This window comes from Heterodontus francisci, chromosome 25, assembly GCF_036365525.1.
Source record: "Heterodontus francisci isolate sHetFra1 chromosome 25, sHetFra1.hap1, whole genome shotgun sequence".
NCBI lineage: Eukaryota > Metazoa > Chordata > Chondrichthyes > Heterodontiformes > Heterodontidae > Heterodontus > Heterodontus francisci.
In genome coordinates this window covers 72,661,894-72,913,887 of record NC_090395.1, presented here as the reverse complement: position 1 = coordinate 72,913,887, position 251,994 = coordinate 72,661,894, and the positions used below count along the sequence as shown (strand labels likewise).

Sequence of the window (251,994 nt, the reverse complement as noted above, 5' to 3'; positions counted from 1 at the left end):
CTTTTGCCAATCACCATAAATTGGTGTCTCTGGTTCAGGACCATTGAACCATAGAAAAAATACAGCACCAAAGGAGGCCATTCAGCCCATCATGTCTGCACCAGCCAAATAAACTATCCGCTCAATCTAATCCCACCTCCCAGCACCTGGTCCATAGCCCTGCAGATTACAGCACCTCAGGTGCAGGTCCAGGTACCTTTTCAAAGAATTGAGGGTTTTTGCCTCCACCACCATTCCTGGCAGTGAATTCCAGACACCCACCAACCTCTGGGTAAAAAAGTTTCCTCTCATGGTCCCCTCTAATTCTTCTACCAGTCACCTTAAATCTGTGTCCCCTGGTAACTGACCTCCCCGCCAGGGGAAACAGGTCCTTCCTGTCCACTCTATCTAGGCTCCTCATAATTTTGTACACCTCTATTAAGTCACCCCTCAGCCTCCTCTGTTTCAGGGAAAACAACCCTAGCCTCTCCAATCTTACTTCATATCTGCAACCTTCAAGCCCTGGCTACATTCTTGTAAATCTCCTCTGCACTCTCTCCAGAGCAATTATGTTCTTTCTGTAATGTGGTGACCAGAACTGTACACAATACTCCAGCTGTGGCCTAACCAAAGCTCTATACAGTTCCAGCATTACATCCCTGCTTTTGTATTCTATACCTCGGCCAATAAAGGAACGCAATCCATTTGCCTTCTTCACTGCTCTATCTACCTGTCCTGCCACCTTTAGGGACATGTGGACATGCACTCCAAGGTCTTTCACTTTATCTATCCCTCTCCTGTTTACTGTATATTCCCTCGCTTTATTTGACCTCCCCAAATGCAATACATCACATTTCTCTGGATTGAACTCCATTTGCTACTTTTCCGTCCACTCAACCAAACCATTGATATCATTCTGGATTCTACAGTTATCCTCTTCACTATCAACGACACGGTCAATTTTTGTGTCATCAGCAAATTTCCCAATCATGCCCCCGACACCTAACTCCAAATCATTAATATATACCACAAACAGCAAGGGACCCGACACTGAGCCCTGTGGAAACGCCACTGGAAACTGCTTTCCATTCACAAAAACATCCGTCGATTACTACCCTTTGTTTCCTGTCACTGAACCAAATCTAAATCCAACCTGCCACATTCCCCTGTATCCCATGTGCTTTCATTTTACTGACCAGTCTGCCATGTGGGAACTTGTCAAATGCCTTACTAAAATCCATGTAGACCACACCCATTGCACTACCATCATCAATTCTCCTTGTCACTTCCTCAAAAAACTCAATCAAGTTAGTAAGACACGACCTTCCCTTAACAAATCCATGTTGACTATCTCTGATTAATCCATGCCTTTCTAAATGTCAGTTTATCCTGTTCCTCAGAATAGATTCTAACAATTTACTGACCACCGAGGTCAGACTGACTGGCCTATAATTACCTGCCTTATCCCTTGCACCCTTTTTAAACAATGGTACAACATTCGCAGACCTCCAATCATCTGGTACCTCGCCTGTATCTAGTGAGGATTTGAAGATGATCCTCGGCCTTTCTTTAACAACCTGGGATGCAATCCATCCAGTCCTAGCGATTTATTCACTTTCAAGGATGTCAGACCCTCTAGTACTTCCTCTCTCATTATGCTTAGCGTATCAAATATTTCACACTCCTCCTCTTTAACTACAATGTCTACATCAACCCTTTCCTTTGTGAAGACAGAGACAAAAAACTCATTAAGAAACCTGCCCACATCTTCTACATCCACGCATAAGTTCCCTTGTATATCTCTGATAGGTCCTACCCTTTCCTTAGTTATCCTCTTGCTCTAAATGTACTGATAAAACACCTTCAGGTTTTCCTTGATTTTACCTGCCAATAATTTTTCATGTCCTCTCTTTGCTTTTCTAATTTCCTTTTTTACTTCACCCCTGCACTTTCTAGACTCCTCTAGGCTTTCTAAAGTATTAAGATATTTGTGATCATCATAAGCTTTCTTTTTCTGCTTTAACTTACTCTGTAAGCTTTTAGATAACCAGAGGGCTCGAGATCTGGCAGTACCACCCTTAATCTTTGTGGGGACATGCCTACACTGTGCCTGTAGTATCTCGCTTTTGAATGCCCCCCACTGGTTTGCCACTGATTTTCCTTCAAGTAGCTGTATCCAGTCCACTTTCGCCAGGTCACCTCTCAGTTTCTTAAAATTTGCATTCCCCCAATTTAGAACCTTTGCTTCTGTTTTATCTTTGTCCTTTTCCATGATTATGCTAAAACTAACTGTATTGTGGTCACTATCTCCAAAATGGTCACCCACTGTTACTTCAGCACCAAGGTTCCTTAGACAGCATCTTCCAGACCCGCGACCTCTACCACCTAGAAGGACAAGGGCAGCAGATGCATGGGAATACCAGCACCTGAACATTCCCTTCCAAGCCACACACCATCCTGACCTGGAACTATATTGCTGTTTCTTCAGTGTGGTTGGGTCAAAATTCTGGAACTCCCTTCCTAACAGCACTGTGGGTGTACCCGCACCATATGGACTGCAAGAAGATGGCTCACCACCGCCTTCTCAATGGAGTTAGGGATGGGCAATAAATGCTGGGCTATTCAGCGATTCCCACATCCCAGGAACGAATAAAAAAAAATCCTCAAAGTGATAGCTTCCTGAAATAATTTTGGTTCGCTAGCCAAGTGAAACTACTGAGTCTTCAGTAAGTTTTAAACAGTAACTATTTGTTGAATTTTAAGAACTTCTACACTACTTAAACGTGTCTAATTCCTCTGATGACATGATGCTGCTTCTTCTCCTCACGTCTCATGTGATCTGTTACATCATCATAGCGGGAGGTGTTACACACACTGTCCCAGACATTAACCCTTTCAAACCCTTATACTACATCTCTCCCAAGTCTTTGTCCAGACATTTACTTAAACATTCATTTTTACTTTTACATACTACCGCATCTCCTCCCAAGTCTCTGAGATCACAGATTCAGTCTGTCAGGAGGCTTCACAGCCCGCCATGGTCGTGTTGTTGTTTGGCTCGGAAGATCAAGGTCCCGCATGGTAGGCTGGTCCAGATGTTTCGAACAAATGGGATCCAGGGTGAACTACCCAATTGGATACAAAATTGGCTTGGTGATAGGAGGCAGAGGGTGGTAGTGGAGGGTTGTTTTTTAGATTGGAGGCCAGTGACCAGTGGTGTGCTGCAGGGATCGGTGCTGGGCTCTCTGTTGTTTGTCATATATATTATTGACTTGGATAAGAATGTAGGTGGCATGATTAGTAAGTTTGCAGATGACACCAAAATTGGTGGTATAGTGGACAGTGAAGAAGGTTGTCTAGGATTACAACAGGTTATAGATCAACTGGGAAAGTGGGCAAGGGATTGGCAAATGGAATTTAACGTAGACAAGTTCAAAGTGATGCATTTTGGGAAGTTAAACCAGGGCAGGACATAAACAGTGAATGGCAGGGCCCTGGGTAGTGTTGTTGAGCAGAGAGACCTTGGGGGGCAAGTACATAGTTCCCTGAAAGCAGCAACACAGGTAGACAGGGTGGTGAAGAAGACATATGGCATGCTTGCCTTCATCGACCGAGGCATTGAGTACAAGAGTCAGGACGTCATGTTACAGTTGTACATAACGTTGGTAGGCCACATTTGGAGTACTGTGTGCAGTTCTGGTCACCGCACTACAGTAAAGATGTGATTAAGCTGGAAAAGATTCACAAGGAAGTTGCCTGGTTTGGAGGGCTTGAGTTATAAAGAGAGATTGGATAGGCTGGGTCTGTTTTCCCTGGAGCGAAGGAGGCTGAGAGGGGACATGATAGAGGTATATAAAACTATGAGAGGCATAGATAGGGTAGATAGCCAGAGTCTGTTTCCCATGGTAGGGGTGAGTAAAACTAGAGGGCACAGATTTAAGGTGAGAGGGAGGAGGTTTAAAGGGGATCAAAGGGGTAAATTTTTCACACAAATATTAGTGGGTATCTGGAATGAGCTGCCTGAGGAGGTGGAGGAGGCAGGAACAGTAGCGACATTTAAGAGGCATCTGGACAGGTACTTGAATGAGCAAGGCATAGAGGGATATGGAATTAATGCAGGCAGGTGGGATTAGTATAGATAGGTATTATGGTCGGCATGGACGCGGTGGGCTGAAGGGCCTGTTTCTATGCTGTACCACTCTATGACTCTATGACTTGCCTAGCTTCATTACCGAAGGCTAATTCTAGAATTGCGCCCCCTCTCGTTGGGCTTGTTACGTGCTGGCTAAAAAAGTTCTCTTGAACACAGTTCAAGAGTTTTGTCCCCTCTGTGCCCTTCACACTGTTTGTATCCCAGTTGATATTGGAGTAGTTGAAATCCCCAACTATCATTGCCCTAAAGTTTTTGCACTCAGAAATCTGCCTACATATTTGTTCTTCAATCTCCCTCTCACTATTTGGGGGCCTATAGGACACACCCAGTAATGTAGCTGCCCGCTTTTTATTTCTGAGCTCCACCCATATGGCCTCGTTTGATGATTCATTTAGCATATCATTCCTCCTCAAAGCTGTTATTGATTCTTCTTTGGCCACCTTATCTCGAGAGACAATGGGTAAGCGCCTGGAGGTGGTCAGTGGTGTGTGGAGCAGCGCCTGGAGTGGCTATAAAGGCCAATTCTAGAGTGACAGGCTCTTCCACAGGTGCTGCAGAAAAATTTGTTTGTCGGGGCTGTTACACAGTTGGCTCTCCCCTTGTGCTTCTGTCTTTTTTCCTGCCAACTGCTAAGTCTCTTCGACTCGCCACCCTTTAGCCCCGCCTTTATGACTGCCCGCCAGCTCTGGCGAACGCTGGCAACTGACTCCCACGACTTGTGATCAATGTTACAGGACTTCATGTCATGTTTGCAGACGTCTTTGAAGCGGAGACATGGACGGCCGGTGGGTCTGATACCAGTGGCGAGCTCGCTGTACAATGTGTCTTTGGGGATCCAGCCACCTTCCATGCGGCTCACAACGCCAAGCCATCTCAAGCGCCGCTGACTCAGTAGTGTGTACAAGCTGGGGATGTTGGCCGCCTCGAGGACTTCTGTGTTGGAGATACGGTCCTGCCATCTGATGCCAAGTATTCTCCGGAGGCAGCGAAGATGGAATGAATTGAGACGTCGCTCTTGGCTGACATATGTTGTCCAGGCCTCGCTGCCATAGAGCAAGGTACTGAGGACGCAGGCTTGATACACTCGGACTTTTGTGTTCCGTGTTAGTGGGCCATTTTCCCACACTCTCTTGGCCAGTCTGGACATAGCAGTGGAAGCCTTTCCCATGCGCTTGTTGATTTCTGCATCTAGAGACAGGTTATTGGTGATAGTTGAGCCCAGATAGGTGAACTCTTGAACCACTTCCAGAGCGTGATCGCCGATATTGATGGATGGAGCATTTCTGACGTCCTTCCCCATGATGTTCGTTTTCTTGAGGCTGATGGTTAGGCCAAATTCATTGCAGGCAGCCGCAAACCTGTCGATGAGTCTCTGCAGACACTCTTCAGTGTGAGATGTTAAAGCAGCATCGTCAGCAAAGAGGAGTTCCCTGATGAGGACTTTCCGTACTTTGGACTTCGCTCTTAGATGGGCAAGGTTGAATAACCTGCCCCCTGATCTTGTGTAGAGGAAAATTCCTTCTTCAGAAGACTTGAACGCATATGAGAGCAGCAGGGAGAAGAAAATCCCAAAGAGTGTGGGTGCGAGAACACAGCCCTGTTTCACGCCACTCAGGATAGGAAAGGGCTCTGATGAGGAGCCGCCATGTTGAATTGTGCCTTTCATATTGTCATGGAATGAGGTGATGATACTTAGTAGCTTTGGTGGACATCCGATCTTTTCTCGTAGTCTGAAGAGACCACGTCTGCTGACGAGGTCAAAGGCTTTGGTGAGATCAATGAAAGCAACGTAGAGGGGCATCTGTTGTTCACAGCATTTCTCCTGTAGCTGACGAAGGGAGAACAGCATGTCAATGGTGGATCTCTCTGCTCGAAAGCCACACTGTGCCTCAGGGTAGACACGCTCGGCCAGCTTCTGGAGCCTGTTTAAAGCGACTCGAGCGAAGACTTTCCCCACTATGCTGAGCAGGGAGATTCCACGGTAGTTGTTGCAGTCACCACGGTCACCTTTGGTTTTATAGAGGGTGATGATATTGGCATTGCGCATGTCCTGGGGTACTGCTCCCTCGTCCCAGCACAGGCATAGCAGTTCATGTAGTGCTGAAAGTATAGCAGGGTTGGCACTCTTGATTATTTCAGGGGTAATGCCATCCTTCCCAGGGGCTTTTCCGCTGGCTAGAGAATCAATGGCATCACTGAGTTCCGATTTTGTTGGCTGTTCGTCCAGCTCATCCATGACTGGTAGAGGCTGGGCTGCATTGAGGGCAGTCTCAGTGACAACATTCTCCCTGGAGTACAGTTCTAGGTAGTGCTCCACCCAGCGGAGCATTTGCTTGCGTTGGTCAGTGATTATGTCCCCTGATTTAGATTTGAGGGGGGCGATCTTCTTGATGGTTGGCCCAAGAGCTCTCTTAATGCCATCATACATTCCTCTGATGTTTCCAGTGTCTGAGGCCAGCTGAATATGACTGCATAGGTGTTGCCAGTAGTCATTTGCACAGCGCCTGGCTGTTCTTTGTGCAGTGCTTCTGGCTGCTTGAAGTGCCACGGATGTTAACTCGCTGGGGGCTTTCTTGTAGTTCAACAGTGCAATGCGCTTAGCGGCTATGACAGGTTCCAGCTCTTCATTATGAGATTGAAACCAGTCTGCATTTCTCTTCACATGTTTGCCGTAGGTGGTCAAAGCTGACTCATAGATGGCGTCTCTGATGTGTGCCCACTTGGTCTCAGCATCCCCTGTGGGAGTGTTTTGAAGGGCTGTTACAAGTGAATTTAGAAATTTAGAATTTAGAAATATCATTCCTCCTCAAAGCTGTTATTGATTCCTTAACTAATAATGCTAAACCTCCTCCTTTTTTATCTCTCTCTCTATCCTGCCTGAAAACTCTGTATCCAGGGATGTTGAGCTGCCATTCTTGCCCCTCTTTAAGCCAAGTTTCTGTTATAGCAACGATATTGTGTTCCCATGTGTCTCTCTGTGCCCTCAGCTCATCGGCTTTATTTATTATACTCATCGACCCTTCTGCCAATGGGAACACTTTCTCCCTGTCCACTCTGTCCAGGCCCCTCATGATTTTGAACACCTCTATCAAATCTCATCTTCATCTTTTCTTCTCTAAGGAGAACAGACCCAGCTTCGCCAACCTACCTACCCACATAACTGAATTTCCTCATTTCTGGAACCATTTTCGTGAATCTTTTCTGCACTCTCTCTAATGCCTCAACATCCTTACGAAAATATAGAGGACATAGACAGATTGCTGAAATGGACAGATGCATGGCTGATGAAACTTAATGCAGAGAAGTGTGAGGTGATACATTTTGGTAGTAAGAATGAGGAGTGGCAAATGGACTACGTGGTACAATTTTAAAGGTGGTGCAGGAACAGAGACCTCTATGTAAACAAATCTTTGAAAGTGGCAGGACAAGTTGAGAAAGGCTGTCCAAGAAGCATAAAGGATGCTTGGCTTTATTGTCAGAGGAATGAAGTACAAAAGCAAGGAAGTTATGCTAGATGTTTATAAAGATTAGTTCAGTTTCAGCTGGAGTATTGTGTATAATTCTGGGCACCACACTCTAGGAAGGATATCAAGGCCTTGAGGGGGTGCAGAGAAATTTACTGAAATGGCACCAGTGTTAAGGAACTTCAGTTATATAGAAAGACTAAAGAAGCTGGGGTTGTTCTCCTTCGAGCAGGGAAGGTTAAGAAGGGATTTAATAAGGTGTTCAAAATCATGAAGGGTGAATAAGGAGAAACTGTTTGCAGTGGCAGAAGGGCTGGCAAGCAGAAGATACAGATTTAAGGTGATTGGCAAAAGAAACAGAGGCGACGTGAGGAAACATTGTTTTACCAGTGAGTTGTTATGTCTGGAATGTGCTGCTTGAAAAGGCAGTGGAAGCAGATTCAATAATAACTTTCTAAAGAGAATTGGGTAAATAGTCGAATGGAAAATAATTACAGGGGAGTAGAATTAATTTGAGAGCTGGCACAGGCATAAAGGGCTGAATGGCCTTCGGTGCTGTCTCATTATATGATTCTATGATACACAGATCAATCAAGCCCAATGTACTTGATCTCAACTACACAGCTCAGCAGAAACCAACCACAATATCCAGACCCACTCCAAATCTACCAATTCCAATTACAAAGCACAACCCAATCCCAGCTAACCTAAACGACACAGCACAACCTGACCCTACCCACTCCAACTAATCCTAACGACACACCACAACCCTACACAACCCAACCCAACTACAGAACTCAGCATAACCCAAAACCATGCGATCTCAACTCCCAGATTTATAACATCACCTAACTGAACAATCTAGCACAACCCACCCCTATCCCATCCACACAGCATGACGACACAACATAACCCTGAGCAAGACAACTACACAGCACGTCCCAACCCAGCTCTACTCAACTCTCACAACCCAACTTCAGACAAACAACTTAATTATTTATGAAGGCACTAATTAAGACAACAAAACGCCCATCCCAAACCAACACAGTCCAACTCCTGCTCAGCCTCTAGGCATACCACACAATCTCACATAACTGAACTTAAATCAACACAAGGCACACAGTTCAGCTCATTTAAAGAGGCTCATCCCTGATCCACGTATCTCAGTGGCCAACCCAGCCATAGCTCCTGACCCAACACCCAGACCAGTTGGGCTCTTAGGTACAGGGCATACAGCCCAGCCAATCCTGCAGTTCACCAAAGCTTTGCTGTGTGTGTGAGTGTTTGAAATTAAGAAAAAAAGACTTGCATTTATATAGCACCTTTCACCACCAAACACCCCAAAGCGCTTTACAGCCAATGAAGTACTTTTGAAGTGTAGTCACTGTTGTAATGTAGGAGTGTGAGTGAGTGGCTGTGTCTGTGTGTGTTTAGCAAATGCAACAAATGTCATACTCATCAGTAAATCTCTCTGTTGCACCACCCACTCTCCCCATTCAAAACCCACCCACTTGCTCAGAGTTAAAATTGGGCCCTAAATCTCACTTGTGTTACGACTCGGTAAGAAAGGTGTCTAGGGTTCCCTTTCAGTCTTCACCCGGTCTTATCGTAACAGGGTTTAATTTTAAACACACCATGTTTTTAACTCCCCCTTGGTGAATCCTTGTTCACTGCTTTCCAATTATAAAGCAAAGAAACCAACACAAACAGGCTTTCTTAGGTTTAAAGAAGAAAGGTTGAAATTTATTAAACTTAAACTCTAACTACGGATACACGACGCACCCACGCTAGCATGCATATGTGATACGCACATGCAAATAGAGACAGAAAAGAGCAGAAGAAAAGTAAAATGGAAAAGTTTGAGGCAATATCTGAAGAGTTTTTGTTACGGTTCTTCGAGCTCACTATAGAGTCCTTGATTGTAGGTAGATCTTGCTTTTCATTGGGGCCCAGTGTTCTTCTTAAACCTTGTTCACTGTGGGAGACTTTTCCGTCTTGGGGTTCATGTGTCTTCAATGGATTCAAAGGCTTGTGTGAAAGAGATGAGAGCAGACAGGAGAGATCTTTTCAATTCAAGAGCAAACATTCTTTCTGAGTTCAAATTGTTTGTACAATTCAGAAAAAACCCAGGTTGCCAAGTAGGTTAGTCATAACTGGTCTGACCACATCTTGGATTATATCACCTTAGCAGTCACTGGAATGCTCCCTTTACACACAATCCCTGGTGATCAAGGTCCATTGTGGGTTGAATGTGTCAGGGAATGGTCCTTTGTCCTTCCAACCACCATCTGTTAATATACAAATGTCTTTTCCAGCCACGGCTGATCTGTTTACCAAGTCCTTTCTTCAATCCATTAACATTTTAAAATCAATGTTCATGACAAAATTAATGTGCCTCATTCTTGGCAGGTGGGGGCCTAGCATGACACTTGCCTATCATCATATCCTCATTAATGCCTTCTCATCCTCGATGCACTGAATTCAAAATCCTCATCCTCATTTACAAATCCCGCCACGGTCTCTCCCTACTCTGCCTTTGCCAACCTCCTCCAGCGCGGCACTCCAGCTCATGCTTTTGACTCTTCACACTCTGCCGCTGTGCTTCCGTCTCGTTCTGCTCCATCAGTACCACAATTTCAGCTACAGTTGAACTCTCTCCACAAACCCTCTACCTTACCACTACCTTTAAAATCTTCCTAAAACCTTTCTCATTCACCCATCTTGAGACATCAGGTGTCAACCATGACTCAGTTAGTAGCACTCTTGCCTCTGAGTCAAAAGATTGTGGATTGAAATCCTACTCCAGAGACTTGAGCACAAAAATCTAGGCTGACACTGCCAGTGCAGTACTGAGGGAGTGCTGCACTGTCAGAGGTGCCATCTTACAAATGAGATGCTAAACCGAGGCCCCTTCTGCTCTATAAATTGGATGTAAAAGATCCCCTGCCACTATTTTGAAGGCGAGCAGGGGAGTTCTCCCCATGTCGCCTGGCCAATATTTATCCCTCAATCAACATCACAAAAACAGATGATCTGGTCATTATCACATTGCAGTTTGTGAAATCTTGCTGTGCACAAATTGGCTGCCATGTTTCTTACATAACAACAGTGGCAACACTTCAAAAGTACTTCATTGGCTGTAAAGCGCTTTGGGTTTTTCTGAGCTGCTATATGAATGAAAGTCCTTTACCTTATCCCTCCAATTCTTCTACTATTGTTCTCAGTGTCATTCCCCACTCCAATCCTTTTGATATATGTGCAATGTTAATGGTGATACATTGTTCTTGTTGAATATTCTTCTGACACTGAGGGCTGGATTTTCCCATCAGCTTTGGGACCAAATGGGGATCATGAGCCTGCACTTGCAGGCAGTGCGCCCTCCAGTGCATTCTTTCAGGAGGCGGCCACCTAACTGGCTGACTCTGAGCCCGCCCTCTAATTAAGGATGGTAGGTGGGCTCCCAATCAGAGACCCAGCAGCTCTGGCGCCTTGGCAGCCCCACTTGGAGACATGGGCACTGCTAAGGCAGGTCAGGGACTGTGAGGGCACCTCAACATGGAGGCGCCCTTGGAGGCGGGATACAATTGAAAAATTAAGAGGGCCGAAGCCATTAGGCCCCGCGAAGCGGAGGGAATACCCCTCCACAGGAATCGTTTGGGCTGCGGGTGTGGCCTTTGCTCCCTACGGCCCCATCATTTGGGCATGGAGCTTCCAGCTCCAAAGGCCCTCAGCCTGCCGCAGGGAAGTCGCCTCCATTGAGCTGGTGGCCTCTGCACAGGGTGGGGCAGCCACTCCACGACGGCAAAATGCCAGAGGCCGCAAAATCGCCCTTAACTGGGGCCTTAACCATCAAAATTGGTTGCCCGCTGTTACGCAGGCAGATATCCAGTCACCAAAATGAGGAAGCGATGACAGTTTCTGATCCACAACTGTTTTATTGTCAATTTATTGTTCATTCCAAATATCAGTTCCCACTCTTCCCTTCCAGACTATTTGTCCAGAGGCAACTCTCCCACTGGGTAAAAACCCAGCCCTTAAATGCAAAACTATAATGAACATTACCTGCTCTCTATTAACACTGAAATGAGACCTGGTTAATTAAAGGGACCAGCATTTTCAATATTGTCACCCACCTCCATGGACTGGGCAGACGATTCTATTCCCAGCCCACCCCAGGAGAGTTGCCTGGCAGCGGAACGCATCGGGCAGACATTACAACGTGGCTCCCTCCTAATTTCACGGACCTCCCCCCCACCCTCCCACCCACCTCTGCCTCCAAACCCACCACCACAGGGCCTGGAAAATTCAGCGTCAAGTATCTCAGCTTTGTCATGATGGTTGGTCACTGGGAAGAAGGGCTGGAGCACTGACACTATGTTCCTAGGATGGGAGTAAGGAAGGGAGAAAAGATCACGTTCACTCGCGTGGAAGCAACTCACAGTGAATATTTTATTGCACTACTGTGACATTTACCAGCAGATTCACCAGACAGACATCAGTTACTCTCCCACTTATTTGCCCTTTCCCAGTCTAGGGTTGCCAACTCTAGCTGGACATATTCCTGGAGGTTACATCCCCCACCCCCACACCTCTGCCATTGGTTGGCTGAAATGCCCATCATTGTAGTTCCCTGTCTGCCCACAGCCAATGGGAAAGTGAACAGACTCAGTTACCTGATTCTTCAGCACTGGCTGAAACGTCATTTCCACATCTCCAATATTTTTCTAATTAAAATAAATGAAAGTATTGAAAGAAAATGAAAAAAAAAAACCCTACATAATTCTCTCTAATGCCCCGATGATTTTTCTTTTTTTTTGGCTCACAATCACAGCACCATCCTGGAGCTTAATCCTCAATTCCTGGAGACTCCAAGACAATGCTGGATTGGTTTTAAACCACCATCCCATTCCCACACATACACACTCCATGGAGGTGCTTTGTTTACAAGTGTTCAGTTGCCCTCGTTATTTCTGTGTTGGAATATAATTAGAAACCCTTCTAACCTCAGTATCATGTAATTATTTTGTTTTCCCTCCTGTTTCTACGATGAATTCAGTTCAAGGTTCAAGCTTTCTCAGTCAGGTTGAACACAGGGCTGTAAAGGTCATTGACAAAAGAAACAAAGGAGAATTCTTTTTACACAGTGAGTTGTTGTGATCTGGAATGCGCTGCCTGAAAGGGCGGTGGAAGCAGATTCAATAGTAACTTTCAAAAGAAACTGGATAAATAGTTAAAGTGGAAGAACTTGCAGGGCTATGGGGAAAGGGTAGGGAGGTGGGACTGATTGGCCTCTCCTTCAAAGAGAAGGCACGGCCGTGATGGGCAGAATGACCTATTTCTGTGCTGTATCATTCTATGTGATTCAGGTCTGACTAAACATCCAGAAACGAAAGCATATCCCTTTACCAGAACCTATGGGAGTGGCAGAAATGGCACTCCCAGCAAGGAGACTTCATTCCATTTAAATAATTTATTTGTACAAGATATTTACACAGGTTGAGAACGCTCTTCACACTGAAACGCTGTTCATGCAAGTCAGATGTCCAACCATACATTCATGAAATCCCAGCTCAGCAAACTAGCCTCAAAAAGGAGTCTTCAAACAAGTTACAACATCATATCGGCCTACAGCTGGGGGAGACCTGAGAAGCACAATCCACAATATCTGCTTTTATTTTATTGTGAAACTAGGTAAAGGGCAAAGCCCAAATAACAAACAGAATAAGATTCCTTGGTTTGCTTAAGCACAATGTGGTGAAAGGCTGGTCCCAAACAGTGCATGAGGTAACGAATGGAAGTTTTAAGCTAAGGATTAAGTAAGAAAGTGTTGTCTCTTTTCGGTTTACTCCATGCACAAAGCAGATTTATTTTAGGTGTCAGGTGTGGCTCAGTGGGAGGCACACTTGCCTCTGTGTCAGAAGGTTGTGGGTTCCGTTGCACCCCAGAGACGTGAGAACATAATCCAGGCTGACACTCCCAGTGCAGTACTGAGGGAGTGCTGTCTTTCAGGTGAGTCTCTGTCTGCTCTCTCAGTTGGACATAAAAGATCCTGAGGTTTTATTTGAAGAAGAGCAGGCGAGTTCTCCCCAGTGTCCTTACCAATATTTAACCCTCAATCAACATCACCTGAAATAAACAGATTATCTAGTTATTATCACATTGCTGTTTGTGGGAGCTTGCTGTGCGCAAATTGGCTGCTGTGTTTCCTACATTACAACAGTGACTGCACTTCAAAAGCACTTTATTGGATGTAAAGTTCTTTGAGATGTCCTAAAATTGTAAAATGTGCTATATAAATACAAATCTTCCTGTCTATTAATGTCAATTCTCTGGTGGTCATTTGCGTGAGTTGGATTTGCAGGAGCACTGAGGAGGGGGGAGGAAATGAAGATATGATTTGTTTCTCAGCAGTGCTATTGCAAAGCAGTGAACTAACATAAAGAAGTAGAAAAGGAAAATGGCAACAGGTTGCATTTATATAGCGCCTTTGATGTCAAAAACCATTACCAAAGCATTACCAGATAAAAGTGAACGCCGATTCCAAAGGAGACACTAGGAGCAGTGATCAAAACCTTGGTCAAAGAGATGGGCTCTGCCGAGCGTCATAAAGGAAGAGAGGAAGTTGGGAGATGGACAGTTATAGAGTAGGGGTCTAGACAGCTGTAAGCACGGCCACCAGTGATGGGGCAAGGGGATACACAAGAGGCCAGAGTGAGAGGAACCGAGACTTCGGGGCTTGGGGTGTAAGGCTGGATGGGGAAGGTTAGACAGATATTGAGGGGCAAGGCCATGAAGGGATTTATGAGGATGGGAATTTTAAATTTTCTTATTCGTTCCTGGGATGTGAGCATCTGCGGCAAGGTCAGTATTTGTTGCTCCTTCCTAAATGCCCTTGAGAAGGTGGTGGTGAGCCGCCTTCTTGAGCCGCTGCAGTCCATGTGGTGTAGGTGCTTCCACAGTGCTGTTAGGAAGGGAGTTCCAGGATTTTGACCCAATGACAGTGAACGAACGGCGATATAGTTCCAAGTCAGGATGGTGAGTAACTTGGAGAGGAACTTGCAGGTGGTGGTGTTCCCATTCATCTGCTGCTCTTGTCCTGCTAGGTGGTAGAGGTCGCGGGTTTGGAAGGTGCTGTCTAAGGAGCTTTGGTGAGCTGCTGCAGTGTATTTTGTAGATGGTACACACTGTTACCACCAGAGGGAGTGAATGTTTGTAGATGGGGTGCCAATCAAGCGGGCTGCTTTGTCCTGGATGGTGTCGAGCTTCTTGAGTGTTGTTGGAGCTGCACCCATCCAGGCAAGTGGAGAGTATTCCATCACACTCCTGACTTGTGCCTTGTAGATGGTGGACTGGCTTTGGGGAGACAGGAGGTGAGTTACTTGCTGCAAAATTCACAGCCTCTGACCTGCTCTTGTAGCCACAGTATTTATGTACTGGTCCAGTTAAGTTTCTGGTCAATGGTGACTCCCAGGATGTTGATAGTGAGGGATTCAGTGATCGTAATGCCGTTGAACATCAAGGGGAGATGGTTAGATTCTTTCTTGTTGGAGATGGTAATTGCCAGACACTTGTGTGGCATGGGTATTACTTGCTATTTATCAGCCCAAGCCTGAATGTTGTCCAGGTCTTGCTGCATGCAGGCACGGACTGCTTCAGTATCTGAGGAGTCGCAAATGGTGCTGAACATTGTGCAATCATCAGCGAACATCCCCACTTCTGACCTTATGATGGAGGGAAGGTCATTGATGAAGCAGCTGAATATGGTTGGGCCAAGGATACTACCCTGATGAACTTCTGCAGCGGTGTCCTGGGGCTTAGAAGATTGACCTCCAACAACAACAGCTATCTTCCTTTGTCAAAAGCGAAATACTGGGAATGCTGGAAATACTCAGGAGGTCTGGCAGCGTCTGTGGAGAGAGAAACAGAGTTAAAGTTTCAGGTCTGTGACCTTTCATCAGCATGGGCAAAAGTTAGAACCGTAATAGGTTTTGAGCAAGTGAAAGGGGGGGAAGTGGGGAGCAGAACAAAAGGGAAGATCTGTGATAGGGAGGAGGGCAGGAGAGATTAAATGACAAAAGATTTCAATTTAAAAAGCCAAGGGGAATGGTAATGGTTAAGAAACAAAAGATGTGTCTGGATGAGGTGTGAGCAGCAGGATAGCAGCTGTCCGAACACAAAGTAAAGTGATTAAGAAAGAAATGGGTAGCAGGCGGAGGGGGGGAAAGGGGAGGGGGGAGGGTTGGCTGGCGGGGTGGAGAAAACCAGCAAAAAAAAAGAAAAAATGAGATCAGAGGTTTTGAGCTACAATTATTGAAGTTTTTGAAATAGTGGCTGTGGGATCCTTTACAGCTATGGGAGATGGTGGACAGGGCCTCGATTTAACAGCTTAGATTTTGTGCTCAGGTCTCTGGAGTGGGACCTGAACAGATGATTTTCTGACTCAGAGGTGAGAGTGCTACAGCTGACAACGAGACGAGGCGGCGAATGGCGGAGTTACTTCTGGCCTCTTCCGATGCTGCTTTGGGACTGGTTGGTTGCAGTGGTGAAAGAATGACCTTCGCAGGTACCCTGCAAGGGACACGTGGCCTCCTGTTCGCACAACAGCTGAAACTGGGCTGTAAGTAAAACGAAGGATCAATCACGACACCAGAATCAGGTTGTTCCTCCACCAGCACAAGTCTGTAAATACCGTCTATATTCATTTTACTGTGGAATGAGGAACAAACTTGAATATTTTCCCTTCATTTCTGTATTTTTAATCCCGTTGCTTCATTTAACCAGATGTTTTTGTGAATGGAAAGTGGTTTCCAGTGGCATTTCACAGGGCTCAGTGTTGGGTCCCTTGCTGTTTGTGGTATATATTAATGATTTGGACTTAAATGTTGGAGGTATGATTGGGAAATTTGCCGATGACACAAAAATTGGCCGTGTAGTTGATAGTGAAGAGGATAGGTGTAGACTCCAAAAAGAGTGGGCAGAAAAGTGGCAAATGGAATTCAATCCAGATAAGTGTGAGGTAATGCATTTAGGAAGGGCAAATAAAGTGGGGGAATACACAATAAACGGGAGGATGTTGAGAGGGGGTAGAAGAAGTGAGAGACCTTGGAGTGCATGTCCACAGATCCCTACAGGACAGGTAGATAGAGTGGTGAAGAAGACATATGGAATGCTTTCCTTTATTGGCCGAGGTATAGAATACTTTCTTTTTATTTCCAAAATATACTTTATTCATAAAAATCTGTCAAAAGATACATTACAAAACAGTTCCAAACAGCACCAAGTCAAACAATACAAAGAGTGCAAAGGAGATCAGTTTCCTTCAATACAGGAGTGAGTTTCCTCACAACCCTTCCATTTCATTTTACATGCCATGTACATTTTACAGCAAACAAATATTTTCCGGATACAGTTCAAGGGGTTTTCCATGGATCCAGCCCCTCAGTTCAGCTTGGTGGGGGGACCTTACACAGTGGTCTTTCCCCATTGAGCCTTTGCTGCGGCTGCCCCAAGCTTTAGTGCGTCCCTCAGCACGTAGTCCTGGACCTTGGAATGTGCCAGTCTGTAACATTCGGTCGTGGACAACTCTTTGTGCTGGAAGACCAGCAAGTTTTGGGCAGACCAGAGGGCATCTTTCACCGAATTGATAGTCCTCCAGTAGCAGTTGATATTTGTCTCGGTGTGCATCCCTGGGAACAGCCCATAGAGCACAGACTCGTGTGTTACAGAGCTGCTTGGGATGAACCTCGACAAAAACCATTGCATCTCTTTCCACACCTGCTTGGCAAAGACACATTCCAGGAGGAGGTGGGCAACCGTCTCTTCCCCACCACAGCCACCTCGAGGGCATTGTGCAGAGGGGGTGAGACTCCGGATGTGCAGGAAGGATCTGACGGGGAGGGCTCTTCTCACCACCAGCCAAGCTACATCTTGGTGCTTGCTTGAAAGTTCTGGTGTTGAGGCATTCTGCCAAATGACTTTGGCAGTCCGCTCGGGCAACCATCCGACAGGATCCACCATCTCCTTTTCCCGCAGGGCCTTGAGGACATTCCGTGCAGACCATTGCCTGATGGATTGGTGGTCAAAGGTGTTTTTCCGCAGAAACTTTTCTACAAATGATAGGTGGCACAGCACGACCCAACTGGATGGAGCATTCCGCGGCAATGTGACCAGGCCCATCCTTCGCAACACCGGGGACAGATAGAACCTCAGCACGTAGTGACGCTTGATGTTTGCATACTGGAGGTCTACACACAGCTTGATGCAGCCACACACAAAGGTGGTCATCAGGATGAGGGCGACGTTGGGTACATTTTTCCCGCCCTTATCCAGAGGTTTGAACATCGTGTCCGTCCGGACCTGGTCCAGTTTGGATCCCCAGATGAAGCGGAAGATGGCTCGGGTGACCACCACAGCGCAGGAGTGGGGTATGGGCCAGACCTGCGCCACGTACAGCAACAACGTGAGCGCCTCGCACCTGATGACCAGGTTCTTGCCCACAATGGAGAGAGATCGCTGCCCCCACATGCTCAACTTTTGTTGTACCTTGGCTACTCGTTCCTCCCAGGTTGTGGCGCACGCCCCGGACCTTCCGAACCATATCCCCAGCACCTTCAGGTAATCTGACCTAACGGTGAAGGGGACAAAGGATCGGTCAGCCCAGTTCCCAAAGAACATGCCCTCGCTCTTGCCGTGGTTAACTTTGGTTCCCGAGGCCAGTTCGAACTGGTCGCAGATGCTCATCAGTCTGCGCACGGACAGGGGGTCCGAGCAGAAGATGGCGACGTCATCCATGTACAGGGAGGTTTTAACCTGAGTGCCTCCACTGCCTGGGATTGTCACCCCTCTTATGCTCACATCCTTCCTCATAGACTCAGCAAAGGGTTCAATACAGCAAACAAACAAGACACGGGATAGAGGTCAGCCCTGTCTGACTCCATATTGGATTGGGAAACTTTCTGATTCTCACCCATTGATTGAGACTGTGCTACTGATGTTTGTGTAGAGCAGTTTGATCCATTTGCAGATTCCCTCGTCAAACCCCATTTTGGAAAGCAAGTCCATCATGTAGGCCGAGGTATAGAATACAAAAGTAGGGATGTAATGCTGGAACTGTATGAAATGCTGGTTAGGCCACAGCTGAAGTATTGTGTACAGTTCTGGTCACCACATTACAGGAACAACAAATAACAAAGAACAGTACAGCACAGGAACAGGCCATTCGACCCCCCAAGCCCGCGCCGATCTTGATGCCTGCCTAAACTAAAACCTTCTGCACTTCCGGGGCCCATATCCCTCTATTCCCATCCTATTCATGTATTTGTCAAGATGCCTCTTAAACGTTGCTATCGTATCTGCTTCCACCACCTCCCCCGGCAGCAAGTTCCAGGCACTCACCACCCTCTGTGAAAAACCTTGCCTCGCACATCCCCTCTAAACTTTGCCCCTCTCACCTTAAACCTATGTCCCCTAGTAACTGACTCTTCCACCCTGGGAAAAAGCTTCTGACTATCCACTCTGTCCATGCCGCTCATAACTTTGTAAACTTCTATCATGTCGCCCCTCCACCTCCGTCGTTCCAGTGAAAACAATCTGAGTTTTTCCAACCTCTCCTCATAGCTAATGCCCTCCAGACCAGGCAACATCCTGGTAAACCTCTTCTGTACCCTCTCCAAAGCCTCCACGTCCTTCTGGTAGTGTGGCGACCAGAATTGCACGCAATATTCTAAGTGTGGCCTAACTAAGGTTCTGGACAGCTGCAACATGACTTGCCAATTTTTGTACTCTATGCCCCGACCGATGAAGGCAAGCATGCCATATGCCTTCTTGACTACCTTATTCACCAGCCTTGCCACTTTCAGTGACCTGTGGACCTGTACGCCCAGATCTATCTGCCTGTCAATACTCCCAAGGGTTCTGCCATTTACTGTATACCTCCCAACTGCATTAGATCTTCCAAAATGCATTACCTCACATTTGTCCGGATTAAACTTCATCTGCCATTTCTCTGCCCAAGTCTCCAACCGATCTATATCCTGCTGTATCCTCTGACAATCCTCATCATTATCCGCAACTCCACCAACCTTTGTGTCGTCCACAAACTTACTAATCAGACCAGCTACATTTTCCTCCAAATCATTTATATATACTACAAACAGCAAAGGTCCCAGCACTGATCCCTGCGGAACACTACTAGTCACATCCCTCCATTCAGAAAAACACCCTTCCACTGATACCCTCTGTCTTCTATGACCGAGCCAGTTCTGTATCCATCTTGCCAGCTCACCTCTGATCCCGTGTGACTTCACCTTTTGTACCAGTCTGCCATGAGGGACCTTGTCAAAGGCTTTACTGAAGTCCATATAGATAACATCCACTGCCCTTCCTTCATCAATCAACTTCATCACCTCCTCAAAAAACTCAATCAAATTAATAAGACACGACCTCCCCTTCACATATCCATGCTGTCTCCCGCTAATAAGTTCGTTTGTTTCCAAATGGGAGTAAATCCTGCCCCGAATAATCCTCTCTAGTAGTTTCCCTACCACTGACGTAAGGCTCACCGGCCTATAATTTCCTGGATTGTCCTTGCTACCCTTCTTAAACAAAGGAACAACATTGGCTATTCTCCAGTCCTCTGGGACCTCACCTGTGGCCAATGAGGATGCAAAGATTTCTGTCAAGGCCTCAGCAATTTCTTCCCTTGCCTCCCTCAGTATTCTAGGGTAGATCCCATCAGGCCCTGGGGACTGGGAAGGGCGTAGTTGCTCTGGAGAGAGTACAGAGGAGATTTACAAGAATGCTACCAAGGCTTGAAAGTTGCAGCTGTGAGGAAAGATTGGATCGGCTAGGTTTGTTTTCCCTAGAACAGAGGGGCGGCACAGTGGCGCAGTGGTTAGCACCGCAGCCTCACAGCTCCAGCGACCCGGGTTCAATTCTGGGTACTGCCTGTGTGGAGTTTGCAAGTTCTCCCTGTGTCTGCGTGGGTTTCCTCCGGGTGCTCTGGTTTCCTCCCACGTGCCAAAAGACTTGCAGGTTGATAGGTAAATTGGCCATTATAAATTGCCCCTAGTATAGGTAGGTGGTAGGGAAATATAGGGACAGGTGGGGATGTGGTTGGAATATGGGATTAGTGTAAATGGGTGGTTGATGGTCAGCACAGACTCGGTGGGCCGAAGGGCCTGTTTCAGTGCTGTATCTCTAAAAGAGGTGTCTGAGGGGTGACTTAATATATGTATACAAAGTTATGAGGGGCCTAGATAGAGTAGACAGGAAGGACCTCTTTCCCCGAGCAGAGAGGTCAATTACCAGGGGGCACAGATTTAAAGTGATTGGTAGAAGGATTAGAGGGGACAGGAGGAAAAGCTTGTTCATCCAGAGGATGGTGGGTGTCTAGAATTCACTGCCAGGAATGGTGGTGGAGGCAGGAACCCTCAATTCTTTGAAAAGGTACTGGACATTCACCTCAAGTGCTGTAACTGGCAAGGCTACGGACCAGGTACTGGAAGGTGGGATTAGATTGGGCGACTAGTTTGTTTGGCCGGCACGGACATGATAGGCTGAATGGCCTCCTTCTGTGCCATAATTTTGTATCATCAGCAAATTTGGATATATTACACTCTGTCCCCTCCTCCAAGTCATTAATATAAATAGTAAATAATTGAGACCCGAGGACTGATCACTCCACTAGTTACATCTTTCCAACCTGAACAAGACTGATTAATCCTGACTCTCTGCCTTCTGTGAATTAACCAATCCTCAATCCATGCTAATACATTACCCCCAATACAGTGAGCTCCTATCTTGTGCAATAATCTTTTATATGGCACCTTATCAAATGTCTTCTGGAAATCTAAATACACTACATCTACCGGTTCCCCTTTATCAACTCTGCTTGTTATATCCTCAAAGAGCTCTAGCAAATTTGTCAAACGTGATTTCCCTTTCACAAAACCATGTTAACTCTGTTTGATTGTGTTAAGCTTTTCTAAATGTCCTGCTACTTCTTTCTTAATAATGGACTCCAGCATTTTCTCAACAACTGATGTTAGACTGACTGGGCTATAGTTTCCTGCTTTTTGTCTCCCTCCCTTCTTGAACACATTAGCCCTTTTCCAATATGCTGGGACCCTCCCAGAATCCAGTGAGTTCTGGAATATTTCGACCCATGCCTCAACTGTCTCTGCAGCCAGTTCCTTTAAAACCCTTGGATGTAGGCCATCAGGTCCTGGCGATTTGTCTACCTTTAGTTCCATTAGTTTGTCAAATACTTTGTCCCTCGTAATAGAGACTGTTACAAGACCTTTCCACATAAAAGCTTAATAGGTGAGATAAGGACTCATGGTGTTGGGGTAATATATTAGCGTGGATAGACGATTGGTTAACAGACAAGAAGCAGAAAGTGGGCATAAATAGGGCATTTTCAAGTTGGCAGGCAGTGAATAGTGGGGTCCGCAAGGATCAGTGCTGAGGCCTCAGCTATTTACACTCTATATTAATGACTTGGATGAAGAGACAGACAGTAAGGTATCTAAGTTTGCTGATGATACAAACCTCGGTGGAAAGGTAAGCTGCGGGGAGGATGTAGAGAAGCTGCAAAAAGATATAGACAAGTTAAGTGAGTGGGCAACAAGATGACAAATGGAGTATAATGTAGGGAAGTGTTACGTTGTTCATTTTGGTCGTAAAAATAGAAAAGCAGAATATTTTCAAAAGGTATGAAACTGGTAAGTGTTGTTCAGACAGACTTGGGGGTACTCGTACAAGAAACACACAAAGGTAACATGCAGGTGCAGCAGGCTATTAGGAAGGCAAATGGCATGTTGGCCTTTATTGCAAGGGGATTGGAGTACAGGAATAAAGACGTCTTACTAAAATTGTATAGGGCTTTGGTGAGACCGCACCTGGAATACTGTGTGCAGTTTTGGTCTCCACATTTAACAAAGGATATACTTGCACTGGAGGCAGTGCAGCAAAGATTTACGAGATTGGTCCCTGGGATGAGGGAGTTGTCCTCTGATGAGAGGCTGAGTAAATTGGGCCTATATTCTCTGGAGTTTAGAAGAGTGAGAGGCGATCGAATTGAGACATACAAGATTCTGACAGGGCTTGATAGGGTAGAAGTTGAGAGATTGTTCCCACTGGTCAGGGAATCTAGAACACGGGGACACAGTCTCAGGGTAAGGGGCCAATCATTCAGGACTGAGATGAGGAGAGATTACTTCACTCAAAGGGTTGTGAATCTTTGGAATTCTCTACCCCAGAGGGTTGTGGATGCTTCATCATTGAATATATTTAAGGCTGGGATAGATAGAATTTTGGTCTCAAAGGGAATCAAGGCTTACGGGAAGTGGGCAGGAAAATGAAGCCCAAGATCAGCCATAACAAAAACAAGAAATGCTGGATTCACTCAGCAGGTCTGGCAGCATCTGTGGAAAGAGAAGCAGAGTTAACGTTTCGGGTCAGTGACCCTTCTTCGGAACTGACAAATATTAGAAAAGTCACAGATTATAAACAAGTGAGGTGGGGGTTGGGCAAGAGATAACAAAGGAGAAGGTGCAGATTGGACCAGGCCACATAGCTGACCAAAAGGTCACGGAGCAAAGGCAAACAATATGTTAATGGTGTGTTGAAAGACAAAGCATTAGTACAGATTAGGTGTGAATATACTGAATATTGAACATCAGCAAGTGCAAACCTGAAGAAAAACAACCTGAAAAAAACAGTGGGTAAGCAAACTGAACAAACTAAGATGAAATGAAATAAATGCAAAAAAAGATTGTAAAAAATGTAAAAAGGAATGCAAAAAAAAGGAAGAAAAAATAACTAAAAATGACTAAAAATGAAAGTAAAGTGGGGGGCTGTCATGCTCTGAAATTATTGAACTCAATGTTCAGTCCGGCAGGCTGTAGTGTGCCTAATCGGTAGATGAGATGCTGTTCCTCGAGCTTGCGTTGATGTTCACTGGAACACTGCAGCAATCCCAGGACAGAGATGTGAGCATGAGAGCAGGGGGGAGTGTTGAAATGGCAAGCAACCGGAAGCTCAGGGTCCTGCTTGCGGACTGAGCGGAGATGTTCCGCACAGCGGTCACCCAGTCTGCGCTTGGTCTCCCCAATGTAGAGGAGACCACACTGTGAGCAGCGAATACAGTATACTACATTGAAAGAAGTACAAGTAAATCGCTGCTTCACCTGAAAGGAGTGTTTGGGGCCTGGGATAGTGAGGAGAGAGGAGGTAAATGGGCAGGTATTACACCTCCTGCGATTACAAGGGAAGGTGCCCTGGGATGGGGACGAGGTGGTGGGGGTAATGGAGGAGTGGACCAGGGTGTCGCGGAGGGAACGATCCCTTCGGAATGCTGACAGGGGAAGGGAGGGGAAGATGTGACTGGTAGTGGCATCACGCTGGAGGTGGCGAAAATGGCGGAGGATGATCCTTTGGATATGGAGGCTGGTGGGATGAAAAGTGAGGACAAGGGGAACCCTGTCACGGTTCTGGGAGGGAGGGGAAGGGGTGAGGGTAGAGGTGCGGGGAATGGGTCGGACACGGTTGAGGGCCCTGTCAACCACAGTGGGGGGAAATCCTCGGTTGAGGAAAAAGGAGGTCATATCAGAAGCACCGTCATGGAAGGTAGCATCATCAGAGCAGATGCGTCGGAGACGGAGAAACTGGGAGAATGGAATGGAGTCCTTACAGGAGGTAGGGTGTGAAGAAGTGTAGTCGAGGTAGCTGTGGGAGTCAGTGGGCTTATAATGGATATTGGTAGACAACCTATCCCCAGAGATGGAGACAGAGAAGTCGAGGAAGGGAAGGGAAGTGTCAGAGATGGACCATGTAAAGGTGAGAGAAGGGTGGAAATTGGAAGCAAAGTTGATAAAGTCATGATCATTTTGAATGGTGGAGTAGACTCGATGGCCATATGGTCTATTTCTGCTCCTATTTCTTGTATTCTTGTGAGATGAGGAGAATTGTTTCCTCTGAGAGTTGTCGGGATCTGGAATGCACAACATGAAAAGGTGGTGGAAGCTGATTCCAGAAATGATTTTCTGAGGGATTTGGACAGATACTTGAGGATGAGGAATTTACAGGGTTATAGACAAAAGCGGGGATCTGGGACTAAGCAGGACGGCTCTTCCAAAGAGCCAGCACAGGCATGACAGGCTGAATGGCCTCCTCCTGTGCTGTAAATTTCTACGAATCTTTGATTCTAGCAACTCCACTCTCGACAAGGCAAAGATCAGGAAGCAGGCAGTGTGTGGATTGGTGGCAGAGGCTTGTGATGTTAGTGCTCCAGCAGATAGTGCCCATCTTGGGATCTTTTCCTATGCTTATCAACGTGAGATGGTTCAATACAAACACTGATGGAAAACTGTGCATGGCCCTGAATGATTGAGGACGTCTCTCACTATTCAGACCTTGCAGCAGTTCTATCATGGTCCCATGATAAAGTTTCACTAGCAGAGTTGACATGTGATGTCGACAATTGAAATGTAACAGATTACACTGGACTACAGCTGAGAGACGGGTATTTAAATCTCAGCTTCACTGACAACAGCACATAGGCTTCCATGAAGGCTAAGCCCAGAAACATGATTTTTTTTTTATTTACTTGGAGATACAGCACTGAAACAGGCCCTTCGGCCCACCGAGTCTGTGCCGACCAACAACCACCCATTTATACTAACCCTACACTAATCCCATATTCTCTACCACATCCCCACTCTTCTCCTACCACCTACCTACACTAGGGGCAATTTACAATGGCCAATTTACCTATCAACCTGCAAGTCTTTTGGAGGTGGGAGGAAACCGGAGCACCCGGAGGAAACCCACGCAGACACAGGGAGAACTTGCAAACTCCACACAGGCAGTACCCAGAATCGAACCCGGGTCGCTGGAGCTGTGAGGCTGCGGTGCTAACCACTGCGCCACTGTGCCGCCCTGCCATCTGAAGGATGGCAGGGAAGACGGGTAGAGGACAGAGGTAAGTGTGGAGGGTGATGGTGTAGTGTAGTGTATCCCCAGTGGCTGGATGGTGCAGAGTGCCCCCAGTGGCTGGATGGTGCGGACTGCCCCCAGTGGCTGGATGGTGCAGAATGGCCCCAGTGGCTGGATGGTGTGGACTGCCCCCAATGGCTGGATGGTGCAGAGTAACCACAGTGGCTGGATAGTGTGGACTGCCTAGTGGCTGGATAGCGTGGACTGCCCCCAATGGCTGGATGGTGCAGAATGTCCCCAGTGGCTGGATGGTGTGGACTGCCCCCAGTGGCTGGATGGTGCAGAGTAACCCCAGTGGCTGGAAGGTGCAGAGTGCCCCCAGTGGCTGGATGGTGCAGAGTGCCCCCAGTGGCTGGATGTTGCAGAGTAACCCCAGTGGCTGGATGGTGCAGAGTGCCCCCAGTGGCTGGATGTTGCAGAGTAACCCCAGTGGCTGGATGTTGCAGAGTAACCCCAGTGGCTGGATGGTGCAGAGTGCCCCCGGTGGCTGAATGGTGCAGAGTAACCCCAGTGTCTGTATGGTGCAGACTGCCCCCAGTGGCTGGATGGTGCAGAGTAACCCCAGTGGCTGGTGATGCGGAGTGCCCCGGTGGCTGAATGATGCAGAGTAACCCCAGTGTCTGTATGGTGCAGACTGCCCCCAGTGGCTGGATGGTGCAGAGTAACCCCAGTGTCTGTATGGTGCAGACTGCTCCCAGTGGCTGGATGGTGCAGAGTAACCCCAGTGGCTGGATGGTGCGGACTGCCCCCAGTGGCTGGATGGTGTGGACTGCCCCCAGTGATTGGATGGTGCAGAGTGCCCCTGGTGGCTGGATGGTGCAGAGTAACCCCGGTGGCTGGATGGTGCGGAGTGCCCCCAGTGGCCATGTGGTGCAGTGTAACACCAGTGATTGGATGGCGTGGGCTGCCCCCAGTGGCTGGATAGTGTGGACTGCCCCCTGTGGCTGGATGGTGCAGACTGCCCCCAGTGGCTGGATGGTGCGGAGTGCCTCCAGTGGCTGGATGGTGCAGAGTAACCCCAGAGGCTGGATGGTGCGGACTGCCCCCAGTGGTTGGATGGTGCAGAATTGCCCCAGTGGCAACGTGGTGCAGAATGCCCCCAATGGCTGGGAGGTCCAGAGTGCCCCCGGTGGCTGGATGGTGCAGAGTGCTGCCGGTTGCTGGGAGGTCCAGAGTGCTCCCTTTGAACTCGTGTTGGATGATATTGTATATTCCCTGCTGGTTTGCCGTGTCCCCCAATCCTGCCTCACCTTTCAAAGTTAAACCTAAATAATGAGGAAGTTGAGTTAAATGACTAGGGGAAAACAGATCAAATCAGACCAGATTATCTGAAGCACCAAGGTCAGGCTGGCCTTTCGTTCCCTTAGCACAGATATTACAGCACAGAAGGAAACCATTCAGCCCATCACACCCATGTCAGTGGTAGCTCTTCAACTGCAGCTATCATGGTTTCTCATTTTAAATAGTTCCAATCTATAAAGAATGTCAAGGTTTGTAAATGCAGATTGCAGCAGCATGTCCAATGTGCCCTCTGCTGGCTGGTGATGCAGTGTATGCAGAGTGTGGTCAGGTTTTAAGGTGCTGTGTGAGCAAAGGTACACACTGAGTGGGAGGCTTCCAGACAGGATGAAGAAATAAATATCATTGGAGGTTGAGCCTGTCGGACAATCATTGTTCATGTCCTGGTAGCTGAACTTTAATGGCAAAGCCTGTGAGCAGGTCCTAGTTCTGGCTCTGAGACAGTTTAAAAAAAGCTGTGTGGAGAGAAGGTGCATAACACCTTTTTTGTAGCTCTCTCTCTCTGTCTCTCCCATGGCTGATGTAGATGTATAGCAACGACTATAATTTTACATTGAGGTGGTTAAGTTGGATAATTGTGTCAGGAGTAGTGGAGTGTATCGCTGTGATGCCTCCTTCGTATTTGTGAATTGGACATTGAGTTGCTGCATGTTCACTGCATCCACACTGGAGAGTTTTTCATTTTTCACTTGTGCATCAAGAATCCACATCTGCCACGGTTTGTGCAATGCAGTTTAGGATTGCTCATGAGCTTCACGGAAAATTGATCCAATACAAAGCACAGATCAGCGACCCTATTCTGTTATTGCAAATAAAATGATTAGGAGTTGGTAGCACTCTCCCCTCTGAGTTCAGCGTGTGAAGGAGGTACAGTAAATTGTGGGTTGCGAGCAAGAAGTTCAATTATGTGAGTAAGCAACGCTTTGGCAGGTAAGAATTCAATGTGGGGAAGTGTGACGTCAGCAACTTTGAATTCAAGAAAGACAAATCAGAATATTTTCAAAATGATGAGAGATTAGGAACTGTGAAGGAGTATAGAGATTTGTGTATCTAAGTACAGAAATCACTAAAAACTACTGCAGAGGTTAGAATACAAAGGGGAGGAAGTTATGCTTCAGTTGTACAGATCCTTGGTTAGACTCTGGAGTACTGAGTGCAGTTCTGGGCTTTGCACCTAGGGAAAGATATATTGGCAATGGCGGGTGTGCAGCGCAGATTCACCAGAATGACATCAGGGCTTAAAGGTTTAAATAATGAGGACGTTTTGCATATTTTGTGTTTATAAGGTTGAGGAGTAATATAGTCGAGATATTTAAAACATTGAAAGGATTTGATGGGGTAGAGGCATTTCCGCTGGTGAAGGAAACCAGAACAAGGAGGCACAATCTTAAAATTAGAGCCAGGCCATTCAGGGATAATGTCAGAAAGTGCTTTTTCATACAAGGAGTTATGGCAATCTGGAACCCACTTCCCCCAAAGACTCTCCTCCCCCAGTTAATCTCACTGCATGTCTGATTATTCTGCATGAACTATCCCATGGCCTCAGACAATCCCACTTTATCCAAAATCCATGTCTGATTATTCTGGCATGGACTCCACCTCCCACATCATCCCTTATTTTCAGGAGCATTAATTTTATTCCCAGACCTCCCCTAAAAAAATCAAGAAGCACTATTTATATTTCTATAACCACACCCACCTCAATCACTCCCCTCTAGAATGAACAGAAAGAAACCGTGGTGGAATGAAGATGTGCTGGTATTTACAATCTGAAAAGCTGATGTCTTTAGCAAGAACCTTAGAATCATAGAATGATAGAGCACAGAAGAAGGCTTTTCTGCTTATCCTGCCAGATTACAATGATTTGCTGTGTAAAATAAATTTCCTCATGTCGCCTTTGGTTCTTTTGCCAATCATCTTAAATCTGTACCCTCTGGTTACCGACCCTTGCTCGTGGCAAGAGCTTCTCTTCATTTACTCTATCAAAACTATGGATTATTTTGAACAATCTTCAGTTAGGTTTCAGAGAGAGGGAGACTTTCCATGCTGTTTTGATGTAGCTCCAGTAATGATTAAAACACAACAGAATTCCCATGCTAGATCTAGTCCAGTAGGGGCAATCGTGATTGAGGAAACATAGTGAACAGGCAGCCAATGGGGTTATGAATTTCTTATAAATACAATAAAGTTTTGAATTTTCTGTCAAATAAAAATCCCACCATGGCAGTTTCAGAATTTGAATTCAGGTCTTTTAAAAAAAAATTGGTAATAAAATTTTTTTTGACATCAGTAAAAGTTCTGTGAAGCTGTTGGATTGTCATAAAAACTCAACTGGTTCACCAATGTCCTTTAGGGATGGAAACTTGCCATCCTTACCCGGTCTGGGTCTATATGTGACTGCAGTCACACGCCAATGTGGTTACCTGCCCTGGCTGAGCAAACTGCTCAATTGTATCAAACTGCGAAAAAGATTTTTTTTAAATAGCAGCACTTTGGGATCATCTTCAGCACACGGACTGCAGGGTTTCAAGTAGGCAGCCCACCACCTTTCCGAGGGAAACTGGGGATGAACAGTAAATGCCGGTTTCTGTCAGCAATGCCCACATCTCGAGAATGAATAGAAACGTTTATGCCGAATGAAAGAACAGGTGTAGACTGGTGAAAAAGGAATAGGATTTTGAGTTGGGGGAACGGGGAAATCATTTTTAAACAAATGAACATAATTTTGCATGTTGTGAGTATATGCCCCAGAATTTCATAAGGGCACAGTAGGTCTGGTGACTGTGACATTACAGTGCCTCCAACATCATGCCGAAAGGTCATTGCCTGAAAAGTTAGCTGTTTCTCTCCCATCGATGCTGAGTATTTCCAGCATTTCCTGTTTTTATTTCAGATTTTCAGCATCCTCATTACTTTGCTTTTGCTAAATAAAGTTGCTCTTGCAACATGTCTTTCCCCCGTTTTGCATTGGAAGCAGTTCAGAGAAGGTTCATTCAGCTGATTTCTGGGATGAAGGGGTTGTCTTATGAGGAAAGGTTGAGCAGGTTGGGCTGATACTCATTGGAGTTTAGAAGAATGAGAGGTAATCTTATTGAAACATATAAGATTCTGATGGGGGCTTGACAGGGTAAATGGGAGTAGAGCATGGCTACTGTCTCGAACCCGACCAGACCCGGCGACGTGTTGGGTTCAGGTCGGGTCGAGTCTCTCTTCCAGGTTTGGCATTTGGGCTCGGGTCGGGTTGGGCCGGGTTGGACACAGTGCTGCCTTTTGGCACAACCTCTTTGATATAATTAACTTCATTCCGGTAGTCAGGTTGGGTCGGGTTGGGTCAGGTCGGGCGCAGGAAAAAAATCAAAGGACTCGGACCCAGGTTGGGTTTGGGTTGGATGTGGTTGGGTCGGGCCCGGGTCGGGTTTCAATTGCATACCTGAGCAAGCCTTTAGATGGGAGGCGGTGGAGTAGTGGTAATGTCACTGGACTAGTAATCCAGAGCCCAGGCTAATGCTCTGAAAACATGGGTTCAAATCCCACCATGACAGATTGTGAAATTTGAATTCAATTAATGGTGCCATGAAACTGTGTTGTATAAACTCACTAATGTCGAGGTCTGGCCGACTTGTGACTCCAGCAATTTGGTTGACTCTTAAAAGCCCTCTGAAATGGTGAAACGGTCTAGCAAGCCACTGAATTCAAGAGCAATTGGGAATAGGCAACAAATACACACCAGTGATTCCCACAAACAAATTAAAAAAGATGCTGAGAGCGTGTTTCCCCTCATGAGGGAATCAAGAACGAGGGGCACAGTTTCAGAATTATGGATCTCCCATTAAGATGATGAGGAGGAATTTCTTCTCCAGAGCAGTGGAAGCTGGGTCATTGAAATATTCAAGGCTGTTAGATTTCGATTTTGATTTGATTGTCAAGGATTATGGGGGGCGGGGTAGGCATAATCAGATCAGCCATGATCTTATTGAATGGTGGAGGAGGCTCCTCTTGCTTTTATTTATATTGTTATGTTTCCCCACAGATGCAAATGAACCTCCCTTCCCATGGTAATGGCAGCATTATCATCACAAGTTTCTCTCTTTCTCCATTTTTGGTGTTTTATTCTTTGCAATAAGAGGAGAGTTTAAAAAGAGTGAAGGAATCGTGCAATATGTGAGAAGGAATTGTGTGATAGTGTCAGCCTTGCACATCATGCTTGCAGCTGCATCCTGTGCCCGGTGGAGGACTCCTCCAGCATCCCACAATCCCTCAGGCCGGCCGGCTGGATAAACATGGCGGACGGCGGCTCGGCGGGATTTGTCGAGCGGCTGAAGCGGTGTGTCAGTTGGTCCTGGACTTACCTGTGGGCACTCTGGTTCATCCTGGTGCTCGGCCTCCTCTACATCCTGCGGGCGCCGCTCAAACTCTACGAGAACCTCAGTGCAGGTAAGCGGGAATAAATGCCCGGCCCGGCTGCCGGCCCACTCCCCCGACCCCGCCCCCAGCCGCAGACGCCCTCGGGTTTCCCTTCTCTCGCTTTGCCCCTTCTGGTTGCGCTGGATTGCGGCCCCTGTGAGGCGAACGTGTTTAGCACCCACCCGAGGGGCTGGCAGCCCCGGACGGGCCCTGCAGTGATGTTATTAAGGGAGACAGTGTCTCTTTCTCACTCACTCACTCACACACACACACACTGGAGCTGGGATATGGGCATCATGCACATGCAGTGGGACATGGGCAGTGTCATGCACAGGGACATGGGCTGTGCCATGCACGCACTGGCAGTGGGAGGTGGGCTGTGCCACGCTGGCAGTGGGAGGTGGGCTGTGCCATGCACGCACTGGCAGTGGGAGGTGGGCTGTGCCACGCACGCACTGGCAGTGGGAGGTGGGCTGTGCCACGCACGCACTGGCAGTGGGAGGTGGGCTGTGCCACGCACGCACTGGCAGTGGGAGGTGGGCTGTGCCATGCACTGGCAATGGGAGGTGGGATGTGCCACGCAAGCACTGGCAGTGGGACATGGGCACTGTCTCGCACTGGGATGCAGGCTGTGTCACGTGCACTTGGCCTTGGGACGAAGTTGCTGGGATATTGCCACATTGCGATCAGATGCTATTGAATATTGCTTGATGGAATAGTATTGAACTGATACTGAGGTTGTTTGTGGTCAGGAATAATGAGTTTAGTAGGTTGTCTTACTTGTGATATTCAGTTATTCCTGTGACAAGGGTACTTTGTGAGGGTGGCGTGGTGAGAGGGTAAAGGTCGCTGCCTTGGGTTTCTCATTTCTCTGCTTGTTTTTGTACTGGATATTTCGTTTAACACATTGGATTGGAGGGGTCTGATCATTCTACACCTCCAGGCACTCATAAAATATTCATCAGATAAATGCATTCACTCATTTCATTTTATGTAGTACAGTGCTGTACACTTGTTTCATATCTGGTATTGTGCCTAAGTTGCTTTTTAATATTTAATTTCCCCACCAATTGCATGAAGTAGTTTTCAGGTGATATAAAAACATATGAACTGGAAGCAACTGGATTAATGTGGAGAGATAGCTGGGTCAAGACATTCAGAGGCTATGCTTAGGCCAACCAAATAAGCCTAAGTTGGCGGCCACAAATATAAATTAGTCGTATTGACCGAGCCAGCAAGAGACAGTTTCTGACAAGCAAGAGTAACACCAACAGACTGATTCTCAGACAGAAACAAGGTAGATAATTTGGGATTCATTTATTTCTAAAATAAAAACTTGTGTGGGATGTGGGTGCTGCTGGCAAGGCCAGCATTTGTTACCATTCTTAATTGCCGTTGAGAAGGTATAGGAATAGGAGGATAGGGCAGATGAATGTGTGGCTGAAGACATGGTGCTGGAGGGAGGACTTTAGTTTCCTGGATCACTGGGTCTGTTTCTGACGAAAGTAGGACCTGTACAAGTTGGACGGGTTGCACCTGAACCTGAACAGGACCAACATCCTTGCTGGGAGGTTTGCTGGTGCTGGTGGGAAGTGGGGTGGAGGGGCGGGGGTTGGGGTGGAGGGGTGGGGTGGTGGGGCGGGGAGTTGGGTGGGGGTGGTGGTGGGAGGGGGTTAAACTAATTTGGCAGGGGGATGGAATACAGAGTGGAGGTACAGTAGGGGGAGATGCACAGCCAAATATGGAAGAGAAATTAAGTCATTCTGGAAGGCAGAGCAAATATAGACCTGTTAAGGCACAAGTGAATAATGCAAGGCTGGATTGCATCTATTTTAACGCAAGGATTCTTACTAGTAAGGCAGATTAATTGACGGTGTTGATTAACACATGGGAATATGATATTATTGTTAATGGTTGAGGGAAGGGCAGGACTGGCAGCTCAATATTCCAGGGTATAGAATCTTCAGGCATGACAGGGGAGGGTGTAAAAGAGGAGGTGGCATTGCACTGTTGATGAAGGAGTCAATTACTGCAGTAAGGAGGGATGATATCTTAGATGGTTCCTCAAATGAGGCTATGTGGGTAGAACTTAAAAACAGAAAGGGGCCAATCACTTGGCTGGGAGTTTACTGCAGGCCTCCAAATAGTCAGAGAGAGATAGAGGAGCAGATATTGAGGCAAATCGCAGAGAGGTGTAAAAATAATAGGGTAATAACAGTAGGGAATTTCAACTTCCCCCTTATCAACTGGGATAATAGTGCAATAGTGAAGCTGTAATAGTGAAGCTGTGAGACGACTATGGCTGCGTAAGTCGCGTAAGGCTAGGAGAGGAATTCACCGCAGAGAGAGGGTGAATGGCTGGCAATCCGGGAAAGGAATGCTGATGAAGACCCTGCCAGTGGTGGCCAAGCTTAGCCAACTGGAGAGGAAGGCCACTTGGCTGTGTTCGGGGAGCCCGTCCACGGCGGCGATCAAGAGGAAGAGCGGCCACATGGTCCTGGCAGTGGCTCCCGCTCACTCGGCGACTCCGCGCTGTTTCCAAACAAACCTTCCCCACAACTCCGGATCGGCTCCCGGATCCCGATCCCTGTAGTAGAACACCATTGTAAAAGGGACAATGGTGGGAGCAGATGCAATATTTTGTTTTATTACCTGCTCCCCTCCCCCCCCCCCCACCCCCTCGCACTCCCCCCCCCCCCCCCCCCACCCCCTCGCACTCCCCCCCCCCCCCCCACTCCACTCCCCCCCCCACCCCCCTCGCACCCCCTTCCCCCCCCCACCCCCCTCGCACCCCCATCCCCCCCCCATCCCTCCCCCTATCCCCTGCAGCCCCCCTCCCAGCTCCCCCCTCATCCCCTTCCCTCCAACCTTTCCCACCGCACTCCTCCTCCTCGCATCCCCTTCCCCCCCACCGGCATCCACCTACCCCTGTGTAGGGGCCCCAACAACCCCACTGTCTTGTGGGCGTCTTGGGAGAGACCACGGCTAAGAGAGTAAACCCTAACAGAAAATCCGGAGCGGAACCCCGAAGGCGCATATGTCACCTTTGGCATGTTTCCGGCAGTTCCTGCAGCCATACTGGTGCCAAACGTCATGCTCTGCACTCCTTTGGACCCCACCAGGAAGGCCGAGAGGGGGGGTTTTGACGCTTGGGCAACTCACAACCTCCATACATCCGCCCAGGCATGCGCCATGGAGAGGTCACTCCATAGTTGTCTCTCAGTGACCAAAACAACACGCAAGGCAGCAGTTACGGGTTATAAGTCCAGCTCAATTGGCGTAGAGATTGGGCGCCATGGGTTGCCTTTGTCGGTGGGAGAGGTCATCGCATCTCACTGGATAGCTACCACCCGCCTCAAACCGGGCAGCCCCCTTTCAGTAAGGTTCTGTCCCGCCACAGTCCACCTGCTTCAATGGGTGCTTGGAGCTCGGGGTCATTGCCCGACAAGTGGACTTGAACACCGCACCAAACAGCACGACCAAAAAAGGAAAGAAGGTACCAGCCCTTCGTTTTGCAAGCTGGAACATCAGAACTGTGTGTCCTGGCCTGTCGGAAGACTTTACACAAATCAACGATTCTCGGAAGACCGCCATCATCATCAACGAGCTCAGTAGACTCAATGTGGACATGGCAGCACTTCAGGAGACACGCCTCCCTGCGAGCGGATCTCTAAGAGAGCAAGACTACACCTTCTTCTGGCAGGGTAGGGATCCTGAAGAACCAAGACAGCACGGAGTGGGCTTCGCCATCAGAAATTCTTTGCTCAGCGTGATAGAGCCATCCTCAAATGGCTCTGAACGCATACTGTCCATCCAACTGTTCACCGCCTCTGGTCTAGGACACCTACTCAGCATCTATGCTCCAACACTCTGCTCCCCACCTGAAGCTAAAGACCAGTTCTACGAGGAACTCCATAATATCATTAGCAGCATCCCCAACACCGAACAACTATTCCTGCTGGGGGACTTTAACGCCCGGGTTGGGGCCGACTATGACTCATGGCCCTCCTGCCTTGGGCGCTATGGCATTGGAAGGATGAATGAGAATGGACAGAGACTGCTTGAGTTGTGTACCTATCATAACCTCTGCATCACCAACTCGTTCTTTCACACTAAACCCTGTCACCAGGTTTCTTGGAGGCACCCAAGATCACGTCATTGGCACCAGCTGGACCTCATCGTCACAAGGCGAGCCTCTTTAAACAGCGTTCAAATCACACGCAGCTTCCACAGTGCGGACTGCGACACCGAACACTACCTGGTATGCAGCAAGGTTAGCCTCAAACCAAAGAAGCTGCATCACTCCAAGCAGAAGGGCTGCCCGCGCATCAACACGAGCAGAATTTCTCATCCACAGCTGTTACATAAGTTTCTAAATTCACTTGAAAAAGCTGGCCTCTGACACAGGAAATATCAAAGGAATGTATGATGGCATTAAGAGAGCTTTTGGGCCAACCATCAAGAAGATTGCCCCCCTCAAATATAAATCAGGGGACACGATCACTGACCAACGCAAGCAAATGGACCGCTGGGTGGAACACTACCTAGAACTGTACTCCAGGGAGAATGTCGTCACTGTGACCGCCCTCAATGCAGCCCAGCCTCTGCCAGTCATGGATGAGCTGGACGTACAGCTAACAAAATTGGAACTTAGTGATGCCATTGATTCTCTAGCCAGCGGAAAAGTCCCTGGGAAGGACGGCAGTACCCCTGAAATAATCAAGAGTGTCAAGCCTGCTATACTTTCAGCACTGCACGAACTGCTTTGCCTGTGCTGGGACGAGGGAGCAGTACCACAGGACATGCGCGATGCCAATATCATCACCCTCTATAAGAACAAGGGTGACCGCGGTGACTGCAACAACTACCGTGGAATCTCCCTGCTCAGTATAGTGGGGAAAGTCTTCGCTCGTGTCACTTTAAACAGGCTCCAGAAGCTGGCTGAGTGTGTCTATCCTGAGGCACAGTGTGGCTTTTGAGCAAAGAGATCCACCATTGACATGCTGTTCTCCTTTCGCCAGCTACAGGAGAAATGCCGCGAACAACAGATGCCCTTTACGTTGCTTTCATTGACCTCACCAAAGCCTTTGACCTCGTCAGCAGACGTGGTCTCTTCAGACTACCAGAAAAGATTGGTTGCCCACCAAAGCTACTAAGTATCATCACCTCATTCCATGACAATATGAAAGGCACAATTCAGCATAGCGGCGCCTCATCAGACCCCTTTCCAATCCTGAGTGGTGTGAAACAGGGCTGTGTTCTCACACCTACACTGTTCGGGATCTTCTCCCTGCTGCTCTCACATGCTTTCAAATCTTCAGAAGAAGGAATTTTCCTTCACACAAGATTGAGTGGCAGGTTGTTCAATCTTGCCCGTCTAAAAGCGAAGACCAAAGTACGGAAAGTCCTTATCATGCAACTCCCCTCTTTGCTGACGATGCTGCACTAACATCCCACACTGAAGAGTGTCTGCAGAGACTCATCGACAGGTTTGCGGCTGCCTGTAATGAATTTGGCCTAACCATCAGCCTCAAGAAAACGAACATCATGGGACAGGATGTCAGAAATGCCCCATCCATCAATATCGGCAACCACACTCTGCAAGTGGTTCAAGAGTTCACCTACCTAGGCTCAACTATCACCAGTAACCTGTCTTTCGATGCAGAATTAAACAAGATCATGGGAAAGGCTTCCTCTGCTATGTCCAGACTGGCCAAGAGAGTGTGGGAAAATGGCACATTGACACGGAACACAAAAGTCCAAGTGTATCAAGCCTGTGTCCTCAGTACCTTGCTCTATGGCAGCGAAGCCTGGACAACGTACGTCAGCCAAGAGCAAGAGCGACGTCTTGATTCATTCCATCTTCGCTGCCTCCGGAGAATCCTTGGCATCATGTGGCAGGACCGTATCTCCAACACAGAAGTCCTCGAGGCGGCCAACATCCCCAGCATATACACCCTACTAAGCCAGCGGTGCCTGAGATGACTTGTCCATGTGAGCCGCATGGAAGATGGCAGGATCCCCAAGGACACATTGTACAGCGAGCTCGTCACAGGTATCAGACCCACCGGCCGTCCATGTCTCTGCTTTTAAAGATGTCTGCAAACGCGACATGAAGTCCTGTGACATTGATCACAAGTCGTGGGAGTCAGTTGCCAGTGACTGCCAGAGCTGGCGGGCAACCAGAAAGGCGGGTCTAAAGCATGGTTAGTCGAAGAGACTTAGCAGTTGGCAGGAAAAAAGACAGAAGCACAAGGGGAGAGCCAACTGTGTAACAGCCCCAACAACCAATTTTATCTGCAGCACCTGTGGAAGAGTCTGTCACTCTAGAATTGGCCTTTATAGCCACTCCAGGCGCTGCTTCACAAACCACTGACCACTCCAGGCGCTTACCCATTGTCCCCCGAGACAAGGAGGCCAAAGAGAAGAAAAAAAATAAAGAATATTGCACAAGGCTTAAAGGGGACGGAATTCTTAAAAGTACATACAGGTGAGCTTTTTGAGCCAGCACATAGAAAGTCTTACAAGAGAAGGGGCGGTACTGAACCTAATCCTAGGGAATGAAGCCGGACGAGTGGTAGAAGTGTCAGTGGGGGAGCATTTCGGGGATAGTGATCATAACTCTAGGATTTACTGTAGTTATGGAAAAGGACAAAGATGGACTGGAAATAAAGGTACTGAATTGGGGAAAGGCCAATTACAATACAATAAAACAGGATCTGGCCAAAGTGGACTGGGAGCACTACTTGTCGGAAAGGCTACATCAGACCAGTAGAAGTCATTCAAAAAGGAAATAGTGAGAGTTCAGTTCCAGTGGAATTTGAATTTAATAAATCTGGAATTAAAAGCTAGTCTAATGATGGCCATGAAACCATTGTCGTTTGTTGTAAAAACCCATCTGGTTCACTAATGTCCTTTAGGGAAGGAAATCTGCTGTCTTTACCTGGTCTGGCCGACATGTGACTCCAGACCCACAGCAATGTGGTTAATTCTTACATGCCCTCTGAAATGGCTTAACAAGCCACTCAGTTGTACCTAACCGCTACGAAGTCAATAAAAAGGAATGAAACGGGACAGACCACCCGGCATCGACCTAGGCACCGGAAATGACAGCGGCACACCCAGCCCTGTCAACCCTGCAAAGTCCTCCTTACTAACATCTGGGGGATTGTGCCAAAGTTGGGAGAGCTGTCCCACAGACTAATCAAGCAACAGCCTGACATAGTCATACTCACGGAATCATACATTCCAGACAATGTCCCAGACGCTGCCATCACCATCCCCGGGTATGTCCTGTCCCACCGGCAGGACAGACCCAGCAGAGGTGGTGGCACAGTGGTATACAGCAGGGAGGGAGTTGCCCTGGGAGTCCTCAACATCGACTCTGGACCCCATGAATTCTCATGGCATCAGGTCAAACATGGGCAAGGTAACCTCCTACTGATAACCTCCTACTGATTACCACCTACCGCCCCCCCTTCAGCTGATGACTCAGTACTCCTCCATGTTGAACACCAATTGGAGGAATCATTTGAGGGTGGCAAAGGCACAAAATGTACTCTGGGTGGGGGACTTCAATGTCCATCACCAAGAGTGGCTTGGTAGCACCACTACTGACCGAGCTGGTCGAGTCCGAAAGGACATAGCTGCTAGACTGGGTCTGCGGCAGGTGGTGGGGGAACCAACATGTGGGAAAAACATACTTGACCTCGTCCTCACCAATCTGCCTGCTGCAGACGCATCTGTCCATGACAGTATTGGTAGGAGTGACCACCGCACAGTCCTTGTGGTGACGAAGTCCCGCCTTCACATTGAGGATACTGTCCATTGTGTTGTGTGGCTTTATCACCGTGCTAAATGGGATAGATTTCGAACAGATCTAGCAATGCAAAATTGGGCAACCATGAGGCGCTGTGGGCCATCAGCAGCAGCGGAATTGTACTCAACCACAATCTGTAACCTCAAGGCCCGGCATATCCCCCACTCTACCATTACCATCAAGCCAGGAGACCAACCCTGGTTCAATGAAGAGTGCAGGAGGGCATGCCAGGAGCAGCACCAGGCATACCTCAAAATGAGGTGTCAACCTGGTGAAGCTACAACCCAGGACTACTTGCATGCCAAACTGCATAAGCAGCATGCGATAGACAGAGCTAAGTGATCCCATAACCAATGGATCAGATCTAAGCTCTGCAGTCCTGCCACATCCAGCCGTGAATGGTGGTGGACAATTAAATAACTAACTGGAGGAGGTGGCTCCACAAATATCCCCATCCTCAATGATGGGGAAGCCCAGCACATCAATGCGAAAGATAAGGCTGAAGCATTTGCAACAATCTTCAGCCAGAAGTGCCAAGTTGATGATCCATCTCGGCCTCCTCCTGAAGTCCCCAGCATCACAGATGCCAGACTTCAGCCAATTCGATTCACTCCGTGTGATATCAAGAAACGACTGAAGGCACTGGATACTGCAAAAGCTATGGGCACTGACAATATTCCGGCAATAGTACTGAAGACCTGTGTTCCAGAACTTGCCGCGCCCCTCGCAAAGCTGTTCCAGTACAGCGACAACTGGCATCCACCCTGCTATGTGGAAAATTGCCCAGGTATGTCCTGTACACAAGAAGCAGGACAAGTCCAACCCGGCCAATTACCGCCGCATCAGCCTACTCTCAATCATCAGTAAAGTGATGGAAAGTGTCATCAACAGTGCCATCAAGTGGCACTTGCTTAGCAATAACCTGCTCAGTGACGCTCAGTTTGGGCTCCGCCAGGGCCACTCAGCTCCTGACCTCATTACAGCCTTGGTTCAAACATGGACAGAAGAGCTGAACTCAAGGTGAGGTGAGAGTGACAGCATTTGACTGAGTATGGCATCAAGGAACCCTAGCAAAACTGAGGTCAATGGGAATCGGGGAAAACTCTCCGCTGGCTAGAGTCATACCTAGCGCAAAGGAAGATGGTTGTGGTTGTTGGAGGTCAATCATCTGAGCTCCAGGACATCACTGCAGGAGTTCCTCAGGGTAGTGTCCTAGGCCCAACCATCTTCAGCTGCTTCATCAATGACCTTCCTTCAATCATAAGGTCAGAAGTAGGGATGTTCGCTGATGATTACACAATGTTCAGCACCATTTGTGACTCCTCAGATACTGAAGCAGTCCATGTAGAAATGCAGCAAGACCTGGACAATATCCAGGCTTGGACTGATAAGTGGCAAGTAACGTTCACGCCACACAAGTGCCAGGCAGTGACCATCTCCAACAAGAGAGAATTAACTATCTCCCCTTGACATTCAATGGCATTACGATTGCTGAATCCCCCACTGTCAACATCCTAGGGGCTATCATTGACCAGAAACTGAACTTGAGTAGCCGTATAAATACTGTGGCTACAAGAGCAGGTCAGAGGCTAGGAATCCTGAGGCGAGTAACTCACCTCCTGACTCCCCAAAGCCTGCTAACCATCTACAAGGCACAAGTCAGGAGTGTGATGGAATACTCTCCACTTGCCTGGATGGGTGCAGCTCCAACAACATTCAAGAAGCTCGACACCATCCAGGACAAAGCAGCCCACTTGATTGGCACCTCATCCACAAACATTCACTCCCTCCACCACCGATGCACAATGGCAGCAGTGTGTACCATCTTCAAGATGCACTGCAGGAATGCACCAAAGCTCCTCAGACAGCACCTTCCAAACCCGCGACCTTTACCAACTAGAAGGACAAGGGCAGCAAAAACATGGGAACACCACCACCTGCAAGTTCCCCTCCAAGTCACACACCATCCTGACTTGGACTATATCGCCGTTCCTTAAATGTTGCTGGGTCAAAATCCTGGAACTCCCTTCCTAACTGCACTGTGGGTGTACCTACCCCAAATGGACTGCAGCGGTTCACGAAGGCAGCTCACCACCACCTTCTCAAGGGCAATTAGGGATGGGCAATAAATGCTGGCCTTGCCAGTGACGCCTACATCCCATGAATGAATTAAAAAAAAAAAAACAGGTTCCCGTAAAGGTAAAGGGTAGGACCAACAAGTCCAGCGAACCCTGGATGTCCAGGGATATGAAGGATTGTTGGATAAGGGGGAAAAAAAAGGAGGCTTGTGGCAGATTCAGGGGGCTGTAAACAGCGGAGGCCCTGGAGGAGTATAGAAAGTGTAGGGGGGTACTTTTAAAAAAAAAAAGTAATTAGGAGAGTGAAGAGGGAGCATGAAAAAACACAGGTGGGCAAGATAAAGGAAAATCCCAAGGCATTTTATAAGTATATTCAGGGCAAGAGAATAAGCAGGGAAAGACTAGGGCCCATTAGGGACCAAAGTGGCAATCCGTGTGGAGCCGGAGAATGTCGGTGAAGTTTTAAATGATTACTTTTCATCTGTGTTTACTATGGAGAAGAATGATGTGATTGCACTGGAGAGGGTGCAGAGGAGATTCACCAGGATGTTGCCTGGGCTGGAGCATTTCAGCTATGAAGAGAGACTGGATAGGCTAGGGTTGTTTTCCTTAGAGCAGAGAAGGCTGAGGGGAGACCTGATAGAGGTGTACAAAGTTTTGAGGGGCATTGATAGGGTAGATAGGAAGAAACGTTTTCCCTAAGCGGAGGGGGTCAGTAACCAGGGGGCATAGATTTAAGGTAAGGGACAGGAGGTTTAAAGGGGATTTGAGGCAAACTTTTTTCACCTAGAGGGTGGTTGGAATCTGGAACACACTGCCTGAAGAGGTGGGAGAGGCAGGAACCTTCACAACTTTTAAGAAGTATTTAGATGAGCACTTGAAATGCCATAGCAAACAAGGCTACGGGCCAAGTGCTGGAAAGTGGGATTAGAATAGATAGGTGCTTGATGACCAGCACAGACACACTAGGCCGAAGGACCTGTTTCGGTGCTGCATAATTGCATGACTCGAAGGTGATAGTGAACTGCCTCCTCTGACTGCTGCAGTCCATCTGATATAGGTACACCCACAGTGCTGTTATGGAGGGAGTTCCAGAATTTTGACCCAGTGACAGTGAAGGAGCAGCAATATAGTTCCAAGTCAGAATGATGTGTGGCTTGGAAGGGAACTTGCTGGTGGTGGTATTTTCATGTGTCTGCTGCCCTTGTCCTTCCTTCTAGGTGGTAGAGATTGCGGATTTGGAAGGTGCTGGTTAAGGAGGTTTCGTGAATTGCTGCAGTGTATCTTGTATATGATACACACTGCTACCACTGTGCGCCAGTGGTGGAGGGAGTGAATGTTTAAGGTGGTAAATGGAGTGCTGATCAATCAGACAGTTTTGTCCTGGGTGGGGCCGAGCTTCTTGAGCATTGGAGCTAAACTCATCCAGGCAAGTGGAGAGTATTGCATTACACTGCTGACTGCTACCTTGTAGATTGTTGGACAGGCTTTGGGGAGTCAGGCTCACTGCAGAATTCCCGGCCTCTGACCTGCTTTTGAGGCCACAGTATTTATGTGGATGGTCCAGCTCAGTTTCTGGTCAGTGGTAACCCCCAGGATGTTGATGGTGAGGGTTTCAATGATGGTAATGCTGTTGAATGTCAAAGGGAGATGGTTAGATTCTATCTTTTTGGAGATCATTATTGCTTGGCATTAGTGTGGTGTGAATGTTACTTGCCACTTCTCAATCCAAGCCTGAATGTTGTCCAGGTCTTGCTGCAGTCACAAAGCTTTAGAAGCAATTCCTAGGGGACCATGATGCCCTTTCAACTGTATCTGAATCAGATTGTAGTTTTCATTCCAGGACTTGAGCACGTAATCTAGACTAACATTTCAGTGCAGTACCGAGGAAGTGCCACATTGTTGGAAGTGCTGTCTTTTGGATGAAGCACTGAACCATGGCCCCATCTGCCTGTTTGGGTAGACATTAACGATTCAACAACACAATTTGAGCAAGAGTAGTGAAGTTCTGTGTTTTGGCCACCAACACAGATTAACTGCTCATTCATCTTATTGCTGTTGGTTTGATTTTGTGTGTAAATTGCTGCTGGTTCTGTCTACATTACAACAATGACTGTACTTCTGGAGTAAATAGTTGGCTATGAAGGACTTTCAGGATGGTCTTAAGACATGAAAGGTGCTGTATAAATGCAATTCTCTCCCGTTTTGAAATAAATGATGTGCCCAGAACTTAAAAATAGACATCTTTCTCTAATAATCTACTGCTCTTTCATCAGCCACTTAAACTCACAAGCCTATTTTGTTTACCAGTGAAAGGTCGACCAACAAAGCCACCTAATCAACACTGAGTATAGTGCAGAAGTTATTCAACAACTGTGCTTTCATTTTTCCCCCAAGTGTGTGCTGTGTGCATGATATGTTAATCATTGCCAACTCTTGTAGTTTGGTTGCATAATACCAGTTAATGTCTGTTGATTCTGCATCCTTTGGCTAGCAAAGCTGAAACATGAGTGAGGTTTGTCATGTTGAATGTAATGTAACTTGTACCGAAAAAAGTTTTTCATTCGCATTTGCCAATTCTGTTCTCCCCAGAGGACACTGATTCTTGCTGAAGTCTGATTTCACACATTCTGTTTTAGCTGGCAAAGGTCCTTCACAGCTGATGAGAGGGAAAATTGTATACAGTAGTCGATCATTTGGCCAATTGAGCCTTTTATTCGTGCAGCTCCATCTTTTCAATCCTAACTTCTTGCCCTTTCTTCACACCCCTTCGCAACTAAATATCTAATTCCTTTTAAAGACTTTAATCGTCACTTCATTTACTGCCTTCTGTGGCAGAGTGTTCCCCGTTCTCGTAACTCTGCATCAAGAAGTTTTTCCTGGATTCCCTTTTAACAGAAGTATCCAAAATTCTATGATTCTGCCTCATTGTCCTGGATTCCATACTACAGGGAAGAATCATTCCCTATGCATTCACTTCATTATTTTAAACAGCTCAGCAAGGTTATGCTTTAACTTGCTAATCTATGATGAATACTACCCAGGTTCATCCATAATCTCACCATCGCTAAGTATCTTGATCCCAAATAAAACTACTGAATTGTTGCTGGACAAGGCCAGTATGTCCTTCCTAAGGTGGAACACCTGAAACTGAACACATCAAATCAGGACTGATAACACAAAAAGACATGTAAATAATTAATCTTCAAAGGTACTTCCCATTTCTGATGGGGAGTGTAACTTATTTTTTATGTCAAGGGATGTGGGCATCGCTGGCAAGGCCAGCATTTGTTGCCCATCCCGAATTGCCCTTGAGAAAGTGGTGGTGAGCTGCCTTCTTGAACTGTCACAGTTCATCTGGTGTAGGTACTGTTGCTTTTGGGCAGGGAGTTACAGGATTTTGATCCAGCGATGGTGAAGGAATGGCAATATATTTCCACGTCCGGATGGTGTATGAATTGGAGGGGAACTTGCAGGTGTTGGTGTTCCCATGAGTCTGCTGCCCTTATTCTTCTAGGTGGAAGAGGTCGTGGGTTTGGAAGGTGCTGTCAAGGGAGCCTTGTGAGTTGCTGCAGTGCATCTTGTATATGGCACACATTGCTGCCACTGTGCATCGGTGGTGGAGGGAGTGAATGTTTGTGGATGGGGACCCAATCAAGCCGGCTGCTTGGTCCTGGATGGTGTCAAGCTTCCTGAATATTGTTGGAGCTGCACCCATCTAGGCAAGTGGAGAGGGAGAGTATTCAATCACACTCCTGACTTGTGCCTTGTGGACAGGCTTGGGGGAGTCGCTGCAGAATTCCCAGTCTCTGACCTGCTCTTGTAGCCATTGCACTAATGTGGTTGCTTCAGTTAAGTTTCTGGTCAACAGTAATCCCCAGGATGTTGTTGGTGGGGGATTTAGCAATGGTAATGCCATTGAAGGTCAAGGGAAGATGGTTAGAATCTCTCTTGTTGGAGATTGTCATTGCCTGGCAGGATAAGATGCTCAAAGATCTTAAAGCACATAAAAAGTAGTGAAATCGATGGATAGCTAGCCGCCAGTGTGATTTCTTTTCTGGGTTTTGGAATGGCAATGGTTTTTGCCATACACCATGCCTTTGGGAGTGAGTGTGAGCTGATGATTCTTTTGTAGAACTGGGTCAGCTAGATACGAGCACAGGGCTGAGTTGTTTCAAGAATTCTGGTGCAGTTGTGTCATATTCTGCTGCATTGCCACTTTTCAGGCCCCTTAATGCTTTCTCCACTTTTATGATCTTGAAGGGATGAGGACTGCCATGTTCTGCATGTTGCTGGCATTTTTTCAGTTCATTACAGATAATGCGTTTGTTTTCTTTTCCAACGGTGTCCTCACTACCTGGCGCAGATGACTAGCAACTTAGTTTGAGGTGACTGATGGGCAATTTAGTACAGGTGATTTTTGGGTTGCTCCAAGGCGGTGAATCGGGCTCAGCACTTCGGACTGGAATGAGTGAAATTGAGCCCTGCTGATTTTTCTTCTCAGCTGGCGGGGCATGCAGCATTGAGAGACTCGATGAGGTGGTCTGCTATCAGGGTCACCAGATGATTCGTATTCCTTTAGGAGTGCTGTGCTCTGTATCAAGGCATGGGACGTAGATGGGTCGGTAGCCACGAGGGATAGCTGTGCAAACTGCCTTGTGAATGGCACCACAAAAGCGCTTTGTATAATTCTTCCACAGGTATGTTTTAAATAGGTATAGTTACAATGATGCGGTCCAAGGTCTTGCAGTATTTTTGCCAATCTACTTTATGGAGGTTTCACGCATCTTCTTTGCACTGTTGGTGACTGGAAGGAAAAGGCCAATGTAAGTGAGCAATGGCCCATATTGACTGTGGGAAGTTGTGCAGGGCTAGGCACTGTGCTGGTTGAGTGTGACCATCAAGGGAACTGACCCAGCACAGTTCAGGTAAGTATTTCTGACCCCATTTAGCTGAATGGAATGTTCCCCCCATTGCTTTGGGTTCTGTATCAGGGTAGGTCAGGAGGTCCACTTGGAGTTGTTCACCGTCCCTGTCTGGTACTGAGTTAGTGTGGTGGCTGTTGAAGTCTCCCATGTAGGTGGCTGGGTGAGGCAGTATTAGCAGAACTTGCTGTTCCCAGCTGGCACTTAGAGGCTTGTACACGTACGCAAAATGGAAACTGCCGACCCGAATTGTCACAAAACACGGTGGTTGACAAGGCGGTTGCATTGCCAATGTCGGATCAGACAAACACTGATCCATTGTCCCTGAACCTTCCTGAGCAAGATCTGCCAGCAGACATCCTTTGGATCAAGGAATGGGAAACACGTGAAGTCACTAACAAGTTCTTTGTGACAAATCCCATCTGTTGAATGGCAGGCTTTGAACTACCACGGCGAGAGTGGTCCTTGCTAAACAGGTTCAGGACAAGCCAAGGGCCCCTGCATAACCAACCTCCTGGGGCCTTAGTACAAACCCCTTATGCACTTATGGAGAAACACAAACAATGCTGCACATTATTAAGGAGTGTCCCCTCTACAGACTAAGTGGTGGACTAATCATGTTAAATTCAGCAAATGAGGAGGCTATTGCTTAGCTCTGGGGATTTGCATTCGCTAAATAAAATAATAAAATTGCCTGGCACTTGTGTGGCGCGAATGTTACTTGCCACTTATCAGCCCAAGCACAATACTTGAATTTCCCCCACTTTCCTCATTCCTCTCATGGGAAGCAAGTTTTCTTTTGTTCTTAACTCTCTGCTGGGGGATAGTTCTTCTTGTTCAAGTTGGCATACTTCACGTGGCCTGCTATTCCCTGCTGCCGGCCACCCCCCCCAGCAACTCGTTTTAATGGACTGGAGAATCACGTACTGGTGACACAGAACTCTGGCCAGACATTGACATCAATATTGACACGTGTGAAGGGCATTTTGATATAAGAAGGCAACATACGTCGTGGAAAATCAGTATCTAAATGGGTTATTGGAGCAAATGGATCTTGGGGAGCAGATTCACATCAATTAAAAGCAGCAGCACAGGTTAGCAAGGCAATAAAAGTAATCTAGGCACTGGGGTTCATTTCTAGAGGAATGGAATTAAAAAGCAGAGAGGTTATGGGCGGCGCAGTGGTTAGCACCGCAGCCTCACAGCTCCAGTGACCCGGGTTCGATTCTGAGTACTGCCTGTGTGGAGTTTGCAAGTTCTCCCTGTGACCGCGTGGGTTTTTGCCGGGTGCTCTGGTTTCCTTCCACAGCCAAAGACTTGCAGGTTGATAGGTAAATTGGCCATTATAAATTGCCCCTAGTATAGGTAGGTGGTTGGGGGATTGAGGGAAGGTGGGGATGTGAGAGGGTGATGGGATTAATGTAGGATTAGTATAAATGGGTGGTTGATGGTCGGCACAGACTCGGTGGGCCGAAGGGCCTGTTTCAGTGCTGTATCTCTAAATAAATATTATCGTAAGCTCATATAGAACATTGGTTAGACCACACTTAGAATATTGTGAACAGTTCTAGTCTCCATATTGCAAAAAGATACAAGATACTAGCGAAAATGCAAAAAAGATTTATAAGGATGCTTCTAGAACTAAGAGAAAGCTAAAAGATGACCTAATATCAGAGGTTTTTAAAATTATGAAGGGGTTCAATAAGGTAGACGTAGAAATGATGTGTCCACTTGTGGGAAAGTCCAAAACTAGAGGTCATAAACATAAAACAGTCACTAATAAAAGCAATAATAATTTAGGGAAACTACTCAGGAAGTAGTTAAAATGTGGAACTTGCTACCACCTGAAATAGTTATATAGCATAGATGCATTTAAAGAGAAGCCAGATAAGTACTTGGGAGCAAAAGGAATAGAAGGTTACACTGATAGAAAAGGAAAATACGATGGATGCTGGAAATCTGAAATAAAAATAGAAAATGCTGGAAATACTCAGCAGGCCAGGCAGAATTTGTGGAGAGAAACAAACGAGTTAAAATTTCAGGTCGATGACCAGATTCCCCAGCCAGGGAAACAACCACCGTCTACCCTGTCAAGCCCCTTCAGAATCTTGTACCTTTCAATGAGATCACCTCCCATTCTTAATTCCAGAAAGTATAGGCCCAGTTTATTCAGCCTCTCATCATAGGAGAACCCTGCCATCCCAGGTATCAGCATGCTGATAGTGTTAGATGAAAAGGGGTGGGAGGAGTCTTGTGTGGAGCATAAGCACTGGCACAGATCAGATGGGCTGAATGGCCTGTTTCTGTAAGAGTTTTGGCCTTGATGTCAGGATTGCCTCGGCTGTGATTCCCTTCGCTGTCGAGTGCAAAGTTACTAGTGCTGTTTCATTGTCTATTTTATTTTTGGGACCTGTTGATCTGAATGCAATTACTGTGAACCAAATAGTGACATAGTAACTCTGCTAAGTATTTATTATTAGATTCCCTGAATCACTACCAAACGGACCAGAGCAGAGCTCCAAATGAAATGTGTGCAGAGAATAGCGAGTTAAAATACGAGGATATCTCAGCTGATCATGCATGAAACTTACAGCAGTGAACATCTGACTTCAGGAGTATTTAATCTTCCACGTTCCATTATTGTTGACCTCATTGAGAGGTTTTCCTCTTGAGATTTGTTCAGGATATATTCTGTCACTGAAGTCAAGCTATCTTGTGTGACAGACTGTGTCCACAATCTCTGACTCGAATAACTTCAGAATACCTCATTAGATTTGTGTGGGTTTGAAAAGATCTTCAATTTTAGAACCATAAGAGTTTATAGCACAGAAGGAGACTTTGCGGCCCATTGTGTTTGCGTTAGCTGTTTACCAAAACTAATACCGATGCCTTGCTCTCCCCCCCCCCCCCCCCCCCCCGAATCTTCCTCTGCTTCAAATATTTTTCCAATATATTTACTATTAATTTTTTAATATATATTTGTTCATGGGGCAAGGCCAGCATTTGTTGCCCATCCCTAATTGCCCTTCATAAGGTGGTGCTGAGCCACTGCCTTGAACGGTTGCAGTCCACGTGCTGTAGGTACACCCACATTGCTGTTCGGGAGGGAGGATTTTGTCCCAGCGACATTGAAGGAATGGTGATACAATTCAAGCCTAAACATTGTCCAAGTTTTGCTGCAAAAGGTATGGACTGCTTCAGTATGTGAGGAGTTTTGAATGGTACTAAACATTGTACAATCATCAGTGAACATCCCCACTTCTGATCTTATGATGGAGGGAAGGTAATTGATGAAGCAACTGAAGATGGTTGGGCCAAGGATATTAACCTGAGGAACTCCTGCAACAATATCCTGGGGCTGATATGATTGACCTCCAACAACCACAACCATCTTCCTTTATGCTACATATGACTCTAACCAGTGGAGAGTTTCCCCCCCCCCACCCCACCCCGATTCCCATTGACTTCAATTTGACGAGGGCGCCTTGATGCCACACTTGGTCAAATGCTGCCTTGATGTCAAAGGCAATCACTCTCACCTCGCCCCTTGTGTTCAGCTTCTTTGGACTAAGGCTGTAATGAGGTCAGGAGCCAAGTGGCTCTGGTGGAACCCAAACTGAGCATCAGTGAGCAGCTTTCTCTGTGCAGAAATGCAGCAAGACCTGGACAATATCCAGGCTTGTGCTGCTAAGTGGCAAGTAACATTCACGGCACACAAGTGCCAGGCAATGACAATCTCCAACAAGAGACCATCTAACCATCTCCCCTTTGCATTCAATGGAGTTACGATTGCTGAATCCCCCACTATCGACATCCTGGGGGTTACCAGTGACCAGAAACTGAACTGGAGTCACCATATAAATACGGTGGCTACAACAGCAGGTCAGAGGCTAGGAATCCTGCGGCGAGTAACTCACTTCCTGACTCCCCAAAGTCTGTCCACCATCTACAAGGCACAAGTCAGGAGTGTGATTAAGAGTACTCTCTACTTGCCTGGATGGGTGCAGCTCCAACGACACTCAAGAAGCTCAACACCATCCAGGACAAAGCAGCCCGTTTGTTTATGGATGCAGTGCCAATCACTCCCTCCACTACTGACGCACAGTGGTAGCAACGTGTACCATCTACAAGATGCACTGCAGTAACGCGCCAAGGCTCCTTAGACGTCTACCCCTAGAAGAACAAGGGCAGAAAATGCATGGGAACACCACCTGCAAGTTCCCCTCCAAGCCACACACCATCCTGACTTGGAACTATTTCGCTGTTCCTTCACTGTTGCTGGGTCGAAATCCTGAAACTCCCTTCTTTATCAGCAGTGTGGGTGTACCTACCCTACATGGACTGCAGCGGTTCAAAAAGGCAGCTCACCACCTCGTTCTCAGGGGCAATTAGGGATGGGCAATAAATGCTGCCCAGTCAATGATGCTCACATCCCATGAATGAATAAAAAAAGCGTGTTATTTAAGTGGCGCTTGATAGCACTGTCGATGACATCTTCCATCACTTTGCTGATAATGGAGTGGAGGCTGATGAGGTGGTAAGTGGACAGATTGCATTTATCCTGCTTTTTTGTTTGTGGACAAGGCATACCAGGGCAAATTTCCACATTGTCGGGCAGATCCCAGTGTTCTAGCTGTACTGGAGAAGCTTGGCTAGGGTTGCGGCTCGTTCTGCAGCACAACTCAGTACTGCTGCCGTGATGTTGTCCAGACCTGTAGCCTTTGCAATATCCAGTGCCTTCAGTCGTTTCTTGATATCCTGTTGAGTGAATCAGATTATCTGAAGACTGGCATCTGATGCTGGGGACCTCAGGAGGAGGCTGAAATGGATCATCCACTCGGCACTTCTGGCTGAAGGTGGTCGCTAATGGTTCAGCCTTTTCTTTTGCACTGACATGCTGGGCTCCTCCATTGTTGAGGATGGGGATATTTGTGGAGCATCTTCCTCTGGTTAGTTCTTTATGTCTACGGAGTTTCATGTATCTCCTCACATCTCCACTGCTTCATGAATTATTTCCAAGTTATCTCTGAGGTGACAACATATTAAATCTCATGCAGCCCAGTGACTCAGTGAAGTGTAGTCAATAGTTGTCAGAAAGATCACAGAATTGTTATAGTGCAGAAGGAGGTCGTTTGGCTCATCGTGTCCGCACCGGCTCTCCGAATGAGCCATTCACTCAGTTCCATACCCCCACCTTCTCCCCGTAACCCTGCACATTTTTCTTTTTCATGGAACTGTCGAATTCCATTTTGAATGCTTCGATTGAACCTGCCTCCACCACGTTCTCAGGCAGCACATTCCAGAGTGAAAAAGTTTTTCCTCATGTCACTTTTGCTTCTCTTACCAAATAATTTAAATCTGTGCCCTCTCGTTCTCGATCCTTTCACGAGTGGGAATAGTCTCTCTCTACTCTGGCCAGACCCCTCATGATTTTGAATACCTCCATCAAATCACCTCTCAGCCTTCTCTGTTCCAAGGAAAACAGTCCCAACTTCTCCAATCTATCTTCATAACTGAAATTCCTCATCCATGTAACCATTTTCGTGAATCTCTTCTGTACTCTCTCCCATGGCCTCATGTCGTTCCTAAAGTGCGGCACCCAGAACTGGACGCAATACTCCAACTGAGGCCGAAATAGTGTCTTATACAATAATATAAAAGCAAAATACTGCAGATGCTGGAAATCTGAAATAAAAACAAGAAATGCTGGAAATACTCAACAGGTCTGGCAGCATCTGTGGCGAGAGAAGCAGTGTTGACGTTTCAGGTCAGTGACTCTTCATCAGAACTGGCAAAGGTTAGAAATGTAATAGGTTTTAAGCAAATAAAGCAGGGGTGGGGCAGGAGCTAACGAGAGTGTCTTACACAAGTTCAACATAACTTCCTTGCTCTTGTACTCTATGCCCCTATTATTAATAAAGCCCAGAATACTGTATGCTTTATTAACTGCGCTCTCAACCTGTCCTGCCACCTTCAGTGACCTATGCACAGATCCCTCTGCTCCTGTACCCCCTATAGAATTGTACCCTTTATTCTACATTGTCTCTCCATGTTCTTCCTACCAAAATGAATCACTTCCCATTTCTCTGCATTGAACTTCATCTGCCACCTGTCTGCCCATTCCACCAACTTGTCTATGTCCTTTTGGAGTTCTACACTATCCTCCTCACAGTTCACAGTGCTTCCAAGTTTCATGTCAACTGCAAACTTTGAAATTGTGCCCTGTACACCAAGGTCCAGGTCATTAATATAAATCAGGAAAAGCAAGGGTTCCAACATAGACTTCTGGGGAACTGCACTACAAACCTTCCTCCAGCCTGAAAAACATCCATTAACCACTTCTTTGTTTCCTTTCAATCAACCAATTTTGTATCCATGTTGCTACCATCCCTTTTATTCCATAAGCTACAAACTTGCTTGCAGGTCTGTTGTGTGGCACTGTATCAAACACCTTTTGAAAGTTAATGTACACCACTTCAACAGCATTGCCCTCATCAACCCTCTCTATTACCTCCTCCAAAAACTCCAGCAAGTTAGTTAAACATGATTTTCCCTTAAGCAATGCATGCTGGCTTTCCTTAATTAACCCGCATTTGTTCATATTATTTTGTCCCAAATTATTTTTTCTAGAAGTTTCCCCACCACCAAAGTTAAACTAACTGGCCTGTAGTTGCTGGGCTTATCTTTGCACCCTTTTTTGAACAAGGATGTAATGTTTGCAATTCTGCAGTCCTCTGGCACCACCCCCGTCTCTAAGGAAACATACATGAGAGCAGCTTAGGGAGGTTGATTTAAACGATGAATAGTGGGTCTGACCCATGATTTGTAGGCCTTTCGGCGTGTCTGCTTCTGCTGTCAGTAGATTTTAATGAGTAGTAAAACATTGCATTGTATCGTCAATAGAAGAGATTGGGAAACTTGCTAGTACTGCCAGTAGTACAGAAAGTACTTTTATTCTGACCAAAATAAAAACGAACAGACTAATAGTCATTCAGAAGCTCATTAAAAATGTTATAATTTGCATTTAAAATGAAGGTTTTCTGATTACATTGAGCATTTTAATGAGCTATTTCAGTAACTATAGTTGTTTTACAGCATTTTCTTTACCCAATGTACTCGGTGAAATTCTTCCAATAATTTTCTGTTCCTCAATTTCTTAAGAATCTGATTTTTTTTTTACGTTATGTATTTACTACCAGTAGAATATGCAAAGTAAGGTAATTTCATATAAAACACATGAAGGACCAGTGGTCCTGGGGCAAATCAGCCAAAGTCTATGCTCCTGGCCACAATCTAATGACAACAGTTTGAAATGATGTGTGTTGTGACATCAGGCGTTGTAGAAAAGTTGCAGAGGTGAGCAAAGGTAAATCTTGAAGATATTTTTGAAGGTCGGGAGAGATGTGTCAAGGTGGAGGGAGTAGGAAGAGAACTACAGAGAGCGATGGTTGAAGCTTGTGCCACAAGTTAAACCGAGGGAGGAGGATCCCACAGTAGTCCAGATGCAGAATTTCTAAGTTTGAGTTTGTACATGGAGTTTGGGGAGATTGCAGAGTTTGGCCCTGGTCAGGGGTTGAAGGGGAGCTTAAACTAGCAAGGAGTCTGAATGCCCATCTCCCAGCACAATGGAGATCAGTAAGTACTAAAGCGATGTGTGAGTGGGGCTTAGACCAGATAGGCCAAATGGCCTCCTTAGTGCAGTAGCCATTCTGTGATTCTATTGGAACACAAATAACAGGCTTCTGATTGAGCTGAACTTTGTGTAGAGTGGAACTTGGGAGGCCATTGGATAAGTCGTACCTGGTCGTGGCAAACTTATGGGTGAGCATTCACTGGCAGCGGAGATGGGTTAGGGACAGAGCTGGGTAAAGTTTTGGAGGGTCGAATAGATGAGATTTGAAGCTGAGCTAGGAGTGGAATAGCGCAGTGAGGTTGGTGGTGTGCAGACCATTTTGTCCCGTAATGCTCAGATTGTTATCTAGTTCCAGACTTGTCCTGACACTGTATTAGCTTTAGTATCTCAGAGTGTGGCCATGATTAATGCTAGCATTGCAGGAATTTGTGGGTGTGATCACCTGTGTAACTGCACCTTAGATTAATCCTGGGGTCAGATATTTGCAACATCATAAAACCCATGTTATACTTGCTCTGCAATTCATTTTAAATGTTTTTTAAAACTATAAAGGGCTTTGGTAGAGTGAATGGAGAAAGATGGATAGCTGAAGCATGGACTGCTTTACTGCGGTTAACTCATCAAATTACCTTCAAAAAAATGTAGATACATATTTGAAGCAGAGCAAGATATAAGACTTTGGAGAGAGGGCAGTAGAGTTAGTTTTGTCTTGCTGTAGCAAAGAGCTGGCACAGACTCAATGAGCTGAATGGTCTCCTATGCTGTTAACTTTTGTAGTTCTATGATTCGCAGTGCTGGTGAAACTAGCAATCATCATTAATTCTAAATATAATTTATTTTGTTGCTTTATAAAAAGCAACATTATTCTGGATTAGCCAGTGATGGCATGAATTACGAAGCTTATGTATATTGCAGTTCTTAATCATGTCGTAATCTGTGTCTGTCTAAGATATACTGACAGCTAGTTTTTGCTAATCAGCTACAGATCATCAGTTGATAAATTTTCAGTATCTATGTCACAATTGCTAACCTATTTGTCTGTCCAGTCACGTATCAACCAAATATTGTGTGTGCTCTTAGCTGGCAAATGTCTGCATGAACCTGCTATCATCAAAAATAGCTTTTGGGAACATTTAACCTCGCCTACCATCTCTACAGCATGTTTGTCACTTAAACAAAAAGGGAAATTGATTAATTTTCCTCAAAGTTTTCCTCTTTCTTTCCTGAACTTGTCATGTTGGCTGTTTTCTGCAGATGCTGCCTGCCTAAGTTGTCATTCCATGTAAGACTGCAGATAGGGTGCATCGCTGGCTATTCCTCTGTTGGGGGTGGGGTGGGGGTGTGGGGTGGCGGTTGTCACACCATAGCTGGGACCAGCCATCAGTCAATATTCACACGTGCACTATCCATAGTAGGGGGGTCACATTATATGTTTAGTTTAGTTTAGAGATACAGCACTGAAACAGGCCCTTCGGCCCACCGAGTCTGTGCCGACCATCAACCACCCATTTATACTAATCCTACACTAATCCCATATTCCTATCACATCCCCACCTACCTATACTAGGGGCAATTTATAATGGCCAATTAACCTATCAACCTGCAAGTCTTTGGCATGTGGGAGGAAACCAGAGCACCCGGAGGAAACCCACGCAGACACAGGGAGAACTTGCTAACTCCACACAGGCTGTACCCAGAATCGAACCCGGGTCCCTGGAGCTATGAGGCTGCGGTGCTAACCACTGCGCCACTGTGCCGCCCCTTGGGAATCAGCTTGGGAATCTTAACTGATAATTTCTTCTTTTTGGCCTCAGTGCAAGTTATACTGCCAAAAGCAGAGTTAACACCCTCAAACAAAGGCCTTGGAGAGGGCGCAGAGAATATTTACCAGAATGGAAGAGGGACTTCAGTTATGCAGAGACTAGAAAAGCTGGGATTGTTCTACTTAAAGCAGGGAAGGTTAAAGGGAGATTCTCAAAATTGAGCGGTTTTGTTGGAGTAAATAAGTGAAACTGCATTGGTGGGAGGGATGGTAACTGGAGGACACAGATTGAAGATAATTGACAAAAGAACCAGAAGGGAGTTGCGATTTTTATTTTTTGTTTCATTTACTGTCAGTTGTTATGATCTGGAATGCATTGCCTGAAAGGGCAGTGGAAACCGATTCAAGAGTAACTTTGAAAAGGAAATTTGATTAATACTTGAAAAGGGAGAAAAGCAGGGGAGTGGGACTAATTGGAGAGTGTTTTTTTTAAGGGCTGGCACAGTTGTAATAAGCTGAATGGCCTCCTTTGCTGTAAGAATCTTTCATTTCAGTTTAGTAAACTCAGCACAGATCTGAAATACCAGATTCTGAAGAACATTCTTGGCATCCTAACTATTGCCGATGACCAGCTGACAGCAGACTGTGGAGCAATCTTAGGACCTTTCTGTGTATGGCTCAGTATCACATCACACATTGAATCCATCACTTAAACCTCTGGGGCTAACATTAGCGAGAATCCTTTTAATCAACCTTTGTTTTTCTAGTGGAATAGCATGATGGAAGAGTGATTGCCAGAAGCGGACAGCAAACGTGGCTCCAGCCTCCTTTCCTCCCACTTGTGCGTTTTGCGTCATGCACTACCCACAGTGTGTTTCCTATCAGTTCCAGATATTGGCTCCCTATACGTGTCACTGCCTTGGTCTGCCCTGCCAGACACTCCTCTCTCTAGCATCGGTCCCAGACAGACACTCAACCCTTGTCTGTTTGTGGTTCTCCTCTGCAAAGTGGGAGAGCAAAGTAAAAACGCCCCTCACTTTCTTCCCTTTTCTCTCGCAGTCTCTTGCTCAGTTTCATTTTCATCGCCATTCAGACGAGGAACTTACCCCTGTTCTGTGCCCGTGCGAGAGATCTGGAGACTTCTGTAGCTCAGAAAGAAGGCGTCTACTAAGGTCTATTTTTTACCCTTTGCCTGGATCTTCTGACTTGTTGGTATTTGGTTCTTGCAACTGCGCCAGACATGTTCAACGCCGACTCTTCCTGTAGGTATTGTCCTCGCCGCAAACGGAGCGTTTCCTATATATCCATTGCATTTGTGTATATATAATATACTTTAGCAAGCCATCCCATCGAGTAGAAGGATTGCATTTTTGTTAGGTTATTAATTTGCACAGACTGACGTCTGTTCAAAATGGTTTCACTGAGAGCTCTGCATGGTAGAGCCGGGGAAATGTGCAAGCCATGTGCTTATCTTTTGCAGTGCTTCTGGGCTGGGAGATTTGGATTCGAACTGTGCCCATTCCTGACTGAAACGCTTCCATTTTGTGGTAAGCAATTAAGGCTTGATGCATTTCCAGCCAGGTTTGGCATATTCTGCTCTCCAGTAAGTAGCCGATCTTTGTTCTTCCGACACGCCTCCTAAAAGCCGGCAGAAACGATTGGAAAATAGTGCAGGGAAAAAGAGCTGTGTTTGCTCTCGGTGGGAAAAAGCTGAATTTCTATAAAAGGACTGAGAACAATCAGTGATTCACTCCTTCAAAATGTCGAGAAAAATGGAGACAGAAGAAAAATCAATTTTGTCTAATTTTTGGGGAAAGCTTTAACGGGGTTTAACATACTGGACACCGGGTTAGCTGGTTGGACATTCCGCTGATTTTACTCTAAAATAAAAGCAAAATACTGCGGATGCTGGAAATCTGAAATAAAAACAAGAAATGCTGGAATCACTCAGCAGGTCTGGCAGCATCTGTGGAAAGAGAAGCAGAGTTAACGTTTCGCGTCACTGACCCGAAACGTTAACTCTGCTTCTCTTTCCACAGATGCTGCCAGACCTGCTGAGTGATTTCAGCATTTCTTGTTTTTATTACCGCTGATTTTACTGCCTTGTGTTATTCTATCTGATTTTTATTGCTGTCTGCTATTCCAGTGTTGCCCTTGCATCACAAGAGAGTGCGCTTCAAAAGTACTTCATTGGCTGTCTGTCGAGTGCTTGGGACGTCCTGAGGGCATGAAAGGTGCTATATAAATGCAAGTTTTTTTTCGATCTTGTGTATCCCAAAAACATGTCGCAATCAACCAGGCATCTGAACACAGATGGTTTTTAACACTTCTGAGAAGAATCTTTTGCTACGTTAAGGGCGTAAGTTGCCCAAGAGAATTGACTAACTATCCACAGATGTATCTAGGGCAACATTGTTTGAGCTACACTCATTTTTAGTACAAACCATTATACATAAATTTACACAATAGTACTTCGCATGTGTATAGTTAAATATTGACCACCATTCAGTAACCAAGTAACTCATGATGATAAAATGCTCTCCAATTTTACTTTTCAGCTCATCATTTTACCAACTTAAGCACAATAAACTTAAAGTTCACACACACACACATGCCATGCGAATATTGGTATTGCGATCACTTGGCCCAAGGATGGTGTCTATTTCTCAATTTTTGATTTGCTGATAAATACATTTTTCAATATCTGCATTCCTAGTTAGCCACATGGCTAGCAGCTAAGTTGTATGGTTAACACTGCACTATTCTCTCTCAATTTACTCCTTCTCACCATTCCCTTAGATTTTACGACAAGACGTTTCAGTTCATTTGTGGGTAATTATACTCCAAGATTTTAGCAAGTGTGCTCTGACAGATGTTCTAACTGTTTAATTAACAAGCAGCTGTTGGTGTGAAGCTATGAGTTGCTGCCTGCAAGGATTTTTAATGTTTGGCTCCTGATATTTGTCTGTGCTTTGTTTGTATTTATATGGGTTTTGATTTAAATGATCTGCTGATGCTCACTGTCTTCATGTGACCACTTGGGCCAGGGGCTGCATATAGTCAGAACCAGTGGAATGGAGCGCCAGTAACGAGTTAACGTCTTCAAGAGGACAGGCCTAGGATATTGCTAGGGAATAATTTATCCACAGATTAATATCCCTAAAATCTCAATGATTTGTCAGTTAAAACTCTGCAATAATGCATCAAATGTTTGATTATTTGAAGGTGGCTTGAATAAGTTTGGTCTGTTTTGTAGATGCATGTTTGGATTATTTGGAATGAAACATTTCCTTGCAGTTTGCCCATGATTGACTTTCTGCACATGCTTATTAAAGAGACACCCAGGACCTGTGTGGTGGGGGGGGGGGGGGGGGTGTGAGGGATTTTATTGGAATTCTGTGTTTAATGTAGATAAGAAATTGTTTTCTGTTCTGCCATCCCTCCGGGCATATTAGAAGCTTTTGAGTTTTGCAACTGATCATGTTGTAACAGTATACAGTATTTCAGTATTGCAGTGCTACAGATAACTTACAGTATGAGAGTGCTACAGTTAACAGCATAGTGTTGTGATAGTATCACAGGATGCAGTATGGCAACATAGTGATAAGTATATAATATGACTGGTGTTTATAGAATTGTGCTACATTGTGACTGCATTTAGACGCTTAGTATTGTGGTATGAAAATTTATAGTAGTGTTACTGTAATACAAGGTTACAATATACCATCTTGCAACTACTTTTATCCACTGTATTTGCCCATTTTGTAATAAAATTATTTTCACTTCTGTCAGTACAGACCAGACAGAATTTAGCAATAATCTGTATGTCAGTATTCCTGTTCAGTGAAGTGTGACAGTAAAGCGAATTGCCTCCCTTTCTGTTGCCGAAAGATGTTTTTCTCAATCACTGAAAATACCGAAGTTAGTGAAAGACTAACTATTAGCAGATTGTTAATTCAGTTGCTGCAACTCATCTTTTTTTCCAAGATTGACTGAAGACGTGGTGGGTTTACAGTATTTTGGGTAATAATAAAACCTAACAGATTATTGCTAAATTGTATTTGTGTATTGAGTCAAGAAAGAAGTGAAAAATATTTTATTACTAAATGGGTGAATGCAGTGGATAACTTGAGTTACAAGATGGTTCAGTTTTGCAAGGTGCTTGCTGAAGTGCATTGGGCACCAGCTATTTTATGACTCGTGTTTGGTATCAGTTAGCTCAATTGTTTTATTGTGAAAGGTATTCCCTCCCCTTTCTTAGGGCAGCTGGTACCATGCACAGAATCAGAGTGCATGGGCAGGCTACAGAATGAGTTTATTTATTTATTTAGAGATACAGCACTGAAACGGGCCCTTCGGCCCACCGAGTCTGTGCCGACCATCAACCACCCATTTATACTATTCCTACACATCCCAAATTCCTACCACATCCCCCACCTTCCCTATATTCCCCTACCACCTACCTACACTAGGGGCAATTTATAATGGCTAATTTACCTATCAACCTGCAAGTCTTTGGCTGTGGGAGGAAACCAGCGCACCTGGCGAAAACCCACTTCTGCAAACTAACCCTGGTGTGGGAGTTCAGGAGTGTCTCTTACTCGTTTGACCTCAATGCCCAGCCCTCCTTCCCTGCTGTTTAGGTGGGATGTCATTTGCCACTTTTAGCTTGCTGCCATTTACCTGCAGTAACATAAGGCATGTAGTGTACGATGGATCTTAAACATGATACGAGATTCGATCACTCCCTCAATGCAACAACTCGGATATTTCGTGTTCCTCAGGTAGTTGGGTGAATGACCCTGCCCACAGCCCTGAGCAGCACTGACCATGGTTAGACTACTGCCTCACATGACTCTATTGCCAGATGCTTGTCAGAACTTTGTTTTTTCACCGACAGGCTGCCGTACTGAGCATCGCCACCCTGGAGGGCTCACCTCTGAAAGGAATCTTCAGCATATTTCCATGTTAGGAGAGTGCAGGCAGATTTTGTAAATGACTAGAATATAAAACATTTAACTAAATTTGAGTGGTGAAATTTAGTGGTTTATAACAGATGTTGGAAGAAACCTTCTACATGGAGTCTCAGAATACAAAAAGATATTTAAAAATCGGTTAAATATGAGCAGAATTTAGGTTGAATTCTGTTGAAGTCCACAGGCCATCTTGACCTGCCAACTGTGACACACAATGAGGTTGAAAGGAATTGTTCTAAATGAATAACTGGGTTAAAAGGCCTCACTACAGACATCCTATCTGAAGATAGCATGCTGCTTCTGAATAAGTCTGCCACTACAATCACCTGCATTTGTATAGCACCTTGAACATAATAAAATGTTCTGGAGTGTTATCAAACAAAATCTGATGCTGAGCCACTCAAGGAGATATTGGGACAAGTGACCAAAATCTTGGCCAAATCAGGTAGTTTTTATGGTGCGCCATCACATAAACTCTGAGATATGCATGCTGGAGACTCATTTTATATGATGGTGGATCTCCCATGACTTTGGGAATCAAGGCAAGTCTAGACTTTAGGTGGACCAGGGCACAGGTATAATTCACTCCCTGTTGTAAAGTCATACATTCTGTCCTTAGTTTAATATTTCTATTATAAATTCTTATGATTTATGTAAACCTATCATTGTGTAATTGCACCTGTGCACAACCGGTGGCATTACAACACCTTTCCCAGGGGAAGGAGAGAGTGCAGTTTGTGTGACAAGTTTACATGGGAAGTGCCATTATAAATGTGGATATAATGTATAATGAAAAACCTTACAGGATTTGAAACCAGGGCAGAGGGATAGGATGAAAGATTCCTTCTTTTAGGTGACTGTCAGATTTTTTAGTGAAGTTAGTTTGGGCAATCTGAACACAGTTCATGTGAGTCCCAAGAGTAAAATTGCCCCCAGCTTGGTACTAACATGGCACTCTAACTTAATAGTTTAGAAATATTGTATAATGCAGTATATGGTGCTGTTTTGAGCATGGGACTTCAAGTATGTTGGGGGAAATGGAGCTATACCCTGCGGTATGACTGGGTTTAGCGATAGTGCAGGGTGCTGTTTTCTGGGATGGCTTGTTTGACTGGTTTACCTTGCTGTGTTTCACAAGAATGTGGAATTTAAAACTTTCCCACTCTGCCCTCGTGGTTTTTTTGATTCAATATATTGGATAAGACAATAAAAGGGTGCAGCTTGAGACAGCCAGCAGGGGCTGCAGCTCAATAATTTGACGTTGTTTGCTGGGAGCACAAAGATTCTGAGAAATGGTACCTAGTACCAATGGGGAAGTTGTAGATGTGCCAGATTGATACTTTTTTGGATTTACTTTATACATTACAGATTACTGCTGTTCAATTAACCTATTTAGGGGTTTTCATGGTGCTTATTTTGAGATTGGTTAGCTGCTGAATTCGTAAGTTTATTAAACTAACAGATGCAACAAAAACAGGAAATGCTTGAAGTGTCCCAAGTAGTCAGTTGATCACCACTTGAAAGGGGAAAAAAGCTCATGTTTTGGGGGGTGCATCCTTCATTAGGACTTGAAGCATTGAGCTCGCTTTCTTTTTTGAATGCTTCTTGACTTGAACAGCAGCGTGCATATAAAGTGCCTTGAACAGGAAACATGAGAGATTCATAAAGGGAATTACAAGACAGGTAAACACAGGTCTGGGAGGTGACAACATGTTAACGACTTTGGCGACTGGAGCTGAATCAGTACTTTGGAAGGTCAGAGGATCTAAAGGTTGGTTTTTGAGGAGGTGGTTTTGAATGGGAGGAGGATGGTACCCAGGGAGAGGGAACCATGAACTGTCAACTGGCATGGGTGCCAACAATAGTTTAGTGGGAATCAAGAAGTATGACTCCTGGATGTGATGAGTTTGGAGAGGGAATTGGGGGAGAAATTCAGTGGAGATAGGGATTCAAGGGTAGGGTGTGGGTCCTGGAAAAGGTTTGTCTTGGTAGGCATAGAAAAGTGGGACTTTGCTACCACTGGACGAAGCTGTTTATATTTGCGAGCGCAGCTGCGTACTTGCTGTCCGTGGATTGTTGTACCAGGGATGCAGGACTTCAGTTACGTGGAAAGACAAGAGAATTTGGGATTGTTTTCCTTTTGAGCAGGGAAGGTTCGGGGAAGGTTTAGTGGAGGTATTTAAGATAATGATGGATTTGACAGAGTAAGTAAAGAGAAACTGTCTTCAGTGACAAAAGGCTTGGTAACCAGATGACACAAATTTAAGATAAACAGCAAAGGAACCAGAGGCAGGACAAAGTAATACAAAATAATTACACACCAAGTTATGATTTGGAATGCATTGTGCCAAAGGGTAATGGTAGCGGATGCAACAATAACTTTCTTTCAAAAGGGAATTGGATAAATAGTTGAAGGAGAAAATTTGCAGGGTATAGGGAAACAGCAGTGGAGTGGGACTTAATTGGATTGCTGTTCCAAGCCAGCACAGTTGTGATCGACCAGATGTCCCCTTTCTGTGCTGTATTATTTTATGGTTTGATAAAAGCACCCCAGAGAAAGTTTGCCTGATAGTTTAAGCGCTGATTAAAATTGTTATTGTTGTTGGCAAGTCTGTCAGACATCTCCACTGCTAGCAGGTCATGTCACTTGCACTTTTGACGATCCTGAATGCATCCAGTCATTTTGGTTTGTGGAGTTTCAGGTTTTGTAGCTGCCCATGGTGCATTATTGATTTTTGTGCATGTGTTCCAGTAACTGCTGAAATGTCCGAGTAACTCTTTCCTGTGTCATGAAACTGCCTCTTCATGCTTCTCTGTAATAATTGGGTACGGGGACAGACTGCTAGGACAACTAATTGCTCAAAGACTTCCTTTTTATCATGTATTCGAGGGTGAGCACTTGCATATAATCCCAAAAAAACGACCCTAATCATTTGTCAGGACTGGGCTAAATTTTTAGTTATTGAAGCTCATTACCACTCATAAATTTGGCATTTTGCGAAGTAAATGGGTAGCTTATGATAGATATCAGCAACAGTGCTTTACTGTAAATCAGGTGGCACTGATTGGAATATTGCTTGAAAAAATCGCACTGCAGGGGGGCAAATGTGAATTACTGGTCCAATGACATGAGGTTCTATGAGTTATGGTTATTGTAGTCACGGGTGGACTAGGCCCTCTGCCACCTCTCGCCCTCTGCCTGCTCACGCAGAACTTCTTCCAGCACTGGGAAAATGAAAATCACGATTGTAACTTTTGAAGAGTTGAATGTGTGCAGTGATCCTATGTTGTTGATGTACTGCACTCTGCTGCATAACGTGGATGCTGAGCACCGGTGACCTCTGCATTAATTTTTAATGAGAGTGCTTGGCACTGTAAGGAATGACTAGTTTGAACTCTAGCTGGAATTTTAAACAAGACCTGCAAAGTAATAAACAGATCCCCGTGACTGTTATTGGGCAGAAATTTCATTGTAGAATTCAGACAACAACAAATTCTGGGCAAGGAAATCTCAGTGTTATCAGCCACCTGTACGGCAAGATTAGTTTATTGCTGCTGCTTATTCTTGCATAACTAATTACTTATGTATATATTTATATCCTCACTGTCACCACACATTGTGGCTTTGTAAGTCACTGGTGTTTAAAAACAAATTAAACTGCTCAATTAACTCCATGGTGTGTGAGTGTAAGAACACGGAAGTAATTTAATGTTTCCAAATTTATTGAGTGATCTGCATTCTTTATCAGAAAAGAATGAGTTAGTGTCAGCCATGGCTCTGTGGATAACACTTTCGCTTTGGAGTCAAAAAGTTGTGGATTCAACACCCATTGCAGAGACTTGAGCACAAACTTGAGACGGACACGCCCATTGCAGTAACCGAGGGAGTGCTGAATGAGGTGCTTTTTTTTTGGATGAGACCTTAAACAGAGGCCTCATCTTCTCATCTCAGGTGGATGTAAAAGCACTATTTCGAAGAAAAGCACAAGAGTCAGATCAGCCATGATTTTGTTGAATGGCAGAACAGGCTCGAGGAGGCGAGTGGCCTGGTCCTAGTACGTATGTATGTTCTCCAAAGTGTCCTGCCCAATATTTATCCCTCAATCAATATTGCAGAAACAGATTATTTGGTCATTATTACATTGCTGTTTGTGGGAGCTTGCTGTGCGCAGATTGACTACTATTTTTCCTGCATTATACTACATTTCAAAAGTACCTCATTGGTTGAAAAGCACTTCGGGACATCCTGATGTCATGAAAGGAGTTTTACAAATGAAAATCTTTCTTTCTAGAGAATGAAAAGGCGTGTATTTATATGGTAACATCGAGATGTCTCAAAGCACTTTACAAGAGTTGAAGAACATTTTGATTGTGGTGACTGTTAGGTCGACAGGCAGCAGCCATTCTGTGTCCGCAATATTGTTGGGAAGGTGGTGGCATAGTGGTAATGTCACTAGACTAGCAATCCAGAGCCCAGGCTAATGCTCTGGGGACATGTATTCGAATCCCACCATGGCAGGTGGTGAAATTTAAATTCAATTAATAAATCTGGAATTAAAAGCTAGTCTAATGGCGACCATGAAACCATTGTCGATCATTGTAAAAACCCATCTGGTTCACGAAAGTCCTGTAGGGAAGGAAATCTGCCTGGTCTGGTCTACATGTTCCAGACCCACAGCAATGTGGTTGACTCCTAATGTCCTCTGAAATGGCCTAGCAAGCTACTCAGTTCAAGGGCATTTAGGAATGTTCAATAAATACTGGCTTAGCCAGCGACGCCCACATCCCATAAAACGAATAAAAAAAACAAGCCACAAACAGTTGAATAACCCGATCTTCTTCTGTTTTTCGGTGGAGACAACGCAATCATGGCACAATCATGCAATCAACACATTGAGTACTCAGAGAAAGAACATGATCAACAAAAAAGAAAGACTTGTATTTCTATAGCACCTTTCACGACCACTGGTCATCTCAATGCACTTTACAGCTTGTCGAGTACTTTTGAAGTGCACTTTTGTAATATAGGAAACATGGTAGCCAATTTGCGCACAGCAAGCTTTCTCAAACAGCAATGTGGTAATCAGGTTGGCATCAGGTGGCAGGACTATATCTCCAACACAGAAGTCCTTGAAGCGGCCAACACCCCCAGCTTATACACACTACTGAGTCAGCGGCGCTTGAGATGGCTTGGCCATGTGAGCCGCATGGAAGATGGCAGGATCCCCAAAGACACATTGTACAGCGAGCTCGCCACTGGTATCAGACCCACCGGCCGTCCATGTCTCCGTTATAAAGACGTCTGCAAACGCGACATGAAATCGTGTGACATTGATCACAAGTCGTGGGAGTCAGTTGCCAGCATTCGCCAGAGCTGGCGGGCAGCCATAAAGACAGGGCTAAATTGTGGCGAGTCGAAGAGACTTAGTAGTTGGCAGGAAAAAAGACAGAGGCGCAAGGGGAGAGCCAACTGTGCAACAGCCCCGACAAACAAATTTCTCTGCAGCACCTGTGGAAGAGCCTGTCACTCCAGAATTGGCCTTTATAGCCACTCCAGGCGCTGCTTCACAAACCACTGACCACCTCCAGGCGCGTATCCATTGTCTCTCGAGATAAGGAGGCCCAAAAGAAAGAAAAAGAAAAGATAATGTGGTAATGACCAGATAATCTGTTTGTTTTTGTGATGTTGCTGAATATTGGCCAAGACCCTGCTGCTCTTTGAAATAGTGCCACAAGATCACTTGCATCAATCTGAGAAGGCAGTTTAATGTCTCATCGGAAAGATGGCACCTCTGCAGCACTCCCTCAGTATTTATTGGAGTGTTAACCTTGATTTTTGCAGTGGGACTTGAACCGGGAACCAGCTGACTCAGGCGAGGGTGCTACCACTGGGCCATGGCTGACGCACAAAGTGAATTTAGTCACAAAGTGAAAAAACAGTGAATGTTAAGAGGAACAAGTGAAGAAGAGAATTTTTTTTTATACTGAGTTGTTGTGATCTGGAGTGTATTGCCTGAAACAGTGGTGGAAGCTGATTCAATATTAACTTATAAAAGGGAATAGAATAAATACTTGAAAAGGAAAAATGTGCAGGGCTATGGGGAAAGTGCTGGCAAATGGGATTAGGTAGACAGATCAGGTGTCTTTAGTGCATCGGTGCAGACTCGAAGGGCTGAAGGGCCTCTTCTGCATTGTATTATTCTGTGATTCTGTGAAAGAGCAGTGGATAGCTCTTTTAAAGAGCTGTCACAAGCATGATGAGGCGAATGGTATACGTTGATAAGAGAATTGATCGTAGTTCAATCTATAAAATAGAGAGAGATCAAGTTTGTGCTGGGAGGATGAGAGCTGCTAGAGGCTGGCATTAAGAGAATGATCGTTGATCACACAACAAGCTTAGCAGAGGGACTGACTTGGCATTTATGTTTGAAAGTTAAAGGACAGTTCGTCACACAAGAAAAAACATTGCTTAATGAAATACATTAAATGATTTTTACATCTTTCAATTCTCGTAGCAGCATAATGGAATGGATTGAATAGATTGTTTATGATCTGTCATAAACAACTCCATTATCATTGTATCATGCGACTAACAGATGGCAGAAGGCGAACTAGTCCTTTGATATCTATCAATTCCTATGTTCACTAAGTCACAAGATAATTAAGGATGAGAGAGGCCATTTGGTCCATCAATTTAACCATCCAGAAAGATCCTAAAGTTCAGTTGCAGCATCAACTTGTGTTTTTAAATGATTCCACTGTTCTCACTTCCATTACTCTATCAGGGAATTCATTCCATGGATTGAGCTCTTTGTGAAGAAGAACTTCCTAATATCGGTCTTGAATTTGCCCCTTACTAGTTTAAGCTGGTGTTCCCTTATGCTACTCTCTCAATATAATGTAAAACAAAATGGACCAGAAGTTGCTGGAGCATGAGATGTTTCCTGCACCCTTCAGCTTGGCTATAATTTGTGCCGTAACATGCTCGAAATCTGAGTGGGCAACAGGACATCTGGGACCACGAGACCAACAGTCTATCTCCTTAACTGATGATATTTAAGGGTTGAAAGAAACAAGAGGGATGACAGAAAGGAGGGAGAATTAGAATGGCTGAAAGAGTCAAATCGTGTACAGAATGAGAAGTGAAGAAAGGAAAGGAAAGATTGGATTAGGAGTGAGAGAAACAAGGTACAGGAAAGTTGGGAACTTTTTAAAGATTTAAATGAATGCACTGATGAGTTGTGTTACATAATGGCGCAGTGGACTCTGCACCCTTAATTTCTTCCATTTGGGAGTTCTCAGTCATAGTGTAGTGATGCGAGTTTAAGGATCTCAGGAGCATGGTGTGCCAGACCTGGAATTAGAGGAACGGGGTAAATCTGCCATTATTGGTGAGCATGTGTGTATGGGGAAAACAGGGTGGTGTTCAGCTGAGATGCCTCGCATGGCAGGGTAGCCTGCTCACACTCACCATCTTGACTCTCGCCCAGCTACTTGGGCCTTATATTGGCGTCCGGTCCTTAGAAATGCAGCCCAGCCGAAGTCAGTGTTGTTTCGACTCTACCACTGCGAGGTGCACAGCAGTACGCAGGGAAATCTCTGCCTCTTCATTGCCCCTCCTCACAGCACTACGCTGGAGTTCAGGACCCCAGAGGCACAATGAGTTGAACCTGTCTGCACAGCCCCACATAATAGCTATTTATTTACATTAAGCACATCTGCTTGTAAAAAAATGTGTTTAATCGTAAACTGGTCTGGACTGCGTTTGTGTTTTACAGACTAGTATCATGACACGGGCTTTTCATCTTAAGTGTCAGCTGTGACTCAGTAGTAGTATTCTCTCCTTTGAGTCAAAGGGTGTAGTTTCAAGTCCCACTCCAGGGGACGTTCCAGTGCGGCACCGTCGGAGGTGCTGTCTTTGGCTTGAGACAATAAACTAAAGCCCCACTATCCTCTCTGGTGGATGTAAAAGATTCCACGGGACTATTTCAGAGAGGAGGAGGGGTTCTCCACTGTGTCCTGGCCAATATTTATACATGAACTAATATCATATACAGATTATCTGGTAATTATCACACTGCTCTTTGTGGGAGCTTGCTGTGCACAAATTGGCTGCCACATTTCCTACATTACAGCAGTGACTACAGTTCCAAAGTACTTAATTGGCTGTAAAGTGTTGTGAAAGGCGCTCCTTTTTTCGTGGATCACAGGGGATCCTTGAAATCGTTAGATATCTGTTGGGGATTAGGCCATACCTCTCACCAGGAGCACACTGTCTTGAGATTCCTGTATTCAGCACTAGATCTGTTTTTGGTGACTTATAGCACACTATTTCTGTTTCTACTTGCTGACAAAATGTTTTCTGCAATGAAAACACAGTTTTTCTTTGACTAACTAACGCTGTCTTTTACAGACTAGGACAGAGGATCCTTGGGAACTTGTCAGTCAGTATTTGCAGGGAATTCCCCAAATAAAGAAATGTGAAAGCACTAGTATAAATCAGGGTGATTTCCCTCCTGAACAAGAAGTTCTTTTTCTGCCAGAGCAGGCCATTGTTGGTTGAGTGTGTTTGTGTTGCTCACAGTACAAGTTGGTCACTTTTATGCATAGAATTGGTTAAATGGGCGGAAGTTCGTATGGATCCGGCATAGACCTGTTGAATTGTACGGCTTATTCTGTGCTATAAAATTCTACGTAATTCTATGGAGTATATTGTGATACTGTCCAGTATTAGACTGGGTGTATAGTCTTAGCTTGCAGCGTTACTTGTGACTACAATTGAAAAGTACTTCATAAGTAGGTATGTGGTGCTTTTGGGCAGCCTCAGATTGTGTATTGCGCTATAAACATTTAAGTTCTTCTTTTTCTATTCTACTGTAATATGTGCCAATACCATAAAGTGTCATTCAATAATGTACAGCAATACCTTGCAGTATTATATTCTAGTGTAGCTATACCATGTAGAATCATACTGTAGCTTAAAGCCTGGCTACCCGACTCAAACCCGACTACGTGTCGGGGTCGGGTCTGTATTCTGCATCCAGCATTCGTGGTCGGGTCAGGCTGGACTGTAGTGTTTCGTATTGTTTTCGTTTTAATCTACGATTTTTTTTCTGTTTCATTAATATGTTTGTTACTTTAGGGTCGGGCGTTTAAAAAAGATTAAAGGACTCGGGGGCCCTGTCGGGTTCAGGTTGGCTGTTGTCGGGCCCGGGTCGGGTTTTGATTTTATACCCGAGCCAGGCTTTACAGTAGCAATACCTTCAGACTGTAGTGAACTCTCCATGGTAATTCAACAGGCCACTTTTGTGTACGCAGATATCCTAATTAGTTTCGTCATTAAGAATCTTTATCGAAAATTACATCAGTAACTTTTTTTTTTAGAGACATTACACTAATCACAATTTGCAGCACTATATTCTAATTGTGCAAGGATGTATAACGAGACCTGGAGTGTCTTGGTGATTTAAATTGAATCCAGTTCTGACTGGGTTAGAATGACGTTTAAATTGTAGGTGGGAGCAGCCAAAAATGGACTCGATTAAAGGATTAGAGAGTTAATGGGAATAATGCTGCACTACACTATATATTTTTATATATCCTCATTTAAGGATGCTAAGGTACAGGAGATTCACTGAGATAATATCAAGGATTAGAGCCTTAAGTTGTGAGGACAGACGTGGGAAACTGGGGCTCTCTTTAACAGGACAAAGAAGGTGATGAGGAGATCTGACGGAGTTAATCAAAAAGATGTAACTCATGAGAAACTGTTTCTATTGGTTGAAGTTGGCAACTAGAGGGAAAAGATTTAACATGAGCAGAATTTCTTTACACAAATGGTTGTTTGGATTTGAATGCCCTGTCAGGAGCAGTGGTGGAAGCAGAATGCTTTTAAAAGGGAAATTGAGAAATATTTGAAAAAGTAAAAGTTAAAAAGGTTCCAATGAAAGATCATTGACCTGAAACATTAACTTTCCCTCTCCACAGATGCTGCCTGTACTGTTTGTTTCCAGCATTTTCTGTTTCTTTTCCAGGTTTCTGGCATCTGCAGTATTTTGCTTTTGTAAAATTTAAAAGGGAGAGAGCAGGGGAATGGAAATAACTGGGTAATCCTTCCAGTGACACAATCAGCCAATTAACCTCTTTGTGTGCTGCAATATTCTGTGATCTATTTTCTTCCTGTCTCTCCTAAATGTGCTAATTCTTCGAGCGTAATTCCAGCTACCCTCACTCAGGACCGCACTCCAATGGGCATGCTTCCTGTCCGAGCTTAAGCAATGAGCGTTGGCAGTAAAAACAAAATGCTGGAGATATACTGCAGGTCCATCAGCATTTGTAAAGGGAAAAGTTAGGTTTACAAAGTTGCAGTTGTATACTCTCTATCAGAACTCCAGGTTGTTTGACTGTCGAAGGAATCACCATTTATGCTGAATCTTTCACTTACTTGATGCTGCCTGCTGCTGCTCACATTCCAGCATGGGTCACTAGAAAGAGAGACTCACATACAGCATCTTCCCAACTTCAGGATGTCCCAAAGCGCTTTACAGCTTAAAAAAAGTACTTTTGAAGTGTAGTATCTGTTGTAATATAGGACGAACGGCAGCATAGCAAGATCCCACAAACAACAATGTGATAATGACCAGATAAAATGTTTTGTAGTGAAGTCGGTTGAGAGAAATATTGGGCAGGAGCCTGCAGTGAACTCCCTTGCTCTTCAAAATAATGGGCTCTTTTATGTCAACCTGAGACAGCAGATGGAGCCTTGACTGAAAGACAGTGCCTCTGACAGTGCAGCACTCCTTCAATACTGCACTGGAATGTCTGCCTCTTTTTTTTTGTACTCGAGTCCCTGAGTGTAACTTGAACTCGCAGTCTTCTGGCTTGGAGGTGAGTCAAGGCTAACACTTCGATATTTATTCAGACAAGGAACCCTACCTGTTTTTTTTTTTTTTCTCTTTCCCATTCCCTGCCCCCAACCTGCTCCCTAACCAATGATGCTGGCACCAGTTACCTTCCCAATTACTGACCTCAGACCTGAGATCAGCTAAAATAAAGCAATAAAGGAAACCTAGGGTTGTCTTGGTTAGTTTGGCTCAGTTCTGCTGTGGATGAACCATTGGGAGGGCAATCCTTGCCAGGAGACCTACATGACATTATCATACTAGCTAATGAATTAAGACTGAGGATTAACCAGCTGTCACATTAAACACAAGCATTCATTACAAAATAGATGAATTAATGGCACAAATAGAGATAAATGGATTTGATCTAGTACCTATTACTGAGATGTAGTTGCAGACTGATCATAGTTGGGAACTAAATATTCTAGGATAGTTGATTTTTTTTGCAAAAGGTTGGCTAAATGGGAAAGAGGGGTGGGGTAACATTGATCATAAAAGATGAGATAAAGGCAGTAATGGGAAAGGAACTTAACCCAGTAAATAGAATGTAGAATCAGTATAGGTGCTGCTAAAAAAAAAACAAATCAGAGAACACTGGGAGTAGTTTATAGGCCCCTTAACAGTAATCATTGTGTTGGACAGTATATAAATTAGGAAATTAAAAGAGCATGTAACTAGCGTAATACAATAATTGCGGGAGTCATTAATCTTCAGTTAGACTGGGCAAACCAAAGTAGCTTGAGGAATGCATCCTAGACACTTTTCTAGAACGCTATGTTGAGGAGCCAACTAGGGAACAGATTATTTTAGATCTAATAGTGTGTCATGAGGCAGGGTGAAGTCTGAAATTTAAACAAAGCCAATTATGGAAGTATGAGGGCTGAGTTGGCTAAGGTAGATTGGGAAATTAGTTTGAAAGATATGACTGTAGATAAGCAATGGCAAATATTTAAAGAAAGAATTCAAAATTCTAAACTATTAAGCATTCCCTTGAGGAATAAAAGCGTCACTGGAAAAGTGGTACAACCATGACTGACTCGAGAAGTTAAACACAGTATTTATTAGTTTCAAAAAAGAGGCTTGTAATATTACCAAAAAGAGTAATAAGCCTGAGGATTGGGAGGGTTTTAAAAATCAGCAAAGGATGACCAAGAAATCCGTAGAGGGAGAATACAGAATATGAAAGTAAACTAGCCAGCAACATAAAAACAAATTTTAAGAGTTTTTACAAAGATGTAAAGTAAGAGATTAGTGATGTAAACATGGGTCCCTTGAAGGCAGTGACAGGAAAAATTGTAATAGGGAATTAGGATATAGAAGAGATCTTAATCAAATACTTTGTAACTGTCTTCACAGTAGAAGAGACAATGAATGTATAGGAAATAGTGGGGATACAAGGGTCTGATGAGACTGAGAAACCTGAAAATAATTGCTAACTTCTCCACATATTTTTTCTTTACTATTAATGGAACTAAAGGCTGACAGATCCCCTGGACCTGTTGGCATGCATCCAAGGATTTAAAAAGAGGTAGCCACAGTGATCGTGGATGTTATTATCTTGCAGAATTCTAGAATGTTCCTCGTGCTTTGGAAGGTAGACGTATTAACCCCTCTGTTCAAGAAAAGAGAAAGAAAGAAAACAGGAAGTATAGGTCAGTTGGCCTGACATCAGTCGTAAGAAAAATGGTAGATTCTATTATTAAGGACATGGTAATGGGACACTAGGAAAATCATAACCTGATTAGACAGAGTCAACACTGTTTTATGAAAGGGAAATCATGCTTGACAAATCTATTAAGAGTTTTTTGAGGGTGTAACAAGCAGGGTAGATGGGGGAAGAACCGGAGGATGTAGTCTGTTGTGATTTTCAGAAGGCATTCGATAAGGTGTCACACAAGAGGTTGTTAAAGTTAAAGCTCGTGGGATGGAGGATGGGACAGAAAACAGAGAAGGAATAAATGGGTCATTTTTGGATTAGCAAGGTGTAACTAGTGGAGTGCTACAAGAACCAGTGTTTGGGCCTCAGCTACTTAGAATATATGTCAATGATCTGGATGAAGGGTCGAGTGTAATATATCCAAGTTTGGTAAGTAACTACATAGGAAAGGAAGCTGTGAGAGAGCAGGGCTGCAAGGGATATAGATTGGTTAAGTGGACAAGAACGTAGCATATGGGGTGTAATGTGGGGAAATTATCCACTTGAAGAAGAATGGAAAAGCAGAATTTCTTATGAAAGTTGAGAGACTAGTAAATGTTGGGAGTCAAAGGGATTTGAGGTCCTTGTACATTAATCACGATTAACATGCAAGTACAGCAAGTATAAAAGCAAATGGTATATTAGCCTTTATTGGAAGGGGTTTGAATGTAGAGTTAAAGAAGTCTTGCTTCAATGATGGAGGCCTTTAGAGAGATCACATTAGCATTGGGTACAGTTTTGATGATCTCACTTAAGGAAGGATATACTTCCCATCGCGCGGCTGCAGCAGACATTCATTTGGTTGATTCCGAGGATGAGGGGGTTGTCCTATGTGGAGAGATTGAATACTATGGGCCTTTATTCTCTGGATTTAGAAGAATGATAAATGATCTCATTGAAAGGTAAAAAATTCTGACATGGCAGGGTAGAAGATGAGGGGCTTTGTCCTGGCGAGGGAGTCTAGAATTAGGGGGCATGGTCTCAGGATGAAGGGTCAGCCATTTAGAACTGAGATGAGAAATTCTTTCACACAGAGGGTTGTGAACCATTGCAATTCTCTACCTCAAAGGGCTGTGACTACTCAGTCGATGAGTATGTTCAAGACTGAGAGTGATAGATTTTTGGCCACTAAGGGAATCAAGGGACATGGGAATAGGGTGGCAAAGTGGATTTGATATCAAAGTTCATCCATGATCTTATTGAATAGTGGAGCAGGCTCAAGGGGCTGTGTGGCCCACTCTTATTTCTAATCTTTTTTCTGTGTTGATTGTCATACTCCATTTCTAAACCACAGCCATTTCACGCCCACTTCAAAAAAAAAACAGTTTAAATTTCAGAGAGTATTATTGGGCTGTTTGTGTTTCCAACAGTAGGTGCATGGGGAACATGGCCATTTGGCTGAGTTCTGATAGAAAAAGGAACCTGCACAGGCTGTTGACATTGAGCAACCTGTCAGTACTTTCAGTTCCTCATTCTTTAATGCAAAATAATTTGTTTGAGCCTCATGCCTGGCGGCTGGGCTGAAACCTTTCAATTGGAATTCTTTACTCGAGAGCTGTGAATGCTTCGTCGTTGTGTCTTTTGATGGCTGAGATCACTGAATTTTTCGACTCAAAGGGAATCAAGCGATATGGGGTTTGGGTGAGAAAGAGGAATTGAGGTAGAAGATCAACAATGATCTTATTGAATGGTGGAGCAGGCTCAAGGGGCCAAATGACCTAATCCAGCTCCTATATCTTATGTTCAATTTCAACTGAAGGAAAAATGTTTTTTGAGGTATAGTTGGGTTCTCAAGATGGGAGTCAAAGGGTGGTTGCCAAGCTGGTGTAAAACCTATTCATGACCATAAAACAATTGGTTGTCCAGTATGCCAGTCCACTGTGAGGTCCAGACATCCAGATGAGGTCCCCATCCCTATTAGTGATAGAGAAAAAGCTGCCTTTTCCTTGCACTTTACCCCACATTTTCCACCCTACCAGTTTCCTCTTTGGCGCAAAATAAAACTTAATGATTAGTGCACAATTAAGTAGCCACTTTCCAAAGATGTTTGCTGCCCTGGTTTTCATAAACATTTCCATAATGTATAATCTGAAGAGAATAGACTCACTTGCATTAGCGTAGTGTTGACATTCTTAAAATACTCTAGACTATTTGACAACCAGCCAACACCCCAAAATGAGCGATTGGTGCATTGATAGAGGATTGTCGTTTGGAGAAAGCAAGACCTGGTTATTAGCAGCTCTGAATCTGCGTTTCTTGTTATAGCTCCACTCTGAATTGAATATTTTAATCTGTTTTCCCATACTCTGTGTAATGACCAGTTCTCTCATGGTTCTGCATTCATGGAGTTGAGACCAAGTGCTTTAAGTGAAGCTTCGTTAGAAGGTGGGGATTGGTGGTCTTGGGAGCGGTGGCTGTTTTAAAGTCCTACAATCTGACCTGATTTTATGTAATATTTGATTTTATATTTGTAGTTAAGTTACTAGACAGTGATCTGGAAGCAGAGACCTAGGTTTGGTGAAGTATAGGAGCTTCTCTACAGTATAGGCTGAGGAGCTGGGAGATGAAAAGTGGGTATTGCAGTGCTATCACTGGCAGGAGGGTGTAATTACATCATGACAAGTTTACGTAGGAAGTTTCATGATAAGTGTATACTGAGAAGTTGATGAACAGAAGTGCGTTGGGATGAAAGAAATATTTTTAATCTAAAAGAATTTGTCATTGTATTACGTTTATATTAGACTATTGCCATATGGTAGTGTCACTCAGCTTATGGAGTCTTTTGTACTAATATTGTATAAGGATAAAAAAGTCAATATGCCTTAACATGGTTAACCAATTCTATTCTGATACTCGTAATTCACCTCTAGATTAATCCCATCACGCCCAGTAGCAGTGACAGTTTTGTACCTACCAGCTACATTGGTACAGTGGGTAACCCTGTTACCTCAGAGTCAGAAGGTTGTGGGTTTGAGCTCCATTCTAAAGACTTGAGGATTTAATCTAAGCTGATACTCCAGTGCAGTACAGGGGGAGAGCTGCACTGTTGAAGGTGTTTTGGATGAGACATTAAGCCCCGGCCCCGTCTGTCTTGTCGGTTTGATATAAAGATGGCCACCCTTTTGAAGAGGGGTGACCAGTTATCCTTGGTGTCGTGGTCAGTATTTATCTCTGAAGGAATGTTTTTTTAAAAAAAAAAGCAGGTTACTTGGCCACTTCCCTAATTGCTGTTAGTGGAGTCTTGAAGTGCACAATATGCCTGCCACATTTTCCTGCATTACACTGTAAATGCATTTCATTGGCTGAGATGTCTTGGGGTACAGTACTGGTAGGTACAGGTCTGTCACTGTATAACACTGGGGTACATGTACTGGTGGGTACAGGTTTGTGACGGTATAACACTGGGATAACAATACTGATGGGAACAGGTCTGTCACTGTATGACACTGGGATAACAGAATTTGTGAGTACAGGTCTGTCTCTGGCCTTGGAAGTAGCGTGAGCAATTTGAGGAGACAAATTACGACTGTCACACAACGTTAAAGTGCATTGATTTAAACTCCTGCTATGTACTACACCCCGTGATAAAACTGCGACGGGAGGCATAAACTGCAGACCTCAAGTGCGAATGCTTTAGCATTGCATTAGTTTAAAATTACACCCTTTAAATTGTACTTGCTTTCAAAATTGGAGAAACAAAATTGCAAAACATTCAAACTAACATCTCACTATACAAGTGTCGTAGGAAAACAAAAACGTTCTTGGGTCTCAATAGCCAGAGTTTAAGAAAAGCTATGGGTCAATGGCCTAGCCCCCCCGCCCCCCTCAGGATATTCTGCTTCATGTGGTGCCACAGTCCAACCTGTCAGACCATTTGAACCACCGGCAGACTTCTTGTCAAAATCTACACCATTAAAATAGCTATGCCAACGTATCAGCTGTGATTTAGTGGGCAGTGTTTTCGCCTCTGAATTAGAAGATTGTGGGTTCAAGTCCCACTCCAGAGACTTCACAAAATCTAGACTGATACTCGCAGTGTCGTACTGAAAGAGTGCTACGCTGTCAGAAGTGTCGTCTTTCAGATGAGGCGTTAAATTGAGGCCCCATCTGGCCCCTCAGGTGGGCGTAAAATACCTCTCAGCACTATTTTTGAAGAAGAGCAGGGGAATGTTCTCCCCAGTGTTCTGCCCAATATTTATCTCTCAACCAACATCGCTGAGTGCTTTATCTGGTCGTTTTCCATTTGTGGGAACTTGCTTTGTGCAAATTGGCTGCTGTGTTTCCTATATTACAACTATGACTAGTTGTAAGTGCTTTGGGTCATCCTTAGGTTGTGAAAGGCACTATAGAAATGCACGTTTATCCTTTCTTTCTCTCCATATCCTATTCAGTGAGCAGAGATCCAAGCCTGCTTGGGATAAGGTTTTGAGTTGAATTTCTTGTTTTAAATGTTCACTGAACAGTACCATCAATTAATCATATGTTCACGCAATCCTTGTTTCAAACACTGATGTCCCTCACTCTGATGACCATGTTTGCAAAGAATCCCAGATGACTGGAATAATTGAGCTGAGCTTTTTATTTTGTAAGTGGTGGCTTGTTGAAGGCCTTCTACTGCCACCTTCTGGTCCTTCAATGTTATTGAACCTTTCTGAGGATCACAGTTGCGTTTTTTAAATGATGTGAAAAAAACTTGCATTTATCTAACGCCTTTTGTGATCACCGGGTGTCTCAAAGTGCTTCATAGTCAATGAAGTACTTTTTTTCAAGTGTAGTCACTGTTGTAATGCAGGAAACACGGCAGCCAACGTGCACACGGCAAGCTCCCACAAACAGCAAGTCTGTTTTGTGATGTTGATTGAAGAGTAAATATTGGTCAGGACAGTGGGAATAACTCCCCTTCTCTTTGAAATAGTGCCATAGGATCTTTTACATCTACCCGGGCAAGCAGGCAGGGTGTCTGTTTAAGGTCTCATCCGAAAGACAGCACCTCCCTCAGTGCTGCACAGGAGCGTCAGCCTTGATTTTTTTGCTCGAGCCCTGGAGTGGGACTTGAACCAATTTGTACTTATACGATAATTAAGAAATAACTTGTGCCTTTGACACATCCCAAAGTTCTTCACAATCAATGCATTACTTCTGGAGTGCAGTCATCGTTATGGTGGAAAATGTAGCAGCTGATTTGCGCACAGCAAGGTTCTGTAAACAGCAGTACGATAAGCGCCCAGTTAATCTTTTTCAGCGATGCTTGAGGGACAAATGTTGGATGGGATGCACAGAAATTCTCTGCTGATCTGTGAATAGTGCCATGGGATCTTTTAGCATCCACCGAAACAAGCAGACAAACTCTTGGTTTAATATTTCATCTGAGAGACAGCACCTCTGGCATTCTTCTTCAGTATGACACTGAAAGTGTCAGCCTTGATCATGTTCAAATATTTGGAGTGGGACCCACAACCTTCTGACTCTAAGGCGAGAATTCTACCCACTGAGCCACGGCTGACCATCCACAGAGTATTGAAGGAAAACTTAACTAGCAGATGGAATGAATGCGAGAGTGATCTTCATTTCATCTACTTGGTCTGAATTTTCACCTCATCCGTTAGGTGACTGAAAAAGCTTCCAGTCTGCTTCCTTATTTTCTCATGTACTTCTGTTGCTGTCACGGTATGTTTTCCTTGTTTACCTGTGAATAATTTCTCTTTCTTTCAGTAACTGCATTTCTGAACACATTGACTCCGAAGTTCTATGTGGCATTAACAGGGACGTCCTCACTCATATCAGGACTCATATTAGTAAGTATTATGTTATTTAAAAATAAACTCTCTTCCATTGATCAGGAATTCTGCACCTAGCCATTCTCTACTGACCCCTAATGGATGTGGTCTCCTGGAGGAACATTTTCTCTGATGGCAGCTTCTACAAAAAAATCTCATTCTTTTATAACTTATTCTCCATTTTGCTAACAGTGGCGAACATAAATGATCTCGCTCTGTTTCCAATGCTGTTAACTCATTGGCTTGTATTTCCCAGAGTATAGAAGATTACGAGGTGTTCTCATAGAGGTATTTAAAACCTTAAATGGAGTTGAAAGGGTTGATGAGAAAATATCTGAGGAAATGGAGAAGGAAGGGGTACAATAAAATGAGAGAGAGCTCACTCACGAGTGAAATCAGGGAGCACTTACTCACACAAAGCCTAGTGAAATCTAGAATTCTCTCCACCAGTAGGTTGTGGATGTTGGTCATCAGTTGGAGCTTTCAAGACTCAGATCAGTAGATTTCTATTAGATAAACTATTATTAAACACGTTACAGTAGGGCAGAGTCAACATGGTTTTGTGAAAAGGAAATCATGTTTAACCAATTTATTGAAGTTCTTTGAGGGAGTTACATGTGCTGTGGATAAAGGGGAGCCAGTGGATGTATTGTACTTAGTTTTCCAGAAGACATTTGATAAGGTGCCACATCAAAGGTTATTGCAGAAAATAAAAGCTCATGGTGTAGGGAGTGTAACATATTTGGATGGATTGAAGATTGGCTAGCTAACAGGAAACAGAGAAGGCAAAAATGGGTAATTTTCAGGTTGGCAAGATGTAACGAGTGGTGTGCCGTGCTGGGGCCTCAACTTTTTACAATTTATATAAATGACTTCGATGAAGGGACTGAAGGTATGGTTGCTAAATTTGCTGATGACACAAAGATAGGTAGAAACGTAACATGTGAAGATGACATAAGGAGGCTACAAAGGGATATAGATAGGTTAAATGAGTGGGCAAAGACCTGGCAAATGGAGTATAATGTGGGAAAGTGTGAAATTGTCCACTTTGGCAGGAGGAATAAAAAAGAAGCGTATTATCTAAATGGTGAGAGATTGCAGAGCTCTGAGATGCAGAGGGATCTGGGTGTCCTAGTGCATGAATGGCAAAAGGTTAGTATGCAGGTACAGCACGTAATTCGGAAAGTTAACAATGTTATCATTTATCGTGAGGGGAATTGCTTCAGTTATACAGGGCATTGGTGAGACCCCATCTGGAGTACTGTGTACAGTACTGGTCTCCTTATTTAAGAAAGGATGTAAGTGCATTGGAGGCAGTACAGAGAAGGTTTACTAGACTAATGCCTGGAATGGGTGGGCTGTCTTACAAGGAAAGATTGGACAGGCTAGGCTTGTATTTGCTGGAATTTAGAAGAGGAAGATTGAAACATAAAAGATCCTGAGGGGTCTTGACAGGTGGATGTGGAAAGGATGTTTCCCCTTTTGGGAAAATCTAGAACTAGGGGTCACTGTTTAAAAATAAGGGGTCGCCCATTTAAGACAGAGACGAGGAGAATTTTTTTCTGAGGTTCATGAGTCTTTGGAATTCTGTTCCTGAAAAGACGGTGGAAGCAGAGTCTTTGAATATTTTTAAGGCAGAGGTAGATAGATTCTTGATAAGCAAGGGGGTGGAAGATTATCGGGGGTAGGTGGAAATGTGGAGTGATCAGTTCAGCCATGAGCTTATTGAATGGCTGAGCAGGCTCGAAGGGCCGAGTGGCCTACTCCTGCTCCTAATTCGTATATTCTTAAGGGTTTTGAGTAATATGGGGCAAGAGTCATATAGTCATAGTCATACAGCATAGAAACAGGCCCTTTGGCCCACCACGTCCATGCCGACCATAATGCCTATCTATACTAATCCCACCTGCCTGCATTAATTCCATATCCCTCTATGCCTTGCTCATTCAAGTACCTGTTCAGATGCCTCTTAAATGTCGCTACTGTTCCTGCCTCCACCACCACCTCAGGCAGCTCATTCCAGATACCCACTATTCTTTGTGTGAAATATTTACCCCTTTGATCCCCTTTAAACCTCCTCCTTCACCTTAAATCTATGCCCTCTAGTTTTAGTCACCCCTACCATGAGAAACAGACTCTGGCTATCTACCCTATCTATGCCTCTCATAATTTTATATACCTCTATCATGTCCCCTCTCAGCCTCCTTTGCTCCAGGGAAAACAGACCCAGCATATTCAATCTCTCTTTATAACTCAAGCCCTCCAAGCCAGGCAACATCCTTGTGAATCTTTTCTGCACCCTCTCTAGCTTAATCACATCTTTACTGTAGTGCGGCGACCAGAACTGCACACAGTACTCCAAATGCGGCCTAACCAACGTTATGTACAACTGTAACATGACGTCTCAACTCTTGTACTTAATGCTTCGGCCGATGAAGGCAAACATGCCATACGCCTTCTTCACCACCCTGTCTACCTGTTCAGGGAACTATGTACTTGCACCCCAAGGTGTCTCTGCTCAACAACACTCCCCAGGGCCCTGCCATCACTGTATATGTCCTGACCTGGTTTAACTTCCCCAAATGCATCACTTCACACTTGTCTGCGTTAAATTCCATTTGCCACTCCCTTGCCCACTTTCCCAGTTGATCTTTATCCTGTTGTAACCTTACAGACAAATGGAATTGAGTTGCAGATCAGCCATTGTATAGTTGAACGTCAGAGCAGGGTTGAGCGTCTGAATGGCCTCCTCCTGCTCCTGATAGCAACCAGGGGAAATCCACCCCCTCATTCTCCCCCATATGAGTTTTCATTGTAAATCAGTTATATTTAATTATCTGCAGATGGAGGGCATTAATTGGGGTTTCACTTGAGCAGATATAAAGAGACACTCACCGAAACTGAGGTGTAGTTGAGGTGTATACTTGTAATGTTTCACTCTGTAAGTAAATGTTAGACCGAGGCTACAGGTTGGCTACAGTACTATCCTTCACCAAATGGCTTTCTGGAACATAACAATGAGGACAGGATTAGGCAACCCTGTTGTGGGCACTATATCTGAAGACCTGAACAAGATTCGGTCAGGTAGTGGAGGACTGCGGGCACTTGTACAGACGCAAACTGTTTTTGAAGCAGAGTCCTTAAGTTCATGTGGAGAAAGAGATTTGATGGGCTGAATGGCCTGTTTCTATGTTGTGAATTGTAACGATTCTATGTGACTGACGTAGAAATACATAACAGTTACAACATGGAAACAAAGACCCCAAAGAGTCTGTGTTGCCATTTACCTTGCCTGCAAGGAAATAGTTCTAATCTCATTGAACCCACCCTGTTACCATATTTGTCAACCCCCTTTTCCTTCATCTATCTCTCTCCAATCTAATCTTCAATATTGACTGTTTCTGCATTAACCACTAACTCTGGAAGTGAATTCCACAACCTCACAACTCTGAAGACGTTTCTCCTGCCCCCTATTCTCAATCTCTCACATTTAATCTTGTATCTATGGCCCTTTGCTCTTGTTCCTTCGAATACTGGAAACAGTCTGCTTCTGTCTAATCTGTTCCATCCGCTCGTAGCACTGAAAAAATTGGCGAGTTCTTCAGTAACTGATTTGCATTGGAGTTGATGGAGGAATTAGAATGATGTTTGTCTTGGTGGATGGGGTTCTTATCTGTGGGAGCTTCTATTTTTGTGTTCAGTTCACATAAAGTAATGTGACTATTTACTAAGTGAGAGTTTCTGCAGAGGTTGCAGGTTTTGGAGGTGCTGCAGAAGAAACCTTGGTGAGTTGTTGCAGTGCATCCAGTAGATTGTACCCACTAGTCACGCTCTTGTACAGTCGGGAGTGTGTATTTCGGATCATGGATGACGTGTCAATGAAGCAGACTGCTTTATCTAGATTGCTGTCTTCTGAGATTCGTGAGTATTGTTGGAGCTGCCAGTGGAGAGTACTACATCACACTCCTGCCTTGTCCTTGTGGAGAGGCTTTGGGGAGTCAGGAGGTGAACCACTTGCCATAGACTACAATGGGAGGTGATTATGCGCTCTCTCATTAGAGATAATCATTGCCTGGCACACACTTGGCACAAATGTTACTTATTAGCTGAGTAAATGTTGTCCAGCTCTTGCTGCATGTGGGCAACAACTGCTTCAGTATCTGAGGAACTGCGAATGGAACCGAACACTGCACAAATATGGAAATATATCCAGCAAGTCAGCACTTTCGGGAGAGAAATTGGGAGAAAGAAATTAAAAAAATAGTGAGGCCATGAACTGATTTATTGAAGTTTTGACAGAGCGGTCACATTTTTAAACCTCATCCTTAAAAGCGTAAAAAGTATATATTTTTTAATAGCTTTATTTTAGCCAGCTATATGGGACTGGAGTTGGAAATTTCCAAGCGTCTCCAACTGCTATCATCACTCACCAAACATCTATTAAACTTTGATCTTCTGTTTACTTATAGGAATTAGACTTTATGACTTAAACTTAAATACCATATTGTGCATGACATGGTATACTGTCAGTATAAATTAACATATCCTCCAAACTAATGTAAAGATAATAGGTCCATATTTATATTATATATACATTATTTAAATTTATTTTTTATGTAGAGTCTTTAATATACATTTAGTTTTATGTAGAGTTTGTAGATTTTACATATATTTTAAAAAAAGCTTTCAATCCTACCTCTGAAATCCGCTAAGGGTTCCATTCATGGCCTTCTCTTTGTCTTTGTGATTACGGGGAAGCACAATCACTGAGTCAGCGGATGCCGTCCAGCTCTAACTCTCAACCTCACAACCAACTCCCATGCTGTCAGTCGGCCTCTGTCTGTCTTCTAAGTTGTGGATCAACCACAAATTCCGAGCATCAGTAAGACAACGGTCATCATTTTTGACCCCTGCCATAAACTCCACTCTCTTGCCATCAGCACCTCACCCCACTGTCTCTGATCATACGCTCTTGTTGTCTTGTTCAACCCTAAGCTGAGTGCTAAATTCCGCATCCTGTCCATCACCAAGAAAGCATCAACAGCTTGCATTTATATAGCACCTTGAACATAGTAAAATGTCCCGAGGCGCTTCACAGCAGTGTTGCCCAACAAAATTTGGCACTGAGCCAAATGAGATATTAGCACAGGTGACCAAAAGCTTGGTGGAAGAGGTAGGCTTTAAGGAACGTCTTAAAGGTCAAGAGTGAGGTCGAGAGACAGAGGTTTAGCGAGGGAATTCTGGAGCATAGGACCTTGGCAACTGAAGGCATGTCTGTCAATGGTGGAGAGGTTAAAATTAGGGATGCGCAAGAGGCTAGAAGTGGAGAAGTGCAGAGACCGCGGCGAGCTGTAGGGCTGGAGGAGAATGTTGCTGGGAGGAAGTTGTGGCTGATTTGTGACTTAATGGGCTGGGTTTTGAAGTAGTAATGACAGTAAAAATGTCCGCACTCTCCTTCAGTACTTCTCTGAATCTCTCAGCTACTTCTGGAGTCTGCACATGCACAGTTAAACACGAAAATCCAGAGGGTGCTATCAGTGGTTCTACACTTCAGAGAGTGTGCAATTTAAGGTCGCTCCAGAATACAGTCAAGTAGAAATTATTGAACTGGCGAGAACTTCCACTCTTATGCTTTTAGTATTGCTGTAAAGACCTTTGAAAAATTACACTTCGTTGAATGAATAACTGGGTTTTTAAAAGTGTAGTAAGTTCATAATTAATGCTAAACAGCCTCACTGGCTCTGAAAGAGTCATTTTATTCATGTGTGTTAAATATCTCAAGATCTCTGCATGTTTTCCAAAATTGTTTTAAAGTTTGTTTGATACACATGGAATTAAAGCAGAAGCTCAAGTATGTTCCAGTCGTTGATTTCACTATCTGTAAAAAAAAAAAAATGTTAAATTAAAATTGAAGGGATTGAGTGGTTTTTAACTTCCTGGTTCACTGTCTGTGAGAGTACCTCAGTGTGATTGGCAGCATACTCTTCTTGATGACCTCACTGCTGCTGGATACCTGGAGATCCCCTTGACTTGGTGTCTGATTTAAACTGACATTGGGAAAGAGCAAATTTACGCGGCAGAAATCGCTAGATCGTCGTGGGCAGCTTTCTTCAAGGTCAGTTGCAAGCACAATTGATTTTCTGCTGACAGCAAAGAACAGCCAGATATCAAAACGGAGGCATTCTGAAAGCATGAGATTGAGAGTTAGAGACTGCCTATTTCCACCTGAGCAATGTTGTCCATCTCCACTAAATTGCCAACGAACACTTTGCACACTTCATTATTCCACTGTAGCCTTCTCAGTGCTGGGTCAAAATCCTGGAACCCTATCTAACAGCACTCTGGTAGCACCTTCACTACATGACATATAAATTCGGTGTCAGTTTGGTTGTCGATTTCTGTGCTGCTTCCCATGCCTGGATATCCTTGTTAGAGTTTTGTGAACAGAATTGTACACAGCACTCCAGGTGTGATGGTATCAGTGCCTTGCACAGACTCATTTATGAACTCCTAAGATTTCTGCGCTATCACTGTCTACATGCCAGGATCCCGCGAGTTTTCCTTAATGCGCTGCATGCTGTATTGTTAGTTTCATTGAGTTCTCGACCCGTATCCTCCATCCCTGTCTTGTGTTTTGTAGCCGAGGGCCGCCCTGTTTATATTCATAGTCATTTACAGCACAGAAGGAAGCCATTCAGTCCATCGAGCCCATGCCAGCTCTCTCAGAATCACAGAATTGTTACAGCACAGAAGGAGGCCATTCGGCCCTTCGTATCTGCACCAGCTCTCCGAATGAACAATTCACCGAATGCCATTCCCCGCCTTCTCCCCGTAGCCCTGCACATTCTTCCTTTTCAGTTAACAGTCTAATTCCCTTTTGAATGTCTCGATTTGAACCTGCCTCCACACTCTCAGACGCATGTACCCCAGGTCCCTTTGTTCTTACACATTTTTTCAGAACTGTTCTATTCAGTGTATATTGCCTCTCCCTATTCTTTCTGCCAAAATGCATCACCTCATACTGGTGGTATTAAATTCCATCTGCCATCTCTCTGCCCATTCTGCTCACCTATCTATGTCTTGTGCAGGTAATTCATATTATCTTCAGTGTTTGACGCACCTCCAAGTTTGGTGTCGTCAGCAAATTTTGAGATTCTACTCTGTATTCCAAGATCCAACTCATTTATATAGAGCAAAAAAAAGCATTGGTCCCAGCACTGGCTCTTGGGGTGCACCATTATCTACCATTCTCCAGTCTGAAAAGCAACCATTTACAACGACACGCTGTTTTCTGTCCTTAAGGCAATTTTTTATCTAGTTGGTTACTGACCCCCCTATTCCGTGAGCCTTAATTTTGTTCTCCAGCCTTTTATGTGCACTGATGGTGGATGGGTGCCAATCAACCAGACTGCTTTGTCCTGGACAGTGTCTAGCTTCTTGAGTGTTGGAGCTGCATTCTTCTTGGCAAGTGGCGACTATTCCATCACATTGTGCCTTGTAGTTGGTGGACAGGCTGTGGGGAGTCAGGAGGTGAGTTACCCACTGCAAAATGTGCAGCCTCTGACTTGCTTTTGTAGCCATAGTATTTATATGGTTGGTCTAGTTAAGTTTCTGGGCAATGGTTGCCCCCAGGGTGTTGGTGGGGAATTCAGCGATGTTAATGCTGTTGACTGTCAAGGGGAGATGGTCAGCTTCTCTCTCTTGTTGGTGATGGTCATTGTCTGGCACTTGGGTGGCATGAATATTCATTACCATTGTCAGCCCAAGCCTGCATATTGTCCAGGTTTTTCTACATGTGGGCATGGACTGCTTCTGTATCTGAGTAGTCATGAAGGGTTCTGAACACTGCAATCATCAGCGAACATCCCTTATGTTGGAGGACTGACCTTATGTTGGAAGGAAGGTTATTGATGAAATAGTTGAAGATGATTGGGCCTTGGATACTACCCTGAGGAACTACTGCAATGATGTCCAGAGGCTGAGATGATTGGCCTTCAACAGCCACAACTATATTGCTTTGTGCTCTCTATGATTCCAGCTAATGGATTGTTTTCCCTCTGATCCCCATTGACTTAATTTTTTTCTTGGGGCTCCTTGATGAAATGCTTTGTCAAATACTGCCTTGATGTCAAGGGCAGTCACTCTCACCTCATCTCTGAAATTCAACTCTTTCTTTGTCCACGTATGGGCCAAGGATGTGATGAGGGCTGGAGCGGAGTGGCCCTGGCGGAACCCAAACTGAGTATCAGTTGCTGAGTAACTGCGGCTTGATAGCACTGTCGACGATATCTTCCATCACTTCGCTGATGATTGAGCGTAGACTAATGGGACGGTACTTGGCTAGATTGGATTTGTCCTGCTTTTTTTGAATAGGACACACCTGGGCAATTTTTCACATTGTTGTGTAGGTGCCAGTGTTGTAGCTGTTTTGGAACAGCTTGGCTAGGGGTGCAGCTGGTTCTACAACACACGTCTTCAGTACTATGGCCAGGATGTTGTCAGAACCCATAGCCATTGCAGTATCCAGTGCCTTCAGCTGTTTCTTGGGTGGTCCGTTGGTTTTATTATTTAACTTTTCTGCAGTGGTTTGATGCAACTGAGAGGCTTGCTGGGCCATTTCAGAGGGCAGTTAAGAGTCAACCACATTGCTGTGGGTCTGGCGTCACATATAGGCCAGACCAGGTAAGGACAGTAGATTTCTTCCCCAGACGGGCATTAGTGAACCTAATGGGTTTTTACAAGAATCCAGTAGTTACGTGGTTATCATTACTGCGACTAACTTTTAATTGCTGATTTAATAATTAATTGAATTTAAATTCTCCAGCTGCCCTGGTGGGATTTGAACTCTTGTTCCTAACTATTATTGCAGGTCTCTGGATCATGAGTCCAGTACCATTACCATTATGCTGCGGTTCCCTTTGTTTTCTATTTGATATCCCACCAATTTAGTGTCTTCTACCAACATTTTTGTTGCTGTCGCCAGCTCCAAATCATTTTATATATTGTAAACAGTGAATGGGCCTTCATTTCTTTGAAGTACTTGAGAAAAACTCCCTGCTTGTGAATCCATGCTAACTCATCCTTGTTGCACCAGATGCATCTCCCTTCTATCTTGTAAAATATTCCAACCATAGATGTTACTCCATAAACTTGAATTTATAATGGGGAACAAAGAAATGGCAGAACAATTAAATACATACTTTGGTTCCGTCTTCACAAAGGAGAACACAAATTACCTCCCAGAAATGTTGGGGATCATTGGGCCTAGTGAGAAGGAGGAACTGCATGAAATCAATATGAGTAGGGAAATGGTGTTGGGGAAATTGATGGGATTGAAGGCCTATAAATCCCCCGGGTCTTATAATCTACATCCCAGAGTACTTAAGGAAGTGGCCCTAGAAATAGTAGATGCATTGGTGGTCATTTTTCAAAGTTCTATAGACTCTGGAACAGTTCCAATGGATTGGAGGGTAGCTAATGTAACTCCACTATTTAAAAAAGGAGGTAGAGAGAAACAGGGAATTATAGACCGGTTAGCCTGACATCAGTAGTGGAAAAAGTGCTAGAGTCCATTATAAAAGATATAATAGCAGAGCACTTGGAAAACAATGACGTGATCGGACAAAGTCAACATGGATTTACGAAAGGGAAATCATGCTTGACAAATCTACTGGAATTTTTTGAGGATGCAACTAGTAGAATAGATAAGGAAGAACCAGTGGATGTGGTTTATTTGGACTTTCAGAAGGCTTTTATTAAGGTCCCATGTAAGAGATTAGCGTGCAAAATTAAAGCACATGGGATTGGGGATAAGGTACTGACATGGATAGAGAACTGGTTGGCAGACAGGAAACAAAGAGTAGGAATAAATGGGCCTTTTTCCGAGTGGCAGGCAGTGACTAGTGGGTACCGCTAGGATCAGTGCTAGGACCCCAGCTATTCACAATATATATTAATGATATAGATGAGGGAATTAAATGTAATATATCCAAGTTTGCAGACGCCATAAAGCTGGGTGGGCGTGTGAGCTGTGAGGAGGATGCAGAGAAGCTCCAGTGTGATTTGGACAGGTTGCGTGAGTGGACAAATACATGGCAGATGCTGAATAACATGGATAAATGTGAGGTTGTCCACTTTGGCGGCAAAAACAGAAAGGCAGATTATCTGAACGGCGATAGATTGGGAAAGGGGGAGGTGCAGCGAGACCTGGGTGTCCTTGTGCACCAGTCACTGAAAGTAAACGTGCAGGTGCAGCAAGCAGGTAAGAAGGCAAATGGTATGTTGGCCTTCATAGCGAAAGGGTTTGAGTACAGGAGCAAGGATGTCTTGCTGCAGTTATACAAGGCCTTGGTGAGACCACATCTGGAGTATTATGTGCAGTTTTGGTCTCCTTATCTGAGGAAGGATGTTCTTGCTATAGAGGGAGTGCAGCGAAGGTTCACCAGACTGATTCCTGGTATGGCAGGACTGACGTATGAAGAGAGATTGAGTGGATTAGGCTTGTATTCGCTAGAGTTTAGAAGAATGAGAGGGAATCTCATAGAAAGCTACAAAATTCAAACAGGACTGAACAGACTAGAAGCAGGAAGGATGTTCCCGATGGCAGGGGAGTCCAGTACCAGGGGTCACAGTCTAAGGATAAGGGGTAAGCCGTTTAAGACTGAGATAAGGAGAAATTTCTTCACCTAGAGAGTGGTGAACATGTGGAATTCTCTACCATGGAAAGCAGTTGAAACCAATTCATTAAGTATATTCAAGAAAGAGTTAGATATAGCTCTTAGGGCTAAAGGGATCAAAGGATAAGGGTACTGAGTTTGGATGATCAGCCATAATCGTATTGACTGGCGGCGCAGGCTCGAAGGGCCGAATGGCCTACTCCTATTTTTCTATGTTGTCTGATAACGTTCCTGTGAAGAGTCTTGGGGCATTTTACTACATTTAAAGGCAATATAGAAATGCAAATAGTTATAGTTATGCTCCCTGGTCTGCAATTTCCTGGTACGCTCTGACCCTTTAAATATTGGTGTTATGTTTACTTTTTTCTAATCCGAGCATTACTTCAGTTTCTAATGAATCCCAAAGACAGTGGCAAGTTGCTGGTGAGGTGACAAGTTTGCCAAACTGTTCAATTGCCCTGGCTTTGAATTGTACATGATGTATAGACCATCCCAGCAGTTTGTTTCCATTTGTGTTGGAACTGATTTGCAGGTAGACAGTTCTCTGCATTTGCACCATCAGATATTTGAGTGGTATTTTCGGAAGTACGGCACACCCTTCATTGAGCAGGTCTCCGTAAGCCACTGCTTGGCGCGGTGGATAATAACTCGCCTTCGGTTCATTTTAACGCCAGCTATGGAGAAACGGAATCAAACAGGCCAAATGTGTCGGGTAATTACTTCTGTTGATACTGTTGGTTATTTTTGTTTGACAAAATTGACTTAGTTTCAAGGAGCATGTTTTACATATTACTGTTCAATTTAAATGCCAAGTGACGGCAGATAGAAATAAATGAATGATTTGATTGCTATCACAGAGACGTGGTTGCAGGATGACCAGGGCTGGAATCTCAATGTTCAAGGATATTGGATGTTCCGGAAGAATAGGCAGAAAGGAAAAGGAGGTGGGGTAGCTTTGTTATTAAAGGAAGGGATCAGTGCAGTAATGATATAGGTGTAACAGATCATAACGTAGAATCAATTTGGGTGGAAATAAGGAATAACAAGGGGAAGAAATCACGGGTGTGAGTGGTCTGTATGCCCCCGAGGAGTTGCCTGTCTGTAGGACAAAATATTAATCAGGAAGTAATGGAGGCGTATAAAAAGGGCACTGCAATTATCATGGGTGATTTTAATCTGCATATGGACTGGACAAATCAAATTGGCAAAGGTAGCATGGAAGACGAATTTGTAGAGTGCATCTGGGATTGTTTCTTAGTACAATACATTGCAGAACCTACCAGGGAACAGGCTATTTTAGACTTGGTAATGTGTAATGATTTAGGATTAATAAGAGATCTCGTAGTTAAGGATCCTCCAGGGGGAAGCGATCATAACATGGTAGAATTTCAATTCAGTTTGAGGGTGAGCAACTCTGGTCTCAAACCAGTGTCTTCAACTTAAACAAGGGCAATTACAGAGATATGAAGAAAGAGTTGTCTAAAGTGGGCTGGGAAAATAGACTACAGGGAAAATCCGTAGATGAGCAGTGGCAGGCTTTTAAGCAGATATTTCATAACGCTCAGCAAACATTTATTCCAGTCAGAAGGAAGGACTCGAAGAAAATGATGAACCACCTGTGGATAACAAAGGAAGTTAAGGAGAGTTCTTCTTTTGGGCCTCCTTATCTCGAGAGACAATGGATACGCGCCTGGAGGTGGTCAGTGGTTTGTGAAGCAGCGCCTGGAGTGGCTATAAAGGCCAATTCTGGAGTGACAGGCTCTTCCACAGGTGCTGCAGAGAAATTTGTTTGTCGGGGCTGTTGCACAGTTGGCACTCTCCTTGCGCCTCTGTCTTTTTTCCTGCCAACTACTAAGTCTCTTCGACTCGCCACAATTTAGCCCTGTCTTTATGGCTGCCCGCCAGCTCTCAGGAAGTTAAGGAGAGTATCAAATCAAAATCAAAGGCGTATGAAGTGGCAAAAACTAGTGGTAAACCAGAGGATTGGGAATTTTTTTGAAAGCAGCAGCAGATGACTGAAAAACTAATTGAGAGAGAAAATTGATTGAGAGTAAATTGGCAAGGAATATAAAAACAAACAGCAAGAGCTTCTACGGGTATATAAAAAGGAAGAGAGTAGCTAAAGTAAGTGTGGGACCCTTAGAGGATGAGACTGGGGAATTAATAACAGGGAACAGGGAAATGGCAGATAATTCAAACCAATATTTTGCATTGTTCTTCACGATGGAGGACATTATAAACATCCCAACAATAATAGATGAACAAGGTGTAAATGGGAGGGAGGAACTTGTAACAATCTCTATCACAAGGGAAAAGGTGCTTGACAAACTGATGGGACTAAAGACAGGCAAGTCGCCAGGACCTGATGGCCTGCATCCAAGGGTTTTAAAAAAAGTGGCTGCAGAGATAGTAGAGGCATTAGTCATAATATACCAAAACTCACTGGATTCCGGTAGTGTACCAGTGGATTGGAAAACTGCTAATGTGACACCCCTATTCAAGAAAGGAGAGAGACAGAAAGCAGGAAACTATAGACCAGTTGGCTTAACATGTCATTGGGAAAATGCTAGAGTTCATTATTAAGGAAGAAATAGCAGGACATTTCGAAAAACATAATGCAATCAAACAGAATCAACATGGTTTTATGAAAGGGGAATCATGTTTGACAAATTTGTTAGAGTTCTTTGATAATATAGCTAACAGTGGATAAAGGGGAACTGGTAGATGTAGTGCATTTGGATTTTCAGAAGGCGTTCGATAAGGTGCCACATAAAATGTTATTACACAAAATAGGAGCTCAGGGTATTGGTAATGTGTTGGCACGGATTGAGGATTGGCTAACACACAGAAGGCAGAGAGTCGGGATCAATGGGTTTTTTTCAGGTAGGAAAGCCGTAACTAGTGGGGTGCCACAAGGGGTGGTCCTAGGGCCTCAACTGTTTACGATCTGTATCAATGACTTGGAGGAAGGGACAGAGTGTAGAGTATCCAAATTTGCTGACGATATAAAAATAGGTGGGAAGACATGTGATGAGGACACAAAGAATCTGCAAAGGGATGTAGATAGGTTAAGTGAGTGGGCAAAAACTTGGCAGATGGTGTTCAATGTGGGAATATGTGAGGTAATCCACTTTGGTAGGAAGAATAAAAAGGCAGATTATTATTTAGATGGAGAAAGACTAGAAAATACTGCAGTGCAGAGGGATCTGGCTGTTGTACAGGAAACTCAAAGTCAGCATGCAGGTGCAACAGGTAATTAGGAATTTTGTCTTTTATTACTAGGGGGTTAGAGTTTAAAAATAGGGAAGTCTTATTACAACTGTACAGGGTATTGGTGAGGCCACACCTGCAGTAGTGCATACAGTTTTTGTTCCCATATTTAAGGAAGGATATACTAGCATTGGAAGCAGTTCAGAAAAGGTTCGCTAGGCTGATTCCTGGGATGAAGGGGTTGTCCTTTCAAAGAATGGCTAAACAGGTTAGGGCTTTATTCATTGGAGTTTAGAAGAATGAGAGGTGATCTTATTGAAACATATAAGATTCTGAGGGGGCTTGACAGGGTAGATGTTGAGAATATGTTTCCACTGGTGGGGGAATCTCGAATTAGGGGACATAGCTACAGAATAAGGGGTCACACATTTAAAACTGAGATGCGATGGAATTTCTTCTTTCAGAGGGTGGTGAATTTTTGGAATTCTCTACCTCCTAGAGTTGTGGAGGCTAGATCACTGAAAATATTTTAAAAAGAGGTAGATAGATTTTTGAAATCTCAGGAAATCGAGGGGTATGCGGAGCAGGCCTGAAAGAGAAGTTGAGGCCAGGGACAGATCAGCCATGGTCTTATTGAATGGCGAGGCAGGCTTGAGGGGCTGAATGGCCTGCTCCTACTCCTTGTGTTCTTGTGATTTCTGCTTCAATTGTAGATTTCCTAGAGGGACATTTTCTGCTGTTCTCTACTTAGTAAAATTTAGCAATAGTGAACATTTATCAATATATCACCGCCATAACTCTAAATTGCTGGAGATGAAATAATGTAAAATTCTGACAGAATTCTGTTAGATTCACGCAGACGTAGTGACATCTCCGATTGCCGGTGTTGGCTGCTCAGGGAATCTGTTGTCAGGAAAATTTAAATGCGATCCTGCTTCTGCTCCTCAAAGACCCACCTTGCAAATTTCAAACCAGCCAGCAAGTGGCGCCTGTTGTTTGTGGCTTTTGAGGCAGAGAAAGCAACACTTCAGTCATTATGTTTGTACCCTTCACCACCAAGCAGCATGCTTTCAGCTCGTACGAATTCATTAAAGCAATGCTTTCAAACTGTGTACATAAAATCTTCTGAAAGTGCACATTATAACTTATGTACTCTTGCAGAAAGTTTTTAAAAACAAAAAAAACTTTCTTTTTCACCATGCCAGAGGCATTTTATTTCAACTTGAAATGATATATATATTTTTTCTATTAGAGATACAGCACTGAAACAGGCCCTTCGGCCCACCGAGTCTGTGCCGACCAACAACCACCCATTTATACTAACCCTACAGTAATCCCATATTTCCTATCACCTTCCTACACTAGGGGCAATTTACAACGGCCAATTTACCTATCACCTGCAAGTCTTTGGATGTGGGAGGAAACTGGAGCACCCGGCGAAAACCCACGCAGACACAGGGAGAACTTGCAAACTCCGCACAGGCAGTACCCAGAACTGAACACGGGTCGCTGGAGCTGTGAGGCTGCGGTGCTAACCACTGCGCCACCCATATACAGATTCATTGGAATGGTCACAAGAAGTTAAAGGTTTAAGCCTGTGCAATGGAAACTGAGGCTGTAGAATGTGAAATTCTTTGTAAAAAAAAAACATTTCAGGACATACACTGAAACTAGCGCTGGGATGCATGTGCAGCATGAACGTTTGACATGGACAAATTAACAGCTGTTTTTTTTTTTTGCTGCTTCGACATCAGGTTTGCTCCCTTGGTGGTGCAGTGAGGAAATGTTGTTATAACGCATAACGTGGCATTGCACTGTATTAGATATACTTCTGGTGGCCCAGGCTGTGGGGCAGTGGGAGCTGCTGGTGGCCCAGGCTATAAACTATATTTGCTATAAACTTTGATTTCTTGAATTGATTTTTTTCTATAAAAATGTAAGGTGTATTTCTTATTCTCTCTACACCAGGGCTGTGTGCTGTCCACTGGCCATCTTTCCCTCAGGCTTTGCCAGTTCTGCTTTTTAACCAGGTGCTTCTTATCTGCACTGGAGTAACCCTGGTGATGGCTCCTGGTGTTGCCAACTGTGCTGCCCTGTTTTTGAATACTTAGAATTAAGGAGCATCTTCAAGGAGGAGAGAGAGGTAGAGCAGCGGAGAGGCTTAGGGGGGAAATTCCAGAGCTTAGGGCCCAGGTAGTTGAAGGCACAGCCAGTGACTTCTGCTCAATGGTTAGTGAGTGAATGAGGTGCGAGCAGGATTGGTCTCAGCTGTGATCCTCCCCTATCCACTTCTTCCAGGCGCATGCATTTAGAAAGCTATTTGGATGAGGGAGAGGAAGGTGTTTGGAGACTGAGGAGCCCACAGTTGAGCACTTCTGTAGGTTGGGGCCATTTGTGGGGATGGAGTTACAGGTGAAGAAGAAGGGCAGGTATATGTTTTGTTAGGTCCTGTGACCTGCTGATACTAGCCACTAGGGCGGCACAGTGGCGCAGTGGTTAGCACCGCAGCCTCACAGCTCCAGCGACCCGGGTTCAATTCCGGGTACTGCCTGTGTGGAGTTTGCAAGTTCTCCCTGTGTCTGCGTGGGTTTCCTCCGGGTGCTCCGGTTTCCTCCCACATGCCAAAGACTTGCAGGTTGATTGGTAAATTGGCCATTATAAATTGCCCCTAGTATAGGTAGGTGGTAGGGAAAATATAGGGACAGGTGGGGATGTGGTAGGAATATGGAATTAGTGTAGGATTAGTATAAATGGGTGGTTGATGGTCAGCACAGACTCGGTGGGCCGAAGGGCCTGTTTCAGTGCTGTATCTCTAAACTAAAACTAAACTGTTACTTTTTCCTGGTCTTGAAAAGAAAATCAGTGGAAATGTCACCAGAAAAGATCGATACAAACTGAACTCACTCTTAAGATCCACAAAAAAACCTTGTTTTCTATTGGACTTTCCCAAACTCAGGGTGTCCCAAAGTGGTTTACAGGCAATTAAGTACTTTTGAAGTCTAGTCATTGTTGTAACATTGGAAACGTGGCAGCCAGTTTGTGCATAGCAAGCTTCCACCAACAGCACTATGATAATGACCAGATAATCTGTAATAGTGTTTTGGTTCTGGGATAAATATTAGCCAGGATACAGGGAGAACTCTACTACTGTTCTTTGAGATGCTGTTCTGAGATTATTGTACCATAGGATCTTTTACGTTCACCCGAGTGGCAGATGGGACCTCATCGAAAGCCGGTACCTCCAACAGTGCAGCACTCCCTGTCTTGGTACTGCACTAGGAGTGCCAGCCTGGTTTATGTGCTCAAGTCTCTGGAGTGGGCTCGAACCCATGTTCTTCTGTCTCCGAGGTGATAGAGCTGCCCATTGAGCCGCAACTGACACTTTAGCATTTGTTAAGCAGATTCAATTTCCTTTGTGACTTGGCTGAGGATGGAGGAAGGGGGCAGCATTGTCAGGTAATGGTTCAATCCCTGTACTTCTGCTTTCCCGTTTCAGATATTTGAGTGGTGGTATTTTCGGAAGTACGGCACATCCTTCATTGAGCAGGTCTCCGTAAGCCATTTGCGGCCACTGCTTGGCGCGGTGGATAATAACTCGCCTTCGGTTCATTTTAACGCCAGCAATGGAGAAACTGAATCAAACAGGCAAAATGTGTCGGGTAATTACTTCTATTGATACTCTTGATTATTTTTGTTTAACAAAATTGACTTGGTTTCAAGGAGCATGTTCTACATATTACTGTTCAATTTAAATGCCAAGTGATTTCTGCTACAATTGTAGATTTCCTAGAGGGACATTTTCTGCTGTCCTCTACTTAGTTAAATTTAGCAACAGTGAACTTTTAACAATATATCACTACCATAACTTTAAATTGCTGGAGATGAAATAATGTAAAATTCTGACAGAATTCTGTTCCTACAATTAAGGGCTTAGACCCAACAAGTCTAAGACCAAGTCCACCTCCCCACCATATCCCTCAGTCTTTTTCTCCACAAATGTGTCCAATTATCTCCAGAATCTATTTAGACTATGTTCCAATGCCCTTTCCTGTTAATTTATTCCGTAGCTCAGTTACCTGGGTGAAAAGGTTTCTCCTGACTTACTTAGTTACTGTTAGCTTGTATCCCCTGCTTTGCAACCATCACTGCAGTAAACAATTTACCTGCATTAGCTTTCTCAACTTCCCTCATAAGATGAATTCTCTTTGTACACGATCCATTGTATTGTTGGAATTAGCTTGTGAAATATAACCATATTGGCTGCAGTGTGTGCCATCCAGAGGATGCACTACGGCAACTTGCCAAGGCATCTTCAGTAGCCTCTGCCAAACCCATGATCTCCACCACCTAAAAGGACAAGGACAGTAGTTGCTTGGGAACACCATCATCTCCAAACGTGTGCCATCCTGATTTGGACACCTAACCGGTCATCCTTTCATGGTCGCTGTGTCAAAAATGCTCGAGCTCCATATCCAGCAGCACCGTGGGAGCACCTTCATCACATGGACTGCAGTGGTGCAAGATGAAAGCCCACTATGACCTGGGGTGGGCAATAAATGCCATCTTTGCCAGTGATGCCCATATCCCGAGAATGAATATAAATAAATAGAATTCTGTGACACAATTGCTTTATTGCAATTAATACTGCTTGATTGGGAATTCTCTGTGACATCTCAAAGTCCTGTTGTGAAATTCAGTTGTCTATGTGGATTAATTTTTTTACAATCTTCAAGTCACCCGACACAACACAAAACCAATGTTGTGGTCACAACTTGGTTTTTGACCAAGTTTGTTTGTTTCACAGTAGAAGACCCAAAAAGCATCCCAAGAATAATGGAAAATCAAAAGACAAAAGGGAGGGAGGTACTTAAAACAATCACCACCACTAGAGAAAAAGTACGAGGAAAACGAATGGGACTAAAGGCTGACGAGTCCTGGACCTGATGTCCTGCAATCTAGTGTCTTAAAAGAAGTGGCTACAGAGATAGTGGATGCATTGGTTATAATATTCCAAAATTCCCTAAATTTTGCCAAGATCACGGTGGTTTAAAAAACTGCAAAGGTAACACCTCTATTCAAGAAAGGAGGGAGACAGAAAGCAGGAAACTATAGGTCAGTCAGCCTAACATGCATCATTGGAAAAGTGCTAGAATCAATTATTAAGGAAGTAGCAGCAGGACATCTTAAAAAATCACAGTACAATCCGGCAGAATCAACACAGTTGTATGAAAGGAAAATCATGTTTGACAAATTTATTTGAGTTCTTTGAGAATGTAACAAGCAGGTGGATAAAGGGGAACCAGTAGATGCAGTGTATTTGGATTCCCAAAAGACATTCGATAAGATGTCACATAAAAGGTTACTACCCAAGATAACAGTTCATGGTGTTGGGGGTAATATGGATAAAGGATTGGCTAACTAACAGGAAACAGAGTCGGGATAAATGGGGCATTTTCAGGTTGGCAAACCATAACTAGTGAAGTCCCACAGGGTTCAGTGCTGGGGCTTTAACTATTTACAATCTGTATGAATGACTTGGATGCAGGGACCAAGTATGTTGTAGCCAAATTTGCTGACAGTATTACTTAAATAGAAACTGCAAATTGCTGGGGTACAGAGGGACCTGGATCATCTTGTACATGAATCACAAAAAGTTAGCATGCAGGTACAGCAAGTAATTAGGAAGCAAATGGAATGTGGCCTTTATTGCAAGGGAGATGGAGCATAAACGTAGGAAAGTCTTGGTATAGCTATAGAGGGTATTGGTGAGGCCACACCGAGAATACTGTGTGCAATTTAGGTCTCCTTACTTAAGGAGGGATATACTTACATTGCAAGCAGTTCAGAGAAGGTTCGCTAGGTTGACTCCTGCGATGAAGGGTTTGCCATTGAGGAAGGTTGAGCAGGGCCTATGCTCATTGGAGTTTACAAGAATGAGAGGTGATCTTACTGAAACAAAGAAGATTCTGAGGGGACTTGACAGGATAGATGCTGAGAGGGTGTTTCCTTTCGTGGAGGGAATCTAGAACTAGGGACACAGTTTAAAAATAAGGGGTCTCCCGTTTACGACTGCGATGAGGAGGAATTTCTTCTCTTAGGGTCGTTAATCTTTGGAATTCTCTTGCCCAGGGACCAGTGGAGGCTGTTATTGAATATGTTCAAGGCTGAGTTAGACAGATTTTTGTTCTTCAAGGGAGTAAAGGGTTATGGGGGGCAGGCAGGAAAGTGGAGTTAAGGACACAATCAGATCAGCCATGATATTGAATGGTGGAGCAGGCTTGAGAGGCCAAATGGCCTCCTGCGCCTATTTCTTATCGGTCTTAGAACAAAAAGCTAGATTTTTCTAACATTTCACAGCACTGAAGGAGCTCATTCAGCCATCATACTTGTACTTCACTTCGTATAATTTCCTTGCCCTTTTTCTGTAGCCCTTTTTAAAAAAAATGTTTAAATACTTATTCTTTCTTTTGGGCCTCCTTATCTCGAGAGACAATGGATACGCCCCTGGAGGTGGTCAGTGGTTTGTGAAGCAGCGCCTGGAGTGGCTATAAAGGCCAATTCCAGAGTGACAGGCTGTTCCACAGGTGCTGCAGAGAAATTTGTTTGTCGGGGCTGTTGCACAGTTGGCTCTCCCCTTGCGCCTCTGTCTTTTTTCCTGTCAACTACTAAGTCTCTTCGACTCGCCACATTTTAGCCTTGTCTTTATGGCTGTCCGCCAGCTCTGGCAAATGCTGGCAACTGACTCCCACGACTTGTGATCAATGTCACAGGATTTCATGTTGCGTTTGCAGACGTCTTTAAAGCAGAGACATGGACGGCCGGTGGGTCTGATACCAGTGGCGAGTTTGCTGTACAATGTGCACTTGGGGATCCTGCCATCTTCCATGCAGTTCACGTGGCCAAGCCATCTCAAGCGCCGCTGACTCAGTAGTGTGTACAAGCTGGGGATGTTGGCCGCCTCGAGGACTTCTGCGTTGGAGATACGGTCCTGCCACCTGATGCCAAGTATTCTCCGAAGGCAGCAAAGATGGAATGAATTGAGACGTCGCTCTTGGCTGACATATGTTGTCCAGGCCTCGCTGCCATAGAGCAAGGTACTGAGGACACAGGCCTGATACACTCGGACTTTTGTGTTCCGTGTAAGTACGCCATTTTCCCACACTCTGTTGGCCAGTCTGGACATAGCAGAGGAAGCCTTAGCCATGCGCTTGTTGATTTCTGCATCTAGAGACAGGTTACTGGTGACAGTTGAGCCTAGGTAGGTGAATTCTTGAACCACTTCCAGAGCGTGGTCGCATGGCCCTCCTGCCTTGGGCGCTATGGCGTTGGAAGGATGAATGAGAATGGGCAGAGACTGCTTGAGTTGTGTACCTATCATAACCTCTGCATCACCAACTCGTTCTTTCACACTAAACCCTGTCACCAGGTTTCATGGAGGCACCCAAGATCGCGTCGTTGGCACCAGCTAGACCTCATTGTCACAAGGCGAGCCGCCTTAAACAGTGTTCAAATCACACGCAGCTTCCACAGTGCGGACTGCGACACCGACCACTCCCTGGTGTGCAGCAAGGTTAGACTCAGACCAAAGAAGTTGCATCATTCCAAGCAGAAGGGCCACCCGCGCATCAACACGAGCAGAATTTCTCACCCACAGCTATGACAAAAATTTCTAAATTCACTTGTAACAGCCCTTCAAAACACTCCCACAGGGGATGCTGAGACCAAGTGGGCCCACATCAGAGACGCCATCTATGAGTCAGCTTTGACCACCTACGGCAAAAGTGCAAAGAGAAATGCAGACTGGTTTCAATCTCATAATGAAGAGCTGGAACCTGTCATAGCCGCTAAGCGCATTGCATTGTTGAACTACAAGAAAGCCCCCAGCAATTTAACATCCACAGCACTTAAAGTAGCCAGAAGCACTGCACAAAGAACAGCCAGGCGCTGCGCAAACAACTACTGGCAACACCTATGCAGTCATATTCAGCTGGCCTCAGACACCGGAAACATCAGAGGAATGTATGATGGCATGAAGAGAGCTCTTGGGCCAACCATCAAGAAGATCGCCCCCCTCAAATCTAAATCAGGGGTCATAATCACTGACCAACACAAGCAAATGGACCGCTGGGTTGAGCACTACCTAGAACTGTACTCCAGGGAGAATGCTGTCACTGAGACTGCCCTCAATGCAGCCCAGCCTCTACCAGTCATGGCTGAGCTGGACATAGAGCCAGCCAAATCGGAACTCAGTGATGCCATTGATTCCCTAGCCAGCGGAAAAGCCCCTGGGAAGGACAGCATTACCCCTGAAATAATCAAGAGTGCCAAGCCTGCTATACTCTCAGCACTACATGAACTGCTATGCCTCTGCTGGGACGAGGGAGCAGTACCCCAGGACATGCGCGATGCCAATATCATCACCCTCTATAACAACAAAGGTGACCGCGGTGACTGCAACAACTACCATGGAATCTCCCTGCTCAGCATAGTGGGGAAAGTCTTTGCTCGAGCCGCTCTGAACAGGCTCCAGAAGCTGGCCGAGCGCGTCTACCCTGAGGCACAGTGTGGCTTTCGTGCAGAGAGATCGACCGTTGACATGCTGTTCTCCCTTCGTCAGATACAGGAGAAATGCCGTGAACAACAGATGCCCCTCTACATTGCTTTCATTGATCTCACCAAAGCCTTTGACCTCGTCAGCAGACGTGGTCTCTTCAGACTACTAGAAAAGATTGGATGCCCATCAAAGCTACTAAGTATCATCACCTCATTCCATGACAATATGAAAGGCACAATTCAACATGGTGGCTCCTCATCAGAGCCCTTTCCTATCCTGAGTGGTGTGAAACAGGGCTGTGTTCTCGCACCGACACTTTTTGCGATTTTCTTCTCCCTGCTGCTTTCACATGCGTTCAAGTCCTCGGAAGAAGGAATTTTCCTCCACACAAGATCAGGGGGCAGGTTGTTCAACCTTGCCCGTCTAAGAGCGAAGACCAAAGTACGGAAAGTCCTCATCAGGGAACTCCTCTTTGCTGACGATGCTGCTTTAACATCTCACACTGAAGAGTGCCTGCAGAGTCTCATCGACAGGTTTGCGGCTGCCTGCAATGAATTTGGCCTAACCATCAGCCTCAAGAAAACGAACATCATGGGGCAGGACGTCAGAAATGCTCCATCCATCAAAATACTTATTCACTTCCTGTTTAAAAGCGATTATGCTTTCACTCTTCTTTGTCCGAACAACACGCTAGGTTTTAAAAATATTTAATCCCATCCTTTGTTTGTGTGGCGGTGGTCATAAATGATGGCAAATTGCAACAGATAGTGAAACCCTGCAAGAGCTCATAGGCTGCTGTAATGGGCAGACAGGTGGCAGATACAGCTTTGTGTAGAAAAGTGTGAAGCAATACATTTTAGAAGCAAGAATAGGGAAATGTAGTGCACCTTGCATAATAAATTTTCAGACGAGTAGATGACACTCGTTTGAGGCCATTCAAGATGGCAGTACAAGGACAATAGTTAATATAAAAAGGCGCACAGAATTGCTATCTTGCTTTGAGAGTCATACAACACAAAAGCAAGGAGCCAATCTTGAATTTGTACAAAATCGTAGGTCTTATTTGGAGTGCTGCTGAGCATCCACTCACAGGAATGATCTAAATCGAAAGGGTGCAGTGTCAATTTACTAGGATGTTAGCGGGGATGAGGATTTATCATTATGACAAGAAACTTGGGAAGTTAGGGTTTTATTTCTATAAGAGCTGAGAAAACTGAGGGCTCTGATTGAGGCCTTCAATATTATGTAAGGTAGAAGGTGGTAGATTATTGCTACTGATTGGCCAGATGGTTAGGAGAAGGCACAAATATAAAATAATCAGAAACATAATTGAAGGGGAAGTTATAAAATATATTTCTGATGTAGAGTTGACTGCCACAAATCATTATTGAAGCCGCGTTCACAAATTCTTTTCAAAAGTTGCTTGAAATGGAGAGATGTTAAATAGTATGGAGAGCAAACAGACAAAGGTGATTGGAAAAAGTTGCTTGTGGAGAAACAGCCATGCAGACCTCATGGGCTGAATGTCCTGTTCCTTTGCTATAACGGGGAATTATTTGTTAGGCCTCTGCATGTTAGTGCAGAGAGACAGTCGGGCAGTCTTGGTGCCTTTAACCTTTTTTTTCTCCACCACCTGGTTCAAAACAAATAATTCTATCTATTGTATAGAATCACACCTGTCTACTGGGAATCCCATCACAAAGTCACACCTATATATGGTGAACTGTCACAGATTCACATCTGCATACTGTGAATTTTACCTTAGAAATAACTTTATGGTAAGTTTCTGTTATGTAAATAATATCTTACAATGAATATTATGTGGATGAGGAGCTAACTTTAGACTTGGTTATCTGTACAGTGCTCTAGTAATACTGATAGTGCTCCAGAACATTAGCAGTACAGAAGACATTCTGTGCCTAAAACAGTTGCTGATGTCATATTACTTTTCAGTCTTTGGCATTAATCCACAAAATGACCTTCACAAGCATTAGTTTAAATACTCAAATTAGATTTATTGAACAAGGACACCCAGCAATCAAAGTGTCAACCACCTGAAAATATGATTGAAAAGCGCTCATGGATTTGCTGCCATAAAAGACACTGGTTGGAGATTGGCAGCTTGACTGAATGGCCAGGCTATAGCTTTTAAGCTCTTCAATCAATCTGCCTGTCCTCAGTTATGACCTTCTGTACATTTCAGCTCCTCACTTATCAAGCCTCTCTATGAGAGTGCAGAGAGGCAGTCAGGCAAACCTGTTCCCAGTTCTTGGTTGATGCTTTTGCTTTTAACCTCGTTCCTTCCCCCACCCCTTTTGAAAGAAATGGGGAAGTGGTGAGAAATAAGCGTCCATTAATAGAGTTGAGATCAGAAGCTCGGTTTGTGACGACTGTTTCGAGATGTTGGCTGCAAAGTTCGTAATAGTTGCCGGCAAGTCTCCTTAAGATCTTCTAACCTCCCCCAACCTAGTTAATAGAGCTGAGGTTGGATTGTTTGTCCAAAGTTCGTTCACCTATTACTTCTAGCAAGCATAGTTCATAGTACATGATGAGCTCTTGACTAAGCCAAAATGCTGTGGACCCAGCATATGTCTCTGCTTTAATATGCTAAAAGTTATATGTGAAATCTTTTAAGAGATTCCATGAAATAACTCTCTATCCAACTACTTGTACATTTCTATAAATGTTCTCTCTGCATTAAACATGTGACGTTAATTTTAACCATAAAGGGAGGGAGTTACTGCACTTCTGCCAAGGGGTGCATTGGATTCAGCATTTTGTCACTTTGAGGATAGTTGTCTCATCTGCTGATGTTTCACAGAACACTGTTTTTCCAAAGCTGAGGTGCAAATGGTGCTGGAGGAAGAACAGCTGAGAATTGGAATTCCTGGCAGTGACCTGCATTTCTATAGCGCTGTTCACTACCTCAGGATATCCCAAAGTGCTTTACAACCAACGAAGTACTTCTTGAAGTGTATGAATGCAGGAAAAGGAACAGCTAATTGGCACACAGCAAGGTCCCACAAACAGCAATGTGATAATGACAGGATAATCTGTTTTAGTGATGTTCGTTGAGAGATAAATATTCACCAGTACACCAGGGAAAACTCCCCTGCTCTACTTCAAAACAGCGCTGTCGGAGCTTTTACCTTAAGTTGAGGTGAGCATTTTATCTGAAAGAGAGAAACTCCCACAATACAGCACTCCCTCAGTATTGCATTGGCAGTGACCGCCTAGATTAGATGCTGTAGTCTCTGGAGTAGGACTTGAAGCCACAATCTTGATTTTTTTGAGCAAGTATCAAGGAGGATAGATGAGGGCAGTGCTGTGGATGTTGTCCATATGGATTTTAGTAAGGCATTTGACAATGTACCACGTGGCAGATTGGTAAGAAAAGTAAAAATCCATGGAATACAGGGGGATGTGGTGAGTTCGATCAAAATTGGCTCAGTGGCAGGAAACAAAGGGTAAATTTTGCGAATGGAAAGTGGTTTCCAGTGGCATTCCACAGAGCTCAGTGTTGGGTCCCTTGCTGTTTGTGGTATATATTAATGATTTGGGCTTGAATGTGAGAGGCATGATTGGGAAATTTGCAGATGACACAAAAATTGGCTGTGGAGAGGATAGCTGTAGACTCCAGAATGATATCAATGGTTTGGTTGAGTGGGTGGAAAAGTGGCAAATGGAATTCAATCTGGAGAAGTGTGAGCTATTGCATTTGGGGAGGACAAACAAAGCAAGGGAATACACAATAAATGGGAGGATATTGAGCGGGGTAGAGAAAGTGAGAGACTTTGGAGTGCATGTCCACATGTCCCTGATGGTGGCAGGACAGGTAGATAAAGTGCTGAAGAAGGCATATGGAATGCTTTCCTTTATTTACCGAGGTTTAGAATACAAAAGCAGAAAGTAATGCTAGAACTGTATAAAATGCTGGTTAGGCCACAGCTGGAGTAATGTGTACAGTTCTGGTCACCACATTACAGGAAGTATATAATTGCTCTGAGAGAGTACAGAGGAGATTTACAAGCATGTTGCCATGGCTTGAAAGTTGCAGCTATGAGGAAAGATATTGGATCAGCAAGGGTTGTTTTCCTTAGAACAGAGGAGGCTGGGGGGTGACTTAATTGAGATGTACAAAATTATGAGGGGCCTAGATAGAGTGGACAGGAAGGACCTGTTTACCCTAGTGGAAAGGTCAATTACCAGGGGGCACCAATTTAATGTGATTGGTTGAAGAATTAGAGGGCACATGAGGAAAAACATTTTCACTTAGAGGGTGGTGGGTGTCTGGAATTTGCTGCCAGGATCAGTGGTGGAGACAGAAACCCTCAACTCATTTAAAAGGTACCTGCACCTGAAGTGCTGTAATCTGCAAGGCTACAGACCCGGTGCTGAAAGGTGGGATCAGAATGGGCGGCTAGTTTTTTCACAGGCGCAGACACGATAGGCTGAATGGCCTCTTTCTGTGCCTTAACTTTTCTGTCGTTTTCTATGGTTCTAATCTTATGACTTTAAGGCAGAAGTGCTACCACTGACTAACACGTGGCTGGAGAATGAGGAACAGCTGGAAGTGGAGATGCTTGCAGTGCAGGTGTAAGAGTAGCCAGTGAATGGCTTTGCTGATGGTACAGGCGGAGCAGAAGCTGGATAGCATAGGGACATGGAGAGGCATTTGAGAGTGAGCAGGTGGCACAGAAAGAGAATCGAGCAGGGGAATTGCATCACAATACCACTCACATATAGCATTGTAAATGGATAAGCCATTCATTATATGCGCACAGTTGAGGATTGCCTAAGCATAGGTTGGTACTAGGGCCTCATTTATTAAGTGATACATCTCAACATTAAACCCTTTAAAACATTGAAGTAAATTCATGCCATTGACTTTTAACCTTGTTAAGTAGTAACATGAGTGATGAAAATGGCAAAATAAATATAGATGATCTTCCTTTCACAACCTCTGCTAAAGGTGAGTGATATCAGTGCTGAGAAATTGAACAATTCCATTCCAGGCACTGTCTCTACCCTGCCCCAGTCTTAGAAAAGCACCCCATATTGTCCTGAGATGTGATTTTTTTATTTTTTATTTCCTGCACTAGCTGTCTCTGAGTTTCAGTTTTATCTTTTGCTGCCTGTATTCTGACGTGCACCAAGAGCATTCACCCATCATCCCAGTCTTGCTGACATGCGTTGGTCCCCAATGCCTCAAATTTAAAATTCTTATCCTTGTTTTCTGAAAGCTAGACTTTGTAACATGGTTGTTTTAAAAATGGTGATTTTTTAAAAGTTCAAGATGCTGTCTGGAAGGTCAGGTGACCTCTCATCCATTCTGCAAAAGGACAAGACAGAAGTCTTAGTTACCAGGACAACAGAGAACACAGATCAAAGACTTTGTTTTGAAAAACACACAGCAGGGCTAGCACCTGAAGAACAATACGTTTTGCCCTCCCAGACTTTTGGATCATAAAACAAGGAGTCAGTAATTTGGAAGATGCAAAGGTAGCAGGCAGCTGTTAACACCTGGGAGCAATGAAAGGCCTAAGTGGCTCTGTGAAACCAGACTTCTGAACTCTGCATATTGGGACAGTACACTAGGCTATTGACTTTGAGTCTAGATAAATTTAACAGACTTTCTGAAGGCAAGCAGGTATTAAGAAGAAACTAGCAGTTTCTGCCTCACAGCAAGCTCTGAGAAAGGAAGACAACCAATGGTGGCTACTTGAGAGAGAAGGAACGCCCGCTCTTGGAAGCTGGAAGCAGTAAAAGGCTGCAAAGACTTAAACCTATTTTGAAAGTGGAAGCTTGCGGAGAAGTACAAGACCAGCAGGATCACCTAGGAAATGCCTTATTCATGGACGTCCAGGTCGGAAGTGCTCTGAGAAGTGTGCAAAGAGGACATTGATTTTTGAAAAGGTCTGGAAAATCCAACTAATTGTAACTGGGAGGAGTTTGGAACTTTATAACTGCAAAGGATTTCACCATCAAAAAGGACTCTATAATATATAATTGTGGTGTGAGGTTTTCCAGTGTTTTAATAAGTAAAGAAAATACCTTTTTGTAATTTGGAGTATCAGCTACTTAAAAAGTACTATTCAGTTAATTGGGAATTTCTATTAGTTTAGTTATAATATAAGTCTTTAAATGTGAAATCTTGTCGTGCAATTCTTGAAATTGTTCTGGGGGTTCATATTTCGTATTTTTCACATTAACAATTTCACTGAAGTCATAACACTTGTGTTTAAATCCCATTGTGGGCTTATCCCCAACCACTGTGACCTCTTTTACTTCTCCATCTTTGTCGCAGCCTTTTGCTGCCTAGGTCCCATGATCTGGAATTTCCTCCCTAAACCGTTCCATCTCTGGATGTCCTTTTCCCTGTTTTTAAGACCCTCCTCAAAACATTTCTCTTTGACCAAATGCTTGGTTAACCCTGCTAATATCCTCCTTTGGGCTCTGTCCTTTTTTCCTTGTGCCTCTCTGCAATGCCTTTTTAAAATTCTAATCCTCTTTCAAATCCTAATGTCTTTTTCTTGTAGATCTGTGTCAGTTTTTGTCATTATACTCCTGTGAACATGTTGCGATGTTAAAGGTGCTATGTGAATAGAAATTGTTGTAATTAAGGGGCTTCTGTCCACTAGACATTGGACTGAGTCTGACCAAATTCTGTTCACATTGGACCCTCACAGCCAGCAGACAAAGGCTTTCATCTGATCATTTGAGCTGGATTTCAACACAAATTCAAGGTGAAAGGTCAATGGCTAACCCACTGCTCTGACCAATCACCGTTGCAGTATCTTCAAGTGCTACAATTGCTAGTATCTTGGACTAATTTCTCGTCTACCATTTTACCTTTTATCATTTAAAATCTTAAAATTTGTATTGACAGAATGTAAGGTGTGGCGAAACCCACTGAATCTCTTCAGAGGAGCCGAGTACAGCAGGTATGTCTGTGTTGCCTTAATGTGGTGATTAAGGTGAAGTTTGTTAGGCCAGTGTGTGGAGGGGAGGGAGCTGGGGGTGAAAAAAAGACAAGGCTTCCTTCTTCATAACGAACCCAAGCTGTAAGAACTTTTCCAACAGAGCCAGTTGGAATACTAGTCGAGAGTATTGTTTGTGCATGAGTTAGGGAACTTCTGTAGCTCAGTATATTGGGCACTACAAGGTGATCCAGACTTAATTTTCCATAGACTATTATGCCTGTTCCAACTACTGCGAGACTATAAGAGGCTCACAAAAGATTGGAAGTTGAGCCTTCTACTGTTACTACAGATTCCATATGTTGCACTGTATGAGCTTTGACCACATATCAACCAGAAACCTACAGTCCAACATAACCAATCAAACCATGAATTAAAAAATGTTCAATGATTCTGCAAATTTACCCAAAAACATGAAAGATATCATCTGCCCTGGGTGTGTTTGATGGGATAGCATAGAGGGAGCTTTACTCTATATCAAACCCCATGATGTACTTGCCCTGGATGAGAGATTAGATGGTGTAGAGGAAATTCAACTTTGTATGTAACTCGTGTACCTGGTGTTTGAGCGCTTGACGTGGATTACTCAGTGCAAGGTTTCTTGTGCTCAGAAATTCTGTCCTCAACTCAATGAGTATAAAATTAATTAACAATGACAAAAAAAAAAAATGCTGTTTGCATTGATAGACATTGTGACGATGCTACTTTGACAGCTCTCTGGCATAAATATGGATCACACACCAATAGTTACATGCACAGAAAGCATCAATTATAATGTAATGCTACATTATAATGTAGCTTACTGAGCAGAGTAACTCTAATATGTTACTAGCAGCTTGATTAAAATTTGGGGTTTCCCCAAAAAAAGCTAGGATGGAATTTTTTTTTTGTGCAGTTCTGTTCCGTCTGAACAAATGGAGTATTCTAATGTCACTGGGCTTCAGTCAGATGCGTAAATGACACATGGCCACAACTTTTCTGACTACAGCCCAATCAGTGTCAGATTTTATTGGTTTATTGCTTAGTAATCCTGCTTTTTGTCTCTTCTGAAGGTACACGTGGGTTACAGGAAGAGAGCCCCTGACATATTATGACATGAACCTGTCAGCACAGGATCATCAGACGTTTTTCACATGTGACACAGATCATGCGAGACCCGCAGATGCTGGTGAGTGGACAGATTGAGCAGTGAAGAAATGATTGGGAATTTTGGGTGCAGTTATACTCCTGTTGTGAACCACTTTCTCTGTGGCTGATCAAAGTAGATTTTTTTCTGAAAGAAGGAACAATTGGCTGCGGGGATGTCATTTAAGAGACCATTATTTCAAAATTTTTTGACAGTCTGGGCATTTTAAAGCCTCTCAAAGACCAGCAGAAGCGAGACCAGCTCTGCACACCTGTGCTGGCATTCTTTTCAAATGAGAATTTGATTGCAAGTCAGATTCTGTGACTGCCGATCTCAGATAGCTACAGTATAAACGTACTCTTAGAGTATTACAATGCACAGGCGCTTTTATGGAGGTTACCAAGGCTTTCAGGTATATAATTACCAGGCTTGGTTCCTGTTGGATTAACTTGTAATTGCATTCTTTTGTTAACATCCCATTGCAATTATACTCAGTTCACTGAAACCTTATGACTGAGAGTATTTAAGTTTTACTGGAAAAAAGTGGAACTGCCAGATGAAATTTGAAAGGGTTTGGCCCAGTTCTTTATTACATAAACATTGTTTTCTGTCCCATGTTTTAACCAGGAGCATGGTGTTAGTTATCACTACTTAGGAGATGATGTGTCAAACCAGATCACTTGTTCACCCTGGGGGAAATATCTGCGCTTTGAGTTGCTTTTTTTCAGTTTAATTTGAAGTTTAGCTGGTCTTTACGAGATGGAGTGAAATTTACACCCCTTTTTTGAATGTTTGACTTTCATATCGTTTACATCTTTAACTTTTAAACCCTGTTTTCTGCACTTCAGCCTGTCTGTTTCTCTGCATTGTGTTCATTGTCTTTTTCCAGTTTACAGTGAAGATTCCACTTAATTAAATAGTATATTATACCATCAAATGGCACGTCAGCTGAGCAAATTGTCTTTTTGCTTCGTACAGTACAAATCTATGCCAAAAGATGTTTAGTTCCCGCTGTCTGTTGCCTTAGCGTTTGTGTGCTGCACAAGGCCTTGGTGACTCTGGGTTAGGGAGCTGAATATCAGCCAGGGTTTGTTACTGCTTCTGACCACTTTCCAGTGATTTTCTGCTGGTAAGCCTGAATGTGTAAACGGTAGCAGAGAGGGCAGGACCGAGTTTGGCAGCGATGCCTTGCTTGGTGCAATAGCCTGCTGCCTGAGTGCTCACATCAAGAATGGATTGTCTGGCGAAAACAACACACCATTTGCAGTGAGTTGAATCAGGAGAGGAGGGGGGAAAACTGAAGGGAAATAAAATTGAGTTTTCTTAAAAATAGCTGTGCTTCAGGATATGGCATGGGCTATATTACTGTCATCGATTTGTCATTAAAAACCCATATGGTTCACTCGTGTTCTTTGGAGAAGGCAATCTACCGTCCTTACCTGGTCTGCGCTTTATATGACACCAGACCCACAACAATGTGGTTGACTCTTAAATGCCCTCTGAAATGGCCTAGAAAGCCACTCAGTTGTATCAAACTGCTACAAAGCCTAAGGAAAGGAATGAAACCGGATACTCCACCCCACATCGACCTAAGCACTGGAAATGATGAAGGCAAACGCTGCCCTGTCGACCCTGCAGAGTCCTCCTTAAGAACATCTGGGGGCTTGTGCCAAAATTGGGAGAGCTGTCCCACAGACTGGTCAAGCAACAGTCTGATATAAAAACAAGAAATGCTGGAATCACTCAGCAGGTCTGGCAGCATCTGTGGAAAGAGAAGCAGAGTTAACGTTTCGGGTCAGTGACCCTTCTTCGGAACTGACAAATATTTGACAGTCTGATATAGTCATACTCATGGAATCATACCTTGCAGACAATGTCCCAGACGCCACCATCACCATTCCTGGGTATGTCCTGTCCACCAGCAGGACAGACCCACCAGAGGTGGCGGCACAGTGGTATACAGTCAGGAGGGAGTTTCCCTGGGTGTCCTCAACATTGACTCCGGACCCTAGGAAGTCTCATGGCATCAGATCAAACATGGGCAAGGAAACCTCCTGCTGATTAACACCAACTGCTTCGCTGGCCACCAACCCCCCCCCACCCCCTTTGGCTGCTGAATCCGTGCTTCTCCATGTTGAATACCAGTTGGAAGAAGCACTGAGGGCAGCAAGGGCACAAAATGTACTCTGGGTGGGGGACTTTAATGTCCATCACCAAGAATGGCTCGGTAGCACCACTACTGACTGAGCTGGCCGAGTCCTAAAGGAAATAGCTGCTAGGCTGGGTCTGCGGCAGGTGGTGAGGGAACCAATCTATCTGTCATAGTTGCATCTGTCCATGACATTATTGGTAGGAGTTACCACCGCACAGTGCTTGTGGAGACGAAGGTCCATCTTCACACTGAGCGTACCCACCATCATGTTGTGTGGCACTACCACCGTGCTAAATGGGATAGATTTTGAACAGATCTAGCAACTCAAAACTGGGCACGGTCGGTCATCAGCAGCAGCAGCAGAATTGTATTCAACCGCAGTCTGTAACCTCGTGGCCCTGCATATCCCTCACTCTACCATTACCATCAAGCTGGGGGACCAATCCTGGTTCAATGAAGCATGCAAGAGAGTGTGCCAGGAGCAACACCAGGCATACCTAAAAATGAGGTGTCAGCCTGGTGAAGCTACAACACAGGACTACTTGCATGCTAAACAGCGGAAGCAGCATGCAATAGACAGAGCTAAGCCATTCCACAACCAATGGATCAGATCTAAGCTCTGCAGTCCGACCTCATCCAGTCATGAATGGTGATGGACAATTAAACAACTGACAGGAGGAGGTGGCTCCACAAATATCCCCATCCTCAACGATGGGGGAGCCCAGCACATTGGTGCAAAAGACTAGGCTGAAACATTTGTGTCCATCTTCAGCCATAAGTGCCAAGTGGTGATCCATCTCGGCCGCCTCCTGAAGTCCCCAGCATCACAGATGCCAGTCTTCAGCCAACTCGATTCAATCCATGTGATATCAAGAAAAGGCTGAAGGCACTGAATACTGCAAAGCTTATGGGCCCTGACAATATTCCGGCAATAGTACTGAAGACTTGTGCTCCAAAACTAGCTGTGCCCCTAGACAAGCTGTTCCAGTACAGCTACAGCACTGGCATCTACCCTGCAATGTGGAAAATTGCCCACATACGTCCCGTGCACAAAAAGCAGGACAAATCCAACCTTGTCAATTACCACCCTATGAGTCTACTCCAGATCATCAGTAAAGTGATGGAATGTGTTGTCAACAGTGCTATCAAGCAGCACTTGCTCAGCAATAACCTGCTCAGTGACGCTCAGTTTGGGTTCCGCCAGGGCCACTCAGTTCCTGACCTCATTACAGCCTTTGTCCATATGTGGACAAAAGAGCTGAACTCTAGTGGTGAGGTGAGAGTTACTGCCCTTGTAACCAAGGCAACATTTTACCAAATATGGCATCAAGGAGCCCCAGCAAAACTGGAGTCGATGGGAATCGGGGGAAAAACTCTCCGTTGGTTGGAGTCATACCTAACACGAAGATGGTTGTGGTTGTTGGAGGTCAATCATCTCAGCCCCAGGACATTACTGCTGGAGTACCTCAGGGTAGTGTCCTCGGTCCAACCACCTTCAGCTGCTTCATCAATGACCTTGCCTCCATCATAAGGTCAGAAGTGGGTATATTCAGTGATGATTGATCAATGTTCAGCACCATTCACAACTGCTCAGATACTGAAGCAGCCCATGTCCATATTCTTGAACTGCATTCAAGAGAATTTTTTTTATCCAGCACGTAACAAGGGATGATTGGGAAATTTGCAGATGACACAAAAATTGGTCGTGTAGTTGAAAGTGAAGAGGCTGGCTGTAGACTCCAGAATTATACCAATGGTTTGGTTGAGTGGGCAGAAAAGTGGCAAATGGAATTCAATCTGGAGAAGTGTGAGGTAATGTACTTGGGGAGGGCAAATAAAGCGAGGGAATACACAATGAACGGGATGATATTGAGAGGGGTAGAAGAAGTGAGAGACCTTGGAGTGCATGTCCACAGATCCCTAAAGGTGGCAGGACAGGTAGATAGAGTGGTGAAGAAGACATATGGAATGCTTTCCTATGCTGGCTGGGCTGTAATGCTGGAAGTGTATAAAATGCTGGTTCGGCCACAGCTGGAGTATTGCATACAGTTCTGCTTGCCACATTATAGGAAGGACATAGTTGCTCTGGAGAAAGTGCAGAGGAATTTTACAAGAATGTTGCCAGGGCTCGAAAGTTGTAGCTATGAGGAAAGATTGGATTGGCTGGGGTTGTTTTCCTTAGAACAGAGGAGGCTGAGGGGTGACTTAATTGAGGTGTACAAAATTATGAGGGGCTTAGATAGAGTAGACAGGAAGGACCTGTTTCCCCTAGCAGAGAGGTCAGTTACCAGGGGGCACAGATTTAATGTGATTGATGGAAGGAATAGAGGGAGACATGAAAGACTTTTTCACCCAGAGGGTGGTGGGTGGCAGGAATGGTGGTGGAGGCAGAAACCCTCAATTCTTTTAACCGGTATCTGGACATGCACCTGAAGTGCTGTAACCTGCAAGGCGATGGACCAGGCGCGGGAGGGTGGAATTAGATTGGGTGGCTAGTTTCTTCGCCCAGCACAGAAACGCTGGCTGAATAGCCTCCTTCTGTGCTGTAATTTTTCTATGGTTCATATGCAGCAAGACCTGGACGACATCCAGGCTTGGACAGATTAGTGGCAGGTAACATTCATGCCACACAAGTGCCAGTCAATGACCATCTCAAACTAGAGAGAATTTAACCATCTCCTCTTGATGTTCAGTGGTGTTAGCATCACTGAATCTCCACTATCAACATCCTGGGGGGTTACTATTGAACAGAACCTGAACTGGAGCAGCCACATAAATACTGTGGTTACAAGAGCAGGTCAGAGGCTAGAAATTCTGTGGCGAGTAACTCACCATCTGTCTCCGAATGCTTGTTCACCATCTCCAAGGCACAAGTCAGGAGTGTGATGGAATACTCTCCATTTGCCTGGATGGGTGCAGCTCCAACAACACTCAAGCTCGACGCCATCCAGGACAAAGCGGCTTGCTTGATTGGCACCCCATCCACCACCTTCAACGTTCACTCCCTCCACCACCTACGCACAGTGGCAGCAGTGTGTACCATCTACAAGATGCACTGCATCAACTCGCCAAAGCTCCTTCGACAGCACCTTCCAAACCTGCAACCCCGACCACCTAGAAGGACAAGGGCAGCAGATGCATGGGAACGCCACCAGCTGCAAGTTCCCTTCCAAGCCACACATCATCCTGACATGGAACTATATTGCCATTCCTTCACTGTCGCTGGGTCAAAATCCTGGAACTCCCTTCCTAACAGCACTGTGGATGTATCTACACCCTAAGTTCTGCAGCGGTTCAAGAAGGCATCTCTCTACCACCTTCTCCAGGGCAATTAACGCTGGCCTAGTCGGCGACGCCCATATCCCCCGAACAAATAATAAAATATGATGAATGTAATCAACTTATTAACTTTGAATATGTTTACATTCTTTGATTTGGGTGATTACCCCATAACCCTCCTGAAACTCCACACTCCTCTATTTCTGGCCTCTTGCTCATCCCTCACTTCCTTCACCCCACCACTAGATGCTGTGTATTCGGCCGTTTCAGCCCTAAGCTCTAGAATTCTCTTTAACCACTCTCTCCTCCTTCAAGATGCTGTTTTAAACTCAACCTCTTTAACCAAGCCATTGGTCACTTGCCCTCATGCATCCTTTTTTGGCTGGGTGTCAGTTTCTGTCCGCTTATGCTCGTATGATGCACCTTGGGACACTTTACTACCATAAAGATGCTATTTATATTTAATGCAAGATCCTGTTGTTGAAAATCCCATATTTCTTCATAATTTAGACACATGACACCTGGGATCTTTCTTGTGTCTCCAGCACCTTAAAATCTCATTTCTTGGCGGCCAGAATTGGATGTGGAATTCAAGGCATATATGACCAAAGTACAATGGGTTTGATCAATACCACCTCCGAATTATATTCTACCCTTTCATTTAATCGTTCATTATTCTGTTGGCTATGTTAATTGCTGCTCTGCATTAATTGAATATGTTTAGTGTCAAGTTCACTAAGTTTGCTAGGTCTCATTCAGTTTCATCCTTGGTTATTTTAACATGGAGTGAATGCGAGCCTATTTTCCCTTCCTATGTTGAACGCTTTACATTTGTCTGTATTCAGTTTAAGTTGTCATTGTTCTTCCCACTTGCATATTTTGTCCAACTCACTGGTGAACCAGATGGGTTTTTACAACAATAAACAATGGTTTCATGCTCACCACTAGACTAGCTTTTAATTCCAGGTTTATTAATTGAATTCAAATTCCACCATTTGCCGTGGTGGAATTTGAACCTGTATCCCCAGAGCATTAGCATAACCACTAAACCACCACCTCCCCACATTAAAAATCTTCCATCTGCATGCACATCCTGTTAAGTTTATTCATTATAAATTCCACTGTCTACACTTATAACCGAAACTGTATGTAAACATGTCATGATGTAATTACATCGTCCTAACAGTGGAGTCACTGCAGGGCCACCACTGACAGGAGAGTGTAATTACTTAGGCACAATACATTGTCAATGTGGACATAGGAGTACAAGATGGAAATACAAAAATTAATAATCAGTGTTTAACATTAAAATGTTTGCTTAATTACGTCTGCATGTCCTGGCCAAATTATCTCCCTCACTGTAACCCTGCTTCACCTGGAGACTGAACGTGCTCTTGATTCATCCGTGTGCAACACCATAAAGAAGTCTAAATCAGAAGCAACAACTTGACCAGATTTTGTGTCTCCTCTTCTGCAGCCCATGGAGCGCTGAAGTCATCTTGTAATACGTGTCTTACTGCTATGGCTGAGGTTAACAGATTCAGCACAAACCAGGGATTTGAGTTGGGAGCACCCTGGTTTGAAAGACTTCATATCACACTCTGCAGTGCTTTTAGTAACTCAAACAGCCGATGGGGATGACGAAAGAGCTGGCATTGTTAGATTCTGTTTCCGCCCCCGCCACACTTCCGTGCAAGGAAGCATTAGACTGGCATCTGTCCTGTGATGTTTCAGTTGAGAATTTCGCAGTGCCACGTGCAGAATTGTGGACTTAAACCCTGAGCTAGCAGCACCAGGCTGTTTATTGGAACGCAAAAGGTTTTGGCATGACAGCACTGATTTTTATTGCTGCATTTAACGTTCACATTACACTCGAGTCTGTTGGGCAGCACATGTGCATGTTAAAACACATCTGCCGTTTATTATAGCTGGAAAAAAATAATGGCCTTCCAGCTAAATGTGGGCTTGAATAATGTGACTTCTTTACTGACCAGCATTTCTGCTGGTGTATGTCAGATATAAACACCTGCCGTCACTTACATTTTTTTTTTGTTCTCTTAACAGTGATGCAGAAAGCCTGGCGGGAGAGGAATGCTCAAGCTAGAATGAAGGCAGCATACCAAGCTTTAGAATTAAACAATGAGTATGTTCTGTACTGCAGATTGAGATTCTGTGTAACGATCACGCACTCGCTCCACTGTCCTCTACATCAGTTTGAAGGTTTCTGACATGCTCATTGGTTGACCATTTATATCTTTTGGACTTTTTTTTTAATGCTTGTCCTCCTGTTTCTTTAGTTTGAACTCGTTCAATGTTGTGTTTTATATCTCGAGTGAGAGGGAAACGCTTGGGAGTCTCATTTTTGTGTGCGCGACCTTTAGCTCACCCAGTTCATTTTGAATTAAGTGAAGGGAAGTTAATACAGATGAGTTAAAGGTTGCATTGAGATACCACTGACTAGAGTTTTAACATGAATGTGTTGAACAGGGTGCTTAAAAGTATATTGAAGTTCATAGGTATTACAGTGGGAAAGTGTATTGATACTTTGATTACATTATCTTTTTAATTACTGGTTTTGCTGGGCATTCTGCTTCACCAATGACATTTTTTTCAAGTTGGTTGAAGATGACTCAAAGGATCTCTACATGAAAAGGTAAGATTTGTTGGGATATGGGAAAGGGGGGTGGCCTGGGTCCCATTGGTAGCTTTTTCAGAGAGCCGGCACAGGCATGATGGGCCTTCTGTGTCATAAGCCTCTATACTTCTTATTGAGTGTATCTGCCCAATCCTTACCTTCCCTTTATGGTATAGCAATTTAAATGGACCCCATGGTACTGACCTGCACAGACCTCACATATGACACAAGATAGGTAGGAAAGTATGTTGTGCAGAGGACATAAGGAGCTTGCAGAATGATATAAATAGGTTGAATGAGTGGGCAAAAATCTGGCAGATGGAGTATCATGTGGGAAAATGTGGAGGAGTTTACTTCAGCAGGTAGAATTAAAAAAGCAGAGTGTTACTTAAGCCGAGAACGACTGCAGAATTCCAAGGTGCCGAGGGATCTAGGTGTTCTAATGCAGGAGTCACAAAGTTAGTGTACAGGTTCAGCAAGTAATAAAGACGACTAATGGAATGCTATCCTTTATTACGAGAGGAATTGAAAATAAAAGTAAAGATTTTATGCTTCCGTTACACAGGGCATTGCTGAGACCACATCTCGGATACTGTGTGCAGTTTTGGTCTCCTTATTTAAGGAAGGATGTGAATGTGTTGGAGGCGGTTCAGAAGAGATTTACTAGATTGATACCTGGAATGAGCAGGTTGTCTTGAGGAAAGGTTGGACAGACTGGGCTTGTTTTCACTGGCATTGAGAAGAGTGAGGGGAGACTTGATTGAAGTTTATAAGATCCTGAACGGTCTTGACAAGGTGGATGTGGAAAAGATGTTTCCTCTTGTGGGTGAGTCCAGAACTAGGGAGCACTGTTTTAAAATTAGGGGTTACCCTTTTAGGACTGAGATGAGAAATTTTTTCTGAGGGTTGTGCGACTTTGGAACTCTCCGCCTCAGAAGCTGATGGAGGCGGGGCCATTGAATATTTTTAAGGCGGAGGTAGATAGATTCTTGTTAGGCAAGGAAATCTAAGGTTATCGAGGTAGATGGGAGTGTGGAATTTGAGACACAAACAGATCAGTCATGATCTTATTGAATGGCGGAGCAGGCACGAGGGACTGAATGGCCTACTTCTCCTAATTTGTATGTTCATCTCAGGTCTGCGTTGAGTTAGACAATCTCAATAGGGGTGTTCAAGTTGGCCTTGGGCCCTCTCGTTTTGGGTGGGGCGGGGAGGGAGGGTGAAGTTGTGGGAGGAATCAGTAAAGTTCTTTATTCCTGGTTAGTATCCAGTGGCTACTGCTGGAAAATGGGTCAATGTCTCACTCAGCTATAGCAATCCCAGCACTCACTCACTGTCAATGCTGACACATGGAGGATGACATTTTGGTGAAGGATCAGAGAGGATTGAGAGCATCTGTGCAGCTGTAATGCAGCAACAATTACCTTCAGGAGAAAAAGGGAAATATTTCGGACAAATGAGGGGGAGGCTTAAAAAAAAAAAAGTGCATTCTGATCACCTCATTATAGAAAGGATGTAATTGCATGAGAGAGGGTACAAAGGAGATTTACGAGGATGTTGCCGGGTCTGGAAAAGTGTAACTTTGGGGAAAGATTGGATAGGCTGGGGTTGTTGTCCTTTGAACGGTGAAGGCTGAGGGGAGATCTGATTGAAATGTACAAAATAGTGAGGGGCCTGGATAGAGTGAATGTGAAGGGCCTATTTACCTTAGCAGAGTGGTCAGTGATTAGGGAGGCATTGATTTAAAATGATCGGTAGAAAGGTTAGAGGGGAAATGAGGAAACCTTTTTTCACCCAGAGGATGAAACTCGCTGCCTAAAAGGATAGTAGAGGCAGAAATCCTCAACTCATTTAAAAGATGTCTGGATATGCATCTCGAGTGCAGTAATCTGCAAGGCTACAGACCAAATGTTGTAAGGTGGGCTTAGTCTGGGTGGTTTATTTTTTGGCTGGTGCAGACACGATGGGCCAAGTGGCCTCTTTCTGTGCTGTAAACTTTCTGATTCTATGATTGAGGCCTTGAGGACTGTAATATCGTATTTCATTGATTTGAATGAATTTAAAGAAGGCATCATTAACAAGTGCTTGAATTGATTTCAGTTGTTGCTGATATTTCTCTGCAATAGAAAGGGAAATGGTGTAGAGGGAGCTTTACTGTTAATCTAACCCGTTCTGTACTTGCCCTGGGAGTGTTTGATGGAAACAGTGGCTAAGGGACCTTGGGATGTTCTAATACATTAAAGGTGCTATATAAATACAAGTTGTTGTTGATCAGTTTCTCAGTGTCCCCGCCTATCTTATCACTTTAGACAATCTTTAATGTGATATTCCATTTCATCCATTTGTGAAAGTTGAATTAAATGTTTTGGTCTAATTTGACAAACAGGTGCAGAGAGGAGGGTACATGTGTTCAGGTTTCTGCAGGTTGGGACTGGTGAAAAATGTGAATTCAGTATCCAGGCCCTGTTTCTTCATGATTGAAATGAATGTGATTTATTGTGTGTAACTGAAATGGACAGGTTTGAGTATGCTGTAGTGAACACATTGGTACTTAAATTGCAGTTACTTGAAATCTGCAGCATTCTGCGAGAAAAGGTTCCATATGCAATAGTGATATTTACTCATTGATAAAATCTAAAATACTTCTCGTGTTTATGAGTGTAGGATCACTCTCTGATCAGGGTTAAAGGAATGTTCCATGATGAGGAATGCCTATTCCTTACCCTTGATTATTTGTGGGTCTTGAAGGCAAACACCCTAATAAGCTTTAACATACTCTGGGATGCCAATTTTTTTCCTTTTTCCTGAAACTTTCAGTTGACATATTGCATTTAGATGCTGTGCCTTAGCATATTGCAACCAGAAAATCTAACTTGTAAGAAACAGTATTGGGCTCCCTTATTTTGTCAGTTACCTAAAATTGCGGATGAGATGTCAGTTGTTCACTGGCGATCAGGCTAGTTTTTTCTTTAGAGCCCTGATCTTTAGCAGGTGAGGAGTAATTCAAGGTTAGTGGAAACAGATTCAGTAATATCTTTGAAAAGGGAATTGGATAATAATTGAAGGGGAAAAATTTGCAGGGGAGTGGAAATAATTTCAAAGAGCCAGCACAGGCATGTAGGGCCTTATAGCTGCTATCTGTGCTGTGTGATTTTGTAAGTCTAGTTAAAGGTTGTTTTGTGTCTTCAGGAAAACAAGTATGGCCCAAAGTGATAGTGGATGGGACTTGGAGAACTGATCAAACTGATAGGGCTATTAATAGGAGTTTCACTTTGGATTGCACCTTAAATCCCTCCACTGACATTCTGCGGAACGGCACAAGGAGACATCATGGAGTCTGCAGTCACTTCTCTCCCAAGTCCAGCACAAGTCAGGATGTTACAAAAATAAAGTAGTTAAAAGTAAAAATAATAATGTTACAACCAGGTGAGAAGGAGTCTCGGGGGTTTCCTTACAAAACTAAAGTAGTTAAAAGTAAAAATAATAATGTTACAACCAGGTGAGAAGGAGTCTCGGGGGTTTCCTCTCAGCCTTTGCCTGGTTTAACTGTAGCAGGGTTTAATTTGTAAACACCGTGATTTTAGCTCCCCCTTAGTGAATCCTTGTTCACTGCTCCAATTGTAAGGCAAAGAAATCAGACAGGTTTCCTTAGATTTAAACAAGAAAGGTAGAAGTTTATTAATCTTAAACTCTAATCCAGTTAACGACTACTAATACGCAACGTGACCACGCTAGCATGCATACGCGATAGAAACACACGCAGATAGAGACAGAAAAGGTAGAAGGAATAAAGGAGAAAGGTTTGAGCCAATATCTGGTAGTTACAGTCCTTTAAGTTCAATGTGGAGTCTTTGGTTGCTGGTAAGTCTTGCAATTTGTTGGGCCCCAGTTCACACTTCAGCTTGTTCCGATGTAGGAGTCTTTTCTCTCTTGAGGTTTACGTGTCTTCCGTGGGTGCCTTGGCTTGGGAGAAAGCGCGAGAGAGACACACACACAGTCACGTGATGAGACCTGCTTGTTTCAGCTTCAGTTGCACACTGCCTTCTGAATTCAAACTGTCCCGTGTCTAGTTCAAAAACCTGGACCAGCCAGTTAGTCATGTGACCAGCTGGTTTAACCAGTCCTGGCTCTGTTGATTGTATCATCTTAGCAGGGCCTGGAATGCGCTTCCTTACATCTTCAATGTCTGGTGATCAAAATCCATTTGGGTTAATTGGAGCAGAGAATAGCCCTTTGTCTCCACAAGCAGCGTCTCTTAGTATGCAAATGTCCTTCAGCCCGGTGTCTGGTGATCTTCAAACAAGTCATTTCTTCATTCCAACAACAGTTTGAAATCAATTTTCATATGACAAAATTAATATGCCTCATTCTTGGCAGGTGGGGGTCTGCATGACTATAGTTTAAAGAGTAATGTATTGAGATACTAGGAACTGAGATACATGCCTGATTCCACTTGCCAACTGGAATAGTGAATTGTGCAAAATAAACCCTAACATCTGGTTTTCTTTGTGATCTTAGATGTGCCACAGCATATGTTCTTCTAGCTGAGGAGGAGACCACTACAATTCTTGAAGCTGAGAAACTATTTAAGCAGGCTCTGAAAGCAGGCGAGGTATGCTACAGAAGAAGCCAGCAGCTTCAGCATCACAGCCCACAGCAGGAAGCTCAGCACAGTAAGCTGCCTAAGCGTGACATGAATATCTATGTAGCATTGTGTTAAAGCATTAAGGGAAACTGCGCAACCCTTGCCCCCTTGGGTCAGCCTTTTAATAACAAGCTCATGGGAGTCATCTTATAGGGAGTCACCATTTAGCAAATGAATACAATGTCTTATTGGACAAGAGATAAAAGTGAAACTGCTGGAAACACACACAGCTAAATGGGAAAGTCAGGTTATAGTTTTGGGTGGTACTTTTCATTGGTTTTTAGACAAAGTGTTAAACCGAAGCCCCATCTACCATCTTAGGTGGCTGTGAAAAATCCCTCGGCACTATTTGAAGAAGAGTAGGTGAGTTTTCCTGGTGCCTTGAACAATTTTTATCCCTCAACCAAAATCATAAAAAAAAATTATCAGGTCATTATCGCATGGCTGTGGGGCCTTTTGCCTGCACATTAGCTGTCACGCTTCCTACATCACAACAGTGACTACATTTCAAAGGTACTTCATTATCTTGGTTGTGAAAGGTGCTATATAAATACACGTCTGTTTCTAGCTTTGGCGATGATCCTTTATCAGCTTGGCTTAGTTGGTGGCACCCCTGTGACCTGTTCTGTGGCTGGCTGCAGTTAGCTTCAGCACCTTGTGTTGGCGAGGTGAGGAGAAAGTCAGCCAGGGTTCCTGTTGCTGGTTGCTGGCCACTGACCCTTGCTAATGGCAGGCAAAGACGTGATTGGGCTTGGCTTTGATACCCCTGGTATTGAACAGCCTGTGGAGATTCACTGTCTGGGCTTACATGTCAGACATGGTCACTTGGGCAAGTTGCCAGAAGGCAGCCAGCAGTGTTTGAGAGGAGAGAATATTGGGGTGAGGAAAAACTTACTTGGTAAGAGATGTATTATAATTTTAAGGGTGCAGGTGATTTACAACAAGAAAATTCATGCCTTGAATCCAGTGATCACTTGGGGAAGGTATAAGCCGTGGAGCATAAACTACCTTTCTGTGTCAAACCTACCCAAACAAAACCTAAGACCAAATTGACGACCTTGATTACTTTGTCTTTTCTCATACAGTTGTTTCAACTTTGGATCAGTTGGTAGCATGCCTGTCTTTGAATCAGAGATTGTTCAAGTCCACTCCCGAGACGGAATGCTTAATCCAGGCTGGCACTCCCCGTGCAGTACCGAGGGAGAGCTGCACCATCTTTAGAATGGGATGTTAAACCAAGACCCCACCTGCTCTGTCGTGTAATTTAAAAGATCTCAGTGCATTATTTCGAAGATGTCCTGGCCACCGTTTATTCCTTAACACCCCAAAAGCTGATGTACAGGTCAATTATCTCACTGCTATTTGTGGGAGCTTGCTGTGCACAAATTGGCTGCTGAGTTCCAACAAAACAACAGCAACTACTCTTCAAAATAGCATCTTAAAGGGAGAGAGAGGCGGAAAGGAGTAGGGAGGAGCTTAGGGCCAGGTAGCTGAAGGCACGGCCACCAGCGGTGGAGTGATGGAAATTGGAGATGGACAAGATTCCAGAATTGGAGGGTTATTGGACTGGAGGAGGTTGCAGATATAGGGAGGGTTGAGGCCCTGGAGGAATTTGAAACAAGGATGAGAATTTTAAAATCGAAGAGTTGCCAGATCACTGATTTGATTTAAGTGTTGTAAGTCACTTATCATGAATATTGAAGATGATTTTTCAGATGACTGTCTGACATTAATCTACTGACTCCTGTCCTTTTGAGAATGGTTTGAATTTCAGCTTAATCTATCTTCTCTTGGTAGGGCGAGACACAAATGTATTAGTTTATATCAAACGAAGGCTTGCGATGTGTGCGAGAAAACTGGGAAGAATACGAGAAGCAGTAAAACTGATGAGAGACGTGAGTAACAGGACCACAGGTGGACTTCAGCTGGAGAAACTGCTTCACCTTCACACTTCAACATCTTTACTCCCTCCCACCTATAACCTTTTAACCATACCCTAAATCCAATGTAAATAACGTCATTTTATCTCCGTTGATAGCACTCTTGCCCCTGAGTGAAAAGATTGTAGATGTAAGGCTTGCCACGGGCCTTAGAATCATAGAATTGTTACAGCACAGAAGGAGGCTATTCGGCCCATCATGTCTGCACCGGCTCTCTGAAAGAGCAGTTCACCAAGCGCCTTCTCCCCATAACCCTGCACATTCTTCCTTTGCATATAACTGTCTAATTCCTTTTTGAATGCTTCAGTTGAACCTGTTGAGCACACAATCCAGGCTGAGGGAGTGCTGTGAAGGTGAAGCAGTGATGTACTTGTACTTCTTTCAATGTAGTGTACTATATTCGCTGCTCACAATGTGGTCTCCTCTACATTGGGGAGACCAAGCGCAGACTGGGTGACCGCTTTGCGGAACACCTCTGCTCAGTCCGCAAGCAGGACCCTGAGCTTCCGGTTGCTTGCCATTTCAACACTCCCCCCTGCTCTCATGCTCACATCTCTATCCTGGGCTTGCTGCAGTGTTCAAGTGAACATCAACGCAAGCTCGAGGAACAGCATCTCATTTACCGATTAGGCACACTACAGCCTGCCGGACTGAACATTGAGTTCAATAATTTCAGAGCATGACGGGCCCCCCATTTTACTTTCATTTTTAGTTATTTTTTTCTTTTTTACATTTTTTACAATTTAAAAAAAAATGTTTATTTCATCTTAGTTTGTTCAGTTTGCTTACCCACTTTTTTTTTCATGTTTGTACTTGCTGCTGTTCAATCTTCAGTCCGTTAACACCCTATCTGTACTAATGCTTTGTCTTTCAAACACCATTAACACATTGTTTGCCTTTGCTCCATGACCTTTTGGTCAGCTATGTGGCCTTGTCCAATCTACACCTCCTTTGTTATCTCTTGCCCCACCCCCACCTCACTTGCTTATAACCTGTGACATTTATAATATTTGCCAGTTCCGAAGAAGGGTCACTGACCCGAGACGTTAACTCTGCTTCTCTTTCCACAGATGCTGCCAGACCTGCTGAGTGGTTCCAGCATTTCTTGTTTTTATTTTATATTATATATGAGGGAGTACTGTATTGGTGGAGGTGCTGTCTTTCTGTTGAGATGTTAGGCAAAAATTCTGTCCACCAGTTCCTCAAGTCATAGAATCTTTATGGCACAGAAGGAGGCCATTTAGCCCATCGGGTCTGTGCCATCTCTCTCTAGAGCAGTCCAGTCAGTCCCATTCCCCCAATCTGTCCCCGTAGCCCTGCAAGTTTATTTCTCTCATATCCCCTTCTAATTTCCTTTTCAAATCATTAATCATCTCTGCTTCCACCACCCTTATAGGCAGCAAGTTCCAGGTCATTATCACTAGTTTAGCACTTAAATGGTCCCATGGCGCTATTAGAAGTGGAGCAGGGTATTGTTCTGGTGCCTTAGCTAACATTTATCCCTCAATTAACACTGTAAAAGCAAACTAACTGGCCATTTATCTCATTCGCTGTGTGTGGAACTTTGTGTGCAAGTTGGTTTCTGAATTTGCGTATGTCCAGAGACTTGAGCACAGAATTTAAGCTGAGGGAGTGCTGCGCTGTCAGAGATGTCACCTTTTGAAGAGACGTTAAACTGAAGACCCGTTAGGCCCCTCAGGTACACATAAAAGATCCCCTGGTACTGTTTCAAAGAAGGAGAGTACTACTGGTGTCATGGGTCAAGACTTATTGATCAACCAACAATTCTAAAATGAATTATCTGGTCATTATCATTTTGTTGTTTGTGGGAGCTTCCGACATTATCACAGTGAATAGTAACATTCAAAGGTCCTTCATTGGCTTTAAAGCACATGAGGATGTCCTGAAGATGTGAAAGACACTATATAAATATATGTTGTTTACTCGTTCCAGATGTGACAGTAGCCCCAACTTTGTATCCCTTTATGTTTGGAAATTAGCACACTTGAATTTGTCTGTAAACTGGTATCACTTCAATATCTTTACAGTAAAACAAAACAGTAATTATAATTGTACTAGAAGTGCGAAACAGTTAATTTGCAATCTTAATTCTTTGGTAATTTTTTTCACTTTAAGTTTTGTTGGGGGATAGTGGGGGTCAAGTTAAGAGTGCTTGGATTCTATTTTCATCTCACGTGGAAGGAAGACCAGGGAGGGCTTTGTTACTAATATGCAATCTTTTCTGCCAGATTTTCCTTTCAGTAGTTTTGAGATTTGTAGTACTCAGATTACTATAGAATATAGAATTAAATAAGGCGGGGGTAGACAGCATTTTGCTTGTGTATTTTCATGACCTCGTGTTTAATAATGATCAATAAAATGTGTAAACTCAGAGCCTTTTCTTTCTTTTGCAGTTGATGAAAGAGTTTCCGCTCCTTAGTATGCTGAATATACATGAAAATTTATTAGAAGCTCTTCTGGAGCTACAGGCTTATGCTGACGTACAGGTGGTCTTGGCCAAATATGATGGTTAGTGTCCTGGATAATATCAACCCTATAATTACAAGGCTGCATTCTGTTTCTACAAAGGGTTGTGTTCTGTTTGTAAAATGGGATAGGTTGTCCACACCATAAGCTGTGATTTTTACTGTAGTATTTTCGGGATGCTGGATTATTTGAGCATCCTCTGGAAGTTCCAAAATACAGATATAATAGAAAATTGTAACAGAACTTCCCCCAGCCACTGCACTGCCCTCAGTGCATTGGTGATCTTATCAGTTGCAAAGGTTCTGTGCCTGTACTTTCAACACTTACCCAAGCTAAACTCTGCCATAATGTTGCCCATTTAAATTCTGCGCTCTAGACGTCTCCTAAGTCTCTAGACGTAGGCAAACTCAGCAACCAACTTGTTCTAATGAGGTAAATGAACGAGGTGAGGGTGACCGCCCGTGATATCAAAGCAGCATTTGACTGAGTATGGCATTAAGGAGCCTTAGCAAAACTGGAATCAACGGGAATCGGGAGAAAAGGCTCCACTGGTTGGAGTCGTACCGAGCACAAAGGAAGATGGTTGTGTTGTTGAAGGTCAATCTTTTCAGCTCCAGGACATCACTGCAGGAGTTCCTCAGGGTAGTGGCCTCGGCCCAACCATCTTCAGCTACTTCATCAATGACCTTCAATTATAAGGTCAGAAATTGGTATGCTCACTGTGCAATGTTCAGCACCATTCGTGACTCCTCACATTCTGAAGCAGTCCATGTAGAAATGCAGCAAGTCCTGGACAATATCCAGGCTTGGGCTGCTAAGTGGCAAGCAGCATTCCCGCCACACAAGTGCCAGGCAATGACCATCTCTAACAAGAGAGAACTTAATCATCTCCCCATGACGTGCAATGGCATTATGATTGCTGAATCACCCACTGTCAACATCCTGGGGGTTACCATTGACCAGAAACTGAACTTGGAGTAGCCGTATAAATACTGAGGCTACAAGAGCAGGTCAGAAGCTAGAAATCCTGCGGCGAGTAACTCGCCTCATGACTCCCCAAAGTCTGTCCACCATCTACAAGGTACAGGTCAGGAGTGTGAAGGAATACTCTCCACTTGCCTGGAAGGGTACAGCTCCAACAACACTCAGGAAGCTCGACACTATCCAGGACAAAGCAGCCCGCTTGATTGGCACCCCCTCCACAAGCATTCACTCCCTCCACCACCGGCGCACAGTGGCAGCAATGTGTACCATCTACATGATGCACTGCAGCAACTCTCCAAAGCTCCTTCGACAGCACCTTCCAAACCCATGACCTTTACCAGATAGAAAAACAAGGGCAGCAGATGCATGGGAACACCGTCTGCAAGTTTCCCTCCAAGCCACACATCACCCTGACTTGGAACTGTATCTCCGTTCCTTCACTGTTGCTGGGTCAAAATCCTGAAACTCCCTTCCTAACAGCACTGTGGGTGTACCCACCCCACAAGGACTGCAGTGGTTCAAGAAGGCAGCTCACCACCACCTTCTCGAGGGCAATTCGGAATGGGCAATAAATGCTGGCCTAGCCAGCAATGCCCACCTCTGATGAATGAATAAAACAAAATTCAGTCTATCAATGTCCCTTTATAACCTCCTGATCCCATCTACGCAACTTAGTGTGCCTCCTACTTTTGTGTCATCTGCAAACTTGAATATACAACTTTTCCATTCCTTCATCCAAGTTATTAATATGCATGGTGAAAAGCTGAGGTTCTCCTTTAGAGTCCTGGGGAACACCACTTGTTGTATCCCAGTAATCAGAGAACTTTACCTTTATCCCCACTCTTTGTCGTCTACCTTCATACCTCACAAGACTGTTGCAGACTTCAGTTCACTTTGGGCAACTCTTTCTAATATTTTGAAAGTGGTAATTTTATTTAATTCTACTTATAATTGCAGGGAACGTATGTGTTCCATACAGTATTTTGCCAACAATTATGCCTTGCTTAAACCTCTTAACTTCTCTTGTGTTATTCAGTTGAGTCCCTCCCACCGCTGGGTAAATGTCACCGTTGAGTATTGCCTGTTATGTATTGTCAGTTTATGTTGATCTGTTTTTCAGATGCTGACAGTGCCTGTTTGGTATTTGATTCTGTGGATTGGAGCACTGCTGTGAGAAGCTAATTCCTTTACATGTATTTCCAAGATTTTTTTTGCCAGGGAGAAAATAGCTTCATGCAGTGCAGTAAAAATAGAGACATTTGTCCTTGGATTAGAGGGGCAACATTTAAAAAAGAAAGTTAATTCTTTCAAAACCACAATTTTTTGTAAAAGAAGCTTTAGTTGTTGAATCTACAATATATACAAATTGCCAGAGAAAACATAGATTAAACAACATGGATATCTAAAAGTGAGTTGTAGGTGAGAGTCTACTCTGGGAGGAGATTCAAATGGTTTGTATGTTGAGTAACAGATACCTTAGAGTGAGTTATAGCATGGATCTGCTTTGGGGCTTGGTTGAGATGAAGCTGAGAATTTTTTTCTGTTGAACGTTCATTAGGAATTTTAACCTAATCTTATCTTGCTTTTTAATTGCAGATATTAGCTTGCCAAAGTCAGCGACAATATGCTACACGGCTGCACTGCTGAAAGCACGAGCTGTATCAGACAAGTAAGTATCTCATCCTTTCCAATCACAGTAACTGGCTCCAGCCCTACACCATTGTAATGAGATCTGTGCACTCTTCCAAGACTTACCTCTTGCACAGCTCCTATTTCCATCACTCCACCATTGGTAGCCTTGCCTTCAGCTGCCTAGGCTTTAAGTTCTGGAATTGCCTCCCTAAATTTCTCTGCGATTCAACATCTCTCTCATCCTGTAAGATGCTACTTAAAACCTACCTCTGTGACCGAGCTTTTGGTGATGTGTCCATATAATTCCTTACATGGCTCAGTTTAAAATTTGCTTTGATAACTCTCCTGTGAAGTGCATTGGGACATTGTGCTACCTTCAAGTGCTATATGAGTACAATTTTGCTGTTGCTTGAGACTGGAGCTTTTTTAAATGAAATAGGCTTTACTTGAACTTTTCCAAAAATAGGTAAAGAAACCAGGCTTGCTGAGCAGAACTGGAAAGCGTAGGAGAGAGCATGAGGTTCTGCTGAGCTTTCATTTAAAAATTTTATATAGAATCTTTCATGACCTCAGGATGTCCCAAAGCGCTTTACAGCTAATGAAGTATTAGAGTCATAGAGAGATACAGCACTGAAACAGGCCCAACGAGTCCGTGCCGACCATCAACCACCCATTTATACTAATCCTACATTAATCCCATTTTTTCCCTTTCTCATCCCCACCTTCCCACAATTCTCCTACCACCTACCTACACTCGGGCAATTTTTACAATGGCCAAGTTACCCATCAACCCGCAAGTCTTTGGCATGTGGGAGGAAACCGAAGCACCCGGAGGAAACCCACGCGGTCACAGGGAGAACTTGCAAACTCCGCACAGGTGGTACCCAGAACCGAACCCGGGTCGCTGGAGATGTGAGGCTGCGGTACTAGCCACTGCGCCGCCCATCCACATCTAACCCATCAAACCCCCAATCTCAAAGTCCTCTATCAGGTCACCCCTCAGTCTTCTCTTTACTAGACAAAAAGAGCCCCAGCCTGTTCAGTCTTCCCTGATAGTTACAACTTCTCAATTCTGGTATTATCCTTATAAATAATTTTGCACCCTTTCCAGTGCCTCGATATCCTTTTTTAACAGAGACAAGAACTATGCACTGTACTTTAAATGTGGTCTAAATAAGTTTCTACACAAACTTATTATTTTTGAAGTGTAGTTGCTATATGTAGGACATGCAGCAATCAGGTTGCACACAAGTTCCCACAAACAGCAATGTAATAATGACCAGATAATCTGTTTTAATTGATGTTAGTTGAGGGATAAATATTTCCAGGACACCAAAACAGTGCCATGGGATCTTTTACATCCACTTCAGACAACAGCCGGGGCCTCGGTTTCATGTCTCATCCGAAAATACAGCAACTCCAACAGGGGGTGCAGGAGCAGAGGGACCTAGGTGTATATGTGCGAAGTCATTGAAGGTGGCAGGACTGGTTGAGAGCGCGGTTAATAAAGCATACAGCATCTTGGGCTTTATTAATATGGGCATAGAATACAAGAACAAGGAAATTATGCTGAACTTGTATAAGACACTAGTTCGGCCTCAGTTGGAGTATTGCGTCCAGTTCTGGTGCTGCACTTGAGGAAAAAAGTGAGGGCGTTGGAGAGAGTACAGAAAAGATTCACGAGAATGGTTCCAGGGATGAGGAACTTCAGTTATGAAGATAGATTGGAGAAGTTAGGGCTGTTGTCCTTGGAGAAGAGAAGGCTGAGAGGTGATTTGATAGAGGTATTCAAAATACTGAGGGGTCTGGACTGAGTAGGTAGAGAAAAACTGTTCCAACTCGTGTAAGGATCGAGAACGAGAGGGCACAGATTTAAAGTATTTGGTAAGAGAAGCAAAAGTGACGTGAGGGAAAATCTTTTTCTCACAGTGGTTAAGGTCTGGAATGCGCTGCCTGAGAATGTGTTGGAGGTACGTTCAATTGAAGCAATCAAAAGGGAATTAGACAGTTATATGAAAAGGAAGAATGTGCAGGATTATGGGGAGAAGGCGGGGAAATGGAAATGATGGAGTTGCTTTTTGAGAGAGTTAGTGCGGACACGATGGGCCGAATGGCCTCCTGCTTCGCTGTAACGATTCTGTGATTCCAAAAGTGTCTCGCCCACTCAGTACTGGACTAATGTGCCAGCCTAGATTATATGCTTGAAACTTTGGAGTGGAACTTGAATCTACAATCTTCTGCTTGAGGTGTGAGTGCTAGCTACTGAGTATCAACTGATATTATTGATTGTAGGAGAAGGAGGTAACTGAAGGAAGTAAATGGCTTGACAGTTTTGAGGGTCCTAAAGAAGAATGTTTCTTCTTTTTTTTTTTAATTGAATTTATATTGAGACTTTGTCTACCTCAGGATGCCCCAAAGTGGTTTAAAGCCAATTTAGTACTTTTGGAATGCAGTCACTATTGTAATATACAGAACATGGCAGCCAATTTGTCCACAGCACACTCCCACAAACAGCAATGTGACAATGACCAGATAATTTGTTTTAAATGTTGGACGAAGGATAAATTCCCCTGCTGTTCAGAATAGTGCCTTTGGATCTTTTATGCCCACCTGAGGGCAGACAGAACCTCCTTCAAAAGGCAGCACCTCCAGTAGTGCAGCACTTGGAGTGTTGCCACTGAGCCATGTGAATGTAGTCGGAGACCGTGGTGATGAGCCTTGCTTTCGGCCCAGTGAGGAGAAATTGCAGTGGTGTGTATGATGGGTGCCCAAGCGAAGGGGAAAATACGAGCAACTAAGTACAGCTGAACAACTGAAGCTTCAAACAAGTTCTTGAGCTCCAATCTCCAGCCACTGAGATAATTGGCAGCACGCTATAGGGAAATGAGCAATTATGACCGCCATAGAGGCAACATTGTAGGTACTTTGAATCATCTTGGTATGAAGTATATAAATAGTTCGATGTATAAATTTTGTTTGTTCAGGTATATACTGTCTCGGAAACCAACACACTATTTAAACCTGTTCAGAATTATTTTTGAATGATTTGATTGGTTGAATTTTTTTGTGTTATAAATTGTTTACAGCGTAAACAGGCAGTTTGGACCAACAAATCCACTCGGGTGTTTATGCTCCACGTGAGCCTCCTCCCACCTGTCGTCTTCTAACCCATCAAGATATCATTTTATTCCTTTTCTCCCTCCTGGTTATCGAGCATCTATACAACTTGCCTCAACTACTCCTTGTGGCAGCGCATACCACATTCTCATCGCTCTGTGTAAAGAAGTTTCTCTTGAATTCCTTATTTGATTTATTTGCGACTAAATTATATTTATGGCCCCTGGTTCTGGTCTAACCTGCAAGTGGAAACATCATCTCCACAGCTATCCTATCAAAACCTTGTATAATCTTGAAGACATCTGTCAACCTTCTCTTTTCTGGAGAAGAGAGCCCCAGACTGTTTAATCTTTCTTGCAAGGCATAACCTCTCAGTTCTGGTATCATTCTAGTAAATTCCTTTTGCACCATCTTCAGTGCCTCTATGTCTTATAATGTGGAGGCCAGAACTGTTCACAGTACTCAAGGTTCTATCCAAGTTTTACATAACTTCTCTGCTTTTCAGTTCTGTGCCTCCAGAAATGGACCTCAGTGTTTGATTAGATTTTGTGCTGTCTGCTGATAGGTACTTGTTTAATGAATGAAAGTGATATTTGATCCGTTAGCATGGTTTACTTAAAAAGTAGTGTTTTGTGGTTTATCTTTGATACTTGAGCCAGTTTTTTTTTAATTCTATAAAAACTATGTAGGTGTGGTGAGGCTCGGGTGCTATGCTCTGCCGGTGCATCCAAGTTGAAAATGCTGAAGGTATAATAACAATATAGGTACACAATAGAATGTAATGTTGTAAGATCTTTGACTTTGCAAGGGGGTAGTGCTCACTGCCAGTGAAAAAATTCGGAAATAACTCTCTAAGATGTCTGACCAGAAACCGTGTTTTTGATTAGTTCCTGGAAATTATGTGATTCAGGTTTCCCTTCCCCAAGACAACAGAATAAATAAATGGTTAGCATAGCATATATAAAGCTTCATGTGACTAATATAATTCAGTACATTAAAAAAAAGTGCTATAATCGCCTGCTTTTTTCCTCTCTGAACATGCCTTTTTTTTTAAGTTAAAAAGGACCTTGATAGCGTTTGAAATTTTAGCCTCATGCTCCAGAATGTTCTCAAATCATTTGGATAATACAACAAATAAAGATGTACTTTGAGTTTTGAACTGACAGAATTGTTCTCTGCATTTGGGGAAGGTTCTCCACACTCTGTACACAGCAACACTAAATACTGGAGACATGATGTCTGCAGTCTCTTAATTGAACACAGGAATCATGTATTTATCATCGGTAAGGCTAGTAAGAGACATATGCCTACAGTTTCACAGTGGAATAAAATTTTGTCTTTTACATGGTATAGCATTACTTCCAGTATACTTAACATGAGATGCACCATGGGAGAGTCACTATTAATGATAGAGACATCCAGCAGTGTTATATCCAGTAACACACAGAGTATAAGTCTTTGAGTTGGCTTAGAGAGTTCAATTATGAGGGCAGGTTGTGTAAATTTGACTTCTATTCCCTTGAGTATAGGACATTGAAAGGTGATCTGATTGATGTATTTAACAAGGATTCAGTGGGATAGATACAGAAAAACTATTTCCTCTGATGGGGAAATCAAGAATGAGGGGACATAATTTTCTAACTGGAGACATTCAGAAGTAAAAGCAGGAAGCACTTTTTCATACAACGAGGAGTCGAAATCTGCATCTCTCTTCCCCTCCTCAGAAAAAGCTGTTGATACTCGGCGACAGTTGGAGCTTTCAGAACTGTGATGGATAGACTTCTGTTAGGTAAGGATATCAAGGGATGTGGAGCTAAGGCATTAAGTGGAGCCACAATCTAATTGAATGGTCGAAGAAGCATGAGGGACTGAGTGGCCCACCTCTTTTCCTATATTATAACTCCTGTTTGCTATTCCAATCTTTTAAAATCTCTTTACCTGCCATGCATTGAATGTCTGCCACTGATTTCATACAAATTACTATTGAGTGTGTCATCCGATGAGGATCCTGGAAGAATTAGCACAGGAATATAAAGCAGAGAAATCATTTGTAAGTTTCAGAATGCCTGTATTGTGTACGTAGTGTAAATGGCTTGGAGCCAGTTCAAGGCCGTTACACATTCCTGGCCTTCAGATCCTGGTTATAAATAACTGGAGCTCACTTTCGCAGTTTCTGACCTCATGTGAATGCCTAGATAGTTCTCGGAAGCTACCTATATTTTCCTGTATTGCATGTTGTAAAGTTGTGACAACAATAACTTGCATTTATATAGCCCTTTTAACATAGTGACCATTCCCATATACATTGCTCCCTCAGCTATATCATTTGCATACATCACTTTCTAATACTTGATGAACAAGACAGCATCATGGGGGAAGAAACAAAAGAATAGGAAAGAGCAGCTGAAGCCAGGGATGGTCATCGATTGCCTGGCTATCTTGACAACTCTGTAGCAGAAAGTCATTGATTCTCAAGATTTGGGGAATGTTGAAAATCATTTGGGTGTTAATGCTGTTGGTTATGATGTCCTTAGATGCCCTCAGTTGAATTATTGCTCCGTACCTTGCTGCCAGACATCTGTTACCCTTTTGCGTGATATGTCTGGAATCCACGATTCTATATTTCACACAAAGGGCAGTAGCTATGCTGGATCATTTATTGAGTAAGGGCATTTATGCTATTTGCTGCAAAGGTTCACTTTCATTATTCTGTCCATGTAAACCATTTGAGTCCTTGATTAGATTCCATCCTTTAACTAACCCCTGCGTGTCTGTTATTCCGTACAGTAAGTTATTTACATCTCTGATACGTATTAAAACATACCAAGGGCTGTATGAAGGAAGATTGGATGCTGAGCTGTAATAGTGTTCGGAAAGATGACTGAAATCATGATCAAAAAGATGAGACTTGTTTATAAAGTAAGAGAGACAACGAGTAAAGTCTTGGGTCCCAGGGAGGGCGATATGGTGAAGTAGGACTGAGGTGCAGCAAAGAGATGGTGGGACGCAGAGGAGACCAACTGGAGTCACAAGATCAAAGGGAAAAAACTGGGACGTCAGGCTGAAAGCTGCAGAGGTAGGAAAGATGAGGCTTCAGAGGAATTTATAGTAGATGGCAAGGATTTTATATTTTGTGCGTTGAGGGCCAGGGGCCCATTAAATGATCTGATTATCATGTCTGTCTATGTATTTATAACGCCATTGAAGGTGATCAAGACAGGTATGATATCATGTCCTGTGCTGGGATTTGGACAAGGTGTAAAGGCAGGCTTTGATGATGGAATGACAGTGGATTAAAAATACATTGTAGGAGCCTTGTGGCCAGTGACCTGTGTGAATGCCATCTTGTACGTTGTTTAATGTATGCTATCAGAGGCCCTCAATTCTACCCTTCTCTCACTCCTGGGTCTTTCCATATAAGAAGCCCTACAAAGCCTATGACAGGACAGGACAGACCCAGCAGAAGTGGTGGCACAGTGGTATACAGTTGGGAGGGAGTTACCCTGGGAGTCCTCAACATCAACTCCCGGCCCCATGAAGTCTCATGGCATCAGGGTCAAACGTGCAAGGTAATCTCCTGCTAATTACCACCTACTGCCCCCCCCCCCATAGCTGATGAATCAGTACTCCTCCATGTTGAACAGCAGTTGGAGGAAGCACTGAGGGTGGCAAGGGCGCAGAATGTACTCTGGGTGGGGGATTTCACTGTCCATCACCAAGAGTGGCTCGGTAGCACCACTACTGACGGAGCTTGCCGAGTCCTAAAGGACATAGCTGCTAGACTGGGTCTGCGGCAGGTGGTGAGGGAAACAACAAGAGGGAAAAATATGCTTGACCTCGTCCTCACCAGTATGCCTGCCGCAGGTGCATCAGTCCATGACAGTATTGGTAGGAGTGACCGCTGCACAGTCCTTGTGGAGACGAAGTCCCGTCTTCACATTGAGGATACCCTCCATCGTGTTGTGTGGCACTACCACTATGCTAAATGGGATAGATTTAGAACAGATCCAGCACTGCAAAACTGGGCATCCATGAGGCACTGTGTGCCATCAGCAGCAGCAGAACTGTACTCAATCACAATCTGTAACCTCATGGCCTGGCATATCCCCCACTCTACCATTATCATCAAGCCAGGGGACCAACCCTGGTTTAATGTAGGGTGCAGGAGGGCGTGCCAGGAGCAGCACCAGGTATACTTCAAAATGTGGTGTCAACCTGGTGAAGCTACAACACAGGACTACTTGTGCATCAAACAGCGTAAGCAGCAGGCGATAGACAGAGCTAAGCAATCCCATAATCAACAGATCAGATCTAAGCTCTAGTCCTGCCACATCCAGTTGTGAATGGTGGTGGACAATTAAATAAATAACTGGAGGAGGAGGCTCCACAAATATTCCCATCCTCAATGACGGGGGAGCCCAGCACATCAGTGCAAAAGATAAGGCTGAAGCATTTGCAACAATCTTCAGCCAGTAGTGCCGAGTTGATGATCCATCTCGACCTCCTCCTGAAGTCCCCAGCATCACAGATGCCAGTCTTCAGCCAATTCGATTCACTCAGCATGATATCAAGAAACCACTGAAGGCACGAGATAAGTACGAACACACGAATTAGGAGCAGGAGTGGCCACTCAGCACTTCGAGCCTGCTCACCATTCAGTAAGTTCATGTCTGAACTGATTACTCCACATTCCCGCCTACCCCTGATAACCTTTCACCCCCTTGCTTACCAAGAATCTATCTACCATTGCCTTAAAAATATTCAAAGTCTTTGCTTCCACCGCCTTTTGAGGAAGAGAGTTCCAAAGACTCACGACCTTCTGAGAGAAAAAAATTCTCCTCATCTCTGTTTTAAATGGGTGACCCCTTATGTTTAAACAGTGACTCCTAGTTCTAGATTCTCCCACAAGGGGAAACATCCTTTCCACATCCACCCTGTCAAGACCCTTCAGGATTTTGTATGTTTTAATAAAGTCGCCTCTTACTCTTCTAAATTCTAGCGGTTACAAGCACAGCCTGTCCAATTTTTCCTCATAAGACAGCTCACCCATTCCAGGTACTAGAACAAAGAAAATTACAGCACAGGAACAGGACCTTCGGGCCTCCAAGCCTGCGCCGATCCAGATCCTCTACCTAAACATGTCGCCTATTTTCTAAGGGTCTGTATCTCTTTGCTTCCTGCCCATTCATGTATCTGTCTAGATACATCTTAAAAGACGCTATCGTGTTCGCATCTACCACCTCCGCTGGCAACGCGTTCCAGGCACCCACCACCCTCTGCGTAAAGAACTTTCCACGCATATCCCCCCTAAACTTTTCCCCTCTCACTTTGAACTCGTGACCCCTAGTATTTGAATCCCCCACTCTGGGGAAAAAGCTTCTTGCTATCCACCCTGTCTATACCTCTCATGATTTTGTACACCTCAATCAGGTTCCCCCTCAACCTCCGCCTTTCTAATGAAAATAATCCTAATCTACTGAACCTCTCTTCATAGCTAGCGCCCTCCATACCAGGCAACATCCTGGTGAACCTCCTCTGCACCCTCTCCAAAGCATCCACATCCTTTTGGTAATGTGGCGACCAGAACTGCACGCAGTATTCCAAATGTGGCCGAACCAAAGTCCTATACAACTGTAACATGACCTGCCAACTCTTGTACTCAATACCCCGTCCGATGAAGGAAAGCATGCCGTATGCCTTCTTGACCACTCTATTGACCTGCGTTGCCACCTTCAGGGAACAATGGACCTGAACACCCAAATCTCTCTGTACATCAATTTTCCCCAGGACTTTTCCATTTACTGTATAGTTCACTCTTGAATTGGATCTTCCAAAATGCATCACCTCGCATTTACCCTGATTGAACTCCATCTGCCATTTCTCTGCCCAACTCTCCAATCTATCTAGTCTAGTAAACTTTCTCTGAACTGCTTCCAGTGCATTTACATCCTTGCTTAAATAAGGACACCAATACTGTACACAGTACTCCAGATGTGGTCTCACCAATGCCCTACCTACTTTTGTATTCAATTTCCCTCGCAATAAACGATAACATTCTATTAGCTTTCCTAATTACGTGTTGTACCTGCAGACTAACCTTTTGCCATTCATGCATTAGAACACCCAGATCCCTCTGTATCTGAGCTCTGCAATCTCTCACCATCTAGATAATATGCTTTTTATGTTTTTGCTGCCAAAATGAACAGTTTCACATTTTTCCACATTATACTCCACATGCCAGTTCTTTTCCCACTCACTTTAACCTATCTATATCCCTTTGTTCCGAAGAAGGGTCACTGACCCGAAACGTTAACTCTGCTTCTCTTTTCACACATGCTGCCAGACCTGCTGAGTGGTTCCAGCATTTCTTGTTTTTATTTCAGATTTCCAGCATCCGCAGTATTTTGCTTTTATATCCCTTTGTAGCCTCCTTATGTCTTCTTCACAAGTTACTTTCCTACCTATCTTTCAGTCATCTGCAAATTTAGCAACCATACCTTCAGTCCCTTCATCCAAGTCATCAATATAAATTGGAAAAATTTGAGGCCCTGGCACTGATCCCTGTGGCACACCACTCGTTACATCTTGCCAACCAAAAAATGACCCATTTATGCTTGCTCTTTGTTTCCTGTTTACTAACCAATCTTCTATCCATGCCAGTATGTTACCTCCTTCACCATGAGCTTTTATTTTTTTCAATAACCTTTGATGTGGCACCTTATCAAATGCCTTCTGGAAATCTAAGTACAATACATCTACCGGTTCCCCTTCATCCACACCACGTGTAACTCCCTCAAAGAACTCCAATAAATTGGTTAAACATGATTTCCCTTTCACAAAACTATGTTGACTCTGTCTGATTACCTTGAATTGTTGTAAGTGTCCTGCTATAACATCTTTTATAATAGCTTCTAACATTTTCCCAAGACAGATGTTAAGCTAACTGGCCTGTAGTTTCCTGCTTTCTGTCTCCCTTTTTGAATAAAGGAGTTATATTTGCTATTTTCCAATCTAATGGAAGCTTCCCCGAATCATGGGAATTTTGAAAAATTAAGACTAATGCATCAACTATCTCACTGGCCGCTTCTTTTAACATGCTAGGCTGAAGTCCATCAGGACCCGGGGTCTCGTCAGCCCGCAACTCCAATAGTTTGTTCAGTACCACTTCCCTGGTGATTGTAATTTTCTTGAGTTCCTCGCTCCCTTCCATTTCTTGACATACAGCTAATTCTGGAATGTTACTTGTATCTTCTATAGCAAAGACCGTTGCAAAATACCTGTTCAATTCATCTGCCATCTCCTTATTATCCATTATTAATTCCTCAGACTCACTTTCTATAGGACCAATGCTCACTTTGTTAGCTCTTTTCTTTTTTAAGTGTCTACAGAAACTCTTAATATCTGTCTTTATATTTCTAGCTAGCTTTCTCTCGTACTCTAATTTTACCTTCCTTATCAATCTTTCAGTCAATCTTTGCTGTTATTTATATTCTGTCCAGTCTTCTGACCTGTCACCCATCTTTGCACAATTATATGCTTTTTCTTTAAGTTTGATACCATCTTTAACCGTTTTAGTTAACCACGGACGGCGGGTCCTCCCCTTGGAATTTTTTTTTGTCGTTGGAATGTATTTATTCTGTGTATTCTGAAATATCCCTTTAAATGTCTACCACTGCATTTCTATTGAACTATCCCTTAACCTAATTTGCCAGTTTACTTTAGCTAGCTCTGCTTTCATGCCCTTATAATTGCCCTTATTTAATTTAAAATACGAGTCTTGGACCCACTCTTCGCTCCCTTTAAACTGAATGTAAAATTCAATCATATTATGATTGCTGCTGCTTCGGGGTGCCTTAACTAGGAGGCCATTAATGAATCCTATCTCTTTGCATAATACCAGATCTAGTATAGCCTGCTCTCTGGTTGGCTCCAGTACGTACTGTTCCAAGAAATTATCCCGAAGACATTCTATGTACTCCTCATCTAGGCTACCTCTGCCCATCTGATTTTTTTCCAGTCTTGTATGTTAAAATTCCCCCATGATTATTGCCATACCTTTCTGACAAGCTGCCATTATTTCTTCCTTTATATCCTGTCTCTATAGTGTGGTTAATGTTAGGTGGCCTGTACACCACTCCCACAAGTGACTTCTTGCCTTTATGATTTCTTATCTCTACCCAAACTGCTGCTACACCCTGGTTTCCTGAACTTGGGTTATCCCTCTTTATTGTGCTAATACCGTCATTAATTAACAGAGCCACCCTTTCACCTTTTCCCAGCTTCCTGTCTTTCTTAAGTGCCATGTACCCTATAATATTCAGGTCCCAATCTGTCATCCTGCAGCCATGTCTCTGTAATGGCTATCAGATCGTACTTATTTATTTCTATTTGTGCTCTCCGTTCATCTGTTTTGTTTCAAATGCTATGTGCATTTAGATGCAGAGCATTTAGTTTTGTCCTTTTTTATTATTTTTGTAACCTTTAGCCTTATCTGTTGACTTACTCTTAGATTTGTACACTGTCCCTTCCTATCAGTCTGTTTATCATTTCACATATTATACCTTTCTCACTTGCCTTGTCTCTACTCCTTGATTTACCATATTTTCACCAATTTGATTCCTTGCCCCCACTATTCAGTTTAAAACCATCTCCACTTCCCTAGTTATGCGGCTCGCTAGAACACCAGGCCCAGCATGGTTCAGGTGTAGATCATCCCAATGGTACAGCCACCACTTTCCCCACGAACCAGAACCCACTTCTGCCACACCAGTCTTTGATTTCTCTAATCTTATTTGCCAATTTGCACGTGGCTCAGGTGGTAATCCAGAGATTATTACCTTTTGAGGTTCTGCTTCTTAATTTGGTGCCTAGCTCATCATACTGACTATGCAGAACCTCTTCCCTTGTCCTGCCTATGTCGTTGGTACCTACTTGGACCACGATGACTGGATCCTCCCCCCTCCCACTGTAAGTTCCTCTCCAGCCCTGAGCAGATGTGTCCCCAACCCTGGCACCGGGCAGGCAACACAGCTGTCTGGACTCTTGCTTTTTGCTGCAGAGAACAGTGTCACTCGCCCTAACTATACTGTCCCCTACTACCACTGCATTCCTTTTTTTTCTCCTTCCACTTGAATGATTTCCTGTATCATGATGCCATGGTCAGGTTGCTCCCACTGCAGCCCCCACTGTCATCCAAACAAGCTGAAAGAACCTCAAACTTGTTGGATAATTGCAAAGACTGAGACTCCTGCCCTCTGGGTCACTTTACCTGCCTCAGCTGCAGCCACACACTCCTGCCTCTGACAACTGACCAAATCAGAAGACACTATCCTAAGGGATGTGACTGCCTCCTGGTACAAAGTGTCCAGGTAACTTTCCCCCTCCCTGATATGTCACAGTGTCTGTAGCTCGGCCTCCAGTTCAATGGCTCTGAGCCAAAGCTCTTTGAGCCACAAACACTTACTGCAGACCTGTTTGCCCTGGATCACACTGGCATCCAAGAGCTCCCACATGCTACAGCCGTGATACATCACCTGTCTTGCCATTCCTTAATGTGTTTCAATTAACTAAATTATTTTATTCAATTATTTATTTTATTTTCCTTTTTTTATATATTGTATTAAGCTTACTACTAGTTCCTTTACTATTTACTATTTTAAACGTTAGGATTAGAATAAACCTTAACCACTCACCATCTACTCACCGAATAGGTAGCTTCTTCCCCAACCCATCACCTACCTGCTTGCCTTTGACGTCACGCTTGATTTTCTTTGAATGGGCTTGTTCCACTGAACTGAATAGAGGATCCGATAGAGGATAGGATACGCTCTCCCCACGCTCAGCTCTTTTTGAAATGAAGCCTCTCCCTCCCCTCCCTGCTCTTGGTGGTCTTCTTGAAATGAAGCCTCTCCCTGCTCTCGGAGCACTTGTTGAAATGAAGCCTCTCTGCGCTCTTTTTGAAATGAAGCCCCTCCCCACTTTCGGCGCTCTTTTTGCAATGAAGTCTCTGCCTGCTTTCCGTGCTCTTTTTCAAATGAAGCCTCTCTCTGCTCTCTTTGAAATGATACTGCCAAGGCTTTGGACCCTGACAACATTCCAGGGATAGTACTGAAGACCTGTGCTCCAGAACTTGCCACGCCCCTAGTCAAGCTTTTCCAGTACAGCGACAACACTGGCATCTACCCAGCAATGTGAAAAATTGCCCAGGTATGTCCTGTACACAGAAAGCAGGACAAGTCCAACCTGGCCAATTACTGCCCCATGTGTCTATTCGCAATCATCAGTCAAGTGATGGATAGTGTTGTTGACAGTTCTATCAAGCGCCACTTGGTTAGCAATAACATGCTCAGTTTGGGTTCCGCAAGGGCCATTCAGCTCCTGACCTCATTACAACCTTGGTTCAAACATGGACAAAAGAGCTGAACTCCAGAGGTGAAGTGAGAGCGACTGCACTTGACATCAAGGCAGCATTTGATCGAGTATGGCATCAAGGAGCCCGAGCAAAACTGGAGTCAGTGGGAATCGGGGGAAACTCTTCGCTGGTTGGAGTCGTACCCAGTCACAAAGGAAGATGGGTGCAGTTGTTGGAGGTCAATCATCTGAGCTCCAGGACATCACTGCAGGAGTTCCTCAGAGTAGTGTCCTCGGCCCAACCATCTTCAGCTGCTTCATCAATGACCTTCCTTCAATCATAAGGTCAGAAGTGGGGATGTTCGCTGATGATTGCACAATGTTCAGCACCATTCACGATTCCTCAGATACTGAAGCAGTCCGTGTAGCAATGCAGCAAGACCTGGACAATATCCAGGCTTGGGCTGATAAGTGGCAAGTAACGTTCGCGCCACACAAGTGCCAGGCAATGATCATCTCCAACAAGAGAGAATCTAACCATCTCCCATGCCATTTAATGGCATTACCATTGCTGAATCCCCCACGATCAAACATTCTGGGGGGTTACTATTGACTCGAGTAGCCATATAAATACGGTGCCTACAAGAGCAGGTCAGAGGCTAGGAATCCTGCGGCGAGTAACTCACCTCCTGACTCTCCAAAGCCTGTCCACCATCTACAAGGCACAAGTCAGGAGTGTGATGGAATGCTCTCCACTTGCCTGGATGGGTGAAGCTCCAACAACACTCATGAAGCTCAGCGTCATCCAGGACAAAGCAGCTCGCTTGATTGGCACCCCATCCACAAATATTCAGTCCCTCCACCACCGACGCACAGTGGCAGCAGTGCGTACCATCTACACGATGCACTGCAGCAACACACCAAGGCTTCTTAGACGGCACTTTCGAAACCTGTGACGTCTACCACCTGGAACGACAAGGGCAGCAGACACATGGAACGCCACCACCTGCAAGTTCCCCTCCAAGCCACACACCATCCTGACTTGCAACTATATCACCATTACTTCACTGTCGCTGGGTCGAGATCCTTTTCTAACAGCACTGTTGGTGTACCTACCCCACATGGACTGCAGCGGTTCAAGAAGGCATCTCACCACCACCTTCTCAAGGGCATTTAGGGATGGGCAATAAATACTGGCCTAGCCAGCGATGCCCACATCCCATGGATGAATATATATTTAAACAAGCTATTGATGCTTGATTTGATTTAAACTGCAGCTTGTAGTTCAGTCCTTGGGATCAGTTTTTTTTGTCTGTAAATTATCCTAATCCTTCGTTAGATTCCAGTCTGTGTTCAGTGCATGACTGTGTGTTCCACTGATAAGCAGTGAAAACCCCTCAATCAGACTCCAAACTCTAATTCATTGCTGGCAATACAGGTGAGGAATGTGTTTTGCCATTTTCACCAAGGTCAAATTGTTTCCAGATACACTTGTTCCTTTGTTACCTCAATTCATATGGTACAGGATGTAGTTTTTAAAAATTTAATTGCTAATGAGATCATTACCATACTTGCGTAATCCAAGCAATATTTGTATGGGGGCATTTAGCAACGCATATTGAAAGACATTACTTTTGCTTTGTGACCTTGATTTGAATCTATTTCTGGTGAATGATGTGAGCACTTTGCATGTTTGTGAAGTGACATTGATCCACTTCCATCCACCTTTGGATGAGCATGAAATTCAGCACAATTGCAACTAACATTGGCTGTAATGAGATGAATGTGGCTGAGGAAGCCCATTCAACCCATCACAGTTTATCCAACTCATGAATCCTGCTGACTCCCATCATGGCATGCAACTGTCTCATAAGTGATGTCATGATTCTTGCCTCCAGCATACTTCCCTGAGTGTATTCCATGAATCAATCACATGTTTTGTGAAGAACCTCCTGAGGTTAATAATTTTGTTTTTCACCTGATGAGTTTGAAATATTATCTTGGAGCTACTTTTTCTGTACTAAATAATATTGTTTGTACCTCTGTTGGGTTACCAGTGCATGAATAAGTTGATGACCTGAAGTCCTGTCTGTTGTGGGCTATTTGTCATCCTGTTCTAGTTACAGCAGCATATCATGTAATATTTCAACAACAACTTGCTTTCATATCGCGTCTGTGATGTAATAAAATGTCTGCAGGCAGTTCACAGGAGCATTCAGATCAATTTTGACACAGCGCCACAGAGGTGGTTAAGGGGATATTAGGACAGGTGACCAAAAGTTGAAGAGGTAGGTGTTGAGAATGACTTAGAAGAGAACGGTACAGAGCGGTTTAGGGAGGGGATTGCAGGGGTGCGCGGGCGATTTTGTTTCAAGGACGTGGCCCTTTTAAATTTTTTGTGCACAGCCTGTGCAGTGACTTTTGGGTTTCTGCACAGTTGTGCACTCTAGTGGGAATATTGCTTAGGGCCTAGGCAACTGAAGGCATGGCCATCAACGGTAGGGTGTTGAAAATTGGGGATGTACAGGAGGTCAGAGGAGTACCAAGATCGAGGAGGGTTGCAGGACTGGAGTTTTTATCTTCTTTCTCCCTGTCGCTGCCCCCCCCCCCCCCCCCCCCCTGTAAAATGGGGCCGAATCTCTCAATAGCTTGAAAGGTGAAATTTATGAACAATCACCTTGTATGTGAATTTCATTATGTGCCTAAAACTTGTACTTCTGGTTCCCAGTGTTATTGAGTGCCCACAGTGTTACATTTATCTTGCATCTGGCAATCCAAGACCTGCATTTGAGGAACTTGGAGGCAGTAGCATGGTTCTCACCACTATAAGGGTGCCTTAATTCAGTTCCCAACTAAATGACACTCGAGCAGTTGACCTTTGAGCCCATAAAGGGATGGCAAATTGTGAAATTGCATGCAATAAATCTGTTAATTTGTGAACTGTCACCATTTATAAAAAAAAAAATGAAATTGCCTGGATGTCATTAAAAACCCAGATGGTTAATTTAATGAACCTGCAAGTAAGGGAACTTGCCATCCCTACCTGGTCTGGCATACATGTGATTCTGAACAATTGAATCATAATGCCTCCAGGGTAACTCGGGATGGTTGCTGAATACTGTCCTGCCAGTATCGGCCACATCCTAAGAAGAAATATTGAAATAAAGTCGCATCCAAAACGTTTCAGGGCAGCTCAACTTCTTCAAATATCTATCGCTAGGATTTTTCACAAGTGCAAAGAACATCTATAACCAGAATGTGTAACAGTAAAAGTGTTATGCAGCACAATACAAAGTTGTGATTTGTAAAGTTGAGGCATATCAGTTGCATTGATGGTTGATTCCACTTCAGCAAGAACAGCTATTTGTTAGTCACTATTCTCTTTCCTAGTGTTATCTGCCACTTCCTCATTTTTCAAGGTTATTGTCTGGTTTTAACACAAAATTCTTCCTGCTGCCGTGATGACGTGTTGTGCTTTCAGATCCTAGCTTAGTTAGTCCTGTCTACTCAATCTGTAAAAGTGAGGTATAGGTTTGCATCAGGTTTACAGCTCAGAAAATGGGCCATTCGACCCAAAAAGTTCATGCCAGTGTTTATGCTCGAAGCAAGCTTTCTACACTACTTCCTCTAATCCTTAATAACCTATTCTTCTATCTCTTTCTTCCTCGTGTCTTTATCTAGCTTCCCCTTAAATGCATCGATGCTATTCATCTCAACCACTCCATGTGGCATTGAGTTACACATTCTCACTGCTTTCTTGGGAAAGAAGTTTCTCCTAAATTCCATATTGGATGTATTGGTGTCTATCTTATATTTATGGCCTCTAGTTTCAGACTCCCCACAAGTCGAAACATCTTTGCTACATCTATCCTATCAAACCGCTTCAGAAATTTAAAGTCCTCTATTTGATCGCTCCTCCGCTTTCTCTTTTCTCAAGAATAGAGTCCAGCCTGTTCAATCTTTGGCAGGTGGAAAAGAATGTACGTAGAGTGAGATATTTATTTATGAGGGATGCATTTTATATTTTTGGTCATCATTGGGAGTAAGTGGGCTTTATGTTAAAGTTGCTTGTTTTTACCTGAATGTAGGTTCTCTCCAGAGGCAGCCTCTCGGCGAGGACTCAGTACAGCAGAAATGAATGCTGTGGAAGCAATACACAGGGCGGTAGAGTTTAATCCACATGTGCCAAAGGTAAGTGTCTCAGGTACCATTGGTTCAAATTCAGATGCCTTCATTGATAGCACTCTTGCTTCCCAGTCACACCGTTGTGGGTTTAAGTTCCATTCCAGATATTTGAATGCACAATTTAGGATTCAGTGGGATTATTGCACTGTCAGAGATACTGTTTTTCTGGATGAGAAGTTAACCTGAGGCCCCATCTGCCTGCTTAGGTTACCTAAAAAAAGCTCCAGCACACTGCTTGGAAAAGAACAGCAGAGTTCTCTTAGTTTCTTGGTCAACATTGCTTCCATGAGCAACAAATTATTCAGCCATTTATTTAATTGCTGTACGTGGGGCCTTACTGTGTGCAGCTTGGCTGCCATGGACATCCTGAGGGCATAAAAGGCACCACATAAATGCAAGTTATTTTTTCTTGATTTAGATGGTGCAATGATTGCTCATCACCAATAAAAAGAATAGGAGTGATAGCCCACTTTAGTTTGGCAGTGGTCTATTGTGGTAAAAAGCTCTGAATATGTTTCCATATTAATTATGAATATTCTAGGGTAGTTCATAAATATGCATTGTTAAAACCTGGTCAGAATTTAAGTTTAGGAAAAATTCACACTGTACATGCCACTGCTTGCTTTTTACATGTGTCTTGTGTTTTTAGAAAATATGTCGTGTATACTAGAGCTACCAACCTTAAGATAGCATAATAATCGTTAAAAGAATGAACGGATTAGTTACTAGGGGGCATAGGTTTAAGGTGAGAGGGGCAAAGTTTAGAGGGGATGTGCGAGGCAAGTTCTTTACAGAGGGTGGTGAGTGCCTGGAACTTGTTGCAGGGGGAGGTGGTGGAAGCAGGTACCATAGAGACGTTTAAGAGGCATCTTGACAAAGACATGAATAGGATGGGAATAGAGGGATACGGACCCCAGAAGTGCAGAAGGTTTTAGTTTAGGCAGGCATCAAGATCGACGCAGGCTTAGAGGGCCGAATGGCCTGTTCCTGTGCTGTACTGTTCTTTGAATGATACGTGCACCATAAACAATGAAAACCGTTTATAAAAAAAACAAGTATTTTGTTTGGTTTCTTGATCCGTATGGTGGCAAACAACAAGGCTACAGTAGCAAGTGTTTATAGGTGCATATCAGGAGTACAATTTTATTTGAATTGAATGCTGAGATAAATATTCCATAGTTGCTGCAATTTCAGGATGATGGTTAATCCTTCAATATGGAGATCATTACACATCAGCTGGTGGGATGCCTTGCCTCCCACTGCCATCTGTCACCAGCACTGGAAACACTAGACCAAAAGTCAAACAAAACTGCCCTTAAACGCCACAATGTGTGCACTCCAGTCCTGATAAGTTGGCGTGCTAAAATAAAATTGAATTATCAAATCATTTGAATTAAACAATATGGCATATCAAGGAGGGGATGTGGTGCTAAAAATTTGAAATATCAGATGATTTAACTTAAGTAACTTGAGACCAAGAATGGACCGTGCGCTTAGAAGTGATTATCCATTTGCAATATGATCTCTGAGCTTAGTTGGTGTATTAAACTGTGCAACCTGATGAGATTACTGCCTTCCTTAATCATTTGCGTGTGCCCATAGTTCTCTCCGTATGTTTTAGTAGACAGGTAGCTCGAGGATTAGAGAGCTGGAGTCCCACTGGGAGAAAGGGATAATTTTACATTTTCCATTGGACAGACCCAAGTTCCAATCCCATTTTAGACAGATACTTGAATTCAGCTGTCTTTTGCGTGTGCTGTTTGCTGGTTTTTGTGCAGACTGCCAGATTGAACGCAGTGGTGTCTAGTGGAGTGGGGGAGGAACAGTCCTCCTTGCCTTGCTCTGCTGAAGGACAACCTGGAAATAGGAATGCAACTGTAGATACGATAAGTCAACAAATAAAATTGACAGATTTTTGGATGTGTGTATCCTGGTGGTACATTGCAGCCAGGTAGCCATAATATAGAGTAAATACTTAAGTACATTAGCTCCCTGTGTTTCTTTCATTGCTTGTCTGCTGTCAGATTCCCAAGTGTTTTAGATTATTTTGACCCACGTAACTACCTGGGGGGAAAATATTTGGGTAGCAAACTTGCATATAAAATATACGCAGACGTCCATTGAGACAATGTTATAGAAAAATATTATCAAACAAGTCTGGTTTTATAATCATCTGTCTCTTAATGACATCCCACTACACTCAGTAACTTTATATATACATTTCCAGCAAATTGCATGTATAAACGTCATCACAGTAATGGAAACCTGGAACGCATTTCCCCCGAAAAGTTGTAGAGGCTGGTGGTCAATTGAGAATTTCAAAACTGAGATTGATAGGTTTTTATTAGGCAAGAGTATTAAGGGTTAAGGAACCAAGGCAGGTTGATGCAGGTACCAACCGGCCATGACGGCAATTGAGTGGCAGAACAGTCTCGAGGGCTGAAATTTCCTACTCCTGTTTCTAAATTCATATACCGTACAGTATGGCAGCATTCCAAGTTTACATGCAGTTTCCATTGTAAATGAGGACACAGGAGTTATTATGGAAATTTAACTGTAAGGAGAGTGTGCGTGCGTGACTACTTCATTGCAAATTCTGGTCAAATTATTCCCCTTCCTCTAAAACGCACTTCACCTGAGAACTGTGTGTGGTGTTGACTCTCCGTGCGAGTTTCAGTTGTAATTTTTTCCAAATGTGCCAAGTTTCATTTTATTTTGGTGTGTGATGTGCAACATTGTGGGAGATCGAATGTTAGATAGATAAATACTGATTTTCAAAAGCAGTCCAGGTAATGTTCTGTGGGAGCTACTGTGTGCATTGACTTGCCAACTTAAGCCCAAGATTTAAACTAACACTGTAGTGTAATACTGAGGTGATGCTGCCCTGTAGGAGGTGCCGTCTTTCGGATGAGACGTTAAACTGAGGCCCCGTTGACCCTCTCGGGCATAAAAAATTCCATGGCACTATTTCGAAAAATTGCAGGAGAGTTTTCCCCGGTGTCTTGGCCAATATTTATCCTTCAGTCAACATCACCGAAACAGATTATCTGATCATTACTACATTGCTGTTTGTGGGAGCTTGCTGTGTACATATTGGCCACCACATTACCTACATTACAACAGTGACTGGACTTCAAAAGTGCATCATTGGCTGTAAAGTGCTTTGGGATGTCCTGAGGTTGTGAAAGGTGCTTTGGAAATGCAAGTCTGTCTGTCTTTACAAGGCAAAATATCCTCCTGAAATTAATTTTTAGACTGTCGTAGCCAGAGTTTTTTTATTACTTTGTTTTATATAAACATGAATACCCACAATAACATTTTTGTCAGTGCTCACAATATCTCATTCCACATTTGCAAAATTATTGTAAAAGCTCTGACCTATATATTTCAATTAAACTGACATTTATGGTCACAGTGTATACTTTCCAGATCATTTGGCTTTAGCTTTTTTCTCCATTTTTCCGAATCCCTTTGGGTTTTACTGTGCAAGAATGGACAAATGAAGTTGCACAATTCTTTGAAAATACGCAAAGCACAGGACAAGAAGTCATTAGCCCATATGGCACTTCGCCTTTAACAGTTCCTGTTGATAGCAATTGAAATTTGCTGCTGTTTTGAATTATAAAGCCGACTCACACTTGGAAGACTTATTAGTGAAACATTTAGGCAATAACGTACACAAGTGTGTGGAGTGTACCCAGGGTAATGGGGTGGGCTGGCACCTCGAGGATGATTCCTGACAGTGGTTCATGCAGGCATCTTGCTGCTTTCTCAGTCACGTCTTTGCATAGTTTAAAACATGATGCCTTCGGGAAAGAACAGGGTGTTTTGTAACTGAGGCTTTCACCTCTGCTGGGAACAACGCGTTCTGTGAGAGACACTAAAATGAAGAGTAAAGTAGTTAATCAAAGTTGCCATCAGCTAGATTCAAATTGGAATTTTTGTCTCATTTTTAGTTTTACAGAGACCAGATTTAAACTAAAATGATTTTTTGAACTAAAACAAAGTGACCAATCGTCTAAATTTTGTGAAATCGATGGGGGAAATTGAAACCTAAAAATTGAATTGCGATTTTCGGCCAAGCCCCAGTTTATTATTTCTCATGATTTCTTGTGCACTTGAATTGAAAGAGAAGTGAAATAACTCGGGCATTTTTTGAATCAAATTTTTAAACTTCTCCAATAATTCGAATGGAAATATGTAAGTCAAAAATGAATCTCTTGACAGATTTGGAATTTCCTCCCTGAATCCCTCTGCCTCTCCTCCTTTAGGATCCTCCTCGATAAGGCACCTGTTTAAGCAAGCTTTTAGTCATCCCTCCTAATATTTCTTTGTCTTGGTGTCCAGCTTGGTCAGATTACTCCTCTCTGAAGCACGTTGTGATGTTTTTCTTCGTTGCCAATGCTATATAAATGCAATTCTGTATGATTTAGGAACAGTGCAGCACAGTGGTTAGCACCGCAGCCTCACAGCTCCACCGTCCCGGGTTTGGTTCTGGGTGCCGCCTGTGTGGAGTTTGCAAGTTCTCCCTGTGTCTGCGTGGGTTTCCTCCGGGTGCTCCTGTTTCCTCCCACATGCCAAAGACTTGCGGGTTGATAGGTAAATTGGCCATTATAAAAATTGCCCCTAGTATAGGTAGGTGGTAGGAGAATTGAGGGAAGGTGGGGATGTGAGAGAAAATGGGATTAATGTATGATTAATACAAATGGGTGGTTGATGGTCGGCGCAGACTCATTGGGCCGAAGAGCCTGTTTCGGTGCTGTATCTCGCTGACTCTATGACTCTACGAGTGGCAACTTGGATACAAATTTGACTAAGGGGCAGGAAGCAGAAAAATAGTGGTGAAAGTTTGTTTTAGAGAGGAGGAAAGTATACAATGGTGTTACCCAGGGGTTGGCATTAGGACCATTGATCTTTTTGATGTATATTAATCTAAGTTTACAGATGACACAAAACTGGGAAATGTAGTAAACAATGAGGAGAGTGGTGCAGACTTCAGCAGGACATAGACAGGTGAAATGGGCAGATACGTGATAGAGGAAATTTTATGCAGAAAATGTGAAATGAATTGATTTTGTTTGAAAAATGAGAGGCAATATAATCTAAATGGTACAATTTTAAAGAGCTGCCTGGTGGTGTGTGCACAAATCTTTGAAGCTGACAGAATAAGTTAAGAAGGCCTTAAAAAAAAAAACAAATACGATCCTTGGCTTGAATAATAGGGGCATACAGTATAAAAGCAAGGAAGTTAGTTAAACCTTTTATAAATTGCTGGTTGTGCCTCAGCTGGAGTATTTTGTACTTTTGGGCACTGCACTTTCGGAAGGATGTCGAGGTGTTAGAGAGGGCATAGAAGAGATTTGCTAGAATGGTACCAAGGATGATGGACTTCAATGATGTGGAGAGACTAGTAGCTTTGCAAGGGAATTAGATATATAATAGAATGGAAAAAACGCAGGCCTTTTGGGAATGAGCAGGAGGAGTGAGATTAATTGGATCGTTCCACCAAAGAGCCAGCAAAAGGACTGTTCTGCTCTCCACTCTTTTTCATCTCCCATCTTTTTCTCTCCTCACTTTCCTTGTCTTTCTTTCACTGTCTCAGTTTCTGACTCTTTCTCTTCCTACTTGCTTGCTCTGCTCTTTCTTCTCCTCTTGCCCACACCCCACCTCTTGCCCACACCCCACCTCCCCACCCCTGCAAAAGGTTCCCCAGCACAGTATGATGAAGCATGGGTGAAACCAGCACCTGATGGAATTATTCTCAGCAGCTGTAAGGATTAACCCTGAATAAATGGATCAAAGGGGTACATTTTTCACACAAAGAATAGTGGGTATCTGGAATGAGCTGCCAGAGGAGGTGGTGGAGGCAGGAGCAGTAGCAACATTTAAGAGGCATCTGGACAGGTAGAGTCATAGAGGGATACAGCACTGAAACAGGCCCCTTGGCCCACCGAGTCTGTGCCGACCATCAACCACCCATTTATACTAATTCTACATCAATCCCACATTCCCACTATTCTCCTGCCACCTACCTACACTAGGGGCAATTTACAATGGCCAATTTACCAACCAACCTGCAAGTCTTTGGCTGTGGGAGGAAACCGGAGCACCCGGCGGAAACCCACGAGGTCACAGGGAGAACTTGCAAACTCCACACAGGCAGTACCCAGAACCGAACCCAGGTCGCTGGAGCTGTGAGGCTGCGGTGCTAACCACTGTGCCACTGGTACTTGAATGAGCAAGGCATAGAGGGATATGGAATTAATGCAGGCAGGTGGGATTAGTATAGATAGGCATTGTGGTTGGCATGGACGCGGTGGGCCAAAGAGCCTGTTTCTGTGCTGTACGACTCTATGACTGTATGACTCTAATAATGTCAGACTGCAGCTCTCACTCAGCAGCATTCAAATTTTGAGAAAAGTTTTTGTATAAAAAAAAAAGAAAGAAATGCTGAAATTAGCTGAAACATGAGTTTAACAGAAATGAATCAAGACCGCCTCCTACATTGAAGCTATAATCAAATCAATAATGCCCAATGCCTCGAATCGTAGAAGGTTTAAGGCACAGAAAGAGGCCATTTGGCCCATGTCTGCGCAGGCCAAAAAACGATCCACCTATTCTAATCCCATCTTCCAGCATTTGATCCGTAGCCCTGCAACCTACGGCACCTGAGGTGCATATCCAGACTCCTTTCGAATGAGTTGAGGGTCTCTGCCTCAACTACCCTTTCAGACAGTGAGTTCCAGACCATCACCACCCTCTGGGTGAAAAAGTTTTTCCTCATCTCTCCTCTAATTTGTCGACCACTCACTTTAAATCTATGCCCCCTCGTCACTGACCTCTCTACTGAGGTGAATAGACCCTTCACCTCCACTGTATTCAGACCCCTCAAAATTTTGTACATTTCAATCAGATCTCCCCTCAGCCTTCTCTGTTCCAAGGAGAACAACCCCAGTCTATTCAATCTTTCCTCAGCTGCATTTTCCCAGTCCTCGAAACATCCTTGTAAATGTCCTCTGTACCCTCTCTAGTGCAATTACATCCTTTCTGTAATGAGGTGACCAGAGCTGCACACAGTACTCAAGTTATGGCCTAACCAGTAAGCTATACAGTTCCAGCATAATCTCCCTACTCTTGTATTCAATACCTCGGCTAATAAAGGAAAGTATTCCATATGCCTTCTTAACCACCTTATCGACCTGTCTTGCTACCTTCAGGGATCTGTGGACATTCACTCCAAGGTCCCTCACATCCACTACACTTCTCAGTATTTTCCCATTAATTGTGTATTCCTTTGCCTTGTTTGACCTCCCCAAATGCATCACCTCATACTTCTCCAAGTTGAAATCCATTTGTCACTTTTCTGCCCATCTGACCAGACCATCAATATCTTCCTACAGCCAACCTCCTCACTGTCTACCACACGGCCAATCTTTGTGTTGTGCGCAAACTTCTTGATGGTGCCCCCTACATTTGTGTCCAAATCGTTAATATACACCAGAAAAAGCAGGGGACCCAGTATTGAGCCCTGCAGAACGCCACTGGAAACAGCCCTCCAGTCGCTAAAACAGCTGTCAACAATAACCCTTTGTTTCCTGTCACTGAGCCAATTTTGGATCTACCTTGCTGCATTTCCCTGGATCCCATGGGATTTTATTTCTTTAACCAGTCTGCCATGTGGGACCTTGCCAAAAGCCTTGCTAAAATCCATGTAGACCACATCGACTGCACTATCCTCATTATCTTCCTTGTTACTGCTTCAGAAAATTTGATCAAGTTGGTCAAACAAGATCTTCCTTTAACGAATCCGTGCTGACTATCCTTGATTAACCTGTGACTTTCAAAGTGACAGTTTATCTTGTGTGTCAGAATATTTTCCAATAATTTCCCCATTACTGAGATCAGACTGACTGGCCTGTAATTATTCGTTCTATCCTTCGCTCACTTTTTAAATAGAGGTACAACATTAGCAATTCTCCAATCCTCCGGCATCACACCTGTCTCCAGTGAGGACTGGAAAATCGTGGTCAGACCCTCTGCTATTTCCTCTCTTGCTTTTTTTTAAACAGCCTAGGATACATTTCATCTGGCACTGGTGATTTATTGACTTTCAAGGATGCTCATGCCATTAATACAGCCTCTCTCCCTATGTTTATCACATCCAATACTTCACACTCTTCCTCCTTAACTACAATATCTGCATCGTCTCCCTCTTGTGAAGACAGACGCAAAGTATACAGTAAGCACCATACCAATATCTGCAGCTCCTACACATCGGTTACCTTTTTGGTCTTTTATGGGCCCTACTTTCTTCTTAGTTATCCTCTTACTCAATGTATTGATAAAACATGTTTGGGTTCACCTTGATTTTGCTTGCCAATATTCTTTCATGCACTCTCTTTGCTTTCCTAATTTCCTTTTTGATTTCACCCCTCCACTTTAAATACGCCTCTCGGCTTTCGGTAGTATTGAGTTCTCGGTGTCGGGCATAAGCTTTCCTTTTCTGCCTTATCTTACCCTCTAGGCTCCTTGACCTCCATGGGGCTTTAGATTTGTCCGCCTCATCTTTTTTCTTCGTGGAACATGTTTACCCTGAACTCCTTGGATCTCCCCTTGAAATGCCTCCCACTGTTCTGACACTGATTTACCTTCAAGTAGCTGTTTCCAGTCCACTTTCGCTAAATCACTCCTCAGTTTAATAAAATTGCCCTTGCCCTAATTGAGAACTCTAACTCCTGTTCTATCTCTGTCCTTTTCTATAATTACGTTAAAACTGACTGAATTATGATCACTACCACCAAAATGCTCTCCCACTGCCACTCGTTGGTTTTGATGTGGACCACGACTGCTGGCTGCTCACCCTCCCCCTTCAGGATGCTCTGTAGCTGCTCAGTGACATCCTTGACCCTGACAAATCTATGTAATGCTGACCTATTCCTTGATCACTACAAGCTGAGTCTTCTAAATTTTTCAAACTTAGGGGTATTTGTTCATAAGTGTTTTCGGCATGTGTTTCCCGATGTGCTAGCATATTTAGACCAATTGGTGTGACCGAACATAAAAGATGTAGCTTTGTTGATTGCATGTTATGTTGTCCAGTTCACTTGTGGTTTAATTATAGTGTCACATGGGAATCCATGTGCTTTTGTTCCACTTTATATTTCAAAGAACTATGCATTACAAATAGATTATAAGTTCAAACTGGAAAGCTGGCAAATGTTTAATGGTACAGATATGAACCATTTATTAAATTTAAAACTTATGAAAAAATGTTCTCTGGCTTTGCACTGATTTAATACTAGTGTATATACTCTAGAAGGAGATTGTCCCTGACTGCACAGTATCACAAAGAACAGTACAGCACAGGAACAGGCCATACGGCCCTCCAAGCCTGCGCTGATCTTGATGCCTGTCTAAACTAAAACCTTCTGCACTTCCGGGGTCCGTATCCCTCTATTCCCATCCTATTCATGTATTTGTCAAGATGCCTCTTAAACGTCGCTATCGTACCTGCTTCCACCACCTCCCCCGGCAGCAGGTTCCAGGCACTCACCACCCTCTGTGTAAAGAACTTGCCTCGCACATTCACTCTAAACTTTGCCCCTCTCATCTTAAACCTATGTCCCCCAGTAACTGACTCTTCCACCCTGGGAAAAAGCATCTGACTATCCACTCTGTCCATGCTGCTCATAACTTTGTAAACCTCTATCATGTCGCCCCTCCACCTCCGTCGTTCCAGTGAAAACAATCCGAGTTTATCCAACCTCTCCTCATAGCTAATGCCCTCCAGACCAGGCAACATCCTGGTAAACCTCTTCTGTACCCTCTCCAAAGCCTCCACGTCCTTCTGGTAGTGTGGCGACCGGAATTGCACGCAATATTCTGTGTGTGGCCTAACTAAGGTTCTGTATAGCTGCCAGTTTTTATACTTTGTGCCCCGACTGATGAAGGCCAGCATGCCATATGCCTTCTTGACTACCTTATCCACCTGCGTTGTCACTTTCAGTGACCTGTGGACCTGTACGCCCAGATCTCTCTGCCTGTCAATACTCCTGAGGGTTCTGCCATCCACCTGTATTAGATCTTCCAAAATGCATTACCTCGCATTTGTCCGGATTAAACTTCATCTGCCATTTCTCCGCCCAAGTCTCCAACCGATCTATATCCTGCTGTATCCTCTGACAATCCTCATCACTATCCGCAACTCCACCAACCTTTGTGTCGTCTGCAAACTTAATAATCAGACCAGCTACATTTTCCTCCAAATCATTTATATATACTACAAACAGCAAAGGTCGCAGCACTGATCCCTGCGGAACACCACTAGTCACAGCCCTCCATTCAGAAAACACCTTCCACTGCTACCCTCTGTCTTCTATGACCGAGCCAGTTCTGTATCCATCTTGCCAGCTCGCCTCTGATCCCATGTGACTTCACCTTTTGTACCAGTCTGCCATGAGGGACCTTGTCAAAGGCTTTACTGAAGTCCATATAGACAACATCCACTGCCCTTCCTTCATCAATCATCTTCGTCACTTCCTTAAAAAACGAATCAAGTTAGTGAGGCACGACCTCCCCTTCACAGAACCATGCTGCCTCTCGCTAATTTTATTTGTTTCCAAATGGGAGTAAATCCTGTCCTGAAGAATCCTCTCTAATAATTTCCCTACCACTGACGTAAGGCTCACCGGCCTATAATTTCCTGGATTATCCTTGCTACCCTTCTTAAACAAAGGAACAACATTGGCTATTCTCCAGTCCTCTGGGACCTCACCTGTAGCCAATGAGGATACAAAGATTTCTGTCAAGGCCCCAACAATTTCTTCCCTTGCCTCCCTCAGTATTCTGGGGTAGATCCCATCAAGCCCTGGGGACTTATCTACCTTAATGCTTTGCAAGACGCCCAACACCACCTCCTTTTTGATAATGACATGACCCAGACTATCTACACTCTCTTCCCTAGACTCATCATCCACCAAGTCCTTCTCTTTGGTGAATACTGATGCAAAGTACTCATTTAGTACCTCGCCCATTTCCTCTGACTCCACACGTAGATTCCCTCCTCCTATCCTTGAGTGGGCCAACCCTTTCCCTAGTTACCCTCTTGCTCTTTATATACGTATCAAAAGCCTTGGGATTATCCTTAATCCTGTTTGCCAATGACTTTTCATGACCCCTTATAGCCCTCCTGACTCCTTGTCTAAGTTCCTTCCTACTTTCTTTATGTTCCTCAAGGACTTTGTCTGTTCCCAGCCTTCTAGCCCTTACAAATGCTTCCTTTTTCTTTTTGTCTAGGCTCACAATATCCTTCGTTATCCAAGGTTCCTGAAACTTGCCAAACCTATCTTTCTTCCTCACAGGAGCATGCTGGTCCTGGATTCTAATCAACTGACGTTTGAAAGACTCCCACATGTCAGATGTTGATTTACCCTCAAACAGCTGCCCCCAATCTAAATTCTTCAGTTCCTGCCTAATATTGTTATAATTAGCCTTCCCCCAATTTAGCACCTTCACCCGAGGACTACTCTTATCCTTATCCACAAGTACCTTAAAACTTAAGGAATCTCTTGTGCTATTGACTTATGAATGCACATGATCCAGTTTTAGGAGTGTGAATGTGGGTAATTGTGATGTGCCCAATTAAAAAGATACTGACTGTCACATTCACTGTTCTTGGAGGAGCCTGGATGAAAGAAAGGACCTCATACCTTGTCTATTTTTGTTCATTCTCAACATTTATTGAGTGAAAGCCCTTCATTACATTGTATCAAATTCCACTGGCAACATCTTGGTTTGATTCCCCTTTTTAGTGTTGTGTATTTGGCTTTCTTACTCAGCCATATTTGCAAATCTCCAGGGTTGTCCTAATCTGACTTGACACCTTAACATTTAGGAGAGCAGACAACATCTGAGTCTGTGTGTGACAGTAGCCAGATGACATTGTCCTTGGTTGGCATGTAGTGAGTCTTGATGACACATGTTCTACACAGGATTTATGTTCTTTTTAACTAGTGCAAGCTGCCTTGTTCCGGGGGCATTGGAAGGTGACACTTCGTGGGGAGCTTGTCTTTGCTTTAAAATTTGTCCCTGGCTGCCTCAGGCATGCTGAAGGATGGTTGGATTACCCTTGGCCAGTATTATGAATCTGACAGCATATGTCATTCTGTATGCACTGCCATTCTTCCAGAGGGCAAATGTAACCTTGTGCCTCAGTGCCTTTCCACAAGTCAGAGGAAATTTCTATAAATGCCAGTATGTGACAGCCCTGAGGTTTCAGTTATTCTTTAATCTTATCATTATGGTCTGTTTAGTCCTAAATTTGCCAAAGCAAGCCCACAAAGGCTGCTGGGTAGTCTGGGACCAAAGGCACAGGAGCCAGGGTGGTGTTGAGCCAGCCCAGTGCTGGGGCCACCTCAAGGTCCAAGTTTAGGGGAACCATGAAGGAAAGCAAGCTGACTTGTTCAAGACCATTGGACAGTCTGAGGATGCTTCTTTTTTGAGGTAGTCTATTTTAGAGGATGTTTCATAATCCTGCTCATGCAGTTTATCTGAATGTTTCACTTTCCTGGCTGTTGGTCTCGAGCTGAATGATGCAGTGTTCTGCCTAGATGTTTGCATCATTAAGTTTAAGGCTGCCATTTTATTGTTTTCAACCATGGTTGTGAAGTTCTTAAAGAACTTTGGAAGCTCCATGGGTAGAGCTTCATAGTCAGATGCAGCAGTAATCCGTTTGGGATCTGGCTCCATCCTTGTCCAGTGGAGCATTTTTGTACATGGCAATTTCAGGTTCTGCAGCTTACCATTGCTGTCAAGTTTTCTTATTACTAATCGTGCAGTGGATCTGTCCTCGCTCATCTCATTTTTTTCTTCTGGGGATAATTGATAACTTTTGTAGGATGTTGGTAGCAGAATGGGGAGAGTGGAACATCTGACCTACACCTCGACAGTGCTACCTCACTGTGGAGTGACCCCAGCCACTGAGGGTTAAAATTGTACCAGGTGATGCATTTACACAAGGTATCACAATTATGTGGGATAACCTGGTTGGACCAGAGGGTTTTTACCTGTATCATTTTTCGTATGTTCATAATTTAGTTTACATATGTACACCATATATTCATTTATAAATATTTTTATTAGTGAACCTCGAATCTGTAGTGTTTGTGGCTCGCAAGCGAAAAGCTGACTTATTGATGATCTGGAAAATAGCTCTCAGGATGTTGGCGTCCCTGGCAAGGCTGGCATTTATTGTCCATTGCTAGTTATCGTGAGTAGGTGGTGGTGCTGGCTGCCGTCTTAAACTACTGCAACCTGTGTAGTTTTTAATAGTCTGATGCAATGGAGTGGCTAGCTGGTCTATTTTAGAGAGGGGTTAAGAGTCAACCACATTAAGGTGGAACTGAGACACTTATTGGCCCAGGCCAGATTTCCTTCCTTAAATGACATTGTGAACCTGTTGGTTTTCTGACAGCCTGACAGCTTTATGCTCACCAGCTTCTCTGTTGAGCCAAGCTTTCAGTCACCCCTCCTAATACTGTGAATCCTTCTTGGGCTAGGTGTTAAACTTTGTCTGATTATGCCTCTGTGAAGGGTCTTGGGACATTTTCCTACTTTAAAAGTGCTTTGTAAATGTAAGCTGTTATGAGTTAACTTTGCCTTAACATACCCTTTAATTTGGTTATGTAATTGTTGTATATCAGTATGAGTGAAATAATCAGATAATCATAGAGTCATAGATAGATACAGCACTGAAACAGGCCCTTCGACCCACTGAGTCTGTGCTGACCAACAACCACCCATTTATACTAATCCTACATTAATCCCATATTTCCTACCACATCCCCACCATTCCCCTACCACCACTAGGGGCAATTTACAATGGCCAATTTACCTATCAACCTGCAAGTCTTTGGCTGTGGGAGGAAACTGGAGCACCCAGTGGAAACCCACGTGGTCACAGGGAGAAGTTGCAAACACCGCACAGGCAATACCCAGAATCGAACCCAGGTCGCTGGAGCTGTAAGGCTGTGGTGCTAATCACTGCACCACTGTGCCACCCCATAATGCTGAGAGCTACTGTCTGATATCCACACATTGGTCCTTTCCAACAATGTCACTGGGTATTGATGAACCAGTATCCGTGGATGATTTTCCCTCCGCAACCCAGAGACACTGGGGCTATCTGGGGAACCCTTTCACTACCTTGGCTAAGATTTGTTTTGATTTGGTTTTAAAATTCCCATGTTATTTCTGACACGAGACTCTCACTGGTACACAAAAAGAAGTCTGATATACTTGCACGTGACTTGCCTTTCCAGCTTGCCCCTTGTGAAGCTGGAGAACTTGAACCTGCATCTCCTACTCAATCAGCACTTCAAAGTTACAGTTTTCAAAGACCTTGTTTTGCAAAATTAGTCAAAGTACGCATTTAATTAAGGCCTTTCATCAGAACAAATGGAAAGTTTCTAGACTTACTTAACCCCAAGGAAACTGTTCCATACCAAGAGATATCACTGTTTTCATTCGTAACCCTGAAACCATTGCTAACTATTGCCTGAAGGAGCAAGGTTCATGGCCTTGGGCTATGTTTGGACGTTAGCATTGTATCGATTCAGGGTTCTCTACCTCATTTGCAAATCATTCCATAGATTCAGTCCACCTCCCCCAGGTGTGTAATCTAGTCTACACCCTCTTCTACTCCAACTCTGGATTACTGCTCCTTCCTCTGGTCCCTCCAGTGCACCATTGGGTGTTGATTTTTAAGCAGTTACACCCCTGCTGTCAGGAACTTTCTCCCTAAACACCTAATCTACGACATTTCTGCCATTCTTCAAAATTTTTTTTAAAAACTTACCTCTTTAGTCATACTTTCCCTCTTAATTCTCTCTGCCCTTTCTAACCCAATTGTATTGAGGCCACTTGTAGTACCCTCACTATTGTCCTGGTTGAGATCAGCTCACTCAGCATAGCTTGAGAATCGAATGTGGGATCTTCCTGATCCCTATGGCTCACTCACTGACTTAAGTATCAGGAGTCCTGAAACTGCAGCAGATTGGAAGCTGTTTAATTCCATTTTGAATCAGCTTTGGCTTGCCTCTGTCAAAATGTTGTGGGTTCCAGCCTCCTTCCAGAGACGTAGTCATTTACAGAAGGAGGCCATTCGGCCCATCGAGTCCATGCTGGCTTTCTGCGGAGCAATCTGGTCTGTCCCACTCCTCCACTTGATCCCCATAACCCTGCATGTTTATTTCCTTCAAGTGCCCATCCATTTTCCTTTGAATCATTGTTTCTGCTTCCACCACCCTCGTGGGCAGCAAGTTCTAGATCATTACCATTTGCTGCATTAAAAAAGTTCTTCCTCGCATTCCCCCTGCATCTCTTGGCCAAAACCTTCAATCTGTGTCCCCTAGTCCTTTTACCATCAGTTAATGGGAACAGTTTTTCCTTGTGTAGTTTAACTAAGCCTGTCGTAATCTTGTACACATCTATCAAATCCCCTCAATCTCCTTTGCTCCAAGGAAAACAACCACAGCTTTTCCAACCTAACTTTTGTAACTAAAATCCCCCATCCCTGGAACCATTCTGGTAAATCTCCTCTCCACCCTCTCGAGGATCCTCATATCTTTCCTAAAGTGTGGTGACCAGAACTGGACATAGTACTCTAATTGGAGCCTAACCAGAGCTTTATAAAGGTTCAGCATAACTTCCTTGTTTTTCTACTCAATGCTTCATTTATGAAGCCCAAAATCACATATGCAGTGCTAAACAGCACATTATACAGATTGATGCTTCCAGTGCAGTACTGAGGGAGAACTGCACTGCCAGAGGTGTTGTCTTTTGAATGCAACATTAAAACAAGTTCTTCTCTTCCCTGTTAAATGGACATGAAAGACCCCATGGCACTATTTAAAGAGGAGCAGGGACTTCTCTCAATGTCCGAGCTAACTTTCATCCCTCAACCAACATTACTAAAATGTTCAACCTGGTAATTGATGTAATTGTTGTTTGTGAGAGCTTTTATCATTGAATCATAGAATTGTTACAGTGCAGAAGGGGGCCATTCGGCCCATTGTGTCCGCACCAGCTTTCCGAATGAGCAATTCACTTCAGTGCCATTCTCCTGCCTTCTTCCCATAACTCTGCACATTCTTCCTTTTCAGATAATAATCTAATTCTCTTTTGAAGGCCTTGATTGAACCTGCCTCCACCACACTCTTGGGCAGTGCATTCCAGATCCTAACCACTCCTGGGCTACTTGCATATTCCTCCAATTCTGTAATTTACATATTAAAATTTGTGTATAATCTTATTAACCTAACTGTACCTCAGTGATAAAGCTATAAGACTGACTGACTGTTGGAATGCGCAGTCCCAGTGGGAAGTTTTTCCCATTGGGGGCATATTTCGGGAAATTTTGGTTGTGCACCCTGTGGAAAACTGTGAGGAATAAGGCTGATGAGCACTGCCAGTGGGCAAGACTCCCCCTTGGGAGCGCAGTTTGGTAAAGTTGTACCTTTAATTGGCTCTTTTAACTCTGTGGCATTCAGTGTTTTCTGCAATAAGTATGGAAACGTTCGTACTGTATTCTTCAATTTTAGTCACTTAGGAACATAGGAGCTGGAGTCCATTCAACCACTTCGAACCTGTTACATCATTCAGTCAGATCATGGCAGATCTATATCTTGACTCCAATCGCCTGCCTTGGTTCCATAACTTTTAATACTCTTGCCTAACAAAAACCTATCAATCTCAGGTTTGAATATTTCTGTTGACCCTCCACCTCAACAGCTTTTAGTGGAAGATTTCCACTCCGCTTTGAAGAAATGTGTCCTGTCATCACCCTTGGCTGGTCTTGCTCCAATTTTAAGATTATTCCCCTTTGCTCTGGACTCTCCCACCATAGTTTCTCTCTATCGACCCGGTCAACTCCTTTAATCATCCTAAACACCTTTAATCACCTCTCAAGGGAATATTAGCCTCGTCTGTGCAACCTGTCCTCCTAATTTACAAAAGCAAAATACTGTGGATGCTGGAAATTTGAAATAAGATCAGAAAATGCTGGAAATATTCACCAGGTCTGGCAGCATCTGTGGAGAGAAAAACAGAGTTAACGTTTCAGGTCTGTGTGACCTTTCATCAGAACCCTGAAACGTTATCTGTGGAGAGAAACAGAGTTCAGATTTCCAGCATCCGCAGTATTTTGCTTTTGTATTCGTGTTTAATTCACTGACGTTTCTCTTCCAGGAATACTGACCTTGATGTTCTGTTGTTCTCTCTGGGATTTCTGTTTGTCTCTTCTACCTTGTTCACCTTAATTGCATTCTATTTCCCTTATCTGACCAGGTATCTACCAAAACTCCCTTTCATAGCCACATCTCCTAACTTAGTAACTGTCTGCAGCTGCAATTTATTCCACGTGGATTCGGACTGAAATTCCACCCTCCCTGTTTCGGATTGACTCACGTTTACAGACATCTCCTAGACATTCAGAATTCCTCAAAGCGCTGTTCTTGCTGCATTCTGAAATCAACATTCAACACCATGTGCTGCCACATGCACACTGTTATCCTCTCTCTTAAGCAACACCGACTCTATCTCAAAACTGTCCTGGTCCACCACTTAATTTCATCCTTCGCCTCATCCTGTGCTATAACAAAAAAAAAATTTCTTCCATTTTCATGTGTGAAGGATCTCAAGCTGCACAACGCATGGGTATCAAGACTCCTTTGGATCCTTTTCCCGTCTCTTCCCACTGACCCCATCCCTCCTTCGCATCTCACCCCTTGCCGTGTATTCACAACACCTGCTGACCTTTGCCTCTCTGACTCTGAACAATCTGTCCTCAGCAAAGGCCTCAGCTTCATCCCTTTACACCCCATCTCAAAGAACTTTGACTTCAGCATGACGCTGAGCTCTTCTTCCTTTGCCTCCATGCCCACTTCTTTGGTCAGGAGTCTTCCCCCTGCTCAGTGAACCTTTTTACCCGTCTTCAGTATTCTCCCTTCACCTGGACCCCTCCCTTTCATAGCTTACCCTGCCTTGATCTTTGCATTGAGAACTGCCGACTGTCTCCATTTCGCTCATCCCTCCCGCTCACTCTAACCTGTCTCTGAACTTGCAGCATTCTGTTCTCTCAAGTCCAACCCTAACATAGGCATCGCACCTGCTGACATGGGTGGTGCATTGTTGTCTACTTAGAGGCCGAACGCCAACTCTCTGACACTTCCTCCTACCTCCCTTGGACCGTGACCCCACTGCTGAACATCAAGCCATTGTTTCCAGGACTGTCACTGAGCTCATCTGCTCTGGAGATCTTCCCTCATAGCTTCCAATCTCACAGTCCCGCACCCCTGTGTAGCCTGCTTCTATCTCCTAATTTAACCCTTTTAGTTTAGGCATTAATTTGCCTTCAAGGTCATTAAAAAAAAAAACTATTTACAAAGCATGGATTAAGTGTGTAGTTAGGAAGCAGGAAAGGAGTTCTGAATGACATGTTTTCTAAATGTGCAAAAATTCTCCTCTCATCTGCAACATTGTTGAAAGTTTGTTCGTAGTCCAGCAGATGTCAGTCTCGAGCTATTCGAGTAGACTAAGGATACGCGATTAACTAGACTGACATATCATGCAGTACTTGCACCTTTACAATGTCAGTGGGGAAAGTCAGGTCAAGATTTATGAAAGCTTTTAACCATTGCGGCGCATTCTGGAACTTTTTTCTTTTTTGTAAGAAAAAAAGCTTTATAAACTGCTGTATGTGTGGGATTTAAAAAAAAATTCTGTTCAGACAGAACTCTTCAGGGGCCAGTTTGAGGGCATCCATCATACAGAGGCTATGGAGTCAGGATAGCTTTTTTTTCATGTTAAGATTTTTATCGAATTGAGTAAAGATTCCATTTATTCTTGTGTTATGCTACGCTTTACAGGACACGTTTTTGAGGCCCATATGAAGGGTAGTTATCCCTTCATACCAGGGATTCTGAAGGCAGGGCTCGAGTTGCATGAGCAAGGTGGGTTAAGGGCTCAATGGGGGAGCTTCCAAGATATGAAAGAGCATATCGTTGAAGGTGTTAAAAAATAACTTAATGCAGACATTGAGATGGTAGATTGTCTGATAGGAGTTTCTTATTTGTAAGATGTGTATTCCGAACCATTATTCAGAATCCAGGATCAGCTTCAAAACCAGATCTATGGAATGGGATTTACCTTTACTAGTGCACCTACTTTGTGAACTTGGGACATCCTCGATGTACAACGTGAGGAGAGTGTGAACTCTCCGTGAACTTATCGTTACAACTTCAACCTGTTTTCCATAAAATTGCATCTGCATGTTAGGAATCCATTCCTAAAATGGAATTTATAGAAATGATAATTATTCATAGCAGTGTTATTGGCATTGTGTATGAAGTGCTCAAGATACGCATTCCTTTGGGAAATTAAGTATACAATAATGGGATACATGGGAATGATTACTGCTGTGTAATCTAATCAAGCCATTCCAATGTGGTCATGAACGGCCACTTGATCCCTTCCACTGGATTATTGGCCTGAAGTTGTTCAGTCACAGCTTTTGTTATTCAATTATGTGTTGATTTAATTTTTACATTTTTTTTTTCCTTGGCGACAGTGGCTCATTAGACTGGACGCCAGCTGTCAGTGCATGGAATGGCCTCGCAGCCTGAATGTTGGCATTGGTTCAAGAAACAATCTCACGTAGACTGCAGTGAAGCAAAGTTTGGGCAATGGAAAAATATACTGGTGCAGTGCGAGATTTTTTTTTTCTTAGTGTGGATACAACACTTTGCCAGGAGTGTAACCTGATGTAGCATCTTACCGAAGTTTTATTCAGACTGAATGTCACTGTTATTTTAAAAGGAACAAGACTGGTAGTTGCAGCTTAGCTGGACGATTCAGAAACTAAATTGTCAGTGTTTCATGTTATGTGTGAATCCACGGTTCCAAGTTGAAATGTAGGGAGGCAGTCTCACCTGGATGTATTGTGCACTTCAATTTGAGGCAATTGGGAAAATTTCAGCAAAAAAAAATTATCTTGCCCAACAGTGTTTTAACTGTGATTATAGCAGCAGCTTGCTGAGAGGAGGCTGTTTTTTCATTGCTGTAAGCTGACTGGTTATTTTGTTTTTTTAACTAAGTAATTGAAGTGTTTTTGTTTTCTGTACTTGTTTCTACCGATTATTATAAGGGCCACTCTGCAGTATGTTGTTCCTATGACTCTGTGGGAAAAGTGCTAAGTATTTGAAGCAGAGCAAGACACAGGCCTCTTGGGAGAGAGCAGGGAAGTAGGATTGGTTTGGGATTGCTCTAGGTTAGAGCTGGCATGGGACTGTTTGGGCCAAATGGCCTTCTCTGTCCTGAGAGATTCTGTAGTTTATTGTTCTTTGAGAATACTTTATGCTGTCATTGGATGTTATCCATCAATTCAACCTTTTTCTACGCTGAACATCGGCAGTCAGATATAAAATGTGCACAGCTTTTTTGAGGCAAAGGCTTGCATTAATAGTTCAATTCAGTTCTGGATATTAATTCCATTTGATTCAAACTGGTTAAGTATGAAGGGTCTGAGTGTTCCACAAGTTGGGATCACTTCAGAGGCAGAATGGTATGCGCTTTGTCCTTTTGGGCAGTCATCTTCAGTTGTACCTGGTAAGAGGCAGGAGACCTGTATGTTATCCATGTCAGCATCAGAAGTATGTAAAGTGATGGCGCAAGGTACTGGCAATGTGTGTGCAGTCCCAGTCCAGCAACGTCTTGATTTTAAAATTCTCATCCTTGTTTTCAAATCCCTCCATGGCCTTACCCCTCCCTATTTCTGTAATCTCTTCCAGCACCACAACCCTCTGAGATATCTGCGCTCATCTAATTCTGGCCTCTTGGGCATCCCCAATTTTAATCGCTCCACCATTGGTCAGGTGTTCCATTGCCTAGGGCCTAAGCTTTGAAATACATTCTCTACGCCTCTCTGCCTCTCTACCTTGCTTTCCTCCGTTGACGCACCTTAAAATCTCCCTATTTGACCATGATTTTGCCATCTGAACCCAATATCTCCTTATGCAGCTCAGTGTCACAGTTTGTTTTATAATGCTTCTGTGAAGTGCCATGGGATATTTTATTATGTTAAAGGCACTATAGAAATATAAGTTGTTATAGGACCCAAAAGAGTTTGTGGGAAGCAAGTACAGGGTGGATATCAGAAAAAAGTTCTTTACTCCAAACTTTTCTCTCCCTTTGTGTAATTTGTCAGGTAGGGATATTTGGAATAACTACAATAAGATGCAGCGATAGCAGAGATGATTGGGCTTTTGATGGTTTCACTGGACTTTTCTCATTGTCTCTTGTGTTCTTGGTTTGCTGGTGCATTGTCTTGCCATGTGGAGGCTGGGCAACTGATTTGAGGGATTGACAATGGGTCAAACCCAGCATGTAAGAATGTTTGATCTGTCACTGAAGTTGTTTTGTTAATTTAATACAACTATGTAGCAGGAGAGTAGGTTGCGCTGAGTAGTCATGAATACATGGAATTGGTTTAACCATTTCTAGCCATTTTACCAAATACTATATTGACTATGCAAACTCCCTTCCATTATAGGTCAACAGCAACACTAACATGAACTTATATAGCGCCTTTAATGTAGAGAAATGCACCAAGATGCTTTACAGAAGTGTGAGGCAAGTAGATGTCAAGGCAAAGATGAGAGTAGGAGGGCAGAGGTGGGTCTTGAGCGTCTTAAAGGAGGAGAGGGAGAAGGAGATGTGGAGGGGTATAGGGAAGGAATTCCAGAGAGTGGGATCTAGGCAGCTAGTAACTGCATCCTGATGCAGGGTTTGTAATTTCTATACGCTAACTGACTACATTGACAAAGAGAAAGGGATTAACTGGGTAACTATATAAACCAACCAGCCTAAGATATGGGTCTATAGTGTCTCTTAATTCGCAATTCAGCATAGCGGCGCCTCATCAGACCCCTTTCCTGTCCTGAGTGGCATGAAACAGGGCTGTGTTCTCGCACCTACATTGTTTGGAATCATCATCTCCCTGCTGCTCTCGCATGCGTTCAAGTCTTCAGAAGAAGGAATTTTCCTCCACACAAGATCAGATGGCAGGTTGTTCAACCTTGCCTGTCTTAGAGCGAAGACCAAAGTATGGAAAGTCCTCATCAGGGAACTCCTCTTTGCTGATGATCCTGCATTAACATCTCACACTGAAGAGTGCCTGCAGAGACTCATCGACAGGATTGCGGCTGCCTGCAACGAATTTGGCCTAACCATCAGCTTCACGAAAACGAACATCATGGGACAGAACGTCAGAAATGCTCCATCCATCAATATCGGCGACCACGCTCTGGAAGTGGTTCACGAGTTCACCTACCTAGTCTCAAATATCACCAATAACCTGTCTTTCGATGCAGAAATCAACAAGCGCATGGGAAAGGCTTCCACTGCTATGTCCAGACTGGCCAAGAGAGTGTAGGAAAATGGCGCACTGACACGGAACGCAAAAGTCCGAGTGTATCAAGCCTGTGTCCTCAGTACCTTGCTCTATGGCAGCGAGGCCTGGACAATGTATGTCAGCCAAGAGCAACGTCTCAATTCATTCCATCTTCGGTGCCTTTGGAGAATCCTTGGCATCAGGTGGCAGGACCACATCTCCAACACAGAAGTCCTCGAGGCGGCCAACATCCCTAGCATATACACACTACTGAGCCAGAGGCACTTGAGATGGCTTGTGAGCCGCATGGAAGATGGCAGGATCCCCAAAGACACATTGTACAGCGAGCTCGTCACTGGTATCGGACCCACCGGCCATCCATGTCTCTGCTTAAAGACGTCTGCCAACACGACATGAAGTCCTGTGACATTAATCACAAGTCATGGGAGTCAGTTGCCAGTGATCGCCAGAGCTGGTGGGCAGCCATAAAGGCGAGACTTAGCAGTTGGCAGGAAAAAAGACAGAAGCGCAAGGGGAGAGCCAACTGTGTAACAGCCCCGGCAGCCAATTTTATCTGCAGCACCTGTGGAAGAGCCTGCCACTCTAGAATTGGCCTTTATAGCCACTCCAGGTGCTGCATCACAAACCACTGACCACCTCCAGGTCCTTACCCATTGTCTCTTGAGACAAGGAGGCCAAAGAAGTGTCTCTTAGAAAGACATGGACTCTTGGAAAAATAATGGAAAATGAAAGAATTGTAGTGGTTGTTTATATGGATTTTCAAACGGCATTTGTTAAAGTGCCACAGTGGAGTCTTGGTACATTAGGCACGTGGTATTAAAGAGAATTATAGAATCATAGAAAGTTTAAGGCAGCAAGAGGCCACTTGGTCCATCGTGTTTGTGCCAGCCGAAAAGCGATCCACTTATTCTAACCACACCTTGTAGCATTTGGTCTGTAGCCCTGTAGCATATGGCACTTAAGGTGCATAACCAGACTCCGTTTAAATGAGTTGAGGGCCTCTGCCTCAACTACCATTTCAGGCAGTGAATTCCATATCCCCACCACCCTCTCGGTGAAAAAGTTTTTCCTCATCTCCCCTCTAATTTTTCTACCAATCACTTTAAATTTATGCTCCCTCGTCACTGACCTCTCTATTAAGGTGAATCGACCCTTCACCTCCAATCTATCCAGGCCCCTCAAAATTTTGTACATTTCAATCAGATCTCCCCTCGGCCTTCTCTGTTCCAAGGAGAACAACCCCAGTCTATTCAATCTCTCCTTAGCTGCATTTTTCCAGTCCTGACAACATCCTTTTAAATCGTCTCTGTACCCTCGCTAGTTCAATTACATCCTTTCTGTAATGAGGTGACCAGAACTGCACACAGTACTCTAGTTGTGGCCTAAGCAATGAGTTATGCAGTTCCAGCATAGCCTCCCTGCTCTTATATTCTATACCTCGGCTAATAAAAGAAAGGATTCCATATGCCTTCTTCACCACCTTATCGACCTGTCCTGCTACCTTCGGGGATCTGTGTGGACATTCACTCCAAGGTCCCTCATTTCCTCTACATTTCTCAGTATTTTCACATTAATTGTGTATTCCTTTGCCATGTTTGACCTCCCCAAATGCATCAGCTCAAACTTCTCCAAGTTGAATTCCATTTGCCACTTTTCTGCCCATCTGACCAGACCATCAATATCTTCCTGCAGCCTACAGCTGTCCTCCTCACTATCTACCACATGGTCAATCTTTGTATCGTGCGCAAACTTCTTGATCATGCCCCCTGCATTTGCGTCCAAATCATTAATATACACCACAAAAAGCAGTGGACTCCGTACTGACCTCTGCGGAATGCCACTGGAAACAGCCCTCCAGTTGCTAAAACAGCCGTCAACAATTGCCCGTTGTTTCCTGTCACTGAGCCAAGTTTGGATCTACCTTGCTGTGTTTCCTAGGATCCAATGGGATTTTATTTTTTTAACCAGTCTGCCATGGGGCCTTGTCAAAAGCCTTGCTAAAATCCAAACAAAGTCATGGTTTTATGAAAGGGAAATCATGTTTGACAAATTTGTTAGAGTTCTTTGAGGATATAACAAGCAGAGTGGATAAAGGGGCACTGATAGATGTAGTGTATTTGGATTTTCAGAAGGCATTCGATAAGGTGCCACATTAGATTAGATTAGAGATACAGCACTGAAACAGGCCCTTCGGCCCACCGAGTCTGTGCCGACCATCAACCACCCATTTATACTAATCCTACACTAATCCCATATTCCTACCAAACATCCCCATCTGTCCCTATATTTCCGTACCACCTACCTATACTAGTGACAATTTATAACGGCCAATTTACCTACCAACCTGCAAGTCTTTTGGCTTGTGGGAGGAAACCGGAGCACCCGGAGAAAACCCACGCAGACACAGGGAGAACTTGCAAACTCCACACGGGCAGTACCCAGAATCGAACCCGGGTCTCTGGAGCTGTGAGGCTGCGGTGCTAACCACTGCGCCACTGTGCCGCATAAAAGGTTATTTCACAAAATAGGAGCTCAGGGTATTGGGGGTAATGTGTTGGCACGGATTGAGGATTGGCTAACACACAGAAGGTAGGGAGTCGGGATCAATGGGTCTTTTTCAGATTGGAAAGCCGTAACTAGTGGGGTGCCACAAGGATCGGTCCTAGGGCCTCAACTATTTACTATCTATATCAATGACTTGGAGGAAGGGACAGAGTGTAGAGTATCCAAATTTGCTGACAATATAAAAATAGGTAGGAAGGCATTTTGTGATGAGGACACAAAGAATCTGCAAAGGGATGTAGATAGGTTAAGTGAGTGGGCAAAAACTTGGCAGATGGTGTTCAATGTGGGAAAATGTGAGGTAATCCACTTTGGTAGGAAGAATAAAAAGGCAGATTATTACTTAGATGGAGAAAGACTACAAAAGACTGCAGTGCAGAGGGATCTGGGTGTTCTTGTACATGAAACACAAAAAGTTAGCATGCAGGTGCAGCAAGTAATGAAGAAGGCAAATGGAATTTTGGACGTTAATGCTAGGGGGTTAGAGTTTTAAAAATAGGAAGTCTTGTTACAACTGTACAGGGTGTTGGTGAGACCACACCTGGAGTACTGCGTACAATTTTGGTCCCCCCTGTATTTAAGGAAGGATATACTAGCATTGGAGGGGTTGTCTTATCAAGAACGACTGAACAGGTTAGGCCTTTATTCATTGGAGTTTAGAAGAATGAGAAGTGATCTGATTGAAACATATAAGATTTTAAGGGGGCTTGACAGGATAGATGTTGAGAATATGTTTCCACTGGTGGGGGAATCTCGAACTAGGGGACATAGTTACAGAATAAGGAGGCACACATTTAAAACTGAGATGCGAAGGAATTTCTTCTTTCAGAGGGTGGAGAATCTCTGGAATTCTCTACCTCAGAGTTGTGGAGGCTCAGTCACGAAATGTATTTAAGAAGGAGGTGGATAGATTTTTTGAAATCTTGGAGAATCGAGGGGTATGCAGAGCAGGCCCGAAAGAGGAGTTGAGGTCTGGGACAGATCAGCCATGATCTTATTGAATGGCGGGGCAGGCTCGAGGGGCTGAATGGCCTACTCCTGCTTCTTATGTAGACCACATCAACTGCACTACCCTCATCTGTCTTCCTTGTTACTTCAAAGAATTAGATCAAGTTGGTCAAACACGATCTTCCATTAGCAAATCCATGCTGACTATCCTTGATTAACCTGTGCTTTTCTAAGTGACAGTTTATCCTGTCTCTCAGAATAGATTCCAACAATTTTCCCACTACTGAGGTTAGACTGACTGGCCTGCAATTATTCAGTCTATCCTTCTCTCCCTTTTTAAACAGAGGTACAACGTTAACAATTCTCCAAACCTCCAGCATCACACCTGTATCCAGTGAGGGTTGGAAAATGATGGTCAGACACTCTGCTATTTCCTCTCTCGCTTTTTTTAACAGCCTGGGGTACATTTCATCTGGCCGTGGTGATTTATCAACTTTCAAGGATGCTAATGCCATTAATACTATTACTCTCCCTATGTTTATCACATCCAATACTTCACACTCTTCTTCCTGAACTACAATATCTGCATCGTCCCCCTCATTAAGTACTATACCAATATCTTCCACTCCTACACTTGGGTTACCTTTTTGATCTTTTATAGGCCCTACTGTCTCCTTAGTTATCCTCTTACTCATAATGTGTTGATAAAACATCTTTGGGTTCACCTTGATTTTGACTTGCCAATATTCTTTAATGCCCTCTCTTTGCTCTCTGAATTTCCTTTTTGATTTCACCCCTCCACTTTCAATACGCCTCTCGGTCTCTGTGGTATTGAGTTCTCGGTGTTGAACATGAGCTTTCCTTTTCTGCCTTATCTTACCCTGTAGGGTCCTTGACACCCATGGGGCTCTAGATTTGGCCACCTAACCCTTTTTCTTTGTGGGAACATGTTTACCCTGAACTCCTTGAATCTCCCCCTTTAAATGCTGCCCACTGTTCTGACACTGATTTACCTTCAAGTAGCTGTTCCAGTCCACTTTTGCTAAATCACTTCTCAGTAAAATTGCCCTTACCCCAATTGAGAACTCTAACTCCTTTTCTGTCTCTATCCTTTTCCATCTCTATCCTTTTCCATCATGTTAAAACAAGAAATGCTGGAAATACTTAGCAGGTCTGGCAGCATCTGTGGAGAGAGAAGCAGAGTTAATGTTTCAGGTTAGTTGACCCTTCTTCAGAACCCGTCACTGATCTGACATGTTAACTCTGCTTCTCTCTCCACAGATGCTGCCAGACCTGCTGAGTATTTCCAGCATTTCTTGTTATTATTTCAGATTTCCAGTATCTGCAGTATTTTGATTTTATTATGTTAAAACTGACTGAATTATGATCACTGCCACCAAAATGCTTTCCCACTGTCACTCCTTCCACCTGCCCAGCTTCAGTTCCTAAAACTAACTCTAAAACTGCGCCCTCTCTTGATGGACTTGCTACATCCTGGGCAGAATAGTTTTCCTGAATGCACCTCAAGAATTCTGCTCCCTCAATTCCTTTCACTCTAAAACTATCCCAGTTAATATTGGGGTAATTAAAATCCCCTACAATTACTGCCCTATTGTTCTTGCACTTCTCGGAGATTTGCCTACAGGTCTGCTCTTCTATCTCTCTCTGACTGTTTGTGGGGTCTAAAGTACACATTCAGCATTGTGATTGTCCCTTTTTTGTTCCTTAGCTCAGTCCATATGGCCTCATTTGAGAAACCTTCCAACATATCATGCATCCCGAATGTGGCATCGTAGATAACAATTTTGTTAATGGATGGAAACTGGAGAGTGCTGTTTCTTGGATGTCTTTCAGACAGAAGGGAGGTAGACAGTGGCGTCATCCACTGGCCAGTGATAGCGCCATTACTCATTTCAATATATATCAGTGATCTGGACTCTGCAGAAGGGACATAATTTCAAAATTTGCAGAGGACACAAAAGTAAGGAACTTGCTTAACGGTGAAGAGGACTAAAAGTGACTTCAGGAAAAATAAGCAAGCTGGTAAATTGTACACATGGATATTGGATGAAACTTAATGTGGAGAAATGTGAACTTATAGATTTTGAGGGAAGGAATGAAGAAAGGACATACACGTGAAACGGTAAAAGTTTAAAAGGAATGAGGGACAGAGGCACTTAGGGGTTCAGATATACAATTCTTTAAAAGTTGTCGGACAAGTTGATGAGGCTTTTTTTAAAAAAAAGCATGGTGGTCCTAGTCTGCAATTACTGTAGTATGCCCAATTGTGGTTACCTACCTTTAGGAAGTAAGTCAAGGCCATGGCGATGGTGACTTTCTTCTGCACTGAGTTAATAGCAGGAATAGAGGCTTTCGTTATGTTTGAAGGTTAAGAAGTGATGTTTCTGAGGGATTTTAATAAGGTGAATTGGAGAAAACGCTTTCCACTGGTCAAGGACTCTGTAAACCAGAGTGCAAAAATTTAAGACAAATGCCAAATGAAGGGAGAGGCTGGGAGAATCTTATTTATTCAGGGCTATTAGGACATGGAACAAAATTGCATTAGCTTTTGAAAAAGAAGTGCATAAATATTTCAGCAAGAAAAATCTAAGGCTATGGTGGAAAGACAAAGGGTTGGAACAAGGTGGATAGCTCTGAGAGCCAGCCCAAGTGCAGTGGGCCGAATAGCCTCCTTCTGTGCTGTTAATTTCTATGATTTACAAAGATTTGTTGTAATTAAAAGTTATTTATAGCATTGGAATGATTACTTGGCCCTTTTCTTAGTTTCGAAAAATTTTTTCAGCTCTCTAACGTGAGGCAGGTTTGCATTTACCTCAGTGTGTTCAACCGCCCCTGTGGCTGTCTCGCCAATTGGTTTTGGAATGGCTTCTGTAGAAAAGATAGAAATGAAGGCAGCTAGACATTTCCAGAGAAATTGCTTAGTGATTTAACATCAAAATGTCATTGCTGCAACTGTTTTGGATGCATAGGATTTTGTCTCCACGTGGTTGCAAGGTGCCGAGTTAATCCAGCTGTGCAACTGTTTAAGGAGAGCAGTGCTGCTTTCATGATACTGCTGGAGGCAAGCATTCATTTCAGTGGTGGTGTTTTTTTCTTTTACACATTGCAAGTCACAAATCCTTTGCATGATGTGCCTTATTTTTGAAGTGGGTGGAGTAATCCGCTACGTGGTGGTCACAGCAGGAGCTGGGGCTCAACATCAATAGGGTTGCCAGCACCTGTGCCTCGGGTTAAGCTGGACTCTGCCCCTCCTCAGTTTGTGCAATGACCAACAGCAAATTGATAGTCTGAAGAGAATTATTTGATCTTTATCCATCCAGCCACTAATAGCTTCCAGCTTTATTTTGTGCTACACAGGCAAGTACCTAGCCATCCATCAGCTTTAAAGTTACACCATGCAAAAGCCAGCACAATTAATCTTCAGGCCTTTCATTAAACTATTCCACCTTGTGCAATATTCTGTTTGGTTATTTTTGTGCAATGCAGAACTTGGGTTAAAAACGGGTACTATCTGAACACATCAGGAAAGATTTAATTTTACAAGCCTTGACTTTCTGTTTGGCTCTCTGGCTTTGCAAGTGAGATGTCCTGCAGTTAAAATAAGTACAATTATTTGCAGGCGTCAAAATGCGTTTGAGCTCAATATGAACTGAGCATTTTCTGCGACAGTTTATGTGTGATTTCAACCTTCTAGCCATGAAATTCTGCACACTGAATCGTAACGTATGATTACTTGTGTCATGCATTCCTCTGTCCACTGACTTAACAGCGATGCTAACCTGTTGGTTTCAGTGCAGCTGATGAAACGACAGCACGAGCGTCAGTCTTCATACAGCATGTTTGGCAAAAGATCCAAAAGAGAGATGAGACTTTTTTTAATGCAGTGAGTTGTTCTGATCTGGAACGCATTGCCAGAAAAGGTGGTGGAAACCAATTCAGTGGAAACTTTCAAAAGGAAATTGGATAAATACTTGACAGGAAGAAGAATTGCAGAGCTATGAGGAAGGGAGGGGGGGCTAGCTCTTTCAAAGAACTGGCACAGGCACAATGGGCTGAATGGAGGCCTTCTGCGCTGCAAAATTCAATGAATCTAATGTCTCTTCACGGTCACAGACTGGTTGAGAGGTGATGCATTTTGTTTGTGTTAACAATAATGGCAGCAACATCAAACAGGAAAATGACCATGCTGCTTAACTCTGTTCAAGGGAGGGAAGAGCTCCCCATTGTTACTATTGTTCCTTTTTCAGCCGCTGGATTGAGCGATGTAGCTGGGGGCTTGGGTACAGGTGTGGCCGTAGAAAGGTGTCATGGGCTGGGGCGCACAACTTAGGGTGAGGTGGAGGGGGGGGGAGAAGAAATAGAAGCCTGCCGTTTTGTGAGGAGCAGGAAAGAAAAATCTGTAATGGATAAAAGTAGCTGTCCTGCTCACTAACATTCTAGTATGGGTTGATCTTAAAAATTGATTTGAAATGTACTGTCAGTTTGCAAGGATTTTGGCCATTGTTCGATTTAAAACAGTGAGCTAAAAGATTGCACAAAATCCAGTCCAATTATTGAATTATGGCTTAATTCCTACATTAAAACCACATCTGATTTCAGGGGCTATTTTTCCCAGAAGCTCCCATGGCTTAGTAAGAGCACTGAGCCAAGGAGAAAGCAAAAGGTGCAGGCCTGTAAAACTCGATCCACTCCTAACGTGTTTGGGTATTAATTCTGCATGAGCTAGAATTGTTTTAATCTGTGCACCAAGAGTACATTTGCTGGCTTTTGCACTGTGGACCTTCAAAGCTGATGGATCGTGGGCCTTCGCCTCTGTTGCGAGCCAAAGCTGGAAGCTATTAGTGACTGGATGGATAAAGATCAAATAATTCTCTTTAGTCTGTCAATTTGCTGTTGGGCATTGCACTAGTATCAATTGCTTTGTAGATGATAGGTGTGGGTGCTTTGATCTCTGGTTTGACTTTTAAAAACCTCAACAATTGCATAAGATTTAAATACATTGTAATCAGAAGGTCACATAGGAGGAACTAAATGCGAGGAGTTTCAAGTGTCCCCACTGCTGCTTTTCCACAGCTATAGGAGAGGGGGAAAAATGTGTTTTGTTCCATTAATTGCCCCCATTCCTTTTCCGAACAAGTGGAATTCTGTTTGCTTCGAGGCGCAAAAAAGTGACCATCTCTTGTGGGAGCCGAGATGAGCAAATGCTGGCAGGGGATGCCAGCACAAGAAAATCCTTTTTCCATCCTTGATTCATACTGGGGAATGTGGGCATCCAAAGCTGGCATTTATTGCCCATCGCTAGTTGTGCTAATTTGGTATCAAATTAGAAAGCAGTTAAAAGTCAACCATGACTGCAATCACATATGGGCCAGTCCTGGTGAGTGCAATAGGTTTCCTTCAGTAAAGGACATCAGTGAAGCAGTTGGGTTTTTGCAACTCTGTCAGGTTTTTAAACTGAATTCCTAAAGACCTGTTAAGGCATAAGTGAATAATGCAAGGCTGGATTGCATCTATTTTAACACAAGGAGTCTTACAAGTAAGACAGATGAATTAATCTGAATTTGAATTAAAGGATTAATCTCCACTTGGAGAGGCAGGGATTAATCAAGAATAGTCACAGTGGCTTTGTCAGGGGCAGATCGTGTCTAACTAACTTGATTGTATTTTTCGAGGTGGTGACTAGATGTGTAGATGAGTGTAAAGCAGTTGATGTAGTCTACATGGACTTCAGTAAGCCTTTTGATAAGGTCCTGCATGGGAGATTGATGCCCATGGGATCCAGGGCAAATTGGATCCAAAATTGGCTTAGTGGCAGGAGGCAGAGGGTGAAGTTCAAGGACTGTTTTTGCAACTGGAAGCCTGTGGCCAGTGGTGTACTGCAGTGATCGGCATTGGGACCCTTGCAGTTTGTAGTGTACATAAATGATTTAGACGTGAATATAGAAGATATGACACGAAAATTGGTGTCGTAAATAGTGAAGAGGAAAGCCTTAGATTACAGGATGATATAAATAGGCTGGTAAGATGGGTGGAGCAGTGGCAAATGGAATTTAATCCTGAGAAGTATGAGGTGATGCATTTTGGGAGGACTAACAAGGCAAGGGGCTATACAATGGGTGGTAGGATCGTCGGAAGTACAGACGGTCAGAGGGACATTGGTGTACTTGTCCATAGATCACTGAAGGCAGCAGCACAGGTAGATAAGGTGGTTAGGAAGGCATATGGGATACTTGTCTTTATTAGTCGAGGCATAGAATATAAGAGCAGGTTATGATGGAGCTGTATAAAATGCTAGTTAGGCCACAGCTGGAGTACTGTGTACAGTTCTGGTTTCCACACTATAGGAAGGATGTGATTACACTAGAGAGGGTACAGAGGAGATTCACCAGGATATTGCCTAGGCTGGAACATTTCAGTTATGAAGAGAGACTGGATAGGCTAGGGTTGTTTTCCTTAGAGCAGAGAAGGCTGAGGGGGGGCCTGATTGAGGTATACAAAATTATGAGGGGCATAGGTAGGGTAGATAGGAAGAAACTTTTTCCCTTAGCGGAGGTGTCAATAACCAGGGTGCATAGATTTAAGATAAGGGGCAGGAGGTTTAGAGGGGATTTGAGAAAACATTTTTTCACCCAGAGGGTGGTTGGAATCTGGAATGCACTGCCTGAAGAGATGGTAGAGGCAGGAACCCTCAACATTTAAGAAGTATTTAGATGAGCACTTGAAACGCCATAGCATACAAGGCTATGGGCCAAGTGCTGGAAAATGGGATTAGAATAGATGGGTGCTTGATGGCCAGCATGGACACGATGGGCCGAAGGGCCTGTTTCTGTGCTGTATAACTCAATGACTCTAATTCAAATTCTCAAACTGCCATGCTGGGACTTACACTCACTCTCTCTGAGTTACTAGTCCAGTAGTATCACCACTACATTAAAGTACCCAATCTTTCCTCATCCAGGTCCACCCATACACACTTTACATTCGGGTGGTCACAGGGTAGTCATCAAGAATGGGAGTTTTGGCTGGTTTTTCTTCCCCTCCCAATCCCAGAGGTGCAGTGGCCATATGTAGCGTCCCAGTTGTTATCCAGACTGAGCTCAGCACGGATTTCAAATGAAACCCTGGACCTACATGCTTTTTATTGTTCAGTACACACCATAATATGTGTTTCTATGCTGAGCCACTGGTTTGTGGGAAGGTAAGAGGAAATTTGTTGAATGGGATATTCTTCTCTAGAATTTTTGAACAACCTCTGCAGAGAATTCCTGAGGTTCAGGACCATTTTCTGCTGAGCTCAGTTGAGGGGAAAGGAATCTTTACAGAGTGTAGACACCACTCTGCGTTGTTTCAGGAATCCTCGCAGAGTGTATCTGTCAGTCTATACTTTTAGGAAAATCCTTGCAGAGCCAGGAGGCTGAAGGGCTTTGACGATTTAAAAAAAATTCTTTCATGGAATGTGGGCGTTGCTGGCTAGGCCAGCAATTATTGCCCATCACTAATTGTCCTTGAGAAGGTGGTGATGAACTGCGTTCTTGAACCACTGCAGTCCTTGGGATATAGGTACACCCATCGTGCTGCTCGGAAGGAAGTTCCAGGATTTTGACCCAGCGACAGTGAAGGAACGTTGATACAGTTCCAAGTCAGGGTGGTGTGTGGCCTGGAGGGGAACTTGCAGGTAGTGTTGTTCCCATACATCTGCTGCCCTTGTCCTTCTAGGTGGTAGAGGTCACAGGTTTGGAAGGTGCACTCGAAGGACCCTTGGTGAGTTGCTGCAGTGCATCTTGTAGATGCTAAACACTGCTGCCACTGTGCATTGGTGGTGGAGGGAGTGAATGTTGAAGATTGTAGATGGGGTGCCAATCAAGCAAGCTGCTTTGTCCTGGATGGTGTCAAGCTTCTTGAGTGTTGTTGGAGCTGTATCCATCCAGGCTGGTGGAGAGTATTCCATCACACTCCTGACTTTTGCCTTGTAGATGATGGACAGGAATTGGGGAGATGGGAACTGAGTTACTCGCTGCAGAATTCCTAGCCTCTGACCTGCTCTTGTAGCCACGGTATTTATGTGGTTGCTCCTGTTCAGTTCCTGGTCAATGGTAACCCCCAGGATGTTGATAGTGGAGATTCAGCGATGGTAATGTCGTTGAACATCAAGGAGAGATGGTTAGATTCTCTCTTGTTTGAGATGGGCATTGCCTGGCACTTGTGTGCTGCGAATGTTACTTGCCACTTATCAGCCAAAGCCTGGATGTTGTCCAGGTCTTGCTGCGTCTGGACATGTGCTGCTTCAGTATCTGAGGTGCTGAACATTGTGCAGTCATCAGCAATCATTCCCACTTCTGACCTTATGATGGCGGGAACGTTATTGATGAAGCAGCTGAACTCTGATCCTGAGGAACTCCTGCAGCGATGTCCGAGGACTCAGATGATTGGCCTCCAACAACCACAACCATCTTCCTTTGTGCTAGGTATGACTGCAACCAGCAGAGAGTTTTTCCCCTGATTCCCATTGACTCCAGTTTTGCTAGGGCTCCTTGATGCCATGCTTGGTCAAGGGCAGTCGCTGTCGCTTCATCTCGGTGTGTTTGGAGAGCAACATGAACACAGAGTGCTGGGAAAAGACAGTGGGTTGGTCTGAGGTGCTGAAAGGTCTATTGAATAGTTCTAACTTGAATAGTTGACCTGTAATTTTTGGGCCCTGATCAACCGACCTGTTGTCAGTTAACAGCATTCAATGTTTTTATTTCAGATTTACAGCATTTATATTTTTCCTGGCATCCCTTCTGGAAGAATTCATGAATATATTCTGCTAATTAACCTTTTTTTTATTTTTTGCAGTATCATTGAAATTAAAACATGCAAGTCCCAAAAAGTCTATTTATGCTCCCCATAAAATTTGTAGCTAAAGTGGTGAAGTATAGTAAAGTGGTGAAGTATAGTAACTTGGAAGTTGTGGACAGGGTTATCATTGCTATTACTAAGTATTTTCTAAGTAATTGGGGAAAATACCTTCCAGTATATCATAAGCAAGCTTTCCTTTCATACAGTAATGCACACCCTGTTTCATCTTCTTTCACATGGGTGCAACAGAAGCATTTTTGTAAATTTTAAATTAACATACATTAGAACTTTGTTCCAAATTCCTGTTCTTTTACATCTTCTCCCATGATTATTTTTTGAATTTCTCCTATGCTTTCCCATTGGAGCTTGTTCTGTGGGCACCAGCCACCCTCAGATTAGATAGTCTACTGCCCTGAAACTGGCCATTCAGCCCAACTGGTCAATATTAGCATTTATGCTGCACACGAATTTCTACCCATCCCTCTTCTAACCTGATCAGTGTATCCCTCTTTTCCCTTCTCCCTCAGTGTTTATCGAACTTCCCCTTAAATGCATCTATACTATTTGTCTCAATTATTTCTTGTGGTAGCGTGTTGCACCTCTGAATTCCCTATTGGATTATCTTTTCTTTGAGCTCCTGTTTTGATCTTCCCCACAAATGGGAACATTTCTCTATATCTACCTTATCAAAAGGTTTGATTATCTTGAAGTCCTCTATCGCGTCACCCCTCCGTCTTCTCTTTTCTAGAGAAAAGAGCACCAGTCTGTTTAATCTTACCTGATATGTATCTTTTCGGTTCTGGTATGATCCTTGTTGAATTTTCTTTTTGCACCTTCTCCAGTGGCTCAGTATCCTTTCTATAATATAGTGCTTCAACTGACTGACCATGTCTTACTCATTATCATAGTAGAAGCCCTTATTGTTACAACTCAATGCGATGAACCTTCACTGGTGACTCCTTGCGAGATTGCAGGAATGGGGTCTACGCTCGGATTTCAGTGGTTAGGAAAATTGGTCGCTGCTTATTTGGTTCTGCGCTACTGGCAAAGTCTTTGGTGAGATCTATGAAAGCAACATAGAGGGGCATCTTTTGTTAGCGGCATTTCTCCTGTAGCTGGCAAAGGGAGAACAGCATGTCAATGGTGAATCTCTCTGCTCGAAAGCCGCACTATGCCTCAGGGTAGACATGCTCAGCCAGCTTCTGGAGTCTGTTTAAAACAACTCGAGCGAAGGCTTACCCAACTGTGCTAAGCAGGGGGATTCCACGGTAGTTGCAGTCACCGCGGTCACCCTTGTTCTTAGAGAGTGATGATATTGGCATCGCGCATGTCCTGTGGTACTGCTCCCTTATTCCAGCACAGGCAAAGTAGTTCATGGAGTGCTGAGAATATAGCAGGCTTGGCACTCTTGATTATTTCAGGGGTAATGCTGTCCTTTCCAGGGGCTTTTCCACTGGCTAGAGAATCAATGGCATCACTGAGTTCCGATTTTGTTGGTTGTTAGTCCAGCTCATCCATGACTGGAAGAGACTGGGCTGCATTGAGGGCGGTATCAGTGACAACATTTTCCCTGGAGTACAGTTCTAGGTAGTGCTCCACCCAGCGGTCCATTTGCTTGCGTTGGTCAGTGTTTTGTTTCCCCTGATTTAGACTTGAGCGGTGGGGGGCGATCCTCCTGATGGTTGGCCCAAAAGCTCTCTTAATGCCATCATACATTCCTCTGATGTTTCCGGTGTTGGAGGCCAACTGAATACGACTGCATAGGTGTTGCCAGTAGTTAGTTGCACAGCACCTGGCTGTTCTTTGTGCAGCGCTTCTGGCTACTTTTGAGTGCTATGGATGTTAACTCGCTGGGGGCTTTCTTGTAGTTCAACAGTGCAATGCGCTTAGCGGCTATGACAGGTTCCAGCTCTTCAAAGTGAGATTGAAACCAGTCTGCACTCTGCTTCTCACGTTTGCGAAAGGTAGTCATAGATGGCGTCTCTGATGTGGGCCCCCTTGGTCTCTGCATCCCCTGCAGGAGTGTTTTTAAGGACTTTTCCAAGTGAATTTAGAAACTTGTGTACCAGCTGTGGATAAGAAATTCTGTTAGTGTTGATGCGCGGGCGGCCCTTCTGCTTGGAGTGATGTAGCTTCTTGGTTTGAGTCTAACTTTGCTGCACACCAAGGAGTGGTCGGTGTCGCAGTCCGCACTGTGGAAACTGCGTGTGATTTGGACACTGTTTATAGAGGCTCGCCTTGTGATGATGATGTCCAGCTGGTGCCAACGACGTGATTTTGTGTGTCTCCATGAAACCTGGTGACAGGGTTTCATATGAAAAAACGAGTTGGTGATGCAGAGGCTGTGATAGTTACACAACTCCAGCAGTTTCTGTCCATTCTCATTCATCCTTCCAATGCCATCGCGCCCAAGGCAGGAGGGCCATGCGTCATGGAATGTATGGAGGTTGTGAGTTGCCCAAGCATTAAAACCCCCCTCTCGGCCTTCGTAGTGGGGTCCAAAGGAGTGCAGAGCACGACGTTTGGCACTGGTATGGCTGCAGGAACTGCCGGAAACATGCCAAAGGCGACAAATGACCGCCTTAGGGGTTCCACTCCGGATTTTCTGTTAGGCTTTACTCCTTTAGCCTTGGTCTCTCCTGAGACGCCTACAAGGCAGTGATGTTGTTAGCTCCTATCCCTGAGCAGGGGCCCTAACAAGTAAACTCTGCGATTTCATGGAGGGAGTGGGGGGTGGGGGAGGATATTGCACATAAAAAGGGGTACAGCAGCAGATAGTGAAAAGAAATGAAATTGCAAAGGGATGAGTAATAAGAAACCCTACTGCTCACATGCGATGGAAGAACATAACTCCCTGTCACAATATTTCACATAGTGTTTTCTCAGAGTTTTGTTCTCTTTTCTTCCTGAACTATATGTCTGTTTATCACTGACTTTTCAAGGATGTGAAAATAGCACTGTATGTAGGAGGTCAGGAGTAGTGGCCTTTGGGAGCCCCTTTTAGTGGCTTTAGCCATCTGTGGTAATAAGGTATAAAATAATGGAAGCAGCAGCCTTGAGAGTCAGAGTGTGGATCTGAGTGTCTCTAATCTTTAACAAATACAGCTGTTTCATTAAGTAGATATGAATGACTGTAACCTTGAGGGGTCTCTGTTTATCCCAGTGTTGTACTGTGTGTGCCTGTCTCTCAATACAGTGTAAGCAGGGAAAGCTAATTGCAGAACGAAATTGCTGTGTGCATGACTGATCAAGCGCTGCACATCTTTAGTCAAAGACAGGCTCAGACAGAGTGTCCCACCTCCCTGCGCCTTTAGGGGAAAAAGAGCTTATGTGGGAGAGAGATTTAAACTGCTTTTTTAAAAAAACTAAGAATTTTTGCATATAAATGTATACATGTATATATGAGACTTTTAAGTGTTTTAAGTGTTTCCAGTTGGAACCCCTTTTGCAATGCAATCTTAGTGAATGTGTTTTTGCTTCTGATTAAATCAGTCACTGTAAAATTGACATTCTTGTCGCGTTAATAATTCAGGGATTGAAGTACATTTTTTTCCTATGAAAGGACTCTTGAGAACTAATATTTTTTAAAAATATGTTCCAGAATCCCCTCACCCGGGTGCTGTATTTTGTTTTGCACAGTTGTGCCTAATTAACCGAATATATGAGTTTTCTTTGGCTTCCGTTCTCAAGAAAGTAGCATAATACAGTCAAAGGCAGAAGCACTGGGGAACAGGTGAGGAGTCAGACCAGAGGTCAGGCATTCAGCCGAGCTTTCCCACAACAACTTAATGTCCGCCAGTGATCCTTGCTCTGTAAAACAGACTGAAGGGGGATTAACCAGGATTAGCGTCAGTATTAGCCACCAGAGTGTAGGTCTTAATGCTCCAAGGGAACCTACTGAGGCAGTATATCTACTTTATCTAAAGGGGGTCTAAGAAACCTTGAGTGCATTCCTTTAGAAAATGAATCTGAAAACTTCTCAGTGTGAAAAACGGATTAGTAAATAATCCTATCGTTTGTGACATTTCCCAAAACAAGACCTATTGCTCGGAGCTGCAGTATCTGATCCCCCTGCCTCCCCCACCTCCTCTACTCCCCTTGGCAAAAGTGTGTTCAGGTGAGCATCCCCCTAACTCAGTCCAATCTCTCTGCAATGTTTGGAGCTGGTGTGAAGGAACATTGCAAATTCAAATAGCTAGTATATATTTTTTTAAGAAGTAAAGGATTCTGAAATTTCCTCCCACCTGAAGTGCACCTTTTGTCCTTTTGCGAAGACCACAGCAGTGACTCATTATGCACTTTGGGTTCTTGGATACTATAAAGCAGATTTGATGGGGACTGGGTTAGAACTTTCTATTATACCTTCAACCTAGGAAAATTGGTTTGAATTGGGCTAGTGATGTGTACAAATGTCTTTTCTAGGATGAGCTCTTGAATTCCCTCCCTAAACCTCTCCACTTCCCTCTCGTCTTTAAAACCTGCTCCTTTGACCAAACTCTTGATCACCTGTTCCAATATCTCCTTATGTAGCAATAACAAAGGAATAGGAGCAAGGCTAGACCATATAGCCCCTTGAGCCTGCTCCACCATTCAATAAGGTCATGACTGAACTAGTACTCAATGTCAGTGTTGATAAAAGCAAAATACTGCGGATGCTGGAAATCTGAAATAAAAACAAGAAATGCTGGAACCACTCAGAAGGTCTGGCAGCATCTGTGGAAAGAGAAGCAGAGTTAACGTTTCGGGTCAGTGACCCTTCTTCCGAAGAAGGGTCACTGACCCAAAACGTCAACTCAGTGTTGATAATGCCTGTATGGCACCTTTAATGTAGTATAAGTTGCACCTTTTAATGTAGTACCAACAAGGTTCACAGAAGTGTGATCAAACATTTGATATCAATAATCCAGAGAACATGAGTTCAGTTCTCACCATGGCAGTATGAGAATTTGAATTCAGTTTAAAAGAATAAAGTAAATAAATAATCTAGAAATAAAAGGCTGGTATCAGTAAAAGTGGCCACGAAGCTGTTGGATTGTCGTTTAAAAACCCAACTAGTTCATTCATGTCCTTTAGGGAAGGAAGCCTGCCGTCCTTACCCAGACTGATCTATAGATGACTCCAGTCCAGTATCAAAACCACTACACAGAATAACAAGATGATATAATTCAAGGAAAAGGCCCAGGGAAGACCTTTTTAGGGCAAGTAGGGATGGGCAATAAATGCTAGTCTTGCCAATTATACTCGCATCCTGAGAATGAATGGTGGGGGTGCGGTGGGGGTAAAAACTGCTTCTGCTGACCTTATGTTCCTGTGCATCCTGAGTTTGAACTCTTGGGTAGTGAGCAAGTCTCTGCAATTCATGTTTCAAACGTTGGCTATCACCATGGAAACTTGTGTGTAATTGATAATCTTCAAAGATAAAAAGATCCTTTTGTATATTGGAAAAAATCAGTTGGAACCCCCTTTGCTAGTTTCTGCTCAAAGATCCGCTCCCAGGTCTCTTGTCCATGCCCCTTTTGAGCTGGAAATGTTTGTAACTGGTGAGGACTGAACTTGTTCATAATTACTGTGGGTAGCAACTGTGTGAAATCTGTATGAGTCGAGACTGGGCAAGAACGGGTGGCACAGTGGCGCAGTGGTTAGTGGCGCAGTGGTTAGCACCGCAGCCTCACAGCTCCAGCGACCCGGGTTCAATTCCGGGTACTGCCTGTGTGGAGTTTGCAAGTTCTCCCTGTGTCTGCGTGGGTTTTCTCCGGGTGCTCCGGTTTCCTCCCACATGCCAAAGACTTGCAGGTTGATAGGTAAATTGACCATTAGAAAATGCCCCTAGTATAGGTAGGTGGTAGGGAAAATATAGGGACAGGTGGGGATGTGGTAGGATTAGTATAAATGGGTGGTTGATGGTCGGCACAGACTTGGTGGGCCGAAGGGCCTGATTCAGTGCTGTATCTCTAAACTAAACGGTATGGGTCTGAGGTGATTGAGAGAGTAGTGAGGGGCGGGGAAGATTGTGAGTGAGGTGAGGATGCAAGAAGAGACTTGATAGAGGTCTTCAAAATTATAAAAGGTGGAGCAACTTTCCATTTGTGGTTGAGCCCAGAAAAATTAGGGCATAAATAAAAGCTTCATTCAGGAGGATTTACTTTTCACAGCAAGTGCTGAGAATGTGGAACTCGTTGCCACTTGGAGTGGTTGAAGCAGATAGTGTTGGTGCATTCAAGGGGAGGCTGGATGTATTTTTGGGGGATACAGGGAAGTTGGGCGGAGGCTCATGGAGTATAAACACTATATCCCAGTTGGGTCAAATGGCCTGTTTCTCTGCTGTAGTTTCTATGTATATAATCTAATAATGAGTCGTATGCAGCTTGCAAAATAGTCTTAGCCAATATTGCCCGCCCCACCTGGAGTCTTCAGTGGTTATGAAGCAAGCATCGTACCAGGCAATGCTGCATATATTTTGAAACTTTATTAGCATCCCCCAAACTAAAAATGTCACACGTCTTTGAAACTCTTTACTTTTTGGATACAAGTTACACACTTTTTAATGAATCGCAGTTGCTGAAGCATGGATTTGACATCAAGTCTGTGTTGCCCATTGGTATGCTGGCATCATACCTCTAAATCTTTGTGCTCTCGGCAACCTCTAAGGGGGAATTGGTGAGATGGTCATCCTTCTTAAAGGCAGCCATGGTTATACTCTGTCACCTAATATAATGGTAAAACATTGTCAACCTTTCCTCAGTTGTCAGAAGGTTGTGGGTTCAAGCCTCCGAGTCTTGACATAATCCAGACTGACACTTTGGTGCAGTACTGAAGGAGTGTTGCACTGTTAGAGGTGCCATCTTTTGGATGCTCACATAACACTGCTATTTGAAGAAGAGCAAGGGGTTCTCCCAGTGTCCTGGCCAACTATCAGCTAACATCACTAAAACAAATTATTTTCTCATTTATCTCATGGCTGTTCGCAAAATGCTGTGATAAAATTGGCTTGTGTGTTTCCTACGTTACAACAGTGGAGTTCAAAAGCAGTTAGTTGTCTGTGAAGTGCTTTGGGATATATCTAGGGCATGCAAAGTGCTCTATAAATGAAAGTTCACACTCACTCCTTTCCAGTTCCCACATGCCAGTCCCTCTGCACCTCCTTTAAAATATCACTTCGCAGAGTCTGCTCCCTAAAAAATTGTTGCCTGTTGAAAGAGATCGTAATGTTAAGTGAAAAAAAGGAAAAGTAGCTTGATGTAGGTTACGCACCCAAATCATTAAATTGTCTTTCCTTTTTACAGAAGCTGGCTGATAGTTCATGTTACAAATTTGTAGCATTGTCGGTTGTTAAAATTGTGAGGAGAATACAGTCTGCCAAGGGATATAGATAGGTTAGGTGAGTGGACACAAATTTGGCAGATGAAGTATAATGTGGGAAAATGTGAGGTTGTCCACTTTGGGAAGAATAGAAAAGCAGAATATTATTCAAATGGAGAGAGACTGCAGAATGCTGTGGTATAAAGGGATTGGGTGTCCTTGTACATGAATCACTAAAAGTTAGCATGCAGACACAGCAAGTAATTAGGAAGGCGAATGGAATGTCGGCCTTTATTGCAAGGGGGATAGAGTATAAAAGTAGGGAACTCTTGCAACAACTGCACAGCACGTTGGTGAGACCATATCTAGAGTACTGTGTACAGTTTTGGTCTCATTTTAAGGAGGAATGTACTTGCATTGGAGGCAGTGCAGAGATGCTTCACTATGTTGTTTCCTGGGATGAAGGGGTTGCCTTATGATTAGATTAGAACATTACAGTGCAGTACAGGCCCTTCAGCCCTCGATGTTGCGCCGACCTATGAAACCATCTGACCTACACACTTCCATTTTCATCCATATGTCTATCCAATGACCATTTAAATGCCCTTAAAGTTGGCGAGTCTGCTACTGTTGCAGGCAGGGCGTTCCACGCCCCTACTACTCTCTGAGTAAAGAAACTACCTCTGACATCTGTCCTATATCTATCACCCCTCAACTTAAAGCTATGTCCCCTCGTGTTTGCCATCACCATCCGAGGAAAAAGACTCTCACTATCCACCCTATCTAACCCTCTGATTATCTTATATGTCTCTATTAAGTCACCTCTCCTCCTCCTTCTCTCCAACGAAAACAACCTCAAGTCCCTCAGCCTTTCCTCGTAAGACCTTCCCTCCATACCAGGCAACATCCTAGTAAATCTCCTCTGCATCCTTTCCAAAGCTTCCGCATCCTTCCTATAATGCGGTGACCAGAACTGCACGCAATACTCCAGGTGCGGTCTCGCCAGAGTTTTGTACAGCTGCAGCATGACCTCGTGGCTCCAAAACTCGATCCCCCTACTAATAAAAGCTAACACACCATATGCCTTCTTAACAGCTCTGTTAACCTGGGTAGCAACTTTCAGGGATTTATGTACCTGGACACCAAGATCTCTCTGTTCATCTACACTACCAAGAATCTTCCCATTAGCCCAGTACACTGCATTCCTGTTACTCCTTCTAAAGTGAATCACCTCACACTTTTCCGCATTAAACTCCATTTGCCATCTCTCAGCCCAGCTCTGCAGCCGATCTATGTCCCTCTGTACCCTACAACATCCTTTGGCACTATCCACAACTCCACTGACCTTAGTGTCATCCGCAAATTTACTAACCCACCCTTCTACACCCTCTTCCAGGTCATTTATAAAAATGACAAACAGCAGTGGCCCCAAAACAGATCCTTGCAGTACACCACTAGTAACTAAACTCCAGGATGAACATTTGCCATCAACCACTACTCTCCTTTCAGCTAGCCAATTTCTGATCCAAAGCTCTAAATCACCTTCAACCCCATACTTCCGTAATTTCTGCAATAGCCTACCGTGGGGAACCTTATCAAACGCCTTACTGAAATCCATATACACCACATCCACTGCTTTACCCTCATCCACCTGTTTGGTCACCTTCTCGAAAAACTCTATAAGGTTTGTGAGGCACGACCTACCCTTCACAAAACAGTGCTGACTATCGCTAATGAGGAAAGGTTGGGCTTATACTCACTGGGGTTTTGAAGAATGAGAGGTAATTTTATTGGAACATGTAAGATTCTGAAGGGATTTAACTGGGAAGATGCTGAGGGGGATGTTTCCCCCCGTGCGGGGATCTAGAACTAGAATCATAGAATGGTTGCAGCACAGAGGAGACCATTCAGCCTGTCTTGACCGTACCAGCTCTCTGCAAGAGCAACTCACCTAGTCCCATTCCCCTGCCATTTCCCCATAGCCTTGCAAAATTTTTCTCTTCAGAAGTGGGAACAGAGTTTCCAAATAAGGGGTCTCCCATTTAAGAGGGAGATGAGGAATTGCTTCTCTGAGAGTCATTAATCTGTGGGAGTTTCTACCCCAGAGAGCAGTGGAGGCTGGGTCATTGAATATATTAAGGGCTGAGCTAGACAGGTTTTTGATCAACAAGAGAATCGAGGGTTATGGGGGGCAGGCGGGATACTGGAATTAAGGTCACAATCAGATCAGCCATGGTCTTATTGAATGGTGGAGCAGGCTAGATGGGCCTTCTGCTCCTATTACGTGTTCTTATTGTAATGGCAGAATTTGATGCAGTGATGTTTGTAATCAGAGTTTGTGATGACACTTGATGGGATCAATACTGAGAAGTTATTTCCTCAACATGGTGAGTTAGTGATGAGGGGAAATCAAATTAAAATAGTTATTCAGAATGTGGAGCTACGTTAAGAGAAAGTTGTTCAGAGAGTGTTTCTGAAATATGGAACACTTTGCTGCAGAGTGCTGGAGGAAGAGACTGTTGCAAGGGCAAAAATCTGCATGATGTTCAGATGCAAACTTGGTTGAGGGAGGTTTTGGATCACATCTTTTAATCGCAAGAATTGAAAGGCTAGAAGTGCATTACTGTAATTTAAAGCATTGAACTCATGAACACTACTGTATATTTCATATGCCCTACACACGCTAGTTACGACCAGGTGAGAAAGGGGTCTTTGGCTGTCTTTACCTGGTCTTATTGTAACAGGGTTTTATTTTAAATACACAGTGTTTTGAGCTCCCCCTTTGTGAATCCTTGTTCACAACTTTCCACTTAAAAGGCAAAGAAATTAGCACAAACAGGCTTTCTTTGGCTTAAACAAGAAAGATCAAATTTATTAAACCTTAAATTTAAACTGTTCACGCCTATGGATATACGACGTGCCCATGCTAGCATGCACATGCGATATAAGCATGCAGATAGGGACAGAAAAGAGCAGAAGAAATGATAAGTCGGACAGTTTGAGGCAATATCTTGTTACTGTTTGTCTAGCTCGCTGTAGTCCTTGATTGAAGATATGGTCTTGCACTTCGTTGAGGCCCAGTAGTCGTCTTAAAACCTTGGTCACGTTGGAAACCGTTCTTTTTTGAGTTTCACATGTTTTCACAAGATTCAGTTCTGTGGGAAGAGATGAAGGCAGGCAGACAGCAGAGGAGATGTTCTCAGTCCATGAGCATGCGGTGTTCTCTGTTCAAATCCTTTGAAAGTTCTAATTCAAAAACTCCAGCCAGCTAGTCATGTGACTAAATTGGTTTGACCATTTCTGTGTATTGGGGCAGCAACTGCTGGGTCCCCATTGTTTCAACATTGTCTGGTATTATGCAAATGTTCTCGCAGGCAGAGCTTGCAATTTTCATGTTTTTGTTCATATGGTGATATACTGTGTGCCTCAATCTTGGCAGGTGGGGGGGGTTTGCCTGTCACTCTGCATGACTGAAGTTTTACATTTCCAACTACATATATAATTTGTAAAACTCAGAAGCCGTGAAGTCCTTACTGTAGTCTGGAAATTGAAAATACATTTACAAACTCTTGGATTTAAAGGATTGTTCCTAAAAATCTGTTCAACCGACAGATGGGAACTGGGATCGTTGTCCACATCTTGTTAAAAGATTTTTTGACTTTCATCCAAATGTTATAGGATCTGTCGCATTTCAGTCCAGCGGTCTGAACTACCACACATTTATAATGTGTACAACAAAATCTGTAAACTTGTTGCTGGGTGATTGTGTAGAAAGGATCAAATTTGCAGTGTTGGGTATCTCTCCACGTCACTACTAGTGTGCTGTGTGTTGCTTCATGAGGGTAAAGGCCTGCTGCCCGACCTGAACCCGATGTGACCCAACGACATGTGTCGGGTTCGGGTCGGGTCCGGCTGCTCTTCCGGGTCCGGTTTCGGGCTCTGGTCGGGCCGGGTCCTGGTCGGACGCACACAGCAAGAAGTGTTAAAAATAAAAAAAAAACCTACCTGAGCTGGGTGTCCGAGAAGGAAACTCTGAGTCTACACAGTGAGCGTCTTTATGACATCATCACGCTCATGCTGCAGCTTCCTGAAGATTGGGAGTCGCAAGATATGTGAAGGGAACATTCCGGTGGTCAGGTCAGGGTCGGATTGGGTGCGGGAAAAATTGCAGGGATTCTGCCTGGGATGGGCTCGGGTCCAATGTGGTACTGTCGGGTTTTTTTTCCCTGACCTGAGCAGGTCTTTATGTAAAGGCAGGGAGATTCATTGTAGAAGTTATCAGTTCCTCTGTGCAATGTCACTTTTGCTGACAATCCAGAACTTCTTAGGGTGGAGTGAGAGGTTTTAGAAGAATAAAGGGAGAAGCAGTGGGAAAGGTTCAAGAACAGAAGGGGAGGAAGGAGCGGGAGAGGTGGAAAGAGTTAGAGGTTCGCAAACGGGAGAGGTGGAAGCAGTGAAAAGGGTTCAAGAACTGGAGAGGGGCAAGAAAATGGAAAGGTTCACGACTCAAGATGTTGAGATTTCTTACTGCAGTCAAGTTCAGATCATATCAAAAATACACAGTAATTGTCCAATTTGTGGGGGAGTTGGGGGTGATTGCACATAGGCATGGGGTGTGAAATTAGCAAAAATAAACTTTAATCTTAATGCTCCCTACCTTCTGAAGCTATGCCTCTTTGTAGTGCCACCCATCTGTAAAAGTAAATCCTCCTGTTACCCATATATTTAAAGATGGCTACACTTTGATGTGCTTATTCTTTGATTTTTTTTGGTTTTTTTTAAACAACTAATCAGTTTTTTTTAATCTTTTCCCGTTCTTTTCCCCCAGTATTTACTAGAAATGAAAAGTTTAATTTTGCCGCCAGAGCACATTCTGAAGCGGGGAGACAGTGAAGCAATAGCATATGCTTTCTTTCACCTTCAACACTGGAAAAGGGTAGAGGGGGCCCTTAACCTATTGCACTGTACGTGGGAAGGCAGTAAGTATCCTTTTGCTGTTCGTGTCAAAACTCGCTAACCTAATTCAAAGCGATTTTCAAGTGATCTTGTTTAATTGAACACTCTGAGTCTCATGCTGTTTTTGTAATGAAGATTAACTGGATGTGAAGGGTTTCCCTGAGTTCTAAATCTCTGTCTGATGTGATTATTTTCTAGCATGTGATTCTTTATTGGCAGATTCATTGAGGGGAATAATCTTGATCAAGGCTTTTGAGATCTTTATTTAGTTTAAAAAAATAGTGAGCAGTGTCTTACTTCGCATTTCAGCCTTGTCGGCATTTTTAACGGCAATATATATGAATTTGCAATTTATCTTTAGATTTGTGTAAGTTATTTTTGAGCTAGGAACTGAAAAGGCAGACAAAACCAATGACTCTACTAAGGGGTTCATTGTCCAACTAAGGGGTATTTGGCCCATTATGCCTGTGCCAGTAATAGCCCCACATCGAGGGTTATCAACTTAAGTCCTGTTTTTCATGTTCCACTCACAATCTCTAGGTTGCAAGTCCAGTTCCATAACCACTGGGCTACTGTTAGCCAGAGAAGTGACCAAACTGTTGAATGCATTGGGGAAGACTAAAGGAAGAGAGCTGATCAGATATGTGCAGGTGAACGACATAAGGAGGCTACAAAGGGATATAGATAGGTTAAAGTGAGTGGGCAAAGAACTGGCAAGTCGAGTATAACAGGGCAGCGCAGTGGTTAGCACCGCAGCCTCACAGCTCCAGCGACCCGGGTTCAATTCTGGGTACTGCCTGTGTGGAGTTTGCAAGTTCTCCCTGTGTCTGCATGGGTTTTCTCCGGGTGCTCCGGTTTCCTCCCACAGCCAAAGACTTGCAGGTTGGTAGGTAAATTGGCCATTAAAAATTGCCCCTAGTATAGGTAGGTGGTAGGGAAATATAGGGACAGGTGGGGATGTGGCAGGAATATGGAATTAGTGTAGGATTAGTATAAATGGGTGGTTGATGGTCGGCACAGACACGGTGGGCCGAAGGGCCTGTTTCAGTGCTGTATCTCCAAATAGAACATAGAACATTACAGCGCAGTACAGGCCCTTCAGCCCTCGATGTTGTGCCGACCTGTAAAACCATCTGACCTACACTATTCCATTTTCATCCATATGTCTATCCAATGACCACTTAAATGCCCTTAAAGTTGGCGAGTCTACTACTGTTGCAGGCAGGGCGTTCCACGCCCCTACTACTCTCTGTGTAAAGAAACTACCTCTGACATCTGTCCTATATCTATCACCCCTCAACTTAAAGCTATGTCCCCTCGTGTTTGCCATCACCATCCGAGGAAAAAGGCTCTCACTATCCACCCTGTCCAACCCTCTGATTATCTTTTATGTCTCTATTAAGTCACCTCTTCTCCTCCTTCTCTCTAACGAAAACAACCTCAAGTCCCTCAGCCTTTCCTCGTAAGACCTTCCCTCCATACCAGGCAACATCCTAGTAAATCTCCTCTGCACCTTTTCCAAAGCTTCCACATCCTTCCTAAAATGCGGTGACCAGAACTGCACGCAATACTCCAGGTGCGGCCGCACCAGAGTTCTGTACAGCTGCAGCATGACCTCGTGGCTCCGAAACTCGATCCCCCTACTAATAAAAGCTAACACACCATATGCCTTCTTAACAGCTCTGTTAACCTGGGTAGCAACTTTCAGGGATTTATGTACCTGGACACCAAGATCTCTCTGCTCATCTACACTACCAAGAATCTTCCCATTAGCCCAGTATTCTGCAATCCTGTTACTCCTTCCGAAGTGAATCACCTCACACTTTTCCGCATTAAACTCCATTTGCCATCTCTCAGCCCAGCTCTGCAGCCTATCTGTCCCTCTGTAACCTACAACATCCTTCGGCACTATCCACAACTCCACCGACCTTCGTGTCATCCGCAAATTTACTAAATAAAATAAAATAAAAAAAATCCCAGCCTGCCATGTGAACTCCTCAGATATCTGGGGAAGTATGCATAACTCCCAGCTAACACTTTGTGAGGCATTGCGGGGGCTGATATGTGCACCCCTGTCCACGACCTCTCAATAATTTGCCAATAGGATTGATTACCAATAATGAGGATGAAACTATGGGTATGGTAGTGTAGAAGTTATAGACCCATAGAAAAATTACAGCACAGAAGGAGACCATTCAGCCCATCATGTCTGTGCTGGCCGAAAACTAGCCGCCCAATCTAATTCCACCTTCTAGCACCTGGTCCATACCCTTGCAGGTTATGGCACTTCAGGTGCATGTCCAGGTATGTTTTAAAGGAATTGAGGGTTTCTGTCTCCACCACCGATCCAGGCAGTGAATTCCAGACACCCACCACCCTCTGGGTGAAAAAGGTTTTCTTCATGTCCCTTCTAATCCTTCTACCAATCACCTTTAAATCTGTGCCCCCTGGTAATTGACCTCTCTGCTTGGGGAAACAGGTCCTTCCTATCTACTCTATCTAGGCCCCTCATAATTTTTCACCCCACAATTAAGTCACCCCTCAGCCTCCTCTGTTCTGCAGAAATCAACCGTAGCCTATCCAATCTTTCCTCCTAGCTGCAACTTTTAAGCCCTGGCAACATTCTTGTAAATCTCCTCTGTACTCTCTCCAGAGCAATTATGTCCTTCCTGTAATGTGGTGACCAGAAATGTACGCAGTACTCCAGCTGTGGCCTAACCAGCGTTTTATACAGTTCCAGTATTACATTCCTGCTTTTGTATTCGGTACCTCAGCCAATAAAGGAAAGCATTCCATATGCCTTCTTCACCACTCTATCTACCTGCCCTGCCACCTTTAGGGATCTGTGGACATGCACTCCAAGGTCTCTCACTTCTTCTACTGCTCTCAATATCCTCCCGTTAATTATGTATTCCCTCGCTTTATTTGCCCTCCCAAGTGCATGACCTCACACTTCTCTGGATTGAATTCCATTTGCCACTTTTCCGCCCACTCAACCAAACCATTGATATCATTCTGGAGTCTACAGCTATCCTCTTCACTATCAACTACACAGCCAATTTTTGTGTTATCAGCAAATTTCCCAATCATGCCTCCCATATTTAAGTCCAAATCATTAGTATATACCAGAATCAGCAATGGACCCAACACTGACCCTGTGGAACGCCACTGGAAACAGCTTTCCATTCACAAAAACATCCGTCAGCTACTACCCTTTGCTTCCTGTCACTGAGCCAATTTTGGATCCAACCTGCCACATTCACCTCTATCCCATGGGCTTTCATTTTACTGACCAGTCCGCCATGCAGGACCTTGTCAAATGCCTTATAAAATCCATATAGACCACATCCACTGCACTACCCTCATCAATCCTCCTTGTTACTTCCTCTAAGAATTCAATTAAGTTAGTAATACATGACCTTCCCTTAACAAATCCATGCAGAGTATCCCTGATCAATCCGTGCCTTCTAAGTGGCAGTTTATCCTGTCCCTCAGGATTGATTCTAATAACTTTCCAGATGTTACTGGTTTCATAACTAGACGGATAATCCAGAAATCTTGAGTTCAAATCTCACTATGGCAGTCTGGGAATTTTAATTCTGTTAACAAAATTGGGAAATTAAAATCTGGTATCAGTGAAAGTGAGTGTTTGTTGTAAAAACCCAGCTGGTTCACAAATGTCTTTCAGGGGAGAAAACTTGTCTTCCTTACCCAATCTTGTCTATATGTGATTCCAGTCCCACTCCTGCATGGTTGATTCTTTACCCTTTGAAGTTCCTTCGTATTCACGAAGACCCACCATGTATAAGTGCCAACCTTGCCAGTGATGCCTATAAGAGAAGCGATTTGTTTTGGGAAAAAAAGATGTAGTGGAAGGAGATCCACCAAAAAAAATTCCTCCAGACCACATAACCTCTGCTCTTAGTTCTGAGAAAGCCCACTCTACTTAACCAAAGGTCTTCTCAGCAAGTAAAGGAAGGAAAAAGTAGAGAGCTTCCTACCAGTTGTAGCGTGCAAAAAAAAAAATGAGCGAAAGACATGCATTTATATAGCAACTTAACGTAACTCTCAAATGTCTTAAAGTGCATCACATACCATTGATTGCTTTGAAGCCCATTGTCCATTATTATGTGGGCAAACTTGACAGTCATTTTGTGCACAGCAAAATGCCACAAACAGGAATGCAAGAAATTAGCTAATGGTGCTGCTTGAGGGAATGATATTAGCGAAAACACTGAGGGAACTTTTCTGCTCTATTTTGAAAAATGCCTTGGGATCTTTAACATCGACTTGAACATATGAATAGAACCAGAGTTTAAAAAGAAAGAACTTGCATTTATATAACATCTTTAATGACCTCATGAGGTCCTAAAGCACTTTACAGCCAATTAAGTGACTTTGAAGTGTGGTAATGTGGAGAAATGTAGCAGCTAATTTGCACTCTGCAAGGTCCTGCTAACAGTAATGAGTAGATAAGCAGTTTTAGTGATGTTGATTGAAGAATAAATATTGGTCAGTACACCAGGGAGAACTCCCCTGCTCTTCTTTGAATAGCATGATGTACTCGGGGTGAAATTGGACCCGTTGTGTCCGTTTTCTTGGCCCGTGGCTTCTTATATCATCAAAGAGGAAATAGCTTTGAATAAAATCCTACTTAAGAATGAATGAATCCTATTTTAAAGAAAAATCTAATGGCCTCTGCAGAATGGGGGAGAGCTGTGACGATACAATACATAAAAGCGTCTTTCACATCCTCTCACCGATCACTCACCTCTCCCCTTTTTTTTTGTAAATAAATCATCATAAATCACTGTTACTCATTTGGTCCCATCAGCACCTAAGCATTCTTCTACCACTGTTCTTCACATAAACACACTTCTGTTTCCTTCCTGTACACAAAGCCCAAGGGCACTGTAAACATGGGCCTCAGAACCTTGATTGCAGGTGGTTTCAGCTGGCTGGGTGATGGGAGGGTGGGTAATTGTGTCTTGGAGGATGGTGAGGATTTTTAGAATGTAAATTTCATTGCTGTTTCTTCTCAATCTTAATGACTGGTAATCAGCAGCTGTAAAGCTCGAGGAATTTCTTTGGAACAGATTAGGTTTATTGGGAGGCATTTAGTATGTGCTAACAGATCCATTCTGTCCGAAGTGCATTTGTTGGCATTCCGGTATGTACACGTAAATTGATTAGAATATATTTATGTTCAGTAGAAGAGTTAGATGGGTGTATTTGTACTTTTGATTGGTCTGTAACCAGGGAAATTTAAGTCCAGATTTTGCGTCCATAATGAGAAACTATGAAATAACTTTCTCAAATTAAACATGTGTCCATAAGTCTCTGTGATAGTATTGTATGAGCCGATGCATTAGCTGTGTTTTACTTGGGATACTGAGACTTTGAAGAAATGTTTGAGTTCTGTTACCTTTCAGTATATCCCAAAATGCTTCAGTTAATTCCCACATGGAGCTGCATGTGTCCAGTCAGTGCCAGTGTAAACCAGGTCCAAACAGACAGATGTTCAGAGAATAGACTAATAATTGAAAATGCACAACAGGTCAGTCAGTATCTGAAAAAAAAAAGCAATATTTTGGATGAGGAGACCTTTCGTTTTGATTTGTGTCTAACATTGACTCCCATTACCCTAATGCCTCAAAATACTCATCCTTTTTAAGTCGTTATATGGTTTTTCCCTCACTGTCTCCCCCGCTTCTCCTCAAAGACCGTTCTTAAAATCCATCACTGCTAATATTTCCTCCGGCTTGATGTATAAAGGCAAATTGTTATTAGTCGCATCTGGATGCAGAACTGCTTAAAGTTGAAACGTGAGGCAACGAGAAGGTAAGTTTATGTAGGTTTTGGACAGTTTGTGCCAATTATTTGGTGAACTTTTGTATTTATTTAATGAGAGTGCTAGGGGATGGCATACTTTTCCACTTATGGCACCTCGTGCATTCCCGAGCAAGAACCGCTCAGGTTAACGCCTGACTAATGGAATTCAGTGTGGTTGGTGACACTATCCTTTGGCTATGTTGTTGTTCTCGTCATTTAGGTAGATGTTAAAGAACCCATGCCCTCATTGAGAAGAAGAGCAGAAGTTCTCCTGTTCTGGCTTACTTTCTTCCCTCAACCAATGTCACCCAAAAAACAGATTATAGCATCTTGCTGTGTGCAAAGTAACAGGCTGTATTAGAAGTGCAGTAATTGTTATGTGGTCATTGTAATTTTTTGTATGTGAATTTCTTTGAAATATGGTGAGAGATGTGGAAATCTGGTGTTTTGAGAGGTTGGGCAGGTGATTTACTGGCACTGCGCTATCTTCCCCCACCACCCCCCCCCCCCCCCCCCCGCCTGCTTATCTATCTTGGCCTGTCTGAAATCACTGATTCCCTGTATCTCCGTGTACTTACTTAATCTTTTTCTTGCACTATATGTATTTGAGTTCTGGGTGAGTTGTCTAGCTGTTTATCAGGATTGAGGGGAAATCTTTTTGGTGAACCCTTGTCTTGTTGTCTGGTCCAATGCGTTGATGCCTCAGCTGTGGTGCTTGTGATGTTAATGCCAACATTAGAAAAGTTGGAGAAATCGCAGCTTCAATCTAATGTGGAGGCACAGGTGGATTTTGCATACACTGATCAACATGCAAACCTTTGGAGCAGTGAGCCAGATCTGTGCGCCACAATTAAGCAATGTCCTGTGTCTGATCAATAACCATGAAATTGGGGAGTTGGATATGGCATTTCTTTCTGACTCAGCTGTACTATTTTGCATTTTTACCTATTGCATTACAGTACTTTCACTGCAATCACTTTTGTGTTTTACTTTATATGCTTATTTTTCTTGCTCTTTCCCTCTCTCGCTGTTGCTCACACACTCTCTCTCCGTCCTTTCATTTCAATTTTGTCTGTGTTTCTGCAGTCCTCCCTCTCTCGCCTTCGCCCCCTCTCTCCCTCGCCCCCCCTTCACCCTCAACCCCCCCCTTCACCCTCAACCCCCCCCTTCACCCTCAACCCCCCCCTTCACCCTCAACCCCCCCCTTCACCCTCAACCCCCCCCTTCACCCTCAACCCCCCCCCTTCACCCTCAACCCCCCCCTTCACCCTCAACCCCCCCCCTTCACCCTCAACCCCCCCCCTTCACCCTCAACCCCCCCCCCTTCACCCTCAACCCCCCCCCCTTCACCCTCAACCCCCCCCCTTCACCCTCAACCCCCCCCCCATCACCCTCAACCCCCCCCCCTTCACCCTCAACCCCCCCCCCATCACCCTCAACCCCCCCCCCCTTCACCCTCAACCCCCCCCCCTTCACCCTCAACCCCCCCCCCCTTCACCCTCAACCCCCCCCCCCTTCACCCTCAACCCCCCCCCCCCTTCACCCTCAACCCCCCCCCCCCTTCACCCTCAACCCCCTCCCCCCTTCACCCTCAACCCCCCCCCCCCCTTCACCCTCAACCCCCCCCCCCCTTCACCCTCACCCCAGTTCTTCACTTTGTCTGTTCCATTGGGGCCCCAGGATCTGTGGAAGACTGAGACCTGGTCTGACTGGAGGGAGTGATGCATGTTGGCCTGTTGTGTTCTTGCTATGACAGCTGGCAGCGCTGGCCGTCTGATTTTTTACTTTTCATTCCGTCCACACAGATCAACAGATTCTGCTTTTTCTTCAGTCAGCTATTTGGAGGGCCGTTTGAAATCTTGAAGTGAGCCAGATGCAGCCTTTGGGCTGAAGTTTGGACACCCTCAGTACAGATCACTGGAAATTGAATCAAGCTAAAACATGGGAGCTGCACAGCTCCAATTCACGTTGAGCACAGGACAATTTGAGCATAGATAACAAAATTAGCATGCATGTAACTGAGTTTGGTGTGATCAGCTCCATAATTTCATCAGGTTATATAGACACTGTACATTCAGCTACTCTCAGACACACATGGCACATATCAAGTTTACCTTGTCTCAGGGTCAGTTATTTAAAGCCAGAACCATTTATTTTACTATGATTGCTAATATCCAGGATCTCTCGGGGAGAAACATTTGCTCTGGAGACTGCTGCATTGCTGGAACATCTGTGGTTTATTACAGTGAATACCATGTATCTTATCTGTTACTGTTCTACTTTCAGCTTTTCGAATGATCCCATATCCCTTGGAGAAAGGTCATCTTTTCTATCCATATCCCAGCTGCACAGAAACAGCAGACCGAGAGTTACTGCCATGTATGTTCCATGATCCAACCTTTTATACCTGATGAATGTTGCTCGTCTCTTCCAGTAAATTAAACCGTAAATGAAGTTTAAAAAAGTAACAGTCATGTTTTAATAAATTGGTAGAATGTTATGTGGCTACTCCAGCTACCCTTACCTTTACTTCAATGCTGCTGAATCCCTGATTCATGCTTTTATCATTTCAAGATTTAACTTTGCAAATGTTCCCCAGCTACTTCCACCCTCTGAGAGCTACAACCTTTGTTTTCATCCATGCAAAGTTCTACTGTCCTACCACTATCCTTCCTCCATTGCCCATCTCTGCAGAATGAGCATGTAATCCAGGCCAGCATTCCCAGTGTTGTACTGAGGGAGTGCTGCCCTGTCAGAGGTGCCAACTTTCAGATGAGACATTGAACTGAGTTCCTGTCTGCCTTTCAAGGTGGGCAAAAAAGAAATATCCCACAGCACTTTTCAGTGAAGAATTGTGGAGTTCCCCATTCTCTGGTGCAACATATAACCCTCAATCAACACCAAAAATTAAATACAGACTAACTGGTCATTTGTCTCATTGCAGTTTGTGGGACCTTGTTGTGTGCACATTGACTGCTGCGTTTGTCTACCTAACATTAGTTACTACACTTCAAAAGTAATTAATTGGCTGTAAAGCACATCAAGACATCCTGTGGATGTGAACAGTGGTATATAAAGGCACGTTTTTTTCTGTCTTCAAGAGCTGCACCCTTTTTGTTCCCCCCAGATTTCTCCAGGAACTCACCCTCGTTTACTTGGATGAGCTCCTTGCCACCTCAATAAAACCAGTGGCAGTCCCTCTATTAAACATTGTGTCCCTGTCCTCTGGAGTGCCATTCCTAATTCCCTCCACCTTGCCACCTCCCCCTCTGCTTTTAAAAGCCTTCAGCCTTGCTTTTGGGTCTTCTCCCTAACTTTTCCAAATTTCCTCCTCACTCTGTACAATTCTGAGATGTCATACATGAGGACTTACGAACGTATGAATTAGGAGCAGGAGTAGGCCACTCGGCCCTTTGAGCCTGCTCCGCCATTCAGTACGTTCATGGCTGAACTGTTTACTCACATTCCTACTTACCCCGATAACCTTCCACCCCCTTGCTTATCAAGAATCTATCTACCTCGGCCTTAAAAATATTCAAAACTCTGCTTCCACTGCCTTTTTGAGGAAGAAAATTCCAAAGACTCACGACCCTCTGAGAGAAAAAAAATTCTCTATAGAGCACTATAGAAATGTGAATGCTATGATTAAAATTAGTACTCAGAATTCATAAAGTTTTGAAGAAAATGACAAATACAGATAAAAGCAGTTTTCATGTTGCAGGTTTAGCTTTGAACTTTTCTCTTATAATTAGGTCAAAAAATGTCCAGACAATTCCCACTGAAAATTCCTGGCATACTGCAGCAGTAAAAGGGTTCACTGTTTTACTGTTGAGTAAATAAATGTAAAATTGCGCTCAGTTAAGCTAAGTGATAACTTTAATTACTCAATGAGTAAGGTAGGATTCGGGTACCCTTCATAATACCCAAGTTATTTTAATGGCCTAATGTATTATAATGAAGCTTAAAGGCTGTGCCTTATCAGTGCAGGAACTTGATGCTGTGCTTCAGTTTGGAAAGGAATTGCTTCAGGGCACAAGTACAGATTCCAGCAGAGACCAGGGGCTGTCTTGGTATTCATAACATGCTGGTTTTGCTAGTGTCTCCAGCTCAGCGTACAAGGTTTCTATTTGGTTTTCCATGTTGTACACTGTAATCCTGGTAGAGGACAAGCATTTGCATAGCTCTTGCTGTTTGTATATTGTGCTTTGTCTGTCTGTCAAAAGGATTTGAGTAAGGGTGACCTTCACAGGCATCCACAAAAGTGAATCATGGGGTTGTAGTTTCCCATTTCCAAGCAGATGATACTTTGTGAGGAAGAAAATTCCTACCTGAGACATTGGGTCAAATGGTCACTCGATTAAGATGATGATCTCATTGCTTCGAAGGAATACCCCCAGGGACTGATTGCTGTTCAGAATGGAAAAAGAACAGCACCAGCTCTTTACAGTTTAATTGGCACCATAAAGGAACTGTGCTTCTCAGCTTTTGTCAATTCAGCCAAATATACTTTCGGCAGGTTCATACCTGAAGTTTTTCATCTGTATCTATCAACAAAACCAAGTGCACCTTATTTTTTTTTAACAGCTTTTTCATCTCACCTCATTTTAAAAAAATTTGCATATCTCAACCCCACCAATATGCTTCTCTACTCCTTTAAAAGTTTTACCATTTTGTGTGTATTTGCTGTTGTTCTGCCTCCCGAGCTGAATCACCTTGCATGTTAAATTACATATTGACATCTATCTGTCCAATCTAATAACCTATTTGTGCCTTCCTGAAGTTGGTATTAAGGGACTTTAAGAAATGAACAGAGTGGAGATTCAGCATTTCTGCATCCAGCTACAACATTGAGCACTATGAGACCTGTTACTAACACGCCAGATCTTGAATTGTTAGAAAGAAAGAACTTGCATTTCTATAGTGTTTTTCACAACCTCAGGATGTCCCAAAGTGCTTTACAGCCAATCAAGTTTTTTTGAAGTGTAGTCACTGATGTAATGTAGGGAACAGCTAGTAGTTTCCTTTTATTTATACATCGTGTACTACAAGCTGTGGGACGTGCTCACCTCTACATTGATTGTCTAGAAATTCTTAAGGGTGTGTGAAAGTCTATAGTTTTGGCCAAGGGGGGCTTGTGGTTTCTAGGTACTTTGAGAAAATACATACACAGGGACTGTTTTCACTGAGATTCTCGGCTGCCATTTTGTTGCAATTCTCACTGATTTGCCTGGCATTGGAAATGTATTAAAGGCAATGGAGAGATGGAGGAAAGAGAGAGAAATAACAAGATGCAGAGAAAGGAGGTAAGCTTGTAAAACAAAGTGGGGGCAGAGCTTTAACCCCCCCCCCCCCCCCAACCCCAAAGAAGGGTGGGTGGGGTGGATAGAAATTTCAAAAATGGAAAACCCAACCTGCCCACTTTGGGTTATTGTTGGGAACGATGACTAACCTGCTGCCCAGAGGCAGATTTTTAATTTAAATACTTTAATGAGGCTGCATGCTTCAAATTTGTAGCTATGCTTTAAATTCAGTGACTGCATGCGGGTTTCCCAGGGTTCAGGAGACCCATCAGCTGAAGAAACCAAGAATGGCCGGATGCAACCGATAAGTGCCTGGAGGAGCAGGAGCATTTGCCCCTGCACCCCCCACTTCCCCTCCCCGCACCAAGCAAATCTGTTGCCCATTGCCCGCAATCAGACCTTCATGAGGTACCTAGGTAACTTCTCACCACTCCTCTCCATTCCCAGCCTGTGGCCTGGTGCAGCAACTTTCCCATCCAGCAGTCTGTCAGCCGCTCAATTTGACTGGCTGCTGGCCAGGTTACTGAGTCCAAAAATGTAAATCGGGTCCTGCCTTAAAATTCAGCATTTCCTAGCCTTCTGTAAACATCAGGGCCAAAAAAGTCAGGAAAGAGAAATGGGAAAGAAAAGCAATTTGAGAGTAATTTGCAATTTTTTATGTGAGATTATGAAGAGATATTTGCAAGCAAACAAGAAAAATGAGCGAGCCCGAAAAGAAACCAATAGCGCTGGAAATAATTAACCGGTTCATCAGTGTCCAAAAGAGAACCTGCAGGTTAATGTTTCAGGTGTGTGGCCTTTTATTGGAACGGAGGATGAAAGAATGGAAACCATTTGATTGGGTGTCTCTCAGCCGCAGTGATCTACAACAAGATTCTGATCATGTTATGCTAGCACTGCAGCCTGGAACGCAATTGTAGCCACACCAGGAATCGTTTTACATTCACTTTCTTTGACCGATTATGGTCTCTGAGTAAAAAATGCCTTAATCCAAGAATTTTGGCGCTGTGAGTGCAGTCAGACAGGATCTCAATTTAGACTTCTGATCTTGCTTGTGAGCTGCAACAGTTATTGAAGAGGCAAACCCTTACTCCTGGTCTGTTTAGGCCCTGACCATTTGTCTGAGAGGTCATAGTGCAACATTGTACCTGCCAGTTTGGGCAAATATTCACTTAAATGAAGGAGTTTTTGTCCTGAATTCTGTATAGTTGATTTGTTGTCTCTATTGCTTTTACAAGAATAGGAGCACCTTTGTATAAATGCATTGCATTTGGTTTAGCGTAGCTCTTACTGTCATAGACAGTGCACTTGTGATGAGCAACTTGGAGCAGAATGATATTGGTTCAAATTCTTGACCCATTTGTGTTGTGTTATGGGGAGATGGGAGTTATAGGAGGATTTCTCCTCATCTTGAAGCAGAAAATAAGTAAGTGCCTTCGATGGGCTGGCACTTGAGTGCCTCCACGTACCCTGCTAAAACACAGCATTGCAAATTATTAGCGATTAAACGAACCAGCTCTTGGTCACAAAGGCACGGGGCTGAGAGAAGGACGTGCATCCTTCATAATAAACAGGCAAAGAAAATTATCAGAACGCATAATGGAATGTTAGAGGGCTAGAATATAAAGTGAGGAAGTTTTGGCTGCAGTTATACAAAGCCCTGGTTTAGACCACATCTGGAACATGGTGTACTGTTCTTGGCACTGCATCTTAGGAAGGATATAATTTGCCTTAGAAGACGTACAGATTCATTAGAATATTATTAGGGTTCTAAGGGTTAGGTTATAAAGAGAGATTACATAAATTAGTCTTGTATTTCCTGGAGTATAGAAGGTAAGGGGTGATTTGGTTGAGGTTTATAGGATAGAGAGATTTTTTTCTCTGCTGGTGGGAGAGTCTGGGACAACAGGACATAACTAAAATCAGAGCCAGGCCATTCAGGAGAAATGTTACGAAACACTTCTTCAGTCAAAGGGTGGAACTCTGTCCTACAATAAGTAGTAGGTGTGGCTCAATTAGTAATTTCAAATCTGTTATTGATAGATTTTTGCTAGACAATGGGTATAAAAGGATGTGGAGTCAAGGCAGGTGTCAGGAGCTAGGATACTAATCAGCCATGATATCATTGAATTGGGGAACAGGTTTGAGGGACTGAGTGGGCTACTCCTAATCACATGGGCAAATATTGACGTTTGTTCATTGTGGATGGATAAAGTCCTGGAATCTCCTACCTAACATCAGCACAAGAACTGTGGTAGTTCAAGGAGAAGGCTCCCCATCTTCCCCAGGAACTAGGAATGGGCAATAAATGCAGCCTTGCTAGTGTTACTCATGTCCTGTGAAAAATGTTTTTTAAAAAAAGCACAGGAGAGTCTCTGTTATTCACTGAAGGTTACAACGCATCCTTAAAATGAAGGGCTATCTTTTGTTCTTTGCTTGTCTAGCTTTCCATGAAGTTTCAGTTTATCCTAAGAAGGAGCTCCCGTTCTTCATCCTGTTCACAGCGGGACTGTGTTCATTCACTGCGATGTTGGCACTTCTCACGCACCAGTTTCCAGAGCTCATGGGCGTCTTTGCTAAAGCTGTAAGTATTGCCATTGAAATTCCCAGGCACTTGTATTTTACAGCTTACTTGTGAATATATTCTGTTTTGTAACCAGCGTAGATAGATTGGAGAGTTGGGCAGAGAAATGGCAGATGGAGTTCAATCAGGGCAAATGCGAGGTGATGCATTTTGGAAGATCCAATTCAAGAGTGAACTATACAGTAAATGGAAAAGTCCTGGGGAAAATTGATGTCCAGAGAGATTTGGGTGTTCAGGTTCACTGTTCCCTGAAGGTGGCAACGCAGGTAAATAGAGTGGTCAAGAAGGCATACGGCATGCTTTCCTTCATCGGACGGGGCATTGAGTACAAGAGTTGGCAGGTCATGTTACAGTTGTATAGGACTTTGGTTCGGCCACATTTGGAATACTGCGTACAGTTCTGGTCGCCACATTATCAAAAGGATGTGGATGCTTTGGAGAGGGTGCAGAGGAGGTTCACCAGGATGTTGCCTGGTATGGAGGGCGCTAGCTATGAAGAGAGGTTGAGTAGATTAGGATTATTTTCATTAGAAAGACGGAGGTTGAGAGGGGACCTGATTGAGGTGTACAAAATCATGAGAGGTATAGACAGGGTGGATAGCAAGAAGCTTTTTCCCAGAGTGGGGGTTTCAATTACTAGAGGACACGAGTTCAAAGTGAAAGGGGAAAAGTTTAGGGGGGATATGCGTGGAAAGTTCTTTACGCAGAGGGTGGTGGGCACCTGGAACGCATTGCCAGCGGAGGTGGTAGATGCGGGCACGATGGAGTCTTTTAAGATGTATCTAGACAGATACATGAATGGGCAGGAAGAAAAGAGATACAGACCCTTAGAAAATAGGCGACATGTTTAGAGAGAGGATCTGGATCGGCGCAGGCTTGGAGGGCCGAAGGGCCTGTTCCTGTGCTGTAATTATCTTTGTTCTTTGTTCTTTGTAAGTAAAACTTGGAAAACATAGGCTACTAAGAGGCAAGAATTCGAGAAAGCTTTGAATACCACAAACCTGAATCAAGAAAGAGGGAAGGTGGGGATGTAGTAGGGAATATGGGATTAATGTAGGATTCGTATAAATGGGTGGTTGTTGGTCGGCACAGACTCGGTGGGCCGAAGGGCCTGTTTCAGTGCTGTATCTCTCTAAAGACCTAGGAGCTCCAACTGCATCTGAAAGGGAAGAGAGAGGTTAACGTTTTGTGTGGAGGCTTTTAGGTTTTTGATTCTTGGGAACAGGAGGAGGCCATTCAGTCCCTTGAACCTGTTCCCACCATTCAATGTGATCATGGCTGATCTGCATCTTAACACCATCCATCCGCCTTGGCTCCATATCCGGGTTGTCCAACCTTTTCAGGTGGAGGGCCGCATTGCGATTTTTGCTCGGGCCGGTGAGCAAATTTCGAAAGATAAAGGCATTAAAAATTTATCTTAATAAAAACAACAGCAACTGTTCATTTTTATGAAGAAGCTTTAAATGAGAAGACTAATTTATTGACTTACTTTCTCGTCACTATATTGAAAACTGATTTAGTGACATACCTGCCATTGTTTTTGCTTTAATAAGTAGTCTCTCTCTGCTCGCACACTTTATGTAGTGATGCAGAGTATTCTGGATCGATGTCCACCTTTCAGGAGAGACCTTGATCACTCTTTCCCCCTCTCCCCATGCTGTGTGTGTGTGTGTGTGTGTGACATTCTCTCTTCCCTCCCCCCTCCCCTCTAGGGCTAGAGGACACAGATTGAAAGTTTTGTGCAAAAGATGCAGGGGGAATATGAGGATGCACTTTTTTACGCAGCAGGTGGTAATGACCTGGAACTTGCTACCCACAAGGGTGGTGGAAGTGGAGACGATCAGTGACTTCAAAAGGAAGTTGGATGGCCATCTGGGAGAAATAGACTTACAGGGCTACGGGGATTGAGCCAAGGGGTGAGACTGACAGCATAGCTCCGTGGAGATCCGGCTTGGGTCCGATGGACAGAATGGTCTCCTTTTGTGCTGTAAGTAAATGACTCTCTCACTCTCTCATCTCCCCTCCACACTCTCTCTCTGTCTCTTTCTCTCTCTGTCTCTTTCTCTCTCTGTCTCTTTCTCTCTCTGTCTCTTTCTCTCTCTGTCTCTTTCTCTCTCTGTCTCTTTCTCTCTCTGTCTCTTTCTCTCTCTGTCTCTTTCTCTCTCTGTCTCTTTCTCTCTCTGTCTCTTTCTCTCTCTGTCTCTTTCTCTCTCTGTCTCTTTCTCTCTCTGTCTCTTTCTCTCTCTGTCTCTTTCTCTCTCTGTCTCTTTCTCTCTCTGTCTCTTTCTCTCTCTGTCTCTTTCTCTCTCTGTCTCTTTCTCTCTCTGTCTCTTTCTCTCTCTGTCTCTTTCTCTCTCTGTCTCTTTCTCTCTCTGTCTCTTTCTCTCTCTGTCTCTTTCTCTCTCTGTCTCTTTCTCTCTCTGTCTCTTTCTCTCTCTGTCTCTTTCTCTCTCTGTCTCTTTCTCTCTCTGTCTCTTTCTCTCTCTGTCTCTTTCTCCCTCTCTCCCTCTCTCTGTCCCTCTCTCTGTCCCTCTCTCTGTCCCTCTCTCTGTCCCTCTCTCTGTCCCTCTCTCTGTCCCTCTCTCTGTCCCTCTCTCTGTCCCTCTCTCTGTCCCTCTCTCTGTCCCTCTCTCTGTCCCTCTCTCTGTCCCTCTCTCTGTCCCTCTCTCTGTCCCTCTCTCTGTCCCTCTCTCTGTCCCTCTCTCTGTCCCTCTCTCTGTCCCTCTCTCTGTCCCTCTCTCTGTCCCTCTCTCTGTCCCTCTCTCTGTCCCTCTCTCTGTCCCTCTCTCTGTCCCTCTCTCTGTCCCTCTCTCTGTCCCTCTCTCTGTCCCTCTCTCTGTCCCTCTCTCTGTCCCTCTCTCTGTCCCTCTCTCTGTCCCTCTCTCTGTCCCTCTCTCTGTCCCTCTCTCTGTCCCTCTCTCTGTCCCTCTCTCTGTCCCTCTCTCTGTCTCCCTCTCTCTGTCCCTCTCTCTGTCTCTCTCTCTCTGTCTCTCTCTCTCTGTCTCTCTCTCTCTGTCTCTCTCTCTGTCTCTCTCTCTGTCTCTCTCTGTCTCTCTCTGTCTCTCTCTGTCTCTCTCTGTCTCTCTCTGTCTCTCTCTGTCTCTCTCTGTCTCTCTCTGTCTCTGTCTCTGTCTCTGTCTCTGTCTCTGTCTCTGTCTCTGTCTCTGTCTCTGTCTCTGTCTCTGTCTCTGTCTCTGTCTCTCTCTCTCTCTCTCTCTCTCTCTCTCTCTCTCCGTCTCTCTCCCCCCTCCCCCACTGTGGCAGGGAGTGGAAAGCTCTTTTAAAGTGCTTTTTTAAAAGAAAAAGTCAGAACCCACCCAAAACTTCCTGAGTCTGTTGGGTGATGTCAGCGGCTGTTACCTATGAAACAGACAACAATCTTCTTTTAAAAGTCAGTTCTTTCAAAAAACTTAACACGAGCGTTCCGTTCTCTGGAACTGTGAGTCGACAGCTGTCACCTGTGAAACTGGCAGCGCAGTGGTTTGAAGGCCGGTTCTGACAAAGGGAAATTTCTCATCTCCAGTCACAGAGCCTTGGGGAGGATGAGGAACGACCCTGGGAGCAGTTTATATCTGTGGGCTGGATTCTGGCCCGTGGCCTGTACGTTGGACCATCCTGCTGTATATTCTTTTATGCCTTTGTCTAGCAAAAATCTATCAGTTTAAAATTATTTCCTCCATTACTCTAGATTTTTCAGTTCCTGGGCAGTCCCAATACCACACACCTTTGAGTATCTCCACTGTCTTTTTAATAATAATCTCCACTACCTTTTTAATAGTCAGTCACACTTTGTAGGGTAACAAACAATAATCGCCATTCATTTCTTTAGTGACTGGAATTATCTTGCGTTTTTATAGAATTTCTCTTTGCGCTTCAAATTTATGCTCAGAGGCTATTTCCCTTGGCTGGAGAGTCAAGAACTAGGCAATCATAGTCTCTGGGTAAGGGATCAGCCATTTAGGACTGAGTTGAGAAATTTTTAAAGTCGGAGAGTTATGAATATTTGGAATTCTGTAACCCAGAGGGCTGTGGATGCTCAGTCGTTGAATAAGTTCAAGACTGAGGTCAATAGATTTTTGACAACTAAGGGAATCAAGGGGTTTGGGGCAGGGGGCGGTGGGTGGGAAAGTGGAGTTGAGGTAGAAAATCAGCTATGATCCTGTTGAACGGTAGAGCAGGCTTAAGGGTGTTCATGGCCTAATCCTGCACCTATTTCTGATTTTATAGATGATAGAGCTTCATAACATCAAACCTTGTTTAAAATTAAAACTATTAAAGGAATTGATTTAACAAAAGCAGCACAGGAAAATAAGTAGCGGTCATATGTTTGCATGAATATATTTGTAATGGAAACCCTTCTAAAATAGCTCCTTGAAAGGAAAACAATAAAAGGCTGCAATCTAAATGATCTAAATGTTTAAGCTGTTCTCTTATAAATAATGTTGATACACACAGCTTTCTCTGCTTGAATTTTTAACCACTTCGAGAGTGGAAACTGTATTTCTTGGAAGCTCCAGACCAATTCGAACAGCTACAACTCCTTAACTATCCCAGAGAATACAGTTAATGCAACAACCTCCTGGGTTTGAAAAACTGTCAGCCACATTAGAAAGTAACTCTGTCATATACATGGCTGCACAAATCATGCAGTCTGTGTTTATTTGAAAGTAGCTCAACTTCTCTCTCAAGCTGGCAGACAATTGATAAACCTTGTAGCATTTATATTGAGTTAATCCTGGGACATGATTCTAACTGCAGTTAGTTTTTTTTTCTTGTAAGTTGCTTATGGCTTGTGACTGAATTAAAGGACCCTGTACTCAGCTAAAATTGTATTTGCAATATTAGCTCAGTTACCTCTGTTGATATGATTGTAGTAAAGGAAGACAGAACTTGCATTTACATAGCACCTTTCACGACTGCAGGATGTCCCAAACCAAATGAAATGCTTTTGGACTGTAATTGCTATTTAAATGTAGGAAATGCGGCAGCCAGTTTGTGCATAGCAAGATCCCACAAGCAGCATTGAGATAAATGGTCAGATTTATTTTCAGTTGGTTGAGGGTTAAATGCTGGCTGGGAGACTGGGGAAACTCCAATGCATTTCACAGTCATAGAAGAACTTTATGAAGTGTAGTAACTGTTGCCATGTAGGATTTACTATTTACAAAATTCCCCCAAGCATCTTTGAAAAGCACCAGTATGATTCACACGATTGGCAGTCACGAAGCCCAAGATCCCCTGGGCTAATGTGGACATGCATCAGCAAAATGACAAGCTTATAACCATGAAACAGCTGTGCAGTGGGGCAATGCAGCAGGTTGGTGCATCAGTGCCATGTTGTAGAAGGGTGCTGGCACCACATTCTTCAAAAATAATTAAGGAGATTAAGGGAGTAGACGAGAAGTGATCCTTCCCTATAGTAAGGAAATCCAGAACAAGGGGATGTGCCTTCAGTTCCAGAATAGAACCAGTTAAAAGCAAATTCAGGAAATAACTTTTTCACACTCAGGATCATGTGAATGTGGATCACTGCCCCTGAAGACCCTGCATACAGAGACAATTGAGATGTTTAAGGATGGTATCTTTCCTTTACTTCCCAAGTATGTGTTGGCAGTGGCTCAGTGGATAGCACTTTCGCCTCTGAGTCAGAAGGTTGTGGGTTGCATGTCTCACTTCAGAATTAAGCGCCTAATCCAGGCAGATGCTGCAGTGCAGTTACTGAGTGAGTGCTGCACTGTCGAAGGTGCAGTTTTTTGGATGAGAGATTAAACCGAGGTCCCGTCTGTCCTCTGAAGCTGATGGAAAAAGATCCCATGGCACTATTTCAAAGAAGTGACCGAATTAAATTGTATGTTCCTACGATCCCAGCTCTTGAGTGTTTGATCTCAGCTAAGTGCTGTATGAAATCATCGGGCGTTGCCTGAGTCTCTCCCTGCAAGGGGAATGGAGCGTCTCTGAATGGGGAAAATATATTCAGAATGAAATTCCGCTGGTTTCTATTCTTGCTGTTACAATGAATGAAGTGGCGAAATGCTGCCAGTGGCCTTCAAAAGGTAAACACAACAGGAATTTTATCCACCTCACGAGACCACTGTAGTGCTCCCTAACGAGTGATTAAAAAGGGAGACCTACAAATGGGGAGGATTTTTGTCCTATCCTTTCCTGAAATATGGGTTTACATGAAAATAGTAATAAAATTCAAGCGAGTAGACCTTTCAGCCCGTCTAGACCGTTCCTTTCAGAGTTTAAGTATAATAATTCAATCGGAGTCCTCTAAATTAACATGTCATTTAAGTCCGTTATAAGTTGTTCAGAAATGGCAGGTGCTGCATTTGGGAGGCCTCATGATCTCTCGGATAGAGAAGAGTGAGAAAATCAGCCACGGTTCCTCCTGCAGTGACCCACTGGACCCCTCCCCTCTTTCTCCCCCCCCCCCCCCCCCCCCAACCACCCCATTTGAGGCTGAACTTTGTTTCTGCTGCTGTATCTGCTCATTGGGCAGCCCAGTACTTCCTGGTCCTTTTGGTAAAGGTATCGGACCCAGGCAAGGAACCCACCTTACCACATAACACATGCATTCCTGCATACAGTTGTTCTTTGTCCTTGAGGTGGGTCAGTATTGCAACACTGGATACAGTCACTTAGCCTATGTATTTGAGGCTCAGTCACAAAGGCTTGGACAAGATAAGATTGGATGACTACTAAGAAGGATGGGGTGAAATTGGCGAAGAAAAATTCAGTTGAAGCTTTACTTTTTAAATAGAAACGAATCTTGCCATTCCGTAAAAGCGATAGCAGAGAGATACCATTCAGCTTGATCATAGAGTGGATGACAATGAATTTTTGACAGTGCTCAGCACATGATTGTACTGTGCATTGGAGTGTGAAATAAAGCAGAGGGACAGTGCATGTGTGGCTGCTGGTAATTCTGTAATAAATCTTCTGCCGTCTTTACAAGGGAGATTGGTGGGGTGGTGGGGGTGGGGTGCGGGGGTGATGGCAGTGAATGGCTGAGTCGCACAATCCAAAGGGAGTGGAGTGCGGGCTGGGGGGGGCGAACAGAACTTCCTTGAATGTGCTGACTCCACTTGTTGGCCAGTGTGAAACTAAACAGAGCAGCCTCGGGAGCAGGAACCAGATCCATGTAACCTACCCCTTGCCTTCTGTGAGTTTGTTGTGTGGAAAAAAGCATTGCTGCTCATGCTGAAGCATAAAATAAATGCCACGTCTCTGTGCAGTTTGGGTCAAGGCCTTGTATGATTAATGGGAAACGCAGTGGCCTTTTTTGCACTGTACCATTAGAGAGTAGGTTTTGCAAAAAATGAGAAGAGCGTCTTGTGAGGAAAAAAAAATTCTGGTTGAAAAGACTGACAGGGCTGGTCGGCCAGTAGATGACAACGGGACTGGTTTAAATAAGGCCATCTGGTTTTAATGAATTCCACCCCATTGGGAAAATTACAGTGATGGGTAATGAAATTGTTCCAGTTATATAATAGTCCTATGTCCATTAATTGTCTTTTAAAAGAATGAAACGTTCCACCTGGCAATCATGAGTTTTATTTCCAGTATTCAAGGGTCATATCTTGCAGCTGTAAATACTAATTTCAGAGGGCAGTGCTGTCACAAGCAACTTGGAAAGCCAGCACAGGCACACTGGGCCGGATGACCGCCTCCTGTATTGCATCATTCTATGATTCTGTGAACTCGTGGGCTAGGACATTGCATCCTCAAAGAAAGACTAGTTCACAGCAGATGTCAGGAATTAATACTCTGGGTAAAAGTTGGTTGAGACCAAGTCTAAGAAATAACTCAGTGCTGTATAGGTAAGGCAGTAGAGTTGCTATTCTGTTGGGATGAGATCAAAGTGTTTCATTAACAGCTGTGTCATCAGTAATCACAAGATGATACCAAAGGTCATTAAGCAGAGAACCTCAATTTTTTATTTGTTTTATGTTCAAAGAGAATTTATTTCTGTACGGGTAAGAGACTAATTCACCCAGCATGAATAAATATTTTGTTTCTTTTCCTCCTTAATGCAAGAGAGCTTTGGAATAATGGAGTTGGGCATTTTGTGGGGATAGGAGGATATATGGAGGGAGTTAGAAGCTAATAGTGAGGTTTTTAGGGGGGATTTTGAAAGCATGGAGAGAAATCGCAGGAGGAAAGGAGTCTCTGAAGGAAGCTTCAGAGGACAGCACTGAACAAGTAGTCACCAGTGGTGGGAATGAGGAGCAGTGAATACGTACAGGGACATAAAGTAGCCAAGGGATTGAGAGTCCATCTGAGAATTTTAGTCAATTCACTGGGGCGGAGGGGATGCACTGGAGCTTGGAGACCAGGGAGTGGCAATGTTAGACTTTATGCAGATGAAAACTTGGCCGATGGCTTTTGAACTTGGCTGAAGCTGGAAGCGTGTTGGGAACGTTGAGCCTCACCGTAGACTAGAGTTTTGTTGGTGGGGAGGGGAGAAGAGGTAAGGGCGGTGGTGGCAGTCAATGTTACAGATGTAGAAGAAAGTTTTGTTAACGGAGTGGATGTGGGGGAAAGTGTTGAATTGTTATGTATGGAATTTTCAGCACAGAAACGGGCCCAACTGGCCTATGCTTCACATGAGCCTCCTCCTGCCCTTCTTCATTTCGCCTTATCCTTTCCTTCTATTCCTTTCTCCCTCGTGTGTACGTAGCTTCCCCTTAAATGCATTTATGCTATTCACCTCAACTACACCTTGTAACAAGTTCCACATTCTTGTTCTCTCTGGGTAAAGAAGTTTCTCCTGAATTCCCTATTAGCTTTATTAGTATTTATAGTCTTGTATTTATGGCCCCTAGTTTTGGACTCTCCACAAGTGGAAACTCTTCTCTCCGCTTGCCCTAAAGAACCATTTCATAACATCTAGTTTATAATAACACATGTACTGTCCAGTTAGGTATTTAGTTATGTGGACGCAGTGGGTGGGACTCAATATAAAGCTAAAATCCTAAAGCTGTTTTTAAATTGGAGCAAAACTCCTGCTGCAGATCTCATTTAGCAGCGGAAGTCTCTTCTCAAGGACTTTGAATCTCCTATGCCAATTATGGATGTTGCAGTTATTTCAGAATGAACAACAGCAAAGGCAGTTATGCTGAACCTTTATAAATCACTGAGTCGATCTCAGCTGGAGTATTGTCCAGTTCTGGGGACCGTACCTTGGGAAGCATATCAGGACCATAGAGAGGGTGAAGAGGAGATTTACCAGAATGATACCCAGGGATGAAGGACTTCAGTTATGTGAAGAGACTAGAGAAACTGGGATTGTTCTCCTTTTCAGCAGAGAAGGTTAAGGGGAGCTTTAATAGAGGTACTCAAAATCATGAGGCGTTTTTGATCAACTCTTCCCACTGTCTGGAGGGTCTGAACCCAGAGGAGACAGATTTAAGATGATGGGGAAAAGAGAATTTATTTTACACAGTGAGTTATGATCAGGAATACTCTGCCTGAAAGGGTGGTGGAAGCAGATTCAACAGTAACTTTCATAACTTAGAACAGGAAAATTTGTAGGGCTATGGGAAAAGACCAGCGGGGAGGACGAATTAGATAGCTTTCAAAGAGCTAGCACGAACATAATGGGCTGAAAGGTCTCCTCCTCTGCTGTACGTTTCTCTTAACTGTTGATGTCATCCTTTTCACTTTCATTATTTTATAATGTGCCTGGAGTTGATTATGTGGGTGAGTAACAAGAATTTATTTAGCACTGATGTTCAGCTGTAAAGTTTTCAGAAGCAGGCAATGGTTAATATTAGGCCAAGGCGGTAGTTTAACTTATGCTGGCAATTACTCATCACTATGTGCTTCAGGGTCAGAAGATAACAGCCTCAAATAAAACTGTTACTGATGTTTCAGCTCAATGCATGAAATTGTCATTGTTTCCACTGAAATATTTAAGTAGAAACAAAGTAGTGCAATTCAAAATTAACCCCACTACCCCTGCTTGAAATATTTATCCACATTTTCCTTCAAAGATGCATTGATCTCTATTTCAACCAATTCCCATGATGAAGCATTCCATGCACTAAAATGCCTCTTTTTATGAAGATTATTTGGCGGTGGTAGTAGTCTGTACCAGTAGCATGAAATTAACTCCTAACGGTTGGGTAGCCCATTGACATAACTAGCCTATGTTTTGTAAATTTCATCAGTGCTACTTGCACTTGAATTCGATGTCCTATTTATAAAGCCCAAAGTGCTTTTGGCTTTATCTTTCTGTGCTTGCTCTTTCATTTCATTTGTGCACCGTTCCTTACAAAAACACCAGTACAGTTGTAAAAGAGGATGTTTTGATCTCTCATGGGTCAGTTGATTTTGTCAAGAGGCCGTCATGTGTCATTTGTCCATCATGCTCATGGCTGGAGTATTAGCAAACCTCTGCACATTGCCAGCAGTGAAATTTTATGAGTTTGAAGGGAGATGAATTACCAACATGTTTGAAATTAAACACAGTCCCCATTTACTTGAGAGTAGGACACACAGGCAGCTCTCGTTAGTATTTTTTAAATAAACACTTTACACTTCACTCCAAAAGAGAGATTGGGATGCTGGGTACAGTTCTCCACTTACTTGATACTGTGCCACCCTTTGTTCTATCAAAAGTCCTCGTCAATCATGCGCCTTCTAATAGTTAATATTTACTACTATTTACTGTCCCTGTCTCTTAAGTGTTTCAGATTCTCTAATTTGCACTTTCTATTCTTCCAACTAATTACTTAGAAATGTTAATATTAATGAGGGCAGAAAAGAAGTGGCACTGAGAAGTAAACTAAAAACAGTTTGTAACTTTTAATATTGATGCTTGTCTGAGGGAGAATATTTTAGCAGCCTCATCCATGTCAGTTTCCATGCAAGGTGGTTCCCTGTACTTTAAACCAGAATGGCAATAAATTGCAGCAGCATGATGGGCTTACTTCCAAAGCTCAGTATCTCTTCATATTGAATTGAGGGAAGTGGACTTGTAACACAGGTTTGGCATCTGTGTTATTGCAAAGGCTGAAGGATTCTCTTAGCTGGCGTCCCACTTTGCACCCTCTGCACTCTTGAGCTCTTCCAAATCTCTGCTACCTGTTTCCAAACTCTCACTAAGTCATAGAGACATAGAGTTTTACAGCAGAGAAACAGGCCCTTCGGCCCAATGCGGCTGCGCCAACCATCAAGCACCTGTCCTAACTAATCCCATTTCCCTGCACTTGGCCCGTCGCCTTGTATGCTATGGCATTTCAAGTGTTCATCTAAATACTACTTGAATGTCGTGAGTGTTCCTGCCTCTACCACCTCTTCAGGCAGTGTGTTCCAGATTCCAACCACCCTCTGGGTGAAAAAATTTCTCAACTCCCCTCTAAACCTACTGCCCCTTACCTTAAATTGATGCCCCCTAGTTATTGACACCTCCACTAAGGGAAAAAGTTTCTTCCCATCTATCCTATCAATGCCCCTCATAATTTTGTATACCTCAATCAGATCCTCCCTCAGCCTTCTCCACACCAAGGGAAACAACTCCAGCCTATCCAGTCTTTCGTCATAACTGAAATGCTCCAGCCCAGGCAACATCCTGGTGAATCTCCTCTGCACCCTCTCCATTGCAAGTCCTGTTCATCCATCACTCTTGTGCTCAGCAACCAATATTGGCTCCCAGTCCAGCAATATTAATTTTTAAAAATTCTCATCCTTGGTTTCAAATCCTTCAATGGCCTCATCCTTTTCTCTGTAACCTCCTCCCGCCCATCACCCCTCAGAGATCTCTGCACTTCTCCAATTTGGGCTCTTGCGCATCCCTGATTTTCATCTCTCTACCCTAGGCCCTGAGCTCTGAATGTCCCTCTTCACCTCTCACTCTCTCCTTAAAAGATAGGTGACCAGAAGCTTGGTCAAAGACTGCTTTAATATCTTCTATGTGGCTCAGTATCAAACTTTGTTGAGTAACCTTCCTGTGAAGCACGTTTTACTATGTTAAAGGTGCTGCATAAATGCAAGTTGTTTGAGCAGTAAGTCTAAACTGCACCGTTGTTGCAAATTAAGCACTAGCTCCTTAAATGTGAGCCATGCTTCTGTCACGGCGCCACTTGACACTGCTGCTGAAGGAGAGACAGTCTGTTTAAAATAAAAATAATTCAGGCACCCATGCCCTGGCCCCCATGCCAGATAACAGCTGACCAGAATCCACATTCACTGGCTGCTGGTGACAATATTTTGTCCCTGGAACTTTTCAATACATCATGAGCAGATCATCAGAGAATTATAAAGCAAGAAAGACTTGCATTTATATGGCGTTTTTCACAACCACAGGATGTCCCAAAGCACTTCACAGCCAATGAAACACATTTGAAGTGTCATCTCTGTTGTGATGTAGGAAATGTCGCAGCCAGTTTGCGCACAGTAACTCCCACGAACAGCAATGTGATAATGACCAGATCTGTTTTATTGATAAATAAAGAGCTCCCCTGCTCTTCTTGAGCAATGCCATGGGATCTTTTACATCCCTCTCTGAAAGACGGCAGCTCTGACAGTGCGGCATTCCCTCAGTACTGCACTGGGAACGTCAGCCTAGATTATGTGCTGGTCTTTGGCGCAGTATTAGAACCCACAGCCACCGAATTCAAGCAAGAGGGCTACCAACTGAGCAACGGCTGACACAATGGGCAACAAACTAATCTTGAATTATTTGTTATGGGCATTTTATTGCATGATTCTGAGAGTTAGGCAGTATGTTGAAATATTTCAAGCCAGATAAATTTGTTCCTTTTATCCAAACACCACCTGTCCAATCCAGTCTGTGTGCAGCATCTAATCTGTATAGGTGTATTTTCATCTGTAGCTCGCAAGATGAATACATTAATTTATAAAACTACCATTCCACCTGCTGCTGTTGCAGAATCCAACTGTCTTAAATAAACAACCTTGGAATCATTTAAACGTCCTGCTGTGGACGTCTTTTTGCAAAGAAAGAATGTGGTATTAAGCAGGGTGGCTATCGGTTCTTGAGCAACAACATTTACATAATCTGGAAGGAAAACCAGCTGAATGCTTTAAATTCTTTTGTTTACTATTATACAGATAAACAGAATAATAATGTTCTATTAACCTTCATCTGCTATTACAAATGATTACTTCTAGGCTGCAGTTTTTTTTTAACTATATTCTAATTCTCTCGTCAATTCATTCCAAAGCAGAACTGACACTGTGTCAGCTGACAAACGATTTTACAAATACAGCAATGCCTTTCCCTTTAAGGTTTGTTGTGATGTGTCTTGGCAGTTTTTAAAAAAAAACAAAAAAAATTTGGTTTTGTAATACAGCTCCTGTATGTTCGATGATAAGTGATGCCTCTAACTCTCTCACTTCCTTACTGTTTAATGTCTTACAGTTCTTCAGCACGCTCTTTGCACCCTTCAACTTTGTGATGGAGAAGATTGAGAGTGTCTTACCCTCCAGCTTCTGGCACCTGCTGACCCGAATCTGACACAAATGGTTCACAGAAAACAGACCCAACACTCTTTCCCACTCTGCCCTCCACCCCCCCCCCCCCCCCACCCCCCGCCCCCCCACCCCCCTCAAAAACCTTCCCTGGATGTGTCAGTGTACAGCAAAACACTGCCCAGGCTATCAAGGCGAGGCCAGGAAAGGCCGAGGAGAACGCTACTACTGCAAGTCGGAGACACTGTCATTTCTAAGTCTGGATGCTTTAACCTTGTAACAAAGAACTGAGAGGAGAGTTTATTTCAGTTTCTCCTCACCAAGTGGAGAAATGGACGAAAAATCAGAAGGGGAAAAAAATAAAGTTAAATTTGTGCAGTGTTTGTGTAGGCGAACCCCATTTTATTTCCATTCACTAATTTCTGCTGCACTCACTGAGTGGATTACGGAATGTGGGAGGCCATTCAACCCATCTTAATTCATCTATCCAGAGAATTCCAGCTGTCCCTCCATCATTGCACTGTTTTTTCTCAGTGATTCCAACATCTTCACCTCTGCTACTCTATCTGGGAATTTGTTCCGTATGTTGGTTGCTGATTGTATAAAGAAGAATTTCCTGGTGCCAGTCCTAAAATTACACTTCCCTACTGAGTCTGTATTCCTTTGTTTTATGCCCACAGTGGAATCTAACTTTCTCAGTGCCCTTGACAGTATTATATACCTCTCTAACACAGGCAGTGGAAGCTGTTTCAATAGTAACTTTCAAAAGGTAATTGGATAAATACTTGAAGGAAAAAAAAATTGCAGGGGTGTGGAAAGAGGAAGGGAGTGGAACTAATTTGGGGAGCTCGTTCAAAGAGGCATGATGAGCTGAATGGCAACTTCCTCTGCTGTTTGATTCTATGATAAGATCAGCTGTCAGGCATCTCCTTTTCAAAACCCAAGCTCTTCCCCGTAACTCAGATTTTTACAAGGATCAGCCTAACTTTCTACTGATAGAGAGTTGCAGTCGCACATGGTGAACATTGATCCCTGTGACAGTTGCTAATTGACTGATTTGAACAAAGGAGTCCTGTCAGCTTCACGCTACAGTACTTGAACACTCCCAGAAAATGTTGGAAGTAACTTGTCCTCTTTCTGATTCAGATTAACGCAGGGTTTTGTCTTTATACATTTAAGATTCCTAGGGCTTGTTCATAACTCGTGAGTGAGGGTGAGGATTTTTGGATGGGGAAGCCAGAATTCAGGGTTTTCCTGCAAGTCCGGCTAAAAGTAACAGCAGGACTTGTTTAAAGTTTTGTCAACAGATTTCCCACCAGATAGGCAGGTTGATAGGCTGGCTGCCCCTCAGACTGGAAAGCAGATGGGATTATGGAGAGCAGCTCAGTCCAGCATTGGGGAGGGGGAGAATCGGACATTGCGCAGAGGTGAATGGGACATGGTGGAGAGGGGAAGCAGATCTTGGGGGATCACATTACAGTGTGTTTAAGCTTTGTGGGCTGGGGGAGGTAGTCCTGTTCATCCTGGCCCACAAGCAGTGCAATAAAGTCAGTTGTCTCATGGATCCAGTCTGTCTCGCAGGTTTTTAACTTTTAACTGCAGGTACTAAAAATAAAACTTAAGTTAAGATGGAAGTACATAGCCTCCTTAAAAGATTCCAGCGACTGACCCACCTCTCTCAAAACTGGAAGTAGGTGGATTTCCCTATTTTTTTTGTTTTGTAACCCCCCCACCCTCAACCCATCCTGAGGGGTTAAAATTACCTCCCTAGTGTTTGTGGCAGACGTGGTACCAGGCAGGAGGGTCTTCAGTTATATGGAGAGACTAGAGAAGCTGGGATTGTTGGCCTTAGAGCAGAGATGGTTAAGAGGAGGTTTACTAGAGGCGTTCAAAATTATGCTGTAAGTGACTGGGATTGACTTTACGCCCATAATTTGTATTATGCAACTCGCATTTTGCTGGAGAAATAATCCTGCTTTTATCAGGAGACTCTGGTTGTTGCAGTTCATAGAGACCATTTAAAATTTACTATCTTTTCTGCAAAATAGACTATTTGCTGTGAGTCCTACTGAAAGTCCCACTCTGCCCCCAACACACTGGCTGAGAGTGGTGTGAATACTCACTTCATTAACATGCAGGTTCTCCAATGCAATATTTGCCCCCTTTTTAAAGGCCCCTGTTTGTAATGCAATATACTGAAATGGATACCAGGAACCAACCTAGTGCTGTTAGTCTGGCTCAGTTGGTAGCACTTTTGCATCTGAGTCAGAGGTTGAAGGTTCAAGCCCCACTCCAGAGACTTGAGCACAAAAAATCTAATGTGAAAATTCATTTTCTGATATTAACACACATCCAGCTTGAATTGCCAATGTTGCATTTTTTTCTTCTTAACAGTTGGTCCTGTTTTTTGATTTTTCTACCTCACTTACCCGAGCATCTAGATCTTACCTTGATTTAGTTGTTTCCTCTGATATCTTTTCTTCCCTCCCCTGCCATATTAAACACTCTTGCGTTACTCATTATTAACCTTCTCATAAGGAGAAAGATCCAATGCACTATTTGAAGAACAGGGGAGAACTCACTGATGTCCTTCCTGGCTAATATTTATCCATCAACCAACATCCCTATACAACTAGCTGGTCTTTTATCTAGGCTGACACTCCATTTTCTGATGGATTCCCTTGGTTTGCCTGTTTTGCATTTTTTGTTGTACCATTTAAACCTACTCTTCCTTGCATTGGAAAGGGAACTGTGTGTCTGTCCCTACCCATTACATCCCTCACCCAGGCAGGAATGGATAAGCAACTGAATGAAGGGTAGAATACAGTGAGTGTCAGGAGGTGCTGAGTGAGATGTGATTAACCGTTTTTTAAATTTACATTGATTTTGGATTCAGAAACCTAATGCAAATTGGCATCATCTGCAAATTTGACAAGATTGGTTGCGGGGTTTGACCAATAGTCCCATGTAACAATTCAATATTGCGTCTGGAAACATTTTCACTCCTATAGAAAACATAGACATCGAAAATAGGAGCAGGAGTAGGCCATTCGGCCCTTCAAGCCTGCTCCACCATTCATTATGATCATGGCTGGTCATCCAATGCAGTAACCTGTTCCCACTTTCGCCCCATACCCTTTGATCCCTTGAGACCCAAGAGCTATATCTAACTCTCCCTTGAAAACATGCAATGTTTTGGCCTCAACTGCTTTCTATTCCTGCCTGTAATTTGTCCAATCTATCCCTAGTAAATTAAACTCATCTGTTCCTGTGCATGCTTCCCTCATTAAGATTCTTGGTCCAATCCCTTCTCTTGACCTGGCACCCTATAGCAGATATTCAGAGTTTCCTTCCTGTCAAATGTCTTATTCCTACCCAAAGTCCATCCAAACCTGAACCATCTCTCTTATAATTACAGTCTCATCTCAGTTTGTTTTTTCTAAGTCTTTGAAGTAATCTGTATTCCTGTACAGTTGGTAAAACTATATATTTATCCAACTGGTTATTGAGCTAGTTCTCTGTGATGCCTATGTCTTAGTATCCCTTTCTGGGAGGGCCTCTGGTCTTCCATCTTATTCCTAAAACTCCTAGCATTGATATATAGAGCTTTGAGGTCTCCATTTCCTAGATAACGATGCTTCTTTTGTCATTAATCCCGTGTGCGATCATACCGTTGCCTAGGGCACATTTACTTGCCAAATCATTTGCCCCTGGTTTGCATAATAATGTCTATCTACAGTATCTTTTCAACCTCTAACACACTATTTTCCTCCCACTATTTCTGCTCTTTGCCTTTTCTGCACTGTTTTATTTACCCTTTCTGCTAGTGGATTTGATTTACTTGGTCTGTCTCACCTGTACAACTGAAACCCTCCCTTCTACACCATCTTTTCAGCCGCACCATCTGTTTCATCCTGTGCATAGCATTGGGAGTAATCCTCAGATTATTACCCTTGACAACTTGTGGATGTACTCTTGGATGCTTTGAAATCCATGATTTTACAGATCATACAAACTGCACACATCATTTGCCTAGCTCCCGATCCTGTTATTTCTATACTTCTAACTTCTATGCTGCTGTGGACTATTCTCATTTCTCCGCCTAGTCATAGACTGATCAATGCTTGTGCTACACGGGAACCAAAGACAAATCATTTCCCAGTGCAGGGGAATCATAGACTGGTCAATACTCCCAGTGTAGTCGCATCACGGACCGGTCAATTCTCCCAGTGCAGTGGCATCACGGACCGGTCAATACTCCCAGTGCAGTGGCATCACGGACCGGTCAATACTCCCAGTGCAGTGGCATCACGGACCGGTCAATACTCCCAGTGCAGGGGAATCACAGACCGGTCAATACTCCCAGTGCAGGGGAATCACGGACCGGTCAATACTCCCAGTGCAGGGGAATCACGGACCGGTCAATACTCCCAGTGCAGGGGAATCACGGACCGGTCAATACTCCCAGTGCAGGGGAATCACGGACCGGTCAATACTCCCAGTGCAGGGGAATCACGGACCGGTCAATACTCCCAGTGCAGGGGAATCACGGACCGGTCAATACTCCCAGTGCAGGGGAATCACGGACCGGTCAATACTCCCAGTGCAGGGGAATCACGGACCGGTCAATACTCCCAGTGCAGTGGCATCACGGACCGGTCAATACTCCCAGTGCAGTGGCATCACGGACCGGTCAATACTCCCAGTGCAGTGGCATCACGGACCGGTCAATACTCCCAGTGCAGTGGCATCACGGACCGGTCAATACTCCCAGTGCAGGGGAATCACAGACCGGTCAATACTCCCAGTGCAGTGGCATCAGGGACCGGTCAATACTCCCAGTACAGGGGAATCACAGACCGGTCAATACTCCCAGTGCAGGGGAATCACAGACCGGTCAATACTCCCAGTGCAGGGGAATCACAGACCGGTCAGTCTTCTTGCTTCTTCCAGTTGCTGAGGAGTAGTGAGTTCCAGTAAAACATAGCCATCTATATAACAGATGTTAAAAAATTAATATGGTAAAATAGAATGCATTATGAAGACCCACGGGATGTGATTTATATTCCTCGTGGCTCCAACTGTAACTCTCTCACAGCTTCAGTGGTCATGAGTTATCCGGTCAGTTCACTTGTGGGAGATAAATTATGTCCTCTGGGTCTTCATAATGTACTGTTCACTTACAGCCGCCAATCAACTGCTCCAGACCACATGCTGACCTCAAAAGCACGACAGGCTAAAAAGAAAAATTCGCCTTCCGCTTACACGTTTAAATGTCTCTTTAAATGTTTATTAAATATTAAGTGCTTTCAAGAGAGGCAGCAAAGGATTAAAAATGTTTTTGTACTGACATTGTTGTTTGCCAGTTTATCCACGCCCAAGTCTCTTAGTTGTGGCCAAAGGTTGCTGTTTTAAAATTCATTTTCTAGAGCAGAGCTGGCATTTGTTGCACATCCCTAATTCCCCTTGGGAAGTTGGTGGTGAGTCTTCCCCTTTGTACAGCTGCAATCTGTGTGGTGAAGGTGCTCTCACAGTGCTGTTGGGGGAGTTCCAGGATTTTGATCCAGCGACAGTGAAGGAACAGTGATATAGCTCCAAGTCAGGATGGCGTGTGGCTTGGAGGGGAACTTGGTGGTGGTGTTCCCATGTGTCTGCTGCCCGTGTGCTTCTAGGTGCTAAAGATGCAGGTTTGGGAGTTGCTGCTGACGAAGCCTTGGTGAGTTGCTGCAGTGCATTTTGCCAATGGTACACACTGCAGCCACTGTGTGCCAATGATGGAAGGAGTTGTAAATGCTGCTATAAGGAATGCGTTTAAAACTGCACTATAAATTTAAAACTGAAGACATTGTCCCTCTTCCCTCCCATCCCCGTTGCACTTTCCAGTAAAAGAAAAAGTTTGTATTTATAGCATGCCTGTCATGTCATCAGACCAGAATGAAGAACTTCCCAGCCAATGATTTAAATTTGAAAGGTAGTCACTGCTATCAGGTAGGCAAACATGGAGACCATTTTGTAGCCAGCTGTGAGATAAATGATTAATTACTCCTGTATTGATTGTATTGAGGGATAGATGTCAGCCAGGAGATCAGTTTAAAACCCCTGCTCTTTCAGTCAGCATAGAGCATGTATACAGAAGGAGGCCATTCGGTCTATCATGCCTGTGCTGACACTGAAAGATCTATCCAATTAATCCCACTCCCCTGCTCTTTCCCCATAGCCCAGAATATTTTCCCCTTTCAAGTATTGATCAAATTTCCTTTGGAAAGTTATTACTGAATCTGCTTCCACCACCCGTTCAAACAGCACATTCCAGATCACAAGAACTTGCTGTGTAAAAAAAAAAAAAAATCCTCATCGCACCTCTGATTCTTCTGCCAATTACCTGAAATCTTTGTCCTCTGGTAACTAACTCCCCTGCCTGTGAAAACAGTTTAACCCTATGTACTCTAAATCATTCATGGTTTTGAACACCTCTATTAAATCTCCCCTTAACCTCTCTGCTTTAAGGAGAGCAGTTCCAGCTTCTCTCGCCTCTTAGTCTGGGTACAATAGTAGTAAATCTCCTCTGCACCCGCTCTAATGCCTTGACATCTCTTAATATAGTGTGGTGTTTAGAACTGAGCACAGTACACCAGCTGAGGCATAACCAGTGATTTATAAAGGTTGAGCATAACTTCTTTGCTTTTGTACTTCTATATTAAGAAAACAAAAGATTCTGTATGTTTTTTTAAAACAACAACTCGCCTTCAAAGATTTGTGTACATACTCTCCCAGGTGTCTCTGTTCCTGTATCACCTTTAAAGTTATGCCATTTAGTCGATGTTACCTCTCTTCATTCTTCCTTCCAAAATGTATCACTTAATACTTCTCTGCATGAAATTTCATCTGCCATGTGTATGCACATTTCACCAATCTGTCTGTCCTCCTGAAGTCTGTTTACTACATTTCAGGAGAATTCTCTGTTCTTTCGACTGTGTTACAGAATCTTTAATGTTTGCTTAATGAAGTAGATAGGGCCTCGAGTTGACATCTCATCCAAAAGGTGAGCAGCTCTGATAATACAGCCTCCCTCCATGTTGTATTGAAGCATCTGCTCAGGTCCTCACTTGCACCCACAACCTTCTGAATCAGAAGCAGCAGCACTGCCAACTGAAACAAGCTCATACGTGAATTGTGGTCAACAGTGGGAACCCTAACTGGTTTTTCTCTGCACTAAACCAGGAGCACTTGGGCCAACTGGAACAGCCCAGCCGGGATCATCTAACTCGGAACAAGTTTCTAATATGCATGGCTCAGGCAGTAGATTTACTCATTGATATAGCGCAACTCTTTATTAAAATGGGGGATATATTTTTAAAATAGCTGGAATCATGGTAAAGGAAATGAGGAGTGTTGCTAGATCAGATAATCTAGGCAGACACTTCCACATAGTGCTGAGAGTGCTACATTGGCAGAGGTTCCATCTGCTGGATGCAGTAAATGGAGATCACTTCTACCCATTCAGTTCCATGGAAGAGAAAGCGCTGTCCCAGTTTCCTGGCCATCATTCATCCCCCAACCAATGTGACTTGAACGGGTCAATCGGTCACTTTCTGCTTGTGGGAGCTTGTTTGCGAATTGACAGCTGTATTTGACTGCAAAGGAGCAGTGACTGCGCATCAGCAATTCATTGGCTGGATAACATGTTGGGATGTGCTGAGTATATTGTTACGACTGAGGTGGGAGGATACACTGTCTTCCTCTAGTTCCACTTCTCCATGGGTCACAGCATATATTTAAATGTTTACCCAGTTACAGATACGGCGAATTATATATTCTATTTTTATTTCAGAATAAAATTCACCAACCAGGTTTCTTTAATATATAATAAAATTATCAATTTATTATAAAACAAGACTTATTCAGTAAAGATGCAAAACATTAACACATACATTGAAATATGAAAGTTCCCTTAAATTACTCAAACAAGAAAAAGTAAAGAAGTTTTCTTGCGGAGATCGCTTTACAAAAAAGGCACCAAAAAAAAGTACTTTGGCCACATACTTGCTAATTGTTGAAGGAAAAGGAGAAGATACGGAATGATATCAGTTGTCCCTTTATTCTGGCATCCCAAATGTGCATTGACGGATGTCACTGGGATTTTTTGGAGCAGTTGTCTTCAGGCGATGTGGAGGATTAGTCTGGCAGACTTTCCAGGAGAAATGCGGCATCAGGGGTTTCAGCTATCACACTGAATTCTCAGGGTTTCTCAGAGAGGTGGCGAAAGGGTGAGCTTGTGTCTTCTCTCTTAGGCTGCCCCCCAACTGACTCAAAACAATATTCAAAAGCAAACCAACTCTTGACCATCATAAATCTTGACACGTCACTTCTCTGTAAACAACTCCCCTGGTCACCAAGGCTCTTGCTGTTTACTTAGCTGAAGGCATGTGACTTCCTGTAAGTGTATTTCTAAACCAAGTGCGAAAGTCCTAGTGACTTTTTTATTTAAAAAAACAAAGTCCAACATCTATGGAATCTCTTCAATCCTCCAGATGAATCTATTTCCTCAAAAAGCATTACAGATTGGAAGTACTTTCATAACCCCACCATCCTTGGAGGAATGAAATGCCATTTTAAAATGTTTTTCATTACAAAATGTGGAAAAAAACAAGATGAAAAAATATTAAAACACATTTACACTTATTCTCATCCACTCTTTACCTGTAACTAATACAGTTATTCCCTGTACAATCTTTGTACTCAGATAATCTAAAGCAAGGTTAAATTCTAGACAAAGCATCACCAATTACATTGTTTCCTCCCGCAATGTGGATAATCTTTAAGTGATAGGAGTGTAATAGTAAACTCTATCGAAATAGTCTGGCATTCTGGTTTTTTAATTTTTCCACAAAGATTAATGGGTTATGATCAGTATATACCAATGTCTCTCTGTAGCTGTGGCGGACATATACTTCAAAATGTTTAAGAGCTGGTAGTAAGCCCTGGGTTTCTTTTTCCACTGTTGAGTATCTCTTCTGATGTCAATTTAGCTTTTTGGAAAAGTATCCCATTGCCCTTTCTATGCCCGATTCATCGTCTTGTAACAGGACTGCACCGACCCCCAAGTCACTAACCTTATTTGCTACTTTGAAGGGCTTAGTGAAATTTGGGGCAGCCAACACTAGTTCACTGACAAAATGGCTTTCAGCCTCGCAAAAGATGCCTAGCACTCTCCGGACCACACTATCTTGGCTTTCGTTTTTTGTAGCAAATCCATCAGTGGGGCAGCTGTAGTGATAGCATTTGGTGCAAACTTGCATTAGAAATCACACATCCCCAAAAACTCATGATTTCTCATTTAGTCTTAGGGGTAGGGAACTCCATCAATGTTTGAACTTTTGCTGTCTTGGCAACACTTGTCCTTGCCCTACTATATGTCCAAGGTGGTTACCGGCACCTTTGCAAATTCACTTTTGGCAAGGCTTATCACAAGATCAGCCAACTGTAATTTTCTAAATAGAGCTTCAAGTTGTTTCAACAAATGAACATACGAATTAGGAGCAGAAGTAGGCCATTCAGCCCCTTGAGCTTAATAAGATCGTGGTTGATCTGTGTGTGTTTTGAATTCCACACTCCCATCTACCCCGATAACCTTTGATTCCCTTGCCTAACAAGAATCCACCTTAAAAATATTCAATGACGTCACCTCCACCACCTTCTGAGGCAGAAAGTTCCAATGTCGGACAACCCTCTGAGAGAAAATTTTTTGCCTCATCTCTGTCCTCAAAGGGCGACCCCCAGTTTTAAAACAGTGCCCCCTAGTTCTGGACTCGCCCACAAGAGGAAACATCCTTTACACATGCAACTTGTCAAGACCGTTCAGGATCTTATATACTTCAATCAAGTGTCCCCTCACTCATCTAAACTCCAGTGAAAACAAACCCAGTCTGTCCAACCTTTCCTCATAAGACAATCTGCTCATTCCAGGTATCAATCTAGTAAACCTCCTCTGAACTGCCTCCAACGCATTTACATCCTTCCTTAAATAAGGAGACCAAAACTGCACACAGTATTCGAGATGTGGTCTCACCAATGCCCTGTATAACTGAAGCACAATATCCTTACTTTTATTTTCAATTCCTCTCATAATAAAGGATAGCATTCCATTAGCCTTCCTTATTACTTGCTGTACCTGCATATTAACTTTTTGTGACTCATGCAATAGAACACCTAGATCCCACTGCACCTCAGAATTCTGTAGTCGTTCTCCGTTTAAATAATACTCTGCTTTTTTATTCTTTCTGCCAAAGTGAACAACTTCACATTTTCCCACATTATACTCCATCTGCCAGATTTTTGCCCACTCATTCAACCTATCTATGTTGGTTGGCAACCTCCTTATGTCCTCTTCATAACATACTTTCTTACCTAGCTTTGTGTCATCTGCAAATTTAGCTACCATGCCATCACTCCCCTCATCTAAGTCATTGATATAAATTATAAAAAGTTGAGGCCCCAGCACAGACCCCTGTGGGACTTCACTCATGACATCCTGCCAATCAGAAGAGGACCCATTTATGCATACTCTGTTTTCTGCCAGCCAGCCAATCTTTTATCCGTGCTGATATGTTACCCCCTACATCATGAGCTCCTACTTTGTGCAATAACCTTTTATGTGGCACCTTGTCAAATGCCTTCTGGAAATCCAAGTACAGTACGTGAATGGGCTCCCCTTTATCCACAGTGCATGTTACTCCTTCAAAGAACTCCAATAAGTTGATTAAACATGATTTCCCTTTCACAAAACAATTCTAACTATTTCCGATTACCTCGAGTTTTTCTAAGTGCCCAACTATAACCTCCTTAATGATCGTTTCTAACACCTTCCCCATGACAGATGTCAAACTAACTGGCCTATAGTTACCTGTTTTTTGCCCCCCCCCCCCCCTTGAACAGAGGGGTTATATTTGCTACTTTCCAGTGTGATGGAACCTTTCCAGAATCTAGCGAATTTTGATAAATTAACACCAACGCATCTACTATCTCATTAGCCACCTCTTTTAAGACCCTAGGATGGTTCATCAGGACCCGGGGACTTGTCAGCCCACAGCTCCATCAGTTTGCTTAGTACCGCTTCCCTGGTGATTGTAATTTCACCAAGTTCCTCTCTTCCTTCCACCTCCTGATTTACAGCTATTACTGGAATATCCTCTATAGCAAAGATAGAAGCAAAATATTTGTTAATTGCATCCGCCATTTCCTTATTATCTACTACTAGCTCCCCATTCTCACTCTCGAGTGGACCAACACTCACTTTATTTTTTTCCTTTTTAAAAACCTATAGAAACTCTTGCTATCCGTTTATACATTTCTAGCTAGCTTCCTCTCATACTCTAATTTCTTTCTCCAGGTTAACTGTTTTGTCATTCTCTGCTGTTCTTTGTATTCTGACCAAACATCTGAACTGCCACTCATCTTTGCGCATTTATATGCCTTTTCCTTAAGTTTGATGCTTTCCTTAACTTCTTTAGTTAACCACAGATGGTGGGTCCTCCCCTTAAAATGTTTCTTTTTGGAAGGAATATACTTATTCTGAGTATTCTGAAATATCCCCATAAATGTCTGCCACTGCTTCTCTATTGATCTAGCTCCTAGCCTAGTAACCCAGTTCACTTCAGCTAGCTCAGCTTTTCATGCCCACATAGTTGCCCTTAATCAAGTTTAAAATACTTGTCTTAGACCCACTCTTCTCTCAAACTGGATGTGAAATTCAATCATATTGTGGTCGCTGCTACCTAGAAGTGCCTTTAATCTGAGGTCATTAATTAATCCTGTCACATTATACAATACCAAATCTAATATAACCTGTTCTCTGGTTGGTTCCAAGTGGTCATTCCAAGTGTCACTGTATACCAGCACATCATCAAGGTAAACCACACAGTTAGGAACACTGGCTACCATTTGATTTATTAGTCTCTGGAAAGTTGCTGGGGCATTTTTTTTAGCCTGAATGGCATCACTCGCGAAAAAGACCATCTGGTGTGACAAAGACCGATATTTCTTTAGCTCGGACTGTTAAAGGAACCTGCTAGTATCCCATTAACAAATCTATTTTTGAAAGAAATGTGGCACTGCCCACTTTATCAATATAGTCTTCCAAGCGAGGAATTGGGTAGGAGTCTGCTTTCGTAACTGCATTAACCTTTCTGTAGTCTATGCAGAATCTAGTTGAACCATCAGGCTTAGGCTCTAACATGACTGGGGCACTCCAGCCGCTTTGACTGGGTTCAATTAGGCGGTTTTCTAACTGCTTTCACTTGGGCCTGTTTCTCTGGACTTAAATGATAAGGATGCTGCTTTATAGGAGAAGATTCTCCTACATTGACATCATGTATGGCTAAAGTTGTACATCCTGGTTTATCCCTACAGACTCCTATAAATGCTGTGAGTAGCCTTGTTAGGTGGTCTTGTTGACATGCCTGTTCTTGCTTATCCTCCTCCCAGCGGTGATATTGTTTTAACATATTGATGTGACACAGTTGATTCTTTGTCCGGCAATCTGGGGTGTCAATCAAAGAATGTACCAATTCTTTTGACTACTCCACATGGTCCACTGAGCTGTGCTTTCAGCAGTTCATCCTGTAAAGGCAGTAATACTAACACTTCATCCCCTAGTTGAAATATTCGGGTCTTGGCATGCTTTTCTGCCCATTTCTACATGGCTGTGTTCCTGAGCCATTTTGCAGGCTCTCGTGAGCCACTCCCAGAGCACGGATACATAATCCAACACAGAAGACTCGTCCCTCTGTTCTAAAAACCTTTCTTTGATTAGTTTTAGAGGACCTCTTACTTCATGTCCATAAACTAATTCAAAAGGACTAAAACCGGTAGACTCATTCGGTGAATCCCTAGTGGAAAACAAAAGAAATTCCAGCCCTTTGTCCCAATCAATTCACGACAGTATACCCTAATCATCGTTTTGAGGGTTTGATGGTACCTTTCTAAAGCCCTTGTGTCTGTGGGTGGTATGCTGAGGGCTTTGACTATGTTATATCCAGATTCCTCATAACTTCCGGAAAAATTTAGAGAGAAAATTGGAACCTTGATCCGACAGAATCTCAATTGGTAATCCATAGCGAGTTAAAATCTGGTTAACTTTTCTACCACAGCCTTAGCAGAAATTGTTCTCAAGGGAATGACCTCTGGGAACTGAGTAACCATATCCATGATAGTGAGTATATATTGGTGTCCCTCTTTTGTTTTTGGTGAGGGTCCCACACAGTCTGCCAACACCCTACTAAATCGTTCCCCAAAAACTGGTATGGGAATTATTTTATGGTTTTATTGCAGGTTGCAGTTTTCCCACAATCTGGCACATATGGCATGTTTTATGAAACTGCACCACGTCCTGGTAAAGACCTGGCCAATAGAAATGTTGAGTTATACGCTGTTGGGTCTTCCAGATCCCCACATATCCCACTATAGGAATTTCATGGGCTATCCTTAATATTTCCCAGCGATACTTGGGCAGTACCACTATCTGGTGAACTACTGTCCATTCTTCATCCGCAAGTCTGTGAAGAGGTCTCCACTTCCTCATCAGAATCCCATTTTTAATATAGTAGCCTTCCGGAACTCCCTTTGCTTCAGCTTCAGTTAGAGCCGATTTTACCACTTTACTTAATTCTGGATCGGCTTGCTTAGCCTTGATCAAAGAAGACTTACTGAACATTTCCATTGGATTATCCAAATCCCCCAAGAAAGTTTCAGATATTCAGCTATCTGTCTGTGGGGCCAGTTTGCCTTCAACAACGGAACTTGTTTAGCCATTGCTTGGGTTACTACACATGAAGGAAAAATTTCTGGAACCTTTTCCTGCAACTGCTCTGTCTCCTTGACTTCATTTGGTCTTTCCGTGACTACTGGCGAAGCTACTACCTTTGCTCCAGCCAAATCATTCCCCAGAAATAGGTCAACTATATCTACAGGCAAACTATGGACAACTCCTACAGTTACTGTTTCAGACATTAGGTCACACTCCAGGTGCACCCGATACAAAGGTACGGGTATATACTCCCCGCTGATACCATTCGCTAAAACCTTGGCATTCAGTGCACTCTCTGGTGGAAAACTTATGCCTTACCCCAGCAAAAGAATTTAGGTGGCTCCTGTATCCCTAAGTATAACTATAGGTTTACCAGCCTCACTTGAGGGATAAGGAGTTACTTTTCCTTTTGACAAGAATTCCCTATAACTCTCAGGTATCCTGTTCACGTCCCCCATACTCACAGCTGCAGTCAGAGCTACAGCCTGATCTGTCGTACTCTCGGTCAGGATTGTTTTCTCTGCACTGGCCTCGTGTACCCTAATAAGTCCCCTGGGTTAACCCCGCAACTTCCAGCGTTCTGCATGAAGGTGTCCCACCTTGTGGCACTGGAAACACTTCGGCTTTCGGCCTCACTTCCACCTCAGCACCTTCCTTTCTGGCCTGCGGAGGAGATCCCGGGGCATTCGCAGCTGTCCTGTCCGCGGCTACTTGCTTTCCTTTCACCCTCCCATCTTCTATCCTTCTCGGGTCTGTGTGGGTGACGGAAAAGGGGTTTGGGCTTATAAACATGCTCGTAATCATCAGCGATCTCAGCTGTCTGTCAAGCTTTTGAAACCTTCTGGTTCTCTATGTGGGTTCTTTCTAATGGAGGGAGTGAATTTTTAAATTCTTCCAGGAGAATTATTTCCTTAAGGATCTCATACGTGGTCTCTACCTATAGTGCCCGCTAATTCAACTGAACTACCGTCTGGATTGCCTTTTCCTTCTTTCAGTTTCAAATGCTGTGCTATTACCTCAATTATGTCTGCTCTCTTAGCTCCTGGTTTTAACTCTAACTCCAACTTTTCTGCCAGTGCTTTTAGCCTAGTCTTGGTTAAGATTTGCAAATCAGTCAGGGATAAATCCTCCCTCTCCAGAAATATTGTAGCAACTGACAAAGCCATTCCGGTAGTGTAACCCCGACTCTAATGCACAAGAAACCTGGTGTTTTCCCTTTCCCCATTTCAATTGTTATTACCCGACTTACAATTTCACATCATTGGCTTTGGGTTACCTGCACAAAGCCCCCAATTATATGTCACGACCAAGGTGGGAGGAGTGCACTTTCTTCCTCTAGTTCCACTTCTCCATGAATCACACCATATATTTAAATGTTTACCTAGTTACAGATACGGCCAATTATATATTCTATTTTTATTTCAAAATAACATTCACCAACCAGGTTTCTTCAATATACAACAAAATTATCAATTTATTATAAAACAAGACATATTCATTAAAGATGCAAAGCATTAACACACACATTGAAATATGAAAGTTCCCTTAAATTAGCCCAACACACACACACACACACACACACACACACACAGGTTTTCTCTGCAGAGATCTGGTAACAAAAAAGGCAAAAAAAAAAATACTTTGGCCAGATACTTGTTAATTCTTGAAGGAAAAGGAGAAGATATGGAATGACATCAGTTGTCCCTTTATTCTGGCATCCCAAATCCGCATTGACGGCTGTCACTGGGATTTGTTTGGAGCAGTTCTCTTCAGGTGACGTCGAGGATTAGTCCGGCAGGCTTTCCAGAAGAAATGTGGCATCAAGGGTTTCAGCTATCACACTGGATTTGCAGGGGTTCTCAGAGGTGGAGAAAGGATGAACTGGTGTCTTCTCTTTTAGCAAGCTGACCCCTAACTGACTCAAAACAATATCCAAAACAAAAACAATTCTTGACCACCATAAATCTTGACATGTCACTTCTCTGTAAACAACTCCCAGTCACCAAGCCTCTATTTACTTAGCTGAAGGCATGTGACGTCCATTACGTGTATTTCTAAACCAAGTCCCAAAGTCTTTCCAGTGGCCTTTTGTAAAAAAATAAACAAAGCCCAACATCTATGGAATCTCTTCAGTCCTCCAGATGAATCCATTTCCATGTTTAAAACATGAGTCCTCAAAAAATGTTTTACTTTCATAACAATGTGAAAGGTGCTGCATAAGTGCTAGTTCGTTCATGTGCAGGCTGATATCTTTGGGCCAATGTGTGGTAATGGGAACTGCACTCGGCTATATTTAGAAGCAATTTTCTGCCCTACATTTATGCTGTATTTTTCCCACAAGTGTTGGGTTTGATAGATGCCTGTTAGCTGTTGTTTGTCAAAGCGTTTCCATGATTAATTACCTGTTGTGCTCATTTAGTTTTTCACAAAGCCTCATAATATGCAGCTTGAATGCTTTTGTATATTGAGTGAGTTCCAGGATTGATGTGCAGGGTTATTAATGGAAAGGCTCAGCCACGTATGGTCCAGTTAGCTGGGATGTTTCACTCGTCTGCTATGACAGGGATGTTGCAACTAACCAGATCACTTTCAGCACGAGCCCCTAATGCCAGGGTTCTTCGGATGAATGAATAGCTCACACGTATCACTGTGAGTGATTCACTGTCTTGGGGAGTTTGATAATCAGTTCTTGTATTAATATCAAGGGACAGCAGCATTTTTGTTTTCCTAAACATTTATTTCCAAGAAGCTAAATCTACAGAAGGTAATGGCTTGCAAATCAAAATGGAAAGACTGGTGGGCATTTAACATTAATGTTCTAGGTGAGTTCGTGGCCTCGCACCTGCCAGTGGAATTCATCTATTGTCTATATCTTTTATTATTTTGAACACTTTGTTTTTAAATCAGATCCCCCTCCCTCTCTCCCTCCTTTAAACTTCTCAGTTTGAAAGAATATAGTCTCAGTATCTACCTGTCTTTTCTCATACCTCTGACACTCTCACACCCGGTAACATCCTGGTAAGTCTCTGGTGCACACTCTCAAGCTCTAATCTATCACTCCTATAGTGAAAGGCCCAGAACTGCACATAAAAATCCAGATGTGTTTTGTAAAGGCCATCCTGACCTCTTTGCTTTTTGTATTCAATTCCTTTTGATGTTAGTCCACTTGCCTCCTTCATAGGTTTTCTTGATCTCTGCACCCACCTCTAAGTATCTAAGGATCTCTGCTCCTGTTTCCTCTTTTCTCCTGCACTGCAATGGGAAGTGTACTATTTAACAGATACATTCAGTCTTTATTCTTGCTTCCCTCTCACAATGCACAACTTTATGTTCAACTACATTTATCTGCTGTTTATCTGCCCATAATCTCCTCAACTCTTCTTGCCTGATTGCTGTTCCTCCCAGCCTGGCATTATCAGCAAATAAAGGGGTTGATGGATGGAAAATTCTGGAACAAAATTAGTTGTAGTGTGCTTCATTGGCCACTGTCTGATAGTCTTAGAAACCACAGCCCTTTAATATCTGGTGTGAAACTACCTCTCCATTCATTCATATTCCTCGGGCTCTAATTTCATCAACTGATTTCTCAAATGCTTTCTAAGAGTAGCTATAAACTACATCTACTTCACCGCCCACCGGCTATCTATGCTGTCCAGGCAAACGTGGCCTACTCTTCACAAATCCATAATGGTGATCTCTGATCAGTCCATTCCCTTTGATGAAATTGCAGACAATGCATACAGGACTGGACATAGGATGAGTCACCAACATTTATATAGTACCTGTAATTAAGTAACACATCCATAGGCACTTTGCAGGAGCATTATCAATTAAAATCTGACAATGAGCTACATATGAAGATATCAGAGCAGAAGACCCAAAACTTGGTCACAGGCTTAGGGAAGAAATTCAGAGTTTAGGGCCCAGGCAGACGAAGGTACAGCCACCAATGGTAGAATGATGGAAATTGGGGATGACAAGAGACTGCATATTTATCAAATATAATTAAATTATTGTCACGGATGTTTTAATTCCCTTGCCCTGGTAGAAGCAAGGTGAAATTAGTGTTAAAATAGGAGTGTTAAACCTACTGCCCCATTCCTGCACTGCTGTCATATGTCCTGTCGAGATACCCTCCTGAATCAGCCTGGTTAATCTATGGAAATTGGGAGGGTGAATTCTACGGAATATGCAGGAATCTAAACTCATGTTATCTGCTACCTGGGTGGAACGACAACAATGTAAAACCTGGTGGTTGTACAACACGAGAAGCCTGCAAACGTGTAGTGTGGGCTGTTACCCCTCCCCTCCTCACCACAATCGTAACTCATTTCCCCAGAACCTACGTATTGCCTTCTATGGAGCCAGCAAGATTCATCAGGACACCCGCTCAGGAGGGTGCAGCTCACTGTGTATGTGTCAGCAAACCAGTCCAATCATTCTGGCCATGGTTAATGTCTACCCCATTGTTGGTCCCCAGCCTGTTACTCCTTTCTGAAAGTTACTGCTGCCTAAAAGGGTGGTGCAAGCAGATTCATTGATAACTTTCAAAAGGGAATCGGACGAATTCTTGAAGGGGAAAGATGTCCAGGGCTATGGGGAAAGGGCAAGGGAATGGGGTATTTGATATCTCTTTCAAAAAGCTGGTACAGGTATGATGGACTGAATGGTCTCCTTCAATGCTGTCTCATTCTATGATTCTCTAACAGGTTGGAGAGGTACTTGCTTTAAAGAGCAAACACTCACCGCTCTATCACCTGACTTGCACGTCAATGGAAGTCCATATGTACATACGTTACATGGAAAGGACATGTGACGACAGCCCTTACATGCCAAAAATATTCTGCCATGCCATGCTGCCACTGTCTACCCATATCTGTGGATTGCAAGTCACCTGTCAGTGCCTTGCTTATTTTGTTTCCTATTTAACAAACCAACACTGCATATCCTCTGTGACATTGGGCATTGGGTTCAGGAAGGGCCCCATCCTCATGTTCAAGGCGATTATTATTGTACCCTGAAGGTCTGGCATCATGAACAAAATATTGTGGATTTTGACAATGAGCGATAGTGTAAAAGGAATAATAGTGAATTGGCAGCTAGTATTATATCTCTGCACTTTTATTTTCATTGACTTTAACACTTTGCAAATCAAGGGAGCCCCAACACCTTCCAAATCACCTCAAGTCCCAACACATTCCAATTCACCACGAACCCCAACATATTCCAAATCACCGTGAACCTCAACATATTCCAATTCACCGTGAACCCCAACACATTCCAATTCACCGTGAACCCCAACATATTCCAATTCACCGTAAACCCCAACATATTCCAAATCACCATGAACCCCAACATATTCCAAATCACCGTGAACCCCAACATATTCCAATTCACCGTGAACCCCAACACATTCCAATTCACCACGAACCCCAACACATTCCAATTCACCGTGAACCCCAACATATTCCAATTCACCGTGAACCCCAACACATTCCAAATCACCATGAACCCCAACATATTCCAAATCACCGTGAACCCCAACACCTTCCAAATCACCTCAAGTCCCAACACATTCCAATTCACCGAGAACCCCAACATATTCCAAATCACCGTGAACCTCAACACATTCCAATTCACCGTGAACCCCAACACATTCCAATTCACCGTGAACCCCAACATATTCCAATTCACCGTAAACCCCAACATATTCCAAATCACCGTGAACCCCAACATATTCCAATTCACCGTAAACCCCAACATATTCCAAATCACCGTGAACCCCAACACATTCCAATTCACCACAAACCCCAACATATTCCAAATCACCGTGAACCCCAACATATTCCAAATCACCGTGAACCCCAACACATTCCAATTCACCACGAACCCCAACACATTCCAATTCACCGTGAACCCCAACATATTCCAATTCACCGTGAACCCCAACACATTCCAAATCACCGTGAACCCCAACATATTCCAATTCACCATGAACCCCAACACATTCCAATTCACCGTGAACCCCAACATATTCCAATTCACCGAGAACCCCAACACATTCCAATTCACCGTGAACCCCAACATATTCCAAATCACCGTGAACCCCAACACATTCCAATTCACCGTGAACCCCAACACATTCCAATTCACCACGAACCCCAACATATTCCAAATCACCGTGAACCCCAACATATTCCAAATCACCGTGAACCCCAACACATTCCAATTCACCACGAACCCCAACATATTCCAATTCACCGTGAACCCCAACACATTCCAAATCACCGTGAACCCCAACACATTCCAATTCACCGTGAACCCCAACACATTCCAAATCACCGTGAACCCCAACACACTCCAAATCACCGTGAACCCCAACATATTCCAATTCACCGTGAACCCCAACACATTCCAATTCACCGTGAACCCCAACATATTCCAATTCACCGAGAACCCCAACATATTCCAATTCACCGTGAACCCCAACATATTCCAATTCACCACGAACCCCAACATATTCCAGTTCACCAAGAACTTAACACATTCTGAATCACGGAGAATCCCAAGACATTCCGAATCACCATGAGCCCCTAAACATTCCAAATCACCGAGAATCCCAACATGTTCAAAATCACCGAGAACCCCAACACATTCAGAATCACCGTGAATCCCAACACACTCCAAATCACTGAGAACCTCGATACATTCCAAATCACCATAAACAGCAACACATTCCAAATCACTGTAAACCCCAACACCTTGAAATTCACCGTGAAAATCAACACCATTTGAATCACAAGGAACCCCAGAAAATTCCACAGCACAATTATCCTTGCCCAGTCAAAACTGTATGGAGGTACAAAGTAGGTTGGGTTTTGTTGGGGCAGGACCTCTGCCCATCCTGGGATTCCTTATGGAAGCATAATCCTTTCATGACTCAATGCCTTCATAAGAGGAGGGGAGAACGTTAGAGATTTGGTTGCCTGTCATGTTGTTTTGATCCCACAGCCACGCATCGTGATGCCAGGACTATGTGTGTATAGTGTCAAATATGTGAGAAGTTCGGAATTGATCTGCTGGGGATTTCTTTATTGGTTATTGTAAAAGAAAATTTTTTCTGGCTCATTGAATAGCACTTTTGTAAAAACAGTATCAGTGCAAAATCTGAGACAGCTGGAAATACAAAGCAGCTCAATCCACATCTGAAAACCTGTGAAAATTGTGGGATTGAAAAGATGCAACTTTTGAAACCCATCGCTCTGCTGATGAAGAGGTCAGAGTATGATGTATTCTTTTGCTTAGATGGAGTAAAGGAGTCAAAGGGACACGTAACAGGACACGTAGCAGGCCCGCTACTAACACCCTACGCATCCTGTCTTTATGGGATGTGTGGGGCCTTTTCCCCACTTGGCTGTTTTGCTTGAATGGTCTTTTTGTGATCTGCTCGTCTGTGTCTTCTCCATCTGGTTTGTGGCCATTCCAGGGTTTGCTAATTGTGCTGCTGCCGCTGTGAATTTTCCGAATTGTTCTTGGATGCTGTAATTTTGCGGTGGTACTTGCATGTTTGTTTGTGATGATGAGAAATAGGCAAGGCCTGTTCTTATTGCAACCCCCACCCCGCCCAGTTTCTTCTCTCTCTCTCCCATCCCTCGACTCCCCGTATGCAGCTCACCAGACGTGGGGAGTGAACGAAAAACAAACCTTTTTACATTTGTGACGCTGACAAATTCCATGCTTTCTTTTTAAAAAATAAAGGGGTGAATTTTCCGGGGTTGGATTGGGGTGGGACAGGTTGATTGACTGCCTGTTTTTCACACTGTCCGACTTCAGTGCGATTGAGAATTGGATGGGGGGGTGGTGGGGGGTGGTGTATTAAACAGGTTGCCCATCTGGTATCGCCAATTCCACTCAGCCCCACCCACTTCCCCCAGTAAAAATCAAAAAATCGCCCCTCAAAGAGTTTTATTTTCTAATTATCCCACATCACTGTTCCTCACTGGACATCCCACATTGCTTTACATCCAATGGAGTGTAGTCATTGTTGTAATGTAGGTAACATGGCTGCTAATTTGTGCACAGTGTGATCCCACAAACAGCAATGAGGCAATGACCAGATAATGTGTTTAAGTGAAATAAAAACAGAAAATGCACGAAATACTCAGCAGGTCTGGCAGCATCTGTGGAGAGAGAAACAGTTAAGATTTCAGATCAGTTGCTGTTCTGACGAAAGGTCGTGAGCTGAACCATCCATACACAGGTCAGTGGGCAATGAACAGGAGTGGGAACCCTGCCACTTTTCCACATCTCAGCTCCCAGACACAGATTAATTGTAGCGCAAATATCATTGTCCTAGCTGGAATTAGCCAACTCGGCAGAGGCTTAAAGTGTAACCATCTTGGACTAGATAGCTGTATTTTACACTAAATCAACTGGTGAAACCAATGAGTTCTATATTAATGTGCTAACCAGTGATTACTAGTTTCATTCAGCACATGGCGATCTGGTGCGAAAGACCATTTTATAGGTGATGGAACTATACAATTGACTGGGAATGGTAGCATAGTGGTGTTACTAGACTAGCAATCCAGCAACTGGACTAATGAGCCAGAGACATGCTTTCAAATCACATCATGGCAACTTAAATAAATCTGTCAGGAATGCTAACCATGTAATTACTCGATTGTCATAAAAACCTATCTGGTTCACTAATGTCCTTTAGGGAAGAAAATCTGCTGTCCTTAACCAGCCTGGCCTCTATGTGACTCCATGCCCACAGCAATGTGGTTGACTCTTAATTGCCCTCTCAAAGGGAGATTGTGGTGTCGTGGTAACGTCACTGGACTAGTAATCCAGAGCCTTTGGCAAATGTCCTGGGGACACGGGTTCGAATCCCATCACAGCAGCTGGTGGAATTTAGCATTCAATTCATTAAAATCCGGAATTGAAAGCTAGTCTCAGTAATGGTGCGATGAAAATATCATCGATTGTTGTAAAAACCCATCTGGCTCACTAATGCCCTTTAGGGAAGGAAATCTGCCATCCTTACCTGGTCTGGCCTACATGTGACTCCAGACCTACAGCAATGTGGTTGACTCTTAACTGCCCTCTGAAATGGTCTAGCAAGCCACTCAGTTGTCAAGGGCAATTAGGGATGGGCAACAAATGCTGGTCTTGCCAGCGATGCCCACATCCCATGAAAGAACTTAAAAAAATGGCCTAGCAAACCACTCAGTTGCCAAGAAGGCAACTCACGACCACCTTCTCAAGATCAATTAGGAATGGACAATAAGTGCTGATTTTGCCAGCGATGCCCTCATCCGGTGAATGAATTTAAAAAGTATCATGGATGGCTGGGGGGTGTGAGGGGGTGGGGGTTATTGGGACATGGGTGGGAACTGTGGGAAGAGTATTATACATGACCTTCTTAGTCAGTCATTCGATGAGCTCAAAAAGCATAAGAATAGTAACATGAGGAGCTATTTCAGTTCATGCCAGGAGTCCATGTACTGACGCTGCCAGTAATAGGTTAGGTCAAGTGCAGAGAGATAAGCTGCTGAATTATTTTTGATATCACAGCCCTACACCCTCATTACCCTGACATCTGTTTGCCAACATCAAAGTTTGTCTTCCACATACCATTCATTTATTTTAATTAGCTCATTAAATGGGAAGGATGATGATAACTTGCATGGCAATAATGCCTTCAACAGAGAGAAACACCCCAACACATTTAATCAGCGCTGAGCCAAGGAATAAATATATAACACTTGCATTTATATAGCACCTTTCATGACCTCAGCATGTCCGAAAGTGCTTCACAGCCAATGAAGTATTTTTGAAGCATTGTTGTAATGTAAGAAATGCAGCAACCAATTTGCACACTGCAAGCTCCCACACATAGCTATGAGATAATAACCATATAATCTGCTTTTGTTCAGTGATGTTGGTTGAAGGATAAATTTATGACCAGGACACCGTGCTCTTCTTTGAATAGTGCCAAAAGATGCTTTATGGCCATTTGAACAGGCAGATGTTGCTTCTAAAAGACTGCACTTCTGATAATGTAGCATTCCAAAGTGCTGCGCTGAAGGATTATCCGAGATCATGTCCTGAGGTGAAGCCGAATCACTGACCTTCTGATATAGAGACGAAAGTCAGAGGCTGAACCAAGGCGGAGGATGAAAGGATAATGGTCAAAGTCAGGAAGCAGTCTCAGATTGCTGATAACTGAAAAGACATCACATTGCTTCCAATAAAGATGTTTGGTAACTTGATTTTAAAGAAAGAAAGAAAGAAAGAAAGACTTGTATTTATATCACAAAAGACAAAGATTACCTGGTCATTATTGCATTGCTGTTTCTGGGAGCTTGCAGTGTGTAAATTGGCTGCCATGCAGCCTGCATTACGCCAGTGAGTACACTACACCAGTGACTACATAACACCAGTGACTACACTGCACCAGTGACGACATAACACCAGTGACTACACGACACCGGAGACCACATTACACCAGTGACTACATTACACCAGTGACTACACTGCACCAGTGACTACATTACACCAGTGACTACATAACACCAGTGACTACACTACACCAGTGACTACATTACACCAGTGACCACATGACACCAGTGACTACACTACACCGGTGACTACACTACACCAGTGACTACATTACACCAGTGACTACACTACACCAGTGACTACATTACACTAGTGACTACATTAGACCAGTGACTACACTGCACCAGTGACTACATTACACCAGTGACTACATAACACCAGTGACTACACTACACCAGTGACTACATAACACCAGTGACTACACTGCACCAGTGACTACACTACACCAGTGACTACATTACACCAGTGACTACACTACACCAGTGACTACACTACACCAGTGACTACATAACACCAGTGACTACACTGCACCAGTGACTACACTGCACCAGTGACTACATTACACCAGTGACTACACTACACCAGTGACTACACAACACCAGTGACTACACTGCACCAGTGACTACACTACACCAGTGACTACATTACACCAGTGACTACACTACACCAGTGACTACATTACACCAGTGACTACATTACACTGGTGACTACATTACACCAGTGACTACATTACACCAGTGACTACATTACACTGGTGACTACACTACACCAGTGACTACACTGCACCAGTGACTACACTACACCAATGACTACACTGAACCAGTGACTACATTACACCAGTGACTACACTACACCAGTGACTACATTACACCAGTGACCACATGACACCAGTGACTACACTACACCGGTGACTACACTACACCAGTGACTACATTACACCAGTGACCACATGACACCAGTGACTACACTACACCGGTGACTACACTACACCAGTGACCACATGACACCAGTGACTACACTACACCGGTGACTACACTACACCAGTGACTACATTACACCAGTGACCACATGACACCAGTGACTACACTACACCGGTGACTACACTACACCAGTGACTACATTACACCAGTGACCACATGACACCAGTGACTACACTACACCGGTGACTACACTACACCAGTGACTACACTGCACCAGTGACTACACTACACCGGTGACTACATTACACCGGTGACTACACTACACCAGTGACTACATTACACTGGTGACTACACTACACCAGTGACTACACTGCACCAGTGACTACACTACACCAGTGACTACACTGCACCAGTGACTACATTACACCAGTGACTACATTACACCAGTGACCACATGACACCAATGACTACACTGCACCAGTGACTACATTACACCAGTGACTACACTACACCAGTGACTACATTACACCAGTGACCACATGACACCAGTGACTACACTACACCGGTGACTACACTACACCAGTGACTACATTACACCAGTGACCACATGACACCAGTGACTACACTACACCGGTGACTACACTACACCAGTGACCACATGACACCAGTGACTACACTACACCGGTGACTACACTACACCAGTGACTACATTACACCAGTGACCACATGACACCAGTGACTACACTACACCGGTGACTACACTACACCAGTGACTACATTACACCAGTGACCACATGACACCAGTGACTACACTACACCGGTGACTACACTACACCAGTGACTACATTACACCAGTGACTACACTACACCGGTGACTACATTACACCGGTGACTACATTAGACCAGTGACTACATTAGACCAGTGACTACACTACACCAGTGACCACTTTACACCACTGACCACATTACACCACTGAACACATTACATCGGTGACTACACTACAGCAGTGATTACACTCCACCGGTGACTACACTACAGCAGTGATTACACTACACAGGTGACTACATTACGCCACTGACCACATTACACCAGTGACTAAAGTACACCAGTGACTACATTTCACCAGTGACTACACTACACCAGTGACTACACTACACCAGTGACTACATTACACCAGTGCCCACATTACACCAGTGACTACACTACACTGGTGAATACATTACACCAGTGACTACATTACACCAGTGACTACATTACACCAGTAACTACATTACACCAGTGATTACACTACACCAGTGACTACATTACACCAGTGCCCACATTACACCAGTGACTACACTACACTGGTGAATACATTACACCAGTGACTACATTACACCAGTGACTACATTACACCAGTAACTACATTACACCAGTGATTACACTACACCAGTGACTACATTACACCAGTGCCCACATTACACCAGTGACTACACTACACTGGTGAATACATTACACCAGTGACTACATTACACCAGTGACTACATTACACCAGTAACTACATTACACCAGTGACTACTTTGCACCAGTGACTACACTACACTGGTGAATACATTACACCAGTGACTACATTACACCAGTAACTACATTACAACAATGACTACTTTGCACCAGTGACTACATCTCCAAAAGTACTTTATTGCCTCTGAACTGCTTTTGAGCTCCCTGAGGTCATGAAAGGTTCTCTATAAATGCAAGCCTTGTATCATTTCCGTGATGTTTCTGGTTGTTTCTTGTTAACACAATGGGTGTGGATAAAGGAAGAATGAAATTGCATTTATATAGCACCTTTCATGATCTCAGGAGGCCCCAAAGTGCTTTACCACCAATGAAATTCTTTTTTGGAGTGTAGTCACTGTTGTAATGTAAGAAACACAGCAGTTAATTTATACTCAGCAAGTTGCCACAAACAACAATGTGTAAATGATATTGTGTTTTGGTGATGTTGGACATGGGATAGATACTGGTCAGGACACCGGAGAGAACTCCCCTTCTCTTTCTCGAAATAGTGCGATAGGGTCTTTTACGTTGACGTGAGAGGACAGGCAGGGACTCGGTTTAACGTCTCATCTAAAAGATTGCATCTCCAACAGTGCAGCACTCCCTCAGTACTGCACTGGAGTGTCAGATTGGATTTTGTGCTCCTGTTCTGTATGGTGCATTTGTTATGTCAGATCAGGAAATGACAGTATTGCATACTGAATACTTTGCTTCAATATTTACAGAGGAGAGTGAATAAAATCTTCAAAGGCTTGAGTATGGGGAAGTAGAGGTATACAGGTATAGGTATTGATAAGGAAATGGTTCTTAAGGGATGGAGTCAGCTCAAGATTTCTAAGTATCCAGGGCCAGATGTTATGCACCACAGAATCACAATGGGAGTTGTCATGGTTTGTCATAATTTTTTTATTCGTTCATGGGATGTGAATGTCGCTGGCTAGGCCAGCATTTATTACACATCCCTAATTGCCCCTTGAGAAGGTGGTGGTGAGCTGCTTCTTGAACCACTGCAGTTCTGGGGTGTAGATGCACCCACAGTGCTGTTAAGAATGGAATATCAGGATTTTGACCCAGTGACAGTGAAAGAACGGCGATATAGTTCCAAGTCAGGATGGTGTGTGGCGTGGAAGGGAACTTGCAGATGGTGGTGTTCCCATGCATCTGCTGCCCTTGTCCTTCTAGTTGGTAGAGGTCACAGGTTTGGAAGGTGCTGTCAAAGGAGCCTTGGTGAGTTGCTGCAGTGCATCTTGTAGATGGTACACACTGCTGCCAATGTGTCGGTGGTGAAGGGAGTGAATGTTTAAGGTCGTGGATGGGGTGCCAATCAAGTGGGCTGCTTTTTCCTGGATGGTGTCGAGCTTCTTGTGTGTTGTTGGGGCTGCACCCATCCAGGCAAGTGGAGAGTATTCCATCACACTCCTGACTTTTTGCTTGTAGATGGTGGACAGGCTTTAGGGAGTCAAGAGGTGAGTTACTCGCCACAGGATTCCGTGCCTCTGACCTGATCTTGTAGCCACGGTATTTATGTGGCTGCTCCAGTTCAGTTTCTGGTCAATGGTAACCCCCAGGTTGTTGATAGTGGGGTATTCAGCGATGGTAATGTCATTGAACATTACGAGGAGATGGTTAAATTCTCTTTCGTTTGAGATGGTCATTGCCTGGCACTTGTGTGGCGTGAATGTTACTTGCCACTTATCAGCCCAAGCCTGGATGTTGTCCAGGGCTTGCTACATCTGGACAGGGGCAGCTTCATTATCTGAAGAGTCGCGAATGGTGCTGAACATTGTGCAATCATCAGTGAACATCCCCACTTCTAGAACATAGAACATAGAACATTACAGCGCAGTACAGGCCCTTCAGCCCTCGATGTTGCGCCGACCTGTGAAACCATCTGACCTAAACTATTCCATTTTCATCCATATGTCTATCCAATGACCACTTAAATGCCCTTAAAGTTGGCGAGTCTACTACTGTTGCAGACAGGGCGTTCCACGCCCCTACTACTCTCTGAGTAAAGAAACTACCTCTGACATCTGTCCTATATCTATCACCCCTCAACTTAAAGCTATGTCCCCTCGTGTTTGCCATCACCATCCGAGGAAAAAGACTCTCACTATCCACCCTATCTAACCCTCTGATTATCTTATATGTCTCTATTAAGTCACCTCTTCTCCTCCTTCTCTCTAACGAAAACAACCTCAAGTCTCTCAGCCTTTCCTCGTAAGACCTTCCCTCCATACCAGGCAACATCCTAGTAAATCTCCTCTGCACCCTTTCCAAAGCTTCCACATCCTTCCTATAATGCGGTGACCAGAACTGCACGCAATACTCCAGGTGCAGCCGCACCAGAGTTTTGTACAGCTGCAGCATGACCTCGTGGCTCCGAAACTCGATCCCCCTACTAATAAAAGCTAACACACCATATGCCTTCTTAACAGCCCTATTAACCTGGGTGGCAACTTTCAGGGATTTATGTACCTGGACACCAAGATCTCTCTGCTCATCTACATTACCAAGAATCTTCCCATTAGCCCAGTACTCTGCATTCCTGTTACTCCTTCCAAAGTGAATCACCTCACACTTTTCTGCATTAAACTCCATTTGCCATCTCTCAGCCCAGCTCTGCAGCCTATCTATGTCCCTCTGTAACCTACAACATCCTTCGGCACTATCCACAACTCCACCGACCTTCGTGTCATCCGCAAATTTACTAACCCACACTTCTACACCCTCATCCAGGTCATTTATAAAAATGACAAACAGCAGTGGCCCCAAAACAGATCCTTGCGGTACACCACTAGTAACTAAACTCCAGGATGAACATTTGCCATTAACCACCACCCTCTGTCTTCTTTCAGCTAGCCAATTTCTGATCCAAAGCACTAAATCACCTTCAATCCCATACTTCCGTATTTTCTGCAATAGCCTACTGTGGGGAACCTTATCAAATGCCTTACTGAAATCCATATACACCACATCCACAGCTTTACCCTCATCCACCTGTTTGGTCACCTTCTCAAAAAACTCAATAAGGTTTGTGAGGCACGACCTACCCTTCACAAAACCGTGCTGACTATCGCTAATGAACTTATTCTTTTCAAGATGATTATAAATCCTATCTCTTATAACCTTTTCCAACATTTTACCCACAACCGAAGTAAAGCTCACAGGTCTATAATTACCAGGGCTGTCTCTACTCCCCTTCTTGAACATGGGGACAACATTTGCTATCCTCCAGTCTTCCGGCACTATTCCTGTTGACAATGACGACATAAAGATCAAGGACAAAGGCTCTGCAATCTCCTCCCTGGCTTCCCAGAGAATCCTAGGATAAATCCTATCTGGCCCAGGGGACTTATCTATTTTCACACTTTCCAAAATTGCTAACACCTCCTCCTTGTGAACCTCAATCCCATCTAGCCTAGTAGTCGGAATCTCAGTATTCTCCTCGACAACATTTTCTTTCTCTACTGTAAATACTGACGAAAAATATTCATTTAACGCTTCCCCTATCTCCTCTGATTCCACACACAACTTCCCACTACTATCCTTGATTGGCCCTAATCTAACTCTAGTCATTCTTTTATTCCTGATATACCTATAGGAAGCCTTAGGGTTTTCCTTGATCCTATCCGCCAATGACTTCTCGTGTCCTCTCCTCGCTCTTCTAAGCTCTCCCTTTAGATCCTTCCTGGCTAGCTTGTAACTCTCAAGCGCCCTAACTGAGCCTTCACGTCTCATCCTAACATAAGCCTTCTTCTTCCTCTTGACAAGCGCTTCAACTTCTTTAGTAAACCACGGCTCCCTCGCTCGACAACTTCCTCCCTGCCTGACAGGTACATACTTATCAAGGACACGCAGTAGCTGCTCCTTGAATAAGCTCCACATTTCGATTGTGCCCATCCCCTGCAGTTTCCTTCCCCATCCTACGCATCCTAAATCTTGCCGAATCGCATCATAATTTCCTTTCCCCCAGCTATAATTCTTGCCCTGCGGTATATACCTGTCCCTGCCCATCGCTAAGGTAAACCTAACCGAATTGTGATCACTATCACCAAAGTGCTCACCTACATCTAAACCTAACACCTGGCCGGGTTCATTACCCAGTACCAAATCCAATGTGGCATCGCCCCTGGTTGGCCTATCTACATACTGTGTCAGAAAACCCTCCTGCACACACTGGACAAAAACTGACCCATCTAAAGTACTCGAACTATAGTATTTCCAGTCAATATTTGGAAAGTTAAAGTCCCCCATAACAAC

The 251,994-nt window shown here is 43.9% G+C and overlaps 1 protein-coding gene across 7 annotated transcripts; it reads left to right on the top strand.

Annotated features, from left to right (window-relative positions):
* The first annotated feature begins 31,153 nt into the window (after positions 1-31,153).
* LOC137383986 (suppressor of tumorigenicity 7 protein homolog) lies at positions 31,154-221,441 on the top strand. Of its 7 annotated transcripts, none has more exons than XM_068057493.1 (15): positions 31,154-31,326; positions 78,799-78,881; positions 96,246-96,408; positions 108,193-108,247; positions 109,336-109,451; positions 116,905-116,983; positions 121,994-122,148; positions 123,918-124,015; positions 126,475-126,589; positions 129,128-129,200; positions 146,719-146,821; positions 193,777-193,927; positions 202,023-202,115; positions 207,481-207,620; positions 221,011-221,441. In XM_068057493.1, exons 1-15 carry the CDS (start codon positions 31,173-31,175, stop codon positions 221,104-221,106), a joined length of 1,674 nt encoding a protein of 557 aa, XP_067913594.1. In that variant the 5' UTR covers positions 31,154-31,172; the 3' UTR covers positions 221,107-221,441. The 7 variants fall into 7 exon arrangements, with proteins under 7 accessions (XP_067913594.1, XP_067913599.1, XP_067913595.1 ...); XM_068057495.1 differs by lacking the exon at positions 31,154-31,326 and adding an exon at positions 56,658-56,775; XM_068057498.1 differs by lacking the exon at positions 96,246-96,408.
* The last annotated feature ends 30,553 nt before the right edge of the window (positions 221,442-251,994 follow it).

What these genes read in the sequence shown, in the direction of transcription:
- LOC137383986 (XM_068057493.1), top strand. Translation starts at nt 31,173, where the DNA reads ATGGCGGACGGCGGCTCGGCGGGATTTGTCGAGCGGCTGAAGCGGTGT. An exon ending in CAGTAAAACTGATGAGAGAC is followed by an intron (nt 124,016 to 126,474) that starts GTGAGTAACAGG and finishes TTTCTTTTGCAG; the next exon opens with TTGATGAAAGAGTTTCCGCT. An exon ending in TTAATCCACATGTGCCAAAG is followed by an intron (nt 146,822 to 193,776) that starts GTAAGTGTCTCA and finishes CTTTTCCCCCAG; the next exon opens with TATTTACTAGAAATGAAAAG.